This window comes from Tamandua tetradactyla, chromosome 15 (genome assembly GCF_023851605.1).
Source record: "Tamandua tetradactyla isolate mTamTet1 chromosome 15, mTamTet1.pri, whole genome shotgun sequence".
Lineage (NCBI taxonomy): Eukaryota > Metazoa > Chordata > Mammalia > Pilosa > Myrmecophagidae > Tamandua > Tamandua tetradactyla.
The window spans coordinates 48,529,450-48,799,198 of NC_135341.1; the positions used below are offsets into that span (position 1 = coordinate 48,529,450).

General features: G+C 45.1%; 2 protein-coding genes, 1 long non-coding RNA gene and 1 pseudogene across 5 annotated transcripts; 3 read left to right on the forward strand and 1 right to left on the reverse strand.

Moving 5' to 3' along the window:
• The first annotated feature begins 22,304 nt into the window (after window positions 1–22,304).
• On the forward strand, window positions 22,305–155,876 carry SCN10A (sodium voltage-gated channel alpha subunit 10). Its single transcript, XM_077128630.1, is given in 28 exon segments — window positions 22,305–22,565; window positions 23,953–24,080; window positions 27,012–27,092; window positions 44,786–44,914; window positions 45,366–45,457; window positions 47,816–48,034; window positions 48,428–48,491; window positions 51,667–51,808; window positions 51,939–52,136; window positions 52,862–53,032; window positions 56,320–56,613; window positions 59,064–59,175; window positions 67,611–67,852; window positions 70,458–70,631; window positions 82,745–83,104; window positions 84,814–85,260; window positions 86,667–86,804; window positions 88,458–88,566; window positions 89,584–89,738; window positions 92,841–93,014; window positions 96,865–96,984; window positions 98,383–98,667; window positions 100,790–100,843; window positions 101,640–101,777; window positions 104,334–104,438; window positions 110,487–110,757; window positions 113,444–114,628; window positions 155,326–155,876. Coding segments are annotated over 28 exon segments (6,399 nt in total).
• A 16,409-nt stretch (window positions 155,877–172,285) lies between these two features.
• On the forward strand, window positions 172,286–252,125 carry SCN5A (sodium voltage-gated channel alpha subunit 5). 2 transcript variants are annotated; one of them, XM_077129773.1, is made up of 27 exons: window positions 172,286–172,605; window positions 175,021–175,138; window positions 182,164–182,254; window positions 183,530–183,658; window positions 190,726–190,817; window positions 194,606–194,836; window positions 196,607–196,670; window positions 197,865–198,006; window positions 198,429–198,626; window positions 199,678–199,857; window positions 200,465–200,830; window positions 205,890–206,022; window positions 206,970–207,208; window positions 217,755–217,928; window positions 219,342–219,698; window positions 223,967–224,407; window positions 225,848–226,009; window positions 228,556–228,676; window positions 229,534–229,688; window positions 234,041–234,214; window positions 237,901–238,023; window positions 239,601–239,882; window positions 242,762–242,815; window positions 243,549–243,690; window positions 244,370–244,470; window positions 245,587–245,857; window positions 248,433–252,125. In XM_077129773.1, the coding sequence occupies exons 1-27, from the start codon at window positions 172,333–172,335 to the stop codon at window positions 249,671–249,673; spliced, it is 6,054 nt and encodes a 2,017-aa protein (XP_076985888.1). In that variant the 5' UTR covers window positions 172,286–172,332; the 3' UTR covers window positions 249,674–252,125. The 2 variants fall into 2 exon arrangements, with proteins under 2 accessions (XP_076985888.1, XP_076985887.1); XM_077129772.1 differs by lacking the exons at window positions 172,286–172,605; window positions 175,021–175,138 and having other exon boundaries at window positions 182,170–182,254.
• Window positions 218,997–222,154, reverse strand: LOC143657416 (uncharacterized). 2 transcript variants are annotated; one of them, XR_013162850.1, is made up of 3 exons: window positions 221,938–222,154; window positions 220,549–221,733; window positions 218,997–219,169 (listed from the first exon to the last, which is right to left on the reverse strand). It is a non-coding gene; the product is annotated as an uncharacterized LOC143657416 (long non-coding RNA). The 2 variants fall into 2 exon arrangements; XR_013162849.1 differs by having other exon boundaries at window positions 220,549–222,154.
• LOC143658187 (U4 spliceosomal RNA) lies at window positions 232,280–232,392 on the forward strand (annotated as a pseudogene).
• Window positions 252,126–269,749: the final 17,624 nt, after the last annotated feature.

Sequence of the window (269,749 nt, forward strand, 5' to 3'; positions counted from 1 at the left end):
CACTGGGCCTCGGTCATCTGGTAGAAGTCCCCAGCCCCAGCACAGAGGGGATGCCCCCACAATTCCAAATTCTTAAATCTATCTTTGGCTAGACGGAATTGGGAGGTGGGGGTGAGGGGCCAGGGCACCCACATCTCTTTCTTTCCAAGGGCTCTGAAGCTGAAAGGAGCTGACAGGATTGCAGGACAGTTTGGATTTGGGTATCTGACCATAAGCAGCATGTGCCCACAGCCATCCCCAAGGGAGCCGTGTCAGGCAAAACTCCAACGCAGAGTGAGCAGCCTGCCTCAGACCTCAACTCTCTCACCTCTGCTGTAGCCCTGGAACCCAGCGGGAATTGACGTGGGTGCAGGGTAGGCTTGGGACACCCACAGCCCCCGTCTCACAGGCCTGCAAGGGACTTGCAGCTGCATGGACTCAGTGGGCAGGTTGCCATGGTAACCAAGCTGTCTCTCCCGGTGTTTGGATTTCTGACAGGGAGGCATCCCCATTCCTGGGCTCCTTTTTGCTCTCTCAGTTAGTGTCCAGGGCACATCACAAGCAGAGATGGATAACAGGGGCTTGGAAAAGCAGAGAAAGCAGAGGACCCAGAGGCTGGCAAGAATTCTCTTCTTTCCACCTCACCAACCACTGCCACAGTTCCTGGAGACTGCGGCTCCTTTTTTACCCAAAGGTGAGTGAAAAAGAAGACAAAAGTCACATTTGGAAATTTTTGAGCCTTGGATCTGGAGACCTTGAGTTCTCATCCTTGTTCTGAGTCTTCACAACTGAGTATCACTGGTGAGGCCCCTTAACGTCTCTGAGTCCAGTTTCCTCACATGTAAAATTAGGTCCATTTTTCCATCATGTATCTATCAGATATCATTATTCAAAGGCAAAATATCTATAAAGTACTTGCATATATAAGGGATTTTTACTATAGCTTATTAAAAAAATAATCTGGATTTAAAAGAGTTAGATAAATGCATATGTGACAAATGGCTGATGAGCTATTAAAAGGAGCAAGGGATTTCTCCATTCCTTGCTTCCTTCAATAAGCCTTCACTTGGTCCCTCTCTACCTAGACAGGCATGGCTGGAGAACCAGAAATAAGAAAGTAATCAGAGAAATAAATTAGAAAGAAGACCCAGGAAGAACCTCAAGCAATGTCATGATTCACTAGCCAGTTATGGAATGGGGCCAGCAAAGGAGACGAGGAGGCTCTTCTGGCAATGGAAGCCAAGGGTAGGAAGTGTTTCTGCAAGAAAAGTGTGGTCAGTGATACTTAACACCAATGATGAGAAGTTAACAGGAGAAAATTCATGATGAGTCTATAAGGAGAACATTGAAAATCCCTCAGATTCTCCCTTACTTGGCTATACCCATTCCTCTCCCTCTCTCAATTTGTTCTCTCTGGACAAGAACTTAAGATTCAGAACATTTCTCTCATTACCTGGAGGCTGATGAGAGGGTGAGCAGCCAGTAACACACTGGAGATCCCTGGAAACAATCCTTCACTATCATATATACAGTGTGATGGCTAATTGAATGGTGTCCAGTTGTTTGGTCAAGCAAGCATGGACCTTATTGTTACTGTGAGGACATTCTATGAATTTAAATCATCCATACATTGATTGCATCAATGGTTGATTATGGCTACAATCAGCTGAGGAGACTGCCTTCAACAGTGAGAGAAGTCTCATCCAATCAGTTGAAGGCCTTAAAAGGAGAAGTGATGATTTCAGCAGTCAGTAGAGAGAATTTCCATCTTTACTTCAGCCAGCCAGCTTCTGGGGAATTCATGAAAAAACTTCAGCAGAGTCCCCATCTCAAGCCTGCCCTACGGTATTTGGACTTGCCCATCCCCACAGTCACATGGGCCAATTCTTCAAAAAACCTTACGATGTTAACAGATATTTTCTGTTTCTCTGGCAAGCCCTGATTACCACACACAGCCGCAATCGCCACTGTGTCCACCATCTCAGCAGCAGGCTAGATCCTTCAGGCAGTGGCCTCTTTCCACCTCAACAGGCTCACTGCCAAAAATTGGCAGCTTCTCCTGTGACATCAATCTGCAACTAAATGGAGATAAGCCTTGAATATGGTCATTAGTTATAGGAGGTGAAAGATTACACCATACAAACACTCCCCAGGACAGATGTCATTGGAATGTTGAATGCAAACCTTCCTTATGTTTTTGTCCCTTAAAACTGACCACTTTTGGGTAACTGAGAAGCATTTCTCATTTAAAATTTGGCCTCCCAAACAGAAATGGGTCATTAGGAAGAAGGTTCAATTGTGGCTGGAGATGACATTTTACAAACAATGGAGCCTTGGAACCTAGGCCCAAACTCCAAGCATCACCATGAATTATTGGTACTAAAAGCAAGTAGGACACTTATGATGGTGTTCAAATGAACCCAGGAGTCATTTCCTCCATGCCATCACTGTCCCACCTGCTAATAGGTCTGCCCTAACATTTTAAATACATATATAATTTTTATTTTGAAATAATTTAAGACTCACAAGAGGTTGCAAAACCAGTACACTTTCCATGTCCCCTTTACCCAGCCTCCCCCAGTGATAATATCTTCCATCACCATAGTACATTGTCAAAACCAGGAAACTGACTTTGGTACAACACTATCAACTCATGTACAAACCTTATTTGAATTTCATCAGTTTTTACATGCACTTATTTTTAGTATAGAATTCTATGAAATTTTAACACGCAACTTTTAAAAATTGAGATACAGTCCACATGCCACAAAATTCATTCTTTTAAAGTGTACAATTCAGTGTTTTCTGGGTGTGTATTCAAAAAGATGTGCAACCATTGCCACTACCTAATTCCAAAATAGCTTCAACATCCCAAAGAGAGACCCCATATGTTTTAGCAGTCACACTCCATTCCTTCCCCTATCACCCAACCTTGTCAATGACTGCTATACTTTCTGTGTCTGTGAATTTGCCTATTCTGGGCATTTAACTTAAATGGAATCATATAATATGTGTTTTTTTCTGTCTGGCTTCTTTCACAAGCATAATGTCTTCATCTCTGTTGTAGCATGTATCAGTACTTCATTCCTTTTATAGCTGTGTAGTATGTATCAGTACTTCATTCCTTTTATAGCTGTGTAGTATTCCAGTACATGTTTTTGAATGAGGATCTGGTGCAGAGCTGGTAGATCCTCCTTCCACGAGCTGTGTAAAGCTCCCTGGAATGGCTCCTTTCACTGCCTCAACTCAACCCCATGATTCTTACCAGCAGCAGCAGATATTCCAAGCATAAGGAGAGAGCATTGTTGTTGTTGAAGTGACATTCCAGAGGGTGACTTTTCCACATGCTGCCACCCTCTATACCCTCAGCTTCCACACTGCCTCAGATGGTGAAAGCATTTGGCACAGTCTTGGCACACTAAAGAGCAAAGCTGTTTCCAACTAAATGGATCCACAGCAGAGCAGCCGTATAAAAAAATTGGCAGCTTCTCCTGAGACATCAATCTGCAACTAAATGGAAATGAACCCTGAATATGGTCATTAGTTATAGGAGATGAAAGATTACACCATACAAATAATGTGGTGGGACTTCTGGTCATCTGCAAGGGAAGAGAGGGCTAATGAGTTTATGACATTTCTAAGTTCAAACACAATGGGAGAGTCAGAAGGTATCTAAACGGTCCCTTACTCAATTTGTTCATTTAACAGGTGGAGAAAATAAGGCCCAGAGAAGTTGAATGGCTTGTCCAAGGATACAACTTACAGGAGGCATAGCAACTTTCTCTGACATCAGCTCCAGGGCTGTTTACCCCTAACAATGCTGCCTCTGACAGCTCTGACATCCTAGGTCCAGGCTGGAGGAAAGGGAAAGGGCAAGCAGAAAGGGTATTCTAAAAGCAGGAAGCAGCTCTTTTCTATCTATGCAGGTTGACTAGAGTGATGAGGACAGGGCTTAATGTATACCCCAAAGTGCTCAGGGAATATCCGTTAAATGAAAGGAGTTAGCACTTCTACAGTTTCCTCCCTCTGACTCACCAGACCAAGACTCAGAGAACAGAAATACTGGGAGATGGATCAAATTATGCTCCTTAAATATTGTCTTAAATTACCATGTTTGGGTGTAGAAAAAAATTTAATACAGTGAGAAGTAAAAAAATAATAATAGTAAATAGAATTATGCATAATTCCATTATACAAATATAAATGCAATTTTTGCATCTTTCCTCCCAGAAAATATTCTCTGTATGTAACCAGGATTTTTTTCCTATAAAGTTAAGATCGATGCAGTGTTGAAATCTGTTTTTCATGTTACAGCCTAGTGTTAATGCCTTGGCATCAGCATCATATGTTTTTAACTTTTTGTTACAGAAAATTTAAAGCATATACAAAAAACGGGAGCCTAAACCCTTACCAACCCTAATTCGACATTGATCAAATCATGGCCAGTCATGTTTCCCTTTCACTCCCCTGCTACTTGGATTATTTGGCAGCCAATCCCAGACATCTTGTCAATCCACCCATAAAAATTTAGGAAGCATCCTCTTTCGAGGCAGTTCAGATGCCATTGCATGAATGGACCATCCATGAAAGCCTCTTGAGAAGGTCACCAGGGGTGAGGGAAGCAAAGACCCTCCTCCATTATCTCAATGTCCACCCCCTTCAGCCTCCATACCTTTGTAGTCATGCTGTCCCTCCATGTGAGATTGGTGGCTCTCCTTGGCCTGTCCCTTAGTAAGTTCCCTTCAGCAAGAGATCAAGTGTCATAGGAAAGCAACCCTGAACCAAAGGAGCTGCTTTTTGTTTGATTTGTGAGGCTTTGAATAAATGGAGTTGTAATGCAATTAAACACCTCACCAATTCCTTGCAGTATAAATAGGCATTGAAGAACTGCTCCCATTCCAGGCCAAAGTGAACCAGGCAGCTGCAGAAGTCTGATGGGCTTCCATCAGATTTGGGGTATTCTGTGACTCCTGCATCACCTCCCTTCCCTCTTGGTCCCATTGTCATGTGGGCAGGTTATTTCCTCCTGTTCTTTTCTTTCATCAAATATGACGTTTGAGACCTTTTCTGTAATTTTATTTTAAATTGGTTTTATAAGGCCTGGCCCACTTACTGAGTGTGCATGAAAAGGATGAAAATTATTCAAAACATTTTTTTCAAAACACAAAAAATAAACTCTGAAGTTTTCAGTGGAGGAAAGGGAACAAATACATTTTTATAAGCACAGGTTTTCTCCTGCCAGGAGGACCTAAAAGGCCCTGAACATATGGGTGCAGCTCTGCTTTCTTGGGCCAATAAATGGTAAGGAAAAAAGCCTGCCCTGCCATCCAAGGAGGCCTTGCTCCAGGCTGGGAGCCTTTGTGGATGCTGGTTATCTAAGTGCTGCCTCTTTGCATCCTCCGGTTTCAGCATTTCTCATGAGACCATTTAAAATCACATTTGTTACTTTACCATCTAATCACACATAAGCCTCTCCCCACACTCCCTCTGCCCTGCCTCCATCCAAGGAATGCACTTTCTGGAGCACAGGCAGCTGGGGTAGAACTCGTAATGGGAAATAGGAATGGCACCCAAGAAAGCATGATTCTCTGCAGATCCCTGAGCAGTAGCCTGGTTCCCATCAGACCGGCAGAACCATCTTCACTGAGCAAGACAGACAAGTGTAAGTCTTTGCAAATCCAGGGGTCTTGGACTCCCTTCATCTACCAGAGCCACTCACGGGTGTCTTGGCAGGAGAACAGATATCAGACAGAGTTTCTTTTTCCTGCCATACTTGAATGTTAAGCTGCTGAACGTATGTTCCAGGAGCTTGTGGTTTCCAGAGGAGGTGATCTGGGAGAGAAGAAAGGAACTCTTACCTAGAAGACGAGCAAGACTGAGCGGCAAAGGTTTGGCTATGGGACCTGGGGATCAGTCTATAGTGAATGGTGCTAGAAAAAAAAGACAACCTGGGTATTATAAGGAGAGTTAGAGATTTTATCCATGAACCCAAAATGAAGGACATTTTGTTGACTATTTGAATATATGGCCCTCTCAAAACACTTTTAGTTTTTAGGATAAGAAATAGCTCCTATGAAGCCATTTGTATGGATAAATCCCACTGCTTCCTTTCCTCTGAAGGGTAGGGAAAAACTTATAGCTAAATCTAAAAATTATCCATTTCTGCCTACCATATCATTGTCAAGTTTATCTTCTTAAAAAAGTCACATTGATATAAAGAGATGTTTTATCAGCAAGTGTGATTTCAAGAATTTCATCAAAACTGTGGTATTAGAGGCCAAACAGCCTTGAGTTGTTGGTGAAAATGCTAAAATTAAATGAAAATGGACACAGAAAGCAGAGAATCAATGTTCTTTGGATAGGTGGTAATACAGTCCATCAGAACTAAGTTTTGTTCCAAATATGGCAGATGCTTTGTTAGAGATGTATAGGAAAGGTTCAAAGTAGGGGTTTCAAGTCTTGACCAAATGGCATAATAAACTGGAGAACTTTTTAGAAACGCAGATTCCTGAACCCCACTCTAGACCTACAGAATCCAAATGTCTACAGGTGACAACCAGAAATCTGTATTTTCTCAAAGCTCTCCAGAAAATTCTGACATGTGACAAGATAGAGGGAACCGATTTTAAGATATTGTGATGAAAAAAGTGCAAACCTAGGTGGCCAAGGGTGTTTTCCAACCCACAGTGGAATGTCTCTACATGTTCTAAAATGAGAAGAAATAGGACCAAAGCCACATTATACCTTGTCTTCAGCCCAAAATCTGCAATTTAGAAGAATGAGTCATTCAGAATTTTCTGTCGCTCTGGCTTTGTTTGGCTTTTAAAAAGAATTTTCCATAGATCAGGTGCGTTTAGTGTAAATTTGATTCTTAATCATGATTTTTCTCTTTTGATTACCTGATTGGATTTGTGCCAGGGAAAGAGAAAAGGGCTGCCATGATTTTCAAATGTAGCTTGAAACAGGTTTACTGGATGTGCAAGATGAAGCAGGTAGAAGCAGACATATATTTTGAGTAACAGAAGTCACAAGGTTGGGCTTCTTAGCTACATGGTGTGGGAGGAAGGTGGAAAATGACACAGGAAAATGAATTGCTTTTAGTCTGATGGGAGAATTTGTTTTTGAAATGCCATAAGTTGGTTTGAAATGTTAGGAAGGTTTTAGATCGGTCCTAGCTGCCTCTCTACTCATTTAGTCAAATAATTGTGGTAGTAATAGTAATAATAAACAAGCGTATAAAATAAAACATCAACCACATTTTTTTGCCCTAGACATATGAAAGAGCATATGCAGGAATGGTTCTGAGAAAATCATCATCAGAAGGAAATAGAAAAAAAACCCAATAATGGCCTATAATAGTAAATGATGGATAGTCATTCACAGATAAATATTGCCAAGGAAATGCTATTCCAAGAGGAAAAAAATCAGTGAAATCACAGCCTTGGCACTTGTGCATAGTCATGTATTCCCTCGTGCCAGAGCCCAATCGAGTCAAGAAGCCTCCTAAGGCCTCTGTTTAGGGACCTTAATCCCAAGCTGCCTGCAGCTTCTTCACCCCCAGGACACTGACTAGCCTGATGGTCCCATCCACAGAGTAATGCTGTGAGCATGGAGTCACTCTTGAGCCCAGGAAGGAAGCATTATTCCTTGCCACTCTCATATTGCTCTGGGCTCACCCTTTCAGGTAAATCTTACCTGCTCAAATCTCACCTATCCTCTAAGCCCTGGGAAGATCTCCTTCCTCCACAAGGTGTGGTGGCTTCTCTTGCTTCCTCTGCTTCTACCTCACTTATAGTCCTTTATGTTTATTTGTGTGGAACATGCTTCATGTTAGAGGGGTGCTTGTATGTGTCTCTCTCTCCCCACCAGAATTTGAGTTTATGACTGGCAGGGTCTTGGTCTCCTTTATTTTTATACCCCCATCAGCACCTGGCACAAACGTTTGCACACATTAGCAGCTCAATAATTGTTTGCTGAATATAAATCGTGATTTGGTGTCCTCCATCATATGAGAATAAGATTCAAATGTGGCAGCACCTGCTCGGACCCGCCTTTCTCAAATAAAAGTGTTCTTTCCCTTGTCCACCAGTGTCACCTCTGAGGGGCTTAGAACCATTTGTCTTTAGCAGAATATCACTCTGTCCCATCCCACTCCCTGGGTCACATTGTCCCTCTTCTTACCTTGCCATGCTTTTTCTCTCTCCCCAAAGATAACTAGGGCAATTATTTTACAAATGTGTTTTATGATCTGTTCATAAGAGAAGGAAGGGATCAGAATCAACATGGCCAGGTATATAGGATGGCGGCCAAGAGCACAGGCTTCTTATCACTTAGCTGGGCCTTGTTAGAGCCCCAGCTTTGCTACTTGTTAGCACCTTACACAAATCACCCTAGTCCTTGAGCCTTTGTTTCCTCAACTAAGAAATGACCATAATACTTATTTTGCAAAGCTATTGCTAAGGGTGGAACAGGGAGACATACATAAAAGGGTTAGCTCAGCCTATTAACTATTATTCTTATTATTTAGTCTGATGAACTCATTTTGTAGATTAAAAAACTGAGACCTGAAGTTTCAATTCCAGTGACTTTTTCGGGGTCACACAGTTGGTTACTAGCCAAGGAGAAAGAACCCAGGTCTCCTGACCCCAGCGTGGGTCATTTCCCCAGGACCATGTGACACTCACCACTCCAAGGTGACATGTGGGAACCCCATCAGGGACATTTTGTTGACACTGTGTAGGTAGGAGTCAAAGCATTCAAGCCCAGCATAAATCCATCAGCAGGTGTGAGCTTGTCCTTGCATTAGACACAAGGGGAGAGAAGGTGGGGTGAGTCCTAGCAATTTTATTTTTATTACTATATCAAGGGTGCTCACAGAGCTTGCCAGCAAGACAAATGAGAGGATGCCTAAAGGAAAGGGGAATTGAGAGGAACCTTGAATATTGGAGGGCCTAAAGTAGATGAGAAGAGAGGGGAGGTGCCTGTGCCCAGGGTACAGTGACACAGGCAAAAGATCAGACATCCAGGAAGTACTTACTCTGATCATAAAAGACTATCAATTACCTCCAGGAAGGGACAGGGACATGGGGGAACCCTCTGAGATGGCAGGAAATATTCTATATCTTAGTCTTCATTGTTGTTTTTTTAAAAAAGCAACAAACTGGTAACTTTAAGACCAGTGTACTTTATGCACTTTTGTATATCTATTATGCCTCCATTTAGATAAGTCTCCAGTAATGCTATTCCTTAAGAATAGTTAAGGCTAACATTTTTATTTGGTATCCTTCTAGGCAGTGTAAGATAGAGAGAAACATGATGACATATCTCTGAGAGCCTATGACCTTGATTAAGTCTACTTTGACCTTGGTTAAGTTAGCCCCAAAGCTTTAGTGCCTTATCTGTAGAAATGAGTTCATGATAGTATCTATTTCATATGATCACATAAGGACTGTGATATAATGTATGCAAAATACTTAACACTGTGCCCAGCACATAGAAAGCAAACCAGAAGACATATTTATTAGTAAGGTTATCATCTTTTTCTGTTCAATTTTAAACACAGTTGTGTTGGGTTCTTTCTTTTTTTAAGTTCTAGGTGATCACATACCAAGCATGGGTCAGCGGCACACAGAGCTTGTGTCAAGCAAGTACAGCTCAAGTATACTCAGGAAGTATAAACTGGATTCTTGGCTCACTACCCTGCTGTAAACCAAGCAAGGGGACGAGAGGCTCAGAACATCCCAGCCAGCCTGCTGGCTCAGTGGCTGACCAAATGCTCGTGTGTCCTGCACCAATCCTAGCTTTGTGAGAAACCAGTAGGAGAGCAGGAGAAAGGGAATCCTGGGGAACCGACAGCATTGCGTTGGAGTAAAAGAAAAGCACTGGAAAATCTGGGTTGTTGTCTCAGCTCTGTCTCTTACTAACTAGAGTCTTTGGGCAATGTTTGTTATTCTCCAGAGTTTCGGATTATTCAGATGGAGATAGCCATATTTCAGGGAAGCTATATGGTTTGATGTGGAGTCAGTCAGATTGTACAGCACTTAAGAGTCAACTACTTAATAATTATGTTCCCTTGGGGAATAGTAATATTAACAGCAAAATTAATATAACGCCACCTGTGTTCTAGCCATTGTTCTAAGTGCCCCCCCACACACACACAAAAACACGCATACATGCTCATTTAATTCTCATGACTATTTATAGCACCATTATTACACCTGTGTTACAGATGAGAAAACTGAGGCAAGAGAGATTAACCCTCTGTCTTAGTTTCCCGGGGCAACTAACATAACATATCACTGTAAACAAGGTGGCTTAAGACAATAAAAATGTATTCTCTCACAGTTCTGGAGGTCAGTATCCAAAATCGAGGTGCCAGCAGGGTCCCACTCCCTTTCTCAGGGAGAATCCTTCCTGCCTTTTCTGGCTTCTGATGGCTCCTGGTGTTCCTTGGCTTGTGGCTTCATGACTCCAATCTCTGCCTCCAGCTTGGCCATCTTCCACCTGCATGTCTGTCTGAGTCCCCTCTACTGCTTATACGGACACCAGTCATTGGATTTAGGGCCTACCCTACTCCAACATGCTCTTATGTTGTACTTAACCAATTATACCTGCAAAGAACCTATTTCCAAACAAGGTCACATTCTGAGGTTCTGGGGGGACATGAATGTTTTTGGGGGGGTGGGGGGGTGATAGGCGCTATTCCACCCCCAACACCTTTCCATAATCTCAAAACTAGTAAGTTACGCAGGGATTTAAACTCAAGTGGGCAGGCCCTATGCTGTGCTGCCTCTCTAAACATTGGTTTCTTAGCCAGTAGAAAATATTTTGTTGGGTTAAGGGAGAGATGTGAAAAATGTAAAAATGCGTAAAAAAAAATGTTTTGCAGTACGCAGATGTTAGATGCAGTTAGAGAAATCTGAAGCAGTAAGCATATGCCATAAAGTTTAAAAATGACTCTTTCACTGTGACACCATTTTTACCTAATGATAATACTTCATGCAAGCATTCAGTAGACACTTATGGAGCATCCTCTATGTGCTGTACACTTATAGTACTGTTGGATGCACAGAGCAGTAGATAGGATAAATTTTGTTGCTGTCTTCACAGAACTTATAGTCAAGTGAAGTGACAGATATTAAACAAACACAATATAATACAAACTGTGATAAGTGTCAGGTAAAAAAAGAGAAGGATGATCGAGAGTTAATCTCAGGGGGACCTAACCTACACATGTGTGCTCAGGAAAGACATCTCAGCTAATGTCTAAAAGGAGAAACACTGTTTTTGCCAGATGTCACCATTTGGAAGGGCCAATTCAGAATATGATTTGTAGATGAAAGACAGCTTCCTTCCAGCAGCACTGGCTTTCCGGAGTAACCTTTGCTTCCCTGGAATAAAGCAATGGGCTGCCTTTAATTGGCTGGCATTTGCATAACACTCACAGTGCTCTTGCCTTAGAACCTTGTCCAAAACTTACTTCTACCTGTCAATTTTTAGCCTAATTTACATATATTTTCTTCAGAAACTAAGCAAAGAACAAAAGGATTATTGATCACAGGAGACATATTTGGCTTTGAAATAATTAATGGTTAAGAAGAAAATTAACCACCACAGAACAAACCCTCTTGTGGAATAAATCTCGCCCATATAGGTGCCCCTGCTCTGTGGGAGGTGTTGTGCCAAGGCCCAGACACAGAGGGAAAGTGTCTTGATGAGGGCCCACAGCCTGTGAGTGCACATGTGCGTCCTTCAGGTCCCAGAACCCCGAGCACACCAGTGCCTCTCCCAGTTAGAATAAGTTAATTTCATATTGTGACATGTACAGTCATAAAGCGCTCTACACACAGTGCCTCCTTCCTTTAGGGAGACTTCTCCATCCATGCTGATCCTTACCTTCCTCAAAACCTTGAGGCACTTATCCTTGTTCCTTAAAGTTTCATGCTCAGAACCACATAACTTAGCCCTTATTTATTTTTCTAATCATTTCTTGGTTGCTGGGATTTATTCTTTCTTTGAGAAGACTCCAAGGTTTCCAAAAATAACTTCTTGTCAAGATGAAAGGGACTCCGTATGCTGTTAGATCACCACCACCACCACCCCCCACTGTTCAGATGGAAAATGAGGCTCCAGAAAACAAAGTTGCCCAAAGACTGAAGATGGTACATTACAGATCTGTGACCGGGATCCAGTCTTATAACTCCAAGTCCAGGGCTCTTTCTGCTGCACTATCTTCCACAGCACCTAATAGTGCTAAACACACAATAAGCCTTTGGAGACTACTTGTTGATTGATAATGAAAGCATTTTAAAATATCCAACAGAGGGCGGGCCATGGTGGCTCAGCAGGCAGAGTTCTCGCGGAGACCTGGGTTTGATTCCCAGTGCCTGCCCATGAAAAAATATATACACATATATCCAACAGAGTGAGAAAGAGCTTGCTGACTCACCCTGTGACATCCAGCAACTCAGCAGGGCATTCCAGTCTATGGCAGCACCCAGAGAGAAGCATCTGCACCTTAAAGCTATATAGTCATGCCCACATTTGACCATAGCCCAGAGCACACAAATCTGGTCACTTCGTACTCCCCAGAGAGTTAAGAAACAAAATATATGTCCAGGGTAGTCCTCTTATTCCTCTGAGGGTTGTATCCAGAAGACAACTGAACAGACCAATAATATTAAGGAAAATACACTTCTGCCAGGTGCATGACCAATCCCAGTCCTCACGTTCGCTTTTGCAAAGCCAATCTGTCTCCATGGAACCTACCTAGCCCTTAATGAGGTGCTATCTTAATTCCCTCACAAGATCAAAATCAGAATGAGTCAAAGTTGTATGGTTATTTCCAGATTCATGATACCAGAGAGGTCACTTCAGAGCAATTCCTCATCTCCCTGGGTGGTAACTGCTTTACAGAGAAAAAGAAACACATGTCAGACATCAGGAAGCAAGTGAACAGAAGGTCTAGGCTAACCCCAGGAATCCTCACTCTCAAATTATAGTTCTCTTCACTGTATTCCATTGACTCTTTCTTACTAAAATGCTACTGAGTTCTCCTTCAGTTGTCTTCTCCCCCATCTCAGCTTTCTTGCTTCCAAGTACAGCTCCAAGCTCCTCTCCTTACTCCAGAGTTGCCCAGTCAATCTCTGCATCTTGGGGGAAGGAGCAGGCAAAATCTTTTCACTCTAAGGTCAAATCAGGCTCACTGACAACAGAAACAAAAGACCAAACAATCATGAGTCACATTCATGATCCTCCTCCCCAATAGTCTGTCTCTAAGAGAGCCACCCATCATTCCCTCATTTGTTCTTTCACTCAACATAATATTTATCAAACTCATGTGTTACATTGTCTTAGGTGCTGAAGATACAGTGGGGAAAAGGGGTATGGTCCCTGGCATCAGAGAATACTTTGGAGCATAGAAGCAGACACTGAACACATAATTACCTAAATAAATGGCTACCAAGAAAGTACAGGCACCTATGCAAATGAAGAACAAAGAAAACTAGTCTAGCCCAGAGGGTGAGGAAGGGTGCTCTAAAGACATGACATTTAAACTAGGTGGAAGGAGAAATGAAAATAAGCCAGGGGGAAGGATGGAAAGAACTTCACTGGGAGAGAGAAGCATGCACAACTGTGCCAAATCAGAAAGGAACTTGGTGAATTTTAATAACTGATGGAAGACCAGTCTAACTATGGGTGGGAATTGCAAGGGAAAGAGTGATCTAGAAGGCAAGGGGCTGGATCATGGTAGGCTTTATGTGTCATGTGAATTAATTTAGACATTATTTGAAGGGCTTGGGAAACCTTTGAAAGGCACACTCAGAGAAGTAATATGAACTTATTTTCATTTTAAAAAGATCACAGTGGCTGCTTTGGAAAGAAGATGAAGAGAGACTGGTTAAAAAGCATGCATAAAAGGCCAGATAAGAGATGGACTGGTGGTAGTAGCAAATGTGGAGAATGGAGTAGAGTTTATGGGCTTATGATGTGAGCAACTGACTGTTTGGTGGTGCCATTTAATGAAATCTGGAATAGAGAAGGAGAAACCAATTTGGGTTGGGGAAGCACCCACAATGAATAGGCAGGTAGGGAGTTCTGGCAAAAAAAGAGGGTTAAATAGAAAGGAGTAACTTTTGGAGTAAATAATTGAAGCCAGGGGAGAAGATTAGATTTCCCTGAGGGGGGTGTAGAATTGGGCTAGATCTTCAATATTTAAATGATCAGGTAGGAAAGAAGACTTCAGTGAAGCCTCAGATAGAATAGTCAAATAGAGAGGAATTTAAGAGAGAGTAGGCAATTCTGCCAAACCTTGATGAGTGGTCAAGTAAGTAAAGGGCTAAAAGTTTGTTTGGATTTGGTACCCTGGAAATCATTTACAATTTAGTAAAATCAGTTTTGGTGGAAGAGGCTGGGAGATACATGTTACAGCATATTGAGGAGTAATAACCTATATTGAAGACATTTGTCATGTATGTTCTTTACGATATCATGTCTCCTGGTTAAGCTTGTGACCCCAGCATCCCTAGAGAACCTTAATTGCTTATGAAATTAACTGCCCAAATTATCCACCAGGACTTTACAAATGTCAAAAAGAATTGCCTATATTGGTGATTTTGATATTCTTGTTGTAATTTTGAATCATATTTGAATCATCCTTACAAAATCTTTGGCTTACTTAAATATATCTGTGCACGCTAATCCACAGTTTTAAAAATTATAAGGATTCACAATGTCTCTCAAGCCTTCAAATGGCAAAAAATTGCCTATATTGGTGATTTTGATATTCGTGTTGTAATCTTGAATCATATTTGAATCATACTTACAAAATCTTTGACTTACTTAAATATATCTGTGCATGCTAATCCACAGTTTTAAAAATTATGAGGACTCACAGTGTCCCTCAAGCCTCCTCCCACAAGAATTCTGTAGGTCTTGATAGTGACATATTTGTATAGGAACCTGTTGAACAGAATAGCCCTTCTGTTGAGGAAGGAATGATAAGGAATAGGGAATAAAAGTATATTCTGTATAATACTTCAGATAAAAACTCTTACCCACACCATCAATCTCTTTTGACTTCTTGTATCTATTGTAATTTAAATTACCTCATTTTTATTTTGGGCAGCTGAACCATGTTCAAAAGCATTCACACATTCAAGATGGGGGATGGAGAAATAAAGTAGAACATTATGAATTCTTTAAATAGGGTTTAATTGCAAATGGTCTTACATGTTTATTCAGTTTATACGCTGAGAGCTAGTGGTGTGGAATTGAAATAGGCTAAGTGGCTATTGGCTATTAAATCTCATGTGTAATGGGAATATTCAAATCTGTATTGTACATTTGTACAGCACTTAGCTTACAAAATGCTTTCACATACACTGTTCAATTCTCTCAACAACAATGTCAAATGAACAGGGCAGAGGTTATCATCTCCAGTTTACAAACCTTAGAAATGACAGTCAGAGAATTCAGAAGACCTAGTCAGTGTCAGAACTCGGGCTTCCTGTCTCCAAGTCCAGTGCTCTATCAATAAAACCACACTTCCTCTCTGAGTTTATTTGATTCATTACAATTAGCAGTCTCTAGACCTGACTCAAGCCACCGCAGTGAGTTTCTGGGTACTCAACACTCCCAGATCATGTCGTGAGAAACTTATTTTCTTCCTTGGTGGAAAAAATCTTTTCCTTCCTTCTGACCCCCTTTTCAATAGGTTGGGGAAGACGGAAGGGACACAAGGAACTTCAAGGAAAAAAGATCTCCCTCCTCTTCTGCTTAATGTGGCTCTATTCTGTTGGGCAGAGCTGTATTGATTAAATACCTTATTAGGTACTTTCTCCCACACATTCCTGGTTTTTTTCTTCCTTGAATTACTATCTTCTTTTATTTTAGTCCCCACAGAAATTCAGTATATTCTTGGCACTTCAGCTTGGCATATTCACTCAGCATTACAGACTGTTCAGTCAGCCCCAGTCAGCTCTCACTAGCTCCACATCTCTTATTCTGTGCCACAGATAGTGCAAACCCCACTAGACCCTTACTCACTCTTTCAGAACCACGGACAGCGTTTACACTTTTTCTCTGCACTCCACACTTCACCCCTGGACAACAGATTAGCCCAATATTCTCTCTTCATCATTCAGAGATAGGTCATGCTCAGCAAGGATTCCTCCAGCCCCACTTCTTTAGCACCAGGGACAACTCAGGACTATTCAATTCCAAAGATGACTCTGTCATATTCTTCTGGTGCCACAGACAACTGATGTTTAGTTTCTGACAACTCAATAGAAGCATGGACAGTATGGTTTCACTTTCATCACTTCAGTTTATTACACTTTCCCAGTGGCATCACAATTTCAATCAAATTCTGTCTCTTCCCCTGGACAGGTTATTCACATGTCTTGTGCCCTATCATTCCAATCAGGTATCCAACAATTAAAATTTTCAGGGCAGTGGACAGCTAGACTAGACACATCCCAGCTGAGCTGTCTAACAATGCTGACATCCCAGGAACAAACTTTTCCAAGTCTTTACAAGTCTGGGAACCTCCACTAAACCAAGATATTTACTCCCACATACCTATTACCATGGAGAGCCCAGTAATATCCCCAGTGCTAAAGCTGACTCAATTACTTGTTCCATGAACTAGAGAACCTAACTCTCAGCACTAGGAACCACACAATTTCACTCAGGCATACCAACAGTTCAGTTACTATTTTTCAGCACCAGTTTAGTCAGTCAACCTCATTCAGCCCTGGAGATACCTCTCCAGTACACTCAGTGCCATGAACGGTTCAACCACATTCTCAGTTCTAGTAACAACTTTACAATATACTTGCTGTTCCACCAGGCAGTCAAGTCATTCTAGCAGAACCTGAAACATCTCATTAACATGGTCCTGTTCTTTTACTACTTCCAATAATTAACTTAGTCATGTTTGCGGTTTCACAGTATCCCAGTCACCCTCTTTCCATGGCTCAACAATCTAGTCACATCCTTTCCACTCCATGGCACTTACTCACACACACACCCTGGCTCTCCCTGACTAAAATCCTTCCCAAGACTAGAACATGGCTCAGGTGTTCTTCTTAAAACTTTTCTTCCTGCTGTTTTCATGACACTGACATATCTTTGTTCTTCTCCTTCCTTTTTTGGCTCCAGCATCTCTGTTTTGCTTCTCCACCCCCACAACCCTCCAGGTTCCAGCTCTCATTTTCCCCCTCCCAGTTTTGAAAACAACTTTTGATTTTAAAAACCCTCTGCCCTGAATTGTTTTGAATGGAAGACATGTGTTTTTCAGTAATACCTGATATGGTCAGTTTCTACCTACAGATACCTACCGTTCCGGTATTTGTACCTTCTTTTTCCCTGTCTTCCTCAAACCCAATCCTAATGGTAGATGAAAAACACTAGCAGAACTCCATAGATATTTGAAGTATACCCATTCAGAATCTGTTGAACTTATTCATTTATTTATCCAACAAATATTTGTTGGTCCTCTATGTGCCAAGCACTGTTCTCAATGTTGGAAATTCAACAATTAACCAAACAGACCAAATCCATACTTTCTGGAAGAAGGACACAGGTAATAAACAAACAAAATACCAGCTATTAGATTGTAAAAAGTGCTATAAATAATTAATAATAAGAAGAGTTAAAGAGATAGAGAATGGCCAAAGGCTATTATTTGGGAAATGATAGTCAGGGAGGCTTTTCTAACAAAGCATTCTCTGAATGAGTCACATGGTTATATGTGAGAAGAGAATTTGGGGCAGAAAGAAAAGCAAGTTCAAAAATCTTGAGACAATAGTTGTGTCTTTCACAGATATTTCTTGTTGTGTCCAAGAAATAGCAAGTTGGTAAGTATGGCTGGGTTGCAGTGCGTAAGAGAGTGATATGATGTGAGTTCAGAAACAGTATAGGAACACACTACAAGATTTTAAACATAGAAGAGACATGTTCTGACTTATGTTTTTAAATGATCACTCTGGTTGCTGTAGAAAATGTAGGCTGCAAGAGGTTGGGAGAATGTTAGCCATGAGACCAGTTGCGAGAATATAACAGGAGTCCAAGCAAGAGATGGTGGTGCGGGGGGCTGGATTGGACATTGTGGTAGCAGTGGCTGTGGTGAGAAGTGGACAGCTATACTTTAGAGGTAGGGTGACTGGAATTTTCTGACGGACTGAGTGTGAGGTTTGAGAGAGAAAACTCCCTCCAAAGTTTAAAGGCTTGGGGTCTGGTATACCAGGTGGATGTCATTTTCATTTAATGGAATGGAAAGACTATGATAGCATCAGGTTTGGGTAAAGAAATCAACAGTTTGATTTTATACATCTACCAAGCATCCAGGTGGGAGTGATGAGAGGACAGGTGAATACAGGATCTTGAATATAGTTGAAAGGCTGGGGCTGAAAATATAAATTTAAATTCCTATTTCAAATGTGGCCCCAGAACATCTAGGGTGTCATCACAGCTTCAGTCCTTTTCTCCTTTAGGAAGGAAGGGTCTGGGAAGCTGGTTGGATGAGTTGGCTGAGGTCCACAGCTGCATTTAAGCTCCCAAAGATTAGGGGTTTATAGCTTATTTACTGCTATAGCCTCAGGATAGGTCAGAAACCACAAACAGAATGTGAATATCTTTAGGAGTTTGATCTTCAAAATCAGTCAAATTCTGCGTTTTGTTACCACCCCACATGTAGGTTCACAGGGGATTCCGGTTAGGATTTTGCAAACATATGGAACAAGAGGACAATTTTTAAATCATCATGCACTGTTAAATCACTTTACATCTCAGGAAATGTAAGGGGCACTTGGTTTAAACAGCAAAAGTAAGCTCATGAATTAATCACTATAGGAAATGATCAAAATCTTATTCATATGCTTTTCCAAAAACTTTATATTAAGAGGAAAATATCCAATTAGAGAAAGTAAATACTTTCATTTTTTGAAGAAGAAAAAAATATCATTATGCTGCCAAGTTGAGAGCATCAGGCGAACAGTGCACCCTCAGTTGGCAAGTGCAGCCATGTGTTCAGGAGCTAGGCCTTCTACTCTATCTTCCTGCCACATCAGGAATGACTGTCACGTCTCAAAATCATGTCACCACATAATAAAGGGAATAATAAAGTGTGTCTGCCACACTTTTTAACAAAAGAGCTTTAATGGTGAAAATTGTACCAGCATCGTTTTTCTCATAGAACACCTGGTTTTAGCTGGCAGCACACCAAAATTCTGCAGAACACATTGGAGAAATGCAGGATGAGATGAGTCCTCTCAAAGTCCTGTGACTGATTGTCCAATGTAAGTGAGTGGGGTTGCCTGTGAGAGGAATTTCTGCAGGCCTGGTCTGGTTCTCAGGAGCTGACATCAGAGAATGCCTCCACGACAGAGAGAAAAACACTTGGCCTCCACCCATCACTGAGCTAATCTCCTCCACCCAGCACTGAGGTTGATGTTAAGGAAGCTTAACTTTCCTCTAGAAAATCCCATGGGCTCTGGAAGCCGTGGTGTCTTTAGAAGAGAGCAATAAGGAGAGGCCCTCACTCTTGCAACACTGAGAGGGCAAAAGCAATTCAAGCCCTATTGGCTCCTCTTGGAAGGGCTAAATCTGAATGTTCACTGAATAGTGAGGCTCGCTTAGCAAGAAAAGCTGCTGGGCTGGAGAGGATATATCTGAAAATACTCAGGCAAACTATTTCAAAGTCAGGGCTGAGCTGAGGCTGAAGTAGAATAGAAGTTTCTTGGATGGCTTCTCAGTCATCAATTCAAAAAGTGAATCTCAGGCCCAGCTCTCATCAGCCACTGCTGATGCCTTCCCCTTGCCTTCAAATAGACCCAGAAATAAGAGCTCCCAATTAGGGCTACAAGCAGCTGCATTAGAGCCAAGGACTATGGCAGTCCCTATTGTCACCTGCCCATGTTCCCAGGACCCAGCTCAGAAGTTACTAGCAAACAGCTCCCTTATACATCAGCTTCCTTCATCTCTCGGTTTTCTCTGGCCACTGCTGTCATTTTTATAGAGTTAATAGCTGTAGAGAGACCCTCAACCAATGACGAAAGGGATTGGTAGATAAAGCCTCAGCATCCTCATCCCTCCATGAAACAATTCTAAGCCTTGGTTGCTCACAGCTGTCCCTTCCACATTGCGATTTTCCCCATTGTGGTTTCAGTATATTACAGATCAGCATAAGAAATTAAATGGGAATTTGGGAGGAGTTTTGTGGAAACCACAGAGGACATGTAAAGTCCAGCATACGACACAGAAGAAGTTTAGACACTCAGAAATGTGTAAACATATGTATACTATTGTACAATATCAACATATTTTATCTTTTAATGCCATAAATATGCACAACTTCTTTTTAAAGTTAAAATAGGCTGGGGCCATTCACAGAGAGAGAGAGACATATTAGAAAGACAGGTTATTAGAAAGGAGCAGGGAGATAATAATGAATTCAGTTTGGGGCATGTTGAATTTGATGTGCACATGATACACTGAAATGGAGAAGCCCAACTGTGTCTGGATCCCAAGGATATAATAAGAGCTTAAGATAATGATTCTGGGTTCATCTACATATAGATGAGAACTGAAGCCATAGGTGAGATGTTCCCAGTAGACTGGGCCAGACAGACCCAAGTTTGAGTACATATGTGATTTTGGAAAAGCTAACTTTACCTCGCAGGTTTCTCATTTCTCTACTGGACACAATACTTCATAGGGTATAGTGATGGTTAATGTACTAATGCATGCAAATTGCTTAATCCAGAGTCTGGAACATAGTGGACTCTCAGCAAATGCCAGCTATTATCAGTGCTGTTGCTGCTGCTACTATTGTAATTATTTAAAAAATAATAATAAAACAGCATAAAATAGAGCCCAAGCATTCACAATTAGATATAGGAGAAATTGAGGAAGGGGAGATTGAGAAGGAGCAGACAGAAAATTTGAAAAATCAAGAGAGTGTGTCAGAGCACCCAAAGAGAGAGTGTTTTAAGAAGAAGGAAGTGGCCAGAATGGCCAATAAGCCCATCAAGCTAAGGCTGAGAAGGGTCCCTTATATTTATCTACAAGACGGTCTCTTGTATCCTTGCAAAGAGGCATTTTTTGAAGTAGTGATGACAAAAGTCAAGCTGCAAGCTTTGAAGAGTGATGTCAGGAGATAATGAGTGGAAACAAGTTCTTTATGAAACCTGGCAGAGAATAAGAACAGAGAGGAGGGAAGATCTGGAGGCTGTATATGGAATAGAAGTTTTTAAAGATGAAAGAATATGAGCATCTCCGTGTGCAGATAAGGACTCAGTAAAGAAAGCGGGACAGAGAAATGAGGTAGAGAGGAATAAGACCCAAAGCAGAAGAAAGGACTGGCTTTAGCTAGTAAGCAAAGATACCTCCTCTGTTGTAATAAGAGAGATAGAAACACAAAAGGTTGCAGATGAAGTAATTTGGAGGTTTAGGGGCAGGAAGTTGAGGGAGTTCTGTATTCAAGTAGGAAGCATGATTATTAGCTTACTGCCAGGGGAGACTGGGAATAATCAGAAAAACTGGAGAGTCTTTGAAACATCGGACTAGAAGAAGCTGCTGATTCCCATATAATGTTCCTCATAAGCTCTCAGCAATACAAGTTCATAGAAACCTGAATTAGATGGATCAAGATTGGCCTAAGTTTGGAACTTGGGACAAGGACCAGGGAGTGGTAAAAATGGTAGACCACAGGATCTCAGCTGGATCTGTAGAGAAACATTCAAAAGAGGGAGCCAGTAGATAAAGAGAAAGTAACCTGAAAATCCAAATAGAGTTTGAAGAGGGGTAGAAATGCAGTAGAAAATGCCAAGAAATAAAAGGTTGTAATCAGAAAGTAAGATGAGACTTGAGTATCTAAGTAGATTATGACACAGACTTTGATGAGTGAGGGAGAATGCCTGAGGCTCCATGGTTATAGTAATGAGGAGAAAGAGTTGTATGGCTAAACAAGCCATCTGGTGTGGGGATAAGGCGCGGTGGTTCTTTAAATAATGATACAGGATGAAGGAGCAATGAATTAGAAGCTTATGGGGAGCAGACACAATCCTGAGCCACTCAGAGCAGAAGGTAGTAAACAGCCCCTCCCCACCCCACCACAGAGAACACTGCCAGGGAAGTGGGTGCTGGAGGGAGTCCATGGTAAGATAAGGAAGAAGCTGGAGGCCACGGTTGGGGGAGCTGCTCTAGCAAGCAAGGTGGTAGGGGTGGGAGGGAGAAGGCCAGTGAGCATGGTATTAACTCTCTGTGGTTATGTCCACTCTCATAAGAGTATGAATTTTTTTTTCCTGTAGAAGAATGAGAAGATGGAACTCCCCTTTGGAACTACCAGCTTCCATCGGTTCACTCCAGAGGTGCTGATGAAGATTGAGAAGCAAATTGCTGCCAGGAGGGCAGCAAAGAAAGCCAGAGATAAGCACACAGACCAGGAGGACCAAGAAGAGAAGTGTCGGCCCCAGTTGGACTTGAAAACCAACAGCCAGCTGCCCAGGTTCTATGGTGAGCTCCCAGAAGAACTTGTCGGGGAGCCCCTGGAGGATCTGGACCCCTTCTATAAAACACACAGGGTAAGGTTCCCAGCTGCAATGTCTGCTCTCAGCTCTGAGGGAGGCAGTCTCCATCCCACCCAAAGCAGGAAGTCTCCTGCACCTGGGTGATGTTGTAATCTGCTAAGACTTCAGCTAATGAAAGACAGTCTAACGCACTTCTTTAACACCCTCTTTGAATCTTCCATGGTATTTATGCTAGAAGCTGATTGAACCCAAATCCTCAAAGGCAGTCACAACTACTGCTGAGCTTTCAGGGAAAGTCTCTTGAAAGAGCCTAGGGCCTATAGAGGTGTTGGCTCTCTTTGCAGGTGGGGATCATAGATTTTGAGGTTGGGGGGAGGGGACAGTGGAGAAGGACAGAAATCAATCTTATTTAAGCCAGTGGTTCTCAAAGGGGAGTCTTGGAACCCCTGGAGTCCCTAAAATCCTTTTAGTTTATGAGGTCAAAACTATTTCATAATAATAATAGATGCCATTTGTTGTTATCACTCACATTCTCTTGTGAGCAAACAGTAATGAATATACAATAGAGGCTGTTGCTATCGGATGACGTCATTACTCTAACTACCGGAATGTGTGCTTGTATGTTCCTATGTTTTAAGATTTGCTCAGTTTTCATTTCTAACATGATAAATACATATAATTGGGTCTTTAATGTGTCTCAAAGTTGTCCCAAAACACAGATGAGGTTCTACACAGACACATAAAAGCTCTTTGGAATTCTCAATAATTTTTGAGAGTATAAGTGTCCTGAAATAAAAAGTTTAAGAACCACTAGTTTAAATAAGACCTGCTCCTTGGCAATTACTCTGCCTTTATTGGGTCTTGTATGTTCACATAGCAGGAAAAATGGTTTAAGTGTGTTTGGGAGTTGGAAGGGGCAGGAATCAGCCATCTCATATATGGTTTGTAGAGATAATTAAAAGGTATGGGAATAGCTTTTTCCCTTGTCAAAACTCCTCATCTTCCTAGATTCTCAGAGGAAGGAACAAGGAGAGAGTTAAGGGGGAGAACACTTAGGAGGTAGAGAACAAACTGGAGCATCACAAAATCAGAGAAGTTCCTCTGGTCAGAAGAGGAATTAAATACAATCAGAACTCCACCCCCAGTTGCCAAAATCCCTTCCTCTGGCACAGTGCATCTTACTAACTACCTATCTGCAGGGCATTCCCAGAGAACTCAGCTTGGTGTACAGCCAGCTATGGAGACTGGTGTCTTGCTAGGAGAGTCAGGACAAGCTCTAAGTCTCGGCGCTTAAACTCTCGGCACATCTTTTGACTCTCTTTGCCCCATGGTTCCCAGAGCTCTTACTCAAAAGCCTGAGATGATGCCACTTATACTTAAGAACATGTTTGCATGAAGATGCTTGTTTCTCACCAGAGGTTATGTTTTGTTTTGCTTTTAGACATTTATGGTGCTGAACAAAGAGAGAACCATTTCCCGGTTTAGTGCTACTCGGGCCCTGTGGCTATTCAGTCCTTTCCACCCGATTAGAAGAATGGCCATCAAAGTGTCTATCCACTCATATCCTTTGCACAGTTGCTTCTGCATATTAGAATTAGACTTTGCCCAGTGTGTCCAATTCTTTCTTTAGAGTTTAGCAATAGAGCTTTTTTCCCATTGAATTCAGAGACAATGATATCATTAAGTTGAAAAAAAAATTGTGTCTCTAATGTGCCCAATACCCCAGAGTAGGTGTTCATGCACTCCACAGATGGGTTTGGGCTCACCCCTCACACTAACCTGGACACACCTGTGGAAGCACAAATGAAAAATGTCCTTTTAATAAAAGAGTTTGCTGACGCACCCAGGCACATTCTCACCATTGTGTGTGGCCTGCTGCTCTCCCATTCATACACACAACATAAGAATCAGTAAAGGAGTCCCAAAACTTCTTTGGGCAGGTGAGATAGGCATGGATTGTTACTGATACTGAGTGCCCTAACCATGCTGTGGGAACAAAAGAAAGCACATCCCAGAGGGCGAAGAGAACAGACCATTATGGGGAGAGCACAAATGGTCTCAGCAAGATCATATTGGTCATGGGGCACTGTCAACATCACAAGTTGTTCCAGAAGTACTAGCAGGTTAAAATTTTCAGTAACTCAAGTTTCATGCTATTGGAGAATGTAATGATTAGAGAAACATTGGCCAAATATCTGTATTATATTAATTCCTTCAGCTAGCTTCAAAAGCTGCCCCCAATTTTTTCCAAGGCAAGACAAATAGTAGAATAAAGACACCTTGGCTTAATTTCCAAGGCTCTCCTCTGGTGACTGTCCAAACTGGCAGTTCTTAATGCAAATTCAGCCCTCGCTTCCAGACGGAAGACCATGCAAGAACAGCATGGTCTCAGCTCCTGACATGGTGGCCAGCTTCTTCTTAGAAGACTCCAGTGAAAAGCAGCTCTCTCCTCCACTCTGAGACAGCTTGTTGAATTCCTGGACAGTCCTGAGTGAGCTGAAAACCCTGCACACCAGTCACCAGCTTGCTCAGTATGAAACTGCACTGCTTGGGAAGTTGTTTCACATTTTCCCTTTCCATATTTTATCTTCATGGTTAGCCAGTGAGAATTATATTTTTTTAATTGAAGAAAATTAAGAAAATAATTAATTGATTTTCAGATTCTATACAAGTCTATTTAATGAAAATAGTAGGCCCCCACCTGCTACATACCTCCTAAGAATTAACACTGTTGTAGGTACAGAAAGCTTTGAAGTAGATATTAACATCCCCATTTTATACATGATGAAACTGAGGCTCAGAGGTATTAAGAAAATTTCCAAAGTCACATGGCTAGTTAACAGGTCAAACCTGCAGCCTGCCTAGAGCAATATCTGCAAAGAGGAACTAAGCAGTTAATGAAAATGAATTAGAGTAATTATTCTCTCAGGGTATTATCCCTACTCGGCTTTTTGAACATATGTGATTACATAAAAATTACAAATAAAGAGAAACATCAAACATACAAATTCCTCTCCATGGATCATGGTTAAATTACATCTGGATAAGTTAGGAACAGTTCATTAGAAATAAAACCCCACCTCTTGAGATACGATGAGTAAATAATTGCTTGGTGGAGTCACAGCTAGACAGAAAAGTCGTTGAGGTGTCCTCCTCAACAAAAGTCTGCATTTGTATTTCAAAGTTCACGAATATGATAGATCCAACCTCAAAAGATTCTCTTTAAGGCACAGAATTCTCAGGGTGCTATTATTGATATTTCATTAAAATTAAAACTCTACTCACCTTTTTCTATGAATGTTTTCATAAGTCATATTATACCTTATGTATCATATTATTTTTAAAGGTTTGTGGCATTGGAGACATGATTTTAATTTAATTCTTAGTTAACATTTTCCCCCATATGAACACATTTCTGAAATTAATTGCAAATCAACAGGAAAATGTGGTCTAATTAGCAGAATTTCCCTTTTCAAAATAGATGTGTTCCTAAGTAACTATAAAACAGGGCACATAAAAGGCATTTACAGAAAGCTAAAATAGATTTAAAATGCTTCTGCTCAAATTGAAACTATAGAAAATGAACACTGCACTCTCTGTAGGTCAAGTTTATCTTCAGATTTTGTTTTTCTTTAGAAAGTAATTGTTAAGAGTGCAGCCAGTTCTGAGAAAATTGTGCAAGTGAGAGAAATTTGTCTTTGGATTTTCCCCACCATCTTTTCTTCCCATCCTTTTGGCCCCTTCCACTCACCTTCCTTTACAGTGTCTCCTTCCCCTGCTGGCATTCCTTTTGTCCATCCTCTACTCTTAAGAGTCTCACCTCTAGCTCTTTAGAGTACCCCACCACAGCCCAATCCTATGTGAGATTTTCTCATTGAGCCATTTCACTTCCCTGGGCCTGCCTCCACCATTCCCAGCCAAAAGAACATTTTCTCAGTGTAACGGTCTCAGCAAAATTAGGAAAATAATCCAACGAAACTAAATTCCCATGAAAACTTGCCCCTCCTTGACTAACTTGCGAGGGGTACTGTGTCTGTCTCTTGGAATAAAAGAGACATTTGCTAAATCACCGGATAAAATTTCAGGCCACCTTGTGTCATGAAATATAAGCTTCAAGGCAGAAGGCTATTTTGGAAAAGAGATTATATTTTCTTCCATCTAGCTCAGGGCTCTGTTATCAAACAGCTCTGAGTTCATATCTCAGTACCACGGTTGACTAGCTGTATGACTTTGGAAAAGTTATTTAAGCCTTGTTGGTCTATATCCTCAGCTTCAAAATGTAGCTAATAACACCCACTTGTAGGTTAGTTATACTAGAAATAATTTGGACAAAGCACTCAGGCCAGGGTAAGCACTCAGTAAACGTTAGTGGCTATTATGTGACAAAACCCAAAGCTGATATTAGCTAGGAGCGATGAATGTAATCATTCAGCATCAAAATGATCACAGACATTAGTCAATGTGGTGGCTCTCAGCTTTTCCTTAACACAGGGCCCTCAGGTGGTTTGGTTATTTTATTACAGTCACTATTTTGGCCAATTGTGTATGCATGGCCCGAACTGATCTGCCAGACAGAATAGAGTGAGTAGATTTAATCTCATGACTGTGCCTTCTTCCCTTTTTGTCCTTTTCTCTTCCTTCACTTGGTGGCCTTTTTCTTTTATCTATCATACAAGGTGTCGTTTGGGTAAAGGTGAATCACATTGCCTATTTGACTTTATAATGATGAAGCATCTTCCTTTCTGTGGACTTTGGTTTATAAATATATATATATATATTCAGCATCAAATAAGTACAGTATAGATTGGTGGTCATCAGTCTTGGCCGTACAATGGAGTCCCCTGGGAGAGATTTTTTTTTCTTTTTTTAGTTTTGAGATTATACATAATTGTGTTTTTTTAATTATGAAAAATAACATATATACAAAAAAGCAATACATTTCAAAGCACACCACAACAATTAGTTATAGAACAGATTTTAGAGTTTGGTATGGGTTACAGTTCCACAATTTTAGGTTTTTCCTTCCGGCTTCTCCAAGACACTGGAAACTAAAAGTAATATCAGTATAATGATTCAGGAGTCAAACTCATTTGTTAAATCCTATCTTCTCTTTCATAACTTCACTTTCTCCTTTGATCTTTTTTAAAAATTATTTATTTTTTACTTATATATATTATATATTCACATACCATGTAATCATCCAAAGTGCATAATCAATGGTTCATAGTATCATCATATGGCTGTGCATTTATCATCACAATTGACTTTTTGTGTGTGTGAAAAATAACGTATATACAAAAAAGCAATAAATTTCAAAGCACATCACAATTAGTTGTAGAAAAGATTTCAGAGTTTGGTATAGGTCACAGTCCCACAATTTTAGGTTTTTACTTCTAGCTGCTCTAAGGTACTGGAGACTAAAAGAAATATCAATATAATGATTCAGCAATCATACTCATTTGTTAAATCTTACCTTCTCTTTAAATAACATATATACATAAAAGCAACAAATTTTAAAGTACATTGCCACAATCAGGTTGTAGAACAGATTTCAGAGTTTGGTAGGGGTTACAATTCCACAATGTTAGGGTTTCATTTCCAGCTGCTCTAAGGTACTGGAGGCTAAAAGAAATATCAGCATAATGATTCAGCACTCATACTCATTTGTTAAACCTAACCTTCTCTGTATAACCCCACCCTCACCTTTGATCTTTCTCCCACTCTTTCGGAGTATTTGGGCTATAGTCCATTCTAACTTTTTCATGTTGGAAGGGGCTGTGGATAATATGGGATAGGAGGATGGAGCTAGTTGATGTTCTGGAGAGGCTGGCCCCCTAGGGGAGATTTTTAAAATGTCAGTGCCTGGGTCCCACCCACAGAGCATCTGCTTTAATTGTTCTGGGTGGCCAGGGCAAGTGACCACCATCCACATCCCCAATACAGACACACACACACACACACACACACACACACACACACACACACCTGTAGGTGCACACACGAAGAAACTATAGTGAAGGATCACTCTGAAAGAGGGCAGGGCAAAATTGAGACAGAACTGGAAACAAATGTTCTAGAACATAGTCAAGAAAAATAACTCATGAATAAAATTAAGTTACCTTGGCACATATACTTCATAGTAACCTTAAGTATTCTTGAGGCTATTTTATCTGTCTGGATTAGTGAATGGAATTTCTGTAATTTCAGATTGCAGGGCCTTTCAAAAAAATCTCCTGTCCCAGCACATCCAGGAGAGATGTTCCCTTCCTAGTATAAGCCAGACATACATCGGTGAAATAACAGGGGCTCTGCAGAGCTTTCTCATTTCCAAAATTTTTCACTGATTATAAAAATAACACATATAAGAAATATGTTTTATTTCTATTAACAGATTAAAGGAGAAAAATCATGTGGTCATCTTAATTGATGCAAAAAATGATTTGATAAAATTCAATATCTATGTATGATATAAAATTCTTAGAAAAGTGAAATAGGAGAGAATTGTCTTAATGTGGTAAAGGGTATCCATTTTTTTTAAGTAGAAAACATTTTTATTTGAAAATTTAAAAAGCAAGATGTCTGTTCTCATCAGTGTAAAGGAGATCTTAGCCATGTAGTAAGGTAAGAAAAAGAAAGAAAAATACAAGAATAAGAAAAGAAGTACCAAAAATGTCATGGTATAAAGGTGATATGATTGTGTGTGTAAAATATCCAATATAATCTAGAGATAATATTAAAATTAATGAAAGCATAGTAAGTAACTGGGTACAAATTAATATATATTTTTACATTAGCAACAACCAGGAAATAAAATACTTTTTTAAAAATGCCACTTATATTGGCATTTTTAAATATTAGTTATCTGGAATAAAATGATCTCTACCAGGAAAATTATAAAAACTGTGGGGTAGGGTGGTGCAATGGTAGCTCACTGGTAGATTTCTTGCCTGCTATACCTGAGACCCGGGTTCGATTCCTGGAGCCTGCTGATGGCCAAAAAAAAAAAAAAAGTAAAAATACCGTGGGGTAAAATCAAAGAAAATCCAATAAATTGAGAGATATTACTTTCTTGGATTCAACTCTTTATATTGTAAGGACCCCTGAAAATGACTAATAAATTTACGGCGATCCAAATCAGAATCACAACAGGTTTTTTTTTGTAGAACTTGACAAACAGACAATTTTGAGGAAGAAAAACAGTAGGAGAGCTCACTCCACTGGACATTAAGATCTACTATAAAGCTCTAATAATTGAACCCGTGCAATATTGGTGTAAACTTAGACAATTGGAACATATTAAACATCCCACAAACACACCAATACAAATACAGACATTTAATTTGTGATAAAAGTGGCCCTGCAGAACTGTGGAGAAATGTCAGTCGTCAATAAACGATGCTGAAGAATTAGGAATTCAAATGGAATAATTACACTGAACATCCAACTTTATACCACATACAAGCATTGATTCTCAGTAGATTAAGGCCTACATTTATTTGAAAAAGACAAAGAAATAAAGCTTTTAGGAAGGGAAAAAGAGGAGACAATCTTCATGGCCTCAGATTAGGTTTATTAAAATATATTACATATGATGCAAGAAGTACTTAACCATAAAGGAAAAGACTGATAGACTTTAGGAGACTAAAATTAAGAATTTCTATTCACCAGAAGACAACTTTAAGAGAGTGAAAAGGCAAGCCTACTGAGTAGAAGATGATGCTTGCAACACATCACCTGAAAAGTATTTGTATCCAGAGAAATGAACTCCTACAAATAAACTAGAGAAAGTCAGAGCAACCCATTTTAAAATGCACAAGAACTTGAAGAGGCATCTCACAAAAGTAGAAATCCAAAGGGCCAATAAACATATGAAAATATCTTTAACAATTTTTGTAATCAAGGAAGTGCAAATTAATATCACACCAAGGGATTTTTACACACTCATCAAAGAGGAAAATTTTAAAGTTCAGCAATAACAAGGAAGGAACATAGAGCAATAAAACTCACATGCTGCTGGTGGGTTGTAAGTCTGTACAACCTCTTTGGAAGCCAGTTGGCATTGACTAGGAAAGTTGAAGACATACATACTCTTTGACCCTCTAATTTTACTCTTAGGTATTTACACTCATTAGAAATATGTGTTGTGGACACCAGCATACAGGTACAAAGCCAAAAGCTGGAAACCCAAATGTCCATAAGTCTTTGGATAGATTTAATAATGCTGTTGTAATCATACAATGGAATAATGTACAGCAATGAGATGAAAAAACTACAAAAAGGATGTCTTAAAAACATATTGAACAAAAGAAGACAACACACAAAAGATTATGTAAGTGTGATTCCATTTATACAAAATTCAAAAAGAAGCAAAACTAAACTATAGTGTTTAGGGATGCATACTTAAAATATAAATAAAGCAAGACAAGAAAGAGAGTACCATAAAAATCAGGATAGGGGTAGCCTCTAGGGCAGAGGAAGGAAGATATAATTGGGAAGAGGCTTACAGGGTGCTGATAATGTTCCATTTTGTGACATGGGTAGTTGTCACACAAACATTCACTGTACAACAACTAATGGGTAGTTGTCACACAAACATTCACTGTACAACAACTAATTTGTTTTTCATAAGTTTTTTATAATTCATATTACATAACAAAAACTTTAAAAAGCAAAATAATTTTTTAAAATATAAATTGCTACCAATAAAATGCAGAATACTGAAAAATATAAATCAGAAGATGATAACCAGGTAGGAAAGTCAATGTCAGTAGCTTAGTTTATCAGCTTTCCATATACATGTTTTTAAATAGCTGATGTCATATAGCATGTAGAATTTCTACCCTTCTTTCAAACTTTTAATCCAAAGCATTTTGTCTCAAAAGTAAAAGTTATTTGGAAATTCTGACTTAACATGGAAGATTGTATGCATATGTTTTACCCCAACCTTCTCAAAATGACAGCATGGGAACAAGAGCAGTATAAATATACAAGAACAAAGAGGAGGAGAAAGAAAAGTACAGAGGACAAAAGATGTCAAAACAATCTTAGAAGATAAAAAGTGGGTGGAGGAGTGGTAAACGACTTGGCAGATCAGAGGAGGCTACACTACAGTGCCTGCCCAGAGGGACAAAAATGAGTGGCAAAACATTTACCTCCTACAATCCCCAAACGGTCTGTGGATCTGAATTCCACAAGTACTGTGAAAAGTGGAGGTGAGTCTCTGAGCTGAAAACAAGGTTATTGGTTGAAAGTCTGTAAATTGAGCAATTTGTTCTCAAGAAGCCCCTCCACTCTTTGCTGCCTGAAGACAGCCCTATCTCACTCTCACAGAAAACTAGAGTTAATTCTCTGGAGAAATTCAATTAGTAAGACACCAGACCTGAGAATACCAGGTCCAAAAAGTGTTAGTGAAAGCAAAGTGATTAAGTGAAAATCTATGCCTTCAACAATGAGTCTTGCAACCTTTTCCCCTATCTTGCTCCCAAACGTCTTAGTATATACTTCCCAGACAAGAGACTGGAAGATTTTCTCAGAAAACTGGAAACTCTTTCAATGAAAAGACCTACAGATGCTGACATTTGAGAATCCCCAAAGGAAAAGGCCTCTCATGGCCTAATCAGACCATAGGGAAGTCCATACTCAATTTCCTGAGCCTCCTATCCATTTTTATTGCCTTATAAAAAAAAAAAATTTCAAACTACTCAACTTTTACCCTTTATCTCCCCCTATTATTTATTTATTTATCTTTTTTTTTTTTTTTTTTACTCCTCTGTCCATACACTGGATAAAAGGAGCATCAGATACAGGGGTTTTCACAATCACACAGTCACATTGAAAACGCTATATAGTTATATATATAACTTCTTCAAGTTCTTCAAGAATCAAGGCTACTGGAACACAGTTCAACAGTTTCAGGTACTTTCTTCTAGCCACTCCAATAGATCATAAACTAAAAAGGGATATCCATATAATACATAAGTATAACCTCTTGATTCTGTTTAAAGTCTCTCAGCCACTGAAATTTTTATTTTGTCTCATTTCTCTCTTTCCCCTTTTGGTCAAGAACCCTTTCTCATTCCCATGATGGGTCCTAACTCATCCCTGGGAATCAGGTCCCACATTGCCAGGGAGATTTACACCCCTGGGAGTTATGTCCCATGCAGTGGGAAAGGCAGTGAGTTCACCTGCTGAGTTGGCTCAGACAGAGGCCACACCTAAGCAAAAGAGGTTCTGTGGGGATGACTCTTAGGCATAATTATCAGTATTATTGCCTCATCTTAAAATATAAATGAAGAGTGAAGGATTATCAAATATTTGAAGAAATGCCCTTAGAGAAAAGCAGGGACTAAAAGTATCAAACAAGCAAAAAAAGAATTCTGAGAAAACAGCTAAGACAGGGAGGAAAAGATAATATTAAAATGTTTATTAAATTTTGTAAATTTTAATTAATGTAAATTAATTTAAAAGAAATTTTAATCAATGTAAATTTTTTAAGTAACGTAAATTTTACATTAATATCATTGGAAATATGAGAAGACTACATCAATGAAATAAGAAGAAGATGCTGCACAAAAGGAACAATCAGAAAACAAGAAAGTACTTTTGTGAGTTAAAAATATGATTCTCAGAAATATAAAATTCAATAGCTTTCCAGTGTAACTATTCACTGATAATTAGCATTTTCCCTTCTTTTCATGGAAAAAAAACCACACACACCATTTTCAGTAAAACTGGGAAGCAGATATCATCTTCATATTTTAACCTATGTATTAGAGGCACCAAAGGCAGATAACTTTGGGCAGAATGTTCACGGAAGGATGTGAGAAAGGAATGTGTGGGGAGACATTAGTCTCAGAGACCACACATACCTGAAAGAACAGCATATATATACCCCACTGAAGGGGAAGGTCTCAGGGGGAAGTTCCTAATTTGCAGCAACAGGAACTAGAATGCGAATTAGAAGCCCTCCTTGACCCCATTTGGGCTCAAAAAATAATCATACAGAGGAGCCATGACTCCATGTTTCTGTAGCATCAGAGAATGAAAGAAGCTTGGGGTTGTGAAACCTAGAATTCTGCTTTAACCCCTTTTCTTGCCCCGTAAGAACTTTCCATAAATGGCTTTCCTAGGATGATACAACTCATTCTATCTGAAACGGAAATTAACAGAGAATCAATATATGAATACTACTGACTATGTGGAAAGGAACAGTAAAACTCACCCACTGATACAAGTCATAAAAATGATGCAGATACAGAGCAGTTAAAAGTGGGACTGAATAATTCATCAAGAATTTGAAAATGTTAATGAAGATGTCATTTGTATTAAGGCAGACTCAAAAAGAAGAAATGCAAAAACCCAGGGAAGAAAGGGCAAATCAATAGGAGATGATACATAAGCTAGCAGAACTCAGCACAAAAGTAGAAAAAACAAAAACACCAAAAACTGAAGATGAAATTAAAAGCACAAGGAATAGCAGAAACTGAGGAAATGGGAGTAAAGGCTAAAGGAAAGGCAAGGTAGAAAAATAAATAAGATGGAATGGAAATATAGAATTTAAAGGATTAGAGTAGAAATATTAAATATAGAAGACAGGGAAAAAAGAAATCTAATGCATGCCTTAAAACGTAATGGGAAAAAAACATAATGGAATAAATACTAAGATAAAATTCAAAAAACATCTTTCTTGAAATAAAAGTAAACAAACCTACATTTTGAAAGAGAGCACCATGTGCCAGAGAAAACCAACACAGAATAGTCAGCTCTGAGACATATCCTAATGAAATTAAACTTCAAAGGCAAAAGAAAAATTCCATATGAGCCAATTTAAAAATATGACAAAAGGGAAAAAAATCAGACTGGCCTAGTGTTTCCCCACAGCAATATTCAGTTCTAGTATACAGGAAAGCAATACTTATACTTCATCTTCTACACAAGAGATGCAAGATCATCAAGTTATACAAGACAAGAATATTCTTGTCAAGTATATTCTATTTTCTGTCAAAAAAGGTTCTTAGGAAGATGACAAACAGTTGAACAAACAAGAATTGAGCTTTTGTTGTTCTCATCTCCTTGGGGAAACTATTAGAGGATAAATTTCAGCCAACAAAGGAATGATGTGGAAAACCACAGAAAATAGATAAATGTTGAGTCTGAATGCGTGTAACTATAGAAGTTAGTTTAAGCTAATGCGGAGATAACAATGACAAACAAATGCAAATGTCCTGTACCATGAAAATGTTGGTATGTAACAAACAGCAAAAAAAATGGGAGCAAAAGGCAAAAAAGCACGTGAGTAGATTGGGTTCACTGATTACTGTTTCTATAATAGCAAGAAAGTAAAAAGAATTATTCAAAGCTGGTAAATCAAGGAACAGAACAATTATTATATTTAGCAGCACAAAGGCAAACACTAAAAAAGATATTATTAAATACAATTAAATGATGGAAAACTACAGGAAAGGAGAGAAAGAGAATTACCACTGGAAATAAGAAATATTGTTCAAAGAAACAGTAAAAGTGCAATGTATTACATAGTTATAATTAGAAATTTATACTTTAAAGGTAACTACTAGAACAGAAATACCAACTCTTCTAAATAGCAGAAGAATGACACACAAAAATAGAGCTAATAAAGCATGCTACAAAATGAAATACTTTAAAAACTATTAAAATAAATACAAAGAATGAAGTAATGTAAGACAACTAAGACAAAGTAAACCTGTCATGTCAATAAATATAAATGGATTTAAATTCATCTATTTTTAAAAATTCATATTATATTCACTATCAGAGAAGGTGGAATTTAGACCAAAATAACATTAAACAAAACAAAATGACACTTTGTAATGCTAAATAACCTATAACAACAGTAAAAATCTACTTGCAGCAAATAATGTGGCAGTAGTGTTCATAAAACAGAAATTGTAAGAATATAAAGGGAAGTAGACAAAAACACTCTGGGTATAGGAGACTTTAAATTTTTTTTAGCCTATGACAGAACAAATATATTAAAAAATAAGTAATGAAAGTATAGATAACCTAAATAGCATAATTAATAAAATATATCAGATTAATATATATGAAACCATATTCCCTAAAAGTAGAAAATACATACCTCCTTTTAAAATGATCATGCAAACTGACCAAATAGGAAGTCACAACAAAAACCTCAATATGCTTTAAAAAGTAGAGTTAATAAAGAAAATATTCTCTGATTATATTGCAGTAAAATTAGAAAATAATAACAAAATCAGAAAAAAATCAGAGCCTTTCCACTTAGTAATTTTAAAAATCTCTCTTAAAGGACTCTTCAATGAACAAAAAACTACAAATTAAAATTAAGTATTTCTAGGGAAGAAAATATTTTTTAAAACAACAACAATTTAATTAGTATTTGTAGGTGCAGTTAAAGCTGTGTTCAGAGGGTAATTCATAGTATTGAGGCACAGACTATTTACATCATTTAAAAATGAAAATAAATGGTTCAAGTACCCTACACAAAACTAGAAAAAGAACAACAAAATGAATTAAAGGAAAACAGAAAAAAAATAATAATTAAAAAATAAGAAATTAGTTGGTTAGCAAATGAAAAAACAGTTGAACTAATAAATCCAAAAGCTGTTTAGAAAACAGGTGCAGGATGCTCAGGTGGTTCGGTGGTAGAATGCTTGCCTGCCACGTGGGAGACCCAGGTTCAATTCCCAGCCCATGTACCCACAAAATAAAATGAAATTTAAAAATAGGTGCAAGACTTCTATACCAAAAAATTGGAAACATTATTGAGAGAAATTTAAAATACTTAAATAAATTTAAGTATATCTCATGTTAATGGATTAGAAGACTCGCTATTCTGAGAAAATGTCATTTCTGCCCAAATTAATTTGTAGAGTCAATCAAATCCCATTAAAATCCGAGCAGTAGATATTTTGTAGAAATTGACTGAATTGATTTTACTTGCATGGAAGAAGCAAAATGTATTTCACCATTACCTATTCATAGACAATCAACATAATCCTAATGATCTGTCATCACAATTTATTCTTCAGTGAATATCTTTACACACACATCTTTGCACACATATGAGGGTAAATATCAGTGTTGACTTCCAGGGGTGGAGCTGCTGAATCAAAATGATGTACGATTTTAATACTGAGATATTGAAAAATTACCTTCCAAAGAAGTTATACCAATTTCCATTCTCTCTAATTATTAAATCCATTCTTTATCAGATTTTGTATTAACTGAATTGAATTGTTGCCAGTTTTTATTTATTAGCACACTTTGAAAAATATAAAAGATTTAAAAATCTACTTATTTGGCTATTTATGTGGTATGTATTGGACAATATTTAGCATCCTTAGCGTTGTAGAAATGAACAGACCTCAGGTTTTATTTTTGAAATGCAAACTGGTAGCAGACATTAGTTATTCACTATATTGCTGGGAGCCCAAAGGAATCTAATAATAGATTAGGGCTAGGATAGACTGGCGCTCCAAAGATCATGCTAGGTAAGTCTGAGGAAAAATGAGCTTATAGCCAGCGAAGGAAAAAAAGCTGATTCTATCACCATGGTCTTGATACAGCTTCTGGACATAAGCTGTTTCCATCCTTTACCTCCCTCCATTACACCTCCCTGACACATTGGCTTTGTGGATTACCCAAATAAACTACCATTATCCAGTGATAATGGTAGTCCCTGTCTGCCTGCCTATCTCTCTGCTTGTGGGGAAATGTTTATATTCATTTAAAATCCTTTTTTGTGCTCAGAAGTAAACTAGAGATCTTCGAGGCCCAAAGTATGGAATAACATGTCAGATTGGCTCCCGGAAGAAGATGAGAGATGGCAGGTGGAACAAAAGATGAAAGAGTTGCCAGAACAGAATTTTCCCACTGTCCCCATCCCCTGGATTCACAGAGAATTACAGACGAGGCTTTTTGATCGTCCTAGAGCACCAATCACTGACCATTCTGAGATTCTGGAAAAACATTTGACAAATTATAGCAATTTGGTTGTAGAAAAAAACAGAGTAGAAAAGGTCAATGTTTTCTTACCTAGGAAAGAGAATGTGAAACGAGGCTGAACCTGTGGAAAAGTAGAAATGCGTGCCCGGAACTGCAAGCATAAAGTATTGTTTTGGGTCTTTTGCAGACTAGTATGAATGCTATTATATTATATGTAGTATTTAGATGATGCTTCTTAAAAATCAACACTGAGTTTTTGAGATTTGTCTAAATTAGTACATGTAGACCAAGTTCATTCACCTTAATTGCTCTGCCATATTCCATAGAAGTATGCTTCTGTATTTTCTTCTAAAAGTCAGAATTTTTGTTTATGTACTTAGGTATTTCATCCTCCTGGAATTTATTTTGTGTGTCTATGGTATATGAGAAAGTCTTCTAATATTTTTCCATATAGATAACCAATTAACCCAATACTATATTTAATAAACCCTCATTTCCTAAGTGACCACTTTTATTACCTCTGTCACACACCAGATTCCCACGTGTGCTTCTCCCAGTATTTATTTGTTGCCTAATCCAATACCACATCAGTTTAAGGCCTTTGTAATAAGACTTGACCTGGTTCACCATGGCACCCTCCTTACTTGTGTTCTTGAAAATTATCTTGGTTCTTCTTGTTACTTTACTTTCCCATATCAATTTTACAGTCAGACTTTCAAAATTCTGTTGAAACTTCAGTTAGAAATGCATTAAATGCATTTATTATCATAGGAAATATTGTCATTTTTACAATATGAAGCCTTCCCACACTTTGGCATTGTATTATCTCCCAATTTTTATAGGTCTTCTTTTATATTCTCCCATGAAATTACATAATGTCTTCTTTAAAGTTCTTACATAGCTCATTCCTATTACATTATAATTTTTGTTGCCCTTTTGAATATCTATTTTTCTTAGTTCATATTCTTTGAATATGTACTTTTATTGCTAGAAAATACTGTATTATTAATTTCTATATATTGATTTTTTCTTCAACAACACTGCTGAACTCCTTAACAAGTTACAGCATTTTCTCTGTAGATACTTTGTAGACAATTATATCATCTACAAATAGTGACAAACTTGTTTCTCCCCTTCTGTTTCTTTTATCATTTGCTTACTTTTCCTGTCTTATTGAACTGGCTAGGACCTCCAGCACAATGCTGAATAAGAGCTCTAAGAGTGAGTCTGTTTCTTTTACTCTTGATTTTAAAGAGTATCCTTCTAATATTTCACTATTGTGATGTTGGCTATGGAATTCTCGTAATTACCCTGAATCGGGTTGTGGAAATTTCTTTCTATTTCTGGTTTGCTAAGAGTTTCATCATGAATGGATGCTGACTCATCAATACTTCCACATTTATTAGGAGTGCCAGATAGTGTTTCATCTGTCAACATGTTAGATTACATTACTAGATTTGCTAATCTATTTTGCACCTGTTCCAACTCAATCTTATTGCTGGATTCAGTCGGCCGGTATTTTATTTATGTTGGCATAAATAAATATAGGCCAACTGAGGCTGGCCTATAATCTTTATTCATCTATTGTCTCTTTGGGCTGCTGGCCCATCTCTCTGCCTCATGGTCCTCCTTCTGTATTGTCCATGGGAACTCTAAATTCCTCTCACTTTCTGTGCAAAGCAATTCAGCTCTCTCCATCCCCTATAGTGATCTAAGGATTTCTATTGTCACTAGAAGTTTCTCAATAGCTTCTAAATCATTTTAAAGTTTCAGAAGGAAAAACAATGCAATATTTTTGTGCAAAGACAATTTTTTAAATCTGAAATTTAAAAATCAATCGTGATTTTTCCAGAATTTCTGATTTATTTTTGATAATTTGCTATACTCTTAAAAGTAGCACATGTGCTTCCAAGGACAGAGTTCATATCAATTAATATGGCATTAATGATGGGTATTTGATCTCGACTAATATATTTTATTATCAATGGACAGTTATTGCTTACATTTATTAAACTTACATTTGTCATTGTTAAAACTGTTGCATCACACATTCACAATTCACACAAATGAAACATCATTTCAAAACTGGTTTGAGGGAGCATAAAAGTAATCATGAAAATAGACATATAAAGCTACCACATGAAATAAGGTCATAAATTTAAGTAATGAACACATTCCATATAAACATAAAATGTGACTCTGTATGTCATGAGACAAGTGAACAATGGATGAGGGTAAGTTCACAAAAGCAGGCAAAAATAAATAAGAAAATGGGAAGCACCACACTGAATCCCAGATAACTGAATTTTATGGGGTCAATGATCTTTTTGTACTAGGATCCAGTTTATTATCTAACAATTTTTCAAATGATATAAAGCTACCAAAGCTCTCATAGCATTTTCTAATAAAGCCTATCAATCTTTCTTCCAAACCAATTGACTTACTCTAGTACAAACATACAATAAGGCTTACCAGTAGAAAATTGTCAAACATTGATGATGAAGGTTGAGAAGACTCCAAAACTATAGAATCATCCTTTGCCTTCATAGCAAAAACAAGTTCAATTATACTCTTTTTGATAAAGTATAAAGCCAACTTAAAAATTAATTGCAAATATCGTAGTTGGAAAGAAAGCAGGGAATACAATAGGCAGAATTACTTTATCAGAACAACTGGATTTCTTATAAAGTGACACATTTGAGATTAATGACGTATGTAAACAAGCAGACATTCGACTTCTGGTTGAACTAAACTGTGACTAAATCAGTTGTCAGTATATGTTCACTCTTTATGTGAGAGAGAAGTACTCAATGTCATTTTGTCCTATTTGTTATTAAAGTTCATTTTAAAAGAAGAGATTTCTGGTTTAATTAAAGATTCATTTGCAAACTATGAAATAGACTGAAAATGGCACGTGGACACAGGGTTGAAGAAGATCCAGCCACATATGCGACAAGGAAAGGTCTCACTATACAAATGAAAGATGCTGCTCCCAAATGCCAGTACACACCTTATTCACAGAGAGTAGATGGGGGGCCCCATTTCATGCCTCCAGATCCGGATTTGCTATGAAGGGAAATAGTGGAAATTGTGAACACAAACTGATAGTGGCCACTTAGGATATGCCTCCCCAGCCTCCTGGGCCAAAACAAAAAAAGTAAGTACAAGATGCTGCTCTCCTCCACTGAATTGCTCTGGAGACAAACAAAAAAGACACAAGTAAGGAGTATTTTTTTTTGTATGGGCAGGCACCCGGGTGTCCAGCATGGCAGGTGAGAACTCTGCCTGCTGAGCCACCGTGGCCCACCCAGGAATAATTTTTTAATTATTATTTCTGTGATTGCAAGAGGTGTGTCTCAGTGATACATTCAGAATTTTAAACAGTACCTATCTTTGACCTCAGGGCCTAAATATTAGGCTTTTTAATGATTAGTCATCAGATTTCTTAAAACTGAATGGTCGTACAAATGGCCCAATGGCTGAGAGTTTGATTTTTTCCCAACATCCAATTTATCAGAAAAACACTTGTAATATGTTATTAGGCATATTAAACATCACATCCACGTGCTGCCACTGAACATGAAGAAATAACGCCCAAAGCCAAATTCCACCAACGAGAGGAAGTGGACTGTGTTAGTAGTTGTCTCCTAAGTTGAACCTCTCAACCTTCCAGATGTCCTAAGCTGGGGCACTTGTCCTCTGATGAAACATTGAAAATAGTCTTTAGAGAGAAGTCTCCCCAAAATTTCTAGGTCTGTGTTTGAGCTGAAAGGCCAGAAATATCTATCAAAGCTTGCCAACAACCTATAATTCTGAGTTAAGATTTCCTAATTTAGGAAACAAAGAATGGGGGTAGGGGGAACCCAACTCGATATGGAAGCTGACAGCCCAAGTGGATGTCCAGCTAGATACAGATTTTTTTTTCTTTCTTTTTTTTTTTTTCACATGGGCAGGCACCGGGAATCGAACCCGGGTCCTCTGGCATGGCAGACAAGCACTCTTACCTGCTGAGCCACCGTGGCCCACCCTAGATACAGATTTTTTTCAGGCACGATTTCAAACTATATCACTCCTCTCACAGAGAGCAAAAACATTACTGGTATTTACCTTTTGATTTAATTTTTACTTTTATTTAAGATATGAATATTAATAATTTGAAAACTCACATAGTTCTATAAGAATTCCAACAACAAAATCACTCCAGCAATTCCTGTCCCTGATTTCCTCATCCATCTTTCCGGAGGCAACCGCTTTCAAATTTACCTCTTTCTTCTGATACTTGCCTTCCTATTGCTAATGATACACTCTTACTACTATTTTTTATTTTTCAATTTTAAATGGTGTCTCTTGGTTTCCTGTAATGGAAAAGAAAGAATTATGGTCCTCTCACCACGTACACCCACTTCCCCCATCCTCATCTTCCCATTACAGCTACATTTTGCAATGTACTTTAATTACATTTTCATTTTGAAAAATGTTTTTGTTTTTGTTTTCTGGAGTTAATAAGGATTTCATTTCTTCATTTGCTCAGTTATTGATATATTTATCCCTAATTTGTTCCCAAATTCCTCTCTAAATGTTTAATTCCTGCTTCAATTTATTTACACACCTCGGGTTATCCATGAATTTCATGCCTTCTTAGAGAAATCTTCTGGGGTCCTCCACCTCTTGTCTCAATATGAGCTAACTGTTGTCTAGCATGAAAAATTGTTATTTTCATGATATTTTTCCTTCCCTGTCATCTTTTGGGTTCCTTTTGCCTCTTTCCTATAGCCCACATCTTCACCTTTTTTTGATTATTTCCTTCTTTTGGTGGAGCATATCTTCAAGGAACTTTCTTAAAAGGAAACATGAGAGGTATATTTTCTAGGACTTTACTTACCTAAATTTGTCTTCATGCTATCCACACCTTGATAGTTTATCTGAGAAGGAAATTCTGTATTGGAAATATTTTCCTCAGAATTTTGAAAGCATTGATCCTTTGTCTTCTAACTTCTAAGGCTGTAGTAGAAATACATGGCGATATTTTGATTCTCATTCTTTTGCATATGATTCCTTTTTCTCTCAAAAAATAAAAGAAAAAAATTAGGCTTTTCTTTTTGTCTTACTGCTCTGAGATTTTTGTGATAGTATGCCTTGATGAACACTTGTGGGCATTTTAAATTGGAAACTCAGAGCCTTTAGTTTGGGGTAATTTTCTTGAATTATTTCCTTGAAAATTTTGTCCAGTCTATTTCTTTCACTCTTCCTTTCTAGACCTTCTGTTAGTCAGACATTGTACCTACTGATCTGATTCTAATTTTCATGTTTATTACTTCTGGTCCATCTCTATCTTTTGTTCCTCAACTTTATTTCCAGCACTGCTATTAATATTCTACTTTTGCTATCATATTTTGATTTTCAAAAGTTCTATTTTGTCCTTTGAATGTTTAGTCTTAAAAAACCCTATTGCTCTTTTTTTTATAAATGCAATGTCTTATCTCAATTCTCTAAAAATATTGATGATCATTTTTTTTCCTAAGTTTTCTTCTGCTCCTTGCATTATCTCCTTTTTCTCTTTTTGGTTTGTCTGCTTTGATCTCTAATGATGAAGGCATTCATCAAATTCCTGCTTCTCCTAAGTGTGGCATATTTCTGAGATATAAAATATAAACCTTGCTGCAGACTTCTAGGAACTCGATAAGGGGCAGAAGTGGGCGGGTGGGAAGTGTCTACCTTTCAACCTGTCAACTTTTCCTTTGTACTCCTGCCTCAGTATACAACTTTCTCCCTCTTGTTCAATTCTTGAGAGAATGAACATCCAATCTATTTCTGGAGAGGAGAAAGCAGTTGCTTACTGAGTGGGTGGTATGACTTGGGATCTAGAGAGCTCAACTGCTCCTTACATAGACTTCCAATAGACTTAGCATATTCAGCACTTGGAACCCTCTCTCCAAATCTTACTGTCAGAGGTATTTAGCAGCTCTAATTCCTGAGCAGTTGTGAGGTTCTGCAATGTGGGTCGGCTTGCTTTCAGGTATTCTTTACTTCCTGTTGAAATTTTTGTTCTCTGAAGTCTGCTCTTTCAATTACCACACGTCCATTTTCTCTTCAGCTTATAAAATACTCTTGCTGTGTTCGCCATTATCTTTATCCTCGTGGATTTATCCTTCTTTGAAAAATCCTTTTACTGTCATTTTAGAGGGTTTTCAGAAAGAATGGAGGTAAATGCATGTGCTCTATCTTCCATATTAAGCCAAAATAAGTTTCCTATTTTTTAAATACAAAGTTTTATGTTTGTCATTTTTAAATCAGAGTAATTTTTAAACATTTTTATTCAGATTTATATGTGATTTATGTATGTACCCAAATTCCCTATGTCAGTGGTTCTCAAAGAGTGATTTTCCAGGCCATCAGCATCAACTAGGAACTTGTTAGAAGTACAAATACTTGGGCTCCACCCCAGACTTACTGAACCAGAAACTCGAGGGGGAGCCCAGAAATCTGTATTTGAAGCAGCCATCCAGTTTGATCTAATGCTTGCTAGAGTTTGACAACCACTGCTATAGGTGATCCAGGGAATCTGAAAGTTTGAGAAATACTGCCCTGCTTTCAAACTCAGCCCCAGGTCCAGCTCTTCAAATCCAAGCCTACCTAAAGATGTGGCAGAATAAAGGCCTTTTGAGATGGCTTATTCTAACAGCATCCATATCCCTGGGAAAGTATTTGTGGATTTGGATGCTTTTTTCTTCCATGATTTCCATCAGGAGTCTGATAAGGCTCCTAGACATGGATCCCTGAGGCCAAGAATTCTAGCAGACTAGGCATGGTGTGAGAAGAAAAGGCAGCGGGCTGTATGGAAGTTTGAAGAGAAGGGATGTAACATACCTCTTCCCTCTTTTATTTCTTCTACCATCAACAAGTCTGGAGAAAAGCCTCCAGCTTCCCTCAGGGGCAGGCAGCCCATGGAACAGGAGAATCCTTGTTCTGCCTCTTGAGTTACTAAAAACTCACTCCAGGTGAGGATGAAACATTGGAAAAGTTCTTTACCCACCACGCCTTCTGCTTACCTTCAGAGCAAGAGAGGCTGCCTGCCTTCCCTGCTACACACATACCTCTCCACCCATCCATTTGACTGAACCTTCTGTGTTTCTTAGTCTGCAACCTGTCCCCTTACTTTCCCTTCCTCTCCCTACCTTGGTGATTGTATTGGCACAATTTCCCTTGATCAACCACAGCATTCGTCTCCCCCTCCTGGAGGCAGAAGGAACCACCTGAGTTCTCTCTACGGCACAGTTAATACTTCTGCCCCTTTCCACTTTCCTTCCCAGGTATATCTTCACTGTCATTTACACTTTTGAAGCCTTGATAAATATATTGGCAAAAGGATTTTGTCTAGATGAGTTCACTTACCTGCGTGATCCTTGGAACTGGCTGGATTTTAGTGTCATTTCTCTGGCGTGAGTATTTCTCCATGTTTGCTTGTGTGTGTATCCATGTGGAGCTTATAGGTGTGCCAGGCTCACACCCTGGGGGTGTTTTGTCATCTTAGTCCGGCCTCCTCATTTGGAACTGTGTGGCCTGGGGGTTTTTGCCACAGAATGCTGCTTTGAGGGTCACTTTCCAGAGTCAGTCCCATACCTACACGGAGGTAGGTGTGGGTCAAATAAGGCTCAGCCTTGTCCTAACCATCGTGGAGATCTTTCTCTGAGGAACCAGTGTCTGAGAAGAAAAACATTGCAAACTTAAGATAATGTTAAGGAAATCTATAGGTGGAAGCGTCAGATGCTTCTCAGTCATCTGTTCTGGTTCTTCCTAGACTCGTGTTACCCAAAATTATCTTTAGTTATGATACATGCATTGCCAGGACCCTCTATTTGCAGAGATGCTGACAGACTTCTAGCCTTACAGATACCTTGCTGAAGCGACAGATTTCCGAGGGTTCTCAGGCCTGCGGACGTTCAGAGTCCTTAGAGCTTTAAAAACGATTTCTGTGATCCCAGGTAAGATGATTTAATTGGCACTTTTATTCACAGAGCATATGTTGTTTTCCAAATCATAATGTCCTCCTTTGATAGTCACAAGAGCCCTGTAAGGCTCCAGGGCAAGAATTATTGTCTCCACTTAAGAGACGAAGAAACTAGGCCCCAGAGAGTAGAAAGCACAAGCCCAAGTCCTCTTCATTAGCAAGAGGTAAAGTGAGACCTGGAATGATCTAATGGACCTAATGTCCCAACTTCTAGGCCAATGATCTGTCCGCAGTTCAACACGGCTTCATCACCAAAAAATGGCAAGAGGGTGGATGGGTGACAGTGGCTCAGCAGGCAAGAACGCATGCCTGCCATGCCAGAGGACCTGGGTTCAATTCTCGGTGCCTGCTCATGTAAAAAAATTAATTAATTAAAAAAAAAATGGCGAGAGGGTCATGACCCCATTTTCTGTTCTTGTTATGGGTTGCAGGCAAGACCCTTCAATTGGATTCTCATTTATACATTAAACTAAGGGTTTAAATGTGGAAATGGGAAGGAAGGGAGAAGGCAGTCCTAGGCTCTGGTGAGTATCTTCACCATCTGCATAGGTCTAAAACTTGGGCTTCAGCCCTGTCCTTGGACCCCCGGAAGACAAAAGAATTAGGCAATAATTCTTCACTACAGAGGATTTAGAAACAGAAGCAGCTTATCAAAGGTCATCTTATTGTGCATCTAAGGTGCTTGTCACCACCAATAATCCCTTCAGCCCCTACTAGATTGATGGTAGGGATGGTGAGTTCAGAGACAAGACAAAATCACTGAAATAGAACCTATTGCTTCCCCCTTGTGGGCTGATGGATTATCTCCCTACACCCTGGAGACTCTGTTCTCTCGTCCATAAAATAGGAATAATTATCCTAGATTGGAATTCCCTCTCTACCACTTTATGTCTGGCTCTGCAAGGAAGGATTGTGAAATCTTTACCAACTCCCACTGGAAAACTTCATGAAGGGAGCCACAGCAAATAGGTAGTTCTGCCTTTGGTGTCTCTCACTGCCCTGAGTCATGTTCACAGGATCCACCTAGTCCAGACTCTTCTCTTGCCTCACCTCTCACCTCTATCCATCTTGCATCATGCTCCAGAGTCTCTCTGTGGTTCTACAAACACTCCATGCCCCTGCTTACCTCCCATTCTTGGGCCATGCTGCTCCTTTAATCAGCAGCACCCTTTCTCTTCTCTTACTCAACTCATACTCATACCTCACACATCTGCCAAGTTTTCAAGGAACTGTCCTGGCCTTACCTGACTTCCAAACACTCCACTCTACCCATCCGCACCTCCAGGTCTCTTGTAGGAGCTGCTCCTATGTGTATCCATCTGCTTGATAGTGTTGTGGAGTTTCCCCTCAATTGTCAGACTGTCCCATCATCCGCCAGTGACTCAGCCATCAGCTACCAGCCCAGGGACCAATGCATGTAGTGGTCAATGGATGTGTGTTAACCAAACTGACAGCCCAAGGACAGATCCTGGACTGCTTCCCTGGCAGAGCTCTTTCTGTGTATTTCTCCCAAAGAAGGTGCTTTCATTTGCCACAGCAACCAAGCCTCACTTCTTAAACATTCAAGGATTCCATCTTTGCTGCCACCTATGCTTGACTCTGAGACAGCACTCTCTCTATCTGCCTCAGTGACTCTTTCTCTCAGTTCCTCTTATGGTCTCACTCTATTGCTATGTTCACCTCTGTCTTTGTGTCCCTTTCTTTTTATCTACCTCTGTCTCACTGTATCTCTTTCTTCCCTTCTCTGTCTTTCCATCTCTGTCCATTTCTGTCTCCCTTATAGCTAAGTCTCTCCCCCTCTTTCTCCCCACCACCCCCCACATACACACATATGTTCATGTGTCTCAAGCCTTAAGCTGCCTCCCAGAACAGAGATGAGTGCAGAAAGACAGCTGCCAAATGAATGATGTTAAGAGCCTCATACCTAGCAAGTGCCTGGTACATAGTAGTTACTCAACAACTGTTTTTCGAGTTGAATTGCTAATCGATTATATGAAACAGGTTGTCTGGGTTTCAGTTGCCTCATCTTTACGATGGGGACAGTCCCCATCTGCCTGCTTCTTGGGGTTATTGCAAGATTCTAATGAGGAGGGGTTGTGTAGAACTATGGGTCCCACTGATTAACACTACAAATATAAATAAGTGCTTGTATGAAAAGAAAAAGAATCTAATGAGGAACTTGGCTTGGAACTGCCCTAGAGTTTGTAAAACACCTCATGCTTATATGTACTGTGGAGGGAGGATGGCTAAGGCACAAACATGCCAGGCACACATGTGTGCTATGTGAGCGGTGCCTCATCCATGTGGAAGCATCACTGTCACCTCCCCACAGGGCTGAAGCTCATCGTGGGGGCCCTGATTCACTCGGTGAGGAAGTTGGCAGATGTGACCATCCTCACCACCTTCTGCCTGAGTGTCTTTGCCCTGGTGGGCCTGCAGCTCTTCAAGGGTAACCTCAAAAACAAATGTATCAAGAACTTCATGGATCTCAATGAGACAGCTAATTTCTCTTACAGAAAAAGTGAGTAGAATTGCAGCCATAGGGACGAAGGTCTGGGTGTAACACTCTCACATATCCTTATTAAACATATTTTTTTTATTACTTTTCTCTGTTGAAATGCAAGTTGTGTTTTACTTTGGGGTCCTGAATTTGATATTGTCCAATGTCCCTTTTACAAGGAAGTGAGCTAAAAATCCAGAGGCAAGTCATTCTCTCTCTGCTGGAGGAGGCTCAGAGCTGAAGTCACTGTGCTCAGCTTTTCTTCTTGTCAGATGTGACTTGTCACCTTCTACATGGCCCAGCATGCCCATTGAGTAACCACAGCCAACGGTGCCTGCTCTGCTCACGCAGGAGACCCAGGAGGTGTTGCCTTCTTTGCACAGAGCATTAGTTGGAAGGTTCCAAACCACCTGTAAGACTTTCAGTTCTTCCTTTCTTTTGCAGATTTCTATGTCAACTATCCAGGTACCTCTGATCACTTACTGTGCGGCAATGCATCTGGTGCCAGGTGAGTACCTAGCTCATTATGAGGCACCAATGTCCAGCAGTCCTTTCTCCATCCTATCATCAGCATTTTCTGGGAAGGGACTGGGTTCAAGTCCCCAAGAAAGATGCAGAAATGGATACATCACAGCCTCTGCCATACCAGAATTCACAACAAGGGAGTATATGAGTTAGCTTTTCTATGGAAGAAACTACACCAAAATTTAGTGGCATAAAACAGCAACTATTTACTTAGGTCATGACTCTGCACATCAGCAGTTTGGGCTGGGATCATTGAGTTGTCCTTCTAATTTTGGCTGGACTCATTCAGATTGACTGGCAGATGGCCGATCCAGGACAGCCTTGGCTTGGATGGCCTGTCTTTGCTACACATGATCTCTCATCCCCCAAGAAGCTATCCTGGGCCTGGTCTCATGCAGAAGCAGAATTCCAAAAGACTGAAAGTGTGGGAGGCCTCTTGAGACCTAGGCACAATTGGCACAATTGTGGCACAATATCACTTCTGAATTCTTGATCAAAGTGCGTCAAAGACCTGTCCAGACCCAAGAGATAGGGAAGTAGGCTCCACTCCCTGATGGGAGTAGGTACAAAATCATATTGCAAAGGAATTTGGTCAGTTTTATAAACAGTCTATCCCTGGAAGGGATTACTATTTATTAAATTTGTGTTTCGTATCAAATGCTCTACACCTGATCATCATGACTCTACGATGTGGGTTTTATTTATTCTCACATCACAGAAAAAGAAGTGCATGCACAGTCATTGCAATTTCAAACTCTAACAGAGAACAGATATATAATGAGGAAGGAGTAGAGTAAACCAGGTGGGGACCATGGCAACAGAGAGTTCATGCCTCATTTAAAGGGACCAGCCACTGCTTGGCCCACCTTTTGGATGTCATGTGAAAATATGGGCCCATTGCTTCCACCTTTTCCAGATTTCAAAAGAAAGCAGGAAATCTGAATTTGTCTGTGAAATCTCCCAACTATCAACATCGGCTAACAATTTCAAAAAATTTCTACAGACTGTGTGATCAAAAAAATATTTCCTCAGGCCAGATTCAGTCTGCAGCCTGTCAGTTTGAGAGCTCTGATAGATATATTCTCTCTGATAGGTATATAGCATAGACGCTACACTGTGGAAAGTAAGTGATATGCCAGAGGCTCCAAGAGCTGGCAAGACACAATAAAGTGATGGGGAGGAAGTCAGAGAAGGCATCCTGGAGGCAGTGGTTGAGGTGAGCACTGAATGACAGGCAGGATGTCTCCAGTCTGTGCCAAGAAGTCACCTGGATGGAGGCAGAGTAGAATGAGACAAAGCAAAGGGGAAGGGAACTCCTCACCAATGTCTGCTGCTTTGGCTCCTGGAGCAAGGGATGAGCAGAAAGAGTTCAGGTAATAATTCAGTAAGGCCTGTCTCTCCCACCCCCATGTCTGGAGCCTGGGGGATAAGATCCCACAGTGAAGCCACTCCTTGAGTGGCTGACAACCCTGTATTGCCTAAGTGGAACTGAGTGTGACCAGTAGGAACCTCTACTTTACTTAGTTTACCAGGAAAACAATCTTAGATAGAGCTGAGGGATGGAAACAAGAGGGAGAATTTGGTCAACATCAGGCTCCTTAGCCTCTTTCCTCACAAATACACTTGGCATTTTGGTTCTTTGGCTCAAGGAGAGAGTTTCTCTGATGTCAGTTTTCACTTGCCTTTGACTTAAATTTCAGCTTAGCGGCCTCTCCTTTTCCTATCTGGATGATGGTATTTCTCAAGGCGTAAGCTCCAGGGCAGCCCTAACACTATCTGCAGTAAATTTGTGGGGTCCATCTATGGACTAGCCCCTCAGTTCCAAAAGAGGCCAGGCTTTCCCTTGGGCAGATTCCAGCAAGGTGGTGGAGGAGAGGATAATGTCGGGACAGCAGAGAGAGGTCAGCTCAGGATGCTGGGCAGCATGAGCCCTGAAGGGGTGTGCTCTGAACTGCAAACGTAGGTCCTATGTTGGGCCATGGAGAAGCAGAGCCCTGTGAAAGGTCTCACCCTGACCCAGTGCCACTATGGGTACAAGGAAATACTTAATGATACAACATTTACTATTCTGAAGGCACTCTGCAGGGCAGTCCCATAAAACGGCTACAATGGGGTTCTACAGAAGACATGCCCTCAGAGTTAACTTGCAAACCTAGGTAGTGGATTGACTAACTCCTTGGAAAAAGAAACCAAAAGACTACCCCTACAGGTAGGATACCCCCACATTTGTGAAATCCCACATCTCCAACCAAGGGTAGGGACAGAATTGGGCTTGATTATAATTAAGTTGCCAGTGTCAATACAGAAATCCTTGGAGCAGAAGAATTCAGAACTTTTAATAAGACAATAACTGTTTCCTTGATGAGGCCATGCCCACTGGGGCAGATGGATGCTCTTCCCATGCCCTCAGCTGAGAGATACTTATTGACATCAACTCACCTCCTTATTATGAGAGAGAGGAGTCCAACACTCCCCACCCAAGTTCATCTATAATTTGGTCTTCCATCGTAGGTGAGTCTTCATGAGGAGGCTGGGCTGGCTTAAACACTGGACTACTTGACAGTTACATTTCTCCTAAATCACCTGTGTGATTTAAGAAAGTGACTTCTCCTCTCTGAATCTCACCTTCATCATCTTTTAAAAAGAGTGTTGAGAAGACTAAATTATAGTGTTCGTAAAGCATTTAGGAGAGATACAGGCACACATTAAGTGGAAATTGTTATTTTCATTGTTCAGCATAATTGGTCAGTGAACTTGAATAATGTGAACTTTGTCTCTGTTTAATAGACAAATCTACAAGTGATACCACAAATCTCAGATTTTTAGTCTGCATCATTGTCACTGACTCTCCGTGCCCTGGCATGAACTTGCTAGGAGCTTATGGGGTCACATCTTGGTTCTCCTTGTCTACTCCCACATGCATAGAACTATACCCAGAGCTGTGACATGAAAGTATTATCATCCCCACTTTATGTACAAGAGAAAACGAGACATAAAGAGCCTAAGTGTCCAAGGTCACCCAGATAATAAGAGGAAGTCCAAGCCTTAAACTCTGATCTCTGACTCCAAATCTTATGGTTTCTCCATAGCTCTGGGCTGCCTTATCCCCAATAAGCAGGGAGCTGTGCAATGGATGACCTTCTCTGTTCTTGCTGCAGCCACTGTCTGCCAGGTTATGTGTGCCTCAAAACCTATGACAACCCGGACTTCAACTACACCAGCTTTGATTCCTTTGCTTGGGCTTTCCTCTCACTGTTCCGCCTCATGACACAAGATTCCTGGGAGCGCCTCTATCAGCAGGTATTGATCTGCATGTCTTCACAGAAGCTTGAATAGAGGTTGATGGCTCCATTATTCCTGGAGGAGCCTGAGAACTTTGGGGTCAATGGGCTAGGGGTACATGTGTCTGTTTTTACCCTTGCATTTGCAGATCCTGAGGACTTCTGGGAAAATCTATATGGTCTTCTTCGTGCTTGTTATCTTCCTGGGATCTTTTTATCTGGTCAACTTGATCTTGGCTGTGGTCACCATGGCATATGAGGAGCAGAGAAAGGCGACCATTGATGAAATTGAAGCAAAGGAGAAGAAATTACAGGAAACCCGTGAGATTATTCGGAAAGAGCAGGAGGTTTGTGCAGTAGGGGCAGAAGTTTGCATAGTCGGTTGCAGACTATAGAATCCTGGGCAGAAGTCTGGACCAGTCACTTAGATTAAGGTTATCAGCCTAGGGAGCTATAGAAAGATACAGCTTACTTCAGGGACCATCTTAGTCAGGTTTCCTCAGAGAACCTGTTTGAGGATTCTTGTATAAGTGATTTATTGAGGGAGTGCCCTCAGAAAAAGAATAAAGGAAACAATAAGAAGCAGGAGGTAGAACTATACAAGGATGTAGTCTTAGTTGGAGAGTACCTTCAACCTGATCCTATAGGGAGCTGCGGGGCATGATGTGTACCAAAGAATTAGTCTTAAGGCAAATGAGTCAGACTTTTGTATCTCCACATCAGTTAGTCATTGACTATAGTCGCTGACTATAGGGACAGGCAGACAAAGGAAATTCTCTGCAGAATGCTGCAGCTATGAGCTATTAGGAGCTAACACTCACAACAGCTGAGATCGGGAGCACTGACCTGGTAAGGGGGTTCTGAGTAGCACCAACAGGGTATAATACAGGTCCTGAATGTGGGCCATGACCAGAGGTGGATCTTCCTGCCATTGTACCAATCCCACCACCACCCAAGTCCTGGCCCTTGGCCTCTTCTGCTTCAAATGCCCCCACCCTTGTGACAGCCCACATCTGGGGGCACATGCTGATCAACCAGCTACTGTGAGGCTGCAGTTGCTGTTCTCTCTCAGGTGCTGGCAGCACTAGGAATTGATACAACCTCTCTTCACTCCCGTGATGGATCACCTTTGACCTCCAAAAATGCGAGTGAGAGAAGGCACAGAATGAAGTCAAGGATGTCAGAGGGCTCCACAGAAGAAAACAAATCACCCCAATCTGAGCCCTACAACCAGCGCAGGAAGGTAAGGGGCACAGATTTGTGCTCAAAAAGATTAACCACATTTTCGGCTGCCATGGAGTATGGGGGTGACATGGGAAAAGGTTTGAAGCAAGGAGACAGCTGAAGCACAGAGATTCGGAGGATGTTTTAATAATCCAGAAACCACCACAACAAATAGTAGCCTAAACTAGGACAAGGGGACTAGGGATGGGGAAAAGATGTGGATTTACAAAGACTTTCTGGGAAGAAATTAACAATACTGAGATTGTGAAATGTGTAAAAAAGAGAGAAAAGTCCAAACTAACTCCCAGGTTTCAGGATGGGGTAATTAGATGGATGAGTGACGCCAAGACATGAGTTCTAGAATAAGAATCCAAGTTTGTAAGGAAGGTGGTGAATTCAAATTGGAAAGCTGACCTTGAGGCATCTATGGACATCACGGGTCACCTTCCTTCTCACGCTCTGACAGGCAGTTCTGGAGCTGGGTGTGGTGCCCTGTCCATGGTTCTGAAATATTTGATAAGCTTTTTTCTAGCCTGACCCCTCATTTCCTAGTCCCAACTCTTACTTTTTGCTTTTCACAGGAAATCCCAGAACTTATTTCTGTGATGTGAACCAGTCTTAGTAATGGCAGCACAACCTCTTCAGATCCCACAGTAATTTTTCCCCATCAAAACCTTCTGCCTCCCACTCCAAGTTTCCCTATACTCACCAAGTTCCTCCCAACACCTCCCTGCTCCTTGAAAGTTTGTTTCCCTCAAATGCGCCTTTCACACAAGTCCAGGAGATAGTAGTCCCTTTTGTGGGAGGGTAGCTCTCATACTACTTATATGGGAGAGATAATCAATCCATGGCTATTTTTCAGACCTCCCCCCCACCCCCGCCTCACTTCCCTCTCAACCTCTTTTTCTGTATCCACCTGAGGATATTCTACTTTTTGAAATATACCTCACCCAGCCCAAGACTGATGTGTGCATACACACACAAAGGCACACTTACATGCACACTGGTCTCAGTGACACACTCACACTGGAGCCTTTATTGAAAACTATGCCCTTTCCTTCCCTGTTCTACCTCTTTTGAGCAGCATCTAGAATGCATAGGATATAGTTCAGAATATGTTTCAAAGGGAATTTGACTAGAACTCTGACAATTATAGGGTGGCATGAATCACAGCTTTGGTGGAAATGTCAATGAGACTCTGAATTGGGTTTTAATTCCCCCATTCAGTCAGCTCCACACAGCTTAGCACCTGGTTGTCCAATAATTGATGTATGTGTGCTTGTCTCTCTAGCTAGGCTTACCTTCAAAGGGAAGAAAAGGAGTTGTGTTTTATTCATTTAACTATGGTAGGCACTGGGTATGAATAGATGACTAAAACATGCTCCCTTTCCCTAAAGACCTCCATTTGGGTAGAAAGGGCAGACATGTAAACAGCAATGTAATAAATACTATAATAAAGATATGTACATGATGCTTTGGGCACAGAGGGGAAACAGCACTCTTCTGGGAACAGTGTTATATCAGGAAAGGCTCCATGGGGGAGGGGATGATGGATATGAATAGTAGAGTGAGTATGAGTTCCTTCAGTCTCTGAGGACTTGGAAGGGCTGAGGAGGAGTATATCTTGGCTGAGGGAAGAATATATATCTTCAAAGACAGGAAGGCTCAGTTTTGGTACTTCTTTAATGCTAACTAATTGGTTGAAGTCCACTCAAGAAGACATTCCCTTCCTCCTTTTCCAGGTGTGCTCATTTGATGAAAAGACCTTAGGCAGTTTTTAGATAGATCCATTTCCTGACAAGAGCAATAAGACAGGGGTCGAGGCTAAGACCTGGGAGAGGCACAGGTATTGTGCAGTACCCATAGGAGATTGGTTAGCCTTCTTGAATGACTATTTTAAAACAATCCTAATTTTTAGATCGGGAAGTCTAATTGGTTTTCCAAATTGGTTAATTTGGTAAGTTAGTTTTATCAAATTGGTTAACTCTTATATATTAATTGGTGGCCAAGGAGGCAGTGTCCATCAAATGTTGGACCAATATATTCTCTCATTTTCTTCATTGGTTTGCTTAGTACCCAAGTGTGAAAAATACAGTCTCCCTACCTTTAGGGAGTTTGCTCCCTTGAGTTTGCTAATTCGTCTCCTTTGCCACAAAAATGAGAAGGATTAGCAGATTTTTATGAGTTCCCTAGACCTTGGACATATATTCTAGGCAACGGACATTTTACTTATAATATCAGGTTTGAAATGATGATTGCCAAAAAGAATTGGGCAACAAATTATCAAGAAAAGAAACTCCAATTCGGTGGGATAAGGGAATATGTAAGAAGATCTCTAATTGGCAAGACGCCCCAATTTCAGTAGTTTAATAAGTAAAAGGAATTAAGGAAGGTGAAAGAATCCAACAGTGTTGTCAGAGTTTAGTAGAAAATACATGTTTGAATTTTAGAAATATAATATATGATCTGAGGGCAGAATTGATGGCTTGTCATGGTCAGGTTCTCATGGTAGTCCTGGGAACTAGCCAGGTTCATATACTAACTCCCTGGGGGCTCCTGAGCCTATAAAATAGCTCCTTTCTTTTGGCAACTATAAACCACACATTTCCCTCTTGGAAGATTTTGATGGGAAATGTTTATTGATTTGGAGGAATGGCATTGTTCTTCCAGGAAATTAGACTCCAACTCTTTCTTCAATTTCCCCATTGTTGACTACTCAAAACTTGCCTCAAGGGATCCTGGAAGCTCATCACATTATAAAGCTCTTGTCTCCTCCTTTGCAACACAAACTCTCACACCCATACAGGTTGGGGTTAATGAACTGTAGAACCTAATTTCCAGAAAATAAAGTGCACTCCTTCATTCAATAACTATTTACTAAGTGTGTCCCAGTACTGGTACGGCAAAGTACAGCCTCCTTAGGGCATGTGGTAAGGGAACTTAAGAGACAGCACTGTCCATTTCTATGGTCAAATGCTAAGACATAGTTGACCTATCCAGGTAACAAGCAGTCCTCTGGCATGTCCTTGGCCATGATGCCCTATTTGCTAATCTTAAGCACTGCATACTCTTTCATTTCTCCTGAACTTTTCCAAGGTTCTGTCTAGAATAGTCTTTTCCCTGTGCCCATCCTAGGTCTACTTAAATACCCCTTACATCTGGCATCTTTATTTAGCTCTTGGAAGGTCATGTGAATAAGGACAGGGGAATGAGAGTGGGTGGAGGAAGTATTGAGCTCCAGGTTTGCCTATAGGACCAGTTTCTAACCTGCTTTCTTCTTACCTAATCCTTTGGGGCAATGCTCAGTCTTTCTTAGGCCTCTCCTCTGGGATACGCCGGACAAGCCATGGCAGCATATTCCATTTCCGGACATCTGGCCAAGACGTCTCACTTCCTGACGGTGTCACAGATGATGGAGTCTTCTTTGGAGACCTTGAAAACCATAGGAGCTCCCTGCTGCTGGATGGAGGTGCTGGCCAGCATGTCTCCCTCCCTAGGGAGCCACTGCCTCAACCCTCCAATCCTGGCTCAGGGCAGGGAGAAGATGGACACCCCACGCTGCCCACTAGTGAGATTGCCCCTGGAACTATTGAAGTCTCGGTGAGTTAGTGAATGTTCCAGACTCTTGGACTAGCCTCCAGCTATAGGAAAACACTAATGGAAGCGTTCTTTAGGCAGCATTATGTCTAATACCTCCCAACCCCACCCCATTTTACAGACAGGGAAAGTGAGGCCCAGAGAAAGAGATTGGGTTTGACATAGGTTACCTAATGTCAAACAGATTTTCTGGTTTACTCTGCGAAGCAGTGATACAGATCGTTTTCCATATGACCCCATTTTTCTCTTTGGTATTTCCGTGTCCCGACTCACTGTCTGTGGCTTAGAGATAGGCCTAGTTGGTCGCCAGCTGAGTATGAAGAAAACTAAGAATCCTTCTTTTCCTGCATGTAGCTCTGCTCAAACTATTCTAGGCTTAGCAAATGAAACCCAGAGAAACTCTGGGAGGTGCCCAGGACAGATCTTAGCAGAAGTGAAGTATCCCTTAGTTTATTTATGGAAGAAATAACTTGCCAAAATGCACAAATGAGGCACCAGTGGTTAACTGGCCAACACTCATAATAGAATAATCACAGAGTGTAGTGGCAAACAGGGACTCCTCATTTTACTGGAAGCTATGATTTAATTTGAGTTCTCTCTCAAGTCCAGTAATGATGCTTGTAGTGCTTTTCATTCACCCTCTTTAGCTAGCCAGGGATACAGAGCAGTGTGCAAGAAGAGACCATTATATGGTACCACTGACAGATAAATCTTACAGAATTGCCTTGGATCAAACTCTGATTGGAGGCTATGTGATTCAGGGTCCCAGCAAGAAACAGATGAACCACTCCAATGGGCAACTGGAGAGAGTTTAATGAAGTCTTTTTAGAGGGAACTAACAAGGGACAGAAAGGAATCTAGAGACTAGCAACAATGGGAAGTTATTCCATGCCTAGGCTGAAGGGATGAGAGGCAGGACAAGAATCAGAACCCAGCAAAAGCTGTGGCTGCATAAGATAAACAGTCTGACAGCATTTATGACTGTAGGTGCAAGATCACGGACGCCATGTGACTATGGTCCAACAGGGAAGAAGTCAGTAGATAGGTACCCAGCCTCTCCTTCCATCCTCGGATCACCTATCTGTGCCTCCCATTCGCCAAACCTGTCCAGAACCAGAGGGTGAAAGTAATGCAGTTTGTACAGGTTACCATCTCCAGGCTCAGAATAGAGCAGAGAAGATGGAGAGCCAGTCACCAAGGTCGAACAAAATTGCCAACACGAAGTTCTAACATCAGAGTTTTCAGGGTTATCTGTGAGATATTTTAGTATTCTAGAAAATGTCTCATTCAAGAAACTTTGTCATGGGCCCCTCACCCTCATTTATGCATTACCAAAATTTCTTCCTCCCTAGATATTCTAATAAATATCTAATATTCTAGTTATTTATTCTTTCTAGTTAAGTTATTTGGCTAACACAAGAGTAACTCTTTAAGCTCTTCCATTTCACATAGACCTAGATTTCAGTCCCAGCTGTGCCATTTACCAACCAAGTCATTTTTATGAAGTCCCTTAAATTTTCCAGGCCTCCATGTCTCTTCTATAAAAAGTTTTCCAAATAGATGGAGGATTAAATAAAGTACCTACATTTATATACATGTGTCTGACAAACAACAATCAGTAGTAGCTACTAGTATCTTCAGTTTGAGTCCTCATGGTTGGAAACTTTCTCTAATGTCTTTATATTAATTAAATACCTACTGTATAGCTATGAACTTCATTTATGGTAGGTACTCAATAAATGTTTGATGGATTGGACCCTAAATAGTTTGTTCAGTGCTGAATCAGCCATTGTGGGCCTCAGACTCCCCAGGTCTAGGGTATGTATGTGGCTAGAGCCAGGACCCAGCATAGAAGAGAGTCTTCCAGTGGAGACTCAAAGAAGAAAGGGCCATACAAGAGGCATTTTTGAAATACTGTGTCTGGCAACTAACAACTGAATAATCAAAACATGCAAATGTTCCCTTCAGAAAGAAAGCCACTGTCTAGAAGGGACTTGGGTGCATATTGGGAAGGGAAATATCATTTGTTGGGAGGAAAATACATGATAGAGTAGAAAGTCTATGGAGAAGTCATATGCATTGCCCAGGGGAAGTTTAATGGTGACTGCCTGGCCCACTGCTCCTGCAGTTCCCCCCTTCCCTTTGTAGAAACCTCTAAGACACTTGAGGCAGCCCCATTCCCACTCTGGTGCTAAGATCCTGTACTCAGGTGGCTTTGGTGGATCCTGACTTCACTTCTTACAGCAAACAGGTGAGCTCTGGTTCCAACTCAATTGTGGGGCCTGTTCTTCATGCCTGAGCTCTCACTCCCTGTTTCTCCAAGCATCACTGCAGAGGATGATGAGAAGTTCACAACCATAGGGGACTGGCCAACAAGAAGTCAAAGGATCTGTTTTTGCCACAAGGACTTCCCACGGGCATAGTGTCTTGACTCTGTGTTTGTGTTACAGCAGGCATTCAACTCAGGACAGAAGAAGACTTTCTTGTCAGCAGAATATTTGAATGAACCTTTCCGAGTCCAAAGGGCAATGAGTGTTGTCAGTATCATGACCTCCATTCTCGAGGGTAAGTGCTACTCTTTGCAATGGCACTCATTTCTGGGGTGCTGGCATCCTAAATACTCCTCCTTCTTATGACCTAGACCCTACCCCCCTTCATCAAAAGGTTCATTTATGTTGATAATTTTTCAAAAACAAAAGAATACCAAGAATGGAATACCCTAGTTCAATCCTTGTTCGAATTCATACCTGGTCCTTATGTAATCACATAATTAGATATTTAAAAGTGATCTCATAGGTACTAGAGAATTTCATGTCATCACACAGATACACAAGAAAATCAGTGGACTTTCAATTTCTGTGTTTTAACTTAATTTCTGTTTTAAGGCCAAATTAAGGGCAAGTGTTGCAAGACTAATGTCAATCAATTTAAGGAGATCTTTGTCAATTCACAGCTCTGTCAATCAAGTGGGGACCCCCCTCAATCTCCGCAAGGATGCATCCAAGTTCCAGATGCTTACACAAAGTAAAGGGGTAGAGGGAGAGGGTGGCTAGGAATTGTGTCCGTCTGTCCACACAAGTTCCCATCTAACATGGACCACATAGAGGATGGTTGCAGTCTCCTCACCCTAAGCATGACTCTCTCCTAATTGAGACTTTATTTTGTCTCCAGGTATGGAGAAGGTAGCCCAAAAGAACAGAGATAATCTGTGCCTCACTTTTTAGGTGAGAGCCAGAAGTGGCAAGCCTTACAGAAAGGCCACATACCCTGACAAGGCCCAGAAACTGTAGAGTAGCAGTGGGTGATAAAGTGCCCAGGTAGGAGAGGCCTGAGAGAGTGCAACATGGCCCCAGAGTGATGGAAGAGTAGCTGGGGGATGGCCTGACCCACACTGAAGGCTATGGAAGGAGATGAGTGAAAGCCAGACCTGGACGGAGGCAAAGAAGCAACAGCTTCTACCCAAGACCAGATGGGAACTATGAGGATTCAAGTAAAATACATTTGGCAGTGACCAGGAACCAGCACCACCCTCCCCCAGCCTTGAGCCCCCAGAACTCAGACATGACCTCAGATGAAGAAGAGGTATCAGACACTGGATTAACCAAAAGAAAGTTCCCAGGATGGGGACTTGAGCTACAAATTGAGCTCAATTATGAAAAAAGTAAAACCTTAAGTTACAGTTCTTGCATATCTGAATTTGTGTTTTGAGAAATGTGTACCCATTCCAGTAACAGCAGTGTGTGCAGACTATTTTTTTTTCCTCACTAGCAATTATTTACTAATCACATTTCATTGTAACAGTGTCTGCACTCTTCACATTTTCCTGCTACATCGTATTTCACCATATTGCTATGCCGGCCAGAGGGGTTGCTTGGAAATCTTTTTTCTTACTAGTCCTCCAACAGCAAACATTAAATACAATGGCTTACTTTTTCTTTTATTCTGCATCACTGCCAAGCTTCCTCCTTCCCTCTTCTTTCATTTATGCGCTCATCCACAAACATTTTTTGAGCACCTGCTATGTCTTCCATAGTTCCAGGTGCTGGCGATTCAGTGGTGAACAAGAAGTACATCTGCTTTCATTGAGTCCACATATGGGGGGTGGGGGTGGGGGTGGGGGTGGTGGATGGGGAGGGTAAACACAATTAGATATCCAGGTAGTGAGGCAGTGATAAATAAGGGAAAAGATGGAAAAGGGGATTTGGGGGGGAGGAATTCTTTTAGATAAGGTAGCTATGGAAGGCCATTCTCTGTAAGTCCAGAAGTCTGAATGGAGTAAGGGAATCAGCCTTAGGGGGAGAGAATTCCAGACAGATTAACGACAGATGCAATATATTTTGCAAGAATGAGACAGAAATGAACAAAATGTGGGCCCTACACACACCTCAATTTGATTAAGACCAACACACGTCTTGGGGTGGATGAGAGAGGCAACAGAGGGTAGCAGTTAAGAACACAGGTTCTAGAGCCCGCCTACCTGTGTGTGAGGCTGGCTCTGTCACTGCTGGTAAGCTGTGTGACCTTTGGGTCCACCAATTGCCCTATGCTTCAGTTTTCTCATCTGTATAATAGTGGAAATGTATTTATTTTGTAGCATCTCATGAGGATTAAGCGAATTAAAATAAGCAAAGTGCTCATAATCAATACGCAACGGTTGTTGGCTATTATTATTCACTAGACTGTAAATTCCATAGGGGCAGAGATGTGTCTGTATTGCTTACTGCCAGATCTTCAGTACCTAGTAGAGCAGTGCATGACCCATAGTAAGCGCTCAACAAATTGTTGAATGAATGGTGAATAAATATGTTCCACAAAATTGATCTTTAGAGGAAGAATGCTAATTTATAAAGACATGAACCGACGGACAGGAAGAGAATAAGGAATGGTCAGATATCTTGGGGAAGGGCACACTTCCTGCCAAGGAAGATAATGTGGGAGAAGAGTAGGAAAGGCAGGAAAAACGATGACATTTTTAAGAGAATCTGGACAAAGTCTTCCTTAAGTTACATCAAAGAGTAGTTATCAGCCCAGTGTGATCTTCTCTGCTTGAACATTTCATCCACGACTCCTGTGGAATGCATGAAAGGTGCTGGATGCTGTCAAAATCATGAAAGGATTTACAAAGGCCCCCTCTTTGGAAGTTATCATACCTGAGAAAGTTTGGTCTGAATCAGTAAGAGCTTTGCAATTCACTGAGCTCAGGGTGTGTGAACCATTGATGCTTGCCATTCAACCTGAGACTTGGCAATTGCCCAGACCAGGAGACCAGAAGCAGGAGCACAGCAGTGAGCACAAGCGAGTCTCTGCCTTCATGCTTAGGGAGAGACAGACGAGAACAAGCTGTTATTGGGTGTCATGAAGGAGAAGTGCAGTGTGCTAAGGGAAATTTGGTATGTTTAGCCTGGGGTCAGGGAAGTATTCCAGACATAAAGGACAGAAAAGGCCCTGAAGTAGAGAGAATATAACATTTGAAGAAAGGAGAAATTCTAATACAGTTGGAGCATAGAAAGCAAGGAGGAGAGGGAATCAAAATAAGGCTAGAGAGATGGGCTTGGGCCAAGTTCACAGAACCTCATAGACCATTTTAAGGATCTTGGACTTCATCCTAAAAACAGTACGGCACAATTAAAAGATTGAAGGCAGGGGAGCTACTTTAGAAAGGTTACTCTGAATACTTGTGGCGAATGGAATTAAGAGGGGAAAGTTGTTGGCATGGAAACCATTTAGGAGAAAACCGGGTAATAGATGTCCGTGCCTGGACTCTGGGATAGTGGCAGCAAGCATGATGGGAAATGGAAAAATTTTAGCACTATCTAAGGGGCATATGATTCAGGATTTGATGATGCACATGGTTCTGGCTTGAGTGACTGAAGGGATGCTGGTTCAGCTACTTGTAAAGAAAACATTTTAGGTGCAGCAGGGGACTTCACAAAGGAAGAGTTAGAAGGGAAGATAATGAGTTCAGACTGGGATATGTTGGGTTTCAGGTGCCCTTGGGACATCCAGGAAAGGATGTCCAGTAGGCAGTTGGCTTTATGATAAATGGATCTAGAACTTAGAAGATGAGAGTGAACTAGAGATACATATTTGAAGGCAGGGTGAATATAGATGACTATTGAGAAATTAGAAAAGTAGACATGATCATATAAGAGAAGGCCCAGCCAGGGTCCTAAGAAAGTGCAATGTTTAGTGGTTGTACAGAAGAGAAAGAACCAGCAGAGGAGGCTGAGAAGGGATGCCTAAAAATAGGAGACCCAGGAGAATATGATGCGCAGCCAACAGTCTGAAATCCTTCAGGAAGAATAGAAAGGTCAAGAATCAAGGCTATGGAGAGTTGAAGCCTGAAAAGGAGCCAGTGGTTTTAGTGACATGGAAGTCTTGGGCAATCTGAGCAAGAGAGGACAGACAGGATGGCAGAGTGGGCAGAAGCCATATTAGAGGGAGCTGAAGAATGAATGAAAGGTGAAGAAATGGATATATTGTATATAAACAACCCTTTCAAGAAGTCTGACTGTGAAGGGGAGGATTTAATAAAATGTCACGAGGGAAGAGGTGGAGTTGAAGGAAGATATTTGCTGTTGTCATTGTTGTTTATTTTGTTTTGTTTTGAGCATATTTACATGCTAATTGGGAGGATCTGGGTGAATGGGAGAGGAAAGAGAAGTAATATTCAACATCCCTGAGGTGGCAGGGGAAGGTGCACGAGTAGAGGCATGGACCATTAGTAGAAGGAGGGACACCTCTTTAAATAGAACCAGTGGAAAGAAGGAAAGTTCTTTCTGGATTAGCTCTTTGCAGGAGATTCTCTGTGAGAGGGGCCAGGGTCATGTTCCAAGCTGGAAATGTGTGATTCTTTTAGCCTCTGTATCTTCCCAGCCAACAAAGATCAGCAACATTGCAGGTGCTGACGAGGCTGAGTCTCTCTTTACCCATCCTACCTCACAGACAGACTGCTTCCTGTGGAAAAGGCATGTCTGCAAAATTCCTCATTCATCACTGTTTCCTGAGCTTTTGGGGGGTGCCAAAATAAATCCAGGGAAGTTCCTGCCATTGTCCCAACCAAGGATTGCCAATGTTGCCCCAGGATGTGTGAACTCTTTTAGAGAACTGGGCTTTGCCAGCTTTGATATCTGTAGTTTCAAGTGTCCCCTCAGAGCTTCCTCCTGCATTCTGATTGACCTTTGCTGCACTTACCAACTTTGGCACATAGATTATATTTTGAGTTTTTGGATGTCTCCTAGTTTGATCAAAAATAGAATTTGCATTTTTGTCTCCCAGTCTCATTGATGCCTCTGGTGACTTCAAGAAGTAGAAGGGGCAGCACATTCTTCACTCCAACTATTTTAAAATAGAATCGCTCTATCAAATTTACATAGAGAACATTTTTATTGAATAAGCAATACAGTATACATAATTTAAAAGGTACAAAAGAGCATTCAAAAAAAAGAGAAAAGCCCTTTGTCCACCCAATTTTCTTCCCCAGAAACAATATTCAAACCAGTTGTCTTGTGTATCCTTCCAGAAATATTCTACCTATGTTCAAGCAAAAATATATAAATCTTCTTTTCTTCCTTACAGATAGTAGCATATCGCAGGAACTGTTCTTTTCCACTCATATATTTTGAAAATTGTTCCACATAGGTACCTTCATTCTCTCCAGCAATTGTTAGTATCACATTGTATGAATGTAACCTAATTGATTTAACCAGTCCCTTCTTGATGGGAAGTAAACTCTGCAATCCATAATCTTGTAGACACATTGCTTTGTACATGTATAAATTTTATTACAGATTAAATGCTTTGAAGTAAAATTTATTCTCAAAGGGAAGATGCATTTTTAATTCTGAAAGATGATGCTATATTTCTTTCCATAAATATTGTCTTGGTTGCCAGGGATGGAATCACAACTACCAGCTGGCTTAAACAATGGGTTGGCTTAAAGAACAGGTTTGCTGAACCAACCTGAATTCATTGCCTCATTGTTTTGAGGCTAGAAGAAGTTCAAAATCCAAAATCTAGATAGTGACAAAACTTGACTTCTCCCCAAAGACTATAGCATTTGGTGGTAACTGCTGGCACACCTTGGGGTTCTTTGGTTTGTATCTCTGCCTTCTGTTGCATGGCAGTATCCTTTCCTTTCTGGTTTGTGTGACTTCAGGTTCTTTTGATAAATTCTCCAGTAGTCTGGATTAAGGCCCAACCTGCTTCATTGGCCACATCTTAACTAAAAATAACATCTTCAAAAGGTCCTATTTACAATGAGATTACACTCACAGGGATGCTGATAAAGAGTAAGAACTTGTGTTTGTTGGGGTACATAATTCAATTTACGACAAATGTAGTACCCATACAAACAATCGATGAGACTACCTTTTTACCCACACCCTCCTAAACACAATTATCAAACTGTTTTATCTTTATAAGTCTGATTAGTGGAAATGATATCCTACCACAATTTTTATTTTGTACTTCCCTTATTTTGATTATTGTTTAGCGTCTTTTAAAATATTTACAAACCATTTGAATTTCCTTTTCTGTAACTCTCTGATTATTTTTCTTTTGAACTGCTCTTTTCCTTTTTTTTTAAGATGTTTTTATATTTTAAGGAAATTCACATTTTGTCTGTGATAGGACTGCTATTTTCCTCTATTTTCTTCGACTTTATTTGACTAAATAGTTTAAAGATTATAAATCCAAAGTAAACACTTAAAACAATGTGACAGTAAAAACAATTGTATCTATGGAAAAGAAATGGACACATGAATATAAAGAAATTTCATATATGATAAAAGTGAATTTCAAATTCATGGGAAAAGAAGAGATTATTAAATAAATAGTGTAGATATAATAATCAGAAATTGGAAAAAATAAACTGAATCAATATTTTAACCATTACCCCAGATGAAATCCAGATGCACCACAATTTTAAATAAAAAAGTAAAACTACAGAGGGCTAGAAGAAAATATGAAAATGTTTTTTTCAACCCTTACAGTAAAAGGCTTCATATACCAGGATTGAAAACAAGAATACATTTTAAAAACAATAAATTTGACTACATACAATTTTTTTAATTACTTGTAGAAAAACAGCACTGTTGGCAAAAATCTAGAGTATGCATTTATTTGCAGGCATTTATTTTCTTTTTTTTAAAAAAAAGTATATAGTAAAAAAAAATACCCAAATACTACAGATGTGTATAAAATGAACCTATGTCTCCCTCCCACTAAAGACCTTGTCCCTCAGTATCTGGGTGTTCCCCCAGTTTCTTTTGTATCCTTCCATCAATATTCTGTTCATATAAACACACACATACACACATGTATATACATATATAAAGATCTTTATATATATCACCACAAATAAATCTGCCTCATCCCTTTTTCATAATGTACTTTACCAGTGGCTTCCTTTTTTTTTTAATTATAAACAACGGACAGCATCTTTCTGTGCTCACACAGGCTGGTATATCTGCAGGTTACAGTGGAATTTATAGATGTACCTAAAGCTATAAAAGTGTCCTCCACAGAAGCGGCCCCAATTACACATCCGAATGGAGATATAATGGAGGTAACTCTCAGAGAGATGAGCCTAGAGCTCAAGAGAGACATCAGATATTGGACGTATAATTTGGAAGGAATGATCATATGGATGGTTTTTTAAGGTCTTGAGGCTCAGTAAGATTGCCTAGATAGGGCGGTGCGATGGTGGCTCAGTGGCAGAATTCTCTCCTGCTGTGCTGGAAACCCGGCTTCAATTCCCAGTGCCTGCCCACGCAAAAAAATAAATAAATAAAGCTTGCCTAGATAGAGAAAAAGAGAGAGACACCAAAGAGAGAATGTTTGAGTTCTCCAGCATTTAGAGGCAGGAAAGAAAGAGGGAGCCATGAACAGAAACTGAGAGGAAGCAGTCAGTAATGTGGGAGAAAAAAACAAAACAAGAAATTGTGATGTCCTGAAAGTCAAATGGAAAAAGCTTTGCACAGAATGTATAATAAATTCTGTCAAATGCTGTAAGTGGCAGAGTAAGCTGATCACTGGAAATTGACAGTTTGAACTTGGTAGGGGTAAAAGCCTGATTCCAAGGACTGGGGAAAGAACAGAAGATGAGTGGAGAAAGTACTTGTAGAACACTCTTACAAAGAATTTTGTTATTAAGGGGACCAGTAGCTACAGGAGAACATGGGGTGCAGGGAGACCTTTTTCAGGATTGATAAACAATGAAAGCATGTTTGCCTGCTGATGGGAATGGTGCAAAACGGGAAGGAATAGGCTAACACAGGCTTCAAGTAGGAGAGGGGGAGAGACCGTATACATTGGGAGGAGTGTATGCCCTGTGATGGGCTGGAGGGCAGAATTTGGAGATGGACTTTCCCATGTGTTGGAGACTTGGGATAGGAAGATGAGGAAGTTCTTTTGTGAGCAATTCTATATTCTGTATAAAATTCTATATTCTGAGTTAAGAGTGAGGAGTGGGAAGGAGGAGTAAGGAATGGATGGAATACAGAAACTCAAGAAGGATTTCCAGGACAGTGACAAGGTGGGATCATGAATCTCAAAAATGGAACCCATCAGCGTAGCTTACTCTCCATCCAGATTCAACTGTTTGGGTACAGGCTCAGAGTGGGCTACAAATTGGGTTTATTCATGGTTGGGGTTTTGCCAGGCAAGTACAGTGGAGATAGAGAGGAGCAAGGGAATTGAGGATATCTACAAAGGACTGATTAGAATGATGGACATGAAATTTAAGCTGGGTAAGTTGAGAAATAAGGACAAACATTCACGATGGGCAAATACAAAAGTATAGGAAGCTTTGGAAGCTCAGATTGAAGTTGCTGAATTAAAGGAGCTCAGAAAGTAGTGAATATCATCAGAGAGAAAGCTGAAATCAAGCTGCTGGAGATAGTGCTTATTAGTGATGACAGGGTCTAGGAGATGACCTCGGGTTGGGGGCCTGAGGCAATGTGCTCTGATGGTTGTCATTGACCATACCTGTGATGCAGAACTAGAGGAGTCTCAACAGGGGAGGTGCCCGCCCCGCTTCATCAGCTTGGCTCGGAAGTATCTGATCTGGAAGTGTTGCCCCACATGGGTGAAACTCAAGACGCTTCTCTTTAAGATTGTGACAGACCCCTTTGCAGAGCTCACCATCACCTTCTGCATCATGGTGAACACAGTCTTCATGGCCATGGAGCATCACGGCATGAGTCCTGCCTTCATCGCCATGCTCCAAATAGGCAACATTGTGAGTGCACTGGGAGGCGCTGCCTGCACTGGCATGCTGGAGGGCTTCGGGGAGGAGTGGGAGCAAGCCTCATCCCCTGGGGTTCTGATTTTGTTAGATGAGAACAGAGGGGGCAATGCAGGAGATGTATGCTAGCAAGCCTGAAGAACCCGGGCTGGAATTGTGTCGGGATAAACGAGCACAGCAAGCTGGAGACAGAGCCCTTAGCTAGGGGAACTAGTTCCCTCTTTACAGAATTTAGGACAGCTACTTGAATTCTCTATACCTCAATTACCTCTACTGTGAAATGAAGATAAATGACACTTTCTCATCTAAAGACAATCTACGGACCTGATAAAGTTCTTTCCAGTTCTAGTACTTATCTTTTTATAACTAAAAGAAATGGTGGTCATGATTTTTCAGTGTTGACATTGAAGGTCATTTTGATCTAACCAAAGCACCAGAGAATCTGATTTAGACATGACACTACTTTAAATTTGTCTCCATTATTTTTAAATACTATTTGCATTTGCAAGATAAAATCCATGCTGGATTTTGCTACATGCTGAGTAAATTCTCTGACTCAGAGGAACAGCAACTTTCCTCAACCCTTACCCCACCCACAGGACTAATAATAATAGGCAACTTTATTTGAACACTTATACTAGGCCAAACATGGTTTCAGATATTTCTCACAGCTTATCTCATTTTATGTGCACAACAGTTCTGTGCAGTAGCTACTATTATTATACCCTTTTACAGATTGAAAAACTGGGGCCCAGGAGGTTAAATGTTTGCCCAAGATCATTAAGGGGAGTAAGTGGCAGAGTCAGGAATTGGATACAGGCAGGTTTCAGAGCCCATACTTCTTATGGGTGAAACCACCTCAAGGGACCTGCCATTGCATGTGTGTGCATGCGGATGTGCACGTGTGTCTGTGAACATATATGTGTGTGTGTGTGTGTGTGCGTGCACGCACATGAAAGCTAGGAAAGGTCAGGGCCCTGCCTCCAAGTCCACACCATTTTTCATACCACTGGAGCTGCTCTGCTGGTCTACTGTCACCTTCCACTTCTTACTCCTTGTAGGCTGCAGAGCTAGCTGGAAAGAGGGGCACCAGAGGAAGCATAACTCATCTTCCCCTGAAACCTCCCCTGTTCCATATTCCAGGGATATGAAAGGGAGTCCAGTAGGTTCTGGGATACTGTGAAATCAGCATTCCTTATGTTTGGTATCACGTAGCCTAAGAGGTCACATTCTATTTAAAGAATATCTAAAAAAGGGAAACTGGAATGAGAAGGGAGAATTTATTTCCAAGTTACCATAAGACAACAAAGGACCTTCTGGAAGAGACCTTTATGCCCACACCCTCATATTACAGTTGGAAAAGTTGAAGCTAGGGAGAGAAAAAGCCTTTCACTATAACACAAAAAGAAAGAAGAAAGTCATTTGTTTAGTGCCTACAATGAATGAGTCAGGTGCTTTATAAATGTTAACTCATTTAAGCTTCACAACACCCTGATAATACAAAGAATACTGAGTTTGTTATCACCCTCAGTTTACAGAAGAGAGCACTTAGACTCAGAGAGGTTGAGTGTCCTGTCCAAGGTGGCACAGCCGGTAGAAATGGAACCAGAGTTGACCCAGGTCTTTCTGAGACACAGCACCCCATCCCCTGTCCCCACCATGTCACATGATTTGCCTAAAGAGGGTGCCCAACAGATGCTCTTTGAATTATGGAGTTGCAGTCTTGTGTATTGGACAAGTTACTTAAACTCTCAGCCTGTTTCCTTCTCTATAAAAAAGATGCAATCACCTCTTATTTCCCAAGCTGGTGAAATACTTGGATATGATTCTGTGAGAGAAAAGCACCTGATCCTGTTCTTTGTTTTTTCCTCACCTGTCGCCCTTCTTTGTTGGCTGTTGTGTGACCCAAGCCAGGTCCTGATCCCTTTCAGCTTCAGAATTCTATCCAATGGATTAAGACAATCAACTTAAAGACACTCAGAGCTGAAAGAAAAAAAAAACCCTTAGAAAAAATGTATTATTATTGTTCTTGCTAATAGCTATATTTATTAATAAAATACTATCTGCCAGATCTTTTGCTAAGAATACCACTTTTACAATATCTCATTTTAGGCCCATTACACAGATGAGGAAAATTGAGGTATAGAGATGATGAGTTACTTGCCCAAGCTTATACAAGCCGGGAAACGGCTGAATTAGGATTTTTCATCAGGGTCTGAGTTGCCCCACAACCCATACTTTTAAACTGTGTTATCAGATTGGCTTCTCATTTGCATATTTATATAATAATAATTATGATCTTAATGATTGCTCCCCCTTACACCATTTACACCATCATTTTGTCCAGAAAAACTGATGCATGTATTCTAATGCACATTTCCCAGACACTGTTCCAGATATTTTTCTATTCTGCCACATTGAGTGTTCCATCCCAAATCCTTCAGGAACCTACATATAGCATAGAAATTGGAAGAAAGAGAAAAAAAAAAAGATAAAAGGATTTGCTATTTTAAAATCAAGATGCTTTCCTACTGCCATCTGTCACTGTCTCCTGACCCTGCAGACCCGTGTAATGAAGCCTTGTTTCCACCCATAACAGGTCTTTACCGTGTTTTTTACTGCTGAAATGGTCTTCAAAATCATCGCTTTCGACCCCTACCATTACTTCCAGACGAGGTGGAATATCTTCGACTGCATCATCGTCACTGTGAGCCTGATGGAGCTGGGCATGTCCAAGAAGGGAGGCCTGTCTGTGCTACGGACCTTCCGCCTGGTAACATGTTCTCCTGGAGGCTTGGGGAAGCTCCCACCCAGATTCAGGGACGCCCATCCCTGGGAACAGATGCTGTCCTTTGGGACCTCCACTAACCAGTTCCCTCTTCGTCTTCACTCCCAGTGGGAGGGAGGCAGGCAGCTGGGAGTCGGGACGCTTGGGATCGGGTCCCAGCTTTTTACAGATTCAAAATGGGGATGTTCCTTCACCTTTCTGGCTTTAGTTCCCTCATCTGCACAAAGAAAGGATTTTTTTTCAAGCACCTTTCCTGTTCTCTTATCAAATCACAATAACAGCAATAACAATAGGAGTTAAAGGTTATTGGGCACTTTCAACATGTCATGCAGTGTCAAACCCTTGACATAAAGTACCTCATGTTATGGTCACAGCAACCTGAGACATAGTTGCTTTTAATTTCCCACAGATAGATGAGAAAAACTGAGACGCAGAATGGTTAAGTGATGATCTGATACCCAAATCTCACAGCTGCAGAGCTAGTAGCAGTGCTGGAATTCAAATCCAGGTTGCCTGACTGCAGAACCCCAGCTCCTTCCCACCAAAAGGAGTTTGTCCTCTGCATCCTCATCACTCCAAATCACAGTCCAAAATATCCCCAGCACCTATAAACTGCCTCCTACTAGCCACAATTGCTTGCTCTTCTCCAAACTCAGCTCCGGAATGCACTCTACAAGAAGAGTTCCCCTATTCAAGTAACAGGTGCCCCGTTGCTCTCACTCTTACAAGGCCACCCACCCTTGTAAAAGCTGCATCTATCTATTTTGTCAGATTCCCAGGAGGAAAGCTTGGTGCCTCTGGGATCTCTCAAGTCCCAAGACCACCTGGAAGAAGATTGCCCTGAGTCTTGAGAGTGGGCAAAACATGAGATGGCTTGTTAGTACCAGCCGGCCCTTTGCTCTCAGTATTGCTTCCTTGCCAACTTGGAGCGTAGTGTCTGGTTTTGGAAAGAGATGACAAAATGCAGAAGAAAGAGCTCAGCAATCTCTGCAAATTCTAGTTTGGCAGTTTGGAAGAGTGCTAGGCATCCAGGGACTGAACAGGCCAGGTAGTTCAGGGGAGCAGTGAGACATTTGGCCAGGAAATCTGCTGAGGCTTCATCATGGGGCCAGTGAGACAGCACTGAGCCTCAGGACTTGGTTTACCTGTCTCAGGGGTGGCAAACCTAAATGCCTATAGGGCCCAGGCAGGCAATGAAATTAAGTCAGCCAAGGAGGAGACTTTGGCACTGGATTTTGCCCTGTCTAAATAGCTATTCAGTCTTATCAGGTGGACCCAACCCACACACAACTCTGAGGAGGGGCGTTTACATAGAATCGGTATTACTTATATTGCCTTAGAGTTACTGAAGAGTTGGCCTTGTTCGTTATAGTCAGAGTTTCCAATTTGTCATGAGAAACCAGCAATCCAGATTTTTATCTGAGTATTTTAATATCATCTACCAATTCAATTGGGGGGGGGGGAACTCTCCGAAAGCCTAACAAAGTATAAACTGGGACGTATTCGTGCATGGACTGCTAACTGATGACATGTGCCTAAAGTGATGGTACCCTCTCGTCCCGTGGAGGAGAAGGGCAGAGTGGACCTACAGGGCTCTTTTTTTCCACAACCTAGAAACTTGGGAAAGCAGGAATGAAATCACATTTTTAGAAGTACAGATTTCTCTAAGTATCTAGAGAATGATGCCAAGAGGTGGGCACCTAAGCTAATAGTTAATGTAAGACATCTATGCACAAACACTGAGAGAACAATATTCCATAGCCCCTATGTCCCAGAAAGGGTACAAAATTAACTTCCTAATGGAATAGGAAAATTTTGGGTACACTTTGGGAAATACAAGTTAGTTGCTGTAAAGTCTATGTGTTACTTTTGTTTTGATTACATAAAGCCTAAAGCCCCAAACAGTCAAAAATAGGCAGGATTTCTTCATATCTTAGGTCTACAGAATTCTTCAGGTGCATGTCCTCTTGCACCTAAGTTCCTGAACCTTCTGTACTTGTCAACTTACGATTCCCTAACCACAGCCAACAATCCCCACTAGGGGTCTGTTAGTCCACCTCCCCCACCATCTCCATTTCCCTCATTCCTTGGCTTAGAAATAGGGTCAGTCAATATTATTATGCCTTTGAAAATGAACTCATCTACCTTGTCCCTCTTCTCCTTTGCATTTTTATGTTTGGAAAAACCCTACTCTGGGGTTGAACTCAAACATCTCCCTCTGCCATGCCTACACCTGAGCTGTGGACATGACTAGAGGAAAATCACACAATCCAGCTGATCAGTTTCATTTTAAAGTCAGGACCACAAACCTCCAATGGACACTGAAAATGGCCTGATTACCCTACTATACTTACTAAAGTCTTAATTATCTAGTTAGTTGGTTTCCTACACTCTGAGATAACTATTTCATATCTTTACCTCCCTCCTCAACTTTTCCACGTCTTCTCTCCCATCCTGCACTAACCCCCAACTACTCTCAACTCGTGATCATGCCCTTATACTGAACCAATAAAATAGAAGCCTTCAGAAAAGAACACCTTCATCTCCCCCACCACTTCTCTCCATGGATATAACTGCATTCAGTTTCTCTGCATTTCTCCTGAGATAATAGATGTGTCCCTGTTCCTTTCATAGACCTCTACTTTGACTGGGGCTCTGGACCCCATTCCATCTCTCCTTCTCAAGGATTTCGCACAATCAGTTATCGCCAGTCTCAAAAAACTCACATCATCCTCCAGCTACAGCCTCACCTTTTTCAAAATAGGTGACGACTTGACTCCCTCACCTCACATTTTCTCACCAATCGTCTCTAATATGGCTTCTTTCTCCACACCATTAGGACAGCTCTTATCAGACAAGGTTACCCATGATTTTACGTTGCCAAATCCAAAATTTGCTTTTCTGTTTAAATCTTAATTTTTCAGCAGGTCTGAGCAGAATCATCACCCTCTCCCACCTGAAATATTTTCTTGAAACACCCTCTCCTGGATTTTCTCATACCTCACTTTTCTCAGTTTCTAAAACTTACAGTCTGCAAGGCCTTATTTTCTTCTTTGACTTCAGTGGTCGTCCAAGTTGTAAATACCAAGATCTGTATATCTATCCTAGATTTCTTTTATGTGCTTCAGGCTTTTGTATGTAACTCCTTACAGGTTCTCTCTATTTAGATGTCTAGCAGCCACCACAAATTTAACACATCTACAAAGAATTTCCTCATTATCTCTCCCCCCAGAATCGTCTTCCCTAGACCTTCCCGGTTTGTTTATTGATATCATCATCCAATCTTTTGCTCACACCAAAAATCCAAAGACTCACCCTTGATCCCACTATTTTCCTCATCCCTCATTTCCAATCCATCTCCAGATGGTATTGGTTCCACCTCCAAAATGCATCTAAAATCTGTCTAATCATCTTTATCTCCACTGCCCAGACTCTAGGGTAAGCCACCACTGCCTTTCACTGGACTTCTGCAATAGTCTGCCAACTGATCTACCTGCCTCCACTCTTGCCTTCTACAGTCAATCCTCCACCTTGCAGCTAGAATGACTTTTAAAAAACATAAATCACATGATGGCTTTCCCTTGACTATGACTTTCATGGTTCCCATTGCTCTGAAAATAAAATTTGAAGTCATTATCATGGTCTATGAAGTCCTGAATTATCACACCCTGGCCACTTTTCCAAATAATTTCCCTCTTGCTCAATTTGCTCATCATAAATGCCTCTTCTCTACTCCTCAAGCATAAACAAAACTTTCCTCACTCTGGGCCTTTGCACATTTTTTCCCCTTTGCCTGGAATGCCTTTCCCCTAGCTCTTCATTTACATTCATTCCCATCTTTTCAGACTGATCTCACATGTCACCTCCTGAGAGAGGCTCTTCCCAAGCACACTCTAAAGTTGGATTCACTCATCAAATTAATCCATTTTTCAGAGTCTAGAATTATCATTACATTCCATGAAACAAGAGCCAGTTTTCTTGCTTACCATTCTGTCCCAAGGGCTGCCTTGCACATAGTAGGAGTTCCTACTATGCTCAGCACATAGTATGCCCAGCCCATAGTAGAATAGACATCTGTTGATTGACTGGAAGACAGAAGGGTAGAAGGAAAAAATAAAAATGCTGCATCTTTATTCTAACTTTTTCCTCCCTCTCAAAATAGCATCACTCCTCTTCCCATCATTTAAGGTCTTACTCTATTAGTCCCTTGGTCTCTACTTGCACCAATATCACACTGTCTTAATTACTACAGCTATAAGTGTATCTGTGTCTGGCAGGGCAAACCACCCTCCTTGCTTTACTTCTCCAAGAATATCTTGACCCCTGCACTTCCATGTTCATTTTAGAATCAGCTTGTCAAATTGCACACACACATATACACAAAACTGTTGAAATTTTTCATTGGGATTGCAATAACCTACAGATATATTGGGGAATAATATATTCTTTTACATCACCTTTACATTATGTGATCTTCTAATCTATAAATACAGTATACACTCCGTCTATTTGGATCTTTCAATAAATTCATCCAATAATGATTTATTATTTTCTCCATAAAGGTCTTGCATATCTTCAGTTAGATTTATTCCTAGATACTTCCTAGTTGTTTATGTTCTTCTAAATGACATCTCTTTCTTAATGTCCTTTTTTTAACTGTTTCGTATTTGTCTTGCATTTTTATATGTAATATTTTTGTATCTGGAAATTGTGCTTATTAATTCTGATATAGCTTTTAAATTTTCTTTGAATATAATAATGTACAAATAATGAGTTTTGCTTTTTCTTTTCTAATCCTTATACTATTTGTCTCTTTATAATACATTATTATAATGTAATTATGCTGGTGAGGACATCCCATACAATGTTGAAAAGTAGTGTTAGTAGCAGATATCCTCACTTTTTCCTAATCCCAAAAGGATGCTTTCAATCCAAGTCTGATGTTTATGTCAAGATACCCTTTATTGACTCTCTTTGTCAAGAATGTTTACCATGACTCAGTATTTAATTTTATCAGACAATTATTCTGCATGTATTAAGATAATCACATTTTCTTCTTTAATCTGTTAAAGAGGTGAATTATGTTAATTGATTTTCTAATGGTAAATCAACTTGCAATTCTGAGATAAACCCAACCTTGGTCATGATGTAATTTTTTAGACATTGGAAGATTCATTTTGCTAATAATTTGAGACTTTCATATCCATGTTGATGAGTAATATCTGGCCTATAATTTTCCTCACTTGCATTGTCCTTGCCAGATTTTTGGTATCACATATCAAGGTTATGCTAATCTCCATTAAAATAGTGCAGAAATATTCTTTCTCTTCTAAGCCCAATCTTTGAGTAAGATTAGAATTATTTGTTCCTTGTTAGAATTCACAAGTTGGAGGTCAAGGTTTGCAACTACTGATTTAATTTTCTTAATAGCTACAGCACCAATCAGGTTTTCTATTTCTCAAGTAAGTTTTGGTAAATTATATTATTCTAACAATTTTTCCTTATCTAGATTTTCAAGATAATTAGCATAAAGTTGTGGTACTATTTTCTTATTTTTTAGAGGTCTATATCAGCTGTACTTATGTCACTTTTTTCTTTCTTAATAATAGTGGTTTGTACTGTCTCTAATATTTTTTCTTTTGTTCTTGCCAAGATTTGTCCATTTAATTAGTCTTTTCAAATAACCAACCTTTGGCTTGTTGATCCTTTCTACTTCCCTGATGTTTTCTATTTCAATTAATCCTGCATCTTAATTACATTTATCCTCCATTCTACATATTTTGCTCCTCTTTTCTAACTTCTTAAGATAGATATTTTCTTTTCTAATATACTTATTTAAGACATAAATTTCCTGCCAAGAACTACTTTAATATGCAGAATTTTCCTTATTATTTGGTTCTAAATATTTCCTAATTTCAACTTTGAATTATTCTTTTCCTTTAAGGTTATTTAGAAATGTGTTTCTTAATTTTGAAACATGTGGTGTTTCTAGTTATCTTTATGCTATTGAATTCTAGCTTAATTGTATTATAGTCAGAGAGCATATGCTGTATGGTAGAAATGCTTTGAAATTTCCTGATAATTTTTTGGCTCAGTATATTGAAAATGTTCCTTATGTGTTTGAAAAGAATGTGTCTTCTGCAGTTGTAGGGTGCAATGCTCTGCATATATCCACCAGGAAGAGAAAGCTCATTGCGTGGTACAAATACTCTACAGCCTTGCTTATTTTTGGATGCCTGGTTCTAGCAATTGCTGAGAGGACAGTGTGTGAAAATATCTCCCACTATGATAACGGTTTAGTCTGTTTTTTCTTACAGTTCTGTCTTGAGTCTGTGTTATTAAGTGCATACATGTTTTAAGTTGTTGTATCTTCCTAATAAAGTGAAACTTTCATCATGAAGAATTGAGCTTCTTTATGTCTAGAAATGCCTTTTGCCTTAGTATCACTTGCTTGATGTTAATTAGGTACCCTCGCTTTTTTTTGTTTAGAATTTGCCTAACATGCCTTTATCCATCCTTTTACTTATAGTCTTTGAGTGTCCTTGGGGTTTTTATGTATCTCTTATAAATACATGCAATTAGATTTAGGAATTTTTTCAGTTCTGACAATCCAATATTTGTCTTTTAACCAGCACATTTATCTACTTATTTTATTGTGAATGCTGATGCATTTGGATATGTATATTTGAGGCTTTCTATTCATTTCTCATTTTAGTTTCTCTTTTCCTTCCTCCCTCTCTCTCCCTCTCCTCTCTACCCTCTCTCTCTTCTCCCCACCCTACCCCCATCTTCTCTTTAATCTTTCTTGACTTATTTTGGATTATTTTTCTTTGCTCTATTTCCCCCTTTACTGGTTTAGAAATTACTCTGTTTCTATTCTTTGAGTAGTTACCTTAGAAATTACAGTGTGGGTAGTTAAATGAAAGTAACAAGTTAAGTGGACTGTTTATCTTCCTCTAGGACAACTTTCCTTTCTAGTTTCCTGCCTCACAACTTAATACTGTGTAAAGTATTTTAATTTTACCTTGCTTAAAAAAAAAAACTTTACACATATAAATAAGCTAGCTGCAATACAAACATTCCCAAGTACTCAGTGGCTTAACCCAATCAAGGTTTATTTTTCACCCATTTCATATTCTGATAAAAGCCGCACAGCAATTAGTGGGTCTCCTTTAAGAAGTGCCTTGGCCACACCTGAAAAGGGCCTGTAAAGCCTTCAAAGCTTGCCTCCTGGGAAAGCTAGCAAGCCAAGTCTGATTTTCAGTTTTAAACACTCAAAGGCTTTTTAAGTCAGGGCTCATGATATCTTTCGTAATTCAATTCCTTCAAAAACTTAAGATGACTACTGAGCACTCTGTATTCCACACATCCATAGTGTTTTCTGTGACAAAGTTCTCAATTCTGCTTTCTTGTCCCATGCTTTACTCTTTCAACTTAGTTATGGCTACACCATTAATATAATCTTTTCTCAGAGTTGGCTATTTCATTGAAAAATTTGACTTTATACAGCTTGATACATCAACCCAACATCTGAATGTGACATTATCTAAAATAAGGGCCTCGGAAGATATAATTAAAGGCAGGGTCTTGAGAAGAGATCATCATGGATTAGAATGGGCCCAAATCCAACGATGGGTGTCCTTATAAGCATCAGAAAATGAAAAGGCACACAGAAAAATACAAGGTTTAAAGCATGTGAAGATGAAGGCAAAGATCGGAATTATGGGTCCACAAACCAGGTTATACCAATGATTGACAGTAGCCACCAGAAAGTAGAAGGGATGAGGAAGTATTCTCCCCCTGAGATTTCAAAAGGAGCATGACCCTGCCAACACCAAGATTTCAGACTTCCAGCCTCCAGAACCATGAGAGAATAAATTTCTGTTGTTTCAAACCACCAAGTTCGTGGTAATATGTTACAGCAGGCCTAGGAAACTAGTATAGTCTTTAACACTTAAAGACTTAATCTTATGCTTACTGTTTGGGATCTAGAAGCAGTATATTTTTATAAATCCTCAAGACTCAAAGCTTTTGAATCTTATTGCCTTTCATTTCTTCTTATAAGCCAGGCAAATCTTTCCTGAGCTCATCTCTTCCTTATAATGTCTTGCCACCATAACCAATTACAAATGACACACAATGCTAAGTTCTGTTTTACCAAATTTTCTCAGAGCTACAGGCTCAGGAGCCTCATGATTTGCCCCAAGATTATCATCGACAATACTTCCACCACTGCATGACACAATCAACCCTTCCTAAACCTTCTTATATCAGTTTCCTTGTTGTCTACCACATGATTACTAAGCCAGTATCTTACTTATCATATTTTTGAAATGACACCAGTTCTCTTCTACATTATTGATTTCTCCATTGCTTATTACTACCTTACTCAATTACTACCTTACACTGTCTGCAGAGAAAAACCCTAAATCTCTAGCTTAACACAATAGAGATTTACTTCTTACAGCATATCCAATGCTGGTTGGAAAAATGTCCTGGAAGGATCTGCTCCAAGTAGTGACTCAGGGATCCAAGATCATTCTATCTTGTGATGTCAAAACCTTCAATGATGGCCATGGAAGCAGATGAGAAAGAAGTTTTTTGTGGCTGTATTTGAAAGTCGCATGCATTACCTCTGTCTCCACTCCATCAGCCAGAATCCAATAACATGATCCCAATCTATCTGCAGGTGAGGCTGGAAAACCGAGTCATCCTTTGTATCTAGGAAGAGGAAAAGTGAATGGTTGACCATCTAGTCAGTCTTACTGACTCTACACCCTACAATGCACCATTGTTTTATCCAGTCAGTATTGATTTAGATTCACTCTCATACTTCACACTTTCTTGCTCTTTATACCTTCCTGCTAATCAGACCTTCATTCTTGAAGCACTTTCCTTCTGCCTACAGTACATCCTTTAGAATTTATTTTATTGAATGCCTTCTGGCAGTAACCTTTCTCCGTTTTGTTTATTTGCCCTTCAATTTGCCCTTGTCCTTGAGACACAAAATTCTAGCTGAGAGTTATTTTATCTCATTCCATTGAAGATATTATTAAACAGTATTCTGACTTCCATTCTGGCTTTCCATGGTATTCTGGCTGTAAGCAGTCAACTTTCTGTTGTTCTTTTAAAAGTAATCTGTCTTTTACTCTGGGTGCTTTTAAACTCTTCTCTTTGTCTTTGGTGCTCTTCAATTTTATTATGTGCATTTGTATGGATTGCCTTTTATTTATAATACTTAGATCTTTGGATCCACTCTCATGGGAGGAGGGACTCCTGTTAGACTCTCTGCCTTAGGCAGGCATTTTTCCTGCTCCTCATGCCTTATGAGACCATTAAAACCTAAGCTCAAATTCACTCCATTTTGAATAAGACAAGTTATTTTATCTCATTCCATTGAAGGTATTACTACACAGCATTCTGGCTTCCATTCTGACTTTCCACAGTATTCCGGCTGAAAACAGTCAGCTTTCAATTTAACAGTTGTTCCTTTAAAAGAAACATGTCTTTTTCTCTGGCTGCTTTATAAATCAGGGGAAAATCTGGCTTCAGTGATCTGATTATCCTTCTGAAGTCCCCTATTTATTTACTTTTTGGATGAGAATTGCTTACTTTATTGACAGATCATCAATGTATTTAAGATCTTTTTATTCAGACTTTTTAGTTGTTTTCCATGGTAAGGGGGAACCAAGTTCATAGTCTACCGTATTGCACTGTCTTCTGATATTTTTCACAAATGCGAGGCCCATTTTATCACCAAATGTTCACCTCCCCAGTAGTGAACAGATACTAGACTTGCCTTTCATCCTATTGTGGAAAGAAAGTATCCTCGTTACAATAAGTTGAAAACTATAGAAAAGTTTAAATCTAAGATTGGATATTAAACAATATCTACTGTTTCCAACTTGGTTCATTTCCTTCCAGCTTTTTTTTCAAATGGAAGTTTTACATTATTTATGAGATCAACTAAAGAAATGATTAAATATGATGGAATATTCTGCTTCTACTAAAAGTAATTGTTCATAAATATTATGTGACAATGAGAAGAAATGCTTTTGCCTTAATGCTAAGCTGGGCAAAGACTACAGGGTGCCTTTGGTTGGGAAGTGAGGGTGAGGGTCATGGGGAACACGGCTGCAGGTGGGTTACTCCCCTTTACTACTCGCTCAAGGCATCAGCAAGAGTAGATCAGGTTGTTTGGCACTACAGCCCTGGCAGCAGGCACTCTGTATGTAAATGTGTTGACTGACCAGCTAACATTAGAGGGTCCCAAGCCCAGTATTTCTCCATAACTGAACCTAGAGGGATTCTGTTTTCTTGCCCTTTAAAAAGACCACAAAAGAATTAATAGAAAACAACTGGACTTGTGCCCTATAGTGAGAATTATGCACAATTTGCTTAGAGTTTAACATGGCTCAATTTATGGACAAAAAGCAATAACTTCTTATCTAAAGAGATTCTAATATTAATTTCTCCAGTCTTCTCTTCCCACTAAGGACCAGTAGAAACCCTTAGCCAGGTGTGATGGAGGCAGGAGCCCATGCCCTAGTATTTTTGTTCAGGTGTCAGGGGGCATTTCCTTGTGCCTCTCACAGTTCTGTTTGCCCTGCAAGGCTCCTGGTGTGATGGATGGTTGTTAATAAATGTTGTGGCCCTATCCCCAGCCTCTGCTTTTGTATTTGCCCAGAGTTCACTGCCAAAACAATGACTTTTATCAATTGGGTTGCCAAAGAAATTTTGCATTGTCCTAATACCCTTTACAAAAGGGCTCAGTAATTACTAACCCTCAATTTTGTTTTCCTTTTTTTTTTATTGTGAAATATAACAGATTTTAAAGTTTGTATGTAACCCATAAAAATGTATGGGTTACAGTTCCACAATTTTTGTTCTTTCTTCCATCTGCTCCAAGACACTGAAGACCAAAAGAAATGTCAATATAATTAACCCTCGGTTTTTATTTATATTTGTCAGCTACTTTTGTGACCAGTTCACAGAGCTGATGTTTTAACCTTTGCTCCCAGTATGAGGAGAGTAATTGGATCTAAGGTGAACATGGATCTCTCCATTTCATAGAGAAATAGATATGATAATTCTGATATAAGAGATTAAGCCTCCTCCTTCAGGATTTACTCACTGCAATGTGGGTGATAAAATTGTTGCTGCACAGCTTTGCTCAGCACAGCTTCCTGGCATCCAGGCCAGAAAGTGGCTCCATAAGGTGCCCCATAAGTATAAATTGACTGACTTACTGACAGATGAGCCCAGATATATCTCTCAAACTATTTAGAGAATGATACAAATGTATTTTTTAAATGTTTATATACCTTTATATACCACAACACAATACTTTTTTCTCTCATAGGACTTAGCACATTTAGGTTAACAATGGAGACTTTGTGGGTCTTTGTCTTGTCTCTATAATTAAAGCATTAACTCCGTGAGGACAGGCACCTACATACCTCTCTCCATATGCCTCCCATGCATCGCTGATGTTCAATATGGGGATAGGTTGGTTGGTTGATAAAATAAACATATGAGTTGTAGGCCCATGAAATCATAGATACACACAATTTCAGAGCTGGTGGGGGCAATAGATGATACCCATTGTCCCAAGATGAGAAATGCCCTAATATATGTTCAGCCAACAAAGAAGCTCTTCCTGTCAAATGGAGTGGGCTATGCCCTATCTACTGGAGGCAAACCACCCTTCAGATAAAAAATGGGCTTGTTCTCATTTATTTGTATGCTCCATCATACCCTACCCACTCTCATAGTCTGGGTTCAGTTTCCCAAAGGATAAGGCCTGTGACTGTTGAACAAAGTAAAGTTAGCAAGACCATCACCTCAGTATAAGACCCTTGACTTTGCCAGTCAGTGAAGTACATTGACACCTAGGGACCACAGGAGGCTGATCATATTTTTTAGTAACTTATGACATAGAAAGAGAGGTCTCTGGAAACAGCTTCCAGGGAGCACTCTGTCTTAATGAAATGAACTGTCTTCTACTTTTTCCAGACCTTGGGTTTCTGGACACAACTTCAGATGAAAGTTGGTGAGACTAGCTGCCAGGTTCTGATGCAGTCTCTGTTTCTCCGCAGCTGCGGGTCTTCAAGCTGGCCAAGTCCTGGCCAACCTTAAACACGCTCATCAAGATCATTGGGAACTCCGTGGGAGCCCTAGGGAATCTCACCATCATCTTGGCCATCATTGTCTTTATCTTCGCTCTGGTTGGCAAGCAGCTCCTTGGGGACAGCTACAAGGAAAACCGTAGTCGTATCGCCAAGCCCGACGAAGAATGGCCACGTTGGCACATGAATGATTTCTTTCACTCCTTCCTGATTATCTTCCGGATCCTCTGTGGAGAATGGATTGAAAACATGTGGAACTGCATGGAAGTTGGTGATAAATCTGTATGCCTCATCCTTTTCTTGACAGTGATGGTGCTGGGGAACCTGGTGGTGAGTGGTGAGCCCCACTGCGAGCGCTGACTGTCTCATAAGCAATTGAAGACACTTCTGGGCTATCCTAAGAAGCTTTGACATTGCATGTTTTTATGCCCAAATTGTTCCTCTTTGATTTTCAGTCCTCAGATTTTTCAAAGTCATGTAGGACACACTTTAAGAGGCAATCTGACTTCTGGAATAAGCATACATTATAGAAAAAGAAAGACTGGTTTAGAATTCTAGCGCTATCATTCACTATTTGGGTGACCCAGAGCAAGAGATTAAATCTCTCTGAGCTCTAATTTCCTTAAAATCAAGAAAATATTGCTTATTCATGGGCTTACTGGGAGAGTTAAATTACAGGAGATGACATATGCAAATTGTCTGGAGCCACAGCAGAAACTCAATAAATGTTAGCTGTTAGTTATTGAAGGAAAAATTTCCTTCCCCATTATAGGAAGCCTCAGAAGATATTTTTCTTTAAGAGAACAAGAGCTGACTGATTTCTCCAGGCAGCACAGGTTCAAGCTAGGAACAAGGGTCAGTCATAATTGGACAAAATGAAAGAAAGAACTTGGGTCATAAACAACATCAAAAGATACAGTGATAATAACAAAAGCCCCTCCCAGGTCTGGGAGGAGTCCCTCTGGAGACTGTCCTGCCAGTCAGCTCTGGCCCTCCTTCACTGTCCCACCCTGGCTCCTCACCCACAGCTTGTCTCCGTCCACTTTACAGTTCAACATCCTTGCCCTCCCAGCACTGGCTAGCAGCGTGGTGGGATGTGGGCTTCCCTTCCTTAAAGCCCTGAAAATAAGCCTAAGTTATTTTCCCCATAAGGGTTTTACAGATAGGTGAAAGCTTAAACAAAAGGAGGGAAGGTAGCAACGAATTCAGACTCTTCTATGTCTTTCCCATCCTGGCCCTGACCTGGAGATGACTTCTGCCTGTATTCCCCACTGTGGGTCTGGCTGAAACTCCTGCTCTCCACCTCTGTCTGTTTTCCTGGCCAAACTTGCTGTCTCTCTTTTTTTCATCTGTTATAGCATTTAATGAAACTGTTCCATATGGCTTCAAGCCACTAGGACACAGGCTCCCCCCACACCCTTAATCTTCTCCTCAGCTCGTCTGCTGAAGAATTTGACCTTCACGATGACAGGCTGCTTTGGGAGCTTTCCCTTTCCCAGAACTTTGTAGTAGCCAGATCGCACCACATCGATGATGGGAGCAGCTCCAGTTTTGTTTTTTGCAGCATTTACCCATCCCAAAGCTACCAGGTCCCTAACTGTCAGGCAAGGAGTTTGTCTCTGAGCACTTTTACATCCCCCTGCATTTCATCTTCCCAACCAATCTGAAAAGTAGAGTCCCACTCCCTGCCTAGAGGTGAAGAACATGAAGGTGGAAGCAAGAGGAAATGTGCTCATGGTTCCAGAATGAGAAATAGAACCCAAGGCTTTGACAGATGAGAGTGGTCCCAAGCAGGCTGGTGCTTTCTCACCCTTAATGTCCTGGGTGATCTTCCATTATGGTGGAGAACATGCTTCCAAGCCTTGGGTGCATGGACTTCTGAGGGTCCTCTTGGCCACTCTCAAAATGTCCATTCTTCCAGGAGGGAAAGAGTCTTAGGTGGGCAGGGAGAGGCCAGGCTGTGGCCATCTGGCTGTCAACCTGTTGGACTGTGGTAGGGCTCAGTCCATTGATTGATCTTCTCCATACATCCTCTTCAGGTACTTAACCTGTTCATCGCCCTGCTGCTGAACTCTTTCAGTGCTGACAACCTTACAGCCCCAGAAGAAGATGGGGAGGTGAACAAATTGCAATTAGCCCTGAACAGGATCCAGACCTTTGGCCATCGCACCAGGCAGGCACTTTGCAACTTCTTCCAAAGGCCCTGCCTGTTCCTCCGGCCCAAGGCGAAGCCCCAGCTGGTAGTGAAACTCCCACTCTCAAGCCCCACTGCCAAGAACCACATTGCTGCTGATGCCACTGTGGGTGACCCTGGAGGGCTTTCCACTGCCAAAGGCCCCAGGGATGAACACAGTGACTTCATCACCAATCCCGACGTGTGGATCTCTGTGCCCATTGCTGAGGGTGAATCTGACCTCGAGGACTTGGAGGATGATGGTGAGGAGGAATCTCCGAGCTCTGGGCAGGAAGTGGTCCCCAGAGGGCAGGTAAGAGTTCTCCCCATGGGACAGCTGCAGGAAGCAAGGAAGGACCTCAGGGCTAGAATGACCCAGGGCAAAAGGGAAGTTGTGATAAAATGATTTTCCAACATCAGGGCTGGCATAGTTATGAAGAGCCTGGCCTAGGAGGAGTGTCAACCTTTCCAAAGAAGGTGGCATTTGAGCTGGGTGTGGAAGAAAGAGTCAGAATTCCTCCAGGTGAATAAAGGGGCAGAGACTGATGCCCAGGCCATTTTGAGATGCTTGGGGATTCTCTTTCACACAGCTGCCCCATTGGTTCTGCCCAACTTATGTCCTGTGCATGACATGCTAGTGGGATTTCTCTAAGAACAAGATTTTGTCCCAGAGCAAGACATCTAATCTTCACCAGCCTCCTAAGATGCTCTGACTATTACGTGACTCACTTCTCCAGTGTTCCCTACTGAGACAAGTGATGTCCCAGGAAAATGACACTTGTTCCTTTTGGCACCAAATAATTTAAAGCACATTGAAGCCTTTTGATAATATATATTTTTAAATCCAATGCACAGTTCCTTACTACCTTAACTGAATCATCAACTCTTATTAACCTCGCCTCCATGACTCAGGGAATGCACTTCTGCACAATTTTGGAAGACGGGGATCCTTGTGAGGCCCCGGGGACATGCAGGGCTGCTGGCCAGGCAACTAAGTGGCCTCAGTCAGCTGTGCTTTGAGTCTGTAGCCCTTCCATAGCCTTCTTCCCCTGAAGCTGTCATTCTCTTGTGTCCCAGCAGCTGCTGTTATCAGCTGCCATATTTTACATGCCTTTGTCTGGGTGACAGCTGAGGATAGTTGGGCATCACCCAACTCCAGAATATAAGATGTGAACTTTGTGATGACAGTCTGCCATTCAGAGACATTTTCAGTTACTCCAGGGCTCTTGGGGGGCTTCAGCTGGCCCAAGTTCACTATCAATCCGACCTCTGAACAGGTCATAGTGATCATAGCTAATATATTTTGAACCAATCGCTTCATGTAAAGTGTTTCACAAACATTAACATATTTAGTCATCACAATAACCAAATGAAGTAGGTTTTGCCCTCTCAATTTTGCAGATGGGGAGAAATAAGGATCAGAGAGGTTAAATAGCTTGCCTAAAGTCACAGCTTGTAGGTACTGGAGTCAATTGTCAAACCCTTTCATGGTCCATGCAACACCTCCCACCTCCCTCCAATAAACAGAAAGAGTCAAACCTCAATCTATCTGGCTGTAGAGTTTTCATGTTTACTCCACACAGTTGTATATGTGTATGCAAGTTGAACATATTAGGTGCTTAGTTGTGCCAGCCTGTGACGTGCAAGATCTCTACAAATTAGAAATGATCAGCTGATGGTGGACCCAGGTACCCAGTAGGGACCCTCTCTCACTAGCAGGAGCAGCTGCCACAAGTCAGAAAATATGAAGACCACCAGACACCCAGAAGCCCAGGCTCTGGGATGTCTTCTGAGGATCTGACTCAATATCTGCATGAAAAGTTGAAAGTTGAAGCCACTCCTCAGGATCCTACAGAGGTAGGTATGTGGTTTCCTGGAGAGGTTGAACAGCTGGATAGACACTGATGGGGGAGGGGAGGGTCTGGCAGGAAGGGGAGAAAGGGGAGGGCAGGCATTCCAGATTGCACTGGACCACATAACTTAATTTCTCATCCTGGGAATTTTCAAGTCCCTGCCCAGCCTCTGAGCTGCTCAGCACAATTTCAACTTGCTCTATACCACTGCCACAACCTCGCCTGAAGCTGATTGTAAAACAGGAGGAAAAGGAGGCTTCAGGCCAGTTTCTTAACCCCTCTGAGCCTCAGTCTCTTCATCTATGAAACTGAATGATGACGCCTACTCTGTAGGATTATTTTGAAGCCTAAATGAGATGCTGCTTGTCAACTGTTTAGCTCCTGCCTGAAACAGAGTAAAGTGCCCAGAAAATGACAGCCAAGACAAAAGGAAACAAAAGACAATGCGCAAAGAAACTTAAGTGTCTTTCAGAGGCAACACATAAAAGTCAGAGTTGCTAGGGTGAGAAGTCTTCCCTGAGTCTCTCCCCCGCTTTTTTTTTGTCCACCTCCTTTACTCCAGCCAAAATCAGACTGGTGCTGGAGAGAAGCTGCCTAGAGGTGAGTAGTGTACTGACAGCCTTACAGAGACTGAGAAGGGAGAAGGTGCAGGGTTTATGAACATCTTAGAAGAAGTAAAAATAAACTTGGTGGTTTCACTTCCAAATCTTTAAAGAAAATAAGTTCTAGGGAAAGAGGTGGCGATAAAGATTTAGCATCTTTAACACTACTGTGTTAAATTCAAGAATTTAATTTGACACCTCTCCACCGAGAGTTGACTATGTGACAGGCACGGGGCTAGGCAAAGATAAGGAAGACATGCTTCATCCCCAAAGTTATCAAGCCCTTCAGCTTCAGGAATGTCAATTACTGGCTGTGTGCCTCTGGGCAAGCTGACCAATGCATGGTAAGATAAGAGGGTGGGCTGAGATGGGATTTGGGAGCTCCAATTGAGCATAAGCCACTCAGTTCATGGGTGAGAGTTGTCAAATTCTCTGTGGACATCATGTTTCCTTCTATGCTTTCTAAGGACTCCCCTGGTTAGTTTCTCCTCCTTGATGTTTTCAGTACATGACCGCTGGGTGTTGGTTTTGTTTTTTGTTTAGTCCATGATCCTGACCAGGCAGGGCGGGACCTGACTAGGACGGATGGGGACCCACCCCACCATTTGAGTCCATTAGCCGAGCTATAAGGTTTACTCATAGGAGAGCAGTTTTGACTCCTAATTGAATTCATCTGGAGGCATTGTAGGGCAGGCAGCAGAGCCCCTGCAGCACTGCTCTGTGATTAAATATTCAAGTTCAGTGAATGCTGAGAGTCTTTATGGGTGTAATTACCGTGTCTTGGGGACATCACCAGCACTCCATCAGGGGCCTGGAGGTTTCAGCCTCTCCCAGCTGAACCTCTGGGGATCAGAAGAGAGTCTCAGTGTTCCAGGCCTCAGCTGGCTAGGTGCCAAATGTGAGGGATGCCTTGGTGGGCCCAGCGCAGTTCCTGGGCCCCAGGGGCTACCCCTGCACCTCGGAGGAGCCCGTGGCCTGTCTGACCTTAGTCACTGCACAGAGTCGCTAGGCCCCTCAGAGAGCCAAGTTCACTGCCCCTGGCTTCTGTGCTGCAGGGAGTGGATGACACGAGCACCTCGGAAGGAAGCACAGTCGACATCCAGGATCCTCAGGAGATCCTGAGGATTCCTGACCTTGACGAGCCGGATGACTGCTTCACAGAAGGTGAGGGGGCAGGGAAGGAGGGGGCCACAGACCTCACATTTGTGTGAACTGGGGCCAGAATCCAGGCCAGCCAGCTCTCATCTGGTGTTCCGCCTCTGGCCTGGTTCTGTGAGAGATAGACAAACAGGGGCCCTTGCTGCCCCCCTCCTGGACTTGAGGGGGCCAGGGTCAAACCCAAATGCCCACAACTCACAGCAACCTAGAGTACTTCTGTCATACGCCTTCTCAGCTACGACAAACAAGAAAACTAGGAGGTGCCTTCCTTATTTCCTCAAAAGCAACTCACTGAGTTAGAAACCCACCTTTTTGAGGTTGAAAAGGTTAAACCAACATAAAAACTCTTCATTCAGGAAATAATGGAGGGTCACCATGTGTCTGTTTCCCTCAATCTTTTGTATAACTTTTAAAGGTAGAACCCATATCTTATTTTTCCCAGTGTCTAGAATAGTGAGGTACATAATATATCTCATTAAACATTTCTGCAGTGAATGAGCAAAGGGTTTATATTATGAGAATACTCATATTATCTGATCTCAGTAATTTAAAAAACAAAGGGAAAAAAAATTATTTCATTGAGTTTCCAGCTCCACTTGACCCTGGGCTGGGCTGCAGACCCAGGCCCAATCTCAGCCATGGGGTGAGCCCTGGGTCCACCATGGGCTCAGGGCATAGCCCTTCACACACCACCGGAGACCTGGTACCTGGCTTATCAGACTTCCAGGAAGCCAGGGGATGGGTGGTCATAGGACAGCGACCACTGCCACCATCTGTAAGAAAGAGGGTGGTTGGCAAGGATGTCAGAGGGAGCAAGACAGATGGGGGGAAACACTTGAAGACAGGAATGGGAGACCACCTAGAAGGGACCCATCTTTTCTCATATTCTAGGAAATAATTCTCATCCAAAGGGGTGGGTAGAGAGTGGCTTTCCCAGCAGAGTTGTTTTCCTGCAGGGCAGGCACAGAAATGGTTCTCTGTGCCTTTGGGATGTCACCCACCATCAGTCACCTCTCCCCACAGGCTGCATCCGCCGCTGTCCCTACTGCAAGGTGAACACCACCAAATTTCCATGGGACATGGGCTGGCAGGTGCGCAAGACCTGCTACCACATCGTGGAGCACAGCTGGTTTGAGAGTTTCATCATCTTTATGATCCTGCTCAGCAGTGGGTCTCTGGTAAGGGGGAGTGGGGCTGGAGTGGGAACTCTGCCACAAAGCCCTCCAGATAGGATCTCCCATAACCCAAAGGCTTGGAACTGCATCAATGGACTCTCCCGTCTCCTAAGCTGAGAGTTCATACCCTGCAGTTGGAAGGAGAGCTGCAGCCCAGCCTGAGGCCTCCACTTAGCCGCAGGGTGCCACGAGGGCTTGAGGTGCCTGTGCCATGGCATGGCCTGCTAAACCTGGCTCCAAGTACTCTGAGCAGTATTCAAGCAGTGCTTGTATGCATCCTACTTTATGAATGGGGAAACTGAGACTCAAAGAGTTCAAGAGACGTCCAAGGTCATCAGCTCATCAGTAGCAAAACCTAGCTTTACCTATGTGCCTGTTTAGTCCCCACATGCCTGGATTTCCACTTGCTGACCTCCCAACACACTGGCCTTCTTGGTCTTATCAAACCACTTGCAAATAGTTCTATCACTCCTTCGAAGCAATCAGCAAATCATTACAGCAGCAATTCTCAAAATTTAAACATCTCAGGGAGGGAATTGAAATATGGATTCAGATTCAGTAGATATGTACTGGGACCTGAGAATTTGCGTCTCTAACTAGTGCTCAGGAGATGCTGATGTTGCTGGTCTACGGAACACACTTTGAACAACAGGAATAGCAATTCTAAGTTAGGAGACACCTCCTAAGCACCTGGATGAATCTCAGGCTTTATAGGACAAGGAAGGAAGGTTCTCTGGGGTTTAGGCTTACTCCTCAATCTCAATTAATCATCCCAATAAACCAAAGTAGACACAGGAAGGGGCTTCTCATCCCCAGTTACCCCCATTTTATAGAGGCGGGACTATAAAAGGCTAAAAAAGACTTGGAGGGACCTGCCCCAGGCTCCCAGCTCATTAGTTAAAGGACAAGAGTCCCCACTCTCCCAATTCATGGCCCCAAGTGTTTTCACTTGTATTGCTCCTCATGTGCCACTTACTCCCCGAAAACATCTACTGCATATCTGGGCACCCACTTAATTGCTAGATTTCCCAGGAAGGGCCAAAGTGCTTAGTGTGTGGCCTCAGCCTTAGGGTGGAGCAAAGGAAAAAGAGAAAGCATGATCTGAGAGGTGGGAGGGAAACCAGGGCAGCAGTGACACAGAGCCAAGGGAGAGGAAAGTTTCAAGGAGGAGGGTCATGTCTGCCAGTGTGGGTGCAGTGGAGAGGGCAGGAGAGGCCAGTGCCACGTGCCCAATGCTCTGGCACAGGAAAGTGATTGTCCACTTTCTCGGTGTCTCGGGGCAGTAGTGGGTGCGGAGGCCAAGCTCACGGACAAGAGGAAGCTAGGCTATGCTTTCTTCACAGCTACTCTTTCTCCTTCCTCTCCTCCTTGATAAAAATAATAACCACATCCGCTGTGGACTAGATGCTGTCCTCCTTAACTCATGGAAGCATGAGTTCTCTCCTCATCTCCTCATTTCTCTTCTCTGCCCTCCTTTGCTCCTCCTGTTCTCCCTCCACTGCCTTTCTCCTTGTTTCCCCATCCCCATTCCCAGAAGGGATCTCAGGCCCTGCAACAGCTGCTCCAGCCCCAGTCTGGCCCCACCCCAGCAGCTCTCCCTTTCCCATTTCTGTCCCCAAGGCACAGGACAGGCTTGCTTCAATTTAGTCTTCTTTTTGCTTTTACTTTGAGTATTTTTTTTAATAATACAAGTTTTAATCTAATAAAGTAAAGTGAAAAAGAAAACCAACTTGGGAAATTGAAGAAAAATGCTAAGGAAAAAAATCATCCATTTTCCCATCTCAGTGAGAAGCTCACTTTGAAAATATTTGGTGTACCTCTTTCCCATCTTTTTTATATGTATAATACATAAATATTACAAAAATGAGCCCACATTTATGCATTTTACAAAACATTACATTTCCTCAGTAAATGTTCTCATACTATCTCATTCAATGGCTGCAATGTATTCCATTGTATGAATATGTCATGATTTATTTAAGCAATCCCTATGTTTACTTCTAATATGCAATGAGCATGTTTGTGTATACTCCTTTGGAAACATGGAGTTTCTGAGGTCCAGTCCTAAAAGCAGAATCTGAAGCAGTTTATTGAGGGAATTCCCTCAGGGGAAGCCTGTGAGGGAAGGAAGGCTAGAACAGGGAGAGGAGCTAGTAGAGGATGTGGGTCCAGATAAATTTCAGCCTCAGCTTGATCCCACATGGAGCTCTGAAGCATGAAGGGCCCCATAGAATTTTCCCATCTTGAGACTAAGAGGTCAGCCTTTTAAACCCATATATATCAGTGAGTAATTGCTCTGGGCTGCCCCCAAGAGGAGGACCTCACCTCCTAAGCATCTCCCAAGGTACAGGCAGCTCTCTTCAGCCTCAGGAAGTTCTCAGGTATCCATGAGCTATTAGCAGCCTGTGCTCACAGCAGCTGGGGGGTAGGTGTGCTGGCCCCTTAAAGAGGATCTGGGTGGGGCACCCACAGCATTCTCTACAGGTTCGTAGGATACATTCTTGAAAATAGGTTTCTAAAGTCTTTGAGTCATATTGCCAAATTGAGTTCCCAAAAGACTGAGCTGGTTTTCACTCCCACCAGCCATGTATGAGAATAGCAGCTTCCCCTCAGCCACAACAACACTGTTTTTACCCATTCTTTTTCATTTTCACCAATATGATAAAAGAAAAGAAAAGTGGCATCTTCTTTTAATTTGAATTTCCTTGATTACCAGTGAGCTAGAACATTCTTTTTCAGAGGTTTGTTGGTGATTCTCACTTTCATTTTTGTGAACTGCCTCTGAATATCCTCGGATGCTTTATTTTTAAACCAGCTCACTGTGAGCATCCCTTTGGTTCACTTCCAAAATCCAATTCGAGAAGGTTTCCTTTTTCATTTGCATTCAGCTCCCCTGCAAACCATAAGCAGGGTTGTATGTCCCATTGGCTCTGAGGAAGTCATAGTTTGCTTCTCACGAGTGCCTCTAGCACTATCTCACCTTTAACTCCCCAGAGCAGAGAGGAAAAAAATACCATGAGCAAGTCAGTTACCAAAACCACTCCTGGGGCCTGGGGCCCAGGCTGCCCGTGTCAGAGAACCTACATTCTGCTTCTTTCCTCCCAGGCCTTTGAAGACTATTACCTTGACCAGAAGCCCACAGTGAAAACCTTGCTGGAGTACACTGACAGGGTGTTCACGTTTATCTTTGTGTTCGAGATGCTGCTCAAGTGGGTGGCCTATGGCCTCAAAAAGTACTTCACCAATGCCTGGTGCTGGCTGGACTTCCTCATTGTGAACGTGAGTGGCTCAGTGGGCTCTGCAGGGGTTGGGGTCCTCTCCTGACTGATGGCTGCAGCTAGTGCAAAGGAAGCTTGTGGGCATGGCCCTCAAAGGCTACTCCCGGGAAAATTTTGTGCACTTAGCAAGGAGTCTGAGATAGCTGTGCACATCTGTGAATGGTAAGATCCAGGAAGTGCACGACTGTGGCACAGTGGCGACCCTCAGGGTGAATCCTCAGTTTTCCAGTCTCTATCAGGAAGACCACTTTCTGCCCTCTGCATTTTCCATCCAAAGCAAGATGACATATAAAACTCTCCCAGGTCTTATGGCCTTGCATCCACTGACAGGATTGCTGGATCACAGGGAAGCTGTAGCCAGCCAACGCAGAGAATTGGCCTGCACGCTGACTCAGTGTTCCTCGATCCTGACTGCACTTTAGCATCACCTGCGGAGCTCTTAGAATTGCAAATAATAGACACCACCGCTCCCAGAGACTCTATTCGTACTGGTCTTGGGTGGTGCCCAGGCATCAGTTTTTTGTGCAAGCTCCTCAGGCATTTCCATGGTGTTCTAGGGTTGAGAACCACTGAACCTACACAACTGGTTCCTCCCCAGTAGCATTGAAAGCGACAGAGGGTCCCTTTGGAGAGGATTGGAGCTCATGTGTTCAGACTCACAGTTACCTGTGTCCACTAATCCCTGCATTATGGAAGTTACCAAATGCCTACTCCCCTCCCCACCACCATAGACCTGTGATTCCTCACAACTGTGAGGTCATTCTCTCCAAGCCTCCTAAGAGCCTTCCTGCGCCCCTTCACCAAAACCAAAAATGATCTCTCCCTGCTCTTAATCACAACATTGTTCTCTCTGTGTCTAAGCCATTACCTTCTAGGCTTTGCACAGGGCTATCTGAGTTGTTTGTTTACTGCTGCACAGTTGAAGGTTCCCAAGGCAGGATGAGACAGATGCTGGGTTCTTCTCTGCCTCCCTCACTCCAGCAGCCACCAGCACACCAGAGGCGCTCAGAAAATGTTTCTGTATTTGATTCCTGCCTCCTGAATCTGGTTGGGATCCAGTACAGAACATTCTGCCCAGCCTCCTGTGTTGACCAGTCCTCCACAGCAGGCCTGTGCATTCATTCTCTTATTTCCTGATGCCAATATGCTACCAGCACCAAGCCGTTGTATCACAAAGGCTAGCTATGAGGCCTGAAATGTAAGCCATAGGTGATAATTTTGTGAATACAAAATAACTATTCATTAATTAAGGGAAGTGTTTTAATCTTTCTACACACCTCTGTTAGAGGCACACACCTTATCTATAGAGGTCTCGTTAGTTTCTGTCCTGATGACCTTAGATGGCCACCCACTCATTCCATCCATCCTGATGATTTTTCCTTTGAACCATCCATTCAGCCCTCTTTCCATCTATCCATTCACTCTTCCTTTTTCCTTCCTTCCAGACCTCTATTCATCTTCATTCCTCCATCTATTCATCTCTGTCAGTCTTTTCCTCCTTCCATTTATCCATTCCCATTCTTCTATTCCTCTTCCTTTATTCCTCTTCCATCCATCCTAACCTTCCTTCCATCCATCCATCCTTTGGTACTTAACCCTTCTATCCTTCTATCTTTTTATTCATCCTTCTATCCAGTCATCTAACCTATCATCCATTCGTGTATCTCCTATATAAGCATCCTTCTATCTATTCATTTATCTATTCATTATTCCATATTTTCATTTTTTCTTTAACCCATCCAATTATGCTTCCTTCCTTGCACCCATCTTTCCATTCATCCATTTTTTCTTCCATTCATCTATCCATCCATCCATTCAATCATCTCTTCCATTCATCCATTCTATCCAGCTTCTCTGCTTTCATTCGTCCATCAGTCCTTTTATCTAGCCATCCATCTTCCTTCCATCCCATTCTCCCATCCATTGTTCCATGCTTTCACACTTTTTCCTTTCTTTCTTGGTTTCTTTCTCCCACCCCTTCATTCAACTATCAATCCTCTCCAACTTTGTACCCTCAATCCATCTTTTATCCAACCCATCCTTCAACCTTCCATCTAGCTTTTCCTCCTTCCTTCTTTCCTTCCTTCCATTTGTCCCAACATACTTTTATCTCTTCTTCCATTTGTTAAGTGTTTATTGACAACTAGTGAATAGAGGATTTTCTTGTGAAGTGCTCTGGGAGAAACAAAATAATGAAATAAATACTCCCTATCTCCAGGAGTTTGCACTTCAATCTTCCAGCAGATATAACATAACAGAAGAAGTAAACATGTTTTAAGGGAGGGGGAAGATATGGTTCGCACTGCTGGAAACAATTAGTGTCATGGGGACACAGAGAAATCAGCCTGCTTCCACTCAGGGGCTAAGGGTCGTTGGGAAGACTTCATATAGGAGGTGGTGTTAGATTCAGGACTTAGAAATGATCAGGACCTCAATAGGTACAAAGAGGACTGGGAAAGGCCAATCCTATTTAAAGGATGACCCTAAACAAAGTTACAGACACAGGTGTGTTCGGGAAATAATTGATTTAGGAAGAATTTGGGTGAACTATAACTGAAAAGGTAGGTTATAGCCTCCTAATCCAGGCTAAGGAGTGTGTAATTTATTCTAAGGGTGATAAAGCACCAGTGGAAGTTGAAAATAAGAGGGAAACATAATCAGATTTGTAGAGGAGAATGGATGGGGCCTGGAGACCAGTCAGGAGACTAGTGACCCACGCAGTGGGAACAGAGTTGGTTTTGGGGTGGGAGGTCTTTTTCACACTGGGCAGCCTTTCCAGGAGAAGGAACAAAAGACTGAATAGGGTCCATCATGAAACTGGGTGCCACCTACTGGTGGCTGGAGCCTCACATGGATGAAGGGTCCTTTCCTGATCTTTGTCCTGGTGGAATGAGCCACCCATTCAGAGAATGGGCATTGTTTAAGGCTCTAAGAGCACCCAAGTGCAAATCCTTTCCTTTCTGAAGTTCCTGTGTGCATTCCACCTAGCTGCCAGCATAAGCTAGGTCTGAATTCAGCCCACCATTCAGGGTACAGCTAGGGTCTCACAGTTTTGTGTCTCAGTCTCCAGCCGACTCAAGCCAAAGCATACGGTGTCTCCCTCACACTTCAGCACTCCCAAAATGTACAACCATTTTTCCATGTCAGTTTGTGTCCTTTACAGCACTTGAATCACAATGTAAAAAAAAAACAGACTAACAGGGGCTCACAACTCAGTCATTATACCTTAGATACCTGTCAAAATAAACTTGATGGACACATGCCAGTCATTCTTACTTAAGAACTATAGAGTTCTTGAAATTCTCTTAGTCCAACCACCTCATTTTACAAAGGGCAACTGTATGGACTGGACTAGCAGGACACTGATCCAAGATCACAAAGAATCAATATGTTTAGAAGGAACAAGCCCCTCACCAGTCTAGAACTCTGTCTACCTTGCTTTTCTGAACAAATACAATTGAACCTAAGTATATATTCCTCAAAATAGATTTTCAGCATAATCCCTGTGAAGGGACTTGGTCTCCTCAAGTCTCTGAAAGTCAACCAAAGTTTCAAGGCTATTAAGCCTGGTGTTCCAAAAGGAAAAAAGGAGGATTGATTTAATATACCAGGAGCTTTGATACCTACATACCTGTGGGTGGCAATGTGGGAGACTGAGGTTTTTTAACTCAGGGGTCCAGAAAAGTGATGAGTGAACTCTTCAAGTAAAGGAAGAGTCTGAACTCTCTCTACACCTCTCATTGGAGTTTAGGATAAGGTAGAGCCAGAGCCATGGCTCAGAGCAGCAGAGGAGTGGGGAGGGATTTTCTCAGAAACCTGAGGTGATGCTTTTGCTGCCTGCCTGTACTCAGATCTCACTGACAAGCCTCATAGCGAAGATCCTGAAATCTGATATGGAATCCATCAAAGCCCTTCGGACCCTCCGTGCCCTGCGACCTCTACGGGCTCTGTCTCGATTTGAAGGCATGCGGGTAAGACCACAGCCCTGACCTATCTCAAAACTGCTCTGTTCTGCAGCACTTGTAACTCCATCCCCCCTTTAAACCTTCCATACCCCTGACCCAGAGCTCCAAAGCCTCACACCCAAAGGATGGCTCTGGGTCCTCGCCTCCCTTCTGACTTCAGAGGTGCTGCAGAATCCTAATTCTCCTTCAGGTTCCTTTGTGAGTTCTTCATTCCTTCTTACCCCTATATATTACATTCACCAGGGCTCAAGACCTCACTGCCCTCTCCACTTAGTGAAGTGATCCTGATTCATAGCTCCACAGTCATCTCATCTCCATCTTGTAACCTTGCTATTTGTCCTTATTGTTAACATCTCCAGAACATCCTGAATTCTGCTCTTTCCTCTACTGCTCCATTTAAATGTAGTGACACCATCTTGCTTCCAGGCACTTAGCTCAGCACCTCAGTCACCATCCACTGGAAAGCATCTTTTCCTTCACCGAAGTCAGTGGTCAGGTCCTCTGGATTTTTTCCTTTTTATCCACCCTTTTCCTTATCCATCACTATCAGCCTTCACATTGCCCTCACTGTCCTCCCTGGGATAGATGGCTCACAAACCTGGGTCTAGTCTAATTTACACCCTCCTCTTCCTCACATTTGCAAAAGCCTCCAAGTAAAGAAAATGAGGTTTTGTTTTGTTCCCCCACCATTGACTCAAAGCAGACATCATATTTTTCAAAAGTGGATGCTTAAACTTGACTTGTACTTTCATAAACCCAGGAGCTTAAGAATGAAACTGTTTGAAATTTGTTTTATTTTATCTCATTTGCCTGTTTACAAATAACAGAGCTTGTGAATATGGATCTAGCTGTTCTTTATATCTTGATCAAAGCATATTTTAAGCTGTATTTCATGTGCTATATTTAAGGTGAATAAAGCTTAAGACTGTAAGCTTAGACTGTATACTTGCATGTACAGTCTTACATTTAAGCTTAATATTTAAGCTTAATATATGCTTAATATTAAATATATTAAATATATATATTTAAGCTTAATATATGCTTAAAGGGAGTAAAGCATAAGCTTTCCCCATGTGATTAAGGAAAATAAAGCTTAGAAGTCTATATGTACAAGCACAACACATACACATACACCTAAATGAGCATGTGTGTGCTTGTAAACTCATCCATATCCTGAATCCTGAGGAAAGACATCAAAACCTCCCCTGAATGAGGTTTAGGAAAGAAGGCATAAACTGCCTTCAGCTGCTCTTGTTTCTCAACCTTCTGAATCTGAATTACTATACTGATTAACCCATTTCTCTTGCTACTTCCAAAGGTCACTGGAACCAGCCTACATGAGTGTAGAAAAAAGAACCATCAGGGAGGGGTGGGGCTCCAGATCTTTTTTTCATTTCCCCCTAGGTGGTAGTGGATGCTTTGGTGGGGGCCATCCCATCCATCATGAATGTCCTCCTCGTCTGCCTCATCTTTTGGCTCATCTTCAGCATCATGGGTGTGAACTTCTTTGCAGGGAAGTTTGGGAGATGCATCAACACCACCAATGAAGAGTTTCCTCTTGTGCCCTTATCTATTGTGACTAACAAATCTGACTGTGAACATCAAAACTACACTGGCAGCTTCTTCTGGGTGAACATGAAGGTCAACTTTGACAATGTTGCAATGGGTTACCTTGCACTTCTGCAGGTGGTGAGTCCTGAGATCAACCATGTCTCTTCCCCTGGCTGTTGGATGAGATGGAGGGGTCTCAGGTCTCCCAGAAGATGCTATGTAGAGACTTTACAAGTGGTAGAATTCAATGTGAGCTGAGGTTATTCATATTCCTACAGACTACTCCATGAGGCCTGGGGATTTTACTTATAAGTTTGGTATCACAGTGGTGCAATTAGGAAACTGCAGGCTAATGAGTAGAATAAAGGAAGAGGGTGCTGTAGAATTATGTCAGGTGATAAATTAGAACATACTACCCATACAAAATAGACCTGATATAGCCATGTGTTCAGTCTTCTATTTGTCACCTCTTAGATGATGTTTTAGTTTTCTAACTGCTGAGGCAAATATCATGCAATGAGTTGGCTTAAACAATGGGGATTTATTGGCTCATGGTTTTGAAGCTAGGAGAAGTCCAAAATCAAGACATCATCAAAGTGATTCTTTCTCCTAGAAAACTGTGGAGTTCTTGGACTGGCTGTCAGAAATCCTTGGTTCTTGGCTTTTCTGTCACATGGTAATGCACATGGAAGTTTCTCCATTCTCTTTTGGTTTCTATTGACTTTCAGCATCTGGCTGCTCCCTGTGGCTTTCTCTCTCTGTAACATTCCCTATAAGACCTTCAATACTAGAATTAAGACCCATCCTAATTCAGTTGGGCCACACCTTATCTGAAGTAACCTCATTAAAACATCCTATTTCAAGGGTTTAAGAACATGTTTTTCTGGGATAGAAACCATCACAGATGGTAATGGATTATGTTCTAGGTCTATTATATCAATAGATGATGATGGTGATGATGACAAAATAAATTAACACATTTATGCATTCATTCATTCATTCATCCCTCGCCTTCATCAACTTGTTCATTCAGTCCTCCATTCAATCAAGTGTTGTGACAATTGCTTATACATTTGTCATGCAGTTACCCATGAGTTCTTACAACCCACCATTTGTTCATGCATTCATTCAACAAATAATCTCTGAGTACCTATGGTATGCCATGCACTGTGCACAAACTGGGAGATACAGAGACATGTCAGAACTGGCTCCAGAGGCTCATGTTGCATGGGGGGAAAACAGATGAATAAGTGAATCAAAACAGCCCATCAAGTGCCTAAACAGGCCTTGGAGTGCAAGCACTGAGGTTTCATTCATAGTGTGTCCGTACTGGGGGCATGCCCAGTGTATTAGTCGGGGCTCTCCAGGGAAAGAGAACTGACAGGAAATACACATATATGTAAATATTACAAAAATTTATAGGCATTGGCTCATGCAACCATCCAAATTCCATAGGGCAAATTGCAAGTTGGGAACTCCAATCAAGGCTTCAATGAATTCCTCAGGAAAAGCTGGCTGGCTGAAGTAGAAATAGAAATTCTTCTTTCTGACTGCTGAAATCATCAGTTCTCCCTTTAAGGCCTTCAGTTGATTAGACGAGACTTTCCTCACTGTGGAAGGCAATCTCCTTTGTAAATTGTAGATGTAATCAGCCACAGAAACAATCAACAGATTGACTTAAATCCTCACAGTAACAATCAGGCCAGTGCTTGCTTGATCAAACAACTGGACACCATAACTTAGCCAAGTTGGCACATGAACATAACCATCACACCCAGTCCCAAAACCTCAAGGATGCTAATAGTGGACACAAATGTGGAGATCTTCTATTCCCAACTTCCCCCTTTTCCAGCTAAGGAAACATCCCATTCTTATATCATGTGTATAAGATGGGGAACTGGTTGAGGAAATGGCAGCCCAGAGAAGGGAAATGTCTCAATGGAGGATACAGAGCAGCCTCACAGCAGTTGGAACTGAAAGCCAGATATACAAACAGCCAGATTCTGGAAGACTCCATTCTGGAAGGCTCCATATCTTTAATGTCACTTTATTCTGAAACAGCTGCATATAGAATTAATTTAAATTATTGTGTGAGAGTAGTCATGTCACCCTGGAGGTGGGAACGTTTCCTTTTCCCTTTCTATCCATGGCTCCTTAGTCATATAATCTGCCCTCCTCTCTCACTGGGCACCATGACTTGGGAAGGGTCCAGTGTGGATTTATGGGCAGGCACTGAATTGCCTTTGCCCCTCGTTTCCAGGCAACCTTCAAAGGCTGGATGGAAATCATGTATGCAGCTGTTGATTCCCAAGAGGTGAGTCTCAGATCACTGTGCCTTCTGCCTTCCACCCTGTCTTCTCCTGCCGACCTTAGTCTGTATTTGAAAAGCAACAATTGTAGCCTAAATACCAAAAGAGACAATTCCCTAGCAGACTCCCATTATCCCTCCCTAGAGCAGTATCCAGGTATCTCTCCGTTGGATGTTTAGGCCAGCCTTCCATGCACACTCCCTAGCTTCCTCAGACTCCACCCCTGCTTACCACTCAGGAAAGTATCACACAATTTCTAAAAGACTGTGTGTAGTGAGACCACTCTCTGGGCAGGGGTGGAAAGAAAAGTAGCTAGATTAAATGGGGGTCTGAAGGAACGAGATAGAGTTTCAGACACTATCATGACAGGCAAGTGGAGGAGATACTATTGGGGGAAGTTCCTTTCCCCTTTAGCAGATGCTATCTATGCCCCACCCCATGGCCCTCAGCTCACCTGAGTTTGTTGGCAGCTGTGGTAGTTTCCTCGCAGGCTGCATCTGATTCTTTGTCTGAAGTCTTCCTTCAGCACTCAAAAGCTTGCTCAGCAGCCCCTCTCCCGAGGGTAGAGGACTTAATATCCCAAAAGTCAACCTTCATCAATAAGTTTCGGGAGTCTGGGAATAAATACTCCTGCAGCTCTGAAGTGTTTTCCTCAGAATGCTCCAGTCACCCACAGTGAAGACCTTCCCAATAACATCCCCTTATTAGCTTTCCTCCTAAACTACCTGCACCCAAATCCCCACCTCAGGGTTGGCTTTTGGGGTGAACCCAAACTAAGACAGCCCACCCTCCTTCCCACAGGTGAACATGCAGCCCAAGTGGGAGGAAAATTTGTACATGTACCTGTATTTTGTGGTCTTCATCATTTTCGGCGGCTTCTTCACACTGAATCTCTTTGTTGGGGTCATAATTGACAACTTCAATCAACAAAAGAAAAAGATAAGTGGCGTTTGGGTGTTTCTGCTGTAGTGATAAATCTTGTACTTTCTGTCCCCTGCTCAGCCCTGGCCTCATGACTAAAACCAGCAACTCTACTCACAGCCCTTCATGCCTGACAGGAGCCTGATTTGGACATTTAATACCATTACTTTGGTGTCTGGGGCTGCTGCTGGGAGAGTTGGGATGCTCTGTGTCAGCATCCCACCCTCCTGTGTTCCCATCTTCCTTCCCAGGTTTCTATGGTCTTCCCAGCTGGAACCAGCTATGTTGGGGGTGTCCCAGGAGACCTCATGGGAAATCTCAACAGGGAAAGAAAGGGTTGTAGCACTTTCTGCCTCTATCTGGGGCTAAGTCAGGACCCTAAGGGGGGCACCAGGACCCCAGCATTGGCAGAATCTCAATCCTCCTTGGATGGCAAGGAAGGTCCTTGACCTCATGGGTGCTGATTCTGATTTCTAGGACTCCAAACCCAAACAATCCCTCATAATTATACTAAAATATGGGCATCTCAATTTATAAAATGCTTTAATACTGTCCTTTAATTTAATATCCTCCATAACTCTGTGAAATAGATAGGCACCAGTATAGATTTGTGTAAACCAAGACCCAGAAGAAAAGTGTCACGTGGAAAAGTCACGTATAACTAGGACAGCATTGATTTGGGCATCCTAAAAGCCTGGTTTTGCATTCCTGATTCAACTGCTCGTTAGGAGGGTGACCCTGGCAATTTTTTAAACATCCCTAAGCTTCTGTTTTCTCATCCATTCAATGGGTTTAATAAGTTGCTACTTACAGATTTGTGGTGAGAAATAAATAAATCCTTGTACAAAGAGCTGCTAAAGACAAAAAGTGCTATTATAATAATTTAGGACATATATCCAGTGGACCAGGCATCCCACTTGCAGGAAGTGCTGTACTAGGGTTCTGGGCATGAGAAGCAAGCAGGACAGGTCTGTGAGGGCTCCAAGGCCTCAGCAAGACAGCTGTGAGTGCTGACCAGTATCATCAGTACCCTAGAGGGCTCTGAGGTCATTCCTCACATTTTACAGATAGGAAACTGAGGCCCAGGAGGGAGCCAGCCATGTCAGGTGATAGACTGAGATGAGCCAGTGATCAAGCTGGGATAAAAAACTACATCCCCTGACTCACTGCTCAGAATTCTCAGCGTGACCCCCACCCAGTGCTCACCAACCCACAGCCCCTGCCCCCTCTGGTACACCCCTTCCCAGGAAGCCCTTTGTGCCCACAAATTTTCTCAAACCTCACAGATCTCAGCCCATTTTTCCAGGATTTACAGGGACTAGTTTACACAAACATGCCATTGAAATAGGTGACTTTCAAATTATGTCCGGAAGTGAAGGTGGTTTGACAGGACCCAACAGAGTCCCTAAAGAAAACTGACACCCAATCCTCCGCGGAGAAGGCATGCTTCATAGTGGAATTTCTGGACTAAAAATGTGGCTTCGTCAGGATCAGACTATAACAGATTGACCTACGTGGCTTTCAGTCTAGGATTTGCCTAAGCAATCTGAAACAATAATTATACAAACAGCAAATTTAGGTTTACATGTTTTTCCAGCTCATGTGTAGTAGACATTTATCAGTTGATACTCCTTCAATGGCAAAAATCTGTAGCACCAGCAACGAACAGTCTGGAAAGGAAATCAAGAAAAAAAAAATCCATTTACAATAGCAACTAAAAGAATAAATAAACCAAGAATGTACAAATCATTACTAAAAGAAATTAAAGATAACCTAAATACATGGAAAGATATTTCATGCTAATGAATTGAAAGGCATAATATCAAGTTGTCAATACTACCCAAATGACCTACAGATGTAATGTAATCCCCATCCATAATTCCAATAGCCTTCTTCACAGAAATAGAAAAGCTAATCATCGAATTCACATGGAAGGGCAAAGGACCTCAAAAAAAAAAAAAAAAAGAAAGAAATAGTGGAATTTCTGGCATAAAAACAGCAGAGGCCCGTGCAACTAGCAGAACCTGTTCACTGAAGAGAACCAGTTTAGGGTCCCACTGAGACCAAGGACCTAAGGGTAAGGCAATAACTGTCCACAGCACCTCTTCTCCAGAAAGGGGTTGAGGGCTGTGTCCCCAGAGCCAATGCTCCAGAGACTCTGAGGGAAGCTCTTGTCCCTTGCAGGACTCCAGAAACCCAATGAATTTTACTGGAATGAACAAACTAGATTTGAGTTTCAGATCTGAGCTGATATGTACTTTCTCCTTGAGTCATGTTCTCAACTCCTTCCTACTCTCTGCCCAGGCAGCATCTCTGGGTTCCTGGAGAAGAGAATCAGAGTCTGCTTCAGAGACCCAGGCAAGGAGTTAGAGATGGGACTTAGTACCACTCCTCTCTTTTACTGGTTGTGACACCTGGGCAGGACACTCCCTGATTCTGGCCTTGGCATTCCTTTCTGCACAGGAGCACAGAGGGTTAGGAATGGTTCTTCCCTTCAAGGTGTTCTGCCACCAGGTATCCCTAAGCATTCCTGTTGCTTTTAATAACAATAGTATGTGGTATCCTCTCTTGCACTTAGGAGGCCAGGACATCTTCATGACAGAGGAACAGAAGAAGTACTACAATGCCATGAAGAAGCTGGGCTCCAAGAAACCCCAGAAGCCTGTCCCACGGCCTGTGGTGAGCCTGAGAGCTTCCCTTTAGCAGAGCGTGTTTGTGAACTCAATCTGGAAGCTTATGCCTATGCTATAAGCTTATGCTTATGCCCTGGTCCATGCTGTCCTTGGAGAAGAAGTTCTGGGTTGAGTTTGAAGAAGAGGGTGATGAAGGTTCTCAGGACCAAGAAATGGAGAGCCCAAAAGAAGCAACTCTAGTATTTAAGAGAGAATATTCTCACAGATGTTCCAGATAAATCTGTTTGGGGAAGTACTGAGTTTCCCTACAATGTTAAGATTCTAACAGAAGATTGGAGGCAGATTAGGCTAAATGATAGTGAAGGTATTTAGAGTCCTGAGATAAAACATTTATCCAGTTGTGAATCATGAACAACGCTCAGTGGTTCTACTGGATCTTTCTATATTTCACTGCATGCCTTCATGGACAGAGAGGAAATAGCCAAAACCAACCCCTGGCATGATCAAGTCCAGATGGCCCAAAAGGGACCAAAAATTGTCCCAGTCTGGAATTTGAAAATTGACCAAAAATCAGAGCCTGACCCCACTTTGAATCTTTTATTCATAAAGACCCCAAGAGATATGCACTTTTTCCCCTAAATGTAGCACCCAAATCATACATGTTATTACCCAAGTTCTTCTTAGTCCTCTGCTAAAAAACATTGAATATCAGGGTGGCCCCAAGATGGGACCCCTGTAAAGGGGGTTTTTATCTAAAACTAGATAAAACAGGCTTGAGGTGGGAGTATTAGTGAATCAGAAACATACAACTGAACATCTAAGAGGAATTTCTGAACCATCTACTCCAGTGAATGGAATTGGTAACTTGTCCCTTTGTATAACCTTTCTGTGGCTAAAATTCAGTGTCTATAAAAAAAACTACAGACACCACTCACAGCACAATTCCGTTAACCCATCTGCCATAATGGAAAAGCCTAAGAACCTTCAACAAAGGGGCAGGAGTTCGCCTAAGTAAATTTGTGGGACATATTCCATTGGCCAAGACATTAGGGCTTCTTTTTGTGTGTGTGTATATGCTGTATGGTGGGGTCATATTTTATTATTTCTCCATGTGAGTATCCCATTATTGCAGCACATTTGCTGAATTTTCGTTTGTTTTTTGTTTGTTTGTTTGTTTGTTTGTTTTTGTTTGTTTTTTGAGAAGTGTATGGACTGGGAATCAAACCCAGATCTCTCACATGGCAGACAAGAATTCTAACACTGAAATACCCTTGCACTCCTGGCATTAAGGTTTCTAAATCAAGGATTGGGATTTGCATAAATTACTCCAAATTTTATGAGCACAGAGTCATGCAAACCTGTTACAGAAGAAAAAATATTCTGAGCTTTCACACATTTTATTTGGAAACTGTGGTCATAAATTTATCAATTCTCATAAGAATTAATTCTGATAAGGAGTGTTACAATGGGAAGTTACAGGAGGTTCAGACCTTCATGGGGGTGGGAGTTTCTTCCCAAATCCCCCATAAGATCAAGATAACTGGGCTTGGTTGAGTCCACATGAAAGTCCTTAAGTCTCATTGAGTATCCCTCTGTCAACAAGTGCAGTAGGCAGGAACAGGCTCAAACTTAAAAGACATAGCCAAAAGGCAGAGCCCAATCTGCTCAAGTCAGGGATATAGGAGAGGATCCTGAAACTTACTGAGAAGCAAGCATGAGTCCTTGGCTGGCCTTCACGGGTGGCTGAGCTGGTAGTGAGTGCACATTTGAACCAGACACAGGACTTCTTTTGCATAGAAGCAGCCCTTAGCAAAATCATAAAGATTTTTAGTACCATCCCACACACACTGCTCAATCTCTCTTTAACATTCCAGCCTATCCCCTCTCATCAACCAATCCCACAGACTGCCATAGCTTCCTCCTCTCAAAGAAAACAATCTCCCTAGGACAGAGTGGGTTGCATTAAAAAAAAAAAAAAGACTTTGGAGAGGGCACTAAATTAATAGAAAGATATGGGCCTAATATTAGAAATCCAGGCACTACAGTAGGAATGGGAGGAGAATGGTTAAGCAGGAAGACCTGCAACAAAATCACCATTTCTCCTACTTAAACTACAGCCAAGATCCTCCAGGGTTGGCACTGAGAGTGGCCATTCCTATGGGGAGGGGAAGCAAGACCTCATAATCCAACTCTGTTTCTGAGACTGACCATTCCTTTGGGGTGGGGGTGGGGGGGTATATGACTAACTAGCCACAATATGCTGGCTTTAGTAGAGGAGCATGGATATCCCATAATACTCTGGTGCAAGCATGGCAAAAACTCTTTCCTTTGTTCCCCTGAGCATAGCTGAGGCAAGACTGGAACATTTAAAGAAAACTTCGAAATCTCAGGGAATGCAAACAGGGATGCAGGTCCCAAGAAGCGACTGCACATGGCTTGTTTTCCAGGACCTATAGGCCTTAACTCATCCTTGCTCTTGGCTGGCATCTATGTAGCAGATAGATGTGCCATCGGGTGGTTGGGTCCCCAACTTGGAACCCACCACCCGATGGCACAAGTCTGAATATCTTTCCTCTTCAAAGTCCAGAGCCAAGAAAGAATCCCAAAGAGGAGTTTCCACTCCTACTTAAGCTGCTTTTTCACCAAATGATTGGCACCAAAATGCTCACCTCTCCTCTTTGGAGCCCCAACAGATCAAGCTGGTCAGATAAGCAAAGCATTGGCCCAGAAGGTCTACCCCATAGGCATGTGGGTACTGTTTCATGGCAAGGCCAACCTGAGACCACTTAGGATCCCCCAACACACACATACTCATCACTCCTCACTGCTGGTGAAATCTAAGTTCCAAATCTTACGTTTTATCCATAACAAAATCAAAAGGGTTCTGTGAAACTAGGAAATTTTATTCTATAACATTTTCTGCTATAAGAATCATAAAAACAGTTTTCACATACTCCACTTGTTAGGAAAATAGGTTCTAGAATATGACATCTTCAGTCACCCATTTCATCATCTCTGAGAACCCTGGGGGTTGCAAAGGTGTGCTTCTTGCCCTTGGCTAAGGCACAGGTGGGCAGCAACCTGCTCCAGTCTCCAGCATCTGACTATTCAAGCTAACCCAACACCCAGACGCTTAGCAATGCTGTCATATGCTCTGTTTAACTAGAAGGCATGTAGCCATGAATAGGTCTCTATTTTTTTTCAGCATTTTCAGTGATGAAACAAAAAGGATTAGTAGTTCAGCAATCCCCCTCCCATCACAGGAAAGACATGAGCCAGAAGTTATGCACAGAGCCAGGCCTATTTGGAACTCACGCTTTGTTCTAACCCAATAGGGCAATTCCTCAACACCCCACCACCACCACCACCACCACAGGAAGCAGAAAGCAAGGCCCAGTTCCTGCCTCAGTACTCGCCCTCCCCACTCCCTGCTTTACTTTGCAACTCCTGGAAGCTCCTGGGAAATCACAACAGATCCTCCCCACCTCCCTCCCAGCCACTCACACAGAGCCCTGTAGATATTACATATTCAGCAAGTGCCTGTTGTACAGAATTACATTTAATTAAACTTAGTAAAGCCACTTTATAATTTTGAGAGGTAGTTAATCCATAGCTGTCCATTCAATTACTCATTCATTCAGCTATATATTGAGCATCTATTATACCCCAGGCACTATATATACACTGGGGATACAGCATGAGCAAGATGGACAAAGTTGCTGCCCTCACAGAGGTTATAGCCCAGTGAAGAAGGCAAAATTTAGCAGAAATCTCACATTTTAATTCACAGACTTAAGAGATTGCAAAGAGAGAAAGAACAGGGTGAAAAGCAAAGGGGGCCTTGGACTGAGGCTTAAGTAACTCTAATATCTAAATGTGGAGTAAAGACTAAGAAAGAGCCACCTACACAACAAGAAAACCAGGAAAGTGAGGTGTGATAGAAGCCAAGAAAAACGAGCTTCAAGGTGAAAAAGGTGGTGAGCAATGAAAAATAAATGTCCATTGGATTTAGCATTATGGAGGTCATTAGTCATATTAGCACATGCCATTTAAGTGGCAGGATGGGGACAAAGTCATGTTGGAGTGTGTTGGGTTTGAATTGATGTCAGTGATTTTTGACAAATCTTTCAAGAAAGTTTGCTGCATTAATAGAAATAACATGGTAGCTGAAGGGAGATGTGAGGTTCAGAGAGGTTTTTCTTTAAGTTAGGAAAACTAGATCATTAGAGATTTAGCTAAAGAACTGGGAGACTAAGAGCCATCCATGTGGACATTAAAGATGTCTAAGATAATAGCCAGGAGTGGCCAAGTGTGGCCAAGTGCCTCACTCATCAGTAATACAGCACAGGGACTAGAAGGGACCAGAAGGGTGGTAGGTGGCAGCAATGAGGAGGAGGTGAAGGTGAGCTTGCTAAATGACACAAGCTTCAAAGGAGGAAAGCGTTCTATAGAACAGAAGAGGAACGAAAGTCTGGAAGTGAAGGTGGGAACAAAAAGGACCTGAGTCCTTCCCTCAAGCTTTGGAGTATATGAAGTGAAGGAGAAAGAGTAGCCATTTATTAGGAGGAGATGTTTGTAGATCAAGGCAGGTGAGCTCCATAGAGTTCAGGAGAATGGTTTGGGGAGAACATAAGGGATGGAGAAATGGGGTTGGGATCAAGGACTTCCAAAGCAGTAAGATGTTAACAGCATGGGAAAGAATAGCACACCATACTAGAAACTTCTTAAAATACCATAAAAATAGCCAGATTTAAAAGAACTCTTGGTTATCAAGGCCACTCTGCCTCCCTCCAAGAATGCTAACACCTAAGACCTGACCCTGTTAGCAGACAAAGGCTGTTGATTCTTTTGCCTGAAGTGCTCAATAACCAATTCCTGAGACATGGAGTTCCAAAGAAAGAGTTTACTAGTAGGAATGTAGTAAGAGAGTAGATGGCCTAGCAGCCCAAAATGGGTCTCCCCAAGTTTAGGGGATTAAGGATTTTAGCAAGGGAGATGAGGTCATTTCAGATAGCAAGTTCAACACAGAAAAGGAGACAGTGTTATTATCATTTCAATAAGAAATCATAAGCTGAAAGGAGGGGAGGCAGGTTATCACTTCAACACTAAAGATGTATGCCAAAAGGAAGGGAGACAAGTTATCTTCCAATAGCAGAGTCTACCAATAAGATTTACAAATGTCAAGGGACTGAAATTAGTTAATTGCCAACTTCAAATTCTTCCTTAGCATTAGGAACTTTGCCCTACAAAAAAAATGACCAGGTAAAGGGAGTAACAGCTCTTACAGTCACAAAGGCACAAGATAAGGGCTTTTACAATCATTTCAGATATCAAGGCAGCTGAATTATAGTTTAGGGATTTCAGGTATCTCCCTCTGTCTACTCCAATATACCAGAAAGCAAAAAGGTATATAATGATTCAATAATCAAAATCATCCCTTAAATCCTAATTTCTCAGTTACAACCCCATGTCCTGTGCCTTCATTAGACACCTGCAGAGCCCCTAAAATGAATAGGTAACATTTCTGGAAATAGGTTGCACCATTGCCCTTAACTTTATCCTCAGCAAAGTAGCTCAAATCAGTAATTCTGCGAACATTTCTTGAATCTTGCTGTGTACAAGACACTATAGGAACACAAAGTTGAGTAAGACCCAGCCCCAGACCTCATAGAGCTTATTGTCTAGAAGAGAAGAAAAGATGCATATATGAAATGTTTGTACTCAAAACTGTCTCTATAAAGGCTATGGAAGCTCAAAGAAGGAACAGAGCAGTGTGGTATGTATAAGGAAAACTACCTGGAGGAAGTGAAACTTCGGAGAAATGGATCACTCAAGACTACTAGACTTTAGATAGCCAAGAGAGGGGGCTGAAAGGGCACTGCACATGGAAGGATTTGAAATGGGGTGATGAAATTGAGTCAACTAAAAGTAGCATTTTGGAAGAGCTGAGGACAAGATTTGACTTCTGTTTAGATCTGGGGTGGGAGGGAGACAAATGATACAGAATTTTAAAAACCATCCAAGTAGAACCCCTCCAGATGCCTGGTTTATGTTGGCCCAGAGGCCCTGATGTCACTATCTCTTGTCTTCTCAGAACAAGTACCAAGGCTTCGTCTTTGATATCGTGACCAGACAAGCTTTTGACATCGTCATTATGCTCCTCATCTGCCTCAACATGATCACCATGATGGTGGAGACTGATAACCAGAGTGAGGAAAAGACAAAAATCCTCAGCAAAATCAACCAATTCTTTGTGGCCGTTTTCACAGGGGAGTGTGTCATGAAGATGTTTGCCCTGAGGCATTACTACTTCACCAATGGCTGGAATGTGTTTGACTTCATTGTTGTGGTTCTCTCCATTGGAAGTAAGTAGACAGGATACATAGTGGGGAAGTCCAGTCTCCATGCCAGGTTGTTGGGGCTGCTCTTTTCAAAACCAAGGGAGCAACCAACCAACTTTCAAAAGTCATGTTTTATGTGTTTTGTGCCTTCCAAGAGCAGCAGATTTGAAATGCACAGGGGCTGCTCTCTCCAGAAAAATCAAGAAGCTTCATTGGTCTTCTCCAGATAGGCTTTCAGGCACCAGTTGTGTGCACAGTCTGTCACCAGCCCTAGGAGGTTAACAGGAAACTGCCCCTTCTTTAGAGAACCTAAGATTGTAAGAAAACGGAGTTTACAATAGGCCTTAAGCTTGTGGTCTTTAAAGTAGGGGAGTGGGTACTGTGATATGAAGTAAGTCATTAAAGGCTTTCTGATAAAGGAAATAGGTTGCCAGTGCAGGGAGGGTAAGACTAGGAGGAAATGGTTCAAACCATCCTTAAGGTGAAGGTCTAGAGTTAGATCTCCATGTAACTATCTCCTTACAGAATATGGGAAGTAGAAAAGTTAAAGGATCAATGTCATGAGATCAAACCTACTAGGCCCAGTCATCAGGGTGTTGTTGAGTGACAGGTACAGTACTTTGGGGCCAATGGTGTTCAGAGAAAATTAAGTGTCAGAGGCCAAAGAGAGGAATGGCGCCCCCATCACTGAGTACTTACCAAGTTCTGAGCATTGGGCTGGGCTCCATAAATCCTCACAGCAGCCCTGTGAAGAAGGTATTATTACCCTCATTTTAAACATTTTAAACTAAACCTCAGGGAGACTGGGAAAGCTTCCTATGGCAACAGTTTACAAGGGGTAGGGCTGAGTTTAGACCAGGCTATGTTCTTCAAATGAACTAGCTGTTTCCCATGGACAACCCAGAAATTGCCCCTGGACCTCTTGTGGTTTAGCTGAAAAGTTTGGCCTTATAAAGGCCAAATCCCAGTCCATCAGCTTTGCTTTGCACTATAAATACATCCTGACCTGTTATATCCTAATCTGTTTGCTTTTCATTTCTGGTTATAGCTGTAGATTTAATTTTCCATTGATTTACCATCAACAGCTAAGCGCATCTAAAGACAACTTGACAGCATTTAATCAAGTTTCCCACCCTGGTGCTAAAACACAGACTTGGGTTTTGCTTATTTGTTAGGGGAATTTTTAATTTGTTTTTGTTTTGTTTTGTTGTTTCTGCTGGATTTTTTGCCTTTCAAAGTGAGAGAATCTAAAGGTCATTTTGATTTTATATTAGAGAAGGGAGCTTGCTTATGTGACTCTCCATATCCATAATACAGAAATAAAAATAGGCCCAAAGCTCTTAATTCTTTGATGGGACACCTTAACTACCAATTCCTATGAACTATACAGCCGTACCATCTGCTGGTTATAAGTCACTCATAGAGACAGCTGGAAAACAGCTTGTTCAAGGAGCCCCCCTGTCCATCCTTCCATCCTCCCTTTCTCTCTCCCTCCTTTCCAACATCAGAACATGTATCAAATATCTATGTTACAAGTATGAGGATTCATTCTCCCCTGAAATAGGATTTTAGGGCAATTTAATTAAAGATATAGTCCAGGTGGATGGCAGATTACATTAGATTATATAGACACATAATGTATTCCACACTGTGGAAGAATGTCCCAAACTGGACTTTAAAAGAGGGGCTTTCACAAAGATTTTATACAAAAAAAATTATAATTATTTTTCTCCGAATTCTTTCCCCCTTTGAACATAATACTGTCCACTAATATTATGTGTCATAATCACATGACAAGGACAGATAAGGGAAGATGATCAAGGGGACCCTGTCAAGAGAGCTTGCTACTGTTTCCCCTCACCATTTGTCCAGACAGGTTTTGGATTCTTTAATATCCAAAAGGTTTACTTCATTCTTTGGTGGTCCCAATAGGCTTTCTCAGGCCCCCAAGACCAACCTTCAAAAATCTTCAAGTTAAGCTCATACAGGGAGATGTATGCATTCTTCATCTTTCTAACCTAGTTCATCACTGGGGAAGGGGACTATAACTGACCCTAAATAATCCCATCTTCAGGCCCTAACATAGTGTTCAAACACAGCTGGAAATGAAAAAACAAATAAAAGCCATTATGCAGACAGCTGGCCATTCAAAGCCACTCTGTCAGCAAGTTGCCCAACTCCTCAGGCCCCCTTATAATTAATACCAGGCTCCATGCAATTATCCATGGGTCCATGTGCCAGGAACTTAGTCAATCTTCACAGCAGGAGACAGGGACATGAATTATAGGGGGGTCCTGGCCTTCATATAACGCAGGACCAAAGTGGAGGAAAAGGCTACATCCACAGGGAAGAGCAAGGTCTATGTCATAGATGGAAATGGACAAAGGACTGTTGTAAAATATGTGAAACATGAGGCAACCACTTCTAGCTGAACTTGGCTGCAGAAGATAGGATTTTGATCATTGACTAAGAAGAGGACATTCCATGGTAAGAAATTTAAGACTTACTTGAGGGAGAAAGGATGTATGCAGTGAATGTTTACTAAACCCCTACTTTGTGCCAGGTTCAGAGGACCCAGAGTTCTTGAGCAGGGTGCACAAATGGAGGGTCATAGCAAACAGAGATGAAGGTGTATGATCACAGCCAGCTTCATCAGGACTCGTGGTTGGAAGTACTGATTAGATCATTTCCCTCCCCCCCCCCCCCAAAGGCTTGGTGTTTTCTGCAATCATTAAGTCACTTGAATCGTTCTTCTCTCCGACGCTCTTCCGAGTCATCCGCCTGGCCCGGATCGGCCGCATCCTGAGGCTGATTCGAGCAGCCAAGGGGATCCGCACACTGCTCTTTGCCCTCATGATGTCCCTGCCTGCCCTGTTCAACATCGGCCTGCTGCTCTTCCTCGTCATGTTCATCTACTCCATCTTCGGCATGTCCAGCTTCCCCCATGTAAAGGAGGAGGCTGGCATTGATGACATGTTCAACTTCAAGACCTTTGCCAACAGCATGCTGTGCCTTTTCCAGATCACCACATCGGCTGGCTGGGATGGCCTTCTCAGCCCCATCCTCAACACAGGTCCCCCCTACTGTGACCCCAATCTGTACAACAGTAGTAATTCCCAGGGGAACTGCGGGAGCCCAGCCGTGGGCATCCTCTTCTTCACCACCTACATTATCATCTCCTTTCTCATTGTGGTCAATATGTACATTGCAGTAATTCTGGAGAACTTTAATGTGGCCACTGAGGAGAGCACTGAGCCCCTGAGTGAGGACGACATTGACATGTTCTATGAGACCTGGGAGAAGTTCGACCCAGAGGCCACTCAGTTTATTACCTTTTCTGCCCTTTCAGATTTTGCAGACACCCTCTCTGGGCCGCTGAGAATACCAAAACCTAATCGGAATATATTAATCCAGATGGACCTGCCCTTGGTCCCTGGAGATAAAATCCACTGTTTAGACATCCTTTTTGCATTCACCAAGAATGTGCTGGGAGAATCTGGTGAACTGGATTCTCTGAAGACAAATATAGAGGAGAAGTTTATGGCAACTAATCTTTCAAAAGCATCCTATGAACCAATAGCAACCACCCTGCGATGGAAGCAAGAAGACATTTCAGCCACTGTCATTCAAAAAGCTTATCGGAGCTATGTGCTGCACCGCTCCATGTCAGTCACCAACCCCCAGGGTATGCCTATGGCTGAAGAGGAGGCTGAGCCACCCCAAGATGAAGGCTTTGTTACATTCATGGAAAATGAAAATTGTCTTCTCCCAGACAAATCTGAAACTGCATCTGCCACATCTTTTCCACCATCCTATGACAGTGTCACTAGAGGCCTTAGTGATAGAGCCCACCTGAGCACATCAAGCTCACTGCAGAATGAAGACGAAGCCACTGGTAAGGAAGAGCCTGTTCCAAAACCCAAGTAAGAACACTCCAGCATGGACTGTTCTGGTGTGTCCTTCTAATCTGTGATAACTATTTCCCACTATAGATGGCATCCAGCTATCACTTCACCAATGCATGCCACTGGTCACAGAATCAAAACTAGACAGGGAACAGCAGTTGGTGCCCACATTTGGAAAAGCCTCTCTATACCACCAGGAGTCAGAAGCCAAGAACATCTCCACTGTGACTTTACTTTTGAATTTCAATATCAGATGGTAGTTTCCCTTACTTTCCAGAAAAAAAAATGTCCCTGTCCTTTATTTTTGATTGTTACCAAAGCTTACATTTATCCAAACAAACTTCTCAGGACTAGTACATCCAAGATATATGGCAAGGATGTTACTGAAAGGCCAAGGTGTTCCTCTGTATAACACTCCAGGGAGATTGGCAATGTTATTTAGGATTTTGCATGACTGCATGTTGAGAGCTGCTAGACAACAACTCCTGCCCATGGAAACACTCACGGTCTATGTCATGAAAAGCTTTTGAGATATCCATTAAAGTTAATATTTTTAAAGGTATTCCAAGACAAATGTTATATCTTAAAACCTCTTTTTATTTTGTAATTACGTGATACTGACAGGTGGGAGCACCATCTTGGAAGCTGGAGAGACAGCTTCTAATCCTAACTCCTCCATAGATTCCTGGCCGATATTGGTCCAAACTCTTTCCCCCAAAATCTCAGTTTCCCCTCTTGTAAAATTGGTGGAAGAGGACAGAATGGATGCTCTATATAGCCCTTGTATCTTATGTGGTACCCTGCCCCATTTAGATAGAAAAAACACTCCCTCTTCTCAGGTCACATTGGCCATTCCATGCTGCTGTGTAGATAAAGAGGCAGCTTTCAGATACTTTCCAGAGCCTGTTTCATACCTCATAGTCAGATTTTAAATAGGAAAGTTTCTACATTTCCCTTGGGCTAGAACTCATTAAATAATGAAAACAAAAGAAAAGGTTCATTTTGAGAAAGATGATCCAGGAGTTAGAAGTGATTGTCAATAGTTTCTTTAATTCATCCTACCATGGCATTAAACATCTGTTATGTGCTAGGCACTGCTCTAAGCACAGGAAATAAAATGGAAGTTAAGCTTCAAAATATGAATTGGAGTTGTCCAGTAAATAGGGTGAGAGTGATCAAAGGAGAGTATTACAGACCAAAAGTACATGGCAGATCTTGAGATGAAGGTAAACGAGAAGTTAGTATGACTAACACATAGGACATAAGAATCTTAATGACAGCCATGATTTTCTATTAATACTTGGGGCATTCTGACACAAACAAGGATTCGATCAATTTGTTGGGTATATATTCAACCATTTCATAAGATTTACCATTTACACAATTGCAAAGTCTAGAAGCTGAACCATCTTGCATTCCTCATGGATAAAATTTTTCTGGGGTCTTTCTCTTGCATCTGTGTCACTGTTGGCCTATCAGAGGCTGAAGGAGATTTCAAGATGCTTGTTGGGGTTTTCCAGCACCCACAGATGTAGGTTACTAAAATGATGAAGGGGTAGATGAAAGTACAGGCTGTTTCAGAACATATCAGCTATTCTCTGGATACCTTGTTTATATCTAAAAGATGCGTCCACCAAAAGGCTCTTCCTCCCCAATGCCTCTGAACCAGGGACCCCAGATATTGACTGTACAGCTCCTTGAAAATCTAAATACCATGCAGTCAATGAAAATGTCATCTGGTAAGATGGCACCTCAAGTGTTTATTAGACATCTGGGTGGACAGAGAGCTTGGGGAATGGTTTACTTTTATATTATGTGGAAGAATTAAATGTACCCAGTCATTAAGCTTGTTTTATTTAGTAGATGATAATATTCTTGAAGATATTCTTATTACATCACTTGCCCCACAGATGTATTTTTCAAGTTATAATGAGAAAAACTGGGAAAAAAAGGGATGCAATGTACACACCTTGCATTATATATTTCACAGAGTTTTCAAAAATGTATCCAATGCAAAAGTAAGATTAACCCTTGAAAACTTCACTAGATCCATTTCCAAATGTCACCCAGTGGTCAAATTACCCGGTAGGAAGCAGACACCTGGAGAGGCAAACCTGAAAGTTTCAGGGCTGATGGAGAAGCCAAGCTACCTTCTCAACTTCACCAATAGGATATAGCACTGGAATTTCTCTGATCCAGAATATGTGAGGGTATCCAGGCATGAAGAGAGATAAGAACAGTGTTGACTCTGTGAATATGTGGAAACTGCAAGGCCTTTAAAACATGCTTTTACCATAAACAATGTCTTGATTTTTCATATCATTAAACTGCATAACATACAGACATGGGCCAAAAACATTCAGAAAAATCTACCAATAGGTAGATGTAGGCAGAGCCTTAGCGTGCTATATAGTTTGCCTTGAGACAAATATGAGGTCACTTCCCTAAGTGCTGGTGATGCAAATGAACAAGACAGATCCTCGGCCTTAAGTTGAAATAAGCTAAAGCGTTGGCATGGAACTACACCTGTTTTTTTGCTTTGTTTGTTTTTATAAAAACAATTCAAGGGTTTCATTCTAACACTTTATTATTATCCAGGAGGAAAGCAAAATTTGTTATTATCATTAGATCTTGGTAAGTTAAGAATGCATGGGTTAATTTCTAGGATTGCCACAAACAGAACAGAAACAGAAGAGGGGAAAATATGCTAAGAAATAATTATCCAATCAAAAAGTTAAGATAAGAAAGGAGAGAAATGAGAAATACAGAACAAAAGAGACAAGTAGAAGAGACACATATGTAAACATAATATGTCTGTAATTATATTAAATGTACAAAATGATCCAGAAGATAGACAAAGATTGTCAGGCTGGATAAAATAATTTCAAATAAATTATATTTACATAAAGGCATGCCTAAAACCTAAGATTATCAAAAGGGTGAAATTAAATTATATAAAAAGATATATCATATAAATATTAATCAAACAGCTGCAAAAATCCATGTTCTTCTCAAGTGCTTATGGTACATATGCAAAAATAGTCCATATACATGGCCATAGAACAAGATTCAAAAAGCTTTCATGGAGCTTACAGCATATAAAGTATTTTCAGATCATAATACAATTTAGGTAAGAATCAAATGAAAGGAAGCACAATCACTATATGTTTAGAAAGTTAAGAAAAACATTTCTAAGTAATTTCTCAAAGTAATCATTATAGAAATTAAAAATGAACCAAATGATAATCAAACGACCATACAGGAGAATTTGTATAGGTTGTTGCTAAAACAATACTAATAGGGAAGTATAGACTTAGCTACACACACACACACACACAAACATACACACACATTACAAAAGAATAAAGGCTGAAAATTAATAAGCTAAGCATCCAGTTCATGAACTCAGAAAAGAATAACAAATAAACTCAAACAGAATAAAATAAAGATGCAAGCAAAAAAAAAAGGAGGATAAAAATAAAATCAACAAAACCAAAAATTATGTTTTCTTCAGAAAACAATATTACAATTTGGGTGGGCCATGGTGGCTCAGCAGGCAGATTTCTCGCCTGCCATGCTGGAGACCCGGGTTTGATTCCCAGTGCCTGCCCATAAAAAAATTTTTTTTAATTAAAAATTAAAATTCACAAACCTCTGGCAAAATTGATTACCAATAAAATAAGAAAGCAAAAATAACCAATGTAAGTAGTTCCTCAAAAAGTTGAAAATAGAATTACCATATAATCCAGCAATCCCACTTCTATGTCTATACCCAAAATAATTGAGAGTAGGAACTCAAATATATCTGTACATCAATGTCCAATTCACAAAAGCCAAAAAGTAGAAGCAACCCAAGTGTTCATCAGCAGATTAATGGATAAGCAAAATGTAGTCATACATATGATGGAATATCATTCAGCCCTAAAAAGGAATGAAGTTCTGAAACAAGCTGTGACATGGATACACCTTGAAGACAGCATGTTGAGTGAAATAAGGCAGACACAAAAGGACAAATACTCTGTGATTTCACTTATATGAAATACCTAAAATAAGCAAACTCACAGAGACAGAAAGCAGGTTACAGGTTAACAGGGCTAAGGGCTGGGGCTGGGGATGGAATGGAGAGCTGTTGTTTACTGGACGCAGAGTTTCTGTTTTAGGTAATGAAAAAAAATTGATAAGTGAATGGTGGTGATGGTAACACAACATTGTGAATGTAATCAATTGTGCACTTGAAAGGTGTTAAAATGGGAAATATCGAGTTGTAAATATTTTAGAATAAAAAATTACAAAAATAAATAAATAACCAATACAAGAAGTTATAAAGAGGCTATCATTATAGATGCTACAGGCATTATATACAGATGATACATTTGTTTGTACTGATACATTTGAAAATGAAGATAAAATGGAAAATTTGCTGAAAAAATACATAAATTTTCAAAACTGAATCATTAAGGAAAATGAATGAATAGTAAAAAAAAACTTTCTGCAAAGAGAAAGGCTTAGAAGTTTTTACTGGCAAGTTCCATCAACCATGCAATAATTACAGTCTCATATAAACACATCCAGAAAATAGAAAAGAACAATTTGAGAAATATAAATTATAGGCCAATATCATTGATGAACATAGATGCAATAATCCTAAACAAACTATTAGTATACAAAACACAGCCTTATTAGTAATGATCAATACATTACAACAAATATAGGTTATTCCAGGAATAAAAGGTGGATTTATCGTTCAAAAATTAATCAACAGGGCGGGCCACGATGGCTCAGCAGGCAGAGTTCTCGCCTGCCATGCCAGAGACCCGGGTTTGATTCCCGGTGCCTGATCAAGCAAAAAAAAAACAAAATGATCAATATTCACCTCAATAATGAAGGAAATATATTACATGATCATTCCAACAAAAAGCATTTGAAAGAATTCAAAATCTGTCCATGATTTTAAAAGTCTCAGCAGACTAAACACAGAAGGAAACTTTCTCAATCTGATAAAGTGTGACTACAATAAAAAACCTAAAGCCAAAGTCATATGTAATGGTGAAATATTAAAAGCTTTCCCTTTAATATTGGGAAAAAGACTTGTTGTAATAATAATTATTGCTATTCAGCATTGTACTAAAGGTCTAGCCTCTAAAGTAAGGCAATAATAATAAATTAATATACAAATACATAAAGATTGGAATAAAGGAGATAAAACAGTTCAGACATCCATATGGAAAAAATGAAAATAGGCACAGAACTTACACCTGTCACAAAAATTATTTCAAAATGGATCATAGATCTAAATGTAAAACTTTAAAACTATAAAACTTCTAGATGATAACATAGGAGAAAATCTAGGTGACCTTGGACTTGGCTATGAGTTTTTAAATACAACAGCAAAATAATGGCCCATGAAAAAAAGTTGATAAGTTTGACTTCATTAAAATTAAAAACCACTCTGCAAAAGACATTATTAAGAGAATGAAAAGACAAACCAGAGACTGGATGAAACTATTTTCAAAACACGTATCTGCTGAAGGATGTGTCCAATTAAAAGATGGGCAAACAATCTGAACAGACACCTCACCAAAGAAGATATAAACCTAGGCAATAAGCATATGAAAAAATACTCAATATCATATGTCATTAGGGAATTGCAAATTAAAACAATGTGATACCACTGCGTGTCTATTAAAATAGCTAAAATCCAAAAAAAAAAAGACAAACTGTCATCAAAAATGACATCAAAAGATGGCAAGGGTGTGGAGCAACAAGAATTCTCATTCACTGCTTGTGTAAAGGCAAATGATGCAGGCACCATGGATAACCATTTGGCAGTTTCTTACAAAGCTAAGCATAGTCTTACCATATGTTTCAAAGTCACACTCCTAGGTATTTACCCTAATGAGCTGAAAACTTTGACCACGCAAAAACCAGCACACAAATCTTTATAGCAGCTTTATTTATAATTAGCAAAAACCAGAAGCTACCAAGATAGGTGAATGGATAAGCAAACTGAAAAACATCCAAATGATGAAATATTATTCAGTGATAAAAGGAAATGAGTTATCAAGCCACAGAAGACATGGAGGAACCTTAAATACATATCAACTGAAAGAAGACAGTCTGAAACAGCTACATACTGTATGATTCCAAATATAACATTCTAGAAAAGGCAAAACAATAGAGACAGTAAAAAGATTAGTGATTGCCATTCAGGAGGTAAAGGGGCAGGATGAATATGTGGAACACAGGGCATTTTTAGGGTGATGAAACTATTCTGTCTTATGCTGCAATAGTGCATAAATGAAATTTCACATTTGTCAAAACCCATAGAACTGTATAACACAAAGAGGAAAGTCTAATGGGACCTTTGGACTTCAGTCAAATAGACAAGTAAGTAAGCTGGAGAGAGATAAATAATCATGATTCGTAGGTTATATGATAATATATATAAAAATCCAAAAGAATTTATATAATCCATTATAATTAGCAAGAGCATTTAGCAAGGTACAAAATAAGTATGTTATTGTATTTGTAGCTATATACCATCAACAAACAGAAAAAAATTTTTAAAGAGGCCATATTAAATAGTTATTGGTTTCTCTTTTTTTCTTTTTTTTTAGTATCAAGTATCTAGAAAGAAATAGAACACTGAAATATCTTTACTGGAAAAAATATAAAACATTGGGAGAAATTATAGAAGATGTAAATTAATGGAGAGATATACTAAGTTTATAGATTAGAAGAGTCAATATTATAAAGATGTCTGCGCTGGTTTGAAAGGATGTATGTCCCCTAGAAAAGCCATGTTTTAATCTAAATCCCATTTCGTAAAGGCTGAATAATCCCTATTCAATACCGTATGCTTGAAATTGTAATCAGATCATCTCCCTGGAATTGTGATTAAATCAAGAGTGGTTGTTAAACTGGATTAGGTGATGACTTGTCTCCACCCATTTGGGTGGATCTTGATAAGTTTCTGGAGTCCTATAAAAGAGGAAACATTTTGGAGAAAGGAAATTCAGGGAGAGCAGAGAATGCTGCAGGACCATGAAGCAGAGAGTCCATCAGCCAGCACTTTGGAGATGAAGAAGGAAAACGCCTCCCAGGGAGCTTCATGAAACAGGAAGACAGGAGAGGAAGCTAGCAGATGATGCCATGCTCGCCATGTGCCCTTCCAGCTGAGAGAGAAACCATGACTGTGTTCGCCATGTGCCTTCTCACTTGAGAGAGAAACCCTGAACTTCATCAACCTTCTTGAACCAAGGTATCTTTCCATGGATGCCTTTGGTTGGACATATCTATAAACTTCTTTTAATTTGGACACTTTCTCAGCCTTGGAACTGTAAACTAGCAACTGATTAAATTCCACTATTTAAAAACCATTCTGTTTCTGGTATACTGCATTCCAGCAGCTAGCAAACTAGAACAATGTCACTTCTCCTCAAATTGATTTATAAATTTAATGCAATCCCCTTAAAATTTCAAATGGTTTTTATACACAAATGCAACGAGCCAAGAATAGCCAACACACTCTTGAAGTAAAGATACAGGTTTCTTGCTCTACCAAATGCTGGCTCACAAAGCCACAATGATTAAGAAACTGTGGTATTGGCACAGGAATAGACATCAGAGCAATGGATAAAATAAAGAGTCCAGAAACAGACACAAGCATATGTGGATATTTGATATATGACAAAGATGGCATAGCCTAGCAATAAGGATAAGCTGATCTTCTTACAAATTGTGTTGGTAAAATTGTGTTTTCGTAAGAAAAAACTGAAATTGGACCCTTACCCAAAATCATACCCCCAAATCAATTCCGAAAGGACCTAAATGTGGAAGATAAACCTATAAAGCTTTTAAAAGATAATCGAGAAAAATATCTACATGATCTACATAATAGAGAAAAATATCTACACAGAATAAAGATTGACAAATTTGATTACATTAACATTTAGAGCAACCATTCATTTAAAAACAAAATTAAAACAGTGGAAAGGCAAGCCATAGAGTGGAAGAAGATATTTAAAATACTTATATCCAACAAAGATCTAATATTCAGAGAAAATGTTAACTCCTACAAATCAATACAAAACAGACAACACTATAGAGAAAGGCAAGAGACTTGAAAAGGCACTTCACAAATGAAAGGGAAAAAAAACAGTAAACATATAGAAAGGTGTGCAACCTAATTAATAATCAGAGAAATGCTAATTAAAAGCACAGTGAAGGGTGCATGGGTGGTTAAGTGGTAGAATGCTCACTTTTCATGCAGGAGACTTGGGTGTGAATACTTAAAGGGAGCATCTTCCCCATGAAAAGGGGTGGGGGGGCTCAGTTCAAGTGGAATCTCTCCTTCAAAGAATTCAGGCCCCAGGAGCTGGAAAACAGAAGCAATCAAATCCCACCTTCTACTGCACCTGGCTCAACCATGTCCCTGGCAGGGAGGGTCTGCTGAACTTAAAGGCAGCACATCACTTTACTCTGATGGAAAGCCAGGGGCAGACAGGCATCACATGCTGAGTAGGATAGGAAAAGCACAGAGTCTAGAAGCTTTATAGGAAAGTCTGACACCTGCTGGGTCTCACCCTCAGGGAAAATTCATTCTGGCTAATCTCCTCTCCTCAGACCTGGGCCTGTCTGGTCTGGGAAAATCTGACTGAGGTCTATAATATCTGAAGAGACTCTCCTCAAAAAAAAATAGCTCCATATAGGCAGGGCAAGAAATAGAAAAGCAAAAGCTGAAAAATTCTGATTAACTAAATAGAATCTATGCTAGAAGTTTAGAATAAGTTGAATGGAATGTCAAAGAACAGATAGAGAACAAAGCCATCCAGTAAGAAAACCCTAGGCAAAAGGGTGAAAATAACTTCCAGAATAAGCTAATAAAGGAAATCAAATGCCTAGATGCCAGCAAAAAAAAATAATGAGTTATACTAGGAAAATCAAAGACATGGCTCAGTCAAAGGAACCCAAAACTTCAAATGACATACAGGAGTTGAAGCAACTGATTCAGAATGTTAAACAGACATGAAAAACCTCATCAAAAATCAAGTCAGTGAGTTGAGGAAGGATATAAAGAAGACATTGGGTGAATATAAAGAACTCAAAAATTTGAAAAAACAAATTGCAGAACTTAAGAGAATGAAAGGCACAACAGAAGAGATGAAAAAATGGAAACCAGCAATAGATTTGAAGAGGCAGAAAAAAAGATTAATAAACTAGAGGACTTGCCATCTGAAATCCAACATACAAAAGAGAATACAGGGAAAAGAATGGAAAATATGAGCAGAGTCTCAGAGAATTGAATGACAACATGGAGCACATGAATATACCAGTTGTGGGTGTCCCATAAGGAGAAGAGAAGGAAAAAGGAAGAGAAAGACTAATGGAGAAAATTATCACTGAAAATTTCCCATCTCTTATGAAAAACATAAAATTACAGATTCAAGAAGTGCAGCATACCTCAAACAGAATAGATCCAAATAGACATATTCCAAGACATTTACTAATCAGATTGTCAAATGTCAAAGACAAAGAGAAAATTTTGAAAGCAGCAAGAGAAAAGCAATCCATCACATACAAGGGAAGTTCAATAAGACTATATGTGGGTTTCTCAGCAGAAACCATGGAGGCAAGAAAGCAGTGGTATGATATATTTAAGATTCTGAAAGAGAAACCTTGCCAACCAATAATTCTACACTCAGAAAAACTGTCCTTCAAAAATGGGGGGGAGGGAGGGCAACAGTGGTTCAATGGCAGAGTTCTCGCCTACTGTGCCAGAGACCTGGGTTTGATTCCCAGTGCCTGCCCATGCAAAAAAAAAAAAAATGAAAGGGAGATTAAAATATTTTCAGATAAACAATCATTGAGAGAATTTGTGACTAAGAGACAGGCTCTACAAGAAATACTAAAGGGAGCACTACATACAGATAGAAAAAGACAGGAGAGAGAGGTCTGGAGAAGAGTGTAGAAATGAAGTCTATCAGTAAAGGCAAAAAGAAGGAAAAATAGATATAACATATAAAATCCAAAAGACAAAATGGTAGAAGAAAGTACTGCCTTTACAATTATAACATTAAATATTAATGGATTAAACTCCCCTTTCAAAAGACATAGACTGGCAGAATGGATTTAAAAACAGGACCCATCTATATGTTGTCTATAGGAGACTCACTTTAGACCCAAGGACAAATATAGGTTGAAAGTGAAAAAAGGTTGGAAAAAGATATTTTATTCAGACTACAACCAGAAAAAAGCAAGGGTACCTATACTAATATCTGACTAATTAGATTTCAAACATAAGGCAGTTAAAAGATACAGAGAAGAAAACTATGTATTTAAAAAGGAACAACTCAACAAGAAGACATACAATCATAAATATTTATGCATCAAGACAGAGTACTGCAAAATACATGAGACAAACACTGACAACACTGAAGGGGGAAGTAAACACCTCTACTATAATAGTTGGAGATGCCAGTTCCACACTCTCATCAATGGATAGAACATCTAGACAGAGGAACAATAAGGAAACAGATTTTGAATAATACAATAAATGAACTAGACTTAACGGACATTTATAGAATATTTACACCTCACAGCAGCAGTATACACATTTTTCTCAAGTGCTCATGGATCCTTCTCCAGAACAAACCACATGGTGGGTCATAAAACAAGTCTCAATAAATTTTAAGAGATTGAAATCATACCTAACATTTTCTTAATCATAATGGAATGAAGTTGGAAATCAGTAACAGGCAGAGGGCTGGAAAATTCACAGATATGTGGAGGCTAAACAACACACTCTTAAACAACCAGTGAGTAAAAAAAGAAATTACTAGAGAAATCAGCAAATATCTTGAGGCAAATGAAAATAAAATTATAATATATCAAAATTTATGGGATGCAGCAAAGCCATGCTAAGAGGAAAGTTTATTGCCTTAAATTCCTATATTTAAAAAAGAAGAAAGAGCAAAAATCAAGGAATTAACTACTCACTTGGAAGAACTAGAGAAAGAACTACAGATTAACTCCAAAGCAAACAAAAGGAAAGAAATTATGAAGATCAGCACAGAAATAAAATTGAGAACGTGAAAACATATGAGAAAATTTTAAAAAAACCCAGAAGTCAGTTAATAAAATCAATAAAATCGATGGACTCTTAGCTAGGACAACAAAAAAAGAGAGAGAGGGAATGCAAATAAATAAAATCAGAAATGGAAAAGGGGACATAACCACTGATCCTACAGAAATAAAGAGGGTAATGAGAGGATACTTTGCACAACTATATGCTAACAAACTAGACAACATAGATGAAATGCACAACTTCCTAGAAAGGCATGAACAACCAACATTGACTCAAGAAGAAATAGACAAGCTCAACAAAACAATCACAAGTAAAGAGATTCCCCCCCCAAAAAAAGTCCAGGACCAGATGGCTTCACATGTGAATTTTACCAAGCTTTCAAGAAATAATTAGTACCAATCCTGCTCAAGTGCTTCAAAAAAATTGAAGAGGAGAGAAAGCTACCTAACTTATTCTATGAAGCCAGCATCACCCTATTACCAATGCCAGACAAAGATATTACAAGAAAATAAAATTACAGACTAATCTCTTTAATGAATATAAAAGCAAAAATCCTCAACAAGATACTTGTAAATTGAATCCAGCCGCACATTAAAAGAATTATTCACCATGACCAAATGAGATTTATTCCAGATATGCAAAGCTGGTTCAATGTAAGAAAATCAATTAATGTAATACACCATATGGATAAGTCAAAGTAGAAAAACCACACAATCATCTCAACTGATGCAGAAAAGTCATTTGACAAAATTTAACATCCTTTCTTGATGAAAATACTTCAAAGGATAGGAATAGAAGGGAAATTCCTCAACATGATAAAGTGAATATATGAAAAATCACAGCTAAAATGATCTTCAATGAGGAAAAACTGAAAGCTTTTACCTCTAAGATCAGGGACAAGACAAGGATGCCCACTGTCACCATTACTAATCAACACTGTGCTTGAAGTTCTAGCCACAGCAATTAGACAAGAAAAAGAAATAAATGGAGTCCAAATTGGAAAGGAAGAAGTAAAACTCTCACTGTTTGCAGATGACATGATACTGTATGTCAGAAATCCTGAAAAATCTACAGCAAAGCTATTACAGCTAATAAATGAGTACAGCAAAGTGGAGGGTACAACATTAGCCCAAAAATCAGTAGTGTTTCTATACACAAATGATGAGCAATCAGGAGGAAATCAAGAAAAAAAAATTCCATTTACAATGGCAACCAAAGAATCAAATATTTAAGAATAAATTTAACTAAAGATGCAAAAGACCTATGCACAGAAAACTATGAGAAAGTGCTAAAAGAAATCATGGAAGACCAAATAAATGGAAAGACATACCATGTTCATAGACTGGAAGACCAAATTTAGTTAAGATGCCAATCCCACCCAAATTGATTTACAGATTCAATGCAACATCAACTAAAATCCCAAGAACTTACTTTGCAGAAATAGAAAAACCAATAATCAAATTTATTTAGCTGAATAGCTAAAAATATCATGAGAGAGAAAAATGAAGTGGGAGGTCTCACACTACTTGACTTTAAAGCATATTACAAAACTACAGTGGTCAAAACAGCATGGTATTGGCATAAAGATAGATATACTGACCAATGGAATTGAATTGAGTTTTCAGAAATAGATCATCTCATCTATGGACAATTGATCTTTGATGAGGCAGTCAAGCCAACCCACCTGGGACAGAGCAGCCTCTTCAGCAAATGGTGCTTGGAGAACTGGATATCCATATACAAAAGAATAAAAGAGGATCCATATCTCACACCCTATACAAAAATGAACTCAAAATGGATCAAAGACCTAAACATTAGATCGAAGACCATAAAACTGTTAGAAGAAAATGTAGGTAAATATCTTATCAATGTTTTAATAGGAGGTAGTTTCCTAGATCTTACACCCAGAGCACGAGCATTGAAAAAATAAATAGTAAATGGGATCTCCTTAAAATAGAACACTTTTGTGCATCAAAGAACTTTGTCAGGAAAGTAAAAAGGCAGCCTATGCAATGGGAGACAATATTTGGAAACCACATATCAGATAAAGGTTTAGTACCCAGAATATATAGTTTCTTCAACTTAGGAACAAAAAGACAAACAACCCAATTAAAATATGGGCAAAAGTGGATGCTATTCTTATGCATTATATAAATATCCCCTATTTAGTTTATGGTGTATTCAAGTGGCTAGAGGGAAGTACCTGAAATGTAGAGATGTGTTCCAGGAGCCATGTTTCTTGAAGATGATTGTATAATGATACAGCTTTTACAATGTGACTATGTGATTGTGAAAACCTTGTGTCTGATGCTCTTTTTTAGCTAGGGTATGGACAGATGAGTGAAAAATATGGATAAAAATAAACAAATATTAGGGAGAACAAAGGTTAAAATAAATTGAGTAGATTGAAATACTACTACCGGTCAATGAGAAGGAGGGGTTAGGGGTATGATATGCATGAGTTTTTTCTTTTTTCTTTTTTATTTCTTTTGCTGGAGAGATGCAATTATCCAAAAAAAGATCATGGTGATTAATGTACAACTATGTGATGATATTGTGAACCATTACCATGTATAGAATGCTTGTATGTCAAGAACATTTGTATGTTTGTTGTTAAAGTTTGTGATTGGCGATGGATGGAGGTGGCCTAAGGGTTAACAACTGAGGAATGGAAGAGGGAACTGTGGTGTTCACATACAATGGACTCCTGAGTGGCCTCAAGAAGGAATGAAGTTGTGAGGCATGCAATTAAAAAGAAAAAAAAATGGGCAAAAGACAGACAATTTCCAAGAGAGGAAATACAAATGGATAAAAGGCACATGAAAACATGCTCAACTTCACTGGCTATTAGGGAAATGCAAATCAAAACTATAATGACCTATCATCTGACACCCACTAGAATGGCCATTATAAAAAAAAAAAGAAAATGAGAAGCTCTGGAAAGGATGTGGAAAAAGAGGCACATTATCCACTGTTGGTGGGAATGTCAAATGGTACAACCACTCTGGAAGGCAGTTTGACGGTTCCTCAGGAAGCTAAGTGTAGAATTGCCATATGACCCAACAATCCCATTACTAGGTATATATTCAGAGAAACTGAAGACAAAGATTCAAATGGACATTTCCACACCAATGTGTATAGCAGTATTATTTATGATTGCCAGAGATAGAAACAGCCCAAATGTCCATTAATGGATGAGTGACTAAACAAGCTATGGTATATACATGCGATGGAATACTACACAGCCATAGGACAGAATAACGTCATGAGGCATGTAACAATGTGAATGAACCTAAAGGACTTTATGCTGAGTAAAATTAGACAAAAACAAAAGGACAAAAACTCTCTGGTCTCACTAATATGAACTAATTTTGAGAGTTAAAGTTAAGAACACAGGTTATCAGGAGATAGAAAATGGGTAGAGATTGGGCTTTGGTGCTGAAAGAATACAGATTGCGCAACAGGACTGATTGTGAAAATTCAGAAATGGATAGCACAATACTACCTGATGGTAGCACAATAATATAAGCACACTGAATGAAGCTGAATTTAAGAATGGTTGAGGGAGAAGTCCTGGGGGCACATATTAAACCAGAAGGAAAGACAGAGGATAAAAACAGGAACAGCATAATTTAGGAATGCCTAGAGTGGACAATGATGGTGATTAAATGTACAAATATAAAAACGTTTTTGCATGAGGGAGAACAAATGAATCTTAACATTGCAAGGGGCTGAAAATGGATGGTATACAGGAAAAGATAGAATCAGTGTAAGCTAGGATCTGTAGTCAACAGTAACATTGTAATATGCTTCCACTGAATGTAACAAAGGCATTATGCCAAAACTAAATGTCAAGAAGCGGGGCATGGGAGAGTGGATATAGATTCTATGGGGAAGAGAAGGAAATGTCTTCATATAGATTATGGGGGTGAAGTCATGTCTATTAAGTTGAATTGTATGATGTGTGAATAAAATTGTTCAAAAATGAACAGAGAGAAACAAGGGCTAGAGAAAATGTGGAGAAAGAGATGTGCCTATCACTCTTGGTAGGGAAGCTGAGAGGTGCAGCGCCTCTGGAGGACAGTGTGGTAGTTCCACAGGCTACAGGTGGGGTTGCCATACGATCTTATAACTCTGTTGCTAGGTATATACCTGGAGGAACTGAGAGGCGGGACATGAATGGACATCTGCACACTGGTGTTTATAGTGGCAGTGTTTGTGATTGGCGATGGATGGAGGTGGCCTAAGGGTACAACAGCTGAGGAACGGAAGGGGAAACTGTGGTGTTCACATACAATGGACTCCTGAGTGGCCTCAAGAAGGAATGAAGTTGTGAGGCATGCAATTAGGTGAACGAACCTTTAGGACAGTATGTTGAGTAAAATGTCAGAAACAAAAAGACAAATATTATCACACCTCACTCATATAGCTTAATTATAATGTACAAACTCAGAGAACTGAAGTCCAGAGCATGTTTATCAGGTTGGGGCCTATTGTAAAGGGCCTTAGATTGTAAGCTTTTATATACTCACATATATTTAGGAGTTGTAACTGATAGTTCTCAATTCTGAGATACTGAGCCTATTTGTATAAAACTGTTCATTCCCCGAAGCTTCAAGTATTTATGTGACACCTGAGACTCACAGTTAGAGCACTGAAGCTATGAAAGTCAGCAGTACCCCATTCAGTAACTGTTTTAAAAGCCAAAAAGGGATCAGATTATGTCAGGAGATATGAATGAAGTTGATCTGGATAAGACTAAGGTAAATAAGAATACTAGGTAAAGGATGATATGGCTTATATTTTCAAACTTCAACCTCTGTGTGATACCAAAAGAAAAGATGTTTATTTGGTGCAAATTTTATATTTTGGATAGCATATTATCTAATTTAACTGGTATGGTCAGTTTACTTAAACACCATAATTGCATGGCATCCTAAATAGGCCATGAGATCTTCTTGGTATGTACAGGTTAGTGTGATGCTCCAATATATTCCAGAGTAGTTTGGGCAAAGAATAAAAAAGTATTTCCAAAGTGCCCTTGGGGGACTAGGGAGAAAGGAGGAAATATTCAATTTCCCTATTTGGGGAATTCCTGATATTCTTGCGAGCAGTGGGGTCAACAAATTCAATAGGTCAAGCCCTTAATCGTGGGGCTTATCCCAATGAAACTTATTCCTGTAAAGGAGAAACTAAGCCTACTGATAATTATGCCTACGAGTCTCCCCAGAGAACCACTTTTGTTGCTCAGATGTGGTCTCTCTCTCTAAGCCAAATTGGCAAGTGGATGCACTGCCCTCCCCCCCTAAGTGGGACATAACTCCCAGGGGTGTAAATCTCCCTGGCAAAGTGAGACCTGTCTCCCAGGGATGAGCTGGGACCCATCATGGGAATGAGAAAGACTTCTTGACCAAAAGGAGGAGGAGAAAATTAAAACAAAATAAATTCTCAGTGGCTGAAAGAGTTCAGAGTCTACAGGTTATCTTGGAGGTTATTCTTATGTTATTATATAGATATCCATTTTTATTTTATGGTGTATTGGAATGGATAGAGGAAGTATCTGAAACTGTTGTACTGTGTTCCAGTAGCCTTGATTTTTTGAAGAAGACTGTACAACAATACAGCTTTTACAATGCGATTGAGTGATTGTGAAAACTCTGTGTCTGAGGCTCCTTTTATCCAGGATACGGACAGATTTGTTTAAAAAAAAAAGATAAAAATAAACAAAAGAGGGAGATAAAGGGTAAAAATTGAGTAGATTGAAATACTGTGAGTCAATGAGAGGGAAGGATAAGGGGTATGGGATGTATGAGTTCTTTTTCTTCTTTTTCTTTTTCTGGAGTGATGCAAATGTTCTAAAAATTGACCATGGTGTAGAATACACAACTACGTGATGATATTGTAAGCCATTGATTGTATAATATGGTTGGACTGTACACGGGTGGATATTTCTCAATAAAAATATTTTAAAAAAGAAATAGGACCTACAAAATATATAATCACATATAACAAAACAACATTATTTAATTTTTACCACTATTTTACCGTAGTTGCTAAATTTTTACATAAATACCCAAATCCTTATATATATATATAACACACAGCAAAATACCACTATCATCTATCAGACCAGCAAAAATGTTAGAGTTTAACAAATGTCAAATGTTGGCAAGGATGTAGGACATAAGAAACTTTCATACACTTCTGGAAGGAGTGTAAAGTGGCACAACCACTTTGTGAAACAGTTTAATTTTACCTAGAAGAGCTGGAAAATATGTATATATACACATGGCCCCTAAACTCTTAGAGAACTGCATGCATGCGTGAATTAGGCAATGTGCAAAAACATTTATTAGCAGCACCGTTCATAATGGACCCAAATTAGAGACAACCAATGTCCACCAGTAGTAGAATAAATTAGTAAACTGTGATATAAACACATTATGCGATTTCATGCAGTAATGAAAATGAGTGAGCTATAACCTCTTACAAAGTCTAAGAATGAATTTTCAAAAGCATAATATTGAGTAAAAGAAGCTAGACTTTATTATTTACCATATAATTATATGAGGTTCAAAATTATTTAAATTTAAGCTGTATAAAGAAAGGCAAGTAAACGGTTACCATAAAAGTCAGGCTAGAGGTTACCGCGAAGGGGTGGCAGGTGTTCGAGACTGGGTGTTGGCAGTGTTGTATAAACTCTCCTAGGTGGTACACTTTATGAACGTTGTCCTTTTAACTAGGTGTTAGGCTAAACATATTTGTCTAATGCACTTTTCTGTATGTAGGCTATATCTCTAATTTTAAAAATTTAATCGTTTATCTTAGATGCTCTTCCCTCTTCACAGAATGAGTTGCTATCTGCTACTCTCAGTTGTGGCATTTGGACATGGACTTGGATTGTCCAAGCTGCATTGTAAAAACAGGAGTAGAAGTAATAGAAGAGGAAATTCTAGAGAAAGGGAATTGAAATTGCAAAAGCACAGGAGATATGAAAGTGGGTGAAGTTTGGGGAACTGTAACCAAGCTGTTGTGATGCAAGCAGAGTGTGGTCAAATTAGAACATGATCAAATTGGGACAAAGTTCTGTATCTGTCTAAATCCTTTTGGATGGCATCATGGATGATATTAAAACATTTACCCACATGTCTGGCACAGAGCAACCACCAATTAGAAAGGATTGACCATATTGCCAAAGCAGAGTTCTGGAAACCCCTTGCTGTATTAGGTGCTAACCCTTTAGTTACTGGGTCATGGGGAAGTCTAGAGAGATATGCAAAAGGGGAAACCAAGGCAGCTGGGGCAGGTGGCTGGGGCAGAGTGGAGGAGCACTTCAAAGGCTGGAAGCAAAAGCTATTAACAAATCAGTATAAAAATATTTCATTACTGCTGCACACACTAACTGAATCTTACCCCTGGCAAGTAATGGAGATCCCACCCAAACTAGTTTATGGAGATGAAAATAAAAGCACACGTTTTACCCTACTGAACAGAAAGTCCATAGACACAGCTGGATTCAGTCTCAGCTGGATTCTGTTCCTGAAATGGCAACATCAGGACACCATGTCACTCTACCTCTTGGCTTTGCTTTCTTCTGTGTTGACTCCATTCTCCCTGTGGTGGAAAAGATTTCCCTGCAAGTCCTTTGCACCTGTGATCTCAGAAAGGAAACTTAACAATTTCCCAATAATTCCAGCAAAAATCCCAGAGAAGCCTTTCATTGACCCGGATTGCATCACACCCTTTTCCCTAAGCAAACATTGTTTCTAGAGCATGCAGCACACTGGCCATCCCTGGATCTTGTGCTCACCCAGGGAGCCCAGAGCTGAGGTGAGAGAAGGTTCCAGAAGGAAAAATTCTGTTATCAGAAGAAGGGGGAATGGATGAGGAATAGACTAAAACAATAGTTTCCCATTACATTCTGCTCCTTAATTACCTAATATTAACATACATTTTTCTTCCCAGACATAGAATTTCAAAAGCACCTTCCATGAAACATAATGTAACTACCCCACATAAAATCATATTTTCCTCTTCCCACAGGAAGACAATCAAGAGCCTTGTCCAGTTATTGTATCCAACTTCAAAGCAAACATTTTTTTATAATATAGAAGCAAATCCTGTCAACTCTACTTTCAAAATATAGCCAGAATTTGACCATTTCTTACCATCTTAACTACTGTCAACTTATGCAAGCAACCATCATCTCTCACAGGTATTATATCAATGACCTCCTAACTGGTCCCCCATTTCTACTCTTGTCTTCCAATAGTTTGTTCTCCTCAGACAACCTCCAGACCTTAAAATCCACCCATGGCTCCTGTGGTACTCTGAGTAGGAATTATTACAATGGCTTTATATAATCTGGCCCTCACCCATCTCCCACCTTATCCCCACCACCACCACTAGTCTTCAGCTATGTTGTTCCTTAATCACTCCAAGCACACTCTTTTATCAATGTAAAAGGCTTGGAACATGTGGTTCATCGGTGCCATCTTTTCTTCAGTTCTGATTGGCCCAGCCCCAGTCACAGAAGGTGGGGCATTTGATTCATAGCTCCAGCAAGACTGCAGGCAGTGGTGCAGAGGCAATGCCACCACCACTTCCCAAAACAAAAAATAACAATAATAAAGTTAAGGCACTGCTCCAATAGAAGGCATCCTGGCAGGCAAGTACTCCCAACAAGTTGGATTTGTGTTTTCTAAAGATGGCTCCCGCTACAATGACCAATCACATAGAAAACTGAGTTTGGGGGCAGGGAGGTTGTGCCAATGGGGACCTGGACTTTTGAGTCTCACCAGTAAATTAACTAAAAGCCACTAAGTTTGCTCCAAGAGGGCCCCCACAACATGGAATAGGGTTTCCTCTTCCATCTTCACTTCTGGTGAAAGGCACACATCCTTTTCCTCCAGAGAATGTGTTTTAGGACCCAAATATCAGCAGAGGACTCTCTCCAGAAGATCACATATACTTCCCTAAGGTGGGGGTGGATATGTTTGAATCATCATCCCAGTGAGTTCAGCCAGGAAAAGTCAGGTTTGCCTGTGGACATCTGTGCGGAGAAATATCATGTCTGCCATTGACCCTTTCAAAAGACACCAGTTCTGACAACAAAACCAACAACAATGAAGCTCTATTGATATGATTTACTGGGCAGAGACAAACTTTAAAAGGGTATGCATGAGGAAGAGTCATTCTTTTTCCTGACCAGAACTAAGTTAATTGGTTATTAGAAATGTGACTGCTCCTGCTTACAGATTTAATCGCATTATAAAGCAATATAAGGGCATGTGTCTGTGTGTGTGCCTGTTGAATGACGATGCTTCAAGTAGTTAGAACAGGGAGCCCCAGAGCACTTGGAAGCCGAAGATGTCTACCAACGATCCAAGCAGAAACACTCAACTCAGTGGCTAGGCAACAGGGTGCGCTAACAAACTCTGGGTGAAAGGACAGAAGGTCTGGATCTAATTCCAGACTTCCCTAAATGACTCTCCTTGCCTGTGCCTTGGGAGTAAAGATGCCTGCCCTGCTGACACCACCAAAGAGGTTCAAAGGAGATAAAAATGCTGTGTCAGGGTTAAAGGAGAAGAAGAGCTTCGTGAAGGGTTGTCACATTCAGACCGTATAAAATTCTTCAGCAGATATGAAATATGCAAGCAAATGTGCTTAACTTCCAAGGATTCCTCCTAATGAAGAACAACAGAGCCTCTGAAATGCCAAGCGCTTTCACTGATGAAAAGGCAGAAAGACCTGAGCCATCCCTACAGAACTTCTTCTGAAAGCATTCTCTTCCCTTCCCATCCTTCTTCCTTGATCCTCCATGTCTGTTAAAACCTTGAACTATTCAAGTTAAACCCAACTGTCTACTCTCTCTGCTCCTGCTCCAGACAGCTGAAAGTTGTTGGTGAAAATTCCCCTAGCACATTGTTGCCTGGCATTGTTTTAAGTTCATGACCACAAACTTTAGATGGGCCCTAATAACCCTATTGCATTTCTCTTAATAGTTCATTTTCCCTCTCACCGAGACAATTTTATGTCTGTTCCTCTCCTCTTAAACCTACAACCCTCCCACCCCATGCTTCTTTTCATCCTTCATTTTTATTCTATCCTCCCAACATTTACTTCTGTACTCATTGCATGAGACTTCATTTCTGTCTCCCATTGTCCTCTTAAATTTTACTGAGTAGGGAAGCTATAATTCTCCTCTGAACGAAATGAAATCTTGGATTATTCTACAACTTTTCTGATTACTCTTAGGTAATAAGAAATCCATAGGTCACAAAACTCAGACTCAGCTTGGTACTGAGAATATCAGCCCTATGTAATGGTCACAGTTTCTAGTTTCATTCAAAGATCTGGTTACTTCCCATTCCAAAATCTGGAGCCTGCTGCTGGTGGGCTGCTGGCTTTCTGGAAGGGGAGGTGTACTAGTTTGAAAGTGTTGTGTACCCCAGAAAAGCCATGTCCTTTAATCCTGATTCAGTATTGTAAGGTAGAAACCCTTTTGATTAGATTATCTCCATGCGGACGTGGCACACCTAACTGTGGGTGTAGCCTTTTGGTTAGATGGACACGTGACTCTAATTATTCAAGGTGGGTCTTGATTAGTTTACTGGAGTCCTTTAAAGGGGGATGCATTTTGAAGAGACCTCAGATGCAGATGCTTGGAGAACAGTTGCTTCAGAGCCAACATGAGACCCAGACATTTGGAGAAGCAGGGCCCAGCAGATGTAGCCATATGCCTTCCCATGAGATACTAAGCAGGCCAGAACCCAAAATTGTGTCCCAGAGAAGCTAAGTGAAGGCCCACAGTTGCTTAGAGAAGAAATCACTGGAAAGAGAGACTGAAAGCAATAGAGCCCAGGAACAAAGGACAAGCAGATGTCAGCCAGGTGTCTTCCCAAGGGACAAAGGTTTCCAGATGGCATCAGCCTTTCTTGAGTGACGGTAACCTCTTGGTGCATTAATTTGTACATTTTCATGGCCTTAGAACTGTAAACTTATTACATTTGCAGCTTAATAAATTCCCTTTTTAAAAGCCGTTCCATTTCTGATATATTGAATTCCAACAGCTTAACAAACTAATACAGAAAGTGACTGACTTCATGGGATTTGGGGTTGGAGAGAGAAGGTGAGATGAAAGGTTCTAACTGGCTATCACCGTGGTAAGCTAATGCCCTACTTTCTGAACCTGGCCAACATTTAAAGATGACACTCTGGGAAAGCATATATGGGTTCATCTAAAAGCTCTCATTCCTGAGAATCTCTCACTTGTGGCCCCTTTGTTTGCAGTAATGGAACTGTCTCCAGCTCACATGCCCACTTCCTTCCACAGTCCTGAGAAACATGGTGGTCCATCTCCAGAGTCTGTCATCTTAGATCCCTTGGTCCCTCTGGGATACTCTGTTAAATGATTTCACACTGGCTCTTTTGCTCTCAGATGACCCACATCTGATCCACGGGAACACTCACATATCCTTTACCTTGACTAATTCTAGAAGGACATGTCTATCCCAATATAGCCACCTCTCCTTCATCTATACCAGCAGCTAGCCAGTCTATCTCTAGCTGTTTAATGTCAAACACTGGCCACTGTGTCTACCGTTTGAAAGGGTCATGAAGTTGGCCTAATGAAGTCCTCATCTCTAGGTTCAGATAAACAACAGGTCCCCCATCCCCAGCACCTCCTCAGTGGAGAAGGAAGTAGCCTCAAACACCATCTCCATACATGGTAGACCCTGTCATCAAAGAAATCAGCCTCAAAATCTTTCCAACTTCATCTCTAACAATCTTACTCCTTCACCCCTAGAATTTAAGAGTCCTATAACTATTTATCTGAAAAATTGCATGTTTGGACTAGCACTCACTCTCTCAGATATATTATATTTTAGTGCCTCAATTAACACTTTCAATTTAACATCCTGTTACACCTCATTGAAAGAATACAGTTAATCAGACAGGAACGTTCTCCTTTTCCCACCAGCAAATTTACAAATCTGCGTGCATCTATGAGCATATTCTCTGCGTTCCTTTCTATTAAAACATGATGAATTTCTGCTCTACTCAAAAGTCAGCCTGTCTTTACGATGATTATAGGGATACTTTATTTAAATAAGCCTATGGTTAAGCTAACTAAGATATCCATTTTTTGGTGGTTCTAAGTTTATTGTTTGTTTTCTTAAATTAAAAAATATGCAAAAAAAAGTCAGCTTGTGCCCTGGATCTCATACGTCCTCATCCACCCTACAGTTATCTCTTCTCCTTCATCATCAGTGTTTTCATCCTCATCAGCCCTCCAATATGTTCTATATCTCCCATCTTAAGACACATATACACACCCTTCTCCCTGACCCCACATTCTCCTCCCACCCCACCTATCTTTACTCCTTCTGTGCCAGTTTGAAAAGGTTAATGTACACTAGAAAAGCAATGTTTTAATCCTAATCCCATTTTGTGGAAGCAACAGTTTCATCTAATCCCTATTCAGTATTGTATATTGGAAACTTTAATTAGATCATCTCCATGGAGATGTGACTCACTCAAGAGGGGGTATTAGACTGGATTAAGTGGAGACGTGTTTCCACCCATTCCAGATGGGTCTTGATTGGTTTTACTGGAACTCTTTAAAAGAAGAAGCACTTTGGGAAAAGCTAAAGAATGACAAGAGACAAAGCCATGAGATTCTGAGAGAGGAGAACCACAAAGCAGAGAGTCCACCAGCCAGCAACTTTTGGAGATGAAGAAGGAAAACGTCTCGTGGGGAGCTGGAGAGGAAGTCAGCAGATGAAGCTGCGCTCGCCATATGCCTTTACAGATGGGAAAGAAACCCTGACCGTGTTCGCCATGTGCCTTTCCCCACTTGAGAGAGAAGTCCAGAATTTCATCAGCCTTCTTGAATCAAGGTATCTTTCCCTGGATATCTTACATTGGACATTTCTATAAACTTGTTTTAATTGGGACATTTTCTTGGCCTTACAACTATAAACTAGCAACTTAGTAAATTCCCCTTTATAAAAGCCATTCTATTTCTGGTATACTGCATTCTGGCAGCTAGCAAACTGGAACACCTTCGCAGCAAAACTTGGCTGAAGAGTTATCTAGATCCACTATCTCCACTTGATGCTTTTTTTTCTCTGTTTGTTTGGGATAGGTTCTTTTTTTTTTTTGCTTCTAATTTTTATTCTAATTTCAAAATAGAAAAAATTACAAAGATCAATGCCATAAACAAACTTCCATTTACCCTCCTCTGGGGAATAACAAATGCCAGTCCCCAAGAGCTGGCTCTAGAGTCAATTTATCTAGATTCAACTCCAGGCTCTGCCCTCTCTGTGACCTTGGGTAAATTATCTAACCTCTCCATGCCTCATCTACGAAAAAAGAGATAATAATCATACCTGCCTATTGTATTGCTGTGAATAGTAAGCAATTGAATTCAAAGACTTAGATCTGCGCCTGAAGCAGTGTAATCACTTACCGAATGTTTGCCACCATATTTGCTTCAGCTCTCTTCCCTGGTTTTGAAAATAATTCAGATGGAGTTGAGGTACCCCTTGTATCTCTTCCCAAACCAATTATTTTTTCCTCCCTTCCCAGAGGCAAACATTATCATGAATTTATCATATATATTCTTGCTGAGTTTTATGTTAGTATTACATAAATATGTTTAACAAATGATATATAATAGCTTAGGTATTTTGTAAAATTTTCATTAATTATATTATAGGTATCTTTCTGCAGCCTATTTTTACATTCAACATTACTTTTTGAGATCATTATTTATTTTAACTGTGGCTGTTTATCTTATGAATATTTCACAATTTAATAAACCATTTCTTATTGATGGCATTTACATTGTTTCAAATGTTTACCATTAGAAACAGAGTCATTCAGAATAATCTTATATACACTTGCTTGTGCATATGTATGGAAGTTCCTCAAAATGGAATCATGAGGGCCATGGTGACTCAGTGGAAGAGTTCTCACCTGCCATGCCAGAGGACCTGGGTTCAATTCTCAGTGCCTGCCCATGTGAAAAAAAAAAAAAAATGGAATCATGGGTTGTAATACGTTCCAAAGTGTTAAAACCAAATTATACCATGGGGGTGAAGAATTCCTACTTACCCACATCATCAATCACACTAAATGTTGCCAGGCATTTTAATATTTATTAAAATGATGACGTTGCCAGGCATTTTAATATTTATTGAAATGATGAAATGATAAACCATTGGCATTTTATTTACACTTTCCTGGTTCCTTTTTTTCTTATCACTTGGATTTTTTATTTTATGCTTATTGAAATAGCTCTTTTAGATTTTCTAAATATGGATTTAATTATATATTACTTCTGTGCATACATAAGAATAGTATACAAGCAAAACAAATCTTTTAGGGTATTACTAAAGCTTATTAACGGAGTTTGACTCTTCTGAATCACTTAAAAAAACATCTTTTTTGACAAATCTTCACATACATACAACCCATCCACAGTATACAATCAATGGCTCAAAATGCCCTCACATAGTTGTGCATTCATCACCATGATCATTTTTAGAACATTTGCATCACTCCAGAAAAAGAAATAAAAAGAAAAAAGGAAAAACTCATACATCCCATACCCCTTACCCCTCCCTCTCATTGATCACTAGTATTTCAATCTACCCAATTTCTGAATCACTTTTATAAAAAATTTTTTGAGATCATTGTAGATTCACATGCAGTTATAAGAGAGAATTCAGGGAACTCTCATATACCCTTCATTCAGTTTCCCCAAATGGAAATATCTTGCATAACTACAGTACAATAATAACCAGGAAACTGACACTGATACAACCCATTGGTTTTATTTAGAACCACCAGTTTTTCATGCACTCATTTGTATGTATGTGTGGCTTGTTCTGTGAAATTTTATCATAAGTGTAGATTCACCATAGTAGAGATACACCAAGAGCTACTCTTTTATAGGCAAAGCCTATATAGATTGGACTTCATCAAAATTGAACATTCTTGAGCATCAAAGGAACTTATGATGAAAATTAAAAAAACAACCTACCTGTGGAGTTCATCCAGACCCTTCATCAGAGCTGCCAACCTCACAACCTCTCCCTGCAGATTTTGGACTCTTCCATTCCCACAGATGCATAAGACATCTTTATAAATCTCATATTTACAGAAAAATAAACCTATAGAAAGAGAGAAAATAGTTGCAAACAATATGTTTGATAAGAGTTTAGCATTACAAAATATAAAGAATCCCTACAATTCAACAACAAGAAAACAAATAACCCAATTTTAAAATGGGCAAAGAACAAGCCCCAACCAAAACTATTCCAACCAATTCTAAAGAACACCTAGGGCAATATATAAGATTCTACAAAGGTTTCGTGCACTAGGGTAACTTTCCAGAAACCTACAACCTCCAGATGGGTTTCAGGATAAGCCCTGAAACCTCCAGAGACCAGCCTCTCCAGAAAATCAGTTTATTCCATCTCCCTACCCCATATTATTGACAGCCCCTTCCAACATGAAAAGGTTAGAATGGGCATAGCCCAAATACACCTGATGAGTGGGATAGAAAGATCAAAGGTAATGGTGGAGTTATACAGAGAAGGTAGGGTTTAACAAACGAGTATGATCACGAAACGAGTATGATCACAGAATCATTATATTGATATTTCTTTTAGCTTCCAGTATTTTAGAATAGCTACAAGTAAAAACCTAAAATTGTGGAATTGTAACCCATACCAAACTCTGAAATCTGTTCTACAACTAATTGTAGTGCTGTGCTTTGAAATGTATTGCTTTTTTGTATATATGTTCTTTATCACAAAAAAGAAAAAAGGCTATTATAATGATAAAAAAATATTTATTCCTTCTAGCTTCCTATATTCTGGAGCAGCTAGAAGGAAAAATCTCAGAGGATGGTATGGTAGCCCATGACAAACATGTCCTGTAACTACCTGTTGAAGAGTGCTCTGAAAATTATTGCTTTTTTTCTTTCTTTGCTCTGTATATATATTATATTATACAATTGAAAAGTTTTTAAAAATAGGCAAAGAAGATATACAAATGGCCAATAAGCATTTGAAATGATGCTCAAAATCATTAACCATTAGAGAAATGCAAACCAAAACCACAATGAGATATATCACTTCACATCCACCAGGATGGCTATTATTTTAAAATTGTTTCAATTTGCTAAAGCTGCCAGAAGGCAATATACCAGAAATGGATTGGCTTTTATACAGGGGATTTATTAAGCTACAAGTTACAATTTTAAGGCTGTGAAAATGTCCAAATTAAGGCACCAACAAGGGAATACCATCACTCAAGAAAGGAGGATCAAGTCTGGGGTTTCTCTGTCACATGGGAAGGCATATGGCAATGTCTGCTATCTTTCTCTCCAGGTTTCTGGTTTTAAAAGCCTCTCTCAACATCTCCAAGTGTCGGTGTCTGAGTTTTCTCCAAAATGTTCCCCTCTTAAAGGACTCCAGTAAGCTAATTAAGATCCACCTTGAATGGGCAGGGCCATGTCTCTCTGGAAACAATCTAATCAAAAGTCCACACCCAACAACAGATCTGCCCCTCCAAGACCAAAAGAACATGGCTTTTCTGGGGTGTGTTACAGTTTCAAACCAGCACAGAAGTATTGTTGAGGCTATCAAGAAACTGGAACTCTCATGCATTGCTGGTAGGAATACAAAATGGTGTAGTCATGGTGAAAAACAGTTTGGCAGTTTCTCAGAAAGTTAAGTATAGAACTACCATATAGTTCAGCAATTCCACTACTGGATACATACCTAAAAGAACTGAAAGCAGAGACTCAAGCAAGTATTTGTGTACCAATATTCATTGTAGCAGCATTCACAATAGCCAAGAGGAGGAAATAACCCAAAAGTCCATCAATAGATAAATGGATCAATGATATGTGATATAAACATACAACGGAATATTATTCAGCCATAAAAAGCAATGAAGTTCTGATATATGCTACAACATGGATGAGACTAGAAAACATTATACTAAGTGAAATAAGTCAGAAACAGAAGGATGTAGAGTGTATCATTGCATTTATATAAAATACATAGAATACGCAAATTCATAGAGATAGAAAATAGATTAGAGTTTACCAGGGGCATGGGAAAATTAATGCATAATGGGTACAGGATTTCTGTTTGGGATGATGGGAAAGTTCTGGAGTGGATGATGATGAGAGTAGCTCAACACTGTGATTGTGACTGATCACGCAGAATGAAATGTTTGGGAGTGGTTGAGAAGGGGACATCTATATTTTATATATGTTTCTACAACTTTAAAAAAGTAATGAACAACTAAAGAATCAATAATAATTGAATGCAATACATATGCTGGACTGGATCTAATAATGAAGGAGAAGTCTTGAAAGGACATTATTGAAACACATGAAAAAATCGGTATATAGTCTAAGTTTTATATCAATGTTAAATTAAGACAGTTAAATAAGTGAATTTTTTGTTCTAAGGAAATGTACATGGATGTATTATATGTTCAAGGAGCATGATGCATACCACATACTCTCAAATATTTAGAAATAATTGATAGATATGAATAGATAGAATGATACAGCAAATGTGGCAAAATGTTAATATTGACACATCTGGGCATCTCTGGGGTGTGTATTGGAGTTTTCTATAGATTTTGTATTATTTTTGCAACTGTCCTGTAAATTTGAAATTATTTCAAAAAGTTTAAGAAAAAAATCAAATTATTCACTTGGAAATTTACTTGTAAATTATATCTCAATTTTAAATAGAGAACTCACCACAATAGCCATGATCTAAGGATCAGTGTTTCCACTATCTGTTGATACATAACAATCCATCCCAAAACTTAGTAAGCTTAAAACAATACCCATTTTGTTTGGTCATGAATTTGTGGGTCAGGAATCTGGGCAGGGATGGGCAGTGTGGCTTTTTTGCTCTGGGTGGCATTGGCTGGGGTCACCACTAGCTGCCTCCAGATCCAAGAAAGTCATACTCACATTTTGGCATCTCTGTGTCCCTTGGCATGGTCTGTATCTCTCCCTTTGGCAAACTTGGGCTTTCCTGCCGCATGGTGATCTCAGAGTAATCAGATGCTGTACATGTTTGGCTTCCAAGAGAGTATTCCAAAAAGTGAAGGCAGAAGCCGCAAATCTCTTATGGCACAGCCTCAGAAGTTGCACATCGTCAATTCTGCCACAAAATCTAATCAGATCGTGAGGACAGTCCAGATTCGAGAGGAAGTAAAATATATACTCCACTTCTTGGTGGGATTTGGCAAAGAATTTGCAGGCATTTTTAATCCACTACAATCAGGAAGCCACAGCAAATGTTGCATATTCTACACATAAGAGTTCACCGAAATACTGGTGTAGAAAAGCCCAACATCTCCCTGATTGCGCTTGCCTGCAGCACCAGCTAAAACAGCAGGAAGACGGTTTCTGCCTCAAACCTGCTATTCAAATCTCATGCCACCACATCTAAATGGTGGAACCTAAATTCATATCCAAAACTGCATCTGCAGGAGAGTCCAGGAAATCTACTTGTTAACTTTCCTGGACCTGACAGAAAGGCGTATCAGGAGGATGTTGGAGTGGAAACGGAGTGCACCATCCTCTGTGGGATTTGGGTATCAGAAGCATTTCAGGACAGCTCAGTTTTTCTTCTTGGTTATTCTAACAGGCATGGACCAGACAGGTAGGCAGAAGGACCACTCCCTGCCGTTCACTCCCAGAAGCTTAGATACAACCATAAAAAAAGGCATTCCTGGGCGGTGCGACAGTGGCTCAGTGGCAGAATTCTCGCCTGTCTTGCTGGAGACCCAGGTTTGATTCCCGGTTCCTGCCCATGCAAAAGAGAAAAAAGGCATTCCTATTGGATGTTCATCTGCTAGGAAAGGTACCAGCTGGGATCCCCTGGTTCTAGTTAAAGGGATTACAGCTGAGGTCTGGACCCTGGGGATTTCCAAAAGAACAAAAGTCAAGCCCTAAATTTCCTTTATCCTCCTCCTAAAAAGGTTTATTTGTGAAGGTGTGTCCCTAGTGTTGGCCCATGCTGAAGCCAAGCTCCCTGGGAAGTATGGCTGATCTGGTCCCCAACACCCCTTTCCAGAGTAGGGGCCATGGGAATTCTTCTTTCTACAGCTGTCAGAAATAAGTCCACCTCCATTCAACAGTAAGTCCAGAGCAGCCCCACACTCCCTGTGCTGGTTTGAAAGGCTATGTGTCCCTTAGAAAAGCCATGTTTTAATCAAAATCCCATTTTGTAAAGGCAGAATAACCCCTATTCAACACTGTATGTTTGAATCTGTAATTAGTTCATCTCCCTGGAGATGTAATTCAATCAAGAGTGGTTGTTAACTGGATTAGGTGGAGACATGTCTCCACCCATTTGGGTGGGTCTTGATTAGTTTACTGGAATCCCATAAAAGGAGAAACATTTTGGAGAATGAGGGAGATTCTGAGAGAGCAGAGCAGAATGACATAGCCACGAGAAGCAGAGTCCACAAGCCAGTGCTTTGGAGATGAAGAAGGAAAACGCCTCCCTGGTGTGGAGGGCCAGGAGCAATCAATCAGGCCCCAGCAGGGAAAGTCCCCACAACATTGGGGCGGAATGTCCCCGAGAGTTAAACAATAACCAATGTTAGGGAACTGAGGGAACGGGATGTGTTTTGGCAACAGCTAACAGCATTCTTCTGCTTCTATGATTACACTTGCTTGCTAGCAACTGCAAACCACAACATAATTTTAGCCTTTATAAGCTCACCTTGAAAACCTCTAGGGGCTGCTCTCTGAACCTTCCTGGAAGTTTCTGAGGCAGTTGCCGGCCGGCTAATAAAGACTCCAAATTGGCTTGAAGTTTTAAATTGTGTGGTCTCTCTTTCGGCGCACCCCACAACACCTGGGAGCTTCATGAAACAGGAAGCCAGGAGAGAAAGCTAGCGGATGATCCCGTGTTTGCCACGTGCCTTTCCAGATGAGAGAAAAACCCTGACTGTGTTCGCCATGTGCCTTCTCACTTGAGAGAGAACCCTGAACTTCATCAGCCTTCTTCAGCCAAGGTATCTTTCCCTGGATGCCTTAGATTGGACATTTCTATAGACTTGTTTTAACTGGGACATTTTCTCGGCCTTAGAACTGTAAACTTGCAATTTACTAAATTCCCTTTTTAAAAACTATTCAATTTCTGGTTATTGCATTCTGGCAGTTAGCAAACTAGAACACTCCCAGGGTGCACATTCGAGATGCCAGGCCCCCAGACCCTCCCCCAGGGTCCCCAGCCACAACCACTGCCACTCAAAGGTCCTGGGAAGGTCACTCCCCTTCCTCAGGCCCCTGTCACCCATCGGAGCAGTGAGGAGGCTGGAGCGGTTGCGTCTAAGCCCTGGCAGCCCGGATGCTCTGTGATGGAGAGAGTGGGAGGCGACTCCTCTGTTCTCCTGTCAGCGTTCACTTGAGAAGACTGCACTCCAGCCCCTGCCTCTTATCTCTTTCAGAAGCTGATCCACTTGCAGACAAGAGGCAGCTTTTGTCAGTCACTGCCAATTCTGAGCATTTCCTGACCTGAAGCATTGACTTCCAGTAGAAAACCAATTTCCCTACAAAGTCTTCTCAAACTCTCTTGTCTGATCTGGCACCTTTACGTATCTACCGCTCTTGGGAGTGCGCGGGCTGGCTTGGGGTGGGCGGTGTGCCAGCCAGGCCCGCCCCAGGAGCCTTGTCAGAGATGAGGAGGTACAGGCTCAACGCCAGCCCTGGGCAGGGGAAAGGCAGTGGGAGAGGCCAAGTCCCTCGCCGCCTCGTCCCTGCACAATTGTTCCCTCCCTTCACTCCTTACAGCGACGTTCCTGCCAACCTCTACAGGCACAGCAGCCAGAGGATTTCAGAGATTAGGAAACTGAGGCCTGGAGGCATCTCCTGGGCAGCAGCAACAGCCCTGGGACTCGAATCTATAGCTCTGCAGACTCCCTATCTAACCCTCCTTCTGCAGTGGTGTTTTCATTTTTAGGAAGTTGTAGATGCTGGGAAAGGAAAGAAGCGGTGGGGGAGGCTCTGGAGTTTCCTAAGCCTGGGAGGGGACTCATTCACGAGCTCCCCCAACCCTTTCTCTATCATCACCATTGGGGAGAAAATACTGGCCAGGAGGTGAAAAAACAAAAAAACAAAAAAAACCCAACAGTCTTTTGTTTCAAAGTCCATGAACCCTGTTTCTGGGCAACGAGAGCTTCTAGTTCAAGCTCATGTATCAGAGCGGTGGAGACCGAATACCTAAGTCCAGTGACTGTGCAGGCTCCGGGCTCAGAATAGCAGCTCCAACCACCGCCTCGGAGAACAGCGCAGACCTTATGTTTCTCTGCCCCTCACACCCACACATTCCCACGTTCCTGAAGGAAGTACCACTTCTGTTGAAAAGGGGGAAAAAATGCCTTCCTTTTTATTTTTAAATTTATTTATATATTTATTTTTAATTGACATTCAGGCAAATTCACTCTTTTTGGTGTCCGGGTCTATGAGCTTTGACAACTGCATAGCCATGTAGCCAAAGTAACCCTCAAGACATTTGACAGTGCTATCACCCCAAAGGCTCCCTCCCTCGTGCTGTCCCTTCACAGCCCCCCCACCTTCCCCCACCCATGGCAATCACTAATCTGTGTTCTGCTCCTTTCAGTTTACCTTCTCCAGAATGTTGTATAAATGGAATCAGATAGGATATGCAACCTTTGGAGTCGGCTTCTTTCACCTAGCCTGACACATCTGAGATTTTCATGTGGTTGTGTATATCCACACAATTGTTTCCTAAAGGTGTGAAAATAAAACTCTGGGGGAGACTCCATGCTCAGCCATGACCCCTATCCCGTGGGAGTCTCCATTTCTGAACGCGGCTGCACCAGGAAGGTAACAGTCACACGTTGAATAAAACCAGGAATGTTGAGGCCAAGAGACAGCCGGAGGATGCATGCCTCATCTAAAGACATTCACATTGCTATAAGCGACTTTGAAGCAGGGGGGTGCCTTCCTTTCCCCGCCAAAAATAAATGTGTGGGCTGAAGTCAGGCCCTGGGACTCTGGTTTGCAACCTCTGAACTGAACTTCTGACTCAGTTTTACCACTGAGAAGCCCCAGGGTAGCTCTGTTACCTTAATGACATAGTGACACACTCAGGATGACCAGGTGTGGTAGGCTGAATCATGTCCTCCACAAAGGCATGTTCAAGGCCTGTGCCAGTTTGATAGTATTATGTACCCCAGAAAAGCCATGTTTTAATTCTTATTCAAGCTTGTGGAGGCAGCCATTTCTTTCAATCCTAATTCAATACTGTAGACTGGAAACTTTTGACTTGATTATCTCCATGAAGATGTGATATGCCCAATTGTGGGTGTGACCTTTTGATTAGATGGAGATGTGACTCTACCCATTCCAGGAGGTTCTTGATTAGTTTAGTGGAATCCTTTAAAAATGGAAATATTTTGAGAGAGTCAGAAATATTAGAAACGGCAGAGCCGATAGAAACTTCAGAGCAGAGCTGACACAGATGCCAATGCTTGGGGAACAGAGACACGGTTGTTTGGAGATGCATGGAGCCCAGCAGACATCACCATGAGATGTAAAGCAAGCCAGAACCTGGGGAGAGCCACGGGAAGCCAAGAGATGAAAGCCAGCTCTGGAGAAGCAAAGTGAGGACCCTCCACAGGAACAGAGGCGGAAAGAAATGGAACCCAGAAGCAAGGGACTAGCAGATGCCAGCCATGTGACGACCCAGCTGACAGAGGTGTTCCTGACTCATTAGCCTTCCTTAAATTAAGCTATCGTTCCCTGGATGCTTTTGTTTGGACCATTTTATAGGCTTAAAACTATAAATTTGTAACTTATTAAATTCCCCTTTCTGAAAGCTGTTCCAGCTCTAGTATATCGCATTCTGGCAGCTGGAAAACTAACAGCTAACTCCAGGTTTTGTGGGTGTGAACTTATTTGTAAATTGGATCTTCAAAGATCCTATAAGATGAAGTCTGAGTCAGTGTAGGCTTTAATTGAATACCACTGGAGCTCTTCTAAGCAAAGGAAATTTGGACTCAGAAGTCAAAGCCACAGAAAGACACAGAGGACCATATGATGAAGGCAGAGATGGACCATCAGCAAGTCACCATCAAAATGCTACAAACTTCCAAAAAGGCATGTCCTGCCAATTTCAGACTTCTTGACCCAAAACTGTGAAACAAGAAATTCCTGTTGTTTAGGTCAACTGGTGTGTAGCATTTGTTACAGCAGCCCTAGAAAACTAAGATGCCATGCGTCCTCACAGGAATATGTTGGAACACAGGGAAGCAGATTACCCTATGTGGAAATGGGATATTTTCATGGAACGTGTTTCAAGCAGGCTATAGCTGCCAGAAAGGTGGCTGAGTGAAGAGAGAATTCCCAGGAGCCCCACCCAGCTGCAACAGTCTAGCGATTTTTATCCTGCAAAACCCAAAGCCAGGAGGGTTCTTTTATGAGCAGAATCAACTTTTGGCTCTTTTCTTATGCCTGCCATATTACTTTGCCCAAGAACAACATACTCCCCCACACCTGCAGCCATGGAAAGAGGGGATGCTGGGATGTGCTGCCCAGATCTCCTCATAAGATCAAGGAACTTTTTCCTCCAGGTTCCAGGTCCCTTTCTCAGCACCGTCCTGTCTGATGGGAGCTCTTTCACCTAAGGTTATGGCATCTTCTCTCGAGGAGCCCATGGCCAATGACTGGTTGAGGTGGAGGTAGCAAAGCTTGCCTACCCTACTCTGGCATCAATGCAGGACAACTCCGAGGAGCTACAGCAGCTCCACAGCTTTCTGTGGGCTTGGCTGAGGTCTTTGTTGCAACTGCATTGGTGCCCAACTTCTCCCCCTACTCAGTCCTACTTCCCTCACATCCTTGCAGATGTTGTTTCCAAGTGCACTTCTCATGCAAATCTCCATCTCAGAGTCTGTTTCGAGGGAATCCAACCAAAGGCAAAGGGTGAATAAGCTTTAGTTAATATTACGGTCAAGTTCAACCTGCAAAATATTTATTCCACTTTTCAAACACTTTCCCATGTTGTTTCATTTGATACTCTACACAACTCAGTGAGGTGAGTAGATAATTACCCTGTTTTATATGTGAATAAAATAAAGTCCAGAAAAATAGTGTCTAATCCAAGTTCACATGGACCCTAAGTGATGAATTTGACCCTGACCCTTCAAATCCTGCTTTCTAGTTCACAACAATGGCCAGAGATTCCAGTGAGGGAGAGCATTTTATAAGGAGACGGGATGGGTAGAGGCAGGAGGAGGGTTGCCAAGTACAGCTGGGTCTCACTCAACTACAGGGCACAATGCGCAATCCTAGTCACGGAGATTTTGGTCTGTTTTATCTCTACTTTCCAGCAGATGGCAGGCAAGTGTCTTAAGAAGGGGTAGCTCTTCTTTAGCTGTAGTCATCATTTGAACTAGTGCAGAGCTGGTGGAGGTGAGTGCGGTACCTGTGACTAACTAGAGCTCAGAAGGCATGGAGGAGATGGCAGGTACTATCTTCCCCTGGGGTAAGGTGTCCTCAGAGAAAAACTTTGGTCTGTCCATCATCTCGAAATAAAGAAGGGGTCAAATCAGTGTACCCCTCTGGAAGCAGGTCATCATGTCCTTGCCCTCGACCATGGGCATGCTAAGATACAGGTCTCAACAGCTCAACATTCAAAATAACAAAAAGAACCTTCCAAGGAGAATGCAGACATCCTGTAAAGATAACATATGATTACTAGTTAAAATTATCTGGAGCAGAAATTGAAATGGAAGATTTTCTCTAAAATATAGTGGATTGAAAGCATCTCTTGAAAGTTCACTAAAATGACAGTAAAATAATTTTTAAAATGTATAAACCCTACCAAGACAAAGAAAGTGAAAGAGAAGCCACCAGCGGATGTGACTTTTTAGGAGTCTTGATTGGTAACTGGCTTAGCAAAGTGTGGAAGGCTGAATTCCAAGTGCGTGCAGAGGAAGGGATGCCAAAAGAAAGCAAGGGACTCCCTAGTCAAACCCTGGAAAGTTTCCAGGACTGGAGGCATCAGGTACCTTGGAAAGTGGGAAGCTGGGGTGAGGCTAAAAATAGGGGGACCGGTAAAAAGCTTGTATTAGGAGCAACTGGGCTTCCAGTTTGCCACCCCTCAACACAGTCTGGCTGCAAATAACAGAATTCAGTCCTGTCACTTTAAACAAAGATTGGAAAAGAAGTATGAAGGTGTTGGTTCTATGGTTGACCGCCATCAGGGCCAATGTCTCCTCAAACCTCCTGGCCTCATCTTCATGGTTGTGAGATGGTTTCCTCAGCTCTAAGCATCACATCCTCATTCAAGGCAGGAAGAAAGGGGAGAGCAGATCCAGCTGCTCTGTCCTCTCATATCACAAAAACAAATGCTTTCCCAGAAAACGTCTCTTCCCAAATTTGCTTCTGACTTTTTGGCCATTATCAAATCACATGGTCACCACTGGATTCAGGGAAATCTGAAGAGGCAAACACTTAGCTTATACAGCCTTTATAGAAGCAGGTAAGGAAAAAGAAGGTGGGGAATGAATGCAGCATGAGTGAGCTTATCGGCAGGTGTGCCTTCAAGAGTGGGTAGTTAGGTGGGTGCCGGACATCAGAGATCTTTCGTCTTGGATGGGTCAGTTTTCCGAAGGGGAATTCCCAAGTCCTCTGCCTAGTGAGAATATGCACATGGGAGCCAGAGTTCTGGCACCTACAGAAGTGGGCAACCTGGGGTCTCCTTATAGCTCCTTAGTTTCAAGATTTACTCCTGCTTCGACTCTGGTAGCTGTTCCCCTTCTGAGAGCTCAGGGATAATCTGCTAAAGGGGAAGAGCAGCCTGAGGCTAGGAGCAGAGAGGGAGCACATCTGTGGGACTACTGGCTTTCTGTTTTCAATTCCATGCAGGAGTGGGCACCTTCTAAGATGCCTCCTAGTCCCGAGTCTTCACGGGTTCTGAGAATTGAGTCAGCTTGTCCCTTTTCCTCCCACCTCAGGCATTAGCAGAGTGAAGAAAGCAGAAACACAAATCAATTACTACTCTTCCATCCACTTACCATCTTCTCTCTCATCCACCATCCATCTCCAGGCAAATGGATAAATAAAGTGTGGTTGATGCATCATACAGAACACTCCGCAGCTATCAGGAGCAAAGAACTAGCTGCCTACACCACAATATGAACAGAGCTCAAAAGCAGAGTGTCAAGGGAGAAACACAGGAAAAATAATGAAATTTCAAACAATATCCACTTGTATAAATGAAAAGCACAAACAAGCAAATGGCCAATAAGCGATGAAAAAGTGCTCAATTTCATTAGTCATCGGGGAAATGCCAATTAAAACAACAATGTGAAACCTCTGAACACCCACTCAAGTGGATAAAATGAAAATGACAAAAATACCAGGTGTTGGAGGATGCAGACAAACCAGTATTCTCATACAGTCACTGCTGACTGAGAATAAGTTGGTAGAACCACTTTGGAAACTGTTTGGCAGCATCTACTAAAGGTGAACATAATACTATGGCTCAAATAGAAACCTAGCAGAATTGCATATATATGGTCACCAACAGTCAAGTACTCGAATGTTCGTAGCAATAGTATTCGTAGCAACCCCAAAGCAGCAACTTCCCACATGCCCATTAGTAGTCAAATAATACAAACAGTCATGGTATATTCACACAATGGAATTCTAGACAGCAATGAGAATGAACTACAGCTACCAGTAGCAAATAGACGAATCTCAAAAGCAGAGTCGAGCAAAAGAAGTCAAGACACATGAATTAGTACTTTATGATTCCATTTAAATTAAGATCAAAATCAAGCAACACTAAGGTAGAGAGTTAGATGTGAGTGTAATAGTTTACCCTGGGGGGGGGGGGGGGCGTGGAGAGGCCAGGGTTAGTGAGCGGATGGTGTCATGAAAGAGACTTCTGGGTTGCTAGATTTCTTAGTCTGTGTGCTGGTTACAGGGATGTGCTTAACAAGCAAAAAAAACCTAAGCTGAACAACTTGATTTGTGCATTTGTCTATACCCTACGTTATAGTTCATTAAAAAGTAAAAAAAAATAGGCTGGGGCAGTAAAAAAAAAAAGAAAATGTATATGCACAAACAACAATGCTTCATACTTACAAAGATGCATGCATTTTTAAAGACCTGCTTCACCTGTTAGAAAGGGCACCTGTATGAGAGCAGAACGGCAGTGGAAACGGTAGAAATAGGGGGAAGAAACGTAATAATATACTACAAAAGAGAGTCTCACATGGATCCACAACAGCAATGTGCAATGAACTGAGGAATGAGCTCAACTTTGAACCTGGGGAGGGGGAAGGAAATACTAGTTTTTAAAGACCTCTGGATTGTTCCCTGGCTGCCACAAGCATGGTCCTCTTGCTGTTTTATAAATAATGAGCAAATGTAAGGGGGTCTGGTGAAGGGAAGGGAGTCACCCAGATCTTTGCAAGGACTCCTTGTAGAGAGGCACCCTGCTCTCAGACCACAGTGCATGTTGTTGTGGTTGAACTTCCAAGGGCTCAGAGCTCTGGTTCCTTTTTCCCATGGGCTTCCCCCGCTTTGGGTACACTTAGAATCTTGGGGCTAAGCTCACCTCTCCTGCTGGCAGCAGCATCTAAGCACCCGTCACTAAAGGAAGAAAGTGAAAACCCCACCTCTGGTAGATGCAGATGAAGCAGAGGGGTCAGTAACTCCCAACCCCCAGCAGTTGCCTGGCCCAATGTCGATTTAGCAAGTTTAAAATCTTCATTCAGGGGCCGGGAAGCTGGTGACAGAAGACGTGAGGGAAGGTGGAATTCCACACTATCATCCTTTCCTCCCACCTAGCAGGTGTGAACTCCCAGTTGGAGTCACCACCAAAAGGCAAGTGAAATGGGGGTCTTGGGGACCCATGTCTTGGGTTCTGGGCCTGATTTGCCCCAATGCCAGGGAGAGCGGCTTCTCTCCTTCTCCCCTCACTCTTTCCTACTTCTAATCATACCCAGAAAAGGCGGGTCCGCACCCAGGATTGAAGGGTTGGCACTGCCCGCTCTTTCCACTCAGGCCGCTAGTGGGAGCTGTCGGCCCACTTGAGGACCGTCAAGGGGCTAGAGGCCACCAACTGATCTATGGTCCATCTATCTGGCTGCCAGCCACTCCACCCCACCCAGGGCCACAGAGTCCGGTCCTGAACTTGCCTCTAGATTGGTTTTCGTATTGATTCTCCCTCCCTGGGCTGGCATCGGCCTGGGCCCTACAGACCCCCAACAGGGTACCTAATGACCCCTGGAGCCCCACATCCAGACCCTGAAGGGACAACAGCACCCACTCAGTGGCTGGTCCAAGATCCCAATAACCGAGAGTCAGGTCACAGCCTCCGAACCCTAGAAGCCAGCCCCTCGATATTCTATGAGACCCTAGAGACCTTTTGCCCTCCTGGAGCAATTTGCTTCCAGGAGCCTTGAAAATGTGGCAGAAGAGAAAGTGAAATACTGCCACAAAAGAAGACAAAGCCTGTGTATGTGTGTGTGCACGAGCATGCCTGTGCTCCTGTGACAGTCATGGGCAGTAGCGCCTGGTAGGGAGAAGTGTACCCTGTCTTCCAATGTGGGTAAAATCCTGTTCTGGTTAAACAAGCAGGAATGTTCTTGTGGGCGTGTGATCAGTTGTGCTTGTGATCAGTTGTGCTTGTCAGAGTGATGGCCTCTGTGCTCATGTGTGCACGCCGTCTCTCAGGATGTGTGCGTGCCTGTGATGGTGTCTGTGAGAGAGACAGTGCACATGTATCTATCTGAGTGTCATATGTGAGCGTCTCTGAGTTTGTCAAGGTGTAGGATGTGTGTCTCAACAGGGTGGGTGTGTGTGAGCATGTATGTCTCTGTGTCAGTTTCATGTTTGTTTCTAGATCTGGGTATGTGTATGCTATGTGTGTCGGAGTGTCAGTGCCTGTGTCACCTCTGTGTAGGTGTCTACCACTGGGAGGACTTTGGGGCTGTCTGCATGTGTCTCTCTCTGGCAGAGTGTGGTTGTGCATGAGTGTGAGTGCATCTCTGTGTCAGTGGATGTGTGTGTTTCAGTCATGTGGGTGTCCCTGAGTTTGTCAGAGTGTGTCTAAGTGTCAGTGTGTGCCAATGTGTCTGTCTGTGTCCATGTGGGTGTCTATGTGTGACACCTGTCTCAATGTCAGTGTGCTTATGTGTTTCTGGGTCTGTGCAGGTGTGTGTCAGTGTACCCGTCAGTGTATGTCGTGACAGCGTGGGTGTCTGATACTGTGTCCCCAAGTCAGTGAGGGTTTGTGTGTGTGTGTACTCTGTTGTGTAGCAGCGTGTGTGCCAATGTTTGTCGGTGTGTGTATCTGTCCACGTCCGCGTGGGCGGCTCTCTGTGGCGAAGCGTCCCTGGTCAATGTTGAGGAGGGGAGGTGGGGTGCTCCAGCGTGCGCCTGTATCTGCGTGTATCTGTCTGTCGGTCGGTGTCCGCGTGGGTAGCTGTCTGTGGCGGGGCGCCCCTGGGTCAGTGCGGGGGTGTACGCCCCGGCTGGTCCGGCGGGTTCATCCTCAGAGCGGGCGGAGCGCCACGTGCGGAGCCCGGGGCGCGTCGCTCTGGGGCGGAGCCAGCCCGGGGCCCCAAGCCCCAGGCCGAGCCCAGGCGGGGCCCGCCCCCGACCCCGCCCCCAGCCCGAGCCCGCGCCCGCGCCGCCAGCTAAGCCGGGGAGCCCGAACCCAGCCGCGGAGCCGAGACGGCGGCGGTACCCGTGGGATGCGGGGATCGCGCCCCCGGGGCCGCTGAGCCTAAGCCCAGTGCCCCAAACCCCGAGCCGTGCCCGCGCAAGCCGCAGCCGCCCACCCCGGGGCCCGGGCCGCGGGAACCAGCAGGTGAGCAAGCGCCCCCGCGCCGGGCTGCCCCGGCCGGGCCGGAGCCCCTTCCGACTGCAGCCACCCAACTTTCCGCCCCGAGGGCCGGAGCTTCCAGCCCCTGCGTGCCCCCTCCCCTGCCCCGGGTCAGCCTGGACGCTCCCTCCCCCATCAGTGCCCCCGAGGGTAGAAGGAAAGGAAAAGGGGACGCAGATCGGCCTGGCCGGAGGGGATCCTACCCCCGGGGGGCGTCTCTAGTCGCCGCGCGCCCCCTTTTCCTTCCCTTTCCTTCCGGGTTTCCCAGCGCGCTTTCGAGGGCCGGGGGAGGGGGAGCTGCGGCCCGGGCTTCCCGGCGGACCCTGGCGCAGACTCGGGAGGGTCTGGGATTGGGACCCGGATTCCCGAGGCCGGAGACCCCAAGGTCAGAGCAGCAGCTAGACGCGCAGTGAGTGTGGTTCTGTTGAGCAGGGAGCGGACCGGGTAGGGTTGGGATTGAGGGGGATGGGGCAAAACACCCTTTTTCTCGGGGCCCCGGGTGGCGTCCGTTGCAGGTGCCTTCTCTGAGGAACGAGATCTGTGCCTGTCCTGACCTGGGAGAGATCTCCTTGCTACGTGTGTTACCTATCTCTGTGCGTTCAGACCATGGAGAGATCTCGGTGTCCTCTGATGCCCTAACGCGTCCACATCTCTGCTGTCTGTGCGCACTCAAAGTATAGAGATCTCTGTGCGCTGGAATTGGGGCGGGTTTTCTGTCGTCCTGGCGCTAGCCCGAAATACATGTGTGCCTTGACGGGAGGAGGCTCTTGCCTGCTGTGTTATTGGATCGTCTTTGGTGGCGCCATGGGAGAAAGTGAAGGGGTCTAGCTTTTTCCTAGTGGCCAAGGGCTGGTGGGGTCGCCAGGGAGAAGGAGGGAAGGGGTTGTAATGCTGGAAACAAGTCCCTGGCTGTACTCCTGCCTTGCGAACACCTGTTGGAGGCCAGTGCCAGGCAAATCAGAGAGAAGCCATGGGTTAGGTGTGGCAGGAGTCACATTTGTCCCTTTGGTGCCTTGACCCTGGCTTGGGGCAGTGGGGTCAGCCTCCTCTTGGAGTCCTTGGAGTCCCGGGCTGGTGTTCCATTCCCCCAGCTGTCTCCTCCTGTCCAACAAGACCTCAGGCATTTCCCCCAGTGAGCCAAGACAGCACTGTCCAGGCAGGCAAACCACATATCCTCCACCATGCAGCGGCACCTCAGCCATCTCCCTGGTCTTCTGCAGACCTTTAGGACCCTGAGCAGCAGAGGTCCAGGCCACCACCTTGGTTAGAGTTGGACCTGTGCACCTGAGTGCGTGGTGATGGAGTAGGAAGGTGAAATGAGGGTGGGACAAGCTGGTAGCTTAAGCAAAACTGCTGTCAAGAATTGTGGGGATAAGAAGGTCAGAGGACAGCTGGGGTGTAGAGCAAAGATTCTATGCTAGAATGCCCAGGCTCTGCTGAAATGGGCCTCATTGGGTGGGGAAACCAAGGCCCAGCGGGAATCAAAGAATTATCCAAGGTCATCTAGAAAGGCAGTAGTTTGTGGGGTTCCGCTCAAGATGAAAATCCCTTGAACTCTACTTTCTGGAGGCCACATCCACCTGGGAGTAACCAAGAGAGTATCTGAACAGAAAGGGAACTGGCCCTGGGGTGCCAAGAACCAGCACTCAGCCCAGTGTGGCATGGGCAGCTGCCCTGTCTCAGGGTGCTGGGCCCCATCTCTGCATGGCAGTCAGAGCTTTTCTGGAAACAGTCCAGCTTTGACTCACTCAACATGAATATCAAGCTTTGTGGAATGGTGGGAAACGCTAGAGACAGCTTGAAGAGGTGGAGCAGGGGAGGTTATTACCTAGGCAATCCAAAGAGGAGAGAATCCTGGGGCAGCCTGGGACAGTGGTAAATGCCAGTCCCTGTTCTGTTCACAGGAGGCAGGTTCCTGCTGACTCAGGAAAGCTGTTGTAAGGGTGTACATTGATGGAAGTGTTTCCAGAGCCCACTCAAAAAAGAGATGATTACCTTTGGCCGGAAAGGTCAGGGGTTTCTTTCTAACCAGAATAATCTTCACCTGGGTTTTGAAGGATGAATAGGAGTTTTCCAAAGTGAGGAGGGTAGGAGGCATGGAAGGGCATCCAGGACCAACATGTACAAAAGAACAGAGATGTTTAACATCCCAGTTGTTAGTTCATTGTGACCTTTTGGAGCCCAAGGTACAAGAGAGAGAAGAGCAGGAATTGCACCAAAGATCGCAATCATGGAGGCCCTTGTAAGCTCTGCTAAGGAATTGAGAACTTATCCTCAGTAATGGTACTAAAAATAGCTAGCATTCACTGAGTGCTTTCTCTGGACAGGCACCACACTAAGCACTTAATAAGGGTCATCTCACTGAATCCTTACGTCAACCCTGGAGATAGAGACTATAATAATGACCATTTTACAGATAGCAGAACTGGAGGTGCAGAAAAGTTAAGTCACGTGACAACATCTCCTAAACTGCAAAACTTGGATCTGGACACCGTCAAGTCTTTCTATAAGGGAGGTTACCACAGGAAGATGCAGATCCAAATTCTTTCTCCATTGAGGGATATACCACCCTCCCATCCCAACTTGGACAGCCCATTAAGTGAGTTATGCTGCCCCTGTATCACGCTCTGAGAGGGGGAATGGGCAAGTAAAATTTGTGTTGGCAAGCCTGATGAACAAAGGAGAAGTGATACAGGTTCAAGGTTTCAATTGAACCCATAGTTACATGCAGGAAGAGATGCTGACATCCAGCCGCAGTTGGAGAGAAGGGTCTGGTTTTCAGGAAGGAGATCTGGGCTGAAGGTGGACACTTTAGTTGCAAGCAGAGGCTGGTAATTGGAGCCAGCGCCGTGAATTAGATTGCCCAGAGAGAGTGCAGACCACTCTCAACCCTAGCGACATTAGCATTCCTTGGAAAGCTATTTAAAAACTATCTGTGCCCAGGCTTCACCTCCAAAGATTCATATCATATGGCACTGGGCTGGGGCCTGGACATCAGTAGTTTTGAAGGCACTCACGTGGTTCTAATGTGCTGCTAGAATCAAGGGCCACAGGTGTAGAGAGTGAAAGAGAAAAGGGTTGAGGCATTCCAGCATTCGAGGAAGATGTTCTCGAAGGACCCTGGGAAGGAGCAGCCAGAGGGGTGGGAGGAAGTAAAAAGTGGGGGGTGTCACAGAAGGCAAGGAGAGTACTTGTTCCTGGAAGAAGGGAGAGGTCACCTCTTTCTTTCTGCTGAAAGAGTGGAGAAGATAAATAAGTTCTGAGAAGTCTTCATGGATAGATTTTAAAAAAAAAGGATGAATAATTTTAAAAGAAATGTCCATTAGATTGAGGGTGCTGGTGACCTTGGCAAGAGATATTTCCCTCTTGGTGTCCACAGATGTGGTGTCCAACACAGATCAGTTGTTATTGCATGAACAAATGAAAGAATGAATGAGTGATTTGGTGGGAATAGAAGCCGGTGTGGAGTGGGTTGAGGAGTGAGCAGGAGATGAGCAAGTGGAGACAGCATGTGTAGACAGCTCTTTCAAAGAGTTTGATGGTTGAAGAGGTAGGAAAGAGAGGACAGCTGCCAAGGGTGCGGGGTCAAGGGAGGGTTGTAGAGAGAGCCTGAAGGGGAAACTGGACGTGTGTGTCTGTGTGGCGCCTCGTGTGCAGATACTTATGGAGCAAGAGGCTGGAGATCTGTGAATTTAAAATGTACCTGTGGGTCTGAAGTTGCTATGGTTTGTCCAGTGGGCCAAGCAGAGTGGCCCAGTATGAAATGGTTATTGCCACAAATCTCTGAGATTTTGATGGCAGTGCTTGTGATTCCTGTCGGGGGTGGAGAGCAAGACGGGGAGGGAAACCTTCCTCAGAGGAGAGAAAGGTGTTCCAGAAAGCAGTGTCTGGGGACAAGATGTGATTGTCTGGAGGAGGTGTCCAAGGTGATATGATTTGGAGCGGAGAGGTCGGGACAGAATTCCTGTGGCTAAATCCGTGAAAGGAGCAGAGAAAAGAGAAGGCATAGCCAGTGCAGCTGTGGACAGAGGACAGACGCAGCAGGAAGCAGAGCAACCGCCCAATGACAGACTGCAGGGTGAGCCTGGGACCTGTTACCCACTCGCTGCCTTCTGCCAGGCAGGGCTCAGCCTGAGGTGGTGGTGGGAGAAAGCCTGGACAGGACATTTAGAACCTTCTTTGCCGTGGAAGATGGATATGATAACTTCTCTCATGAGGTTTATATACTAGTGGAGTGAGACAGCCTGGAAACCACTAACGGAGATACAGAAGATACATTTAGATAGTGACCAGTGCTATGAAGGAGGTAAAACAAGGTGATGTGATAGAGAGATTAGGGGTAGGAGACTCTAGACTGGCTAATCGGAAATGGCTTTTGGAGGAGGTGACTGAACTGAGGCCTCAATAATAATAAAGAACCAATCCTGAGGATATCTGAGAAAAGAATGTCAAAGTGGGAACTGCAAGTGCAAAGGCCCTGAGGCAGAGACAAGCTCCCTGGGTTGGCTTCTGTGGCTGGAACAGAGGGAATCATGAGTGGGTGGAGAGAGTCCTTGCCTCTGTTTCCAGTCCCCACCCCCTCAACAGACTGCCCCTTCAGACTGCCCCTTCAGTTATGCACAGCTTATACCATTCACCTCGGGCTGGCAGCGGTTCCTGGGGATGAGACTATTTTTAGATACAACTCTCCTCTCCATGGGCCTAGAACATACCGTGTCTTTCTAAGATGATCAATATGGAATGGGTGCTATTTATAGAGACCCCACATCAAATCCTGGGGCCTGGGACCCCCCAGATGGGCAAGGGAGTGTGGGGGCAGGCTTTGTGGGGGCAGGCACCACAGCTCATACAACAGTAAGGCCATCTGACTCATGAAATTTGTATCTGCCCCCCTACCGGGCCTGCCCTCATCCTATTCCTGCAGAGTCACGGCCTTGGACTAGAGATCCAGATGTCCTAAGACCCCCTCTCCCACTTCATTTCCTAGAGGGGAACCTGGTGTGCCCCCTGGCCCAAAGGAAAGCTTAATTGGGATTGCTCAAGGCAGAGTCCAGTGGGACAGTTTGTCAACCTCTCTTATTCATTCCTTGCTCTCTTCACTACTCTGGAGAGGGAGAAAAGGTGACTGAGGACCCTGAAGGCCTCCAAGACTCACCCCAAGAGCCAGTGAGAGACCTTCCCAGGACAGGGAGAATGCAGGGTTGGCATCAGGGCCCAGCCTCCCCACTGGCAGGTCAGTGTGGCCCAGAGCAGCCAGGGGGAGCCTGCCTGGGGGCCTGCAGGAGGGGACATTAGAGCCCAGCCACAGAGGATGCAAAGAATTTGGAGAGGTAAAAGGGATCAGACGGTGTCTCCAAGCCTGTTGTCGGAAGAGAATGTTTATGCTATAAGACTCTTTCTCCTTCTCTCCTCTTCTGTGTCTTCTCCTGATTAAATCTCCCAGGGAAACAATGGAAAGTCATGTCCCCACAGGGGTATTAGCAGAGTGAAAGGATGGAGCTGCACTCAGGGCATCTGTGTGGGTTGTGACAGTCCCTCACCCACTCAGAGGGTCCTCTCTCATCGTCACCAAGGGCTTTACACCCCTCCCGGCAGTCCTGGGAGGCCGCAGATTGGCTCTGGTCACCCCAGTGGCTCAAGGTCACACTTGGATGCGATGCGGGGCGGAGCTGAGTGCAGGGCACCGCGTTTCCCCAGTCACACCCAGGCCTGGCCCAGGCAGCCCCCGTGCCTTCCGGGAATGGATTTTGAATGGTAGAAGGGCTCCTCCTAGCCTCAGGAGGTCGGAAAATGCCTTTCTAGCGGGTATTGATTCTTCAAAGACCTGTGTAAAGGAAGAGCCTAGCTCAGGAGGCACTTTTCAAAGAAACAGCCCGGCAGGGAGAGGTAATCTGACTTCGGGCACCAAATCAGTTTTCACTACATTAGGCTGGGAGGTGCCAGGGGGACACGCTAAGGTGGGAAAGACAGTGAGACCATGGGAGGGGCCAAAGCCCAGCCCAATCAATAGTTCCTGGATGGCCATCAAAGCCCAGCCTCATCGACCAGGCAGAGAGGAGGAAAGTGGTCCAGACCAGCCCCTCCAGCCAAGGTGCCCGCCCTCGATTGCCCAGCCTCGGCTACCTGTAGGTCTATTCCTGGGATGGTGTCCTGGCCCCAGAGTGCATCCCCTGCTGAGCCCAGGGCCCCACCCCAAGGGACACCCAGCAAGTGCAGGGGTGCAGGGAGGCTGAGGGTGGCCAGCGACAACCAAGCTTGAGAGCAAAGAAAAGAGCAGAGCCCAGCCGGCCATTTGTGGCGCCAACCCTGCCACCGTGCTGGATCGGATACAGCACAGACTGCCAGTTAACTAAAGCGACAGTCTAGTTGCCAACACAACTGGGAACCCAGGGAAAGCCCCCTCTCACTTGCTGAGCCTGGATGCCTATTAGATATATAATTGCTGAGCTTCCGTTTCAGGGAATGTCTGAGGGAAGGAGAGAAAACTGCCCTCAGGATCCCCTGGGGTGGGCCCTCCCCGGAGATAACTGGACTTTGGGTCCCTTCCAGCCCTCACCTTTTATGACTGACTTAATAATCTGTCCCTAGATGGGTCACCCGTGTTCACGATGCATTGATGGAGCCCACCAACAAATATAAAGAAAACATCTCAGAAATATTATGTGAGCAAGAAAAGCCTGACACAAAAGAACCCATCCGTATGATTATCTCTGAAGTTCTAGAGCAGGCAGGATTAATCTGTGGTGGGAGAAATCAGAACAGTCGACTGTTAGGGGCAGGAGGGAACTTTCTGGGGTGGTGGAAATGTTCCCTATCTTAATTGGTGTTGGCAGTTATACAGGAGGATACATTTGTCAGAATTCATCCGATATACCCCTAAAATCTGTGCGTAAATTATACCTCAATTTTTAAAAAGAGTTTTAGGGAAGAGGGGTTGCACATTTAGCTATACCATGTCATGGACACTTTGGTGGCATAGATATTTATGGATTGACTTACTCCCTCTGGGGCTGTAAGGTTTCCTGGGGCTCTTCTGTCTCCCTCAGTGCACACAGTAGGTGCCCCATACAGGCCTTCGTTGCCATGACATCAGTGCACAATTCTCTGACAAGGCCTTTTTTACAGCCCCGGTATTTGCGAAAAAACGACTTGGAAGGAACTGAGCTAGAGAGACCTAGGATGCTGATTGCTGTCTCATGGACACCTGTGGGCCATGAGGCATTTCCTGGGCCACAAGTGGGCACCTTTCTGGCCTGTCTGTGTGTACCCTGTGGGTGTAGACGGTCTGGGGTTTGGAGTAGGAGCACCCCTGATGACGGAGCCGGTTCTCCGACTGCGGGACCTCTGTGGTTAGATCAGCCGGGACCTGGGAACAGAGCACACACATTTATAGACTCCCCCCAAGCATGGACCCATAAAAGGGGTGACAAGGAAGACTCAGGCTTCTGGGAAGAGGGGGCCATGTGCCCAGTGGAGAGGGGTCCTGAATGACCAGGGGAATTTGCAGTTCCCTGGCCTGGCACCAAAACACTCATGGACATACTCCAGGTGAATGAGCTGCCTCCAAGCCTCTGACCCCTGTCCTTACTGTGGGGAGTGGGGAGGAAAGGAAAAAGACGTGGGCTGTGAGCACCTTTGGGGGAGCAGGATGCCTCCCCCCCCCCCGTGCCAGCTTGTCCTTGGGAGGTGAGCTAAATCCAAGGCTCAGGCCAAAGGTCCCCCTCACCCCCCTCCCGAGGCAGGCCATCCTCCATCCCAGCTCACCATGTCTGGAGGCGGTGGGGGGCGGGGGGGGGGCTGATGTCAGGGACCCCAGTTTCATTCCTTCTGCGGGGGAACTTTGTCAGAGCAAGCAGGTGGGGTTTCCTGTCATCTGAATAATCTCGGCTTCAGCCTGGGTGTTGGAATAAATGAGATGCAAATGGATGTAAATGAGGGCATCCCCAGCTTCTGAGGTGGGTGTGTTCTTCTCCTGGAGGGAGGGGACGATTCTGCAGGACTTTCCCAGATTGCTGGAGGCGGCGGGGATGGGAAAGGGAGCAGGAATGCCCCTCAGGATCCCTCCTCCCGGAGGACCAGGCTCCGGATTGGACAGGGTTAATGCCTTTGCAGCCTCAAAGGAGTGGAGTCTGCAGGGAGCCGGTTAGCTGAGGCCCCGTGCAAACACGTGCTGGTGTGCCTTTGATCTGGGAGCAGGCACCTGAATGCAAGGCCGAAAGCACCAGCTGGCACCCCTGCCGAGCCTTTGTCCATGCTGTTACCCCGGGAGAGCCACGACTGTGCACATAATTGCCCGGGCAGCAGGGGATGGCCTGAAACATGCTGTTAGTGCCACCCTCTCCGCCCCCCCCCAAAACCCACCCACCCCACAATCCCAACCTGTGGCTTAAACTTCCACAACCACCCACATCCACTGCCAGGGCCAGGGTGGCCATTCTTTGGCCTGCCGAGACCAACTCTCTTCCACCTTCCACGCCCTCCACCCCACCCCCAGCGCTAGAGGCTGACCTAAGACTCAGCCCGAAGCCGGGTTTAGGGCTTGTGGCCCTAACTCTGTGGCAACCCCAGCCCATAAAATACCACACAAGTCACAAATGCAAGTCACATACACAATCTCAAATTTTCTAGTGACCACATTTTGATAATGTTAATATAATTAAATAAAATTAATATATTTCCTCTAACCCAGTATATACAAAGTATTACCATTTTTTTTCTTCTTTTTTTTTTATATACATGGGCAGGCACCGGGAATCGAACCTGGGTCCTCTGGCATTCCAGGCAAGCGTTCTTGCCTGCTGAGCCACGGTGGCCTGCCCAGTATTACCATTTTAACACAGGACCAAGATTGTAAAATTAGTAATGAAAGAGCTGACGTTCTTTCTCATACTAGACCTTCAAAACCTGATGTGTATTTTAACAGCGCATCTCAGTCCGGACTAGCCACATTTCAAGTGCTCGAGATGCACACGTGCTGAGTGGCTGCCATATTGAACAGTGCAGCCCTCTGGTGCCTGAGCTGGAGAGAAAAACTGCTGGGGAATTGTTTCTGTCAGGGAAACTGCTGATTCCTCAGGCACGGGCAGAAATCGGCCAGGTCTCTGTGGGGGCATCTGCCCACGCGGGGCTGCAGTGGAGCGAGGACTAGCCACCAACCAGCCTCTCCCAGGCATGATCAGCCCGGGCAGGCCATGGAGCGGTCAAGGCCCTTCCTCCCAGCTCCCTGAGCCCACAGAGGTGGGGAGCCAGGTAGCACAGTGGTCAGGCTCACAAGCCCTGGCATCAGACAGGCGGGGCTGACTCACACAGTCTCTCTAAGCATCAGATTTCCCTTCTGAAAAGTGGGGATAATAATCACCTCCCTCCATGGATTGTGCAAGGATGAAATAAGGTGATCCACAGCCAGCACTTGGTGCAGTGCAGTGCAGCCACGTGAGTGGAATGGCCATTGGTCCAGAGTCTGCCCATTTTATAGTTGAGGAAACCGAGATCCAGAAAGGGGGTTGGTTGTCTTAGCTTCTTAAGCCTGCTACAGAGAAGTGGCACAAACTGGGTGACTTAAAACAACCGGAATGTGTTGTTCTCATTCTGGAGGCTAAAAGTCCAAAATCAAGGGGTTAGCAGGGCTGTGCCGCCCTGAACCTGTAAGGAGAACCCTTGCTGGTCTCTTCTAGTTTCTGGTGGTGGCTGCAGTCCTTGTTCCTTGACTCGTAGGTGCATTCCTCCAATCTCTGCCTCCATCCTCACGTGGCTTTCTCCCTTGAGTCTGTGTCTCTGTGTATCTTCTCTTCGTAGAAGAGCATCAGCCATAATGGGTTAAGGGCCCACCCTGTTCCAATATGCCCTCATCTTAACTAATTTCATCTATAATGACCCTGTTCCCAAGTAAGGTCACATTGGAGGTACTAGGGTTTAAGACTTCAGCATATCTTTTTGGAAGACACATTCAACCCATAACCCATAACTGTGATTTTGTGTAAGGTCACAGTGTGATCTAGAAGCTGGGTGACAAGAAGGCTAATCTGGCACTCATTCATTCCTTCATTCATTCATGCATTCACTCATTCAGCCGTCCCTTATGATCCCCTTTGCCGGGCCAGGCCCTGCCTTGTGAGCTCAGGACACAAGCCAAGAGGCAGGCATGGATATAAATGACTCGACCCTGTGAGGGAAAGAGTGTGCCGAGAACACAAAGAAGGGAAGGATGGGCTGGCGTGGGCAGCAAGCAAGGCATAAGAGAAGGGCCCTCTGTGCTTGGTCCCTTGGGGGAATAATAACCATAACTACAATAATAATAGCAACTAACTGTCATAGAGCATGTCCTATGAGCCAAGGGCTTCATACTTGTATTAATTCATTTATGCCTCACAACAACCCTGTGAAATAGGTACTGTTGTTAATCCTGTTTTACCAATGGGGAAACTGAGGTCGAAAAACATCAATTAATTTGCCCAGAACAAGTAAGTGGCAGATTCAGATTCACACAGACAAGCCAGCTTCCGGGCCGCTGCCCTGGCCACTTCACTATCCCCCGTAGAAATAAGGAATCTTCAAAAAGGACAGGTAGGAAGGCCAGAGAGGAAAGCAGAGCTGGACGCCAGGCCAGGCCAGAGGCCAGGTCTCCTGGCCCAGGACGTTCCCTCATTGCTAGTCTCAGCAAGACTGAGGGGAGAATTTCCTTTCGTGTCATCTTCTGATGACTTCCCCATTTCCCCATCACCTGCTGATTTGGGGTCTATCGCATCGGGAAGAAACATATTCTTTGAACTCATTTCCCGTGTGCACAGTAGGTGCTTATGAAATGTTCACTGAGCCAATCAGTTAGTAAAATTCATCTGTGAGTTGAAGTTTAATTAGTTAGAATGTTCCCCTCAAGGAAGAAAGAAGGTTGCCTTATAAGAAACGCTAGAGGTTCTAGTGGGGGGAATATCAGGCAGTAAGGCCCCAGAGTGAGAGAGATCCCCAGCTCTCATCTAAGTATGGGGGCGCATGGAGGTGCCTGGAATAAAATGCTGGCTTGCCAAGCTTCCCCTCATAATCCTGTCCCTGGTGTTGTCCATCCAGCAGTCCTTCAGGCGCCCCTGCACCCGCACTGGGGAGGGAGGAGGGTCCCCTGTCGAGACTCAGGAGCTGCTAGTGCCTTACCTCTGTTTTTGGTGAGTGAGCCCCGCTTTGAGGGTACCCCACCCTCTCCCTGAGCCCCTTGCTTTAGGACTGTGGGGCAGAAGAAGGGCAAGTGCCAGGGACTAGGGCAAAGGTGGAACCTAGTGCCCTGGGTGGTAGACGCTCCCTTCCCTTGCCTCCCCAGGCTCCAGGGCCAGCCAAAGGAGTGCAGAGCTGAGGAAGCCAGCACAGATTTTCAAGGAAGCCTGGAAACCACTTCCACAGAGCGCTTTGCATAAATTTACATGGCAAAGAATATTCTTTGCATGTTGTGTTCCAGAGGTACATTGCAAGGCGACAAATGCTAGATGTGACTCAGGACCTTGAAGTGCACCTGTCTCTTAGATCTGGGAGGGAAGTGGGCAGGAAGAGGCTGGAGTTTGAGGGGGAGGGGCCCCCACGCCTAGGTGACCAGTCATCCTGTGTGCCGGGACTGAGGGGTTTCCCGGGACGCAGGGCTTTCAGCGTCACCCTATATTGCTCTCACCCTGTCTCCCCCCCAGAGAGTTCCCGTGGCTGCACTCCAGGCTGTGAGGCTCTCTGCTTCACGTCATGGCATACTGTAAGCAGCATCGATTGAGCACCAGTTGTGTGTCCCATGCATTCAGGGTTTCTTCCTTTAGGAAGGTCAATCGAAGGGACAAAACAAGAGGACTGTGCAGGGGCCTGCTTCCTGGTGTGAACAGTCGATATGCTTCCTCCACGGTATGCCAGCCTTGATGTGAATGTCCACACTTAAGAGTTCAGTGGGTTGGAGGAGGGGGACCCAGCCCTGCCCTACGAAGGAGCTTCCAGGCTTCTTGAGGAGACCATGTTACTGCACAAGGGCTCTCTGCCCAACCCTCACCAAGGTCAATACGATGACGTCAGGATTTTGAGGGAAAATAAAGAGTTTTATTATGAGGTTGACCAGCAAGGAGATGCCTGGCCATGGTTTCAACCTGACTCACCCTCATGGGACTGGCAGGGACTTACCAAGGCTAGGAAGGGAGGCAAGGCCTGTGTGAGGGGCCCAGCCTCCCAGAGCAGTGGAGGAGGTCCTGGTGGGCTGGGCAGTCAAAGGAGGCCTTCTGGAGGAGGTGTGGTAGAAGGAGAGCATGAGGTTCCCACAGAAGAGCGCTGGGAGGTGACTGTCAGAGTCAGGGCATGGAGAGTGGTTGGGAAGGTCTGAGCTCTGCAGTGGTGGGAATGCATGCATGGGATGGAAGGAAAGAGGGAGGAGGCGGGTGGCCGTGGGATCAGCATGGGAGCTGCTGCCATACTCTGAGCAGAGACAGGAAGGTCTGTCTTGGGGCAGTGGCACATGGGGTGGGGTGGGGGGATTGTGACCACTGTCAGAAGAAAGGATGTCAGGAAGAATGGCTTGAAAAGGAGGATTCACAGTTGCTCGCTCACTCTCAGGAGCCAGCAGGACTTCAGGAGAGAAGCATCCAATAACTAGAGGCTGATGAACTTAGGACAGGATGGAGTGGGGGCCTCTAGTCCTCAAGGGAAGCCAACAGGACAGGGGAAACTGGCCCAGGAAGAAAGGTGAGCTGTAGGACTGTCCCTCACGGAGAAGCTAGTGCAAGTGGAGAAGCTGTCCTGGGTGAGGGGAGACAGTGATGAGGTGCTGGCATCTAGAGGGAAGGTAGCTGGTGGTCTTGAATAAAGTCAGGTCCGGCTTCCCGGCATGCTGGAACTGAGGAAGACAGCGAATCCCTACTCAGGTGGTGTTTCCCTGTGGCCACTCAATGTCAGAGGTGGGTCCTCCCCCTAAAAGCTGGGGGCTGACCTCCCATCAGCCTGAGGGGTATGGCAGGACCTCAGGCTACTCTGAGCTCTCCCAGCCCTGGCATCACCAGAAACTCTGCAGCCAGGGCTTAACCGGCCCTGGTCATATTAAGGCGTGGGCCCTGAGCTGCTGAAGGAAGGGCAGGGCCAGAGCCAGGTGCAGGTGGCAGGAGAACAAGGGACAAAACAGATCCTGCTTGCCCACCGAGAGCCGCCCGCAGGGCCCACGGACACAGGACACTTTGGAACCTGAGGCTGCCTGGCTGCCTGGGAACAGGGGATTTCATCGGGATGTGTGGGCTCTGCAGCAAGTGTGGGGGCTCTACGGCGGGCGTGGGGGCTCTGCTGAGGCCAGCTGGGTTAAGATCTCCCCTGGGAGATCACCAGGGCCCGTCACCAGAGCTGAAGGTGGAGGGGACCAGGGAGGGTGTGGTAATGCCTGGACACATGAGCCGACAGTTGTCCCTTCTGGCCTGCGTCCATCCCCCTGGGATCTGGGTCCTGACTCCTCGAGGGAGCTCTGCCTCTCCCACGGGGTCCCCGCAGGACTCTGAATGGAATCTTTCAGGCCCAGGTGGGGCAGCCTGGGATCCCAAGGCCAGGCTTTCCCTTGGGAGGGCTGGGGTGAGTCAGAGCCGCAGCCAGGAGATCACCTCATCCAGCAAACTCACTCCATAGATGAGGAGACCGAGATGTAGAGAAGGGGGCCGGGATTACTCGGGGTACCCCAGAGGCAGCTCTTGAGTAGGAGCCAAGCTCGGCAGGGGCCTTAACCTTTCTCTGCCAGTCAGACAGAGCCCACCTCAGAATCCCATTTTTCAAGACAAAATAGCATACCTAAGATTAAAAAGGAAAGCAATTATATTGAAATATCATTGTCAAAATGCTTAAAAACACATTTTTGATAGAGTAATGTCTGTTCTTCTTTATTAATATGTTCAATAATAACAGCTAGTGGCGCGCCTAAAAACTACTCTCATCTTGAAGTTGCGAAATGCATCAGTGTTTCGAGATACATGCAACCACTACAAAGAGATACGGAAATAGCTGCAATTTCTTTCAGTCACAGACCCTCCTAATACTTCTGGGGCGTCGCCTGCATTCCTAATGGAAGGAGTGCCAAATTTCAGTTAGCGGTTAATGAGAACGGGATGCAATTTTCTCCTGAATCCTTTGCCCATCCCTCCAAGGGGCCTGTCCTGAGCCCCTGAACTACACGGCCAGGCAAAGCCACTGTTTCACATCAGCAGCCAGGAGAGAGGGAGGACCCGAGTGCTGGAGGGGCCCCCAGTCTCATTCTTGAGCTGGTGCTGGTGACCAGGTGTGTCCAGTCGGTGGCAAGTGAACACCTATACCCTCAGAATAGGTGTACCAATCTGCATGAATTGTGGACGTCAAATCTTTAAAAAGAACGTCTTTACTAGAACATATCTTTACTAATTCGTGCAAGTGCAAGCGTGTTCATGCACACACACACATACACACACTCTGGCCAGTGTGTACCAGCAAGCCTCTGCAGGTCCATGGTTATCCACAAGCCTGCAGAACCCTCGTAGGCATGTGGACATAGGTAGATACAGTGAGACAGAGGGCACTATTTTTAGGAAATAATTCCAAGGAAAAGAGGTGGCCTCTTGACATACAGGACTGGTGATTGCTCACAGTAAAGAGGGTTGCCCTGCAAAGAACTGCTGTCATCCACGCTGGCCTTTTTTTTTTCTTTTTTCAATAAACAGAATAATGTCCTCATTGTTTTTACAAAAATAATACAAACCCTTCATAAAGAATTCAAGCAACGAAGAGAAAAGCACAAAGAAGAAAGTTTTAAATTACCCAAATTTCCGCCAGCTAAAGGGAAAAAAAAAATTCCCATTCACATTTGGTGATGAGTGTTACAGACATTTCTCTTTGTTCACTCAAAGATGGAAGTAGACAGGGAAATGCTTTCATAAAATGGGAAGCTACTCCCTCACCTGCTATTTTTAACAGAGATGTTCCTTTGACTTAAAGGGAGCAGGAGAAATAGACGCTGAAGGTTGGAGTGCTGTCCTAGGACATCCTCCTCTCCCAGCCGCCCTTTGCACAGGCCATGCTGCCCCTCCCAGGGGACCAGAGGCGCCCTTTCAAGGCCTGCCTGTGTTGTGTTTGCTCACTGTTTGTTTACCTGCCACCTGGCCAGGTGCCCACTTCCCGGTGATCCACACTCCTCGCAGCGAGGGCCCTGGAGGCAGAGCCTGGCCCTCCGTGTGCGAGGGTCGGTGACAGCAGCAGCCCACTGGGGTCCTTGGTAGCCTGTTTCTCAGGGGGAGGATCAAGGCAAAGCTGGCCCTTGGTTGAAGGAAGGGGATTCTGTCCTGGCAGAGCTCTCCAACAGGTGTCCGCTCTGCCCTCTTGAGCGGGTGCCCGGCCCTTTCCGGGTGTGATGCGGTCGGCAGCGACGTCGCCTCCCGGGTCAGTGTCACAGTGGGTGACCGCTGGTACCACATCCTGTTTTGGCGGGGCAGTCGGGAGCACATTCTTCTGCCTTGGTGTCATAGACAGCACGTGTCCACCCCGGGTCCTGGGCGGTTGGAGGCAGCCAGGGGCCACATTCTCCCGGCGTGGCGTCACGCACATGTGCCGGCTGCACATCCTCGTTGATGAGCGGTCGCCGTGTTCCGGCCCTGCCGTCTCTTGGGATCAGCTCTCATTTGTTCAGAGCCAGCAGGAGGGGAGCGAGGGGAGGAGGGGGGAGCTGGGGACGCTCTGTCAGCATTTCCCAGCTTTGGAACCAGATTGGTACGGGGCAGATGCAGCACCTGGGGATGCCTTAGAGAGCCTCAGCAGGGCCCTGCCACAGCTGTGCACACCCAGGACCAAACATCTGGATGGCAGCTGTGAAATTGTTCCCCCACTGCTTCCCCAGTCTGCAGAATTTGTCTGGGTGTCGAGCAGCAGATACAGGTGCTTCGTCAGTTGCTACTTTCCACCCAGATGTTAACACCTTATTGTGCCCCGTGGTGCTGCAGGGAGACTAGTCAGAATATCCCTCAACCTCCGGCCCCATCACTCAGCCCGGGAATCTGCTTGGAAGGAAGCCCTGAGTTTGGGCATTGGCCTGGGGGTCCTCTCATCACCCTCCATAGGGCTCCAAGGTTCCTGCATAAAGGACTAATTTGAGAGGAGAGCAGCAGCTGGTTCTCTCTAACACCCTTGCCCCTCGCCTGTGCATTAACCATCATTCATGCAGTCTCATTCATTTGTTCAAGACCAACCATCTGGTTTAGGACCAGCTCTGCCGGTGATGACAGGCCTTGCCCCTGCTCCACGAACCACCCCACCTCCTCCAGAGTGTGTTGGCACCAGTTGTGAGAAGTGCCTCGAGTGACGATAGTTTAGGAGCCAAAAGGTGCCATTGTCCCCTCTGGGGCTGAGTGGAGCAGCCCCAATGTTTCAGTGTTTCAGTGATGGTCACTTTCACCCACATGTACTCAGACATGCTTTGGGGGATGGGAGAGGGAAGAGTGACCCTCCCAAATACCCCACCGCCTGGAGGCTCTGGGTTTACCCAGGTCCGTGCTGGTCAGTGTGCCAGTGGAGATGGTTGGGGGGCGCCATCTGGGAGCATCTTTCAGCCCCTCACCGGCGGGTCTGGCCACGCTGTCCCCGGCCCAGGGTGCGGCCTCATGCCCCATGTCCGTGTCTTCCAGCTCCCCCACAAGCAGCGTGAGGAGAACCTGTGCCCCAGAAGCAGGATGAGAAAATGGCAAACTTCCTGTTACCTCGGGGCACCAGCAGCTTCCGCAGGTTCACCCGGGAGTCCCTGGCGGCCATTGAGAAGCGCATGGCAGAGAAGCAGGCTCGCAGCTCGACCGCCTCGCAGGAGAGCCGCGAGGGGCAGCCCGAGGAGGAGGTGCCCCGGCCCCAGCTGGACCTGCAGGCCTCCAAAAAGCTGCCGGATCTCTATGGCAATCCTCCCCGAGAGCTCATCGGGGAACCCCTGGAGGACCTGGACCCCTTCTATAGCACCCAAAAGGTGACTGCCACCCACCCGCCCACCTCCCTCCACGCGGCAGACAGGGAGACAGCCTTGCCTCCATATGGGGTTCTGTGCAGGGTGGGTTCTCCTGGGCTTCAGGAGAATGAGTCATAGGCGAGCTACATTCCAATCACCTTAATTTTGGAGTTCCAAAATAAAAGGCAGGAATTATGCAGCCTAAGATGCTGCTTTGGTGCTATGAAGAAAAACGAGGGCAGCACCATTGAAATCTTACCTCCTTGTTTGGAATTTGAGAATTATCTGTGGTTAGGTTGTCACTTCTGCAGGACTTCTCCCCATCCCCTGGTGTGTGTGTGTGTGTGTGTGTCACCCCAAGTCATGCCCTGAGTTGAGTTTGGACCCCAGAACACAGCGTACGGTCCCCTCTCTGAACTCAGGGCACCATGCTCCCACCACCCCCCCCGCCTCGCCACACTCCACCCTGCTGGCAGCATGGGCAACCCAGGGTTGGCTGCGCTGGGGTGGCTCAGGCTAGGGCCCACAGCAGCAACTCCCCTGGGATCTGTGAGGTGGCAACAGGACCGGGAAGGCCAGTGGGAAATCTGAGAGGGACAGTGGGGGAGGGGCCGGGGTAGTTCTGCCATTGTCCCTCCTGAGTATTGGGGGAGGAAGTGGCTTTTGTAGGTATACTAGGGCGGGTGACTGGGGCTTCCTCCTAGCATGGACTTCTACTCAGGAGGTAAACCCCACCCTCAACCCCTGTCTCAGTCCCCTGCCCTGGCCTCTCCCCTCAAGACATTATGTTCTTCCACCCTGCACCCACCAGACCCTGGGCACACATGCTCCATCTCCCAGCCTGGCTCACCACTGTTCTGGGCCTCACTGCTGCAGGAAAGTGGATTAGTATCTGGGGTAAGGCCTGTCCCGGGGATGGGCACCGAGGATGACAGTGACTGCTCATGTGACTGCAGCTAGTGCCAGGGATGAGGAGGCACTTGAGGGGCAGATAGGATCAGAGTCCTCAGGATAGGCCAGGAGGGCGTGCCTGGGAGTGCAAGCAGATGTGAGTGGCAATGTCCATGTCACTAGCATTTGGGTGTGTGACTGTCTACAGGACCAAGAGTCTGGAGACGGATGTGATGCATGTTTGCCCCAGTGGGCCTGAGTGTGCAAAGGGAAAACCCACCATCTATACGCAGAGGCAGGAGAGATGCTCTTTAACCTGGTCCTGCTCCCAGACTTCCAGCTGAGCCACCCTTTGTTCAGGGGACTCGGGTGGGCTCAAGAACAGGGTCCATGGCACAGTTGGGATCGGGGTTGGGTTGATAGTTGGGATTAGTCAGAGTGGGTGGGCCTAGGTTACAATTGATCAGAGCTGAAAGTCAGAATTGGTGTTGGGGTCAAGACCACAGTGGGTGGCGAGTCGAGGTTACCATGAGAGGAAGGGTGGTGATGAGGCTGGGCTTAGCTGGGATCAGGCAGGAGTCAAGGCTGGTGGGCTCAGCTGGGGCTGGGGATCAGGGTTGGGCTCGGTTTTAGGGAACTATTGGCAGTTTGGCCCGGGAGGAGTCAGGGACTCTATTTGTTCTGTCCCTGTGTCCACCAGGAATGTTTGAAGAGTGACCCCAAGGTGATTCTGACCTCTAATCTTGTTTCTCCTTGCTGACTCTTGGCCACACTGGCTACAGCCCCATAGAGTGACCAAGTCCCCACAGCAGAACTTTGGGTCCTGATATATGTGGTCAGCCTGTTTTACCAGCCCAGATAGGATAGAACTTTGTCTGCCCAGCTCTGCCCTTGGAGAAGCAAGACCTATGGGGATGAAATCTGTCCTCAAGGGCCATTTTGGCCTTAATTCCCACCTAATATACATATGGCTCAGCCTCCAGCACTTGCTCTCCATCCCCAGGACCCATTGTGCTGTGTAGACAGCACCTTCTGGAAGCTGGGGGGTGGAGGGTCCCACTAGGACCACTCACAAGCCCTCCACAGGTTGTCTCCTGGGTGGTAGGGTGGGACTGACGTCTGTCCTGCACTCAAGGAGGCAGGGCCCTGGGGAAAGCTTCCCTCTGCACCTTCCTCATGGTTCTCTTGCACCCATGGTTCTCCCTGGTGACCCAGCTCTCCCGGTCGTACCCTCACTCCATCAGGCTGGTGGGAAAGCCATGTAGAGCCGGTGGGTTCAGGCAAGGAAGAAGGGTAAGGGGGAGGCCTCAGCTAGGTCTTTTTGGTCTCTGCTGTCACACAGCTAGACTAGGATCATGAAAGGCCCTTATTAAGGACTATAATTTTGAAATGAAATCCCAACCAACGTGACCGTTCCCTAAACCTAACCTCACTCAGTCCCTCGGCTCTTCCTCCTCCCCCACTCCCAGTCCCCCTGCCCCAAAGCCTCTCTCCACTAGTAGCCCGGGCCTGTCACCTCTGACCTAATCAGCTCTCTGTCCACAGACCTTTATCGTGCTCAACAAAGGCAAGACCATCTTCCGGTTCAGTGCCACCAACGCCTTGTATGTCCTCAGCCCCTTCCACCCTGTCCGGAGAGCAGCTGTGAAGATCCTGGTTCATTCATATCCTTTGCAATTAATCCCTTCTGGGTGTGCCCTCTGGACCCCACATGTGGTGCGGGCAGGGTGCTGCCCCCCACCCCAGCCCCCCTCATAGTTTTTGCTGAGGGTGGTGCTGATTCTTACAAGCAGCACAGACATCACCTAGTTGCTGATTAGAAATAGAGAACCCCAGGCACCCCCCATCCCCAGACCTGCCAAATTAGCAGTTGCATTTTAGCAGGATCTCCCAGGGGGTTCTTGAGCACATGAAAGTTTGAGAAGCCCTACTCTGCGTCTTCAGGAGAGAGGCATCCCAGAAGCAAGGCTGCCGAGGATCCCAAAGAAATGAAGCCTGTCTGTGATATTGGCTCCTAATGTCACCTCCCACTGCACCCCCTCAGCCTTCCACCTCCCACCCACTCACAGGGACCTTCAGGCAGGTCACCAGGGCTCAGCCAAAGAAAAACCATTTCCCAATAAAGAGGCCTCCCATTTATTCACACGTGGGCATCTTTTAAGGGAGGCAACACTGGCTTCTTGAATAGGTGTTGATAAAATGTTTGCAGTTTCAGAGTATCTCAAAGAACTCTGGTTAGCATTAAATTATATAAACCACAGCCTAAAAAAGCTCCAGCCTGTGGAGAAGAGGCACAGGAGTGATGCGCTATAATGAGGGACATGTACCGGTCTTGAGCTCATAGGATGCTTTGGGCCTTCCCGCTTCTCACCCACCCCCTCATATTCATATTTCACCTCTCGTTCAGGCAGCACATAGGGATGGGGGTACCGGCATCTGATGGAGCCTCTCCGGAAAGCATTGAATTCTTCTGCAAATGCCTGGGCAGCCTTCCTTTGGCTGGTGGCTGCCGGGGTGGACACACGTGTGCAATCTGCTCTGCTGTTAATTTAATCAGCGCTGCTGAGCTCAGCACTATGCTTAGTTGTGGGTCTGTTGGTCTGGCCCAACAGAGCTCGCTGTGGGTGGGGGCTTGCTTCTGAGGCAGGGCAGAAACCTCACCTGTCTGCCTCTGGACAGGGCAGGCAGCTTCTGGAAACCAGTTGAGCTTTACCCTGTGGCTTTGATGGACCCAGTACCCTGCCTGATGCTGACTGATCAGGAGCTTTTGCTGTCCAGGCAGGAATGGAGGATGCACTAGTCTGACTCCACTGTCTTCCCACCTTTGCCCCAAGGCCTGGCCCTAAACCCAGGAGTTACTTTGAAGAGCTCAGGGCCTCACTGTTAACTGTGCGCAGACACACAGGGAGGTGCGTCCATCCAACCACGCATCTGCTCTCCTCCCTCCAGTTCCCTCCTGCAAGGAGGAGTTCCTGAGACATGCGTGTGTCCAAGGAGAACCCCACAGCAGGCCATGGATGTGGCATCAGTGGGACGGCCTCTAGGGTGGGCAGCCCACCGCTCCCAGTGACATCTTACTTTGTCAGACAAGAGGGGTTCTAGATGTAATTCTGAACCATTCTGCAGCTGTTTTGGGGCTCCCTCTGGCCCTGGGCACTTTACTGAGCACCCTGGGGGTACAGAGCTCAAGAATACATTCCTTGCCCCCTTGGGAGTGACTTTTACAGCCCCCCTAAGAGGGATAAGACAGCCATACAAAGTTGTCTTCCTGCCAGTGTGGTCACAGCCTGGTGAGAAGAGCGGCTGCGAAAGCACCTTCTTGCTTGCTCTGAGCCTGTCTCCTAGCCCACTCCAAGGGCGTGGCCTCCCTGAAAGCATCTTCCGGCCCTCACCTGGGGCTTCTCATCCAGGTATCTAACCAACCAGACCTGTTTGGCAGCCACTGGCAGCCCCCAGGGATGTGGCAGCAGCCCCAGGGTTCCTGTAGGGCCCCAGGCTGGGCCGTGGGGTGGATGGGAGGCCAGCGAGGCAGGTGGGTAAGGGAGGCAGCCGGAACATAGGAGCCCCCCGCCTGGTCAGAGGGTCCATGGGGCAGTGGCTTTGATGCTGTGAGCTGCTGGTTGCTCCCAGCAGGACAGAGCCTGAGGCTCTTAGCCGGCCTGTGTTTCCCAGGGCAGCTGCCCCAGGGAAATGGCTCCCATCTCCCCTACCTGGGGATGGGAGCACATGGCTGGCCCACAACTGCACGGCTCAGTGGGATCAAGGGGCACTGGGGGAGAGGGATTTGTGGGCTTTGGGAGAGGCCCAAGAAGCCACGCTCCTCTGTAAACCCTGAGCCTTGCTGTTCCAAGTGTGGTTACCAGCAGAAGCATGAGGATCTCCGTAGAATTGTCAAATTGGGGACCCCGCCCCAGACCTACTTAACAGAACCTACAGTTTAGCAAGGTCCCCAGGGATTTCTGCACACACTGCCTTAGGGAAGTAGTTTTCAAATGTCAGCCTGAGAGGCCATGAATGTCTTACCTGGAAACTTGTTAAAAATGCAGGTTCCCACCCCATTCTGGATCCAAATCTACCATGTGAGGCCCAGGAATGTACAAGCCATCCATGCATTTCTCCCTCACTTTTTTTTCCCCCATGAGAAATAATTCATATACCATAAATTTTTAAAGGGACAGTTCAATATTTTTTAGTATATTTGCAAGGTTGTGTAATTGTCACCATTATCTAATTCCAAAACATTTTCATTATTCCAAAAGGAGAGACCCTACCCTCCTTTGCAGCCACGCTGTGTTTCTAAAGCACAGTAAAGTTTTGTGTTTTGAATCCTGAAGTTTTGCTCTGCTTACGTTCTTTTCTCTGTTAAAATCATGAAGTTCTTCCATGTACAAGGTTATGTGCCTTTGGAAGGGGCAGAAGGGGCAATGGCAAAATTTGAAAGGGGCTGGAACACAGCCCTGTTCTCAGAGAGGCGGCTGCTGAGCAGAAAGGGGACCTGCTCACGTGTAGCAGTCAAGGAGTAGGGTGCACCACGCCGCCGCGAGCATGTAATTCAGTTTGGCCTTGCTCTCTGCTCCACGCTTGCAAGGCATCCCTGGAAAGTTGCCGAAAAAGTCAATGTGGAGAGACAGATTTATTTTTTCCAATGTATTTTTGTTATAATCCTGCAGAATGTGTTCCTGCAGGGATTAAATAAAAGAAGCCAAGTGAACTCCAAACTCCACTGCAGTCACATTCAGAGAGACCTCACATTCACGCCGAGGAACAGTTTGCCTTCCTGGGTGCACAGGATCTGTTCGCAAAAGCCTCCCACGTTCCTCCACCAGACTCAAATGGGCAATCAAACCACATGGTTTGAGGTTTTTTTGCATTCTCATTTAATAGCACAGATATTTGAAATCCCCTTCCCCCCTTCCAACACATAGCTAATTCTCTTCTCTTTCGGCCTTTTTTTGTTTCCTGGGGTCTGAGAACTTAGCCCAAGTTTCAGTCATTCCCTGCAACTATGCAGGCAGTCCTTGCTGGCATTTTGATCTTGAGACTAGCGTGGTCCCTTTAAGAGGAGTGGGTGTTTGGGGACAATGACATGACAAGTCTGAAGATGTTCGACTGAGCTCAAGCCTGGAGAGCTGGCCTTTGCCTCTGCCCACACCTCAGACCAGCTCAGTCGCAGCATGAAATGACCAAGCAGTGCAAACAGGTGTGCCCTGGCCAGACGTTCAATTGACTCATCTCACTGGTACTGGCTGTGTCCTGGGCTCCATTGGAGACCTGGGGTGCTTGGGGCAGGGGCTCAGTCTAGGTAGGAAGAGATCACACACACTCACAAACACACACACATGCGCGACTGAAAAGTGGTTCAAGAGCTGTTCTTAGGGCCAGGGGAGCCAGGCAAGGGTTTTGAGCAAGTCATCTGGCAGAGATGACAGGTTGCCATGCCTCACCCTAAGCCATTGCTGTATCTGGAAAAGCCAGAAGCCAGACATGCCACCATGTCATTTCCTACATGGGACCCAGGCCCCAAGTGGTGGGACTCATCTGTCTTGGCTCTTCCTTAAGTCTTGATGATAGAATTCTCTCTCCTCTCATCTGTATCCAGCCAGGTTCTCTGGTCCAAAACAGCCAGGGTCCAGCATGGCTACACACTACGGAGAGGCCTTTTCTCCACTCTAGTGGGAGCAATGAGCAGCTTGGCCAGAGCTGGGAGTAGAGAATCTCCCCCTCCCACAGTCTACTCTGCTTCGCTGTGTCCACCTGAGCTGGCGGATTGCCAGAGGAATGTTGGCCAGCCTTCAGTGCCTGTCTAGATGTCTCCTCCAGGAAGCCTTCCTGCCCAGCCCACCCAGAGGTTTCTCATAGCATTCTCTCTTGGAGCATTTCAGGGTCATGGCTGTGGTCCGAGGCCTCCTTGTTTCCTACACAGGGCCAGGCACACATGCTCAGTTGACGTTTAGTCTTTAAAATAAATAAGTCAATTTTTCCTCCTGGTTGGCAGTTTCCTCACATGTGACTGAACCACTTACCTTGTTTGGTTTTCCAACCCCGCCCTGTGGGTGACAGAGGCCAGGCATGGGATAGTGTCCCCTTTGGCAGATGAAGGAGCTGAAGAGCCAAGGCAGGCTCTTCAGTCTGGAGGCAGGAGAGTGGACCGGGTGACCTCTGATGACATCTGAAGAGGTGGTGCAGCAGAGGGGTTCGGAGTGGAATAGGGCAATTGGGGTTCCAAGCTTTGTGTCTGTGTTAGTTTCCTGGTGCCGCTGAAACAGATTATCACAAACTTACAACACAGATTTATTATCTTACAGTTCTGAAGGTTTCTGAGTCCTAAATGATTCTCACTGGGCTAAAACCGGGGTGTCAGCAGGGCTACGTTCCTTTGTGGAGGCTCTAGAATCCATTTTCTTGCCTTTTCCAGCTTCTAGAGACTGTCTGCATTCCTTGGTTATGGCTGTCTTCCATTTTCAAGGCAAGCAATGTCCGACTGAGTCTTTCTCACGTCACGTCATTTTGACTCCAGCCCCTTGGTCCCCTCTTAACTACATAGACCCCTGGGATGACATTGAGTTCTCCTGGGTAATCCAGGGCAGGATCTCCATGTCAAGATGCTCAATCACATCAGCACATTCCCCTTTGTCATGTCAGATAGCATAGGCATGGGTTTTAGGGATGAGGACGTGTTCATCGTGCGGGGGTGGGGCAGAGTCCTCATTCCACCTGTGATAATATCCTTGAATTTAACCTCTCTTTGCCTTGGTCTCCTCTTCTATAAAATGGAGACAAAATCCCCACCTCCTGCGATTGTTAGTAGAATCGAATGAGTTCAGCCATGCTGCGAACAGAACCTGGGCCCCCTAGGAAGGGCTCAGTGAATATTGGCTCTTAGCATCACTCTTTTCATCTTTCAGAAATCGGCTGGGTTGGTTGGTGGTTTTAACAGTGGATCTCTGGGGATGGATAAAGGCTTGTTGAGGGGCATATTAACAGTCTGCCAAGTGAGGGAAGTCTTGGCACGGGGTGTGGGAATGTGTGTGTGTGTCGGTGAGAAGGGGGTGCAGAGAGTGTATTTGATCCTGCCTCTGAGAAGCTGGAAAGGGAGGTAAGCCTGGCCATGGAGACCCTCACAGGCAGACAGAGGGGCAGATACCAAGCTTAGGGAGAAATCGAGGCTTCCTGAGCCACGATATCTGAACTGAGGAGTTCTGGCAGTCCAGCCCTAGTTTGACTAAAGGGGATTCCCGGAGCCTGAGCCCCTCTCAATTCAAATGAAAACTGAAGAATTCATTATATACAGAGGGCCAGGTTTGGAATGCTGATTTCCTGAGCTGGATTCCCTAGCAGGAGAACTGGAAGGCTTCATGGGATAGATCTGCATCTGTTTTGTTAGCTTCCTTGAGGGGCCCCACCCTCCCCAGCTGGGATTGGCCCCCTGAAAGTCAGCACCCCAGGTCGATGCAGTCTCAACTCTGAGTTCATTGGCCTCCCTGCCGGGCCTAAGGCTGGGCAGGCCACGGAAAATGGAGCTTTGTAGGCAGAAAAGAGGCAGTCCCCTGGAGCTCAATTACTGCAACACCCGGGCAGCCTGTGGGAATCACCTGTTTGGCAGTAGCTGTGAGTGGGGCCGAGGCTGGGATGTGGTGCCATGAGCCTGGGGCAGCTATGGGGAGTGGGAGGCCCAAGATGATAGCACAATGCCCTGTTCCTGGCCAGACCCCAGCGGGGCTCCAGGGAGGGGGCTCAGGAGGCCCAAGGTCTGCCATGGCTCCCCTTTGAGGGTCTTGTGGAGGTGAGGAAGGGGCTGGAGGAGGTCAATCAGAGCCCTGTCCAGCCTAAAGTGCTTAGGATTGGCAGCCAGAGTCAGGGCCAGACAGGGCTTGGGATAGTTCAGTTCAAGGCCAGAGGCACACAACGATGCCCCCTGGCATCTGAACAGCTCACTTTCTGGTGGGCAGACAAGCATTATCTTTCAGCAAGCAGTCACGGGCTACAAGAGAGGGGCACTCTGTGGCTGGGGGTTGCAGAGACAATAGCAGCTCCCTGATGGACAACAGGCCAGGCTGCTTGGAGGGATCGCTCCTGCCGAATGGGTTCCGGAGGGAGGAGAAGGAATTTAGTAGATGGAGCAGAGGACAAGGTTGAAGAGTATGTGCAAAGGCAGGAGGCTCCTCTGCCTCCCCCAGGCTCACTATGTCCTGACAGATATATATGTATATGGGGCGGGGGGGGGGGGGGGGGGCTGCGGGAAGGGGGGCAGCAAACTGCTTCTTCCAAGAAGTCTTAGAATAAAAACCCAACCTGGCCTGTTCTGACAGGGGTTGGGGAGGGAACTGGGAGCTCCCTAGCTTTCCCCTCCCCACCAACAGCTTGGTTGCTGAGGAGCTGGTTTTAGATGCCTATATTATCTACCCACTGTGGATGAAGGCAGGACCCAGCCTGACCAAGGGTGGAACCTCTGAGGTCCAGGGTCAGCCCTTGCCGCCTCCAGCATGGGGAGCCCAACTAATGGTGAGGTTTGAGGTGCCTGGTCCATTGTCAAGGCATGTGGAGTGGGGCCGGGGCCTGGCTGCAAGTGTGGAGCCAGGGGTGGGGGGTCGGGGTGGACTGTGCTCACCAGCCCCGTGCGTCCCTGCGGAGCCACCCTCTCCTGGATCAGGCACTGAGGCCCCCAAGGCTTTCCTTGACCCCCGTGCGCGCTCTTCAGCATGCTCATCATGTGCACCATCCTGACAAACTGTGTGTTCATGGCACAGCACGACCCGCCGCCCTGGACCAAGTATGTCGAGTGAGTATCTTCAGGGCCGCCCCTCCCTCAGGCCCCTCCCTTCCCTTCCCGTGCCTTGCCATGGCCCCTCAGGTCACCCAGAAAAGGGCTGTGTCCAGGCCAGGGACTGATCACCTGGGGGTCCTGGACACAGACTCTTTGCCTCTTCCCATCCTGCCGAGTCCTTGCTTTGAGTTGGGCCTCAGGGGAGGAAGCTCTCTAGGTGGGCAGAGTCAGGGTTTTCTCCTCCCACCCTAAAGGAGATTGACAATGTTGGCAGATGCTCTGAAATAATAATTTGTTGAGCACATGCTACATGCCGAGGGCTGTCATAACCGCCCCCCCCCCACCATGAGCCTCATCTCCTTGAACCCTCATGGCAGCCCAGTAGGGTAGGTGCTGCTCCCTTCCCCATTTTACAGATGAGGAGACTGAGAAGTAGACATTAAGTAACTTGGCCTATGACAGGCAGATAGGAGGAGCGGCAGCAGGGAGAAGGCCCCAGGATTTGTCCCCACTCTCAACTCCACTGCCTTTGTTTCCAAGTCCTTCCTCCCACAGCCATTTGCACCATTTTAGAAACCTGCTTCTGGTCTTTTCTACCCGAGTGGCAGTACTTTACCCACAGTTTCCAAACAGACTTGCTGAGCTCTTAGAACATCTGGCACCCTATTTTCAGGAGACCAGCAGAATGTCAGGGCAGCTTCTTACCACAGCTCCACTTTCACACATGACCTGACAGGGCAGGTTCGGTGCCTGGGACCTGCATCCGAGCCTGGGAAGCAGCAAGCATGCAGCCCTCTCCCATTCTAGCCTGGAGCCGCAGTCCGTGCATCTGGCCATTTTGGATGCTCAGCCTGCCCCATCCAGAGAGAACAGTGCCCCCCTGCCAGCCATACATGTTTGAACAACAGCCCCTTTTTTCAAGCCTAAAATTGACAGCTGTTCCCACTTTCCCTGTAGGCAGCTGAGGATGGACCGTGCTCTAGTCTTTAGCTCCTGAGGGCAGACCCTCTGGCCATAAATGCTTGTGCACGTGACCCTCCAGGACTGGGGTGATGAGATAGGTGGGGGGTAGGGGGTCTTATTAAACCAAGAGAGAGAAAGGGAGAGCTCAGATGGGGCACATGGCAGGCACTTGACAAGGCTGAGCAGGCAAATGGAAGATGGATCCATTAGCCAGGTGTTCAGAACAAAGCTCCAGTGCTAACTTCACCTTCCCCATGGGGGCATTGCAGAGAGCCTGGTCTGAGGGCATCAACCTCCCTGAGAAATCCCCGGGCCTCTCCTCCCCAGGTACACCTTCACTGCCATTTACACCTTTGAGTCCCTGGTCAAGATTCTGGCCCGAGGCTTCTGCTTGCACGCTTTCACCTTCCTTCGGGACCCCTGGAACTGGCTGGACTTCAGCGTGATTGTCATGGCGTAAGTACCCTGCTCGCGGCGCCGCACTAGGCCACGCCGTGCCGCACCGGGGGGCTGTGCACCACCCAGGCCCTGGGCCACCAGCCCTCTTGCCTTCCCTGCTGCAGTCCACAGGCACTCTGCATACCTGCTCCACCCTTACTGCCATTGCAGAAGAAAGAAGGGATGGAGACCCTCAGCTCATCCTGGTGGGGAGAGACGGGTCCAAAATAGCTCAGGTGGGCCACTGTGGGCAGGTCCATGGACTCATTTGTGGCTCCACAGCAGCCCTTTGCTCAAGAGACATCATGCACATTTTAGCATCCTCTGCCCTTTCCAGCAAGAGGAACAAATATTACAACCTGAAATTCCTGGACCACGGTGAACAGTGACCTGGATTCCAAGGGGATCAAGAATGAAACTGGTAAAGAGAAGGGACCAGGCACCCCTGGCCACTCATGCCAGCTCCCCAGTATGTCTACTCTCACCACTCATAGACTCCAGGTTTGGCACATTTTAGAGCACCTGGTCACTTATATGAACCAGTGGATCCTTACACCAGCCGGAGAAGCAGGCTGGGTGGGGCTGGCTTATTTGACAGGCAAGACTGGTACCAAAGACACGCAGTGAGCCTGCCAGAAGTGAACGTGATCTCAGACCTCCTGGCCCCCAGCTTAAGGCCCTGCTCTCTTTTCCAGGAGGAGACCCTTACTGGATGTCTTAGGTAACAAATGCTGTTTTCTGGTGGGGATGACTGATCAGGGGGGCCTCCTATGAAGAGGTAGCATTCAGGGACTTGGTCATCAAACCTTGTCTGAAAGCCTGATGAGTGAGGGTTATACTTCCTGAACTAGCGCAGCCTTGGTTTGCCTGCCTGCAAAAGGTCAGTGCTGGGCTAGGTAGTATCAGGTGTTCAGTTCAGCTCTCACTTTGTAGGATTCTCAGATTCATTGAATCTGTATATTCATGACAGAGTCTTTATTTCACCCCAGCTGTGAGCAGCCCTGAGTTTGGCCATGCTGTGGGGGGAGAGAGGCAAAAGAGGGAAGCTGAACCCTGCTAAAGGGGTGCTTTCCAGCTGGATGGAGAACCTGGTGGTTAGAAAAAGCATCAGAACTTCTGTTTCTTGGTATCCTGTGTGTTAGCTCACTCCAACCCTCTTTTACAGATGTGGAAACTGAGGCCCATAGAGAGGCTACCACTTGCCCCAAATCCAGTGTAGATTTAGACTTGGCAGGAACTGAGCAAGCAAAGGAAGGAGTGGTGGGACATGAGATTGGAGAGTGGTGGGGAAGGGGACAGCTCATGCTGGCTTACTGGCTGTGGTCAGAGCCAAGTATGATGGGAGCTACTGGGGGTTAAAAGCACAGTGACATGATTGAATTTACATTTTAGAAAGGTCACTCTTGCTACTGGATGAACAGTAGACTATGGAGGGGTAGGTTGGACACAGAGAAGTCAGGAGGCTATGTATAGCCAGGAGAGAGAAGATGGTGCTGGGGACCTGACTGCAGGTAGAGAAGGTGAGACATGCTCACACTCAGATAGTTTTTGAAGGTAGAGCTGATGGGAGACCACAAGTTGGTTTTTGGCTTAAACAGCTGGGTGGACAATGTTACCATTAGTTGAAATAGAGAAGATTAGAAAGAACTGGCTGAAGAAGAAGGGGAATCAAAGGTTTGGTTTGGGTTATGTTAAGTTTGAAAGCGTCCAGAGAGTGTTGCCGAGGAAGCAGCTCGAGTTTCCAGTCTGGAGCTCAGGAAAGAGGCCCAAGGTGAACAAAGATATAAATTTAGACGCCAGTGGGCTATGGATAGTATTTACAGCCAGGAAGCTGGATGAATGAGACCACTCAGGAGTGAGTGTAGCCGAAAAAGAGAAACGGTCTGAGGACTGTGCTAGGGGGCTTTCCAGCATCTTGAGATCAGGAAGAAGAGGAAGATTGAGCGAAGAAGACTGGCAGGAGTTGGCCAGGAGACTGGAAGACCATGGGAAGGGGTGTCCCAAAAGCTGACTGAGGAACCTGATTCAACTTGAATGCCACAAGGGTGAGGTGAGATGAAGCCTGAGAATGGATCCTTCCATCATTGTTGACCTTGACTAGAGTGGTTCCAGTGGAGTGGTGGGGGCATACCCCTGGTAAGAAGGTTCAAGAGAGAGTGGCAGGAGAGGAGGTATAGCAGGCATAGACTACTGTGGAGCTTTGCTATAAAACGGAACAGGAAATAGGGTGGTAGCCAGAGGGGAATAGGGAATCAAGGGAAAACTTTTTTAAAGATGAGAGGTATCTTTAAGCTGACAGGAATGATGCATAACAGGGAAGATTTGGTGCTGCAGGAGAGTGGGGGCACAGTTTCAGAGTCAAGTCCTTGACTTGGCTTGAGGAGAATCCAATGCCCAGAAGGAGGGTTGACCTTAAGAGCAGGGAAGGCAGGATGTCTGGTGGAGATGGAGGTAGATTGATGGTGTTGATGATAAGAGAAGAAGGAATTTCTCCTCTGATTTCTTCTGTTATCTAAGTGAAGTAAGAAGCAAGGTTATCAGCTGAGAGTACAGCATGGAGAGGCATGTCTGGAATTTGAAGAGAGAGGGAGAGCTCTTTGTGTCATGCTGGGCAGTCACTCCAACTTGAGAATGAAAGAGGATTTCCAGGCTGGGCCGAGGCTCTGGGAGGCCCTATGTTGAGCGGGGAGATCAGTGCTTTATGGGCCTCACGTGCCTGGGCAGAAGATGGGACAGCATCTCCCTGAGCCGTTCCTACCCTCCTATCCCATAGCCTGAGCAGGACCTGTGTCACCACAAAGACACTCCCAGATCCCAAGGAAAGGCGTCACACTGGGCTCCTGTCTGATGGCCTGTCCTCACCTCTGCATCTCTGGGTGATGCTCTGTGTGACCTTAGCAAGTCCTCCTGCCCTGTCCTGTGGGAGAAGCCCAGTATCATTCCCCATGGGGTGCCATAGGAAACTTCCTTCAACTTAGAATCACAGAGGAGAGTGCCTTTCTCACCAAAGCCTATTTGATCTTCCCTCCATACCAGAACTGGGGGTAACATAGCCAAATGTGGCCTCAGAGGCCACCAGACAATTTCCACATTTGTACACATTCACATCCCATGGGGCTGCATAAATCCAGTGGAATGGCAGAGTATCTGCTCTTGGCTGGGCTGGCCCAGCATCTTTGATTAGCTGTGATTTCTGCCTTTGATTATGAGAACCAATTAATTACTGCCTCTGAAATGCATTCTTCTATAGTCAATACAGTTCAATAATGTGGGGCTCCTAGGATAATAAAAGCAATCTGCGGTGGCAAAAGTTTGATTCAATTAAACCTCCCCATCCTGGCCTCCATTGTACAGATAGAGAAACTGAGGCTCAGACAGACCCTGCAACTTGTCCCAAACCTTGGAATGAATAAGCAGCAAACCTGGCCCTAAAGCCAAGTTTCCTAATTCCTGACCACATGTTGGATGGGAGAGGTATTCTCAAGTGTGTCATCTCAGACCAGGTTTCAACCTGATTCCCCATCCCACCCTATTTGGAGGTTGTGGGAAAATCGGAGGGGTGCAGGAAAGCCTGCCAGGCTCAGCTTGTGACTCTCAAACTAGAGCTGTTCTTGTAGGGCCCTTACTGGCTGGGCATTACCTGCTAGTTGACACAGCCTCCCACCTTCTGGGGTTGTTATGGAAACCAGACCTGGAGGGGAAGGGAGGGAAGCCAGAAAGGAGCGGGTGGTGATCGCCACGGTAGCTAGCTGCTGGAGCTACGGGTGTTGCACTTCACTGTCTGCCTAGCAGCCCTGGGAGCCAGGAGCAGCAATATGCATTGAATGGGAGGAACAAGCAACACCAGAGAAGGCGAGGGCTCTCCCTCTGGCTGCACAGCAAGATAGGGGTGGGACAGGTAGAAGGTGAGGGACTGCCCCTGCCCATGGCTCCTGGGTCCCCAAAAAAGCTCCCCTCTTTCACAGGAGCTGATATGATGGGGTGGAATCCTCACTCACTCTGCTCTTTCTGTGTCAGAGCCCACAGTCCTACCCCCAGCTGTCTGCCTCTGCCCAGCAGCTTGGCCATAGCAGAAGGAGTAATTTGGCTTAGAAGAGGGTTTTGCCAGCCTGGAAGGGGCAAAGTGCTGCCCCACCACCCCATCCTAACCGCTGTTGAAACTAGCCCTCTGCCAAACACAGCCTCTCCTGCCTTTCCACACTCAGGGGCTCCAAGAATGTCTTGGTTGAGCAACTGGGTCCCCAACCTGGGAAGCTACTGGAAACCAGGCATTGGGTAGAATAACGGATGCATTGCTCACCCCTCTAGGAGTCCCACATGTGAGGACACCCTCCTGGGTGCACTGTGCCCTCACCCAGCCTTGTGTTCCACCTCCAAGATTCCTTCCTCACACGTCTCTCCCATCCATGATCTGATTCCACAACACACGACCATCAGCCCCACTCCTGCTCTCAGCCACTCAGTCAGCTTTGCAAGCCTGCCGGGCTGGAAGCACAGTTATAGTCCTCCCCAATTCTGTCACCAGCCCGACCTTGTCACCTTGGGATACCGGCTTCTCTAGGCACAGCACCAGCTGCCAAAGAGGCAGATGAAAAATACAGGACAAGCATGTCTCTGCTGGGGACACAGAGGGTTGAGCAGGTCTGCACTGGGACAACTAAAGGACAGGCAGAAGCTAAGTTAAAGGCACTCAGGGTCTTTACTGGAGACAGCAGGGAAGAGACAGGATCTGTAAGGAGCAGGTGGGGAGAAACAAGGACAGTTGGCTCCCTCTCTGATGTGCACTGAGAAGAGATAGCCTTGAAACAAGTATCCTGAGCAAAAGGAGCTATTGTTTTGGGGCCACACTTGGAAGACCATCAGCCAGCTCCCGAGTAACAGCAACAGGCTGGAACCCCAGCTCCCGAGTAACAGCAACATCGGCAGTATCCTGGGCTCAACTTGGCAATCCCAAAGAAGCACCATGTCTGAATGGAGAGTTCAAATTTGAGAGAAAAATGTGGGACAGTGACCTGAGGGTCTGAGTCATCAGAGACTGGAATAACTATCCAAAGCGTGGGCCAAATTAATAGGTGTAGATGGGCTAGAATAAGGGAGGTGATTTCTGCTCCTCACTAGAAAATAGGGCAGATCAGACTCTTGGACTGGAGAAAGATTTGCAAGCTGAAGTGATTGAGGGATGGAATGGAAGTCACAGCACAGAAAAGGCCAGGTGTAGCCAGAGGAGGGAGAACTCTGGGAATGTGATTGCTGATTTCCCACCACTGGACAGATATAATGGGTAAGGACGGTGCAGCATGGTCAGCACACCCCATGAAGATGAAAGGACTCTGTGAGTGGACTCAGAGGAAGTTGGTTTCAACCCAGCATCAGTTGGAGCTGGACCAGGCGGGACCCAGCTGACCCCAGGACATTGAGTCCCTTGGTACAGCCTACCAAGTCCTTTCCTGTAGCCACCATACAGCTTGAAAATGGATTCAGAAGTTCTGAGCAGAGCAGAGAAGCCTGGAAACCCAGGCTGACCAGCAGAGCGAGCCCAGCTGCACTGCTCCCACCCCTAGCACTAACTTGGCATCACAGGTCCGATGTCCTAGATCTGACATCACTCAGATACTGGGTCAGACACACTTGCTTAAACATCAGGCATCCTGAGTCCAGTGCCCTTTGTTAAACATCAGACACCTCTGGTTAAATGTCAGACACCTTGGATCCAAAACCCTTGATTAAATATCACAAGTCAGTTGCCACTGTCACACACTGTCCATCTATCTCTCAGAGAGACTTATGGTCATGTGGGCCATCCGCTGCATGTCCTCACACTCTGCTTAGGCACATCCCTCCCCCTGCCCAGACACTGACTCCTTCCTTCTGTACCTCTGGAGACCAGGGAGGCAGTGGCCATGCAAGAGCCAGGGGGGAGCTCTGCCCCATTTGACCCTGCTGATTGTCACTTAGGCCCAAGCAGGACAGACCCCAAAGAGGGCTAGTCACCTCTTGGGATCACCCCTCTGTAGAGACCCAGGGCCATCCCTGTGGGATGCTGAGGGTCCAGGGTTGAGACTGTAGGTATACTCATGGAGGAACAGCCAGCGTCACCTCATCCTGCTCCGTTCTTTTGTGTTGGCTGCTGGCTGTGAGTACTTGAAGAGCTGGGTCTCCCAGCATTCACCCTTTCCATCTTCCAGGGCTTCTGTTGGGAACTCTGTGTTTTTCCCATTGAGCATTTGGGGCCATCTCTACCACGTGACTCCAAGAACTCCCAAGCCACTCAGGAGTGGAGTGCTAGAGAGAGATTTGTGGTTGGAAGGAGTAGGTGGGCAACCCTGGGAGACCCAGCCACCTTCTGTGCTGGTGTCAGCCAGGGCTTCAGGGGCCCACAGATCTGAGCAGCCGGGCACAGCTGAATCGACGCCCTTCCTTGCCAACCAGACCACAGAAGACACACAGCAAAACTAGGACCGGAAACCTGCTTACTTCCTACACCACCTGACCTGAGCCCCCTGGAAAACAGTTTCCCACTTTGCTGTGGGGTGTCCCCAGCCTCACACCCTGCCAGTTGGTTTCATGTCACTTTCCCCAGTGGCATGGAGAATGTGGTAGAGTACTTGCTTCCTGGCACTGGTTTTTCATGGACCATCACCAGTCACCTGGGAGCTTGCTGTGTGGACGTCCTTAATAAGGCACCTATGCTGGGTTGAGGGGGCGGGTTGAGATCAGGAAGAAAATCTGTGGGAGTCCCCGGGCCACCCGCAACCCTCCCTGTGGCAGGCAGAGAAGGGAGAAGGGCTGGACGGGAGGGCAGGCTAAGGTTCTGCTTTGTGATTCCCAATAACTGTGGTTTGATTCTGCAGGTATGTATCAGAAAATATAAAACTAGGCAATTTGTCGGCTCTTCGAACTTTCAGAGTCCTGAGAGCTCTAAAAACTATTTCAGTTATCCCAGGTAAGATACCCAGGTTCACCTGTCAGATCTCAGCTACAAGTGACTCTCTCTCTGTCTCCCCCGCCACCCCCACCCCCGACCGTGTATCTCTTACTGGCGTGTTGTCACTGTCTGTCTTGTGTGTGACTTTCCCTTGTTACAGATATACAACTGAATTTGTGGACCTGGGCAATGTCTCAGCCTTACGTACCTTCCGAGTCCTCCGGGCCCTGAAAACTATATCAGTCATTTCAGGTGATAATCAGGTTAAACGCCAAGGCTGGAGGGACACGCCTGGGAGCCAAGGCAGCCCTTGGGAAGCCCCCTTCGAATGTGCCTGTCACCAGAATACCTTTCCCAGAGCTCGGGTATGGAGGCCGCTGGCAGTGGACACAGCCATCCCCCCAAAGGCTCAGAACGGGCTTCAGGCCCATTCTGAGATACCAGGTTATACAAATATAGCATGGCATCTCAAGATCTAGAAATAACATGTACAGCTCCAGACTAAATGTGACTGCTATAAGAGCTTACAATCTAGGCTCCAGTTTTCTTCTAAGTATTTTCTAAAAAAGACTCGTATGGAAAAATCCAGTCTTCCAGACACCCCAGAGGAACACAGAGCAGCCCAGGGCAGGGCCTGCATTTAAACCAAATTCTTCTCAAGAAAGTAAATTTCTTGTCCATAGTGGACTCAGCTGTTTGAATGGCCAAACGCTCACAGGTGAATTGCTTCAGGCTGAAGCGTCATCCTCCGATACGAAAACCCAAAGAACTATGTTTGAGGGAACCCACCTACACAGAGAGAGCAAAAAAAAAGAAAACCCCGGCACTGTCTCTGATGGCTGAGTGCCCAATCCTTGCCTTACACCACCTCTGATCGTCTATGGCAGCTGGAGCCTCAGGCCCGGTTTGTGAAATATTGTGTAATCTGTGGACAGGTGTCATCGGGCCTTGGCGTCTAACAGCCCTCACTGCATGGTGCGGTAGAGGTTTAGCAAACTGTGCATGGTAGTCTCAGGAAGAAATCCTCCTTGACAGATGTTGGCAATTGTACCTGGGAAATTTTCTGAACCCAGATGACTTCTCTAGAAAGCCATTCCACCTCACCCATCCAGAAAATTCTCAAAAGACCTGTGATGACGTCGCAGGTCGCATTGTGTGATGCACTTGTGCTGAAGTCAAGGGTCCCCCAGGAGGCTGTTGAAACCCTAGTATTTATTCACTCTCCCCAGATTAAAGTGAGTCCAAACTCCAGGGTGTTCTTGTTGCGAAGAACTTGCCAGGGAGGGGCAGTGTCCAGAGGCCCTTCCAGAAGCCTTTTCCGAATGGCAGCCGCACTCTACCAGACAAGGTGCTTCCTTTCCAAAGGTGGCTGAGATAGGTCACACACCACCATTCTGGGGAGGTGTCAGAGCTGAGGGAAGAATTAGATGAACCGGATGTCCATATCCACTCCCAATTTGGAAAGCAGGTGGTTCCTAGATCCTTGCCTGTATTTGACTGTGATTGCACGCAAGACAGCAGGGGCAGGGCCTCAGCTCTGAGCTGTCTTGTGGAATTCAGACTCCCCCCCCCCCCGTGGGGTTAATTACCTTGTAAAAGGAGCCTCTGCTTAGGATGTGTTCAAACCGAGTTTCAGAATACTCAACATGGCCTCTGAACCCACCATGGTATGTACAATAGCGTCCACGGGTTCCCTATCTCCCCCACAGGTGGCCCAGGCCCCTGCCATGAGCCATTAGCAAGTGGACTCTTCTGCTCCCAGCCACTGTCAGGGTAACACACCCATTGAGACAGGTGTCATGGGCCTTGGCACATCCATATATACTCGGAGGGCTCACGGTCTATCCTTCGGGACCCAGGGACAACCTCATAGCTACATACCCCTCCAGAGTGTGGATAAACATCCTGACCCCAGCAGTCAAAAAAAAGGCATGTTCTGGTCTGTCTATTTTATTTAAAAAATGCCTATAAAGGAAAACATTCCTCAGCTTCTCATTTGAAGCGTCATCCTCTGATGAGGATACCAAATGAATTATGATTGAGGAAACCCACATACACACATGGGACAAGAAAAGAAAATCCTGGCACTCTCTTTGGTGGTTGAGTGTCCAGTCCCTGCCTTATGTGCCCTCTGGGGACACAGCCAGATCCCCAACCCCATCTTGTTCGTCAGCCCCCACCCCACTGGATCTCTTCAAAGCTGTCAGCCACCCAGTGAGGGAGCACACAGACCCCGAAAATGGTCATTAGACAAATGTAATCAGCATTGTGGAAGGCTTCCTAGAGTAGGAACTGAGTCTTAAATAACCTGGGCCCACTCTGAACCTCGGTCTCCTTTTGTGAAGTGAAGTCAGAATGGAGGGTTTTCAGGGGCCCTTTCCACCCTAGCCTATTAGAACTTCAGTGGCAGAGAAAATTTACAGGACCCATCCCTCCCTGGATCTTTATAGGAAGAATCCTGACTTTATTGGACTCATTCCTGCCAGCAGTGATATCTGTCATGGATATGAGAAACATTTAAAAGGGCATGTGTGTACACACCAACTGATCTTCCCCTCATATGCTCACGACAAGGTCAGAAAGTGCATTGCTGAGCCTTGAACTGGATAATTTAGACCAAGATATTTTAGCCTAACAGTTGAGGCAGAGTCCATATCACGCATGTGAGTGGCTGCTCCCTGCCCCTAGCTTTGGTTCCTCTCTGTAAGCAGGAGTCACATGTTCTAAGGTCTTCAGGATGGGTGAGCAGAATGAGATGTATGCCCGTGGAGGGGTCCTAGAACCTCTGCCAGGGACAAGGGGTTCTGCACTACAAGAAGGCCCATGAGTAATACCACCACCACTCCATGCCCATGTCCCTGCCAAGGTCCACCCACTGCCCGGGCAGTTGCCAACGTCTGCCAGGATGATTTCCACAGAGAACGCTGGGTGCCCCTGAGCCCTGGGCAGGCAGCAGCACTGGCAGCGCAGCGGGGAAGGTTTTCTCTCCCCGCTCATGTGTTTGCCTCCGGGTCACGGGCACAGTAGCCGCGGGCACAGTAACCATGGGTGCTCTTAACTCATTAACCGGCTGGACAATGGATGGATGGAGCTTAATCTGAGATCTGGCCGCTTGGGGAGTTATGGGGGGATCGGGGTGGGGCAGGGCCCTGCTTCTGGCCCAGGAGCCCCCTGCTCCTGATGCTGTGCTCGCATTTGTCCTAGGACAGTAGCTGAAGGTCAGGCGGAATGCCTGTACACGTGCTTTTCTGTCACTTGGCTGTTGTGTGGTGCTGGCTTCCGCAGGGAGCTGGGCCATGCAACTAACTGATCACAGCTCCTCAGCTTTGAGGAATGGGGTGAATGGGGATGGGTCCCCAAGGGAAGTGGGGAAGATGCAATATAGGTCAACCCCTTCCCTGCCTCTGAACTTTCCACAAAGGTGGAGCTCAAGAACAGAGCAGGACCCTTAGACATTACTCACCATGGCCTGGCCAAACTTCCCAGCAACCAACCCTTCCCCTCCCTCTGCCCCATCTATACCCGCAAGCCCCTGGCCCATCCCTCATCCCTGAGTCCCCTTGTTTCCTGCAAACAATCGAGACTCCCTGTGCCACCCAGGAGAGCTGGCCCCAGCAGTGGGACAGAAAGACCCCTGCTAGGAATGACTGTGTCCCTCCCCAAATCAGGATCAAGGCTGATGCCCCTCCATTTTCAGGGCAACATTTTAAGGGGTGGACCAAGTTATACGTGAGGAGTAGGGGTGGGCTTTGAGTGTTTCCTCAAGAAAATAGCATTTTTCACACCCATTTCATATATTTGGCTGGGGGAGAGCAAAGAGGAGTACCAGGGAAATCAGAATGGACTCAGTAGCTGAGGAAAGGTGGGCTCTGGTCTTTTAAAAAGCCCAAGAGAAATGCCCCTCCTGCCCCCACTCCACGACCCCACCCCAGCTCAGTGCAGGGCCCCAGGGTGACCCAGCCCAGTTTCCCTCATGGCCGGCCCAGCCACAGGGGTGAAGCACGGTGCCGTGGGTGACTGTGCCCGTTCCCGCCGCCCAGGCCTGAAGACCATCGTGGGGGCCCTGATCCAGTCCGTGAAGAAGCTGGCTGACGTGATGGTCCTCACCGTCTTCTGCCTCAGCGTCTTTGCCCTCATCGGCCTGCAGCTCTTTATGGGCAACCTGAGGCACAAGTGTGTGCGCAACTTCACGGCGTACAACGGCACCAACGGCTCCGTGGAGGCCGACGGCCTCGTCTGGGACTCGCTGGACGACTACCTCAACGACCCAGGTGCACGCGCTCGCTCCCTGCCTGACTGGACACTCCTCGGCCCCGGGAGGCCTTCGTGAGGCCGCCGGGACTAGGCCGCCTCGCACGCAGGTGTCACCAGAGCTCAGGCTTCCAGGGTCCATGGACCCCCACCGGGTCCCCTGAATGCCCATCCCTGTGCTTAGGGATCCCAGACCCTGCCCTTTGGGGCTTCAAGACAGGGGACTAGAATGGAGCGGACTTAGTACCAGTCCTTGGGAGTCTCCAGGCTGGCTGGGGAGGTGATGCTTGAGGAACCGGAAGGATATGATTAGATGGGGAGGCCGACAAGGGAAGAACAGCTGCATGTTTGGAGACAGGAGGGACCTAGAGGTCGGGAATCGTGAGGAGACCTGCCTGCCTGCCGAGGTGTGTCAGCTCAGAGAAAGGGCAGATGCAGAGCTGGGTAGTAGGTGAGGCTTCAGAGACGAGGCGTCGCCTACTTGGCATGGGGACTTCCCAGGTGACTTCAGTGCTCGTCCCCAGGATGCTGGCTCCGTATACTGCACCCCCTATGAGAGGTGGGGGCAAGCTCAGTGGTTGTGCCCAGTACTGTGGGGTCCTTGTCATTATTTCACTGCACTGTGGGTTTGCACGCCCAGTCTCAAGGCTGATACCATTACCTCTCTAGACTAGAACCATCCATCTAGACCTCAGCTAGATACTGGCAGGGTGCAACATGGCCAGGTTCTGGACCACGAGGACACTGAGGGCCATCCTGAAGTGAGGGCCTCTTGCATACACTGGCAACCCACTCTGGAAAAAGAAACATGGAAACTCAGTTAGTAAACCTACTTATGGTTCAGTTGTAGCTGCATGATGGTGGTTTGGAAATTTCAGTGTGCGTCAGAGTCAGCTGGAGGGCTCAGTAGAACACCAGTTGCTGGACTCCAGCCCCAGAGTTTCTGAATCAGTAGGTGTGGGGTGGCTCTTGGGAAGCTACATTTCTAAACCACTCCCAGGTGCTGTGAAGGATGCTGGCCCAGGGAGTAGTAGTAGGTGAGGCTTGAGAACTGCTACCCGAGACAGAGGCAGGCAGGCCCATCTCTGCATCGTTCCTGACCCTGTTGGGTCAACCTCACCTCCAAACAGTGCAGCTCCTGTTCCCCCATCTGCCTTTCCATCTAATTGTATCCTTCTAGTTCTTCAGGCATTGTCACCCTGGCTAGTGGTGTGCGATGAGAACTGATGGCTGGCCACAGGAGAGGAGAGGACAGGGCTGTGTCTCATCTGGCCCAGGCCCAGCTTCCTTGTTGCCTCCCTGTCTGAAGATACCAAAGCATTGCCACGATGACTGTGGCAACCATCACTCCTACCATTTTGTACACACAAGAGTGGGTCTTAAGCTGCGCAGTAGCCTGCCAAGGCCACACTGTGACTCAGCAGCCAAGCTGGAACTCTGCCCAGACCCCTGCTCCCTGGTTCAGGACTTTTGTTGGCCCTTGTTGACCCCCTGAGTGGTTTGGAGCAGGATTTGGAAGCATCCTGGTGGGAAAGGCTTCCTGTGTCTTTGACAACAAGGGGGACACGTGTGGCTGTACTGAAGAGGAAGAGGAGGAGAAGGAAGTCCAGGGAGGAAGGCAGGGTTGCCTGAGGCCTGGTAGGGCAGAGGGGTAGGGGTCAGGGCAGGGACAGAGAACAGAAAGGAGAACACCAGCTATGCCTATACCTCCCTGAAGCCCTGGATGTCAGGCTGGAAACCCAGGGGTCTGGGTCTCATGTACCCCTCACCATTGGATGTTTGTGTTCCAGATAATTACCTGCTCAAGAATGGCACCTCGGATGTGTTACTGTGTGGCAACAGCTCCGATGCCGGGTACGTGAAGCCCACCGCCCAGATATGCTGGCACTTGCTGTTTGTGTCCTTGACCTCAGGGGCGGTGAGGCCTTCCCCTGCCTCCCTTTCTGCTGGGACCCTCAACTTCCCCTCCCCACCCCCACCACCGAGGAGACAGCTGTGAAGGAGGAGCAGAAAGGACAGGGACAGGTCTGCAGGGAGGTCCAGTGGATCCCCAAGGAGGGGGAAGGCAGGACTGAGAGAGCAGCCAGGAGCCCCATAGACCCCCACTCATCCATTCCCTTCCTGCAGCACGCCATGGCTGCTCCAACCCACTCCAGTCTTCACTTCCTTCCAGTGGTACCCAGAGATGCCCTGTAGCCCCACATAGCTTTCAGGGCCCTGTGCACGCAGTGGTCAGTGTCAGTGCAACTGTGTCATGGGGTATTAGAGGGAGGGGGCCCCACGAGGTGCTCTGTGGGGTTGTACATCCACATCTCAGTATGATATTCCAGAGCCCGTATTTGCTGCCCCTTTTCTGTCGTTAAGGAGATTTTCTGGAGGATCTTAGGGCTTTAGCAGGTAAAGAGGTGCCTTGACTGCATCCCCTTTCTTGCTGAGTAAGTCTCAGTCTCTCTCTCTCTCTCTCTCTCTCTCTCTCTCTCTCTCCCTCTCTCTGTCTCTCACACACACACACACACACACACACGGCTGAACCTGTGCCTCTGTGCACAGTTGGGCATATGGGCACATTCTGCAGACATGACCAGGCCCCAGCCCACCCACCCCAGAAGCATTCACCCATGACCCTGCCTTTGCCCTCAGCTCCGCCCTGCTCAGCTCAGCCAAACCTCCCTGCTTTCCCTCATGTGCCTGCTCTGTGCTCAGCTCCCCGTGGGGTAGACAGGCAGAGAAAGAGATGTGCGCCAGGCCCCTGGAGCTTCCTTTCCGTGGGGAGCTGTAACTCAGAGCGTCTGGGATGATGTGCCATGTGGGCAGCAGGGAGCTGGATTTAGACCTAGCAGAATCCAGATAGGTGAGAAAGGGGGAAGACGATGTCCCAGTTGGAAGGCACAGCATGAACGAGGTTGTGGAAGTAGATTTGTGAAACTCAGCCTCACGGAGCAGTGGGACATAGGCTGGGATGCCCTGGGACCTGAGTCAGGCCCAGTGGGGGTCTCAAGGTCCAGGGGCTCTTAGAGCACCGGACAGAGTCTGTGTGTCTGGCCATAGGACATGTCCCGAGGGCTACCGGTGCCTAAAGGCAGGCCAGAACCCTGACCATGGCTACACCAGCTTCGACTCCTTCGCCTGGGCCTTCCTCGCACTCTTCCGCCTGATGACACAGGACTGCTGGGAACGCCTCTACCAGCAGGTGCATGGGTGGTGGGCCAACAGAGACACCAGGTTCAGGGCTTAGGGCCCCATACCAGGACCCAGGGCTTGGGCAGCACAAGTGACTAACCTCATGTGGCCCCAGCAGCTTCCCCACTGGCCAGAGTGACATAGGGGCAGGGAAGGGATGCGGGTCTAGCAAGAAAAGAAGCTCTCCCTTTATGTGAGGCACTCCCTCTGTGAGTGGGACAGTGTTCGACCCTGTAGGATAGATTATTTCCCCTCTTTGGGTATTTCCCCCATAGAGGAACATTCTGCCTTCTCCTGTGGGTGGGACACTCTCTACCTGCCCTCCCAGGCTATGAGTATTTGAACCCCTGGCACAGCCAGACTGGGCAGCTTGGCAATGCTGTGACCAAAAGGGGCCCCAGTGAAGGTGACCTCTGCCCCGTTTCTCCCCAGACCCTGCGGTCCGCAGGGAAGATCTACATGATCTTCTTCATGCTTGTCATCTTCCTGGGCTCCTTCTACCTGGTGAACCTGATCCTGGCTGTGGTTGCCATGGCCTATGAAGAGCAGAACCAGGCCACCATTGCTGAGACGGAAGAAAAGGAAAAGCGCTTCCAGGAAGCCATGGAGATGCTCAGGAAAGAGCATGAGGTGGGTGAGCAGGGCAGCCAAGGAGCCTGTAAACTAAGCCCTTGCCTGATAATGGGTGACTGTAAGCATGGTGCCTACTGTGCTGCTCGTTAAAAGTGGTATCTGTCGTGTGAAGATATTTCCTGTGAATGTGCAATCTGCTGTCTTTTGGGTAAAGATAGTGCTTGTAAGTATGGTGCATGCTGGGTAAAGGCAGGCCCTGCGGGTGTGGTGCATGCTGGGTAAAGGCCCTGCCAGTGTGGTGCATGCTGGGTAAAGGTAGGCCCTGCGGGTGTGGTGCATGCTGCATAAAGGTAGGCCCTGAGAGTGTGTTGCATGCTGGGTAAAGGTAGGCCCTGTGCGTGTGGTGCATGCTGGGTAAAGGTAGGCCTTGCGAGCATGGTGTCTACTGGGTAAATTTCTTTCCTGTGATCATGGTGTCTGTTGGGTTAAGGTGGTGGTTCCTGGGAACAGGTTGTCCCTGTGAGCATAGTGCATATTGGATAAAAGAGATCCGTATGTCCATTGACATCATTTAGCCTGATCAAGGGGAGCCTTCTGGTAGGGTAATGAGGAAGGCCCAAGGTCTAAGGCCTGAACCAGCTCAAAATAAGCACTTGAGAAGCTGGCCTTGACCATCTACAGTTCCCCACATGGTGGATGCTAGAAGCCAATTCCAAACCAAGCCTCTTAGAAACCAGGTTGTGGGCACCAGCTTCTCACTACCCTACTCTACCTCCCTCAGTACTTCTCTTGGGCAGCTGAAACTTCTGGAAAATTCCCTGGCCTCTAGTTCTTCCATTGCTCTATTCAGCATCACCCCCCACACCTGTACACTTCCCTGTCCCTGTCCCCAAGGGCTGCCTACTTCAGCCAGTACTCTTTTCTTCCCTTGATCTTCATCATTCTCAGAAATTCCTGGACAGTCCTCTCTGTGATGCCCTTGTCTTAGGGTAAGTGTACAAGTCTACTTCCTGATAGGGAAAACTAGGACCGAGTGCCTGGCCTGCCTTGGTCTGAGGCTATCCAAAATCTCACTGACTGAGAAATCCTTTCCTTTGCCTCTTTCCAGGCCCTCATCATCAGGGCTGTGGACACCGTGTCTCACAGCTCCTTGGAGATGTCCCCTTTGGCCCCAGTAGCCACCCATGAGAGAAGAAGCAAAAGGAGAAAACGAATGTCTTCAGGGACAGAGGAGTGTGGAGATGACAGGTTCCCCAAGTCCGACTCGGAGGATGGTCCCAGAGCATTGGTAATCCCCGGCGGAGGCTCTGGCCCTCCCAGGGTGGGCCCCTGGTATAGTCAGAGCCACTCACAATGCACTCTAGAGCATCCCTGAACACCCGTCCCACCCCTTCTTGATTCCTACGGTCATTTTTGCAGTAGTGGAGCCTTGGGTGGAGGGGTGGAGCAGATTTGGGTGTTATAATATCCCCAACCTAGGGTCGAGTCCCATAGTAGGAATTGGCAAGAACCCAAGGACATGCCCATATGAGTAAGGGAGCATGACTGACTGGCCCCAATGCTGCCCATGCCATGCATCCCACAGCTATAACCTGCCTCCTCATTCCGCATCCCCACACCCCCACTCCGGTCTTAGCCCCACCTTCAGGCCCAGACAAGCCTGAATCTCAGAGTCCCAAAATTACTGACTTTAGGTGGGTGGAGATCCCAGAAGATGTAGGGTTGCCTGAACTCCCGTACTCTTCCTCTGAACATACCCTGGCCCAACCCAGCCAGTTTTCCTACAATGTGTGTCCGTGCCCTAAGAAGTTGAGCTGGGGCCAATGCCACAGGGGATGAGCCGGGAGCATGTGAAGACCTGTTTTGGTCATGCCACCCTCTCACCATGTCCTCAGAATCGTCTCAGCCTCACTCATGGCCTCAGCAGGACCTCCATGAAGCGGCGCTCCAGCCACGGGAGCATTTTCACCTTCCGCAGGCGAGACCTGGGGTCCGAGACTGACTTTGCGGATGACGAAAACAGCACGGCAGGGGAGAGCGAGAGCCACCGCACCTCTCTGCTGGTGCCGTGGCCCCTGCGTCGGCCCAGCGCCCAGGGCCAGCGCAGCCCTGGGACCCCGGCTTCCAGCCACACTCTCAATGGCAAAAGGAACAGCACTGTGGACTGCAATGGGGTAGTCTCCTTGCTGGGGACAGGTGACCCCGAGGCCACAGGGAGCCGTCTTCTCCGTCCTATGATGCTCGAGCGGCACCCAGACACGGTGAGCCAGTTCCACGATGCAGGCGCCAGGCGGGCCTGGTCTCCCAAACTGGTCACCAGTCGCCAGGTCCAAAAATATGCACCCAGTATTTATTGAACACCTCTTGAGTGCTGGGCTCTAGCTGTCAGTAAATTCACAAACAATCTCTGCCCTTATAGAGCTTCTATGGTAATGGGGGCAGACAGACAAAAATCCAAAGAAAGAAAAATGGGTAAATACGCCCTCTCCCCCCCCCACAAACACATGAAAGTTCATGTATACATTTGCATGGTGTGTAGCACTGATGAGTATGGATGATGTTTCAATATTTAGCACCTGGTAAGATACAGGCACCAGAAAGGCTCTATGCTATGCCACCTATTAGACCTTTATAGCTGTTGGTTCACGGACAATCCCGGGGGTCCAGGGAGAGCAGCCAGAGTGGCGAGTCGACATTCAAAGGTTCTAGGCAGCAGTTTTTCACTAAGTTTGAAATATACTTCAATATTTTACCAACTGGTAACTTAGTAGCAGCCCAGGTAATAAGTGTGTGGGGGGAGAACAAAGAAAGGGCACTGGGAATGCCACCCGTTAGCAGGCAAGGGCAGAGCCTTGGGGCTCTGAAACAGAGAAGTGCTGTAGAGGAGTGGTTAGCACCCAGACACTAGACGAACTGGGTGGGAATCCCAGTTCACAGCTTGCTAGCTGGATGACCTTGGGCAAGTTACTTGATTTCTCTGAGCCTCTGATCTCTCATCTGTAAAATGAATTAAAAATGTGCACCTCAGGATTGTTACAATAATTGCACAGGTAAACATAGGTAAAGCACCCAGGACAGAGCCTGGCAAGCATTGAGTGCTCTCTATATAAGTATATTGATGTTGTCACAATATCATAATGTAATGTAGCATTATTATCTTCTGGGAGAAGTATATTCCAGGCCTAAAGAGCAGCAAATGCAAAGGTCCTGAGGTAGAAGCATGCCAGCTCATTGGAGGAAATACTATGGGGTCAGTGCAACTGGAACAGAGGGTGCAAAGGGGAAAGGAGTGGTGTTATTGTCAGAAGAACAGGCCAGGTCACGAAAGGCCCACCAGAGCTTTGATCATTGAGTTGGCCAATCAGAAGACCAACTGATGATGCCCAATTGACCAGGTGTCCTTGCTGACCCCTGTCCCCCTCCCACAATGTCCAGAGCAGCCCCCCAGGAGAAAATAGAACATGTGGCTCAGCCCCTAAGACCTGCAAACTTTCTGCGGAAGCTAGGGCAGAGCAGGGAGACGTGAGCAGGAGATATAGGTAGGCTCAAGCCAAGCTGCCTGTTTTGCTCCAGCTCAGACACTTGTTCTAGCTATGGGACTTGGTACAAGTTAAATAATCTATACCTCGATTTCCTCATCTGTAAAGTGTAAATAAAAATAACGCCTATGTCAGCAAGTTGTGGTAAGGACAAAAAGAGTTAAACAGGTCCAGTGCTTAGACTGGTACTTGGATCATATTCAAGTGATTGTCTATTATTATTGAACAAGAAGGAGTCAAGACTCCTGGGGTGCGTTGCAGAGCAGCTGGAGCATTCATGCTGCTTTGGAGCAGGGAGTGAAGAGGAGAAGGGGATGATCCTGGGAATCCGTGGGGGAAAGAGGAGGGGCCTCAGGGAGGGTCTGGGGGGTTGGCGAGGTACCCTGCCCATCCCCTGGAAGGTGGGGTGTTTGGCTTCCCAGGAATGCCCCTACCCCAGTGACCGCAGGTCTAGCCCTGGAGCCTCAACGTGATGGAATCATGTCAGCAGCTGGAGGACTAATAGAATTTCCTAATCTCATTAGGGAGAAAATTGTCTCATTGTACTGTACATGTCGGGAGGCATCCAAGTTCAAACACTTCATTACCCGGAACTCTGACTTCACCCAGTCTCACTTCTGCGGCCCATTTCTAACCTTAAAGGGATTAGCAGGCCAAGATGGGGTCATTTGCAAAGTTAAAGGAATTAACACTAAGGTGGAGACATTTGAAAAGTGGAAGAGATTAGCTAATTGGAGGCCCCTGGGAGTGCCCATCTAGGCTTCCACTAAGTCCCCAGTAAGACACCTCTGCTTAGTTCTAGTGTGCACACAAATCACAGTGTCTAGCACATATTGGGGCTTAATCAATATGGAGAAGAGGAGAGAAAGGCCTTGACCCAATAGACAACTCGCGTTTAATGGGGAAGGAGGTGAAGATATACTTTGTCCCCTGCCTGTATGAGAGTGGCTAGTGGAAGAAGGCCAGATGGTGGGGGGAGGCATACTGAATAGCCATTTCCCCTCCATGCATTATGCCTCCATCCTCATTTCCCCTGGGCATCTGGCAAGTGAAGGGCAGAGCCAAACCTCCCCGATTCCTAAGTACTGGTTCATCAAACTAATATTTATCTAGGGCCAGCCTGCTCCCTGAAGTGCCAGGCAGTGTTTGGGGCGCTAGGCTTATAGTAGTAAACAAAAAGGACAAACTCTATCCACGTGAAGTTTGCATTATAATTGAGAAAACAGACAATAAATTGATAAATATTTTCAAGTAGGAACAGAATCAAGTGATCAAAAGTTGGCAAGGGGGAGGTTTGGGGGAGGTGCTACTTTAGTTAGAATACTCAGGGAAGGCCTTCCCAAGAAGGTGAGTTTAAAATTGACCAGCAAATGACATTAGGGAGCCAGCCACAAAGACTGGGGAATAGGAGGGCCTGACAAGGCCAGGTGTGGAAGAAAAGTTTGGATTTACTCTCACAATGGAACATAGGGGAGAGGGCTGTTGATCAGAGGAATAACGTGATGAGATTTACTTTTTAAGAGAATCCCTTCCTACTGTGTGGAGAACAAGGAAGAGAAGGAAAAAAGAGGCCAGTTAGACAGTTATTGAGAAGTTTTAGTAAAGAGATGATTATGACTTGTGCTAGAATGGTGAATCAGTCAGCCCTTGCCACATAATGCCGTGTAACACTATTCTAAAAGTCAACGACTAACAATGAGCATTTATTTTCACACTTACATAACTGCAGGTTGGTTAGGATTTGGCTGATCGAGGCTAGACCTGTTAGGCAGCCCTACTTCAGACTGCATGTGAGCTGGGCCTGGCCCCATACCCTGGGTTAGCATTAGGGCGATTCCATGTGTCTTTGTTCTGGAGCTCAGGCTGAAAGGGTGGCAGGCACCCATGGGAGCTCTTTTCATGGAGGATTACTGGAGCACAAGATCAAGGCAAATGGTACAAGGGCATTTAAGGCATTTAGTCATATCATACCCACAAATATTTCATAGGCCAAAAGCCAGTCTCTTATCAGTGGGGCAGAGGAGTTTATTTCACCCAGAATGGGAGGGGAAAGAGAGTAAATATTTGCTGAACAATAACCCAACATGTCACAGATGATAAAAGAGGAGAGAGAAGTGGGGGGGATTGAAGATGCTTGTGAGTTGAGCTGGCCAAATTTGTCATTGTGTTGGACCGAGGGATGCTACCCTTGCACCTGCCACCTTAGCCCTTTTGGATGCTTACCAACCTCTGCTGGAATGATCCTTCCATGAGTGGGAGCTTACCACCTCTCTAGGCCACATTTCAAGACAGTCCCACCAATTGCAAAAGCTGACCTTATCTGGACTGAGATCAATTTCATGACTACCCCAGGCTCTGGCTCTACCACGGAGTAACCTGAGCCCATTTTCCCTTTTGCCCTACAGAGATTATAAATCTTTAATTCAGCTTCTTTAGCTTCACTGCTGCATGCTCATTAGCCCAGTTCCTTCTGCAGCACTGGCCCAGGCACATGAGCTATGTCACGTAGGGCCCAGCTATATGAAAACTTTGTGGGCCCCTTTATTCACCAGGTGATAAGGCTCTGAGTAGCTCAGAGAATGTCTGCCTACCACCCCCATTCATCAGGGCACTCCACAGCTCTCTTTTCAATCCTGGTTCTTTCACTTATAAAATGATGCATGCCGGGGTGCACAGGTGATTTAGCGGTGCACGGGTGGTTCAGTGGTAGAATGTTCACCTTCCATGTGGGAGACTCGGGTTCAATTCCTGGACCATGCACACACACACACACACACACACACACACACACACACACACACACACACAAAAGATGCATGCACGTTGAAAAACCCCAACAATGCTGAAGTGCATAAAGGGAAAAGTGAATATCTCTCACTCCTTCCAGGCCCCCACCATCCTACCTCTCAGTATCCACTTTAGCAATTCAGTGTCACTGTGTATTCTTCCAAATTTTCTTACTGTTTTTCATCAAACTGTCTTGGAGATGCTTCCATGGGAGCACCCACAGAACTGCCTCATTCTCTTTATTGCCTGTATCATAATCTAGAGTCAGATTGTATCCATAATTGATTTTAATAGTCTTCCTATTGATTGGTTTTTTCCATTTTTATGATATTAAGAACAGTACTGCTATGAACATCATTGTACGTATATTTTTGGTGCACATGTACAATTATTTATGAAGTTAGATTACTAGGTGAGGAATTTCCAAGCCAATTTTAAATTTTCTTGGTAGATACAGCCAACTTGCCTCCACGGAAGTGCCCACTAGCCATGTCTCAGGTTTGCACAGTATGCTTTTATTAATGTCCTCTTATAGCATGTTAGATTTTTTTGCAGCTTTTTTATGCTCTCGATTCTAGGTAGCTTGTGGTCAATTAAGGCTCCCAAATCGTTGGAGCATGTGCTAATGTATATAACAAGCTGTCTGATCCAGACAGGATCTGACCAGTACAATAACTTGGTGTGTGTAGTTTCCTGTCTACACTCAAAAATCACCACTGGTGAGAAGTGGTGAAGGAGAAAAGAGAATGAAGGAAACAGTGATTAGACAGGGTATGTGTGGTGGAGGTCAGTGGCGGGGGCAAGGTGGAAATGGGTGTAGCTGGAAGGGAGTTGGGAACAGAGGAACCCAGCATCTCATATCCCATCAAGACCTCATTCTCCCCGCCGTGACTTCCCTGGCCTGAATCAGTCAGCTGCTCTAGGTCCAGCAGGGCTAGGGCTTGGGGAAGGACCCCCGTCCCCAGGCTGACACGTATTTCCTGTTTTCTCACAGACCACTCCGTCAGAGGAGCCAGGCGGGCTCCAGCTACAGACGCCCCAGGCTCCGTGTGCAGATGGCTTGGAGGAGCCGGGAGAGCGGCAGCGGGCGCTCAGCGCAGTCAGTGTCCTCACCAGCGCACTGGAAGGTCAGCACACAGTGGGGCGTCCAGATACTCCCTAGCTGATGTAGGCAACCTTGCACTTCTCCTAGTCTGAACCAGGCACAGCCTTCTCCCCACCCTGCCTGTCCTGGCCTGCTTTGGACATTCCCACTATTTTCCCGGACTTTGCTGTCCTATGTAACCTTCTAGGTCCCTCCCTGTCCTAAATGTCTTTTCATCTCTTTCAACTTGTTCTTTCCCAGATATAACCATGTCTGTGTCTCTTCCAGGTATTCCCACATCTATCTCAGCCTGTCTCAGGCTTTTAGTCTCATTCTGTCCTCTCCCAAGCAGACCTATACCTGTCCTAGTCTATTCCCAGCCATTCCTGTAGCTATCCCACACTGTTCCAGGCATCCCACATCTGTTCCCGCCAGTTCCCATCTGTTCTAGTCTGTATTTGGGGCACGTGCACACACACACACACACACACACACACACTCATCTTATTACCTATTGTCCTTGTGTACTCACATCTATTTCCACCCATCCCAGGCATTCTCCCATCTGCCCTGACACATCCCAGATGTCCACATCTTTTCCTTCCTAGACATCCCTGGTGTCCTTAGGCCTAAATTTACCTGTCCCAGATATCATCTCTCTCTTTTAGCCCTTCCTTGGATATCCCCACGTCTCTGTGGGATTGTTGTCTCAAGCAAGTCCACACCTGTCCTAATCTGTCTTGTCCCAGTTTTCCCTATATCCATCCTGGCCTCCTGGCCTTCTGTTCCTCTTCTCTCCTATTTCCAGAGTAAGATGCTAGGACATAAGCCACCCCTTCTCTCTTGCCTTCCTTGTCCCTCTCAAATTGTCCTCCTGTTACTTAGCAGCCCTGTCATCCCTCAGATAAGTCATAAATCTTTTCTGGGACACCACCAGTTGTACATGAGTCAGTCGACAAAAACAAACCAACTCATTGGCTATTTCCCCAGAGTTGGAGGAGTCTCACCGCAAGTGTCCGCCATGCTGGAACCGCTTTGCCCAGCGTTACCTGATCTGGGAGTGCTGCCCTCTGTGGATGTCCATCAAGCAGGGAGTGAAGTTTGTGGTCATGGACCCATTCACCGACCTTACCATCACAATCTGCATCGTGCTTAACACACTCTTCATGGCTCTGGAGCACTACAACATGACAACTGAATTCGAGGAGATGTTGCAGGTCGGGAACCTGGTAAGGGCCATCAGCATCTGGCTCTTAAATGGGCACCCTGGTGTGAGGGGCTCTCGGCCAGCTGGCACAGCCTTCGCAGGTAAGGGAGGAGAGATCCTGATCATAAGAGGATCTTGTAAGGGTAGGAGCCATCACAGAAGACATCTTGAAGAAGGAGGTTTCAAGGTCAGCTTTTAAATTGCTGAGAGCTCTGGACTGGGAATGGGAAGTTGGGAATAAAGTGTATGAAGCTTCCCAGAGGCTGGGAAGCAAAAGTGAGTTGGATTTGAGCCTGAAATGCGTGGGGATGTGAGATTTTGAGTTGATGGATGGAGGCGAATATTTGCAGAAAGAGGCATTCTCTTGTAGACAGAGTTTGCGTATGTGCTCACCAGGGTTTGTTGTGTAAGGGAGAGGATGGATGGAGGGATGGGTGGTTGGATGTGGTATGTATATCAAACAGAGCCAGGTTTGCATTCCAACTCAGCTCTTACTATGTGACCTCAGCAAATTACTTAGTCTCAGTAATTGGCACAATAAGTATTTGTTGAATTTAATAAGTATAAAATTAGTATGACATTATGAACCTCATTGGAAGCTAATAAGGATTGAATAAGATAAGGTCTGTAATGTGCTTGGCTCAGAGTTTGATAAACAATAAGCACTCCAAATAAATGATTGTGGTGGTTATTGCTGTCATTATTAAAGCGACTGACCCTGGAAGTCAGAATGTCTGGGTTCTAATTCTGATTTTTTTCTTGAGACCAAATCAAGTCCTCCTTCTTTGTTATACAAATGGGGAAACTGAGGCCAGAGAGGGGAGCAGTGGCATAGTGATGGCAGAACTGGGCCTACAGCCATTATCTCCCAACTCCCAGGGACAAGACCCTGTCATCTCTCTTCAGGTAAACCCACAGAGTCAGCCCTTCTCTAGGGGATATTAGAGCAGGGCTGGCAAGAGCCCACTAGCCTCATAAAGGAGCTCTTGGGATCATCATTGAGGTTTGGTGGGGGGAGGGGAGCTCTGGCCACCTAATCTGACTGCAGACCCGGCCTGTCTTGGGCCACCTGCTCAGGTACCCCTATACAGATGGGCAAGTCTCTCACACTGGAGATATATTTTCTTCTCTTGCTCCTTTCCAAACCCAGGAGTCTAAATCATTATCTGCAGGGTATAATCAAATGTTTCACAACTGTCAGTCCATTTTGCTGTAATCTTACTTTTTTTCTTCTTCTTTATTCTATATGTAAACAGAAGGGAAATTTATATTCTCAGTCTGTTGGAGTCTCATGGCAAAATTGTGCCTGGTCTGTGTTGCTTGGTCTTCAAATGGTGATTATGTAGGTTTCAGTTGTGTGTGGATTTATTGGAATGTGACTGTTGGGTTAGACTGAACAGGAAATCAAGTGTGATGAATAGCCCTAGGGCCTTCACTGGATCATTAAACTGTGAATGAACTGCAATTGTGATTCGGGTATTGATAATAGGTCATGTAGTTGAATTATAGCTATGTTTTGTTCTGTTTGGATAGCTTTATTACTAGTATATAAGGCTTTGATTGTCTTGCATTTAATATATCATAGGTAATTTGTTTAAATATTTAAATGTAAAAATCTGAAATCATAAAAAAAGACATGGATAAATTTTGGTATGTGAAAAGCCATGCTAGGCAAGCAGCTAGAAATAAATTCCATAAAAGAGAAGGTTGTTAGTTTGAATAAAATTTAGCCTATCATATATACAGAAGTAAAAGGCAAATGAGACTTTTAGTCCTAGAAATATTATGGAGAAGAAAGCCTGAAAAGTCTCCTACTATGGAACAATTAAAAGTAGTGCATAATATGTAGCAAATATTATTTGAAGTGCATAGGTAAGCTCTCACAAAAATAACAGAAATCTCGAAGTGTCAAAAATAAAGGAGAACTTTAAACCCGTAACTGTAAACATATGAAATGATTCTGTAGTTGCCCCGAGGGGAGTTTCCTGATTTTGGTAATGTGGGGGCTTAAGTTTTAATGAGCATATAGAGACAAGACACTCAGCATTGGGATAGTGTGAGGTAGGAGGTTGGATTAAATGACCCCACAAGGATATAACCACACATTCAATAAAGAACCAGAAAAATTCATACACTCTGATACTGGGAAATGATAGAGAAAGAAGTTTGTCTGTCTCAACCAGGGCTGGAGGGCATGGGGGAGTAATCCCTGAAAGTTTTTAACTCTGAATTTGGCCTTATACAGACTTGGAGTTCAAATTATACCTGAGTGGTCCTGGAATCCATACCTGAAAGTGTAACATACAGAGTGATCTTAGATGACATCTTGGGGCTCCATAACCTCTCTGGAAGAACACACTTTTAACCCAGGCCAAGCTGCATGACCCAAATTACAAAACACACAAGGAAATACTCTACTATGAGCAGAAACCAGAAGACACACACACACAAACGTACATACACAATGAGGCTTAACAGTGTTACAGGAGGGAACTGTTGAATAAAGATGATACAATAAGAATGCTTATAATGACTAAAGACATAAAAAAAGGAATTAAAAATGTAAGAAAAGGATAAGAAAACTTTTAAAAGAACAGATAAAATTTCTAGAAATGAAAAACATAGTCACTGAAATGAAATGTGCAGTGTACTTTTATACATTTGCACAATGTACAAATGAAATAACATACTAATACAGTAGTGAGATAAATTAATATAAAATTAGATCCGAGGAAGTTTCTTACAATGTAGTGCAGAGAAATGAAGGGACAGAAAATATGAAATAAAGGATAAAAGATACAGAGTCATGCACCAAGAAAAAAAAAAAACACAAAAGCTATAGAGTCAGAATCCAAAGGTGAAGCATACAACTGGAAGGAGCTCTAGAAGGAGAATATAGGGAGAAGGAGAAAATGAGAACAAGAGAATATTTAAAGAGAGAATGACTGAGAAAAAGATGAACCGTTGGGTTCAAGAATTATAATACACACTGAACAGAATATATAAAAATAAATATATCTAGACATGGCATAATGAAACTACTGAACAACAAAAGCAAAGACAGAATAAAGCAACCAAAATAAGGAAAGAGTACCTTCTAAGGAACAAAATTAGGTAGGTAGCAGACTCTATAATAACTTCATCAGAATTCAGAAAACAGTAGAAAAATAGCTTCCAAGTGCTGAGAGAAAATATTTGACAACCTAGTATTCTATACCCAGCTAATCTAACACTCAAGAAAAATATTAAAAACATTGTTGGAAAAACACTGAGAGAGTTTGCATTTCAGTCTTTGAAATAACAACCAAATTTTGTACCTTAGGAAGAAGTAAAATAATCAAAGAAGACAGATTTGAGATATAAGAAGGAATGGTGAGCAATAAAATGGGTAATAATATGGTTAGAGGTAAGCAAGCGTTAACTGCATAGAACAATAACAATTATGATAACAATTTGAGAGTATTAAAAAGATGGATCAAGTTAATGGTCAACAATAGCATATATGGTAGGCATGGGGGTAGGGGCTGGAGTTGAAGCAAGTTTAAGTTCCATGTCTAATTACCTTAGACTCTGTTAACTGAAGCCTGGGTGTAAAACTTTTAGGATAATTCCTAAGAAGCTAGGAATAAACTGTCTTAATTACTAAACCAGTTCAGTGGAAAATGGAGAATTTCTAAAATTCTATCTAATAGAATAAAGAAAAGGAGATAGAAATGCAAAATATAGAGAGAGACAAATTCAGGTGTATCATAAATCACAATAAATAGAGGTAAAGTCACACTTAGAAGACATATTGCCAGATTGGTTAAAGAAATAAAATTCAGCTCTGTCTTGTTTATAAAAGAGAGCCAAAATATAAGGAATCAAGAAAAGGTTGAAGAAAAAAGAATGGAAAATGATATACCAGCCTAAAGAAAATTGATGGCACTATATTAATATTGAACAAAATTAGCCTAAAGCAAAAGTATTTTGAATAATAAAGTGGTCTACAACATAAAGGTAAAGATAAAAGTCACCAGGAATATATTATACATGGTATATAATAACTTGTATTCACTAAGATACATAGCTTCAAAATATGTAAGGACAACATTAAGAAAAAAATTTAACAGTCCCCGCAATCTTAGTTAGAGATATTTAACACACCTCCCTCAGTAATTGATAGATCAAACTGACAGAAGATTAGGAAGAATATAGAGAACCAGAATAGTGGAAATAAAAAGCTTGAGCTTTTTATACCAAAGACTAGGTATCATGAATCCTTCATTCTGCGATCATTGTGCAATTAAATTAGGACACAGAAACAGAAAGGTAAATTATATTTTTAAAAACTGTATTTGGGGGGCAGGCCACGGTGGCTCAGTGGCAGAGTTCTCGCCTGCCATACCGGAGACCCAGGTTCAATTCCCAGTGCCTGCCCATGCAACAGAAAAGATTAATAAATAAATAAAACCATAAGAAAAGATAAAAATATAGAACAAATCAAATCCAGCAGGGCCTGTTTAAGAAAATTTTTAAAAATAAAGCAAAAACTCTTCATGGTCAAGTTGGCTTTATTTCAGGAATGCACAGGTGGTTAATGTAATTTACCAGTCTAACAAAAAGCATATGATTGTCCCTTAGATGTGGAAAAATTACTTAATAAAATTACACTTTTTATGATAAGAACTCTTAGCAAACTAGAAATAATCTGTCAATGATATCTACAAAGACCTACATCTAAATATTATACTTAATTGTGAGACATTAGCAGCTTTTAAAGTCAGAAACAAATACGAGCAATGATGATGAAGCTGGTGGTAATGATAGTGAACTCTTCTTCTGCACCTATGTGAAGGAGGTGTTATTATTATCATCCCTATTTTACTGATGAGGGAACAGCAGCACAGAGTAGTCCAATAACGTATCCAAGGTCATTCTGCAAGATCCAAGTTTGGCTCTAGAGCAATGCTTTTAACCACTGCATTGCACTGCTGTGCTATAGTCTAGCATTGTGCCCATCTCTCTCCCTCCAGTCCAAACTGTACTGGAGACCCTTGGCAGCATGGTAAGAGAAAAAAAAAAAAGAAAGAAGAAGGAAGGAAAATAGATCTGACATTATTTCAAATCGTCTTGTCTAAATAGATAATCCAAGAAAATCTACAGAAAGGCTATCAGAGCCATAAGAGAGTTCCATAGTGTTTGTGGATACAGGCTCAATATGCGAAAATCATGTTTCTAGTCACCATCAATGATCAACTGGAGAAAGTAATGTTTAAAAATGAACACTTAACAATATCAGTAAAAACCATGAGAAATATAGGGATAAATTTAATTAAAAATGTGTAAATTTTGTGAAAATTATAAAACTGTTAAACATAAAAGAAGATGTAAATAAGTGGTGAGAGATGACATTTTCATGGATGAAAGGCTCTATGGAGAGATATCAGTTCTTCCCACTTCACCTATAAATTCAGTATAATCCCAATAAAAATCTCCACAAACTTTTCTCATGGAACTTGATAAGTGGACTATAAAATTCATATGGAAAGGTAAAGCCTATCCGGATAAGTTGAAGAATAAGGTGTGGAATTTACTCTATTATATATTAAGAGCTATTATAAACCTATATTATTAAAACATTATAGCATTGGTACAGAGATAGAGAAACAGAAATGAGCGCAACAGAATTGTGAGCCCAGAAATACAGCAATGTGTATTTGGAGCCTAGTAAACAACAGAGCATTATATATCAGTAGGAAAAGGATGGACTATTTAATAAATGATGCTGGTAAGACTGGCTATTCATAGGAAAGAAAATAAATTTGAATCCCTGCCTCACACCATACTCATGAATCAGTTGCAGGTGAATTGGATTTAAAACCTAAATGTGATAAAGCAAAATTTGAAGGCTTTTAGAATAAAAACATAAGAAAAAATTTTAAGGCCTTGGGGTCAGGAAGGATTTCTTCAACAATCCATAATAGTTATACCATGAAGGAAAAGATTGCTAAATTTGCCTATATCAAAATTTTGACTATCTGCACAATAAAGGATACTATAAACGAAATGAACTCACCACTAGGCAAACTGGAAATTGTTATCTTGAAAAGTATGTAACTAGAAAGACATGGAATCCAGAATCTATATTGAATGCTTATACTTCACTAGGGAAAAGAATGGCAACCCAATGGTAAAATCAACCATAACACTGGGCAAAGGAAATGACAGGCAAACCACAGAAGAGGAAATTCAGATTGTTAGAAACAAATGAAAAGACTCACAGAGGGATGCAAATTAAAGCAACACTGAGCTGCCATTTCTTACTCATAAGAGAGTAAAAAACAGTGCTTCCGTATTTTGACAAGAGATGTGAAGCAAGTAAAACTTATTTTCTAAGGGTGTAGCTTTGGTACAGCTATTCGGGTGAGTGTCTTAGTTTGCCAGTGCTGCAATGACAAATACCACACAATGGATTGGTTTAAACAGCAGGGATTTATTGTCTTATGGTTTTGGAAGCTAGAAGTCCAAAATCAAGGTCTTAACCGGACATGTTTCCTCCCAGAGTCTGTAACGTTCTGGTGCTGCAACCTTTGGAGTCACTTGGCATCTATCTCTGCCTCCAATACATGACAATCTTCTTCATTTTCTGACTTCTTCCTGCTTCTGGCTTCTAAGGACTTCATCCTTATTGGATTAAGGTCCGCCCTCTTAACTAATAATAGCATCCTCAAAGGTCCAGTTTACAAATGGTTTCTTACCCACAGAAACATAGACTAAGACTTGAGCATGTATTTTTTTTGGGGTTCAGTTCCCAAAGGTCTGCCCTCTGGATTCCAAAAAGATATGTTCTTCCCACATGCAAAATACGTTCACCCCATCCCAACATCCCAAAACCCTCAAGCCATTTCAGTAAATACTCTAAGCCCAAAATCTCATCAAAATCACTTATGGGTATAGTTCATCTTGGGGCAAAATTCCTTTCCATCTGTGGAAAAATATTAAAATATTTTGCAATTTAAAAAATGCAATACAAGGAAACAATAAATCAGGAAAATTGTTGTAATACATATGGAAGACAAAAGGGTAATATTCTTAATATATAAAGAATATTTATAAGCAGTACCAGAAAAAAGCAAGCTCCCTAATAGAAAAATGAGCAAAGAACGTGAATAGGCAATTTCACAAAAGAAGAAACACAAAAATTAAAAAAATGTCAACTAAACAACAATAAGAAAAGCCCTTTCCCCTTTTGGATTGGAAAAGGTTTTGAGGTTGGAATACCCACTATTAGGATAGATATAGAGAAATAGTTACTCCACGTTGCACATGGAATTGGTTAGGACTGTCTCTGAAGGCCATTGGGCAGTATGTGTCAGGATCTCTAAAAATGTTCATTGATTTCAGAATTCCCTTTCCAGAAATTTATCCTAGAAAAATAACTGGGCCAGTTGATTTTAAAGCATGTGTGTAAAGGGGTACTTATTATAGCAATATTTTAATTAGAGGGGATAAAAAAAACACCCATCGTAGTGGAATGGTTAAACTAGTTGTGGCACATCTTTGTTTTTTTTCTTATCACAGCTGATAAGAAAAAAAGTGATGCTGTAGATGGTGTTTTATTGGCAGGGAAGGGCATCTGCATGGTATTGTGTTTTAAAAGCAGTTTTACAATGTGTTCATTATGATACCATTAAAAGCATATGTCAAGGTCAAAAAGACTTTGGGATCCCCAAATGTCCCCCCACTTCCTCCATTAGCTCTGATGCCCAACAGTCCTCCTGCTAGGAATCAGGGGAGGTGGCTCCTTGCACTCACAGCCTCTGGCTGTCAGGGTGGCACTGTCTCACTGAACCTATAAAACACGGGAACATGCAACAACCTTGATATCTGAAGGCAGTCTCCACCTAGGCCTGGAGCTGCCAGCTGCTCTCAGCAGTTATAATAAATGCTGTTTATGATCACAATTATTACCGTCTCATCCGAAGTATCCACTTTATACCCATTAGCTCTGATTCTCAGAAACCTCCCAGGTAGTTATTATTATCCTCATTTTATAGATGAGGGCACCTAAGGCTCAGCGAAATGAAGAAACTGACCCAAGATCCCACAGTAGCCGACCCTGCTTTGCAACCCATATCTGGCTGCCATTCTCTGAGCATCTTAAGCCATCAAGCTTTGATCACATGGCCTTAGAAAGCCTGGGGGGAACCTGTGCAAGGTACCTGAGGAGGACTGGTACCAAAATCAGGTACTTCTCAAGCTGGGCCCTAGACTCACTGGGAAGCTTTTAAAAATCTCAGTATCTGGGCTACACTCCTGTCCAATTAAACTAGACTCCCTGAGGATGGGACCTGGGCATCAGTATTTTTAAAGTCTTCCAAGTGATTCCAAAGTGTGCCAAGTTTGAGAATCACTGCTTAAAAACAGCACTTCTCAAACTTCGAATCACCCAGGAATCAGGTCAAAGTGCAGCCTGATTCAGCGAGTCTGGGAATGGGCCTGAGAGTCTACATTTCTAAAGAGCTTCCAGGTGATGTTGATGCTGTTGGCCCCCAGAGGTTTTGTTTATCATTTCCACTGAGGTATTCCATCCCCAGAGCCTCTTCTCTCTTCCAGACGTCCAGCTCTGATATCTGGGAAGCTAGGCAAAGTGAGGAAGCGGGGGTGGGGAGGGGACTCTTTTCTGAGCTTCCTTTGGAGGAAATAAGTATTAGCGTTTATTGCCTTGTCAAACAAGCCTTCCTGAGGATACACCCACCCGGCATGCCTGGAGGCAAAGAAAGAGGTAACCCAGGCCCCAGGCTTCCAGGCTCAGGGCAGCCCAGCGCAGGAATGCTGCTGAGTGAGGACTTTGACAGTGGCTATGGGAGGTCCGAGGCTGGGCAGGGAAGGCCTGCTGGAAGTCGGGGAGGTGGAGCTGGGTGCTGCACGGTGGGGAGGACACGGGTGTGCTGAAGATCAGAGGCCCAACTGTTTGCACATTTATTCAACAAATATTGGTAGGCTGCCTGTGTGGTGGGCACTATTCTAGGTACAGTAAGACGGAAAAGGTCCCTTCAGTCACCAAGCTTATATTCCAGCTGGAGCAGATTCAATAAACAAATGCCTAGCTGCTTGTATGTCAGATGCTGATATAAGAGTGAGAGAAAAATAAAGCAAGGAAGGCCAGGGTGGCATGTTCAGGAAGCCCCCCTGATTAGGTGGATTTTAAGCAGAAACTGGAGTAATGTGAGCTATGTGGATGGGGAGGGGAAGAGGGCAGCCATGAGCCAGGGAAAGGGAGCAGCAAGTGCAGTGGCCCTCAGGAGAAGAGCAAAAGGAGGCAAATGTGGCTGGAATAGGGAGAAATGGGAGATGGGGGCAGGGGAGGATAAATCACTGGAATGGGATTGGATGCTCGGGAAAAGGGGCTGAACCCAAAGATGCCTCTCCCATGTGTGAAGGCAGCCCAAGAATTTGACCCCAGACTGGAAAATTTCCAAGTCTCTCCCTTCCCCCAAGAACCTGGCTGCTGGAGGAACAGTTCACTATGGGCACAGGTACTAAGGGACCACTGAAGTCCTGGGGCTGGTGGGTGGATGGCAGAGATGCCCACCCCACCTGCCATCTGATGCCTCCCACATCTCCTTGACTCATACCCACCCCCATAGGACCTTGTCTGAGCAGAGGGGCAACCAGCAGAGGCCTCTCTCCGTATTTTTAGCACAGAGCCCTGTCAGGATGGGTGCCAAGGGCAGGGTGACCATCCCTCCTACTTGCTGACTCCCTGGGACTCTGCTTACTGAGGCTGGGGAGCGTGTGACTCATGAGTCACTGAACCAGGCAGAGCCCAGCCTCTGTGGACCTCAGGTGTTTCCAAAAGGGAGAACTGGTAGCTCCAAGTCTTGAAGGTGACAGTGCTAGACTTAACTTCTAGTTCTAAAACTTATTAGCTCTGTGACCCTTAGCTTGTTACTTAACCTCTCAGTGCCTCAGTTTCCTTACCTATAAAATGGGTAATATGATACTTTCCTTATCCGGTTCTTGGAAAGATTATAAGAAACAGCGCATGCATGTGCTTGGCATATAGTCAGCCCTTAAGAAATAGTGGCTGGTTATTATTATGGTGAGAAAAGTTCATCCTGGAGGAGGAGGAGCAGAATGGAATGGACAAAGGTCCTGAGCCATGAGAGGCCATGAGTGCTTGCAGGAATGCATTGGCAAAGCACGTGTGGACAAGGGAGCTTCCTGTAAGAGGTGGGCTGGAAAGAGGCTGTGGCTGGGTCATGTCATTGCCCACCTCAACCTGCCGTGCTCCTGGGCTGTTTCTGAGGGCTGGGCTGGCATGTCATGCTTGGTCAGCAGCCTAGAGAGTCAGGGACATCAAGCTGGAGAAGAGAAGAGCCTTATGCCCAAGGGGCTGGGGTGTGGCCGAGCACACAGAGGAGTCACCAGGCACCGGGCAGTGTGGTGCCATCAGAGCCAGCAACCCAGGAGGCAGACCCTGCCCGGAGCAAAAGTCGGAAGGTTGGGTACCTCTGGCTGGCCAGGGAGTCTTTCTAGCCCAAATATCAGAAACCCTGATTCCCGCTCCCTCCTTTCCTCAGGTCTTCACAGGGATCTTCACGGCAGAGATGACCTTCAAGGTCATTGCCCTCGACCCCTACTACTACTTCCAGCAGGGTTGGAACATCTTCGACAGCATCATCGTCATCCTCAGCCTCATGGAGCTAGGCCTTTCTCGCATGGGCAACCTGTCGGTGCTGCGCTCCTTCCGCCTGGTACCTGGCCGGGCCCACTGCAGGGAGTGGGGGTCGGGGACTGGGGCACCAAAGCACACCCCAACAAGGTCACCCCACAGACTCCCCTACTACCTTGATCCATCATGCCTTCACCCAACAGCCACTTGCTAGGTGCCCCTGGGTGCCAAGCCCAATGGTGATGATGAGAGGGGTACAAAGGTGAGCAAGACAGGAGACATCCCCTTAGAGAAGCTCTCGGGGCAGCCATCTGATGATTTGCATAGCCCTTTCTGTTTCACAATGACCCCTTTAGTGCTCACAGGCTCCCTGAAGTGGGGCTGGGATTGCTGTATACCCATTTCACAGGTAAGGAGACTCAGGAATGTGAAATGAATTCCCCAAAACAACAAGACAGGTGACACATGGAGCAAGGTCTGCTAACAACTCAGTCCTTTTGGTCTCTGAATCAGCGCTTCTTAAACTTTGGGTGCATACGAATCACCTGGGGATCTTGTGAAAATGCAGATGCCCATTCCCTATGACTGGGGTGGGGCCTGAGATTCTACATTTCTAACAAGCTCTCAGCCCAGGCCAAAGCTGCTGGTCTGTGGTCCACACTTTTATCTCAGAATGCCAGGGAGGTCCAGATAGGAGCTGGAGGTTCAAGGAAAGAAGGTCACCTCCAGCTGCAAGCATGGACAGGAAAGACTTCCTAGTGGAAGTCCTGGGCATCCTGCGTGGCTTTGTTTGGGGATATAGGAAGGCAGGATGGTGTGGGCAATGGAGAGAGCCCAGGTTGTGGATTCTAATCCTGACTTCACTGCTATGAGCCAAGGGGCTTACACAAGTTATTCCACCTTTAAGAGTTGACTTCCTTTTCTGTCAAACGAGGTAATAATGATGCCTACTTCATGTGGTTATTGGGAGTTATGAATGAGTTAATCCATTCTAAGGACAAGCAAAAGACCTGGCACAGAGTATGTGCTCTGTAAATGCTAGGCATCTGCCTCTTTTCTCTGTGATAATTGCGAGAAGAGAACAATGGAGGCAATTGGACAAATCAGAGATGGTTTGAGTTGGCCTGGAAAGACCCGATGAGGACAGGTCTGGAGAAGGAACAATATTCCATGTTACAGAGGGGTCTACTGGGCAGTTCCTGGAGTTAAGACCAAGGTAGTTAGGAGGCTGGCATGGAGACAAAAAGAAGGGCTGAGTTGAGGAGATGAGGCGATACCTGTTGAGCTGATCCCCAGAGAAGAGCGGAACAAGGTTGCCCGAGGCTGTGGAGAAAGAGAGTAGTGTGTGCTTTTGGAGAAACAAGGAGAGAAACAGTTGTTGATGACCTCCATGCATGCTCCCTGGGCTTTCAGGAGAATCTGGGGTGCTAAGGGTGTCCATGGGCAGCAAAAATCAGAGCACATCCCAAGGACCCCTTCTCTTCCTCCCTCCCAGCTGCGGGTTTTCAAGCTGGCCAAATCATGGCCCACCCTGAACACACTTATCAAGATCATTGGGAACTCAGTGGGGGCACTGGGAAACCTGACGCTGGTGCTGGCCATCATCGTGTTCATATTCGCCGTGGTGGGCATGCAGCTCTTTGGCAAGAACTACTCGGAGCTGAGGCACCGCATCAGTGACTCTGGCCTGCTGCCCCGCTGGCACATGATGGATTTCTTCCACGCCTTCCTCATCATCTTCCGCATCCTCTGTGGCGAGTGGATTGAGACCATGTGGGACTGCATGGAAGTGTCTGGGCAGTCCCTGTGCCTACTTGTCTTCTTGCTTGTTATGGTCATTGGCAACCTTGTGGTGAGTCAGCCAAGGGCCTCCCATGCACCCATCATCCATTCAACTACAAATCCACCCAATCGTTCATCCATCCATTCACTTTCCCTTCTTTCCCTCCACTCACTCATCCTACCATCTAGCCATAAAACCACTTCACCCATCAATGTTTCATCCGTCCATCAATCTCTCTACCTCATTTACTCATCCTGTCATCTATCCACTCACCCATTTATCCAGGTACCCACTTGTGTACCCCCTTACCTATCCATCTATCCATTTGTCATCAGTCCATTTATTCATTTATTCATTCTCCCATCTATCTGCTTATCCATAAATCCACTCATACAACCATCCATCCAACTGGGATCCATACGTGGGCTTACCCACACACCAACCCTCCCATCCATTTGTCCACCTATCTGTCTACTCAGTTATCCATCACTCACCCAGCCATCTTTCCATCAATTCCTATCTATTTATTCACTCACTCATCCATTCACTTACTCAGTCACCTATCATTTATCCACAGATCCATCAATCACACATGTACCAACTCCATTAATTCATATAAATACCCATATACACACATCTGTTCTTCTAACCATTTGCCTATCCATCTGTCCATTCATCCATTTGCTCACCTACCTGTCTGTTCATCTACCACTCAATAGTCCACTCACTCATCTACACATCCACTCATTCATCCATCCCTCCATCCTTCTGTCAACCACTCATCCATTCACTCATTCACCCATCCATCCATCCATCTGCTTATCAGGCTGTCTACTCACTCACTCATAACTCTTCCATCGATTCATATATTCATTCTTCATTACATTTTGTACGGTCATTCATTTACCCACTTACTTACCTATTTATTGATGATTCACTCTTATTCATCCGTTTATTCACTAATCCACCATCAATGAACTATCACGTTTTTTTCAATTCAGCTTAACAAACATTTGCTGTGCCCGTGGTATTCAGAAGTCTCTACCAGATGCTGTGGGGCATGCAGAGGTGAATGTGGTCTAGCCCACTCCTGGTGTTACCCACCAATTTGAGAGGGTAGAGGAGGTGGGGAGTTCAAACAGGCCTGATATACCTCTCAAACTGGCCAGGGCAATCAGAGTCATTAAGGAGGAGCCCCTGGGTGCTGATCCCCCCAACTGGGTAAATCAGGGAAGGTTTCCCTGAGGAAGATTGAAGCTGATCTGGTGAACAACAGGTGATGCTAGAGAAGGAAGGAGCAGAGTGACCAAAGCATGGGGGAAGCAGATGGTAGGCCACCCTGGGTACCATGGTGAGAGTCCCCTCTGCCCTGTCATGAGGTCACAGGCCTTTGCTGCCATGGTCACCTGTCTATCCTAGGACAGGAGCATCTTGCTTTGTGTCTTTACAATGTGGAGAATTTCAGAGTTAAGAGACCAAACTCTAAATGTCAGAGAAGGGGCCTTAGGAGGAAGGAAAGTCAAAGCAGGAAGTGGTTCGGGCAAAAATCAGTATTCACTGTAGACATGGAGCTGCCTTACTGGGTACAGAAGTGGCCCACACGTGCTCTGGCATCACACCTGCCCGGCTTGCTCCTGCCATAACCCTATGTCTCTGTGGTGGGCAGTGCAGGGTCACGCCAGCTCACAGAGGGGTTTGAGGTCCCCCTTTCTAGCCTGCTATGGGGTGAGTGCTATGGGCTATAGATTCCAGACTCCCTTCCCCAAACCTGCCTGCTTTCTTCTTCCAGGAGGGGCTAAGCTAGGTTGGGATCAGTCCTCTTTGGAGCCCACGTATGGATCCCAGAGAAATACCCAGGACATGGGTGCACAATACCAGTAGAAACCAGCCTTTTGGCTGGTCCCATGCTCCCCCTTCCACTCCTTCAAACTGGCAGCTGCTTGGGGGTGGAGCCTCGCTCAGCCCCTGGTCCAGCCCCAGGCGCCAGACTCCGTCTGTTCCAAGGAGGATGCAACTGTTGCGAGCTCTCAGTCCAGGGCCAGGCCCAGGCCCAGGCCCATCCACCCTTCACACACAGAGCCCTGCGATTTCCAAGCGGATCTGCCTGGGGATGAGAAGATTAGAGGTTGCTGGAGGAGGGAAGCTCACGCCAGCCCACACAGCCCCCTCCCTGGCCGCCTAAGGATTTGGGCCGCTGCCGGGCGTGGGAGGAAGTAGGATTGCCATTGAAATGGGAAGTGATGATCAAGCAGGGGCTGGTGAGCAGCAGCGGTGTGACTGACGGGAAAGCACAGGAAAAAAACTGAACTTCTGCAGCCAGCACCAGGGGAGGCCTTAGAGTCCTGTGTGGACGGACAAGGCTGCTGCGGCACCCACTCTCCTGCCCCCAGCCTCAGTCCAAGATTCCTGGAGATCAAAGGAGGTGGAGCCAGACATAGCTGAGGGTGGTGGGGGAAGGATCTGGGTGGTCCATTCCTGGACCAGCGTAGACAGAGGCCAGGGCCTGGGCCAGAGGTCAGTGTAGATGGTGGCTCTGAATCACATCACATAACCCACCCCTCAGTGACTACATAAAAGAGACTGTCAGGGGTGAATGAGGATCATTTCTCCATAGAGATAGTGTAAGCCGCCCTACTTCTTAACCTTGCCGTATTGTCCACGTGAATTTGTGTTACTTTTTAAACCACAGGCATGTTTCAGAGGCCTAGTGCTCCAGGTTTACCCACTGCTTTTGTCAGCATTTGCATTCACAGCATTCTGACGGGCAACTCTGGGGACCCTGGTGGCGGCGTTTCTGAGGGGCTTGTGAGAAGCCAAAGCTGGAGCTCAGAGTGGATTATTAATGAGAACTGTAGGACCAGCCTCACACAACACCCTGCCGAAGGGATCCCCTTAGGCTGCACTCCCTTCTGAGGTGGCTGGAAGGAGAAGATGCCAATCCCAAGCCAGGAAGGTTGCATCTCTGGGCCTGTTGGTCTGTTGAAGCTTGTGGGCCAGTCTAACCCATGTCTGAGAACATAACCACCATTGACTAAATTATGAGGCTGGGGAATAAGCCACAGTATAGCCCCTTGTCACACATCAAAAGTTTTTTTTTTTTTAACAAAAGGCAAAACTTCACACTTGCAGGATGGTTTAATAACAAACGGTCCTCCAGCCCAGCTAAAGGTTGGGGAATTATGCAACTTCCTTTAAGGGGTCTCTTAACTCCTAATAAATAAGTTAAGCAAAATACTATGCCTTCTGGAAACTCTAAAACTGAAAAGCTGAGGCCTTTCCCCTGATTCCTTCTAGCATAATGGGCCTCGGAACCAGGGCTGGCCCCTGGGCATCAACCTCAAGTTCCCCTATCCCATCCCAGTTATCTAGTTTCATGCACAGCATCCATCCAAGCACCCCTCATCCTGTTAGTCTGAGATCTATCCAAGCACCCCTCACCCTGTTAGCCCGAGATCCCTGAGGCTGGCCCCTTTTCCTATCATTGTCCCCATCTGCACCTGGTCTGCAGTGTGCTGGAAGCTTCTGGATTCAAGGCTCTTTCTCTGCAAGACCCAACACAGGCGTCTTTGCAAAGGTTGTCCTTGTCCTTGGGCTAAATTCCTGGAGCCACCAGAACCAGGTCTCTCCCTGGAAAGCATGTCAGATCTGGGGGACGCAGGCAGAGTGGGCTCCACGACAGGAGTCCTAGATCTTTGAACAGTGAGCCAGCTCTGGTGAGGAACTCAGAGACAGATCCCTGCCCTTCCTCCACCAATCTGTGCACAGGCCCCTTCCCAGAAGCTCTGGATTGCTTCTGGGTAGATTCTGTCTTGTTCCTAGTAATCCCAGATTGGGCTCCTGCTTCCCAGGGAGGAATCCTGTGCCCACCCCTGTCATCTCTGCCCTATTCCTCCTAAGGCAGCCAGAAGGGACAAAGGGAAAGGAAGACCTGTGTGTAGAGGTGGCTGGTGCTGAGATGAACTTTGTCCCAGACTCCCTGTGTGGCTTTGGGCAGACCTCTACCCCTTGTTGAGGCTCGTTCCCATCTCTAAGCTTTGACACTGGACAAACGCATGGTTGTCCCATTGAACCTGGGCCAGCATGCAAGCAGCCTGAGTCTGAATGCCTTCAATTCCTGCTGTTTCTCAGCCCTTGATAGGAGGAACTGGAGTTCATCTTTTCTTTTACAGTTGACCCTCCATGTTCAAGAGAATGAGAGGATAGAATGAGGGCTGGGTCAGAACTGTGTGCCATCAGAGGTCCTTAAAGTCTCTGGGCCTTAGTTTCCCCTTCGTGGAATTGTAGTTGAGTGCCCATGGTGCAGTGTCCTTGGTGAGCCTAACCCATTACCTCTGTAGGTCCTGAACCTCTTCCTGGCCTTGCTGCTCAGCTCCTTCAGTGCAGACAATCTCACAGCCCCTGATGAAGATGGTGAGATGAACAATCTCCAGCTGGCCCTGGCCCGCATCCAGAGGGGCCTGCGCTTTGTCAAGCGGACCACCTGGGACTTCTGCTGTGGGCTTCTGCATCGGCAGCCTCAGAAGCCTGCAGTCCTTGCCAACCGCGGCCGGCTGCCCAGCTGCATTGCCACCTCCAGGTCCCCACCACCCCTAGAGACAGAAAAGGTGCCTCCAACCCGCAAGGAAACACGGTTTGAGGAAGGCAAGCGGCCAGGCCAGGCTACCCCTGGGGATTCGGAGCCTGTGTGTGTGCCCATTGCCGTGGCCGAATCAGACACAGATGACCAAGAAGAGGATGAGGAGAACAGCCTGGGCACAGAGGACGAGTCCAGCAAGCAGGTAAGCCTCCACCCAGCGTGTCTGCAGTTCCTACTTCGTACAGGGCCCTAGGCTCTGCTGTCCGAGGCTGTCTCAGGGCAGCTGCCCCTGCAGTATTCCTCAGTAGCAGGGTGGGGTCAGGGCAGATGACAGACTGTCCCCCCATGGCCAGCCTCTCCAGAGGGGTGCTAAGACCAGCTCTCAGCCCTCCCTCCATCCTTCACCCAGCCCAAGAGGAAACCTGGAGAGGGGCTGTCACCTATCATTCATTCCTTGGCTGGTCATGGGCAGCTCCTTGTTCAGATGGAGAAACTGAGGCACAGCAAGGCAGAGAGTCATGGCCGGAAGTTCCTCATGAGTTTGGGACAGGGTTAGAACTCCCTGACCTCCAGTCCCCGCTCTGACTATTGTCCCCCACCAAGACCAACAAGGCAGAATGTCTTAGTGCAGGAGGGACGTAGACTCCTGACCTCCCGATTGCCCCTTCCCCTCCTCCCACTCTGGGTCTCATTGTGAAATTTAAAAATAAGCATCCCTAAGACGGGAGGTGTCAGAGACAGCACTATCTTATCTCCCAACCTGTTATTTTTAACACTTGGGACCAGAGTCTGAACAAAACAGACAGTCCCCTCAGCTTTCCCTCGGCCCTACCCAGGCTCACATGGCTTCTCCTTGGGTCTTTAGGTCAAGCTGTGAGGACTGGTCCTCTCTGTTTAGTAGGTAGGACCCATCCTGGCAGCTTCCTCTGGGCCTGCCCTGGTGGTCCTGGCTATGCAGAGCAGCTGCTCCCCATTAGGAAATTTGATCTCAGCCTCCAAGCTTGGTTCCTTGTCCTTGGGCCCTCCCTAGGGTCCCAGAGGTCACCATGGCCTTTAAGTCAGGTTGTGGGGCAGCAGCAGTGTAATTTGGGGGGACATGAGGGGAGGGGGAGGAACAGTTGGTGGCATTGCCAGGACCACAGCTTCTACTTATCTCCAGGATGCTCCCAGCATAGGAGAGGAATTCTGGCTGCCTCTCCTTTTCCTTCTCCTTCCCTTCTCTTGAGCTTGTTGGCTTTAGCTCCCAGAGCCCAGCGTGTGTGTGTGTGTGTGTGTGTGTGTGTGTGTGTGTGTGTGTGTGTGTGCGCGCGCGCACGTGGGAACTCATGGGGGAAGTCAGCATGTCCTTCCTAAGTGGAGCTGTCAACATTTGTGAAACTGGGCAGAGCAGCCCAGCTGTATCCCTTCTAGGGAGTGGTGGTTAGGGGAGACTATGCCAGGCTTATCTGGCCCCTTCACTGGACCCACCAGGATCTACCCACCCACCCAAGGAAGGGGTCTTCAGTGAGATGGCAGCCTGTGAAGAGGGTGTGAGGCCATGCCCCACTTGCGTGGACAGGGCCTGCAACCCACTGCCCAGGGCCCCTGGAGAACCTCTGGCCGGCTGAGTGGGGGCAGCTCATGGGCTGGGGTGTCTCTTCAGCAGGAATCCCAGCCTGTGTCCAGCGGCCCAGAGGCACCCCCAGAGCCCAGGGCCTGGAGCCAGGTGTCAGAGATGGCCTCCTCCGAGACCCAGGCCAGTGCGTCACAGGCAGACAGGCAGCAGCAGCGGAAGGCAGACCCCCTGGCCCCATGGTGCAGCGAGGTAATGCACGCCTTTGTCCCTGAAGCCCAATGGGCGCTGCTGCTTGGGCTGGAACCGGGCTGTGAGAAGGCACCAGCCACACGCCTGCAGTTGCTGGTGGAAGCCACAGCACCTGTCATACACAGTGTGGGGCACTCGTCTGCAGAGGGGAGGGAGACAGCCCTGTCCTGGCGGGACCGAAGGCATGGGACCGTCTGATGCAGGACTGACTCAGTGCCTGTGTGTGTTCACCCCCTCCTCACACTGTGTCCCCATGTTTTGTCCTACTTGGTGAATGTTTGTCCTGTGAAGCCCCCCAGCCAGAGGAGACTTCCAGGGACCTCTGAGAACAAGTTCTTGGCACATTGGCCACCAACTGCTTCTCACCTGGACTGAAACAGAGGCTGCAAATGAGAGGCTCCCCCAGCCGAATGTCAGGTTTCATTCTGATCGCCAAAAGGTGTTATTTGAATAATTGCCAACATTTTAAAACCTGGGAGCTTTTATATTAGAAACTGCCTTTCTGGCTTCTTGTGCAAAATTGGAAGAAGGCCCACTGTGCCAGAGACAAGTCCTTGACTCCCACTTGAGCTTTCTGGGTTTGCCACAGACACCACCTGCGTGACTTCATTCTGGAACCTGCCTGACCCACAGGCTAAAGGATTATGACTGCAGAGGAGCCCCCGCCCCCCACGGCCCCCTCACACCAAGCACCATGGAAGGTGGAAGTCCCGTGTTCAGAGACAGCTCTTGGGATCTGTTGTCCTGCAGCCTGACCTGGGTTCTCAGTCTGGGAGGTGTGATTTGCCCCAAAGGAGCACTTCTCCACATTGTGCCTTCTCTGGGATGGGCCTGTGGAAGGCTCTACAACCATGGCCAGTTCAGGAGGACCAGGGCCTACTCAGCCCGCCATACAGGTCACAGTTCTTCCCCCGAATGTTCTGACACCCACGGCAGGAAGGTCGTGGGGACAAGGGGCTCTCACACTGGAATTTTGACCTTTGAGTGAGTTTCATAACTTCTTCCTTTCTTCAACTCAGGTCACAGTGAGCCTGTAAAGGGGGCAAAGGGGTGGGCCATGGTCTTCCTGGGAGAAGCCCTCACTGTGCCTGCAGTGAGGTCCTGAGAACCTTGATTTCCCACACATCAGCTCCAGGGTCTGGAAAGGAAAGCAGCGTGGAGACCCCCTCGGGCTTGCCCTTTTCTCATCTCAGTGTTCTGCTGACACCTCAGCTGAGCTGGGAAAAGAGGGAACGGAACCCTCAGAGCCACGGGGCACCACGAGAGACCGAGCCTCACCCCTCAGGGCACCTTCGCCCTCCCCATCGGAATCCCTTCCCATCTCCAACTTCAAAACCTGAAACGAGGACATGGAGACATCGGTGACTCGTTTGAGGAGGAGTAAAGGGAGCAGTTATGGTGGCATAACCAAGAATTCAAACAAACTCATCTCTAAGTGGAGTTCCAGCCTGAGCTGAGGTCACGTGGGACCAAGGAGCGTGATCTGAAGCGGATGAGGTGTCTCCTTCCTGACTTCACAGAAACCCCTCCCCTACCCACCTGTCTTCAGGCCGACTTCCCCAGAGGCATAGCCTGAGGCAGGTATTCTTGCGTAAATAATTTATTGAGGGAGTTCTCTCCAGAGAAACCTACCAGGAAGTAAAAGAAGCAGGATGAGGCAGAGGAAGAAGCTGGGAAAAGGGGTCTCAGCTGGAGCCTGGCGTCAGCCTGATCCCGGGGAGCTCTGGAGCCCGAATGGCACCCTGGCCTTGGCCCAACTCAAGGCAGGGGCCGGCCTTTTGTAATCCCCTGTCATTCATTGGCTGGGGGCCACCCATGAGGTGGGTCATAACCCCCACAGCACTTCCTGGGGAGGCAGCTCCCTGGCTAAAGATAGTTTTCTCAAGAAGGGGGAAGCTAAGCAGGCACCACTCATAGCAGCTGGGAATGGGTGCAGCGGTCTGGTGAAGGCAACTTAGGCAGCTCCCCCCCATGCCACTGCAACACCCCGTCTGCCCGTGTCTACACGTGACATACACAGAACACTCTCCGATGACTTTCCAGCACCTTCTCAGTCTTACTGGTGGCTCAACGTATCACCCCAGCACCCACAATGGATTAGGCAAGCAATGAGGGCTGAGTTCCTGGCCTGTTCCTACTTGTCTGAGCCTGCTGCCTTTGTGTGCCTGTGTGCCTGGTTCGGACTCTGTTCTGGTTCTGGCTGTGTGTGCCTGGCATGGTGCTGACGTGCCTTTTTGCACCGAGTGTGCCAAGATACCAGTATATGTCTACGTCCCAGTGTGTGCATGTTGCCACCGCACATCTGTTTTGTTCGCAGCCCCATTCTCAGCCCCCTCTGCTCACCCCTGCACTCCAGTTATAGACCCCAACAGAGCAGAATCACAGACCCAGGCCCCTGGAGGCATCAGGAGCCCTCAGGTCCAGCCTCACATTCACGATGTGTGCAATGGAGGGTAGCCCTAAGTCCACCCAAACTTGAGGCTGGAAGCTACCTCCTGGTCCACAGTCATGCCCTTGCCCACTCTACCCCATGTCCCTGCCCACAGGCCCGTGAGGACAGTTACTCCGAGGGGAGCACAGCAGACATGACCAACACCGCCGACCTCCTGGAGCAGATCCCCGACCTCGGCGAGGACGTCAAGGACCCTGAGGACTGCTTCACCGAAGGTACTGCCCCAGCCTAGGCCCCACTGAGGAGGGCAGGAGAGCCAGCAGCTCCTTGGGACACAGGGCTGAGCCGCACACCCACCCTGACCCAGTGCCCGCCCACTCCCCAGTCCTCTGTGAACTGCAGTTCATCTCCCGTGATGTGAGCCCTGGTAGTCTGCCCACAGCATGCCGGGGCTGGGCAGCAGTGGCAACGCGGTAGCCGTCTGTATGTGTCTGGTAGCTCCAGCAGCAGGAATTGGGCCTGACAAACCCCTGCACCTTCAGGCGCTGGCCCAGTGCCTGGCACCTAGTAGGCCTCCATAAATCCCTGAGGTGGGTATGGCTCTCGAGAGGTGTGTTGGTGGCTGGCCTCTGTAGACTTTATGACTTGGTGGTGTATTTGGATGGTAGCAATGGAGAAAATGAGGGCTTGCCCTCCAAGCTGTCAGCAAGACTCAGAAATTGCAAACATGGAGAAGGTCCAGGGACAAAGCACCCCAGGAGTTCATGAACATTCTCCCAAGGGGAGAGTTTGCCAAATGAGCAAAGGGCAGGCCCAGTGCCCTTCCAAGTGTCCAGACTTGCACCTACCCAGCCCTGCCAGGCCATTCGCCCACTCACTGGGTACCTCACCCATCAGTCCACAGAGCGTAGGCCCCTGTGGACAGCGACCACAGCCCTCCCCTCCAGCGTGTCCCCCGCCCCCCCCCGACATGCTGCCCTGTTCCTCATTGCCCATCATCTCTAACCCCTCTCCCTCAGTCACTCCCTCAGCCCGCCGACCTTCTGCCAAGAGGTGTGGGCGCTCGCAGTCCCTGGACTGGGTTGGCCCCACCGAAGCCTCACCCACCCCTCACCCACCCCTCACCCCCCAGGTTGCATCCGGCACTGTCCCTGCTGCACAGTGGACACCACACAGGCCCCGGGGAAGGTCTGGTGGAGGCTGCGCAAGACCTGCTACCGCATCGTGGAGCACAGCTGGTTTGAGACATTCATCATCTTCATGATCCTGCTCAGCAGTGGAGCGCTGGTACCCTCCTGGGGATGTGGGGCTGGGGCCAGGAAGGGAAGGCAGAAGGAGGGGAGGGCAGGGGAAGGAGGTCTCAGCTGGAGAGCCAGACCAGAAACTGGGACAGAGCCTCTGCTGAAAAAGTGCTCCCCCGGGCCCCCAGAGCAGGCATCAACCTACAGACTCTGTACACCCCCAGCACACATGAAGTCAGAGCAGGAAGCCCAAAGATGGCATGTGGCCAGCTCCTCTTGTCCCACAAAAGGGAAGTGATTTGCCCAGGTCACAGTACATAGCCCAGATCACAGTACCTAGCTGGCCCAGGCCACGGGTCGCCAGCGTCCCACACCAGAGCTCAGCTGACGCCACCACATGCACATAGCTGTTAGGTGCTCTGCCAAGCCATTATCATGTAATTAACGATGCCACCTAGTCTTAACAGTTGTGGCACCACTGATTCCATGTCTTCTATGTGCCAGAGGCCATCCTGGGTTCCACACATTATCACCTTTAATCCCCACAACAGCCCTTTGTAGAAACATTAATTAACTCGCCTAAGGTCCCACCATGCACAGGTGGCAGATCTGGTATTTGAGCCCAGGCAATAGGACTCTAGAGTTCTTTGTCTTGACCTTCCATTTGTTCAGTATGTCATTTCTAAGCTCTTCTTGTATCTCCCCTGTGAGACAGGGTGGAGAAACAGAGAGACAGGGAACACAGCTCTGGCTTCAGAAGCTCCCAGTTTAGTTGGGGAAATCAGAGTCAGCAGATTTGAGACAGAGACCAGTATAAGAGAGTTGAACAGCAACTGGAGTGGAGGACTCAAAGTGATTGGAGGCCACTGGGGCTGGAGCAATCAGGGAAGACTCCCTGGAGGAAGTAGATGAGCTGAACCATGAAGGGCAGGAACGTTTATTGAGGCTAGGAGGAACAGTGAGGCCCCCAGGGATGACCCAGCTGGCTTCTAAGCCCCCTGCTCTCATTTCTCAAGAGCCTTTCTAGGAAGAGGTGGGGCAGCATTGGAGAGGGCTCTGGAAGGTCCTCGTGAATGGGGAAGGGGATTGATCAAGAAGGCAGAAGAAATAGAGATTTTTCTGGTCCAGGGGGAGTAAAACCTGGCATAGTTAGGAGGTCAGACTTCCATTGATGAGCAACTACCAGAAAAATGTTTGGATTATGGAGTGGGAGAGAAGGGCACTTTGTCCCAAGGCTGTGTGCCTCCACTGCACTCCATGCCGCTGCCTCGTGTGGGGACAGGTCATGGGGGACACTGCAGCTGCCAATTCTAAGCCTATGGACCTGACACTCACTCCTATTCCCCTCCTCCCCTGTTCTTGAGTGGGCCTGGAGCCATGACTTGCAGCCTGCCTGCTGTTTTACCATTGGCTGCTGGAGCCAAATCTCTGTAGGCTTCAGAGAAGAATGATTTGACAATATGTTAACGAGTTTTGTTTTTAAACAGCCACAAACAAGGGCAGTCAGAGCCATTTAGTCTGGGCTGTGGAAGAAAATCTCAGCTAGGCATAAGTGAGGAGGAGTTTTGGCAAGCATCTGGTGAATCTAATCAGGGTAGACAGCCAAGCACTGTTGTTAAAAAAACCATGTCAATGATATATTGAGAAAAAGAAGTCTAAGTGTGTTATTTTAAGTTATAAACTTGCTTAACAAAAAACAGGCTATATTCCTTCCAACTTGCTGAGGGAAAATTTTGTTTCAAAAACAAAGATTTTATCACTAAAGAGGAGAAAAAAGAAGCAACAAGGAAGCATAACTTCAGAAAACAGACAATAATGTGGCAGAGGGAAGAGCAAATATGTGTTATAGTAATAAATGTAAGTGGATAAAATTCATCTCAAAGAGAAAGGACTCTGAGTAAAAAAAAGCTCATATATGTGGTCTCACATGACAAAACTTCAGAAATATATTTTTGCTTGGGATTGCACCGAATTTAAATATTAAGAGTAAAGTCATTGGAGAAGCAAGAAAAAGTGACAGCAGTATAATAGTACAGGGATTTTACTACATTTCTATTCTTGACAAATCTAGTGGAAGAAAAGAGACAATAGGAGATCAAATAAACATTTAAATTAATAAATGCAACCTAAAAAATAATAGAAATAATAACTAACACTTTAAATCAAATCATATTTTCTATGCTTCAGACACTTTAAAGTGCTATATAAACATTAACTAATTTAATTCTCAAAAAAACCCTTTGAAGTAGATTTAACTAAACAGAAATTTGATGTTTTATAAACTGAGCTTCTAGCCTGTCGATTTGAAGTGGATTCTTTAAGTATTGGGACAGTTTATGAACCCCTAAAAAATTATTTTTTAAAGTAGATGGTTACTTCTTACCAAAATACATTTTTAAAATTTAACTGTAAAATAATGAAACCACAAAGTAAAAAAAAAAAAGAAAAGAAAAGAAGGGTAATTTGTTTTTCCTGGCCTTGGCTTAGGCAAGGGCTCTCTAAACATGACCCCAAAGAGTTTCCTAAATGAAAAGTGTTGAGTTTCAGTGTGATAAGCCTAAGGAAACACTGCAAATATCCAAGGAAAAGGTGTCAACATCACTAGTAATAAAATAAATTAAAATGTAACAAAATGCAGGCTTTGAGCAGTGGCAATATCATAGCCAGTGCGGTATATCCCATGGTGTGATTATTACTAATTGAGAACTTTTCCCAAAATGTAGCAAAACACAATTTTCATCCACCAGGCTGAGAAAGCTAGAAAAGGAGAAGCAGCACCCACTCTTAGTGGAATGGTGGAGGGAGAAACACCTTCACTCTGTGGAGGGAGTGTGCATCAGGGCACTCTTCTGGAAGTTCCACCCCCAGTTCCATACAAAAAAGCACACTTTGACCTGGCACCCCAATTCTAGAAATCTATCCTCAGCAGAAATCGGACAAGTTGTGCACTGCGATGTCGTTTCTACTAGGGATAAAGTGGACACAAATGCTCATTAACAGGTCTGTTGGCCAACTAAATTGTAGTTTATACAAATAATGAAATAAGCAGCCTCTAAAAAGAATGATAGATACTATGGTATGTATTCACATTACTGAGTGGATGTTCACAATATATGGTTTACTGGGGAAAAAAAACAATTTCAAGGCAAAATATTTAGTATAATATCATGTAAAATTGTGGGGGGAGCGTGCATGGATGCACATGCACAGAAAGATATTGGAATCACCTGAATGCTAGCAGTGGTTACTCTGGCATTATGAAAGTTGGAGGTGACTTTTACCTTCTCTATTATTTAATTTTTTATATGAAACACATCGTTTTATATAATCGTAAACAGAACGCACCTATTTTTTCCCCCTATATCCACTTTGGGGCCGGGGTTTTCCCCCTCTGCTCTCTGCACTGCACAGTGCACAGTGCCTCTCGGTGAGCGCCTGAGCGGGGCACAGCCGGCCCTGCTGACAGCACCCAGTGCTGCAGCTGTCAGGCACCGAGGCCTGGGGTGGCAGCCGAGCCTCTCCCCAGGGCCCTTCCTGACGTGTTCAGTTGCCTAGACTGGGAGCCACAGAGCACACACTGGAGGGTGAGAAGTAACTCGAGGGGGGCAGGTACAAATCAGAAGCCAGAAGGAGAGGCCGGAGGAGGAGGGGTGCAGCCAGGAGCCTTCAGAGTTCCTTTGATGATGCAGGGATTAGGTTGAGGCAGGAATGAGAAAGTGGGGAAAACAGATACCTTCTAGCATTTTAGAAGCTTTGACTCCTAGATTCTGAGAACTGAACAGGGTTTGATTTTATCTAGTCCTGTGCTTCCTGAACTTCATATTCACAAACCACCTTTATTATCATTTATTTAGAATTCTGCTTTAAATCTCTTCTCTCTGGGTTTTGTTTATTTAAATAAATTTTTTGTAAAGGGAAACTTTTGACCATTGTTATAATGTTATATTATTTCCTCTGAAAAGCTGGTAACTGTATGCGGTGAACAGAGTATAAACATCATCAAGTAAGAACAAGATAAGTTTCAGGTTGTTTCCTGCAGAAGGCTGGGAGCCGAGGTCTCAGACCCTCTCTCCCTGGTAAAATGGGAGATCAGCAAGTTTAAGAAAGGTCTCCCTGCACGCCAGTCCCCAGCCGAGACCGACTCTTCAGTGTACAGAGAATATCTTTCCTCCTATGTATTCTACCTCATTGTCCACATACCATGAGCCACCGGTCACCCGTGTGGCAGGACACACTGGTAGTCCAGCGTCCATCCGGGGAGGAACCACCTCTAGGACATTTTTCACCTTGGCTCCCTGTCCTCCTGGGCAGCAGTTTACTTAGAAATTGACGCTGCCTGCAGGGTGGGACCTGCAGGGGGTCAGGATGCTGTGTCCCCTTGTCCGCCCTCGTCTGCAGGCCTTCGAGGACATCTACCTGGAGGAGCGCAAGACCATCAAGGTCCTGCTGGAGTATGCCGACAAGATGTTCACCTACATCTTCGTGCTGGAGATGCTGCTCAAGTGGGTGGCCTACGGCTTCAAGAAGTACTTCACCAACGCCTGGTGCTGGCTGGACTTCCTCATCGTGGACGTGAGCGTGGTGCCCCGGAGGGGACCAGGGATGGGGACTCCTGGTGCCAGTCCCAGAGAAGGCAGTGAGGCCTAGGGGCTCGGCTGGGCCGTGGTTGGGCAGTGGGGAAGGAGGCGCAAGGCTGGGCGCCCGAGCGGGAGGAGCAGGACCTCGTGGTAGACTAGATGCCCCAAGGGGGCAGTCCGAGGGCTGTCCCGGCTGGGGTGTGAGCAAAGGCAGGAGTGGGGGGCTCACCCTCTTAGGGTGGCTGGAAGAGGGAGTGGAGCAGAGAAGCCTGTATCATAGCACTCATCTCACTGTGCTGTGTAGGGTCTGCTGGGCCCACTAGACAGGTGGCCCGGGAGAGCCTGCCTGCGCACACGGCAGGGGAGGCCATTCCGTACAGGAGGATGGGGTGAGCCAAAGGCCAGATGGAAGAAGGTGGACGAAGGGATGCTGGGCAGGCAGGGGAGAGCCTCCTGCCTCAGGTTACAGGAGCATGAGAGTCACCTGTGAGAAGGAGGCAGGCCATGAGCCCTGTCTGAGTGGTTTCTGAATTGCTGCCCTTGACAATCGGGTGACAGCGTGGGTTTTCCTGCCCAGGAGTGTCCAGGGGCTCTGGGGCAGGAGGATGGCCTGTCCTCTGAGCAGTCAGTGGTAGGGAAAATGGGAGGGAGACCCCCGTGCCACAGCTTCTGAGGCCCCAGGACACTGCTGGGCACAAGCAGGGTGAGTGCAGGGACCAATGGGCTCAAAGCACCGTCAAGTGGGAGAGCAGCCAGAGGAGAAACTGCAAGGCCCAGGCTGCAGAACAACCCTGGGTCTGCCCTCACTGTGGGTCAAGGGCTCAGATCAGCAGATCAGGCTGTGCCGGGTCTCACAGAGCAGAGTGTGGGTCAAAATCTACAGACTGTGACAGGCTTTCCAGAAAGGGCAGGGTTTGCCAACAGCTTCTGGGCTTGGCATCAGGCACTGCACAGCAGTAGGGCTGGTCCTTCTGGGGTTGTGGGAGAAGCTCAGGCCTTATACCCAGTGCTCACATCCCACTCAGAGGGCAAAGAGAGGGGCTCAGCTCCCAGTAGACTGGCCAGAGTCCATGCCTGGGCCACCAACCCCTGGAAGGGAGGTCAGACTGCAAGTGGCTGTGGCAGGAGAGGCTCCTAGGGCCAAACAATAATGCAGAGACACAGAGGCCAAGAGGATGCTAATGCTAGGATGAGCAGTGCTGGGGTGGCAAAGAGGGAAGGAGGGAGGACTGGGTGCCCTAGGCAGTCTTGCCCAGCCTTCACATCCTCTTCACACACCCCCAGGGGGGTAATGCCTGGGAAGAACCCCTGAGGCCTCCTTGTTGAAGGGTCACAAAAGGGTCCAGGATCCTGGCAGCTCAACTCTTAGGCCCCCTGATCCAGGTATTCCTGAAGGTCTTTGGGAGATTCCTGAAGGTCTTTGGGAATCTCCCAAGGCAGGCCAGAATGGGTCTGCAGAGACCTCTGGGGACGCCCATGCCCCCACCCCACCTGCCACCCTGGGGAGCCAGTGCTGGGGCTGGGGAAAGGGAACTGTTAGTGCTCCCCACTCAGTCCCAAGATCAGGGAAGAAAACAGGGGCTCAGAGCAGTGAGGGACCTTGCCCAAGGTTGAGCTGTAGGAAGTGGGAACTGAAATGCAGCTTCTTAACACTGCCACATTGTGCCCCATCCCCACCCTTCTTTGTGGGGTGTGTAGACATCAGGCTTGGCAGTGCCAGTGTCTGGGGAAAGATGGTTCCAGGATTGATTCATGCTTTTATTCATCTCAACAAAAATTGAGCATCTGCTATGCACAAACAGTGTTCTGGATGCTGGGATTATCAACCCATGTGGAATTTATACTCTAGTAAATGATGGTGACTGCAAACAATCAGTATAATAAATAAGCTGATGTTATTTTATGTGAGAAGGTGCTATGTACCATAGAGAACAGAGGAAATAGAGATGAGAAGGGGATTAGGAGAGACAGGATTGGGGGGTTGAGGGGAAGGTACAGGTTGCAGCTTTCAATAGACTCGCCAGAGCGGGCCCACTGAGAAGGTGACATTTGAGAGATTTGAAGGAAGTTGGGGTTAGCTAGGAAATATCTGGCAGAACATTCCATCTGGCAGAACATTCTGTGCAGAGATTGGAATGGTAGTGCAAAGGCCCTGTGGTAGAGGACATGCCTGGCATACTTTAGGATCTATGAGGAGGCCAGAGTGGCTGAAGTGGAGTGAGAGGGTTAGGGAAGTGCAGCTGGGGTCAGAAAGGTAAAGGAGGGGCCAGATCACATTAGGGGTTGTAGCCTTTGAAAAACTGGGCTTTTATTTTGAATGAATAAAATAGAGGGCTTTGAACAGAGAAGTGACATGAACTGAGTCATGCTCTTAAAGGCTCATTCTAGGATGTGGTTTGGGGACATGAGTGCAAGCAGGGGGAACAAACAGGAGGCTGTAACAGTAATCCAGGGGAGAAATGACAGCGGCCCAGCTGGGGTGGTGGCAGTGGAAGTGGTGAGAAGTGTTTGGCCTGGGGATGTATTTTGAAGGCAGAGCCAACGGAAATCCTGATGGGCTGGACAGAGGGTGTGAGAGAAAGAGAGGAGGTAGGGCTGACGCCAAGGTTTGTGGCCTGAGCAGCTGGAAGGACCGAGCTGCCATCAGTTGAGAGGGGAGGCTCTGGGTGGGGCAGGTGTTGTGAGCTTTGGAAAAAAGAGAAGGCCGCTGAGATCTGGGCAGGAAGACAGGGCAGCCCAGAGCCCTGGAAGCCCTGCTATCAGGAGATCCCCTGAACGACACACACAGCTCTGCCTCTCCAGGAGTGGGGACTTGCAGCCTTCTGTCCTCGAGGGCCTGGGGGCGCTCAGAAGAGGACCCGATGCCTCTCTCCTCTGAGCCCTCTGCCCAGTCCCTCCTGCCTGGTGCTTCCATAGCTGGGAGCAGGCGCGGGACCCAGGCTCCAGCCCGTGGCCCTTCACTACCCCCAGGCGTTGTGTTCCTGGTGACTGCAGGCACAGTCAGGCAGGAGGTCTTTTTCAACCTGTGATCCTGGGCCAGTGGTGAAGTAAGAAGAGAGTAGGAGCCCATGGAGCTTTTAGAAGGATAAAATGTTCCAGTGCGGAGGGGAGGGGGCAGGGCAGACAGAATAAAACGCTGCAATCCCAGCACCTGGGCCTCCAGCTCTGAAGATGTCGGGATATTACAAAGTAATACAGCTTTGTGGAAATGCCCAGCAGTCTGTCTGTTCGCGAGCAACCCAGGACCATCCTTCCTTCCCCGGAAGAGGCTTCCTTGGGGGAAGGACGGACAGGCTTGAAGGCTGGAATGTGGCTCAAAGGAGAGCCTGTGGGGATCAGAGACCCAGACTTGGAGTCCCTGTTCCCCTGCCCCAGCCCGTGGCATTGGATGTCCATTTTCCCCCCTGTAGACCAGGAGTGGTGCGTTGCAGTACCCTGGGTGAGGTGTGTGGAGTGCCTGAACGCGGCAGGCTCTCAGGAAAGGTCAAGGGCCAGGACACAGTTGGGCCACAGGAAGCCGGGCCCCTGGTGTGAGAGCCTGGGGGAGACGATCCAGCCCTGGAATAACAAAGACCAGCCGTGGGGAAGGCTCCCTCGCACCCAGTCCCATCGCACGTGGTCCCAAGAGCCTACATCTGCCTCTTCCCCGCCCACCCCCACACCTCGCTTCACCTCCCACAGGTCTCCCTGGTCAGCCTGGTGGCAAACACCCTGGGCTTTGCCGAGATGGGCCCCATCAAGTCGCTGCGAACGTTGCGCGCCCTCCGACCGCTGAGAGCCTTGTCACGGTTTGAAGGCATGAGGGTAAGAAGGGCTGCTGCCTCCCAGTGCGGGCAGGGGAAGGCGGTTCCTCTGAGGGGTCCCCCAGGCTCAGTTTGCTCATCAAACGGGCCCAGCCTAGAGCTAGGACCTTGGATCTTGCCTGGCTGGGTAGGAGCATGTTCCAGAAGGTCCTATTTTCTCATCGTTTGCAGAATGAAATGGTCATTTGCTTAGCAAACTGTTCTGTGCTATTTTCTAAGTATGTTTTTCAAGTTACCAAATTTTACAAGCATGCAAGGCAATAAAAAAGCCTACTAAGGAAAACATTAGCCATGATATATATATATATATATATATATATATATATATATATATATGTATAGCCAGAAAACAAACAAATATGTGTGCGTGTGTGTATGTGATTTTTTTTAACAAGATGTGCAAAATTCTCTTGTGCTGCAGAAGGCATACCTGTGTCTCTCACTGACCCAGCAGACCCCATCACTTGGCCCACCGTTGGGTTGATGTTTTGAACTTTGCCAACACCCCAGTACATGGGGAATTTTACAAATCGCTTATTTCTCATGGGAAAGCCTCCACCAGTGAATAATCTGACCCAAGGTAGCCGTACCTTTAGGAGCAGGGATGTTTGATTCCAGAGGGACAAAGCTGCAGCCACAACACCCAGCCAAGCTCACACTCCAGGCCTTCCAGTACCCAGAGCTTGGTGCCCCTTAACAGCTGGTTTCCCACTCTGCTCCCCAGGTTCCTCATGCCAGTTGGGAAGCCAGGGGCTCCCTCTCCCTAGCACATTAGCATTATCCATCCCAGCGCTTGATCCTCGGCATGCCATACCATGCAGCACCATCCCCAGCTTTACTTTCAGTCTGTGTTGCAAACATGTTCCTGGTTCATGAACAGCTGGGGTCTTGGCTCTGTGTATTGCCCCAGTGGATTTGCCAAGGAAGCCTCTCTTGGGTGCTGTGATTTCAGATGATGAGTGTGAGGCTGTGACTCCACTGGGAGGGGACAAGGCACAGGAAGCATCCATACCACAGGCCCTCCAGGCTCTGCTCTCACTAGAACATGGGAGCGCTGTCGTAACACCCTCCAGACATATCACACCGCACCCAGGTCCCCTGGGCACACTCTAGCAGAAAACACCCATTCGGTAGCACCATCCCTAAAATACACCAGCAATGTAGCTCAGAGAAGGTAAATACTAATGAGATTGACAGGAGGCATGAAGTTTTAAAGACGTGTCTCCAGAATTCCTTTCTCTGGCATACTCAACTAGCAGAAACCCTGTTGAAAATTAAGTTTTGAAGATCATGGAACCAGGGCAGAGCCAAGAAGGAAAAGAGCTTATGCTCTGGAACTGCAGTAGACTTCAGGGTGGAAATGAAAAGGCTGTGCTTTGCTCTCTGTCCGTCCTCTCACTCCCCACTAGGACACCTGGTCAGCTGTCCTTGGAAACAGGAAGTGTTCTACTTGGCCCACGATCCCGGCCCCCTCCCCACTCAGGGACTTATAGTCAGGAAGTTCATTTGGTGAGGTTCTTGAAAAGGGCATATGCTCTGGGCATCCCAGGAACTCAGCCTCTGCTCTGTCCGTTTGAGGTTGTGGTCAATGCCTTGGTGGGGGCCATCCCGTCCATCATGAACGTCCTTCTCGTCTGCCTCATCTTCTGGCTCATCTTCAGCATCATGGGAGTGAACCTCTTTGCGGGGAAGTTTGGGAGATGCATCAACCAGACTGAGGGCGACCTGCCTTTGAACTATACCATCGTGAACAACAAGAGCGACTGTGAGTCCTTCAACGTGACTGGCGAATTGTACTGGACAAAAGTGAAAGTCAACTTTGACAATGTGGGAGCTGGATACCTGGCCCTTCTGCAGGTGGTAAGTCCTGGAGAGGAAGGATTTCCTTCCTCCCACTGGCTCTCCAGCAGTATCTTCCTTCCCCCATGGTGTGGATGGGAGTAGGCAGGAAGGAGGCCACTCTGGATCTTCACGATAGGGTGACACCTGCCCAAAGAGGGCTAAGAATTCTCCAGGGACCCTTTGGCTCCTTAGAAAGTCCCTAGGTTTTCAGTTATACAGTAGATGCCGCGTTTTCCGAGATGCACGGCATGGGGGCCAGGTCAGCACTGAAGCAGAACCTACTCACGGCCAGCAGTCAATCTGACCTCTTCATGCTGGCAGTTTGGCAAAGGTGAAGAGTGAAAAATCATAGACAATCCAGGAATTGAACTATTAGCAAAATTGTGCCTCTGGTCACCCTCTGTTATAAAAGGCAGTGAGGGGTGCGTGGGTGGTTCAGTGGTAGAATGCTCGCCTTCCATGCAGGAGACTTGGGTTCGATTCCCAGACCATGCACCCGCTGTCCCCAAAGAAAGGCAATGAAACCTCTTGTTTTGTTTAAAACTATATGTTTATTTCCATTTTTGATGTGCAAAATGTGTGATGGTTGAGTCCACACAACCCTACCCAGTCTTTACAAAGTTTCCATTGATTTGTGAGTACAGGAGGCTTCAGCGATTATAACACATGCTGTAACATTGACCTCCCATTAGCCTCTACAAGAGAAGTGTCAACAGAACCATAATGCATAAAGCTCCCAAGCTCCAGTCCCAACACCTGTCTCTAGTCCCCAAAGCAGAGGAAAACTCAGCAGACACTTTCCTGAAAACTTTTTGCACATCTACTCATTCCTTCAATCCCAACAGTAACTTTCCCCCAAAGACTCCCATGCAGCACCCAGTGGAGAACAGGATGAGGGCCAACCCCTAGCAGCCTCTCACCCCCATAATTGTCCTTCTGACTGTTAGGCCTTTGGAAGGAGACCCCTCCTATGCAGACAGAGAACTGCCTGCCTTTGCAGACAGAACCTTTAAGGGTTTGGGAGGAATCAGACATAAGCATCTTGTAACCTTGGGTGGTCCCCAGCAGTTTCCAAAGCATTTCAGGCTCCTTTTACAGGTGAGGGCCTTGTGACACAGGTTGCTAATGTAGCTTGCTCACTCTGGGCCTCAGTTTCTCCATTTACCTTGCTTGCCTCGTAAGAACTCTTAGGCATGCAAAGTTTGTGCACCCAAGCTTGTGCCCTCAAAGGAAGCAAAGAATTGGGCTGGGTTTTGCCAAAGGCACAAGTGAGGCTGCACTAGCCAGTCATTCTCCCCATCGAGTATGTCTTGGATTCTTGCTGAGTCTTCACAGCATACCAGATGGGGCATGTTTTAGTTTGAAAAAGCTGCCAGAATGCAATATACCAGAAACGGAATGGCTATTTAAAAGGGGAATTTATTAATGACTTTTAAAAAGGGGAATTTATTAAGTTGCAAGTTTACAGTTCTAAGGCCGTGAAAATGTCTAAGGCATCCAGGGAAAAGATACCTTGATTCAAGAAAGGCCGATGGGTTCAGAACCCCTCTAACAGCTGGAAAGGCACATAGTGATGTCTGCTAGCTTTCTCTTCTCATTTCATAAGGTTTTCCCGGGGCCATTTCCCTTCTGCATCTCCAGAGGTCTCTGGCTGTGTGGGCTCTATTGGCGCTGTGGGCTCTTTCCCAAGTGGTTCCCTCTTAAAGGGCTCTTTTAAGCAACCCCACCTTATATGGGTGGAGACACATCTCCACGGAAACCATCTAAGCAAAAGGTACTACCCACAATTGGGTATGTCCAATCACTGTGGAAACAGAGAATTCCCACCCAGTAATATTGAATGAGGATTAAAGAACTTGGCTTTTCTGGGGTGCACAACAGATTCGAACCAGCACAGACCACCTGATACTGTCAGCACCATGGCCCTCTTCCCTTCAGCCTCTCTCTTTTCTCCCTTATTCCAAAGGCAGGGGTGTGCTAGAGTTAGTTTGGTTGTTAAATTTCTAAGAATTTTGCAAGTCAATTGCTAAACACAACTGTTACTAAAAACTGAATTACGTAAAGTTATGATTAAATAAGTAATATTAAATCAAAGGTACTAAATACTCAAAACATAGCATTACATTGTACCACTGTCTACAGTCTTGAGGTTCTTTATGCCCTCGGTACCTGTGGGGTGGAAATGGTCCCTAATGGAGAGCTCCTGCGCACCTCCTCCCAACTCCACGTTCAGTAGCATCATGTTTGTAGCTTGACATTAGCCATGGTGGGAATGTTTACATCACAGAGAAATTAGCAAACACAACGATCAGGGCTTTTGTTTTTTTTCTGCTGGAATGCCAGCGTTTAAAGCACTTACTAACACACTGCTGGCAGAAGTGCTCCCTTCAAGATGGAGAATGGTTGGGATTCTTCTGGGACTCACTTTGAAAGTTCATGGATGAGAAAGTTCACTGAGACGCATGGCCAGGGGGACCAGGCCAGCACCGAGGTGGACCATAAGCTGGAACAGAGAGCCCAAGCCCCATCACTCTGTCCCTGGCACCACTTTGTCAGGAACCTGTGCCATTTTAGATTCTGAAATGAATGTGAGTCTGATGGGCAGGCCTCCTTCAGGCCTCCCCAGCCTCTGGCTTTCTCAACCTCAATCAAGAAGTCAATTCCCCCACTGCATGCCCTACGTGTGATGTCTGCTGGGCTGACTTTCTCTCTACCTCCAGCCCATGCTGCCACCCCCTAAAACAAGAAAGCCTTTTTTTCCCCTGACCTCTCAGCCAGTTGGACAGAGCTGAAGGAGAAGAGTGGGGTTGCTTATTCCTGATAGGAGGCTCAGCCCTAAGTGGCTCAGGCACGATGCAGAGTGAAATGATTTTCTTAACCTTGTCTTTTCTTTCCAGGCAACTTTTAAAGGCTGGATGGACATTATGTATGCAGCTGTGGACTCCCGGGGGGTAGGTTACCACACTGGCTTCTCCCACCAAAATAAGCAACTGTGTCCACATCTGAGAGCCCAGCCCATAAGGGCAAGATGTCATGTCAACCTGAGGTTTGCTGGGATGCCCAGTCCTGGCCCTGGGGCAAGACTGTGGCTTCCCAAGGAGTGCCCAAATGTCTCTCAAATGAAACTCACTGTCATTTACTCTCATATTAGTCTTGCCTCAGGAGGATGATGTGGATGCAACAGAGACTCAGATCAAATTTCTTCTTCATCCTTGTGCCCCATCCAATCACGCTGATAGTTCAATGAAAACTGAGACACCCTGATATATTCAGACCTCCCTGTGCCTCAGGAGCTGGAGGCACATTGATAATGTGCCTGCCCTGAGTCCAGGTCCCTGCTCTCCTTGCCTGTCACCATCTGCTCTTTTTGCCTCTATTCCCACCTACCCCTGGCCCTGCTCCATACATGCACATGCGCACTCATACACGCACCTGTGCTGGTGACCTTCCCCTGGACATACCTCTCTCCCACAGAAAGGACACCCCAGGCCTACCCTCTGCCTCCATCCCCATGCTCACCTGTCTGAGCCCCTGGGCCACATTTCTCTGGGCCTCTAGCCCACATCCCTTCCAGCCCCCAAGATCAAGATCCCTAGACCTCATTCCCCCAACCCCCCAAACCACCTTGCCCTGACTCCTCAGCCCCAGCCATTCTGACTCCCCTGTCTGATTTCTTCCCCTTAGTATGAAGAGCAGCCCCAGTGGGAGTACAACCTCTACATGTACATCTACTTTGTCATTTTCATCATCTTCGGATCTTTCTTCACCCTGAATCTTTTCATCGGTGTCATCATTGACAACTTCAACCAACAGAAGAAAAAGATACGTAGAGCACAGGCTCCCCACCTGAGCTAAGCAGGCAGGGCTGGGCACCCGGGGTTGAGAAACCATTCAGGCTCCAGGCCCCACTTCACCTTCCCTTTTGGGGGTGGTCCTCTTCTTGCTGCTGCTGGAATGGGATGGGAAGGGGGGGTGTCCGTGGTGTAACATGCCAAAACCTGTAAGAAGATAACTTACAGGTGTGGGAAGCCCCACATCTGCCGTAATCTACCTGAGAGATGAGGCTCCTAAGAGAAGTTCATGTGGGGCTTGGGACTATTTTCCTGGCCCATGATCAGGAAACATGGGTGGGGCCTGAGCAGACACAAGGCCAAGAGGCCGGGGTCTTCTCCATCATAGGGGCCATGATCAGGTTGTAGTAAACCAAGTGGGCAGAGAGAACAAGGCTGGCTGAGCACAGGGGAAGGGTGAGATAGGGGCTGAGAGCTAGGTTTCCAGGTCGGAAAGCCAGAGAGATCTCCAGGTGACTGGAGAGGGGGCCCCTAGAAAAGCCAGTTTGGGGAGAAATCGCTGGGTCAGGAGAAGAATGTCCTTTTCTCCACCAGGAGAGGAAGTAAGGAGGGGCCAACCGCGCATCCTCATCAAGGAGGCAAGACCCCTGAGCCTTCATGCTAGGGTCTCTGAGGACTCCAAAATGAGGCTGGTGACTGTCTCTCTGCACTTAGGGGGCCAGGACATCTTCATGACAGAGGAGCAGAAGAAGTACTACAATGCCATGAAGAAGCTGGGCTCCAAGAAGCCCCAGAAGCCCATCCCACGGCCACTGGTATGCCAGGCTCCTGATTTAGCAGGAGTGGGGAGGACATGCTTCGGGGGCCCTGGAAGACCCCATGACATATGGCCAGCAACTGGGGCCTCTTCATGGTCTCTCAGCCCAGCCTGGGGCCCTCAGCAAGTTCTAGGGAAGAAGGAAACTCATGGATGTCTAGCCACACACAAAGTTCTCTGTCTCATAGAGATAGGGAAGAAGCCATGACAAGACTATGACATTCGGGGGACCCTCCCCACTCATAGAAACCCTTCTGCCTCTGAGAGCCCCCTCCTCACCTACCAGGAAGAGCAGAACAGTCTCACAGCCCCCAAGCCCATCTCCCAACCTTATCCTTACAACCCAAACAGGGATCTGTAGTCAAGAGTGCCGTGGTGGGTGCAGCAAGAAAGGGGTGCTGGGGCCTTGGCAATACTGACCCACAAGGCTTAATAGCACCATTGTAGTGTGTGTGTATTTTGCAGGGAGAGGGAGAGTTTTCAAACTATTGGGTGACATAACCTAAATGGCAGCTCCAGTTCATTAATCCAATTCATCACTTTCATCTGATTCTTTCCTATTCACCTGTCTCTGTTCTAGGTTCATTATCCATGTGTGTGTTTGCGGGGGTTCCACTTACTTATAATTTTTTCTCTCCCCCCAAAATAACATGATCTGGCTTATAATTAAAGACACATATAAATATAGTAAAATAAATAAAATGAATTCCATAAAAAAATACAGAAAATACATAAGGCCTGAGGGCTGATACAATTACTAGAATTGAACTTTAAATTTGAGGCAGTTGGAGCAAGAAGAGAAGCATAATGAACAACATACTTAGGAAATTCAGGGTCAGAGAAATCCTTTCCTGAAGATCCATCAGGGAGAACTGGGGTGGGGGGGTACATTCCTGAGGCTTGAGCTTTGAAGCTTGGGGAGCATTTTAGCAGGAAGGCCAGACAGTCTCAGCCCCCATACCTTCTTCCTCTGTCCTCCCAGTAGGAGTCTGGCAGGGGTGTCTACCAAAAGGTAGAGTAGGAGGGTGGATGGTCTGGCCGGGGGCCATCAGCAGGGGCCTTGCTGGCCTCTCAGTGGTCCCTACCGAGTCACCCTGTTTGCCCCTCCTTTCAGAACAAGTACCAGGGCTTCATATTTGACATCGTGACCAAGCAGGCCTTTGACGTCACTATTATGTTCCTCATCTGCCTGAACATGGTGACCATGATGGTGGAGACAGATGACCAGAGCCCTGAGAAAGTCAACATCTTAGCCAAGATCAACCTGCTCTTCGTGGCCATCTTCACAGGCGAATGCATCGTCAAGATGGCTGCCCTGCGCCACTATTATTTCACCAACAGCTGGAACATCTTCGACTTTGTGGTTGTCATCCTCTCCATCGTGGGTGCGTATGAAAGTCTGAGGAACAGAGATGCCTTTCCCAGGCTAGACCTCTCCTCTAGCCCCTGGGCCTGGGGCAGTCCACCATTAATATCAAGTACAGCGTTAGGCATTCTTTCCGCTCCACATTCCTCATTCATCCCACCATCTCTTTCTCACACACACACACACACACCAAAGAATACTTTTTGGGAGAACCTGCTCAGTCCAAGGAAAGCAATCTGGCAGAGGACCCCCCTAGAATGCCATTCTCTGACTGTTCGGGAAGCTTCCAGAATAATCCCGGGAAAGAGGGTGGGGGCAGTGGAGGCTTTCCTACCCTCCCAAGAAAACCTGCCCCCTAGATTGAAGGAGAAAGAGGCTTAGGATGAGATGAACCCCCAGGGATGGGAGGCAGATAGCCCTCCATGTCAGAGATTATCCTTGGAGAGGGAATATTCTGAAATCTAGTCACTAATACATGCCAGGCTCCTTCATGTATTCGTCATGTAAACTCAGCACCAAGGCAGGGAGATACCACATAGCTAGGGAAAAGGAGCAATAGGATTTGTACTCATGTTTGTTTGATCTCAGAGCCCAAACTCCTTTTTTGTAACAGCTTTATTGAGATATAAATCACATACCACAAAATTCAACCTTTAAAATGTTCAACTCAGTGATTTTGGTATATTCACAGAGTTGTGCAACTGTCATTAACTATCTAATTTTAGGACATTTTCATCACCCTAAAAAGTAACCCTGAACCCATTAGCAGTCACTCCCCACACTCCCTCCTTTCCCCACCATAGTTAGTTAACTACTAATCTAAAATTTTGAGGGACTGTCAAACTGTTTCCCAAGGTGACTGCACCATTTTACATTCCCACCGTTAATATTTGAGGGGTTCCCATTACTCCATATCTTCACCAACACCTGTTACTATGTCTTGTTTTTATTTTAGCCATCCAGGTGAGTGTGAAGTTGTACCCATTGTGGTTGCGATTTGCATTTCCATAATGACTAATGATGTTGAACATGATGTGCTTGTTGACCATTATATATATATTTTTGGAGACATTTTTAAATTGGGTTGTTTTTTATTGTAGAGATCAGTCCCTTGTCAGAAATATGATTTACAAATATTTTCTCCCATTCTGTGGGTTATCTTTTCACTTTCTTGATGCTGTCCATTGAAGCACAAAAATTTTTTCATTTTGATGAAGTCCGATTTATTTATTTTTTTCTCTTTTGTCAGATGTGCTCAGAGCATGAACTTTTGTGTCTACCTCATGGGGCTCTGCCTTGAGATGGCTGTGACTTTCATTGTTCTGCCATATGCAGCCCCTGCCTTCAGTGAACTCAAGAGACTAAGGCAGGGGCTGCGGTCACTGCAGTGATGGGCAGATGGTTAGAAGTCCCATGTAGGGGCAGGAAATGCTCTGGGAGACCCCAGGTCAGAGTGAGGGCAGGAGTGTGCATGCCTGGTGGGGACTGGAAGGAAGCTTTAGAGAATTCAGGAATTCTTTAGAGAATGCAGGCTGTCAGCAGGAGTGACACGTAAGGTACCATCTCAAAAACTTCAGGAGGTGCTGCATGTGCTTGAGGAACACCTGTTGGTCCTGGTGCTTGGACCTTAGCAGAGGTGTGGCTAAGAGGCTGACTTAGACCCAGAGTGTCTGGGCCAACTCCCAGCTTCTCACATACTAGGTGACAATTGGGTAAGTTCCCTCATTTCTTAGTTTTATCCTCTGGAAGACAAAGATGATGGTGCCACCTCACTTCCTAGGGTGACTGGAAGGACTAAATGAAGTGAAGACTGTAAAGTGTCAGCCCAGTGCCCTATTGACAGTTAACTCTAGGACACAGGTCAGCCAGTGACATGATTAGATGAGCAATCTGGAAAGTTCACATGAGGAGACTTCGTTTCACTCTTGCCCCTATCATTTATATCCCTGCTCCTTAAAACTCCAGACACAGGTTAGCCACCAAGGGGACCAGGAGAGGAAGAGGAGGTTGATAGGAACCATCCCAGAGAGGCTGAAATAAGATGCAGAGGCATGTATGGTGTAGGGGAGCTCTCCGATATCTAGGCCAGTGCTTCTTGCCCTGCAGTGTGCACATGAACCACCTGGGCTTGTTGAAACACAGGCGCTGATTTGGAGGACCTGGGCTGAGCTGAGATTTTGCATTTCTAGCAAGCACCCGGCAGATGCTGTTACTGTTGGTCCTCGGACCACACTTAAAGAAACAAGGAGCTAGAAGGCCTGTGTTGTGGTCCATGCTGGACCTCCAAGATGCTGAGAGTGTCCTCTCGGGTCTCAGAATCCATTGTCTAAAAGATGGGGCTGGTACAGGTCTGTTGGGCAGATGTACTCAGAAGATTAAGTTATAAATGGTCTAAGAAGGCACAGTGGGTCCTAATTTTCTGAATTATGGCTCAGATTGGGGGGAGGAGGCAGGGTCCTAACATGCCCGATTCGACCCAGTCTTCCTAGAAAGGCCCGTCCTCTCCCTGGCTCCTCACTGCACCGCCAGTGATATTGGACTGGGAGAAGGCCAGACGTGGCATCTGTGGCTGCCATCTCTACTGTTTCCCACAGGCACTGTGCTCTCAGACATCATCCAGAAGTACTTCTTCTCCCCAACGCTCTTCCGAGTCATCCGCCTGGCCCGGATCGGCCGCATCCTGAGGCTGATCCGAGGGGCCAAGGGGATCCGCACACTGCTTTTTGCCCTCATGATGTCCCTGCCTGCCCTGTTCAACATCGGCCTGCTGCTCTTCCTCGTCATGTTCATCTACTCCATCTTCGGCATGGCCAACTTCGCGTATGTCAAGTGGGAGGCTGGCATTGATGACATGTTCAACTTCCAGACCTTCGCCAACAGCATGCTGTGCCTCTTCCAGATCACCACGTCGGCTGGCTGGGATGGTCTCCTCAGTCCCATTCTCAACACAGGTCCTCCCTACTGCAACCCCAATCTGCTCAACAGCAACGGCTCCCGGGGGAACTGCGGGAGCCCAGCTGTGGGCATCCTCTTCTTCACGACCTACATCATCATCTCCTTCCTCATTGTGGTCAACATGTACATTGCCATCATCCTGGAGAACTTCAGCGTGGCCACTGAGGAGAGCACTGAGCCCCTGAGCGAGGATGACTTTGACATGTTCTATGAGATCTGGGAGAAGTTTGACCCGGAGGCCACTCAGTTCATTGAGTATTCAGCCCTGTCTGACTTTGCTGATGCCCTGTCTGAGCCTCTCCGTATCGCCAAGCCTAACCAGATAAGCCTCATCAACATGGACCTGCCCATGGTGAGCGGGGACCGTATCCACTGCATGGACATCCTCTTTGCCTTCACCAAGAGGGTCCTGGGTGAGTCTGGGGAGATGGATGCCTTGAAGATCCAGATGGAGGAGAAGTTCATGGCAGCCAACCCATCTAAGATCTCCTATGAGCCCATCACCACCACGCTCCGGCGCAAGCACGAGGAGGTGTCGGCCACAGTCATCCAGAGGGCCTTCCGCAGGCACCTGCTGCAGCGCTCCATGAGGCATGCCTCCTTCCTCTTCCGCCAGCAGACGGGCAGTAGTGGCCTTTCCGAAGAGGATGCCCCTGAGCGAGAGGGCCTCATCGCCTACATGATGAATGAGAACTTCTCCCAGCGCCTTGGCCCACCCTCCAGCTCCTCCATCTCCTCCACCTCCTTCCCTCCCTCCTATGACAGTGTCACCAGGGCCACCAGTGATAACCTCCAGGTGCGGGCATCTGACTACAGCCGCAGTGAAGATCTTGCAGACTTCCCTCCATCCCCAGACAGGGACCGTGAGTCAATAGTGTGAGCCTCAGCCCCGGCTGGCCAGGACACACTGAGAGGAGGCTTGTGCATCGTGGCAAGCCCGAATGCAGTCACAAAGCAGCATCAGCTGGGGCCTTCCTTCCTTCAGGCTGTGGGGTAAGAGGTGGACCTCTGTCCTGGGTGGTACAAGGCAGAGTTGTGTGGCACCCGCATCAACAGTCAGAAGCAATTGGCAGAGCTGACCATTGGAGTGGCCTGTCCCTCCCTGGAGGTCCCACACATGCCTGTGGCTTGCTCTGGTCAGGCAACACTCTCAGGCTCTGCAAAGCAACCCCTCCCCAGGGGCAAAACCTGACACGGAGACTGTATATGTTGTGAATGGGATTTCATAAATTTATTATATTTGATATTTTTTTACTTGAGCAAAGAACTAATGTTTTTTCCATGGATGTCGGTGGCGACTTACACTGCCTCTTCTCAATTCTGAACAAGAGTGTCCATGGAGCTGCTGAAACTGCCAGGAAAACTCTGTTCTCAAAAAGCAAAAACGGAATCCAGTGTGGCACCTGACGGGCTTTCACCCACCCAGGGGCAGAATGAAGACCCCTGCCACGTGGGCTGAGGTGCCAGGGATGGCTGAATGCCCCTCTTTGCACACGTGTGTGCACATACCCTCTACACACACTCAGAGGCCAGATACAGGCCATTGTGGCCGGTCTCCCATCTGGCGAGTGTCAGGCAGCCGCGGCCGTCCCCAGCTGGAGACAGGCGGGCTTTCCTCCCGGCCCCCGTGGGTGGGCACTGTAGTCTCTGGCGCTCACGCAGGCCTCCCACTGTCCCCACGGTCCTGTTCTTTTCCCTGTGTTTTGATTCAGGTCATGCTGGGGTCTGTCCTACAAAATAAATAGATAAAAACTACTGGAAGCGGGACCTGGGCCACAGGAATAATCCTGGACACTGGGGTTGCCTTTTCTTCCCAGGAGAGTTGGCCTCCTGTGAAGAGTATTAGTGTTAATACTGGAGGGTCGTGAGGGAGCCAGCGCTCCCAGAGCCTGGCAGGCCTGCCCGTCAGGCCCGGGGGCTGAGCTGCCCGGGGCTGGAGCTAAGCAGCTCAGATTAGCTCAGCAGCACTCAGCTGTGGTGGCCCCTCAGCCTGTCTGAAGAAAGAACCCGACTGCCCGGGCCCAGGGCTCTCTGCCTCTAGCCAGTGAGGATGAGATTGTGTGGTCCCCAGCTCTTCTCCACACCCAGAGGCTTGGGAGTGGGAGGGAAGGGACCTCAGGATGGTCTGGCCAGGCCTCCGTGCTCTGGGAGGAGGATGACCCACAGGTGTCCTTCGGAAGGAAGCAATGTGGCCCCACCAGCTCGGCCCAGGTCCCCGGGGCTCCCATACACAGGAACCTCCTGGGGCAGGGACCAGGCTCTCGCAGAGGTCCTGTGAGAAGGCTTTTATCAGGGAAAAACACTTTTTCTAGTCCAATTACCCCTAGGGCCTCTTCAGCTACTGACAATCCTGTTTAGCATATGCAAACCTTTTAATGAAGAGAACTGTCACCCTGAGTGTGACAAAGCACCGGCCAGCAGAGCCTGAGCAGGCAGGAGCTCGGCTACCCTCCCGCCGTGTATCTGCTGCACAGATCCCCCCGCAGTGTCCCATGCCCGCTCCGGGCAGCCCGGGAAGCCGGAGCCCGGCTCCTCCTAACCTACCTCGCCGAGCTGTCGAAGGGCCAGACGTTCGGAACACTCAGGGCAGTGCTGAAGGGCGGCACTGCCGGCAAGTAAAGTATTATGTTTCTTTTTGTCATCCCAAGTTCCCTTGGCACCCTAGCACCCACGCCACCGCCCAGCGATTTCTCTTCTCCCATGTTCCCCGAGTCCAGTGTGGGGCTTAGTTTAGACTGTCCCAGTGACATGTCTCCGAGTGGAAATCTTATTTTTTTGTGAATCTCTCTGTGCTTTGTTCTCAAGACTTGCAGAGGTGTGTGCCCTTCCCCTGGCACTCACTGCCTGCTGCATAGGTAGGAATGCACTTGGGAGGCAGGCCGGGCTACCAGCCCAGCTGGCTGGAAGGAGACTGGTTTTGTGCTGGTGCATAGCCCAGGAGCCTTGAGACAGGTGCCGTAGGCTGGCCACTGACAGGCACTTCGGTGTCTGTGGATGACATGGCCGCAGGCAGAGGCCAGCTAGACCTGACTCCTTAGCTTTTAGTAAGCCTCTTGCTTTGGGGGCATCCCCACCCCACCCTCCAGAATTGCACATTGACCAGCAGGAGGGGGAGAAGAGGGTGGGAGAAAGGTAGGAGAGACAAGCATCAAGTGCCAGATGTTGTCTGAACTAATCGAGCGCTTCTCACCAAACTTCGTGTATAAATAAAATACATATTTTTAAAACAAACCAATAAACAGCTTACATGACCTGGTCTGGATTCTCTTGTTGTGCTGAGATTTAACCAAGGTGATGGCAGGCAGGGTGAAATTCCTATACCAACATAGGACCTTTGGTGGTTTTCCCAGTAAAAGTGGGTGTGGGCAGAGCAGACTGTGTGGGAAGCCCCACACACCTCCTCTGCCCACGAGAAGACCCCCCAAGGCCTGTCTCCCAGGACTCCCAATCTGGGGCACCAAGGGGGTTGAGAACCTTGATTTGGGGGCTCCCACAATTTGGGATTTGAAAAAGTAGGGCAAGAAGAGACAGCTGTTGTGGGCAACAGAAGCAGAGGCAGCTCCTGGGGCCAGCTTCTTCGTCTCACCTGCCCCTCACTCTTCAGCCCTCAGCAAGTGCTACTGCCTCCACCTCCCACCAAAACCCTCCTCATGGATGGATTCAGCAGTCTTCTTTGTCCAGTGCTTACCGCAGTGGACAGCAGCCCCTTCTTGAAATGCTCTCCTCCCTCTGTGGCACTCTCCAGTTTCCTCCTACCTTTGTGACTGCACCTTCTCAGCCTCCTGGGGGAGCACACCCTCCAGTTTCTGACTCTGAATGTTTGTCTGCTTAGGCCCTGAGCCCTCTCCTTTTCCATACGCTCTTCCCTTCCCATCCACCAAGCCTCAGACCAGCATAGCCAGCAGTCTGCTTTCATCTCCAAGCTTTCAAATCTAAGCCACCAACAATGAACCCATCCACTCATACCTCCAGCCTGGACTTCCCGTGCGCCTAATCGTCTGAGCAGGGTATGCCCGCAGATGCCGCCTTTAGCCCATCGTCTCCCTCACCCCCTTGCACCTCCAAGCCCTGTTGGTTCTGTCTTCCTAGTGTCTCTCAAACCCCACCAGTGAGCTCCGTCCTGCTGCCACCTCTTTAAGCCAGGGCAGCCCTTCATTAGTCCCCTTCCTCCAATTTCATCCGTTCCAAACTTCCACGTGGCTACCCATGATATTCTTAATCCACACTCAATACCCCCTGGGTAAAACCTGCTGCCTCAGGATCCAGGCCAAACCCCTCGCAGGGCCTCCAGGCCTGCAGGTTCCAGCCCTGCCAACCCCACAGCCGCGTCTTCCTCCAACCCCTCCGAGATTCCAGGTTCTTCCCATTTCCCAGCTTGTCACCTGCCACCCCTCCACCTAGAGCTGTTTTCTTCCCCCTCAGCCTTCGGGTCTCACCTTAAGGCTCCTCAGGGAGCCCTCCTTGACCATCACTTCCGCGCCCCTCCCACCATTTGCCCCACTCCTGGTACTTCCCTCGTCATGGCACTAAACACTCCTCATTGTCGACGCCTGTGAAGTCGGACTGTGAACAGACATGACACCAATATAACCATCGAACCTGTATTTTTGCCTCTCCCCACCCCTTTCAGCTTTATTCAGTGAAGATAACTCCCCGGCCCTGGGTGTAAACCTGGGCAGATTCTGTGGTTTTTCGGCTCAGTCTTGGGTAAAAGGACAGCAGCCTGCAGTCACTTTACAGTGTAAATACCGCCTCCACCCTGTCATGAGAGTGTCCAGGTCCATGCAATAGTTCAATCTCAGAATTAGCATAAAGTATCTCAGCTCCCTGGCTCTATTTTAGCTGGATGCTCTTTTTCCTTCCCACCAGCCTCCCAACCTCCATTGGTGCCGGGCGCTCCCAGCAGAGTTGGGGAGAAGGCAGTTAGGGGCTTCCCCTCCAGACCTGGCAGATGGCTGGAGAGGACTCTCTCGTGTAGGAATTTCTGTGGGGGTTTTGGAGACGTCCTACTGAGCCTTCTCCCTGCACTTTTCATCTTCCCAGATGCCCCCTGTGATCCCTCCCTTTGCCCCTGGGCACCTGTGAGTCCACATCCTGACACTGCCTGGCATACGTGGGGCGCGTGCAGGTTCCCTCTGAATGTGCGCATTTCTGGTCCATGGGACAGACTCCAGGGCACTTGCTTCACTCACACAGATGGGGTCCGACCCACGCCCAGGCCCCACCAGAGCAGCTGGCCCAAGAACCTCCTTTGATTTCCAGGGCAGTGTCAGACTCCATCAGCATCTACTCTGCTTCCTCGGTGACTGCGTCTCCAACCTGCAGGTCACTGATAAAGGAAAACTTCTCACGCAATCTAGGTTCTCACAACTTGATTGAGCGATTCATAAATCAGGCAGCAACCCATTCGCAAAGTCGAAGGGAGCTCTGCTGAGAGGGTGGGAAGGGCAAGCTCACACAGAGTGAACGCGGAAGCAAGCGAGGAAGTGTTCTGATGGGCTGACATTAAGTTACTTGAGAAGGAGGGGTCCTATGAAGCGGGTAGCAGGCGGTTGCTTAGGAATGAAAAAATGAGTGGGCGAGAACTCATTGGCTGTATTTAAACTTGGTTTTCTGAGCAAGCCAGGCATTTACAGTTAATAGGAACCAACACAGGTTTTTGGTTTTGCTGACGTGGGCTGAGCCTCATGTTGAGCCTGCTAGAATGGATTTATCACCACACATCTCCAGGATCTCCAAGGAGCCCAGTGAAGTGCCTTCAGCAGACCTGGGTTTAGCCCCTCCTCCCCCTAACCTGACTTTCCCTCACCGGTAGGCTGCAGGGGCCTCTCAACAACACAGCCAAAGCTCTCGCCAAAGAAATCCACTCAGTGGTTCCCACAGACCTCCACCCTGTCAGACCCCTTTATCTATCCTTGGTGTGATTATGGGGCTCAAGTGTCTGAGCTGTTTTCCTTATAAACAATCTGCACATGAAGGATGCCTGGCTTGGGGTCCTGAATCTTTGATATTTGTCCCCAGGTCAAAATGGGGCAGCAATCTCCCATCGTAAATTCCTGTTACATTTGTTCAATTGTCTTTCTCCCGTGTTGACCAGGGCTTTTCAAACTGCAGGCTACGTCCCATCAGTGGCTTGTGAAATCATCAAGTACTCCATGACCAGCTTTTTAAAAAAGAATAATAGAAGATTATGTATCATATGAAGTAAGGATGAGTATTGTTTGTAAAACTTCTTTTTCAGATATATAAATAAAACGTGGTTGAGTGTGTCTGTTTGTACCCTGGGTAATGAAGTAAAATATATTTCTTAGCAGGAATCCTAGTGAAGAAAGTCTGAAAGTAACTTGAATTCAGGGTCCATATCTGTCTTACTCACCATTGCATCCCAGGACCTAGTTCAGTGACTGGCATATGGTTGTAATTCAATAAATAATTTGAAGAAGGGGAAAGAGGGAAGCTGCAACCCCACCACTTGGTTATGAAGGAGGCAGGTCTCCTCTGTCATGATTGCACCCTGCACTTGGGCCAGGGAGATGGCATCCCTCATCATTCTCAAAGGTAAGACTGGAAGTCTTGGGTTCTTGGGTCCACTGTGTGGCGTCTTCCCTGCCCGCCCAGTCTGAGCCCTCACTTGGCCCAGGAAGTCGGCAGGATCACTAAGGGAGGGCACAAGTGGGGTCCAGGCCCGAGGCTGTAAGAGGAGCCAGCCTCTGTGCTGGCTGCAATGCCGCAGCTGTCCCATGGCTGCTCCGGGTTGAGGCTGGGTTCCAGGGAGCGGGTGGCTCTGTGAGTGACAGATGCCGGCTCCTGTGTCAGAGGGAAGGCATGCGACCAGAGATCTCAGCTCTTGGCAGGGAGAGAGATGCTCCTGGACAGACGTCAGCTTTCACCCTGGGGCCATGGCACTGGCAGCTCCCTGCCCCCATGCCAGCAGCTATTCCGCCTGTCAGCCCTGAGAGCCATGAGACTTGGTGCCCAGGAGGCTGGGAGGGACAGGGAGACAGAGTCACAGACACTCCTACAGATGGAGACAGAACTGGAGGAGACCAAGAGCTAGGCAAGGATGTGGTGGCAGAGACACCAAAGGATAACTTTTGAAGGGCTTAAAGAAGCCGCAAAGACCAATGTCTCCTGACCTCAGGCTGCTTCTTAAGAGTCTGCCTGTCCTGGCAGGAGCCAGTACAACCTCATCATCACTCTTTGCACAGTGTAGTGAAACTGCCTGGTTACATAGCCGATGCCTGTGACCTTAGAGCCATGCAAGGCCAAGCCAAGCCAGTTGTTCACAGCAGGGTCTCCAGCCCCTTCCACAGTTCCAGGCTGGGATTAGGTGCTGGAGAATATTTGTAGAAGGAACAAATCAACCCATCAACTGATTCACTCTGCTGAATTCACTTGGATCCTCTCCTCCATTTTAAATCCCACTTCTTCCTGTCCTCTGAGGTTCCCTGCCCCTTCACTCGCCAGCAGCCCCATCTTTTACTCAGTTATTCTGGAAAAAGATCAGCCACAGGGCCATTTTAGAGCCCTGTGAAGGGACCCATATAGAGTCACACACGCATGCATTCATGCACACACAAGGCACAGAGCTGGTAATCAGAGTACATGCCAGGGAAAGGGTGGGGGGTGAACACCGGGAGATGCCTGTAGTCCCAGGAATGAACCTCAGGCTTCCTATCCCAAAACTCTCGGCCAGAGGGGAGTCAAACAGTGGGGGTGGCCAAGGAACTTTGTTCAGTGTTGATATGTAAAGACCAGTAGCTGCAAGCCCAGTCTGGGGGAGGATCCCAGACAAACCCCAAGGGCCATGCAGGTGACACCCCCCTCTTAAGGGTGTCCCAAGGCAGCCTGAACAGCAGGGGTTGGGGCTGGGCAGCCTGAGCCTAGCATGTGTGATGACCATTCTGACAAGCACTTCCTCTCATGCCAGCTCACGGAGCTGGCATCCCCGGGCAGCTGCTGCCAGGCACCTGCTGCCGGAGAGAAAAGCCCCATCATCCCAGCCTCTGTGGAGACACAGGACAGCTCAGATTCCAGAAAGGCGTGTAAGAACGGCACAGAGCCCCCCTCCCCGGATGTGGGCTGACTGGTAGGTGGTATGTCCTGTCCTCCCGCCTGCCCCAGACCGTGCCCCAGCCTCCATGAGACAGAACCTCAGGGAGATGGTACTGGGATTTTAGGTGTGACTGACCAGGAGATTGAGCTTGCCTTAGTATTTGTCCTTGGAATTGTCTCTCCGGGGCTCATCCATCTGCTGCTCAACCTCTTATGTGCACCCCTCTTCCTGGTGGGCCAGACACCAAGTCGCTTCTGCAAACAAGGCTATAGCCTTCTATAGAAGAAGTTACAAGGATAGTGGAAGCCTAAGAAGAGAGGCCAGTTTAACAGAGGTAATTGGGCTTCCTGTATCCTGTATTAATCCATCACATTTATAGCTTTCAACCCAGACAGGAGACAATGAGGAAATGACAAAAGCTAATAAGGCCAATAAATGAAGGATAATGGAATAATCAGTATGTGCAGCCTGTCCCCTGAGCTCCAGAGCCAGAAGCAGGGTTGAGCTCCTCCCTTCTGCCTCCATCTTGACTTCACCCACTGGTCCCAGGGAACATTTAAAACTGTTCAACAGCCCCCATAGGGGTGCCCGGCTGGGTTTCCAGCTGCTCAGGCCAAAAGCCTTGGCATCATCCCTGCCTCTTCACTTTCCTTCACACCCCCCATCCAATCCGGCAGGAAATCCTGTTGGCTCTGCCTTCAAAATATATCCCAAATCCAACTACTTCTCAGCACCTCCACTGTCACCACCCTGGTCTGAGCCACCATAATCTCTCATCTGGTTTCTTGCAATGGCCTCCTAATTAGCCCTTGCTCTGATTTTTCACAACACAGCATCCTGAGGGGTCCTTTTAAAATACAAGATCCCATCAATGCTCTGCTTAGAACCTCCACTGGCCCCCAATTCACTCAAGAGTAAAACCCCAAGCCCCTGTAAGGCCCACCAGGATCCAACACTTCTCCCATGGCCTGTCTGAGTTCCCTACAACCTTACCTGTCTTAATCCACTGAGCCACACTGACTCCTTTCGTTTCCTGAAAAGGCTGAGCAACACCGCCAGCCTGCACCTCCCTGCTGCCTTCGGACTTCAACATTGGCCATTCCCTCTGCCTGGAAAACTCTTGTCCTACTGCAGCATGCCTCACCTCCCTCCTCTTTCAAGCCTTTCTTCAGCTGTCACTTGTGCAACGAGTCCTATCAATGAGGACTACCACGACCTTTCTTTTTTCTGCCCTTCCCTAGCCTACTGTTTTTAAGATCAGTTTTACTGAGGTATAAAACTCATCCTTTTAAAATGCACAATGTGATGAGATTTGGCAAAAGTGTAAATAGTATAACCAGCACCATAATCAAGATATAGAACATTTTTAACACCCCACTAAGTAACCTCTGTGTACCCCTGTAGTCAACCCTCTCCCCTCAACCTCAACCCTGACCTGTTTCCTGTGCCTACAGATTTGCCCTTCATGGAGAGTTTATATAAACAGAATCATGTTGCCTGTAGCCCCTTAAGTCTGACTGCTTTCACGTACCACAATGCATTTGCAATTCATTCATGTTCTTGTGTATGTTGGTAGGTTCTTCATTTCATTGCTGAGTAGTATCCTATTATATGGATGTTCTGGATTGTTTATCCATTCAAAGGTTGATAGACACATGAACTGTTTACAGTTTGTGGCTGTTAAGAATAAAGCTGCTATGAACATTTGCCTACAGCTGTTTGTGTGGATAAAAGGTTTTTATTTATCGGGTAAATACCTAAGAATTGAATGGCAGGGTCATACGCTAAGGGTACGTTTAACTTTATAAGCTGCACAAACGTTTTCCAAAGTGGTTGTCCCTTTTACTTTCCCACCAGCAATGAGAATTCCAATTGTTCCACATTCTGCCAACATTTGGTATTGCCAGTCTTTTCATTTTTCCTTTCCTTTTACTCATTCTAATAGGTGTGTTTCGTGATTTTAATTTGCACTCCAATGATAACTAATGATGTGGATCATCTTTTCATGTGCTTATTGGCCATTCTTATATCTTCTTTAGTGAGTCTTTCACTGCTTCTAATGAGCTCTAAACAGATGCTTATACGCTTACACCATCTTTTACAGGAGGAAGATTCCTTGGGTAGTGTACTAATATTCCACTGGTCTATTGTGGACTTACCTTACTGTTCTAGTCTCAGTTTCTTCATTTGTAAAACAAGGATAATAATAATACTTACCTCTTAGGATAGTGTGAGGATTGTATAATACACAAAGAATTTATAATAATGCACGCAGCAAGCATTTGATGTCTGATATGATGATGACAATTATTATTTCTAAATTCTTATGTGACTTGTTCACATCAATTCCATTTCCCTCTTCAGGACCCTATGCTTCCATCTGTTAATCGTTGTGAGTATGTGTGTGTGTGTGTGTGTGTGTGTGTGTGTGGCAGGGTGGGGAGTGCAGTGCATACTTGAGTAATCTCTAAATCCTTCCACAGTAATGTCTACTGATTTCCTGATCTCTCTCAGTTTACTGACATACCCCTTACAGGGTCCTTTCCCCTCCCAAGAGCACCCCCAACAGCCACCCTACCCATGGGACACTAAAGTTATAAACACAGTCAGCATTAAGCTCACCCCCAAACCCTGGCTCAAAGAAGGCCTATGGCCCAATTCCTCAGTCACCAGTGATGAGGACCATGAGAACCTGGAAGGGCCAGGGGACACAGAGGAGACTTTAAGAGGTGGGAAGGGCAGGTAATACCAGGTAAGACTTACAAACCCTGGGAAGCTGGGAATACTAGTGTGGCTTTGCAGGGACCCCATCCCCTGCCCACCGGATGCTAAGCATTCTCTAACACCCAGCCCAACAACCTCTCCCAGCTCAGCTCTACAGTTTTGATCGGGCCAGGCTCTCCATCAGCTCCACCTTTACTACCACCCGACCTCTAGAGGAAAGCTGGCTTCCCAAGAGAAGTGTCTCAAGTTCCCAAGCCCCTCCCTCAGGGGAGGAGGACAGGAGTGTTAGGAAATCAGTACACACAGATCTGGGGCTGGTGCCAGCATGCCAAGAGGCATGAGGAGGGAGTAAGGAGAAGGTGATGAGAGAAGGGTAGAGCAGCCCAGTAGGGCCCAGGCCACTGGCAGGACAGGGGTAGAGGCTGATGGGGAGTCGAGGGGCTGGGAGGCTGGGGGAGCTTAGAGGGTTATAGGGACTGGGAGCCTGGAAGTTCCAAAAGACCAGAGCAGGGAGAATAAGCACCAAGTGGTGGGCATGATGGGGGTGGTAAGGAAGGTCAGAGGCCAGAAGCATGGGCTAGGTCAGGGAGAGGAGACAAGCCGCTGGTCTGCCCACCCTCCCAGCCCTTCACTTCCACTAAGCATGCTCTTCACACTCATTGACACCTCTTCAATTGTTGGTGGCTCCACCCAACCTTTCCAGCCATCAGCCCCTGCCATGCCTCACTTGGCACCTTGGCCATCTCATGCCTTCCTCTTCCCAGGGCCAGCCATGCTAGCCATCTTGCCATGCATCTGCCACTAGTCCCCCACCACAGAGCCCCTCCAAAACCATTTTTCTGCTCCTGTACTCCAGGTGAAGACCAGGCAGCTCTGGAAACAGATGCAATGCAAACGCCAGGTGTATGCCCCGACAGCCCTACCTGCTACTTGACGAAGTACCCTCTTGTTCCCCTGTGGAGACTGAAGTTTAGAGGGTCACCTTCCTGACTTGCTCACTCCCACCAAATGATGTCAAAGCCTATACATGGGGCCAACTGGGGAAATCGAGACATCTGTCCATTTTTCATTAAGCTAATATGTACTGAGCATCTTATAGATTCTACACTCATGATAATGAGCAAAACCAGACATGATCCCTGACCTTGTGTAGCATGTAGTCAATCAGGGAGACAGATATTAACCCCAAGTCCTTGAATAAGAGCTGTTTATGATTACAAACATGAAGAAGAAGTGCAAAGTTCAACGAGCAAGAACATGCAGGGCATAGAGGGTCAGGGAAGGCCACCAGGAGGACACGGCATTTGAGTTGACCTGAAGTGGGGGACTTTAGACTGAGGAAAGAGCAAACATGAAGAACCTGAAGTATAAGGGATGTAGCTCATTCCAGGAGGGAGACAGCCCATGTGGCTGGACCCAGACAGTGAGGGGGAGTCCAGTGTGGAGGGATCCAGGACAGAAGTCAGGACGTGACCCTGAGGCACCATGGAGCCATTGGAGGTTTACTTTATAACTTAAAATTTTATTATGGGTGGGGGTAGATTGGTTACTAATTGGGATAGTGCTTTAGAAAGGTCATGCCACTTGCTCTAAGAGAAAGGATTGTGGGGGCCAAGAATGAAGGAGGGAAAATCAGTCAGGTTACTATGGGGAGAAACGACGGTGGTTTTAACCAGGATGGCGCCAGTAAAGAACAAGAAAGTTGGGGACTACTCAGGATAGTCCTCTGGTTTTGGCTAGGACAGTGGGGGGATACCACAAAAGGTGGTATCTCAGGCCGCCTCCTACACCTGCCCTACAAGCATTTGGAAAGCCGGATGGATGATTGTTGGGGGTTCATCCTATATAAGAATTAATTCTAGGTCCCATCTCCTGATCCTACCTCTGAAGTCTACCATAGGCAGCGTGAACTTCAAAAAGATAGCACACACTTAGCACATGCTTGAGGCTGTGCATACAGTCACCAGTGATGGGCAAACATTGGCTTCTCTGGTTGCTGTGTGTGCAACTGTATGAGTGGTCCCGTGAGCCCAGAGCACAAAGGGGCCTCAACCTACTTTTTTTTTTTTTTTTAAAGACAGAGAGAAGGAAGGAAGGATAGAAGGAAGGAAGGAAGGAAGAAAGGGAAACATCTTTAAACATTTTCTTGTTTTATTGTATTCTGTTTCTCCGTTTTTGTTACATGGGCTGGGGCCGGGAATCGAACCGAGGTCCTCCGGCATAGCAGGCAAGCACTTTGCCCGCTGAGCCACCGCGGCCCGCCCTCAACCTACTTTTAACTTTTTCTTTTAACGAATTAAGAATTTATATGGCATTTCCAATTTCTCCCTCAAGGGTATTTCACCTTCTGCTTGAACTATTTAAACAAAATAGGGGCTGAGGGTCTCTGGCCAGTCTGCCATGCCACTGATGAGAACACTTGGATGCTTCAGAGGATCCAGTTCAGATCACCAGAAGACAATACCACTCCCTGAAAGTCAAGTGGAACCTAGGGGCCCCTCACTGAGTCATTTCTAGGTGGCACTCCTGTGTATTACCTCTGTCTCCAGCTGAAGGCATAAGCCCAAATCTCAGCACAGCAGAGTCCCCAGAATTCCTACCAGTTAGCCTCACGCTATGTTAAAAGTCAGCTTTACCTCATGAAACACAGGTGGGCCCTTGGAAACTTCAGTGACCACTCTAGACTCCCAAGGAAGTCTCTGGCCCAGGGCCTTTGTTGTGACCACCCAGTGCCATCACAACAGATGTCCTTAATGTAATATCTCAGGCAGCAGGAATTAAATATTCTTTTCTTCTCTCCCAGAAACACTGGGCTCGTTATGCAAATCGATGTACTTCCTCCAGGGAACCAGCTTTGCATATCATGGGTCTCAGGAAGAGGAAGACTTGGATCTAGTCTCAAAAAGGTTAACTAACTCCAAGTGGGGGACCAAGGCAATCCACTTACCCTACATGTACATAACTAAGAAAGCCATTCAAATGATCCTCACTGGACACAGAAGATATGCCTGCTACCTGTAGACCAGCAGGTTAGTGGTGCCGGCATTTGAACCCACTATGTTGGTCCACAGAGCCCTGAGGAGTCTTATTTGGAGAACAGACCTCCACAGCACCCCCGTTCCCAATCTCGGCATGACTTTGTTCTGAGTGCTTTCCATGCAGGAAATAGGAAAATTTCCAGGTGGAAATCTTCCAAATGTGTCTCCCCAATCACCTTGTCACCAGATTGTTCTAAGCAAAAACTTTCCCGTAAATTATCTGTGCCTTTGACTGTTCACACACAAAGGTCACATAGTTGTCTGCTTCTGATATCACATACAAAGTTGGGGAAATGGTTTCAGAGGTTCCCATAGCTGGAAACTCCAGAGGAATTCTGACCAAGAAAGGGCAGATGAGGTCATGACAAAGAGGGAAAGGAAGGAACATCCCACAGAAAGACAGGGAAGAGGAGGGAGGGACTTGGAAAGCTGGAAAGAAGAGAGAAATCTCTACCTAGGTTATCTTGATTCTTTCTGTCACCTTCCTCCCTAAGGTGCATTTTCTTCAGTCCTCCTCCTACTATCACATCCAAAGGGACATAAAAATGGTCAGCTAGAAACAATAACACACCAGTATCAACGAGCACATCCAGTGTCCAAATCTTGATTCCCATATACCATTCTCCATTCTAAGAAACTAGGACACCTTGGAGAAATGGCTGATCCAGCTCTGGAGAAGGGAAAATACTGAAACATCTTGTGTACCAGAAAATAAGAAAGTGCACAAAGAATGATGGAGACATGTCAAAAGAAACAGGAGTCAGTGTGACTGGGCCAACTAGTAAGTTTAGAAGTAATGATGGAGTAGACAATCATTCATGAATGAAAATTAATGGGTAAAAGTTTGAAAAGGAATATAGTTCCAAGTATCTCTCCACTATTAATCATTAATCACAAAGAAAAAATAATTGCACAATGGGGAACTAGTGCCCAAACTAAATGATCAAAGATCTCTAGAAAGTGGGAAATACGATAATCATGTGCTTCCTGATGTGATGTATTGAGAAGGACACAATATCGACTTTGCAGTAATCTTATCTCCAAAATGCAGAACCAGAAACTATTAATGAGGTAACATCAAATACAATTTCTGTCTACAAAATACCTGAACTCTATTTTTCATGAACATTAAGTTTAAGAAACACAAAGAAAGGCTGAGGAACTCTCCTAGATTTATGAAAACTAAAGGGACATGACAATTAAATGCAATGGGTGTCCCTGGAACAGGAGACATGATTGAGACAACTCATGAAATTTGAATATGGACTGCAGATTAGATCACAGTATTGTGAGGGTGGGGAACTAGAGTCTGGTTAGACCAGATGAGGACAGGGGTGGGAAAGGATAGGGAAGGCTTCTCCAAGGAGGCAGACCTGTCTCAGGTGTCACCGGGATACTGAACATTGCTTACAGTGTGCTTAGGTTCCCAGGCCTTTCCTAGGGCAGTCTATATCTGGTCTCTGTTCTAAAGGGTCTGGTCTCTGTTCTAAAGAACCCCAGCCTGGTGGGAAGATGGTGGCAAGAAGACGGCAGAGTGTGCTGAGCCAGGGCTTTTCTGTGTTTAGTCTTGGGGAAGGTGAGCTAAAATTAGTTCTTCCAGCTGTGTGCAGGTGTGAAACCCTGCCTTCTTCCCTACCCCCAAATCAGGGCTTAGGGATGTTGGTATTATTTCTGATTTCTCCCTTCCCCAACCCCAGTTCCTCCATAGGCACAAAAGGAAATGCCTGGTCTCTGGTAATGCCAGGGTCCTTTCGACCCAAATTTCTTTGAAGGCTGTGGAAGTGGGGACAGTGGCAGGCAGTGGCCTTAATGTTCACTGAGCTTCCCTAGCACCTGAGACCCGGGAGAGGGCGACTACTGGGAACAAGAAGCCCTAGCCCCCTGCCTTTTGTGCACCACAACTGGCTCCTTTTTAGGTCACTAGGAAGGAAAATTGTTTTCAACCTGTACAACTACCCAAGAATGGCCTCTGATTTCTCCCATTGGCCTTCCAATTTACATACTCTGTGTCCCCATTCACTTCCCTGCCAACCCCCTCAGAGGAAGTACTTGACCTTTTGCCATCCTGCCTCCTACCTCAGAGGAAGTGTTTGATCTTTTGCCATCCTTTGCCAACCAGACAGAAGGAGAAATCCACTGAGGGCAGAGATGAAAGAGCCCTGGCCTGGAGAATCTTAACGAAGGTAAGTGGTGCCCAGGATAGTATGATGTGTTCGTGTCCTCTCTACGCAAAGCCAAAACTTGAATTAACAGATAATTCCTCAGTTATCCCTGACTCCATGTACCCCTCACTCTCCTTCCACTCTGACCCTAGGTTTACAGGCGAAGGCTCACACCCTTATGTGTTCTGATCTTGAGTCAGAGATTGCCTTCAAGCTCTGGCTTCTATATGTACCTGTGCTACGATTTCAGGTACATGGCATCTTCTTACTCCTCAGTGTTCCTATCTGTAAAATGAGACATTCTCCAGGGTCGATTCCCATTTGGTGTCTTTTAACTTTGTCCAGGGCAGAGCAATGCCTTGACAAAGGCAACGTAAAGGGCTGGTTTGCAGAGAAAGGCAAGCTGAGGGAGGCTGGAGGTGGGAGGCGGCAGGGGATGAGTGGACTGAGGGGCCTCTGAGGAGGTGTGAATGAGGGAGGCAGAGCAGGGCCGGTGCGGACAGCCCTGTCCCAGCCCTATCTCCTGTCGGTAACACCCTCTCCACACCCCAGTCCTGATAAGCGGGTGTGAGCCACGGCCGCCTTGTGACAGGCCCTTCTGCAGGGAGGGTAATGGCGGGAGTCCACTCCACTCCTGAATTCAGACGTCAGCATCTTTCTTCCCCCACCCCTAATTCTCCACCAGATGGTACAGGCCCAAGCAACCATTCTCCCTGACACTCAGCCCCCAGCTTCGAGACCTTGTCTCTGTCCCACTAGGCTCCTTCCCTCTCTTGAGGGATGGCAGGGACCAAGCCTCCTTCCACCTTTCCTGGCAAAGTACCATGGAGGTTGGTCATCCGTAAGTCCCAGGCCCAGGCATGTTCTGGCAGTGACTGCAGTTGCCAGGGCCTAGCACACACAGTGTTTATATCACTAGGTACACCTCAATGGCTGACTCTCTTGTCTCCTCTCCTCACTCTGCTTCTTGTTCCATGGCCATCAAGCTTCCAGTCATCCTCTCTTAATTTCGGCTTTTGGACTACTGCTTCAGCTGAGCCCATCCTCTTTTCTCTAAGGTCCCAGCCTTGGTTCACCAGCTCAAGGCCAGAAATCCCCTATTTCTGTGTTTGTGGGCAAGGAGATGGGAGAAGAAGGCTTAGAGGCTGAAAGGAACAAAATCTTGGCGTTCTGGGAATGGCGAAGGGTAAAAAGAGGCCTGGGCCAGAGGTTATGGGAAATCTTCCCAGTTAGGTCTTTCTCCATGTCCCTATCCCGCTGCTCATTAGGCTCCCAAGCCCTAAGGCATGGCACTCAATCCCTCCTACATTCTGCAAGGGTCTCTTCTACATTCCTATCTGAAGATTATTTTGATTCTCAGGTTATAGCCATACTGCACCAGGCAGCCTGGGGTCAAATCCTAGCTCTGCCCCCTTACGGGTGAGGAAGCTTGGGCAAGGTGCTTAACAGCTCTGTACTTCAGTGTCTACATCTATAAAATTAATATGATGATGCTGGTGATGGTACCATGTATCTTGTACATGCAAAGTATTCCGCATAGTGCCTGACACAGAGCAAGTACTATATAACCGTTGGCCATTATTTTCTGTAAATTTTATTTTAACGTAATTTCAGATTTACAGGAACATTGCAAGACATTCACATTTACCCTAAATGTAAATTCAGCAGCTCATTTATTCGATCATTTTCTCTCTTTATATATACATGTACCATTTTAGGGTCCCTCACAAGGAGAATGAGAAGATTAAGACTCAAGCAGGATAAGCTAGCTTTTCTGACTCCTTTCACTCGTGTTGGAAAACTCCAAAACATTTACTGAGCACCTACTTTTTACAGAACCCTGTGACACTCCAGAAAGAAGACACCTACAATGTGTGTCTCCAGGAAGTTGGCAGTAATTGCAGGGCTACGATGAGTACCTGGCATGCACAACTGTATTATAAGGCAGACTTAAATAACTTCAATAACCTTGAGGGGATGGAGTGTAAACATTAGATGGGGAGCCAGAAACTTTAAGAAAAGTCATAAATTCAAGAAGTCTGTTTCCTCATTTGTGAAATGGAATGAACACCTATTTGAAAGGTGGACTAAATAAGCTCTGATGAGTAAGTTCTTTGCAAACTGTAAAACACTGACATGATCAAAAGATTGGTAGCAAAACATTAAAGTCTAAGGATCTGAAAATACAGAACTGCCTCCATTTGGTTTGTAGCTTAACCCTATATTCAAGTCAGGCTCTGTCCTTCACCCTCTCAAAGCAAGATGACCCCCAAGAATTCACAATCATTGGCTACCATTTATTAAGGGCTTACCAAGTTGCATATGTCATCTTATTCAAACCTCAAACTGAAATGCAGGTCATCAACCTGTTCGCAGATGAGGAACCTGATTCAGAAGGAAATACCAGTTGCCCAAGACTGCCCAGCTAATAAGCTGGAAGATGTAGTGGAGAACCAAGGGTAGTCCCTACATACTGCAGGTGTCCCGAGCACAGATCTAGCCATGCTGCGGGGACCTGGCACTCTCCCTGTCCCAGGGACTCACAGGCAAATGCGATGGAGATCCATTTCTGCACTGTGAAATCAATAATTCAGATTGATTTTCTTTTTAAAGAAACAAAAGAGAATCGAACTTAAAAATATCAGGACACATAATTGTGTTTCATAAAACTTGTTTGTTGGGCATTTATGTGAAGCGGATTAACACGTAAAATGAACTTCTTACCAAAAGAATCTTCCTTGGTTTGTCTCATTTAATGTTTTTAACCAACACATTGAAGTCTTGTTTATCCTATCTGCAATCTCAAAGCTAGGAGGTATATCTAGCACGTCAGATGGTCAAATCAGGATCAAGAGCATGAATTTGTTTGAAGACGAGTAGGAACTGTAAAAAGATGAATAGTTGGGTATACACAGATCCCACATTTACGGTCCAAAAATTGATTTTTTAAGTGCATGGTGGGTGAGCGATCTGAGAGTAGATCATGGGAGAAAGACTTGGAGGGGTTATTTGCAGCTAGTTCCACATGAAGCACAGGTATATTGAAAGAAGTGTAGTGCCCCTTGGGGAAGTCAATGCTCCCCAACCAATTCAGCATCATCATCACCAAATCCTGAACTTTGCCCGGATGCGGCTGCCCCATACCATGAAGGCATGTGAAAACCGTAATGATGGTCATGAAATCTAAGAGCACCTGAGCATGAAACGAGATGACTGGGGATGTCGTTATGATCTTCGTATCTCTAAAGGTCTATCAAGTGAAAGCAGATGCCAACCTGTTGTGCATGACCTAGAATGGCAGCTAGGGCCCGTCTCTGATGGGTAGGAATTACGAGGAAGATTTTAGCTTAGTTTTAATAAGTTCTATTATAAGAGAAATTGGGTACCTGGAGGCCAAAGGAATGGAAGAAACATTCTCCCTTAGAGATACCCAGGAGCTCGAAGACCACCTATCTGACAGAGGACTCCTGTCTAGGGAATGCATGTGGTGGGGAGAATGGGGGCAGAGAACTAAATAGTCTACGTCCACATTCCGGCTGGTCATCTGAATCACCAAGGTTCCTTCTTTAAAATATAGATTCCAGCCTGACAGCAGATCTACCAGATCAAAATCCCCAAGGCTTGGGATGGAGAATCTGTATTTTTTAAGTTCACCTGGCAATTAAGAGACTTGACCCCAAAACAAAATGCAATATATGAACTTTGACAGAAATCTGGATTTTAAAAAAGTATAAGACATTTTGGGAACAAGGCAAATTTTATTATGAACTGTTATATCAGATGATACCAAATTCATTCCTTAAATATGATAATTTTGGAAATGTAGAGCAATGTCTTTATTCTTAGGTAACGCAAGCTAAAGTATAAAGAAGTATTGCATTTACAAATTATTTTTTTCTTAAAAAGCTTACATTTAAATGTTTCAAGAAAAAGATTAAAGCAAGTGAGGCAAAATATTGGGGGAAAGGGCATTCATTGTACTCTTCTTTCAACATTTCTGTAGGCTGGATATTTTTTCAAAATAGTCATGGAGGAAAATTAAGCTACCTAGGCTATTCTGATCCAAGTCAAGACTATGAGGTCCACTGAATGAGATAACCTCTGGTTCCATGAGAACCTGAGAACCTGGAGTCTAAGTTTGAGTCTTACCAAGGGTTTTGTATTTTACAGAACTGAAAGAGAGTTTGGGGGCACTGTCAGGCTGACTTGTGAGTCTTTCAGTGTGGCATTAGGACACAGTGACCCCTAGAGGTACTCCAAGCACTGAGGGACAGACCAGCCCCTAAGCCATCTTAGCATATTCAGGAACACGCAACAGAAGTTTCCCCCTCACCACCCCTCCCGCCTTTTTTTCTTTTGCAGATTTTATTGAGATATATTCACTTACCATATATTTCATCCAAAGTATACAATCAATACCTGACAGCATCATTACCTAGCTGTGCAATCATCATCACATTCAATTTTAGACCATTTTCATTGCTCCAAAAAGAAAGTCATCAAACAGACACACAAAAAGAAAACCCAAAACACCCCTTATTCCTCATCTCCCCCTATTACTGACCACTCACACTGATGTGGTACACCAGTTACTGCTGATAAAAGAAATTTAAGGCATTACTATTAACTACAGTCCCTGGCTTGCAATATTTTTTGGGTTGTTTTTTTTTTTGACATGGGCAGGCTCCAGGGATCAAACCCAGTTCTCCAGCATGGCAGGTGAGAAATCTGCCACTGAGCCACTGCAGCACTGCTCTGCAATAGGTATTTTTTCCCCACATATCACTCTGTTGTTAATTCCTACAAATTTACTAGTTCATATATGAACTATTTAAATTTATAGTGTTATTCAGTGATATACATGAGTCTAAACAACTCCTTTCAACCAACACGGCACTATTCCTTATATTCCCAATAACAAGCTACCTTCACCCCATATCTATTTCCAAAAATTTAAAATTCAACCTTGTTATACA

Excerpts from the sequence above, each read along its gene's own strand:
- SCN5A (XM_077129773.1), top strand. The coding sequence starts at position 172,333 with ATGGCAAACTTCCTGTTACCTCGGGGCACCAGCAGCTTCCGCAGGTTC. Across the intron at positions 207,209-217,754 it reads TGTTGCAGGTCGGGAACCTG|GTCTTCACAGGGATCTTCAC; the intron begins GTAAGGGCCATC and ends TCCTTTCCTCAG. Across the intron at positions 228,677-229,533 it reads TGAGGACTGCTTCACCGAAG|GTTGCATCCGGCACTGTCCC; the intron begins GTACTGCCCCAG and ends CTCACCCCCCAG.